This window comes from Pinus tabuliformis, chromosome 8 (genome assembly GCF_031772625.1).
Source record: "Pinus tabuliformis cultivar Carrire ecotype Pingquan chromosome 8, CPIR1, whole genome shotgun sequence".
In the NCBI taxonomy this organism is placed as follows: domain Eukaryota; kingdom Viridiplantae; phylum Streptophyta; class Pinopsida; order Pinales; family Pinaceae; genus Pinus; species Pinus tabuliformis.
In genome coordinates this window covers 171,786,952-172,075,309 of record NC_142294.1, presented here as the reverse complement: position 1 = coordinate 172,075,309, position 288,358 = coordinate 171,786,952, and the positions used below count along the sequence as shown (strand labels likewise).

At 37.3% G+C, this 288,358-nt stretch overlaps 1 protein-coding gene across 2 annotated transcripts; it reads left to right on the top strand.

Annotated features, from left to right (window-relative positions):
* Nucleotides 1-66,494: 66,494 nt before the first annotated feature.
* On the top strand, nucleotides 66,495-81,152 carry LOC149234683 (ran-binding protein 1 homolog c-like). Of its 2 annotated transcripts, none has more exons than XM_089461225.1 (4): nucleotides 66,495-66,918; nucleotides 67,712-67,812; nucleotides 80,469-80,555; nucleotides 80,649-80,741. In XM_089461225.1, the coding sequence occupies exons 1-3, from the start codon at nucleotides 66,743-66,745 to the stop codon at nucleotides 80,516-80,518; spliced, it is 327 nt and encodes a 108-aa protein (XP_089317351.1). In that variant the 5' UTR covers nucleotides 66,495-66,742; the 3' UTR covers nucleotides 80,519-80,555; nucleotides 80,649-80,741. The 2 variants fall into 2 exon arrangements, with proteins under 2 accessions (XP_089317351.1, XP_089317350.1); XM_089461224.1 differs by lacking the exon at nucleotides 80,469-80,555 and adding an exon at nucleotides 80,914-81,152 and having other exon boundaries at nucleotides 66,497-66,918.
* The last annotated feature ends 207,206 nt before the right edge of the window (nucleotides 81,153-288,358 follow it).

The window sequence follows — 288,358 nt, the reverse complement described above, 5'->3', positions numbered from 1 at the left end:
TATATATATATATATATATATATATATATATATATATATATATAATTTAGTATAATCAAATCCTATTAAAAAATTATCTATATATTTATCCAACACTTAAAAAAATTGTCCATATATTCACCAATCCATTTCAAACAAAAAGACAATTGAATTCTTTACAGATTTATGACACACTGAACAGTTGACCCGGACTCTACTTTATACCTTTATAAACATATTTACACAACAACTACTTATAAAGAAAATGGCATATCTTGAACCGGCCTATCCTCAAAGAAATTAGGAATAAATTTTATTTAAAATGCCGTCAGCCAAACCAAACGTATAAAATAACTATTCCTTGAAATAAATTAATTAAAAAACAACCAACCAAAGCATACATCATCGCATTTTAAATTATTTCTAACACCGTCATTGTTTATTAGAAAACATATTTTTTCTATCTTAAACAAAAGGCAAAGTTCTTAGAGTGCCTCGCTAGCCCTTTGCCAGAAGACATGCGAAGCAACACTAATATGAAAAGAAAGTTGTAAAGGATGAAAAAGGCTATTAAAATTAAAATTATAATATCTTGCAATAAAATATTGTGATATGAAAGCGAATCATGGTAGAGTGCTGCAAGGAATTGGCCAATATTCTCATAAACAATGTCATCTCGATCCAACGAATTCATTAATTATATATAAAAGGTGGAGAATATTTTTAATGTTAAATGGACATGCAAAACATAATAAAAGCTAAACATTTTTTTAAATAATTTATTTATCATATATATAAATAAATAATTGTATCACCCATTGAAAATTTAATAAGATATACTTACTCCCAATTAAAAATTTAATATCAATATCTCTTAAATCTAATGCGATAATAACTTATGACGAAGTCAATATCAAATAAGGCCATATAACTAGTGTTCTTTGCTGGTTAGCTTAATCAAATATTTTAGTGTCATGATGAGTTGTATGTACTCTAAACAATAATAAAATTCTAAAATGAGTTATATGAATATTTGTTTAACCTTATTTATTTATTTTTTAAATATAATTAAACATTTTTTGGTAGATAAAAGTTATATATATATATATATATATATATATATATAATTGACATTGAAAAGAATGATATAATTACTTATTTAATATTGAATGATGGCAATTTTTTTATAATGCTCATATTATAGTATACATGTCATGTTATTAGAGTATAGATTGATATAATGAGAGTTGTACAAATTGTACACATGCTATTTTTTACATATTTTTTCAAATTTATATTTTTAAAATTATTTTTTGTAAATTAAAAATTAAAACCCATAAAAATGGTCTATTCAATACTTTACACCAATGAGAGAATGAAATTTTTGAATTTAATTACAAACCATTTGTGTTTATGGTACATCGTAATTAATATATAATGTTATTTTTCAAATTATTTATATTTATTGTACATAGTAATTAGTGATATAATATAGTAATTAATAATAGAGTACACAAAAGTTAATTCTTGCCATCATTGCATAACAAGAAAGGAAACATTTCAACATAAATGGAAATAAATTTTATTTAAAAATATAAATTTAATTTCATAATGTTAAACTTTGGATATATTTTAAAGTTTTTTTAATAAAGAAAGTAATAACAAATCAATGAAATTCTAAATACTTTATATCCTACCAACCACAAATATAATAAGTGAAATTGGCAATAAAATTACATATACCTAGTTTTTATAATAGTAAATATTTATAAAATTCTTAAATAATAATAAATTTTTAATTAAATAAAAAAAAATATTTTATTTTATTTTTAATTTATTTTATCAAATTTATATATTTTAATAACATTTATAATCAATAAATTAAATTTTATATTTTTATAATAAAAATCATTCAAAAACACTCCGATTTATAATATTAATTATGAAAAATTAAAAAAATGTATACAATTACATCAAACAAAGAAAAGTAAGGAATTTTTTGATTAACTAATATTGCACTCTTTAATATAGTAAAAATCATTCAAAAACACTCCTAATAAATCAAGATTTATAATATTAATCATGAAAAATTTAAAAATGGTATACAATTAAATTAAACAAAGTAAGGAATTTTTTTGCTTAACTAATAGTGTACTCTTTAATAAGGACGAGTTTATTGACTTCATAATCTTTTTTAAGTTGGGTTAATTTTAAATTTTTGACTATTTATCATTTAAAATAAAATAATATTATAAAATTAGAAATTAGTTTAGATTTAATTTTAATTCCAAATTCAATTCTTATAAGTGTTTGGTAGATCCAAAGTTAAAATGGATCTAAAATAAAATAGTATTATAAAAATTAGAAACTAGTCTAGATCTAGTCTTAATGCCTAATTAATTCCTATAAGTGCTTGGTAAATCCAAAGTTAAAATGGATCTAGGCTAGTATAATATATATATATACCATGGGAAAATTTATGCGTTGTCAAAACCTAGAGCCAAAAGACCACAAAAATAAACTAATTATTTTCTCTCAATTTTATTTTAATTATTAATTCTATTTTTATTTTTGTTTTATTTTTTTTAATGCAATATGACATAGTTAAAATGTTTAAATAATAAAACTTTACAACATCTCTACCATAGTGGGTTGGAAAACACCTCCTAACTAAAATAAAATCAATATTCTCAAATACAAAAACTAAAATTATGAAAAATTAATTTTAGTAAATACTATCACATTTAAATGTGACTTATACCATAAGTAAAATCATACATGTTTAAACAATATAAATACAATAAATATATCTTATATCATAAGTAAAACTAAACATATTTAGAAATATAAATACATCAAAAATTAAATATAATTATGATATAAATTTTAAATATACTATAAAAATTATCATAAATTAATTTTTTTATATAATACACCCAGCAAATAACCCCTCTAATTATCAGACAATTATGATCAGCCTTCTTCTAGCCAAGTTATATGGTATTATTTTGTAAAGGAAGTTGAGCATATGGCTTGAAAGTGAAGGTAAGCGGGTTTTAGAAAGCAGCACTGAACAACAGACCACCTCGTTATGCTTAGGATCACTGTGGAGGAATGCCGCAATGATAAATCCAATCTCTTTTGTTGCTTTGTGGACTTTAGAAAGGCTTTCGATACGGTTCCTAGAAACAACCTTTGGAACAAATTAGAAGAGCTAAAGATTCCTTTTGAGTTGAGAGCCGCCGCTATAAGGTTATACAAGAATGTAATTGCCAAGTTAAAGAGCAATGAGGGGTAGTCGAAAGATATTAAGTGTAATATCGGAGTTAAACAAGGTTGCCCCCTATACTTACCCTATTTGGCATTTACTTTGACAAGCTAGAAGGTTGTTTAGAGGAAGCAGGATGTGTTGGCACGATCTTAGCTAGGATAGTCATCATCCTTCTTCTCTACACTGACGATATTATTCTTCTCGCAAGGTGCCCATCTGATCTTGATAAGAAACTTATACTTCTTAAGGATTTCTGCACTACCATGGGTATGATTGTTAACACTGACAAAACAAAACTTATGATTATCAAATCCAAGAAGGACACTTATGCTAATTTTATGTATGATAATAGTAACTTGGAGGAAGTGTCTTCCTAAAAGTACGTAGGAATTGATATTCATCACAAGCTCAACTAGAACTATAGCATTGAGAAAAGGATTAATGGGGGATGGAATTTTGGTCTTGAAAATAATTGTAAAACGACAAACCTCGTAATGTGGGATAGAAAGAAGTTCCTGTTTGAAACTTTAGTCACTCTGGTTATCTTATATGGATGTGAGGTTTGGGGTTGTAGCATCTCTAGAGAATCCTCGAGAAAGATTGTGCAAATCCAGAAGCATTTTATAACGTATAACCTCAAAATTAAAAGCAACACACCCTATCCTATTCTCCTTATAGAAGTGGTTCTTTCCCCTATCGAGAGCGTATCTATGACTAGGCTTCTATTGTACAAGCACAAACTCAATAACATAAGAGATCATAGACTTCCTAAGCTAGCTTTAAATTCCAGCAAAAACCACCTAACGCTCAAACGAGGTTGGTATAAAGACACCAGAGCCTGGTTAAACCATTGGGAGATCAACGAGAATGTTGCATTGCAAAACATTAATAACATTAAAATATTGTTACTTCTAAGTTCAAAGAAAAAATGTGGTGTGAGAAAGATTTAGCAGCTAAAAGGAAATTAAGATATTATAAGGAGGTCATCAACCCCACCCTAGTAGATCAAAAGTATCTCTCTGTTTTAACTAGCCCAAAGAAGAAAATTAATATAGCCAAGATTAGAACGAACTCTCATGAGCTCCATAGTGAAACGGGTTGTGGGGCAGTTCCTAAAACACTATGGATGGAAAGGTTCTGCCATCTCTATGAGAATATGAACATCGAGGATGAAAATCACTTCTTCTTAGAGTGCCCCGCGTACAACCACATTAGATCTCAGTTTCAAAATCTTTGTTGCAATACTGACCTTAGTCTTTTACGTTTGTCAAAACTACAGTGAGCTCGGGAGGCTTCCCTCCAAGCTTTTTGAGCATAAGAATAAAATCTTAAATCAAACTAAATAATTCGTTTCTTTAGATCCGATAGACCAAAGTTTGGTCTTCATCATCATCACATATATATAATTTTTTACTTAAATAAAAATTTTCAAAACCGTTTTATATCACCAAATAATATTAATATAAACCATAATACCAAATAATATTAATATAAACCATAATACCAAATTAATATGGGTATAAATAATAACAATAATGTTATTAGATTTATATAGTTAAATAAATAATCTTATTAACATGTGAAAAACCAAATAACCTAACTCATGTAAACTTAAATTTTATATAAAAATGGATATATTAAATCATAGTGATATTATTTATTGCACATTAAAACCAATCCTGGTCATTAAATATAGGCTCGTAATTTGGTCCAGGTGGAAATTTCAATAATTAAAAGATCACGCGGATGTATTATTTTTGAATGGTAATCCACACTTTATATAGATGTAATTTATTTTTTCGTTGGATGGCAGGATTTTTTTGTTCCAAAGCCGAGAAGCAGATCACATATCAAAATGGAAGTTAAAAGTTGTCGAAGAGTAGGATTTTTTATTTTTAAAATTTTGGGCAATGATGTATTTTTATTATTTGTATTTTAAGATTGGGATTTTTCATCTTTGTCCTGAGGATAGACCATATTAGTTAGTTCCAAACGTAGATCAATTCATGATTATGTGATTAATCCGAAAGACATCTATATACATTATAGATCACAAAAGTCTTAAATCTAACAATAATTTTACTTTTTGAAAAATAAATTTAAAATAGATTAAATTAATATTTTCACTTTTTATTTTTAAAATTTAATATTATTTTACTTTTTGATAAATGAATTTTAAAATAGATTAAATCAATATTTTCACCTTGTTTATAAAATGAAATAAAATATAATATTTTCAAATTTTTAAATATTTCAATTAATATACATATATTTTAAATGATTAATTTTTTTTAATATATTTTTTTATATCAAAAACAATTAATGAAAAGTTAACTATGTTTAATTAAACATATATTACAATAAGCAAATATATAAGGAAGTGATCAACCTCATTCTTCTCTGTTTTGACTAATACTAAGAAAAAAATGAACATTGCAAGGATAGAAACTAATTCTCATGAGCTTTGTAGTGAAATTGGAAGTTGTTCTATTCCCAAAATTCCCTAGGACGAAAGAATTTGTTATCTTTGCAGTACTAAGAGGGTGGAAGATAAAAAACACTTCCTCTTAGATTGTCGAGCTCTTACTCACATCCACTCTCATTTCCATAACATTTTCCACACTTCCAATCTTCTTGACTTGTTAAGTGAACCTAACTATAGTGATCTTGGAGCGCTTCTTTCCCTTTTTTTGATCATAGAAATAAGATCTTGAAGAATTACAATTAATTTCTTATTTTATTTAGGTTTGATAGATTACATTGGTCTTAGTGGATGTTAATCATCATCATCGTCGTCATATTTCTTTTCTTTTTGTTAATTAAGAGGGAAATTGGTAACAAGAACCATACAACCATCACTGTCACCAACGATCACATGGCATTGCTGCCTAAAAAACGCCTTGACCTAGTATAATACCATGCAAACCATACTGAACAAGGTAATCCAAAGTTACCCCTAACGAGTTCACCCACGAAGTTTGAACTGGTGACCTTTACGAACAAGTGCCTTAAAAGAACACGCAATCACCAACAAACAAGTTTTTTTAACAAAACACTAAATCGCCAACAAACACAGCCGTAGGGAAGCAAAAATAAAAATTATTCCACATCAAATCTTAATAAAAGGTGTTGTCTACCTAGGTCTTAAATTCGTCCTGAAAGTTATTTTTCGCTGGAATCTGGAAATTTTTTTATTCAAAAAATTTGATCATAGGAGTGTTTGAGTCGTTGTTTTGATGATGGAAATAGATTTGGCACCATCAAAAACCCATGGATACCCAAAATCTTGAAGTTTGACAGTTGTAACCCAAATTTTCAAAAATTTATGTTGGATTTTAGCAAAATTCATGTCGAAATTTTGACCATTTTCTAGGCAAATTTTTGGCCTCATTAGACTACTTGCAACGAGAGGCATTATGGAAGAGATGTTATAATGTCTTGTCATGTCATGTATTGTCCTATCCTATCCTGTAAACTTTTTGACTCAGTCAAATTACATAAAATAAAAATAAAAATAAAAAATAGCTTTAGATTTTTATTGTAGATTCAATAGCTTATGTGATTTCCTAAAACATAAGACAAGAATCTACTCTATTGTTCAGCGGAAACCAAAATTTATCAATGAAAACAATAAGTATAAAAGGAATAATATCAATCACACATAACACAATATTTCTCTAGGGAAAGAAACTGCTAAAAACCCTTACTATCTATATTGCATTAATGAGAAGATCTCATAAGAAAATAGAATGCTTGTTCAACCTGAACAATTCCTACACTAGTGCAATCTAACTCTCTCCCTCACAAGCCAGGTCAAGCTAACACTTAGCCAATTCTACTACCTGCCAAGGCCCTACTTTCTTGTGCAATTCCTGAGAGAATTAGCTTGTATTTAATTGGAAAATCCACTCTCCATAATTGCGCAATCCATCCATAGGCCCTCAAGTGATTGTATGCACCATCTATGCAACTTGGAAAATTATGCAACTAATAGTAAATTGTCCCTGAACTCTATTCTCAACTGGGTCTTCCTCCGAACTGATATGCATGAGTTATTTATGAGTGAATCTTCAGTTAACTAGTGTGGTACTGAGGATGCATCGGTGCCTATCCCCACTACTAGGACTCCTACTAGTTCTTCCAGCAGTTAGAACTAGTTTAACTGACTATAACTTGGTTAAACTGAGTTATCTAATTACAACTCAAACTCAACCTAGACCCCTAAAATTTAAGAATCACTCTACATGACTCTATATAGACTTCCAACTCGAATTTCCTAAGTCAATTAAGTCAATTTAAATTAATTAACTATTACAAGTTGTGAGAATAGAATTTCCATTTAATTCACAATTTAATTCAAGAACAAATTAAATTGGAATTTCTTGTTTCTATTTTTAACACTCCCTTTCAACAAGAAAGGGATTATATGCTACCCCAACTCTGCTGCTGTGAAACTTGAATTTGCATCTTGACAAAGCCTTTGTCAAAATATCTGCATCTTGCTCCTCTGTCGGAATGTACTCCAATAGCATAATTCTCCTCTGCACACAATCTTGAAGATGATGATACCGGATATCAATATGCTTGGAACGATCATGAAAAATTGGATTGTAGGAGATTTTGATACAACTTTGATTATCAAAGTAAATCACAGTTGGGTCCATCTACTGACCAAACAAACCAACAAGAATATTCCTCATCCAGATAGCCTCACAACCTTCTTGACTAACAACCATGTAATCTGCTTCTGCTGAACTGAGTGCAATTGATCTCTGTTTCCTATTGTACCAAGACCCAATACTGAAGATCCCACCTTTTGTTATCTTCTTATTGAATGGGCTCCTTTCCCAATCTGCATTGATGAAGCCTTGAAGCTTCACCCCCTCTATCTGTTTGTACCATAAACCATACTGAATAGTGCCTCTAAGGTATCTCAACACATGATTAGTCGCCTTCTAATACAACTTGGTTGGCTTAACCGTTGCTTGACTAAGCTAGTTAACTGCATAACACATGTCCGATCTTGTGTTCACCAAATACATGAGTGAACCCACAAGATTCCTGTAAATGGTAGCCTCCACTACTTCACCCGGAGTAGCATCCTCCTTTCTCCAGTTACCTGCTAGAGGAGTCTCCATGGGTCTACTGCTCTCCATGTGAAACCTTTTGAGTATCTCGTTGGCATACTTTCCTTGAGAGACAAAACATTCATCATCACCTTGCCATACTTCCATACCCATAAAGTAGTGCATGAGCCCCAAGTCCTTCATTTCAAACTCTCTTGCAAGATCCTCTTTGCAAGACTTGATCAACTTATCTTCACTTGTCATAATCAAATCGTCGACATATAAAACAATAATCAACAACTTACCTTCAACCATAATATGGTAAAGGTTCACATCTTCTTCACTTTTGGTGAAGCCCAACCCGGTGAAGTAGCTATCGATCCTAGTGTACCAAGCACGGGGTGCTTGTTTCAGCCCATACAATGCTTGCTTGAGTCGGTACACATGCAATTCTTTGTCGAAGGTCTCAAATGCTTCAGGCTGCTCAATATACACCTCTTTCGCAATCATGTCATTGAGGAATGTTGTCTAGAAGACTCTGCATGAGTGGATGTCTCCACTCCCTGATCCTCTGCATGCGGTTTCTCCACATCATCTTGAGGTTCCTCCTTAGGAGATAGAATCTCCTCAACCGCATGTAGATGAAGCTCCCTCTCAAGAGAATATCTCATGGACTTCTCTTCATCAAATTTTATATCTCTGCAAACCATTGTCATCCTTTTGGTTGGTAGGTACACTCGATAGTTGTGAGGTGTATCAGTGTACCCTACAAAAATCCCCAACTCTATTGTTGGCTCAAGCTTCTCCCATGCATCTTTGGTTACATGGCAGTAGACTGATGAACCAAAAATATTGAAATGTCCCACATATGGTTTCTTCCCTGAAAAATCCTCTTGTGGTGTACTCATCCTAGGAATTTTATGAGGGCTTATGTTCTACAAATAAATAATTGTGTTGCATGCCTCAGTCCACAAGCGTAGTGGTAGGTTCTGATCATGAAACATCTCATTTGTCGTTCCTATAATGCTTCTATTTTTACTTTCAACCACCCCATTCTATTGTGGGTTATGAGGTGCTATCAACTTCGTCGAAAACCTTCTGACGCACATAAGTTTTTGAACTCATTTGACACATATTGTCCACCATTATCACTCTTGAGAGCTTTAACTTTTCTTCCAGTATCTTTCTCGACCAATGATTTAAATTCATAAAACTTTGCAAAAGTATTATCTTTCTTCTGCATGAAGAATATCCAACATTTACAAGAAAAATCTTCAACAAATATAACATAATACCTGTGCTTGTTCATGGACATTGTCAAGAATGATCCACACACATCTGAGTGAACTCGATCAAGGATCGCCTATGTTCAACTATCTTTTTCATGAAAAGAATATTTGGTGTAATTTGCCAATGTACACCCTTTCCATGTGTCTACCTTATCAAGTGTGCCCTCGGGAAGACTGGTAGAATTTGCTACATGATTTTCAAGGCACCATGGTGGAAGTGACCCAACGCCCTGTGCCACAACTCACTGATATCTCGGCTCTGCACCTTCTCTACTTTCGTGCTCAAGGCAACACAATCTACTACCTCCAACTTGTAGAGATTCTTCACTCGAATCCCTATCATCTTCACCTATCCTGTGGTTATGTGACGAAGGAACACCTTTCCCTTACTAAATATCACATCATAGCCTATATCCTCCAACATGGCAATAGATACCAAGTTCTTCTTCAAACCAAGAACATACATAACATCTCACAAAGTGAGGGGAGAACCTGACTCCCTCTGAAAGGTAACTGTACCGAGACCGGTAACGTTATACCTCCTAACATCACCCATCCTGATATGCATCTGGAGATCCTTCTCCTCCAAGTTACTTAAGAGCTCTTTGTTACTAGTCACGTGGAAAGAAGCTCCACTATCTAGGTACCATACACTACCCATCATTGATGACACCATACAACTGATGAGGGTAAAGTCCAGTTCAAATTGTGAGGCAAGAGCCTCACCTGCTGCTCCTCCTGAGGGCTTCTTACTAACCTTCTTAAGTGTACACTTTATGGAAAAATGTCCCAGCTCATGACAATGAAAGCACTTGACTTTCGACATGTCCTTCTTCTTGCCACCTCAAAAATAATTTGATTTGGAATGGGATGAATTCCCCTTCCCTTTTTTTCCTTACTGGCTAAGTCACAATTTTCCTCATCATCAGCCTTTGATGAGGATCCTTCTTTGGTGTTTCGCCGAATCTCTTCCTGTACCAAGTCAGACCACAACTTCTCCCAATATGGTAGCTTCTCCCTCCCATTAAATGAGTCTTGGTAACTGTGCCATCTCTTGGGAAGTCCTAGAAGAGTTAGGCTCACCATACCATCTTTGGCAACAATAATCCCAACACTTCCAAGCTCATCCTGACAATGGGTGAACTTGTTCAAGTACTTCAGAATTGAGTCACCCTTCTCCATCTTGATATTTCTGAGTTTGTCCTTCAGTTCCAAGTTCCTATGGTCAATGTTATTTTGAAACAGGTTCATCAACGCCTTCCACATTGCATATGGAGTTTCCTTACCGTGAAGAATCGAGACAATGTGATTTCAAACTCCTTCTAGGATAATACTTCTCGCTTTTGCCACACACTTTCTCCATTAAGCCAAATCTTTAGCATCAGATGTTGGAGGCTTAGGAATGTCATGATCTATGAATTCCTTGAGGTCATTGTCTTCCAGCACTGCCTCCATCATGTCCTTCCAAGCTATGTAATTTGAGTTTCCCTCCAAGGCATACTCAAGTCACAAATCGTAGAATCACATATTGCTGACTCTGAAGTATGAACATAAAAACTCGATTTCACCTACACAACAAACTTGAATTCTCCTATTCTATATTGTCTTTAGCTCTGATACCATGTTGATTTTTACTATAGATTCAATAGCTTATGTGATTTTTTAAAACACAAGAAAATAATCTACTCTACTCTTTAGTGGAAACCAAAATTGATCGATGAAAACAATAAGAAGAAAAGGAAGAATATCAATCGCACATAACACAATATTTCTCTAGGGAAAGCAATTGCTAAAAAACCCAATTATCTATATTGCATTAACCAGAATATCTGCGAAGAAAATAAAATTCTTGTTCAACCCGAACAATTCCTGCACTAGTACAATCTACCTCTCCTCCTCACAAGCCAGCTCAAGCCAACACTTAGCCAATTCTGATGTCTGTCAAGCCCCTACTTCCTTGCACAATTCCTAAGAGAATTAGCCTGTATTTAATTAGTAAATCCAATCTCCATAACTGTGCAATCCATCCATAGGCCCTCAACTGATTGCATGCATCATCTGTACAACTTGGAAAATTATACAGCTGATAGTACACTATCCTTGAACTCTAATATCAACTAGGTCTTCCTCTGAACTGAAATGCATGATTTATTTATGAGTGAATTTTTAATTAACTGGTGTGGTACCGGGGATGCACTAGTGCCCATCACCACTACTAGACCTTCTACGAGTTCCTCCAACAGTTAGAACTAGTTTAACTAACTATAACCTAGCTAGACTGAGTTATCTAATTACAACTCAAAAGAACTCAACCTGGACCCCTAAAATTTAGGAATCACTCTACATGACTCTAGCTAGACTTCCAACTTGAATTTCCTAAGTCAATTTAACTTAATTAACTATTACAAGTTGCTATGAGAACATAATTTTGATTTAATTCACAATTTAATTCAAGGAAAAATTAAATTGGAATTTCTTCTTACTATTTTTAACACTATCCTGTAAACATTTTGACTCAGTCAAATTACATAAAAATAAAAATAAATAAATAAAATAATGCAATGTAAACATTTTAACACAATTCATTCACCATTGGTATCCTACAATGTGCACTGCCCTCCTTTGGCTACCATTGATCGAACCTCCTCCTCTGTTCCTCCCTTCCTCTCTTGTGGCCTATTATCCCCTCAGCAGCTGAGCTCCACGAGCATGGCTCCCGTTGGGGGAGGAGCCCAACACTCCTTCATTCCCCAAAATCACGTGTTTACCTCTGCGGCTTCTAACCCGCTCTCTCCTGGCCCCTCTGCACATAATTCCAAATCAGGATTGCTAAACGAAAAACCTGCAGACTTTGTTATGCAAGAACCCAAAGAAAACCTAGAACCCGACCAACGGAGCACAAGCACCTACAAAGATAAATAAAAAAATATCCCTAGGTTGCATAAACCCTCGACAAGACTAAAAAACAACATCCAATACATGAAGGATCATGCACTAATCTGTAAGTTCGTTGGGGTTTGGCCAAATGAAAAAACCATCCTACAGTGGATTTCCCTCCAGTGGAAACCCAAGGCACATTATGATGTCAATGATCCAGATCTTGGGGGCTAAGATCTGGAACCAAGAAGAAGATGCAGAGGACCCTGCATGAGAACACCGCTAAATAAAACATGAACTAAATACATCCAATAAAATGAAAAGAGAGAACAAAATGCACCATAAAACCCCATTTCTTTATTAAGAGAGAAATATTGTTACAACTACATTGTGCGGAGCCATCTATCATCTTACAAAAAGAAGTTCATTATTTATAACATTTTTTAGTTACATTACCATGGGTAAATACCATGGGAAGATTTTCATTCAGATCGTTACCATGGGTAAATATCGTGGGGGGGAAAGTACCATCTGCGGATTTCCATTTAGATCATTCCTCCCTCCTTAGGAAGCAATGGTCCCCATTGCGTGAAGTTCCCTCCGGAGAAGCTCCTGTCGATGATGAGTTATGGATGACCAAGTGTTGTTGAAGACAATGGTTTTGCATGGTTGATCCATAACCGGGGGGTTGTGGATGACCCATAACCCTGATGCACAAAGATCTAAGGATAGAGATACCCTGTAATGCTTGTGAGCCAACTATGATATTGACAATGTGTGGCCAAGAAAATGGATTTCACTGGCAAGGGTTTTCCATGTCTAACCCATAACCATGATGCATGAAGAGTCGAGGATAAAGATACCCTGTAATGCTAGTGGGCCAACTGTGAGGTAGATAGTGTGTGGTCGAGCAAATGGACTTCGTTGGCAAAGGGCTCTATGTGGTTGAACCATAACCATGATGAATGAAGATTCGAGGATAGAGATACCCTATAAGGTTGGTGGGCCAACTGCGAGGTGGACAGTGTGTGGCCGAGAAAATAGACTTCATTAGCAAAGGTTTTGTGTGGTTTGTTAGGGTCCTATAATAATAGGATTCATAATTTTGAATTGGCTATGGTTAGTCTTGTAATATTGTACATACTTTTCCTTTCTACAAAATGTTTTCCATGTTAAAAATTAAACAATGTAAAGAGGGTATGTCCTAAAAGAATAATCAAATGACAAAAGAAAGAAAATGATCAAAAAAGTGAAAAATATGAACCACAAAAAGAAATAAAATAGATCGAGAAAGTGTGCAAATTCAAATGCCACTACTTTTTACTTTACTATGCAAAATAAGGTTGTGTGCAGCTTGTAAGAAATGCCACAATCCATGATGGTCAAATAGCTTAATCTTGACTCATTCATGTTAATAGATAGAGAATGAAGATCTAGCCAAACTGTTTAACCTTGGCAGATCAGTGGTTAGGTAGAGAATAAAAATGAGCTCATCAGTTTAATCTGAGCCATTGGAAGTTATTAGGTTAGAATTAGATAGTTTGCTTCCCAAAAGAAAAGGAAATAAAGGGTTAGCAAGCGCAAATACACCCAACAAATGAAGAGAAAATTTTAGGATAAATAAGGGGTAGGTAGACGAAAAGTTGCAAATGCACAAGGTTGCTGAGTCAAAAGCACATTTATCATGCTTAATCCTATGTTTCATGTGCAGGAGGATTTATGAGAAAGAAAGGATAACCACCAAGCTTGTCTAACTAATTTCCCCTCATTTCACTATACCCCCGCATACTTATTTTCTAATTTCCCCATTCTCCCTTCATTACTTATTAATTTCCCTTTTCCCCTCATTTTGACCTTTACCCCTTCGTTTCACACATTTCCCTAGAAATTACCCTTCAAAAATCACCCCCCCTTCCCAAAACCCCTTTCCCTAGTGTGAAACCCATTCACCATTACAAATATCACTTTTCCCCCTTATTAATTTCCCTTTTCCCCTCATTTTGACCTTAACCCTTCGTTTCACACATTCCTCTAGAATTATCCTTCAAAAATCATCCCCCCTTCCCAAAACCCCCTACCCTAGTGTGAAACCCATTCCCCATTACAAGTATCACTTCCCCCCCTTACTAGTCTCCCTTTCCCCCTCAAAAATTCACAAAAACCTCCTTATCCTAAGTTTTTATGCCCCTGCTTTATCTAATTGTCTTCCCCGCTTAATATTTCCCTGATACCCTTTTTTAACCCACCAACCCTTGGTGTAGTTAAAAAACTCCACCACATAACCCGTGGTCCCACCTTATTTACCCGCTGCTTATATTAAACCCTAACATTATGCGCTAATTAATTACAATTATCTGTAATTAAATTCTGGACCCCACCAAATCACTTTCTCGATTCTATCCGTGCAACTCAATTGTGCGATAGCCCTCCGATCTCCTACCCCCAGATCCAACAATGTACATCCATATCGCGCGGATTCTTTATCCGACTGATAACAGCCCGAAAGCACGCGAGGTTTGCAGTTTTTCCTGGGAACTATTCTGCTATGTGGTGACACCAGGCTAGATCGTGTGCTCCCGAAAAATACCGTCTGCCCTCCAAAAATAGTGTGATGACCCGGAAAACCACCTCCCCGCCTAAACCAAAAACTATCGACTGTTCATTTATAATTTCCATGCCAAAATGTGACTGTTTCCTGTTAAAAGGCTAAAAAATCCCCAATTTTCTCTTTTCTCTCGTTTTTCACTGCAAACTGCTGCTTAGCCATTTGTGACACCCTAAAACCTCTGCAACCAATTTGACCACCTTCTGCCACCTGAAGATGCTCTAGATACCCAATTGAAGCAACTAGTTGATAGTGGAAAGCTACAGTGCCTTCTGCGTTCACCACTGAACCTAGTCTGCACTTCAAACCATCAATTTCCAGGCATTCTTGGAGAAAACTAGAACGGCCTTTGAAATTTGAAAACACACAGTTTAAATTGAAAGGTTAATTAATTGAATTAATTAAGAAACCTTCCAGAGATTGAAGAGTAGGTTATTTGTATATCCCAAACCCTTTTCACAGACTGTAATTACCAACCCATTGTTCTAGAACCTCTAAAACCTCACTCCTGAAACCACTGAAAGACTAATTCAAATCAATAAACCTAGTTATGGCTTCCCAAACCTCTCTCGATGTGAGACCTCTGCAAACTCCTCACCTGGACATCGACCACCTTGCATTAGCAGATAGAGACTTCCAAATAAAGGACACAGCTTCCCCTGCCTATCTTCTAAAGCTCCACTACTGGAGTAAGGGCAAGTTCTTAAACCAGAAGGATGAAATTCACCTTTGGGAGTCTAATTTTCCCAAGTATTTGTTTCCAGAAGTGCACCCATTCCCATATATCATCCACTTCTGTCATGCTTGCTACATTCCCAGCCAAAGAGCCATTGTCACTCCTGACCAGCAAGTGTTATTTACCATCACTGCAGAATCCATTAACCAAATGTTGAAAGTCCAACCAAGCCAAAATGAGACCCCACTTTCTATTGAAGGGTTGCTTGACTTCTATACCAAGTTAGACCCTCCTAGGATAACCCAAATTTTCCAAACCTTCATCATAGAGGAGTTTGATACTCCTACAGAAATTCCTCCATATGCTGCCACCATTTTTTCTGAGAGAGGCAAACAAATCATCTCCATGCTTTCTTGCATTTTAGGATACACCACAAATGAAAATGTGGATGAGGTTGTTCTTGCCTTCCTTTCCATCTTTTCCCCAAGCAAGCATCCTGCTATAATGTATAACTATGCTCAGTTCATAGTGGACAGAATGCATGAACAGTTCACCACGCTACCAACTAAGAGAGTTTTCAGGTATTCTTCAGTCTTATTCCATATGTTTTAATACTACTAGTCTGACAAGTTTCCTGTCAGCATTCAGAAGTTGGATACCAAAGGAAACCCAAGATCAGTCATCTACTAGACATCATTGATCCAAAAATTCTCCACTATTTTTTCCTACAAAGACTTCATTGATTTATTTTTCCATCTAGTTATGAATATGCTAACCAGTAGCCCTCAGCCCAGAATCAATGAACAGATCAAAAGGGTGTTACAGTTGATAAAGAACAACAAAGTGGGAGACTGGTATTTGTACAAGAACCACACAGAAATAAGAATTTATGGATGCCAACTTTCCCATACAAACTGCCTAAATACCTCCCCATGAGGATATTTGCACTAGAATACTTTATGCATATTATAAATTCTGATGAAGTCAACTTCCTATCAACTAGGAAGAAGACCCAATTCAAAATGAAAAATCAATTGGCCCCCTTCATTTGTAATACTAGAGAAGCTGGACCAGAGGCAGATAAGATTTTGCAACAAATGAGATTCAAGAACAGCTTTATGTGGCAGTATGACCCTCATGGAGTCATAAACAAGCTAAGGATAAAGGTCAAATTGGGACCTTTCATCCATCATCCCAGACTAGACATTGAGAGGTTTGCCAACCAATAAAAATGGTTGGAAAACACTCTAATAGACATGGACAGTACTGTAGTTGATGTAGAGAATACATTGATTGATCTAGAAAAGCATATTGATACAAGTTCCTTCCTGCAGGTTCCAGAACTAGGAGAAATAATGAATATTCCTCCTATTTTATGAACTCCAGCAAATGAGGATAGAAACACAAAGAGAACCAGGGTGGAGGGTTCCAGTTCAGCTATGGAAACCATAGGGGAATATTTTGAGATCAGTTACAGGAGGAGGCCCAAGCTTAATCCTGTAACTGAACAGGAAGACACCATTGACTTAGTGGAAATCACTAACACTGATACAATGGTGGAAAGGAGCAAAGGCACACCAGTTTTAGGAGAAACACACCAGCCCTCAACATCAAACACTCAACTTATTGAGAGACAGATCAGCATTGAGGTCTCTTCATTCACCAGGCCTGTCGATAAAGAGAAGGATATCAAATATAGATATAAGGAAATTAGGTTGAGGAATGAGAAATTGAAGGCTAAGACTTATGCCCAATACTTCAAGTAGACACCTGCAAATCAAAATAGATTGATGTCAGCCTTTGACATCAAAACAGGAAAATTGCAAATTTCATTCATGCAATCTATAGTCCAACAGCCAAAAACATCAGCAGACTATAGGAAAACATGTTTTGAGGTTTTGGCCATGGATGTCCATCCCATTGACCAAATTGAGTTTCACGAGCAGGCAGGTGAGATGATGTATTCCACCTTAATAGGTAAAGCTATGGCTGCACATAAGCTACAAAGTTCAATGGACAACATTACAACACAGTAAAAACTGGAGAAGGCCTCCTCACAGGCCAAAGATAACAGAATCGAGTCACTAGAAGACTTGGTCATTGAGCGAGGACATGATCCCAATGATATCAAGGTTGTTGAGAAGTTGATAAAGAAAAAGAATGAGGACATTGTTGCTCTCAAAAAACAACTTAGATTGCCTCATTCAGAACACCCATAGACAAAAGAGGTCTTAGAAAGCCAAACACATCAGGAGGAAATGATGGACCTTGTTTTACAACTCAATGTTCAATTGAAGGAAATGGAGAAGGAGTTAGACAACTTCATACAGTCAAAACAAGCTAGTCTTGAGACTGCCACTGCCACTATTATCCCAACAGTCACTATTGCAGTACCATCCACCTTGGCAGCTGCATTGGCTCCTATAGCTCCACTGGCTATAGCATTACCAACTACCACAACATCTACATCAGCAACAGGATCGACAACAACAGCAACTCAGCCAGGTGATGAGGCAACTAAGTTGGTCAAGGCAATGGAAGACATGTCCATTAAGACCACACAAATAAAAAATCTTAAGGAAAAGATAATCAGTCTAGAGAATGACAATAAGCTTGCCCAGATTATGCACAAAGAAGAACTACACAAGGTAACCAGAATGAATGAAAGGATAAAGAGCTTAGAGAAAGAGTTGACATTAAAGGAGCCACTTGGCTAAGCTAAGGAACAATTATGGGCCAATATCATTGACTCTATCAATGATATTTGGCCATCCATTCAAGTAATATTTGAGCAAAATGACTTAGTGAAAGAGGCTACAGAAGCCATACAGAGAGTTAAAGCAGAACTGGGAGACATGCTAGAGGAAGCCACTAGAATAATTCATTTCCTCAACTCCAAGAACAAATATGAATTGCAGGAGATGGAGATACATGATAGGACCGACACAGTACTAGAAGTAAAAAAGGTCCTCACCAAGAGGAATTTGATGATGAACCTTGAAGATAAATGCCAAACCATGCAGCTAGCTATAGACAGGTTCATGGTTAAGTTTGATGTTTTGAGGCAGAAAGTTTTGCCAAATCCCTTGGTGATAAATGATAAATTGATGCCACAGGACAACTACAACATGAGAATCAGAGAGGTGGCCAGAGATCAGGTAAATACTTTGTCCATGAAAGGGATTCCTACTGGAAAGGTTCTATATCAAAAATTTGAGAACCTGTTTTACCTCTAGGATGAGGTAAAACACCTTTTTGTAAATAAACCCACTTTTTCCAAGTACACAGAAGTAGATGAAATTTATAGGAGGATAATAAATATTCAATTACCAGGTGCAGACACATGGGAAAATTCGAATGACTTACTATAAAAATACAGAGTCAAAATGTGAAAATTAACAGTTGTTACGCAGTAATTTGTCACTGTCTCCCTATCAATCACCCTACTGTGTCAGGAGTTCACAATAATCAAGTTCATGCCTTCTGAATTGGCCAAAAAACCCACTTTCCCAAAGTTTTCCTCATCAGTGCGTCTGTTTCTAAAATACCCGCGCTGACTGGCGCTTTATAACAGACCGCGTGCGCTGCCAGCGTGGAAGCACACGACTTTTCCGCGCTGGTCGAATTTCATGACCAGCGCAGCTTCTGTTTGTATTAACCCGCGCTGACAACAACTTGACCGTTATTTCCTTGCGACCTCAGTGCGCCAGACCAGTTATGCGCCCGCGCTGATCCAGTTTGGGCGAATTCGTTCCAACAGCCAGCCTTCCAGATAACTCCAGACTTGGTTGTTGGCTTTGTGAGTATCGCCTCCCTTCTATGGCATGTCTGTTCGACCCTTTGCAACTACTTCCCTTGAAGATAAGCTTGTCCTCCCACCATTCATGGAGGCTCCTTCTCTATATAAACCTCCACCATTACCATGAGCAGCTAGTTTTGGATAGTGTGGAATTCATAGTGCTTGGATTGCTGTTGTTAGTAGGTATTGGTGTGAAAAGTGTGGTTTTTCTAGAGGAAGCTTAAGGAAGGTTGTGAGTGTTGCTTGTGTGAGAGACAGCTTTTGTGTTGGGAGAATCCATTTCCAAAGGTGAATGCTTATGAGACTTGCTGTCTGGACCCTCAAGAGAAGGACTCAGCGTCAGAACATTGGTTGTACCTTTCTCTGTTATTGATTTAATAATAGATGACTACTGTTATGGTTCCATTCTCGTTTGTCTTGCAATGGTTAATGTGAATTACATCTTTTCTGACTGATGTATAATTGCTTTTATTAGATTTCATGCTTGTGTTTGTCTGTCTCTTCGTGTGTGCAGGTATCTATTCACGGAGATCGTGGTAGATCGTGACCGGCTGGAGCGAAGGAGCGAGAGCGACATCTCTTCGTCAAACGATAGCGTTGGAATCCAAGTAGGTGTTCTTTGCCTCTTGTTTAATTGCAATTAGGAACTTGCACAGTAGCATTGATTAATTGTTGCTAGTCCCATTCTGGGCTAGTAGGGATCGCCTCTATCCATAGAGGGGATTTGCCTCTCCGACAATTTGGCGACTCCGCTGGGGAGTTCAGCCTTTTGTCTCTTGTGTCCATCTTTGTGTTTGAATTTGATTGTTCTCTCTTTTCGAAATTGGGGATTAGTTCTCTGCTTTTAGCCCTCCTGGTTCAATCTGGGAAGTGTCTTAATTGTTCAAAGAGTTCTGGCCTTGGTTTGGGAGTTATTTGGCTTGTTTTTGCCTCTTTTTTCACCTCAGCGCGGTTTTTATTAAAACAGTTGCGCTGACAGCGCATAGCTGTTTCTTTAAACCTGTTGTCATCGCGCTTGTACGTAAAACAGTCGCGACGGTTCTGAAATCAAACCGGCGCGCTTTATCCGTGTCCTTCCGCTCTGACAGCGCCAAGTTGCTACGCGTGACCTAGTGTCAGCGCACAGTTGCTGAAGGCTACCCGCGCTGATCCTGTAAAATTGAATTTGTCTCAGTTTTACCTCCTGAGCCTGTTGGTTTGACTATCTCCAGCTCTTTCTACTTGGTTTGTGACTTGATATTCATTGTTTGAACTGTTACACACTTGCTTGCGAAGTCTTGTTGGACGGATTTCATTTTTGTGTCCCGTGACCTAGTGCCATCACCCAGTTTCCACTGGATCGATCTTGTTTCGCTCACTTGTTCACTTGTTCACAAAAGTTCGTTGCTGCTTGCCTTTGCTATTGCGGAAGCCTTCCTCTTTTTGCTTTCCTTGCTTGTTTGCTTGAGGTGATTGTTGTTGGACCAATCCTTCGATTGTTTCACTACCCAGGCACAGATCACAGTTGCTAGGGTTCAATCAGCTCTTTTTCACGCTTGTTGTGCTTTTCATTGAGTGATTTTGATTCTTTTGCTCAGTGTTCTTGTCTCTCAAAATTCATTTTAAAGTGCATAAGTGCCATTGAAAGAGAAATCAAACTAGCATCTTTTGCATTCAATAGTTAATGAAAAGAAGAGCATCTCATTGATTTGTGTTCTTAAAAGAAAAAATTTCATTTCTTTGTCATTAGCTGCATTAGGTTGTTTGATTGTTTGAGTTCATTTTGTTTGATTGAAAGCTCTTAACCTTCTCATAGTTAGAATTCATCGAACAAAATGGTATTCTTTGGCATGTAGTTTGCACCTAGGAAATTGTGAGAGATCATACGATAAGGCCTGAAACCGAAACTAAATTCAAGATCAACCATAAAATAAACCGAATTAACCTAAAAATGCATTGGAACTAAACGCAAACATCTAGAGGTCTAGGTTAGAGACGTGTTCCGGCGTCTTTAAACATAGTCACTATTGTTTCACATTACGGTTGGGTGATTCCTCCTTCTGTGACTCGATAGTGGTCTAACACGGACTGTGCTCCCACATACCGTCGCGTATATAGGGAGACCCCACTAGGCTTTTATCCTTGATCCATAGGAAGCCGAGTCTGCCGCCTTGTGAACCGTAACGCACCGAATACAGCATTCAGGAAGATTGACTGCAATACGGAAAGTCCTTGGCTCTCATACGATTGCTAAGGTGTATAAGCAGTTTTACGGATCGCTTGGTAAACCCTTTACCTAGAGTCTCCAGAGCAATCACTTTTGATCCTTTTCGGACTCCCTAAATGAAAAGGTGCCTGTGAGCGTCTTGTCACTTCGTGCTCATTAAACATTCGAAGGAGACTGGAGTCATCTTTTCGTCCTTTTCTCGACTCTTGAAACATGAAAAGGTCAAGTTTGGTTCCTGTGTCTTAAAAAAATTTCGGCCACGATAACATCACCTGGTTAGGTCTTGTGTGCATTAGCTTGAGTAGGGTCTTTATCGTTAGTTTTCTTTAGGTCTTCTAAGGGGTCTTGTCATCCTGGCTGACCCGTCAACTCCCGGACCGAGTGATCAAGGTTCTCCATCTTCTGTTGCTCCTGAGGTACCAGTTGTAAGCGATACTCTTCCCATTGTCCCGAGTATCCAGCCTATCAACGTACGTGCCCCGAGTGATCCGGATTACGAAGAAGATTGGAATCCTATCTAGGAGCCTAACAGCGATTATACCCCTCGTACTCCTCCCGGTATGTCGTCTCTGATGTTTACTTCCCCCATGGATGAGACATCTTCCAGCACAGGTGAGACACCCGTGGAATCAGATATTGAAACTCCGATCCCAGCTACCTCTCCACTCCCTCCACGATATCAGTCAGTGAGGGATAGAATAGCTGCTAGAACTACTTCTACGACTATATGGGATCCTAGTCTTATTGCCACCATGGGGCCCTTTATTTCGCGACCTCTTAATACGCCTGTTACCTCAGGTCTTAATACGCCTGTTACCTCAGTTCCTACCAATCCAACCGTTTGTGTAGCGCACTCGACTCCAGTCGTTAGTGCTGTGACAGCGTCCTCATCTACCAACCCTGGGGTTGGTCCCTCTCACAGTCAAGTGGGCACTAGCCAACCAGGGGTCTCGTCTGGAGTCATCGATCCTGCACAAAGTGCTCAGCCCTCTTCTGGTGGTGTTCCAGGAGCAGGGCTGTATGATGCCCATGGGCAGCCCATCGTGGACCCGGATTACCAAGGTCCTCTCTTTTATTATGATGCTAACGGTCAGTACCTGGAGCACATTTCATCCCTGCCTCGTCAACCTTTCGTTGAAAACTCGGCACCGTTAGACGTTACTTATGATCCTGTTACTCATACTTTTCGCGGGCGCCGGAATCCTCCTGGACAGCCCCAAGGACCACCCAATCTAGGCCAGCCACCTTATGTGCAAACCCCCCAAGGGCAACCACTGTATAGCCAGTCTTACCCAGGACAATTTGGGGGCCCACAAGGACAACCCTACCCGGGACAACCTTCGGCCATGGGCGGTCCAGCCTTTTCCTATCAGAGTCAACCTTCTGGTTACCCAGGGCAACCTGGTATCCAGCAAGGTTATCCGTCTGGTTAGCCAGGGCAGCCTTATATCCAACGAGGCCAACCTGGTTTTCAGCAAGGGTATCCCACTAGACAAGCTGGGAAAAATTACACCCTTCAAGGTCAACCAGCAGTTCAACAAGGGTATCCTTCTGGGCAGGGGGGGCAACCCTACGTGCAGCAGGGCCAACCCACTGTCCAGTCTAGTCATCCCTCTGGGCAGGGGGGGCAACCCTACTTACAACAGGGCCAACCCGCTGCTCAGTCCATGCAACCTTCTGGGCAAGGGGGGCAACCCTACATACAGCAGGGCCAACCCACTGCTCAGCTAGTACAACCCTCCGGACAAACGGGCCAGCCCTCTATGCAACAAGGCCAACCCACTGTCCGTCCTACCCATCCAGCTGGATAGGCTAGTCAACCGCAAGGTCAACCAGCCATCCAGCCGGCTCAGCCATCTGTTCCGCAAGGACAACCCGTGGTTGCTCAAGGACAACCTGGCACCCAGCAAGTACATCCTTCTGGGCAAGTAGGTCCATCCCAAGTTCAACCAAGCCAACCTTCCGGCCAGATGATCCAAGCCCAGCCAGTTCAAGGACATTATTCTGGGCCTCAAACTCAAATGGGTTATCAAATGCAAGGCGGGCCATAGCCCCAGCCTTCCTACCAAGCGCAGCCTGCTTATCAGGCTCAGTATGGAGCCCAGCAAACGTATGGCTACCAGCAACCCCAGGGGCAAACACAGTTTACTCCTTACCAGAATTATCAACAACCGCAGGTCACTCCTTACCAAAATTATCAGTATGCTGCACCTGCGGGTCAAGTTGCTAACACATGGGGTGCTGGGGGGCAGACCCAGGGTCAACTGTCTGCATATGGACAGAATACATATGGGCAGAACCCCTACGGACAAGGTCCCTATGCGCCAGGCCCTTTTGGGCCAGGTCCATCAGGACAGAATTCTTATGCGCCAGGCCCTTTTGGGCCAGGTCCATCGGGACAAAGTACTTACGCGCCCGGCCCTTTTGGGCCAGGTCCGTCTGGACAGAGTTCGTGGGGGCAACCACCACCTGGTTGGAACCCTAATACTGCCTCAAACCCACAGCCACAAATGTCCTTTAACCCTCAGTTGCCATTCTTAGCGACGTTGGAACTTCCAGACGTGTCCAAATTAACGAATGATCCCATTCTGCATAATGCGTATTGGCCACCAGTTCTGACTAAAATACCCGGTGATTGTCCAAAATTTGATGGCAAAGCAGGAGAGGACCCTCAAGCGCATGTTATGACCTATCACCTTTGGTGTTCATCGAACTCATGGCTTGATGACTCTATCCGACTTCGTCTCTTTCAGAGAACCCTCACCGGTTCAGCCGCTAAATGGTACATTGAACTGAATCGCGACATGTTTCAAGATTTCAATTCTCTGGCTATGGCATTTTTAACTCATTTTCAGTTACCCATTCGGTACGAGACTGGGACCAATCTTCTCACGTCTCTTAAACAGGATACGGCTACGCACATCTCCGATCACATACATGAATGGAGAAGGCGTCGTCGATTGATCAAATTCTGGATTCCTGATCAACTCCTGACCGATTGGTTCACAACTTCCTTTGTCCCGAAGATTGCAAAGGACATCACTATGGGAGCTTGCGTAACTGAAGAGCAAGTGATCGCGCGAGCTCAGTACCTAGACTTAGTATACTCTCAGTCGGGTACTATATATGATTATTTGCCAGACGCCCCGAGGCCTGGACAGACCAAGGCTCCGCCCAAACCATCTGTCGATGGGGTCATTGGTTCTGTTAACTCGTCATCAAAGAAATCGGCCGCAAACCCTGGGAAGCAAAAACAGAATGCTTCTAATGAAAATGCTTCTCAAGGCCAATCCAATTCTGGAAGTACCTCTGAGGTAAACGCCGTCCAGTCCACCGCGGCGGATAAATCCTCAAAAGGGAAAAAGAAGGGGAAGGCTAAAGATAAATCTGGTCAGCCCAAGCAGGATGCTCCTAAACCTCCACCCGAGGAAGGAGCTAAGCGAAAACCTAAGTATCCTTGCCTCGTCTGTGATGAGGATCACTACACTAAGGACTGCCCAAGGCGGTCCGAAGTTAGTCGGTTATTAAAAGGTGCTTCTGGGACCCCTGCCGTGCTTAAAGAGCCTTTCCCTTCCCAGCAGACTCAAATGGTGGCGGACCCATCTCAATCCTCTTCCTCGTTGGGTTCTCAAGTGTTCATGGCTGGTACGATCCCCATCCATGTTTCAACTCGAGCGAAAGATTACCCATCTCGTGCCGGGAAAGAGCCGGAGGTTCCCTCCAGCGCTCCTCCGTCTAGTTCTGGTCCTCTCCACATCGAAAGGCCCAGCACTGAGACGATCCCCCGACCCCCTCAAAAAGGTGTGCTCAGGAAGTCACCTTACAACCCTAATGCTCGTGCTGCCCAGCACTATAGCATTGTTGAGGACCTAGCCCAGGCTCCGTCTGCTATGTCCGCTTTAGAAGTCCTCCAGAGCTGCCCCTCCCAGAGGAAGTCCCTGCTATCAGCTATTGGTGGCATTGACCCGGTAGATTCAGATTTGATTTCTTTCGATCTTGAGGGGTTCACACAGAGACTGCCTCACCAAGTCGCTTTTCTTATACAGGTCATCATCAATAGCAGAACGATTCACCGTACGGTTATTGATGAAGGTGCCTCAACCTGCATCATGTCCGTTGCTTGCTAGAAAGCGATTGGTTCCCCTACTTTGAGTCAGTCCCCTACGACACTCGAAGCTTTCGATGGAAGAGAATCTCGCCCTTACGGTATACTCCAACGCTTACCTATCTCTTTGGAAGGAAAGACCGTAGAAGTAGAGGTTGAAGTTGTTGACGCCAATTTGACTTACAACCTCCTCCTCGGACGGAGTTGGACATACGCCATGCAAGCCGTGGCTTCCTCCCTGTTCCGTGTCATTCGTTTCCCTCATCGGGGGAAGATTGTCACGGTGGACCAGCTCTCTTTCTTCGCCTCTTCTTCTGAAGGTAATGTGCCATTCGTGGAGCATACCTCGAAATCACCGGTGAATGTGGGTGCTGGACTTTTCAAAGATCCCACTCTAATGGGAGTCTTTCCCCACCCACTCCCAAATCTCGCCCCTATCAACATGATCTCTGTACGCTCAGATCCGTGGGTTCTTCCCCCTGCTAATCAGGAAGACTCTTGGGGTGATATGATGCCGTTGAGCCCTGCCGAACTCAACTACATCGAGATTGTCGCTGCATCGGCTCCCCCTGATGAACCTGCTCTTCCGGGTAGTGTTCCCGATTCATATGATCATTTCCCTTGGCTAGGAGATGAGGCTACGTCGGATCCACTGAAGGAAATATTTCCCTCCGACAAAGCTATCATAGAGACTATGTCTCTCGAAGAGCTACCTTGGTCAGATCACCACCATCGCTCTTCGTTCCTCCCTCCCCATCCGGAAATGACCGCATGTCTCGAAAGGTTTGCTTCATGCGTCCCTTCACCGCCCCTCCAAACACCCATTCAGCTTTATCAAGTGTCAGAGGGCAATATGGGCAATATCACGCAAACCCAACCGATCGACATCTCTATCAAACCAGGGATCATCGAGCACATTCATATAGGAGTCACTTGCACTCCTGAGGAAGTTCAACTCTATACTGCTCTGTTTCACGAATTTCGTGATGTTTTTGCATGGTCCTATGAGGAAATGCCTGGCATCGATCCTAGTATAGTGGTGCACGAAATACCCACATATCCAGATGCTAAGCCTGTTCGTCAGCGCTTACGCCCTGTGCACCCCCGAAAGGCTGCTGCCATCAAGGCCGAAGTCGAAAAGCTTCTTAAATCTAGTTTCATCTACCCCATTCCTCTTACGGATTGGGTGTCTAACATAGTTCTTGTGAATAAAAAGCAGGGTACTATCCGGGTCTGTGTTGACTACCGAGATATTAATCGTGTCTGTCCGAAGGATAACTTTCCTACGCCCTTCATCGATCAGCTTATTGATGATTGCGCAGGAAGTGAAATTTACTCGTTTATGGACGGCTTCTCTGGCTATAACCAGATCAACATTGCACCCACAAACCAGCATAAAACAACTTTTATTTGTCCTTGGGGCACCTTCGCCTATAAGAAGCTTCCTTTCGGTCTAAAGAACGTCGACGCTACATTTCAGCGTGCAATGTCTTATGCCTTTCACGATATCTGTCACATTGTACAACCTTAACTGGATGACCTTCCGGCTCATTCAGCTAAGTGTCAGGACCATCCCTCACATCTTCGCGAGATCTTTCTCCGCTGTCGACACTATCGTATCAGGCTCAATCCTCATAAGTGTGTCTTCTGTGTAGAATCTGGCCGACTGCTCGGGTTTATCGTCTCCCGAGAAGGCATCCGTCTGGATCCCCTCAAAGTTGAGGCCACCTTGAACCTTCCTCCCCCTGCCTCTTTGCAGCAATTGCAGAGCTTGCAAGGTAAAGCGAATTTCCTTAGACGATTCATTCCAAATTATGCCAAGGTAGCTAAGGGTTTCACACGATTATTAAAGCGAGACACACCCTTTCGTTGGGATTCCATCGCTCAGGAGTCTTTCGAGCGACTCAAGGATCTTCTTGTCTCGGCTCCACTCTTAAGACCTCCGAACTATCACCGTGATTATTCTCTTTATCTAGCTGCCGCAGACACCACTATCGGCATGGTTCTGGTCCAGGATGATGATGATGGCAACGAGCATGTTATCTATTACCTTAGTCGCAATCTCTTGGATACAGAAATTCGCTACGCGTATGTCGAGAAGTTGGCATTGGCAGCTGTCTGCGCCGTCCAACGATTCCGGCACTATATCCTGTTGCGCACAACGACTGTGATTTCTGACTGCAACCCCATGACCTACATCTTGTCGTGTCAGCTGCTGGGGGGCAAGTACTCGAAATGGATTGTCACCCTACAAGAGTTTGACTTGGAGTTTACTGCAGCCAAGTCTAAGAAATCTCTGGTCTTTGCAGAACTGCTCTGTTCTTTGCCATCCTCTTCTGCCCCATCTCGTTCGGAAGAGCATATCCCGGATGAAACATTGTTTCTCATCAGCACCCTCGACCCTTGGTATGGGGACATCATAGTGTATTTGCAGACGTCTTCCTTCCGTCCTAATGTATCAAAAGACGCTCGCCGAAGGATTCGTCACCAATCTCAACCCTATCGCATCATTGGCGATACCCTGTACCGCCTCGGCGTTGATTCGGTTCTCCGCCGATGCTTGACCCTCGAGGAGGCTGAGCGGGTGTTGAATGACTGCCACTCCGGTGCTTGTGGCAGACATATGTCCGGATATGCCACTGCCCAGAAGATCCTCCGTGCTGGTTATTTCTGGCCTTCTATCTTCAAGGATTGCATCCTTGCCGTCCGTGCATGTCATGAATGTCAGGTTTACCACCGGAAACTGCGTGCACCTCCTGCACCACTGCACCCCGTTGTTACCGTAGGTCCATTTTCCAAATGGGGCATCAATTATACGTCCTGTAACCCTCGTTTGGCCGGGGGGCACGGGTATATCATCGTTTCCGTTGATTATTTCACCAAATGGGCCGAAGTGATGCCTACATTGAACGAAGACGGTTACACGGCAGCGCAGTTTCTTTTTAATCATGTCATTACTCGGTTCAGAGTCCCCCGGGCTATTGTCACAGATCACAGAAAACATTTCCGTAATCACATGATGACGGAACTAACGACCCAGCTAGGCTTGCGTCAAGATAGCTCGACACCGTATTACCCCCAATCCAACGGCCAAGTTGAAGCCGTGAACAAAGTTTTGATCACAATGCTCCAACGTACCGTGGATACGCACAAGTCTAACTGGCATCTGATGATGTTCCCTGCCTTGTGGGCTTACCGGACCTCTGTGAAGGACGCCACCAGTTTCACTCCTTTTCAGCTTGTTTACGGACTGGAGGTCACCCTTCCTGTTGAGTGTGAGATTCCTTCGTTAAAATTAGCTGTCGAGTTGCTTCCCAACACCACTCTGGTGGAGGAACGACTTCTCTATTTAGAAAGGCTAGATGAGACCCATCGCTTAGCTTCTCTGGCTATTGAAGTGTAGAAGAAGAGGGTTAAGGCCCACTTCGACGATACCGTTCGACCTCGTTCCTTTGTTGAGGGAGATTTAGTACTGCTCTATGATCAAGCTAAGGATAAGCTGGGGGCAGGTAAACTCGAATCCATGTGGCTAGGCCCCTATATCGTGAAAAGAGTTTTGCAAAAGGGGGCATATGAGCTGATCGATTACGAAGGGAATCCTCTTGACAAGCCCCGCAACGGGCTTTATTTGAAGAAATATTATGCATGATTTCGTGCACCTAGTTTGTACATATGTGTGTTCTTAAGCAAGTGTGTCATGTGTGCATAATTTCTAGTTTCGCTTTGGTGTGAAGGCGTGTTTGCCTCTTATTTTGTTTCCTGCTTCTTGTGCAGATGTCTAGTACACCTTACGTTGGCTTCGCCGATGGCGCCTGCCGTAGTACTTGCAATTTGTCTTCTGCGGCGTGGGCGATCTACGATCCTCACGGCGAGTTGCTAGATCTTCAAGGCGTGTGCCTGGGCCGTACCACCAACAATGTTGCCGAATACAGTGCTGTAATTGAATTGCTAGCCGAAGTAGTTGATCTCGGCATCCGTGCTTTAGTGGTAAACCTAGAATCTCAACTTGTTGTCCATCAACTCAACGGGCGATACTCCGTCAGAGACCAATGCATTCTGAGGTTGTATTTACGTGTGAGATTGTTAGAAAGGAATTTTGATTATATCACATATCAACATATTCCGAGATGATTAAATACGCTAACCGATGCATTGGCAAACCATGTGTTGGATAGACATTTGCGTAATAGATAAACATCATAAAAGAGATAGAAAACATAATAAGACCATAGCATAAGCATGTGTAAATAATTTCCTTTCCAAGCATAGTTTGCATGTGTGTCTGCATGTGTGTTTTTAAGCTTGCATAAAATTAAAATACACGGGTCGTGTGTTGTGCAATAGATGCATAGATCACAATTGTATCGAACATTTGCATAAACATATTAAAAAACATCATCACATGTGAAACGATCCATCCAAAAATAATATATATATATATATATCGTGTGGCGCACTAAGGCGCTCAAAAATAAGTGTATATGTCCAAAAAATAAAGTCGGTGTCCTCAGTACATCCAAGACATATGTCTCTCAAAACAGTGGAAGTAAACCTAGGTGACTACTGTGCTGGGTTATGCTCTCTCTAGCATATAGCTGCTCATGCCACTCGCCTCAAAAGGCGGTGCATCCTGGGTGCCACCCCCACTGTGTGGATCTGGTGCTCTATAGGGACCTCCTCGACCCCCTGGTAATCTGGCACCCCCTCCAGCAAACCCTCGAGGTTGCGAGCTACAGTCTCCGACGTATCAACTCCTGGAGGAACTAGGGCCAGGGCTCCAGCTCCTTGTCCCTCTCTCCGTGCCGTTGGGGCTAGCCCGATGGGTCTCACAGGTCCCACATCTGCACACCGTGACATTTATCAAGACATGTACATGAAAAATAAAAAAAAACATCAAAAAATATTGAAAGAGATCAAGTGTCATACCTCCGTCGTCCCAATGCTCTCCTGCGGGCAGTGGCATGTCAGGATCATTGCGGAAGTCCATGCCAGCATATGGCCAGTCCTCCACGATGACAACCTGTCGGTCCAGCCACTCTCTGAAATACACTCCCCAAGACACTGGGTGGCCTCCACCTCCACGTGGCATGACGCGGGCCCATCGACTGGCCCTCGTCTCCCGAGGACCTCTAGGTGGATCCACGGCCATGGTCTGTAACTGTAGAGCCGGCACCCGCTCCAGCATGAGTGGAAGAAGAAGCGACCCGTATGCAAACTGCTTCGTCTCTCCGCGACGGTAGTTGTTTAGTTGCCTCTTCATGCTGGTAGTCACAGCTGTCGCCCAGTTGAAAATGGTGGGCTGTAGGCACTCCAAAGCTAGTAGTAGTTGGTTCTTCGAGGCCTCATGATTGGCCAAAGAACCCGCTGCCCGTGTCACTAGGAAGAGTATAGTGCGAAGAGGCATGTCTCGTACCATCGGGATACCCACCTTCCCGCTCCGTGTTTTGGCAGCTCCCGGGCATACTCGAGCCATCAGTTGGTCCAAAGTCTCACCGCTGGGTCGCTGCCCCTCTAGGATGGGCATCTGACCCCGGCGTGACAATCCAGTCAAAAAGTAGATGTCCATGGAGTCAAACTCGATATCCTGACCACAGATTGTGAATTTTCCATCTACTGGGTTCCAAGCTCTGATTAGGAACTCCAGTAAGTCGGGTTGCGCCCTCAGGCGCGGAGTCAGGAAGAATTTCAAGAAACCGCATGTTCACATGGCATTTCGGCATTTGGCAAGTGCATAGGCGGCTATATCCTCATCATCATGGGATCTCTCTTGCCAAACAAAAGACATTTTTCCCTGCAAGACCATGAAAAAATATTAGAGTGCTAATTGTGGAAGTTTGGACGTTCATTTCATTAAAAACCAAATTTTTACGCGCCAGCGCGACTGTTTTTAAAACAGTCGCGTTGAAAATGGCGCTCCTTTGTTTTTTCCTTGGGTCAGCGCGGAAGCACACGTGTTTTCCGCGCTGACCCAAAAGGTGGTACGTGTAAATATAAATCGATCAACGTGGTCCTAAGCGGGAAACCCGTGCTGACCGAGAGTGCACCAACGCTCAAAAAATTCGCCCATAGGGCCACATTCCACCGTGGAATTGCTCAAAAAAATGCTCAAAATGAAACGCAGGGAGAAGAGAACCTACCTAGAACAAGCTGCCGGATGAATGGTGTCTGTACGGGCTGGAAATCACTCCGTCAACCTTGCAGCTCCTCTACGTTCTTCACAACTCAAAATGGTCACAATGGTAAAAAATGACTTTTACCCTCCTATTTATGGTAAAAAACTCATAATTTGCTATAATTTCTTGCCAATGTGGGTTTTTGTCATATTTTCACCATGGATTTAGCTCTAGTGTCACTAAATTATGCCTTTATGCATGTTTTATTATGTTTTTATGCATATCGAACGGATTTATGCGGGTGGTGTTCTTGTGCAGGTCCTAGTAACCGGCGTGGTCATAACGATTCTTCGTACACTTGGTCCCAAAAAATGTCGTCGTTAAGCTCTTTTCCGACATGAATCAAGAAAATATGGCCGAGCTTCCTTTCGGCTCGTTAAAGGGAATGAGAGGCGGTCGTTTTAAGCTCTTTTTCCGACCGTATAACTTAAAAAGATTGCCGGGTGTTTGTCGTTTCGCACTCGTTATTGGCTCTAAAACGACGTGCTTCCGACCGCTTTTTTACTTTTTCGGGTCGAAGCTACTATTTACGAAAAGTACTCCTCGGTCGTAATGGGCGGGCAGTTCTTTCGAGCATTGTTTTATACTTTTTCGAGCTCGAGAGACACAACTTTACGAAAAAGGACCCCCCTGGAGTCTCCTTTTCTGCTGTCTTTTCAGACTCTCTAAACAAGAAAAGACGTCGAGCTTCTCCTTTGTCAGGCTCGTTAAAACTTAATGACATCGGACATCGTCGAAATGACACCTCTCCAAGCATATGCTATCCCCGTCAAGCTTGTCATCCAAAAATAATCGGGGTACCTGCCAGAAATGGTGGGGAAATGAAACTGTAATAATGGTCGTGTCGGCAGTATGTCGCTCTTGAACATGGCACTCCTCTGCATTCGTGTCTGGGTGGGGATTTCTCATCTTGTTTTACACTAGCCTCCATGGGTTTGGGTTATCCTATTTGATCTTTCATCTGCTCATTGCCTTGTCACCATGACCTCTGCTCATTTGATGTCAGATACTGCCAAATCCGCTTTTGTGCCGCCGATATGTTCAAGAGAAGTTGACCTCTGCAAGATTACCACCTCCCTCTGATGTCTCACACAAAATCTTGTATCCTTCTCTGTCTCGTGTCGATGATGTGGGAAACATTATGGCCCACCTTCGATCAAGGTTACTTCCTGTCGACTTCAGCTCATTATCCAGGAAAGTGGCCTAGAGACTCCCTTCAGGTGCCTTAGAGCCTGCATGCCTCAATGGCAGGTTCTTCGTGTTCGACATGAGGTTTTCATCATTGGCCTCCGATCGGATGATTCTGCGGGTGTTCGACACCAGCTCATTGATTCACACGCCGCGGATTGTACCTATAAGTACCTTGGGGACCATTGTCATTATTGGTGGTACCTCTCGCGTCTGTTAACGGTTTTCATCATTGACCAGTAATCGGGCGATGTTCACGCATGTTCGACTTCAACTCATGTATTCACATGCTTGAACTTGTACTTTGTTCGGGTTGGGATGGAGCGCAAGACCCTGGTTTTTGTCTGTTATGAACCAGGCTGCGATTTTTGTGGATTTTTATTACATGACTCATTGATGGATGGCTGCGCCCATACCTGAGTCTTCGGGATGGCTGCGACCATACCCTCTTATCTTTATGGTCTTTTCAGCTGGGTGGCTGCGTCCATACCACAGACCTTATTCGTATGTCTTTTGGATGGTTGTGCCCATGCCTAGACTACATGTGATCGAGGTATTAGTTGTACATTCATGCAGATCCCTCTTGGTGGTGTTCCAGTTCAGCAGTTTTGTAAAGCATTTCACCCCTCCCACTCTCTCGAGCCTCATGCTTTAGGGGGCATCTGTTACGTAGTAATTTGTCACTGTCTCCCTATCAATCACCCTACTGTGTCAGGAGTTCACAATAATCAAGTTCATGCCTTCTGAACTGGCCAAAAAACCCACTTTCCCAAATTTTTCCTCATCAGCGCGTCTGTTTCTAAAATACCCACGCTGACTGGCGCTTTATAACGGACCGCGTGCGCTGCCAGCGCGGAAGCACACGACTTTTCCGTGCTGGTCGAATTTCATGACCAGCGCAGCCTCTGTTTGTATTAACCCGCGCTGACAACAACTTGACCGTTATTGCCTTGCGATGTCAGCGCGCCAGACCAGTTATGCACCCGCGCTGATCCAGTTTGGGCGAATTCGTTCCAACAGCCAGCCTTCCAGATAACTCCAGACTTGGTTGTTGGCTTTGTGAGTATCGCCTCCCTTCTATGGCATGTCTATTCGACCCTTTGCAACTACTTCCCTTGAAGATAAGCTTGTCCTCCCACCATTCATGGAGGCTCCTTCTCTATATAAACCTCCACCATTACCATGAGCAGCTAGTTTTGGATAGTGTGGAATTCATAGTGCTTGGATTGCTGCTGTTAGTAGGTATTGGTGTGACAAGTGTGGTTTTGCTAGAGGAAGCTTAAGGAAGGTTGTGAGTGTTGCTTGTGTGAGAGAGAGCTTTTGTGTTGGGAGAATCCATTTCCAAAGGTGAATGCTTATGAGACTTGCTGTCTGGACCCTCAAGAGAAGGACTCAGCGTCAGAACATTGGTTGTACCTTTCTCTGTTATTGATTTAATAATAGATGACTACTGTTATGGTTCCATTCTCGTTTGTCTTGCAATGGTTAATGTGAATTACATCTTTTCTGACTGATGTATAATTGCTTTTATTAGATTTCACACTTGTGTTTGTCTGTCTCTTCGTGTGTGCAGGTATCTATTCACGGAGATCGTGGTAGATCGTGACCGGCTGGAGCGAAGGAGCGAGAGCGACATCTCTTCGTCAAACGATAGCGTTGGAATCCAAGTAGGTGTTCTTTGCCTCTTGTTTAATTGCAATTAGGAACTTGCACAGTAGCATTGATTGATTGTTGCTAGTCCCATTCTGGTCTAGTAGGGATCGCCTCTATCCGTAGAGGGGATTTGCCTCTCCAACAACAGTCAAAGTGAAAAAGGCACTGTTAAGAAAAGGTAACAGGCCAGCCAGATGAAAGAGTGTCAGGTGAAAATGTATCAGTTGAAAGGTCAAAGTAAAAAGAACAACCAGCGTGAAGACCAACAGTAGGGTAGAGAATAAACAACAAAATATCAGAGCATAAAGACAACACAACCAAATAAACAGGGACAACATACAGCAGTTGAACATATGTCTCTATGTTCTTGCATGAAGATATTTCTTTCTCCTAGATTAATTCCTAGGACAGTTTGGTATATTTTGTAAACTATTTCTGTATAAATACTTCATATTTCGAAGTATTGGGGGTGGATTGCTATACATTTGTAGAGTTTTATTGATCATAAACCTGAGGGTTATTGTACCAATTTTTCAAGTCAACAGATTGGACTGAGGAATACAAAGATTGCATTATAGGATTCATGTGTTGAGCTATTACATTGAAGTATTTTCTTTGTCAAATCTGTTATCTTCTTATGTATTTCACAAACTTACATGTTATCTAAAGTGAATGAATTAACTAGAAATTTATTTCAGAATTTGTTTAAGTACACTTTGTCTTGAGCAGTTAATCATTTCTATGTTTTCTTCTGATATTCAGATCTGAGAATCTAAAATTGCTCTCCCATCCCAGTTGACCTCTTTCACTTCTTTCATAATCCGGCCTAAGGAACCCTTAATTGTTCTTTGGATCCAATTGAAACCAACTTCACCATCCAGCCTTAAGATCTTAAATAACTCAGCTACTTGTAGGTTTTAACCCTATACAGAAATTACCTGCATACGAATTCTAAGAACAGAAAATAAACAATGCGGGAGCATAACACATAAAACACATATACACAGAGATTTTCCCCTGGATCCCAAAATCGGGACTACCAGCTTGATTTTTCATTATGTTCCTTTCAATGTTACAATACATATTTATACATGCCGAAGAATCCAATACCATGGACCGAAAACCATCACGTCCAAAACCATGGACCAAAAACCATTGTGTCCAAAACCATGGACCGAAAAACCATAGGTAGGTCCGCCCAACCTTATATAGGGTCCAAATTTTTTTTTCCCAGGGCGCTGTCTTGGACTCTATAGAGGGGAGCTACTCGCCCCCCTAAAATATAGGCTAGTCATGGAAAGAATATAACACAACCCAACATTCTTCCACTTGTTGTTTTCTTTCCACAGGGGCCCACAGGAGAGCTTAGTCATTTATCCAGCCCTGAAATGCCCATTATTTCTCTACCCCAAGAGAACTTCTCAGAGATCACAGATTCTGTTAGTGCATCTGCAGTATTCTTCAAAGTGTCAACCTTTACCAGCAACACCTTTTTGTCTTCTATCATATCCTCACAAGGTGATACTGAACATCAATGTGCTTTGTCTTTGAATGGTAAGTAGGGCTCTTTGCCAAGAAAATTGCACTTTGGCTGTCACAGTCTATCCTTATAGCACCCTGTACTAACCCCATAATTGAACATAATCTCTGCAACCAAACTACTTCCTTGCTTGCATGAGTGGCTGCCATGTATTCTACCTCTGTAGTTGATAGTGCCACTACAGATTGTTTCTTACTCATCTAACTCACTGCACCTCCAAATAGGTTAAACACATACCCACTTGTAGATCCTCTCTGATCTGGATCTCCAGCCCAGATCACATCAACAAAGCCACGGATATACAAAACTCTGTCCAATCCTGGTCTTCCTTGGTAGCACAAACCATAATCACTAGTGCCACGTAGATACCTGAAAACCCGCTTCACTGTTGTCCAATGCTCCTTCCCTGGTTTTGACATAAACCTGCTCAATACTCCCACTGCATGTGCAATGTCTGGTCTAGTACAGACCATCTCATACATCAGGCTACTGACTGCACTTGTGTATGGAACATGGGACATGTCGTCTTCCTCTTATTGTGTCTTGGGACATTGTTCAGCAAATAACTTTACACCTACAGGAATAGGAACCTTCACCGGTTTACTATCTTGCATATTAAACCTCTGCAATATTGTCTCAACATGCTTCCTTTGGTTTAACCAGAGCTTCCTCTTTGTTTGATCTCTTTTAATTTCCATGCCCAAAATATATTTTGCATCACCAAGATCTTTCATTTCGAATTTGGAGGACAAATGGGTCTTCAAATCCTGAATAATTTCTTTGTCATTTCCAACCAGCAACATATCATCCACATACAAGACCATATAAATAACACGGTCACCAATTAGTTTAAAATACACACAGTGATCTGCTTTGCTTCTGGTGAAGCCAAGTCCCCATATAAATGTATCAAATTTCTGATACCACATCTTTGGTGACGGTTTTAACCCATACAAAGACTTCTTTAACTTGCATTCCAGTTCTTTCTTACCCTTCACCGCAAAGCCTTCAAGTTGCTTCATGTGGATCTCCTCTTCCAGATCCCCATGAAGAAATGTTGTTTTCACATCCATCTGTTCTACCTCAAAATCAAAAGAAGCAACAAAAGATAAAAGTAATCTAATAGAAGTTACCTTGGCAATATGAGAAAAAATATCACCAAAATCAATTCGCAGCACCTGGGAATAACCTTTTGCTACCAACCGAGCTTTGTATTTCTCCATTTGCTGCCAATGGGTTTACTTCCAGCCGGCAACTCCACCAGATCCCAAGCCTCATTTTTGTTCAAAGATGCCATTTCATCAACCATGGCCTCTTTCTAGAGTTTTCCAACCTTTGAATCTGCTGATTCCTTCATCGTTTTGGGATCATCATCAGTAATAGATAAAGAAAAATTTGAACAGAAAGAAGATGGACTATACCTTTCTGGCTACCTTCTTTCTTGAACTGATCTTCTTACACCCAGAGTTTGTGGCTCTACATATTCTGATTCCTCCTCTGCTGTAGAGTCTGATTCTTCCTCCTTTAGCTCAAACTTTATCTTCTCAGGTTCCTTTGGTTGGACTTCATGTTTAGTAAAATCTTTCACCTCTCTGAACACCACATCTCGGCTATACACAACCTTCCTTGTTGTTGGGTTCCAAAGCTTATAACCCTTTAAACCATCCTTATACCCAATAAAGATGCACTTTTCAGATTTACTATCCAACTTGGTTCGTTTCTCCTTTGGAACATGTACATATGCATCACATCTAAATACCCTCAGATGTGAAAGAGAGGGTTTCTTAACAGTCCATACCTCTTTTGGAGTCTTATCCTCCAACACTGATGAAGGTGATCTGTTGACCAGGTAACATGCTATCTCCATTGCCTCTGCCTAGAATTTCTATCCTAACCTGGCACCACTAAGCATGCTTCTTGCCCTTTCCATCAACGTCTTGTTCATTCTTTTTGCAACTCCATTTTTCTTAGGTGTATATAGAGTAGTCTTCTGCTGTGCTATGCCACACTTCTTACAGAATTATTCAAATTCCTTATTGCAAAACTCTCCACCGTTATCTATCCTCGGCACCTTTATCTTCTTCTCTGTCTGGTTTTCCACCAGAGCCTTAAATTCTTTAAACCTGTCAAAGACTTCAGATTTCTTCTTAAGGAAATATATCCATGTATTCCTTGAGAAGTCATTTATAAATGATACATAGTACATAGACTTACCCAGTGATGGAACCTTCACAGGTCCAAACACAACACTGTGCACAAGCTCTAATATATGTTTCGCCCACTTACCACCAGAGGGGAAACTCACTCGATTTTGCTTCCCATATACACAATTTTCACAGAAATCAAAATCCAGAGAGATATTACTCATACCTTCTACCATACCTTTACCATGAAGTATTCGAAGGCCCTTCTCTCCAATATGTTCAATCCTTTGATGCCACAACATGGTCTTCTCTCCAGAGACCACTAGATTTTTTTCTCCACTTTTAGGAACCACAGAACTGTTGCACCCATCAAAAACGGTGCTACCTTGTAGCTTGTACAGAGTTCCAGTCTGAACTCCCCGCATCAATACCAATGCTCCCCAAACCATCTTGCAGGTATCCTTCTCGAGCACTGTTTTTACACTGCATCATCCAGCTTGCTTACAGAAATCAAATTTCTGGCCAATGTAGGAATATGTAGAACACCCGGAAGTGTTCTAACCCTTCCACCTTGCAACCTCAACTTTACTTTTCTGCGACCAATGATTCTAGCCTTCCTATCATCCCCTAGAAGACATCACCACCATCGTATTTCTCATACTCGCAGAACCACTCTCTATGAGGAGTGAAGTGAAAGGATGCACCTGAGTCAATAAACCATGCCTCATGATCTACACGTGTACTTGAAGAAGCCAAGTACACATCCCCACCTTCATCTGAGGTGGTTTTTTCCTCTGCAGGAGGAGCATCATCAGATCCCTTTCTTTTATCAGGAGCTTTAGATTTACAGTCCATTTTGTAGTGCCCTTCTTTTCTACATTTCTAGCACACCACCTTTAGAGGTTTGCCTGGAGATTTAGATCTCCCTCAAAATTTAGATCTCCCACTCGATGAATTATTTTTGTTTCTATTTTGGGATCGTCCTTGTATAGACAAGGTATCACCATTCTGTCTCTCCATATTTTTCTGTCTCATCTCATCCGTCAGCAAGGATGAGACTATTTCATCAAACTACAAGGTAATTGTATTGCTACCTATTGCAATAACTAGACTATCTCACGAATCTGGTAGAGAACACAACAAACTAATGCACTTATCTTCATCTAAATTTTTGATATCAACAAACGATAACTGACGTACCATAGTATTAAATGCATTCAGATGCTATGTCACCGAGTCTCCATCTTTCATCCTCAGGTTATATAGCTTTTTCCGTAGGAACATTTTATTCACCAGACTTAGATTGGTACAAAGTCCCTGACTTGTCCCACAAAGCTTTCGTCGTAGCTTCCCCTGATACATTCAACAATACTGAATCTGAGACACACAATCGCATTGTGCCCAACTTCTTCCATTCTTCATCAGAAACTCTCATTGGTTTAGTACCCAGATCTACCGCGATCGACTGATCTTTATCCACCAACATATCCTCCATCTTTATTTTCCACAAATCAAAACTCTGACCATTAAATTTCTTGATCTCTATCTTTCCACTGCTTGCCATGTTCTTTCACCACCAGAATCGATCTCGCAGATCTCCCACTGAACAGGGTCTACCACAGGCCCGAGCGAAACCCCTCAACAACAAAGGCATCCCCTTGAAGCCAAAACAACTCTGATACGAAATGTAGGTTTTAACCCTGTAAAGATATTACCTACATACAAATTCTAAGAACAAAAAATAAACAGTGTGAGAGCATAACACATAAAACACATATACACAGAGATTTCCCCTAGATCCCAAAACGGGACTACTAGCGTGATTTTTCATTATGTTCCTTTCAATGTTACAATACATATTTATACATGCTGAAGCATGGAATACCATGGACCAAAAACCATCGTGTCCAAAACCATGGACCGAAAACCATCGTGTCCAAAACCATGGATGGAAAAACCATAGGTAGGTCTGCCCAACCTAATATAGGGTCCAAGAAATTTTTTCCCGGGGAGCTGCCCTGGACCCCGTAGAGGGGGGCTACCTGCCCCCCTCAAACCCCCCGGACAGGGGGGCTTCTGCCCCCCCCTATGACCTCCACACTACGTGATCGACGCAACGAAGGGGGGGCCCCACCCCCCTCTAACCCCCCGGTTCACTACGTAGGCTAGTCATGGAAAGAATATAACACAACCCAACACTACCTTGCCTTGTAGACACTATTTCTAGAACATAATACAATCCTGTTTGCTTGACATTTGACCCCATGGACCAATGGTAAAAGACATCCCTCTATCCATCTAAGTAAGTGATCCCACCACCAAATCCAAATCAAAACCCAAGTACAAACATAACTAGCCTAAAATCAATTACCTAAACAAAGTTAACTCATAAAGAGAGAGCCCTCTATGAGCATTTGGAAGGCTAGATCCTAATCTCCATAGTAGGTTTGTGGTTACCTCTATCATTTCTTTCTCAACAACTCAAAATAAATTTTGGAGTGATAACATATTGGTGACCATACTGGGGATTTTGATCCTTAGTGTAATAAAACTTTAAGGAAACATTAAAATTCATCTTTTGCCCCTTAAGGTCATTTTTTGAGTTGTTTAAAAAGTTTCATAAAAACAATTAAAAAATTCAAATTTTGGCTCCCAAAAAGATTCACTATACAAGGGAAAATCCATATCCAAACCCTGTTACAATAGTTGATGACCCTGGCAGAATTTTAAGGAAATCAGAAAAGGTAGAAATTCAAGCAAGTAGTAGCCAGTTAGTTAAAGAAAATTCACTCCCCAAGGAATTATCAACTTTAGAGGATATTCCATTTGATTTGTCATTTGAACTTTCATTGTTTAGAACTAAATCAGAAAATGCAATTCATGAAATTGTATTAGACCCTAATTTTATTCAATTCATTGAGTCAAAAAAGGTTCCTATACATCTAGATTTAGATAAACTTGTGTTGCAAACTTTTGATAAACTAGAAGCTTTAACCTCTACATTGATAAGCCATATAGATGTTGCCTATCTTCAACAATCAGTTGAATTAACTGCCCTCACTGCTACTGCCTTTGAATTTCTGTAGAATCTTTAAATACTGTAAATACACCTTCATTTTCTACCACCTCACCTATAATATCCACCACAATTCATTCCCCTAAACCAATAATTCCTCACCTTCCTATTCAACCAAACATCTCAAGCTTATCTAGTTCATCTCCAACCATCTCAAGTCATTCTTCAAGCACCACTACTTTCCCCCCTAGCCAAAACAAAATCTCAACCATGGTAGACAGATATGCACCTTTGGTTTTACCAGCCCAACTACATGCCATGCCCCAATATTATCAAAGAAATATCTTTTTGTTTGATGCTACTGGTTAGTATACTGCCAAACAACATGTGAACAAAATGACTAATTACTTTGAATTTCATGAAATCGATGAGTCTGATGTCCAGATGAGGTTATTTGCTCAAACATTAACAGGGGATGTTAAGAAATGGTTCAAAGGTTTACTTTCTAATCATATTGTAGATTTAGCTGCTTTTCATAGATTATTCATTGATAAACGGGAAAGAAAGAAAAACCCTCTGCAAATACTATCTGAATATGATAACATTAGAAGAGCTCCTAATGAATCAGTTCAGGTTATTGTACTAGGTTAAATAACATCTACAATGCAATCCTTGTTAATATTAAACTTCCACCAAACCTAGCATTGATCAAATTTCCTGATGGTTTTGACACTGACATGTCATACCAATTAAGGGAAAGAAACCTTGAAACATTAGAAAAAATGCAGAGTAATGTTGTTAGTGTAGAAGCAAATTTATTAGCTAAGAAAGCTAGGATGAGAAATGAAAAAAGAGTTGTCATTAAAGAGGAAACTTCCACTTCTAATGGTAAAATAGATAGTTTAGCAAAGAGTGTAGAAAGAATAATGGATAGATTAGAAAACATGGAAAGAAAAACTCAGTGGGAAAATAAACACCCACCCCTAATAAAAAACCCCAACTTTAGGAAAAATCCTAACACTAGAAAAAATGCAATACCTGATCAGCAAATTAGACCACCCTTCCTGGAAAACTATGTTGAGGGTTTACAAAACCATGAAGAAGAGGATGACACCCAGATAAACCTATTAGGAATTAAAAATGAAGAAGTTATTTTTCTTACTCAAGAAGAACATGAATTGTACATGTTGCAACAATTGCAATTAGAATCTGGAGAATCCTTTGACTTCAAACAAGGCTATGAATTTTCTATATATGAGGTTCATAAACAATACAACCTTAGAAGCAAAAATATTATTGAAATTCCCACTAAGAAATCAATCCAAACCCACACTAAAACGATAACAGAAGCTCCTCTAACCAAAGTTCTACAAATTCTCCCTAGAGGAACTCAGGAGACTTCCAGCCCAAAAATTGTAGATATAACTTCATCTGAAACTCAAACTGAAACTGTTACTCAAATCATTCCAAATAAGAGAATTGAAAACAAAACTGCTGAAACATAGACTGAAGTGTTGAGTACTGAAAAACAAGATAAAAATACACATACCACATTTTCTAAGGAAGATCTCATCCAATCAGGCGAAACGCAATTGCCATTTAACATTAAGACTGAGATAGAAAAATTGAAAATATCAGTTCCTTTGACAAATCTAGTGAAAAATGAATCATATAGAGCACAAATCATTGAAACATTAACTATAGGTGAAGGAGAGGATGTTGTAAACTTGAATGATGATCAACCTAAGTTATTGTTTGGTCCAAAAGTAAGTGGCACACATCAGCAAGGGGGTATTCCTCCCTTCTACATTAGCTTGAACGTTCATGATAAAATCTTACATAATGTTATGCTAGACTCAGGGGCATCCCATAACTTAATGCCAAAAACAATCATGGAGAGATTAAACTTAGATATCACCAGACCATACAAGGACCTCTTTTCCTTTGATTCTAGCCAAGTTAAATGCCTAGGCCTGATTAAAGATTTGTGTGTAACTCTAGTCCAATTCCTAGCAAAGAGTATTGTCATGGACATAGTAGTTGTTGATATCCCACCCAAGTATGGAATTTTGTTTTCTCGCTCATGGGGAGCAAAATTGTAGCGATCTCTACAGTTAGACATGTCATATGCCACCATATCTGTGTTTGGTCAGCAAAGAAAACTTTACAGAGAAACATTGATGAAATACATGGTGAGTAGTGCAGAAAAACCTCAGAATTTCCCTATATAGTCCATGCATTATGATATGGACTCTTTTATCTTGTACAATTCAGATAATGGAAAAATGAAATCATAGATATAGAACAAAAATACAAAGTTCCTGATAGTGAAAAAAAATTTCATGAGTCCCTATGGTATTTATATTTTGATGGCTTTGTGAATAGATTAGGAGCAGCTGTAGGAGTTTGGATTCACAACATGGAAAACAATCATTCTCAAGGTCATGCCTTTAGATTAAACTTTAAATGCACAAACAATATGGTAGAATATGAAGCTCTAATCTTAGGACTGCAAATGTTTATAAAACTTGAAGCCAAGAGAGTTTCTATAATGGGAGACTCGGAATTGATTATAAAACAAATCAAAGGTGAATACTCTGTGAATAATCCTAGACTTAGCCAATATAGAGAGATTGTCCTAGATTTGATCAAGGACCTTCTGGAAACTGACTTTGCTGCCATTCCTAGGAAACAGAATAGGCAAGCTCATGGTCTGGCCACTTTTGCTAGTACCTGCAAATTGCCTTTTCAGCCCAACCACCAGTACACTGCAGAAGTGAGACATAGGCATGTTATACCTGACAAATTGAAATATTAGCAGATTTTCTCACAAGATTCTCAATTTTATGATTTCATGAATGCTGAACGAGAGTTTCAAAATTGTAATATATATATAGATTGTACAATAGATAATAACATAGATAGTGAAATAGATATAAATGCTTTAGATTTGAATAAACCCACTAATTTCACTAAAGTAGAAATAGATAACTTAAAAAATGTAGAAATAGAAGAAATAATAAATGATGATCTTGAAATTTTAAACCTTAAATATAAAATTTCTCCCAAGGGATTAGTCCCATTAGAATATTTGTTTGATTCAAATGATGTAGTTAGGAAACCAAAAGTGGAGCCTGTAAGAGCAGGCATAGAAGAATGTAACATAGGAACTGAAGAAAAACCCAAGCTTATCAAAATATCCAAAGCATTACCTCCAGATGAAAAACTGAAGTACATAAACCTGTTCAAAGAGTTTCAAGATGTCTTTGCCTGGAGTTATGAAGACCTTAAGTCTTATAATACCAGCATAATTCGACATAAGATACCTATCAAAGAAGATCATAAACCTTTTAAATAGAAGCTTAGGAGAATTAATCCAGTTCTTCTGCCACTCATTGAAAAGAAAGTAAAAAGGATGTATGATGCATAGATCATAACACCCATTAGATATTCAGATTGGGTCTCTAACTTAGTCACTACTAGGAAGAAAATAGGAGAAATCAGACTCTGTGTTGATTTCAGAAACTTGAACAAAGTCTCATTAAAAGAAAACTATCCTCTCCCAAAAATGGACCATATCCTTCAGAGGGTAGTAGGCTCATCCAGAATTTCATTTCTTGATGGATTTTCTAGATACAACCAAATCTTAGTTCAACCAGAGGATCAAGCAAAGACTGCATTTACCACTCCTTGGGGTACTTTCATGTACTTGAAAATGCCTTTTGGATTGATGAATGTGGGAGAAACATTCCAAAGAGCTATGGATATAGCCTTTGCAAAAGAAATCCATGACTTTCTAGTTGTTTACCAAGATGACATCATAGTCTTTTCCAAATCAGATAACAAACATTTAGATTACCTAAGAAAAGTTAGAAAATTAAATGTAGAAATTTTGGCATTTCCTTAAATCCCAGAAAGACACTCTTTGGTCTAGAAGAAGGTAAACTCTTGGGACACATTATATCCAAATATGGAATTAGAATAGATCCAGCTAGAATAGAGGTAATCCTAGCCATCACTCATCCTAGAAACATCAAAGAATTACAATCATTTTTAGGCAAAATGAATTTTCTTAGGAGATTCATTTCAAACTTAACAGAATTAATTAGAGAGTTAAACAACATGTTGAAGAAATATTCGGCACTTAAGTGGATAATAGAGGCTAAATAGTCTTTTGAGGCAATTAAAGAAGCCCTTACCAAAACACCAGTCCTCATAAGTCTTGATTTTCAAAAATATTTTATAATTTTTTCTTTTTCTTTAGAACATATTATTGCAACAGTCTTGTTGCAAAAGAATGATCAAGGATATGGGCAACCTATTGCATTTTTCAGAAAATCTTTGATAGATGCTACACTAAAGTACAACATAATAGAAAAACAAGAACTTGCTTTAGTGAAAGCTATTAAAGATTTCAGAGTATACATCTTGTATTCACACATAATTGCTTATGTTCCAAATTCAGTAGTAAAGGAAATTTTGACACAAAATGGGCCTGAAGGAAAGAGAGGCAAATGGATTACCACTATTTTGGAATATGACATAGAAATAAAGCCTACAAAACTTATCAAAGGCCAAGGTTTAGCTAAACTCATGGCTGAATCGAATTGTCAGGCCTTAGATATAAATTTCATTGGTGCCCTAGATGATCAAGAAGAGATAGCGACTCCAGAGATTAGTGAACCTTTTACAGATTCACCTTGGTATGCAGATATCATTTTTTTTCTTACTAAACTTACAAGCTCCTCCTGGTTTATCTAGAACTAAAGCTAGATTTTTGAAAATGAAATCATTGAAATATTGTAGCATAGATATTGCTTTATTTTGGAAAGATAATGGTGGTATTCTATTAAATTGTTTATTGAAAGATGAAGCTGACAAAGTTATGCAAGAATTTCATGCAGGAGATTGTGGAGGACACCTATATTGGAAAACAACTGCTGACAAGATCCTGAGGGCAGGTTTTTACTAGCCCACCCTTTTTGCAGATGTTAAGAAACATGTGACCTCCTGTCACAAGTGCCAGATATTTGAGGGCAAAAGGAAGCTCTTACCTTTACCTCTCAAACCCATATCCATAGAAGTACCTTTTCAACAATGGGGTTTAGACTTCATTGGAGAAATTCACCCATCCTCCTCAGCCCAGCATAAATGGATTTTGATAGCCACTGATTACTTTACTAAATGGATAGAAGCCATCCCTTCTAGACAAGCCACAGACTCTATCATTATCTCATTCCTTGAAAACAATATCCTTTCAAGATTTGGATGCCCCCAAAATCTCATTACTAATAATGCAACTGCTTTCAAATCCAAGAAAATGGTAGAATTTTGTAACAAATATCACATTACCCTTGTCCATTCCACTGCCTATTACCCTCAAGGTAATGGAATTGCGGAATCCTGAAACAAAAGCCTTGTCAATATCATAAAGAAACTGTTACAAGACAACAACAAGACATGGAACAAAAAGTTGGTCAATGCCTTATGGGCAGACAGACTAACTACCAAAAAGTCCATTGGTACATCTCCTTATCAGTTAGTATATGGAATGGATGTTGTTTTTCCATCCTCTTTAGGAGTGCCAGTGATGAAGATCATTCAAGAGTTGCAGGTAGAACGAAATGATATCCAAAGAAGGATAAATCAGACAATACACTTGTAGCAAACCAGAGAAGAAGTCTATGTCAAATCACAAGTGATTCAGGATAAAATCAAGAAGTTTTTTGACAAAAAGACCAAAGCTAGTGATTTTTACATAGGTGATAAAGTTCTCAAATGGGATTCTAGAAGAGAAGACAAAGTAAACATGGCAAATTTGATTTCATATGGCAAGGCCCTTATATCATTAATGGTTACAGAGGTAACAATGCATTTTTCTTGAGACAGTTAGATGGAAGAGATCTACCAGGAGGACCAGTCAATGTTAGGATGCTAAAGCATTACTTATCCATAGATTAATAGTAGTTCACTTTACTTTACTCATTATATATAACATTGCAGAGTTTAGATTGGATTGGATGGTAATCTTCTAAGGTTGAAGCCTGGAGAGAAGGCCCTGAGCTTTGAAAGGTTTACCATCATAAGTATGAATAAATCAGAATCACAAAAGCGCAGTTTACAAGCTAACTACAATCACAGTTTCAAAGACTACTGATCTTAAAGTTCTTGACATTTCACCAAGAAATGCCATCCCCATGTGGAGCCACTATTAGGGTCCTATAATAATAGGATTCATAATTTTGAATTGGCTATGGTTAGTCTTGTAATATTGTACATACTTTTTCTTTCTGCAAAATGCTTTCCATATTAAAAATTAAAAAATGTAAAGAGGGTATGTCCTAAAAGAATAATCAAAGGACAAAAGAAAGAAAAAGATAAAAAAAGTGAAAAATATGAACCCCAAAAAGAAATAAAACAGATCATGAAAGTGTGCAAATTCAAATGCCACTACTTTTTACTTAAGTATGAAAAATAAGGTTGTGTGCAACTTGTAAGAAATGCCACAATCCATGATGGTCAAATAGATTAATCTTGACTCATTCATGTTTTAAATTTCATGTTAATAGATAGAGAATGGAGATCTAGCCAAACTGTTTAACCTTGGCAGATAAATAGTTAGGTAGAGAATAAAAATGAGCTCACCAGTTTAATCTGAGCCATTGGAAGTTATAAGGTTAGAATTAGATAGTTTTCTTGTCAAAAGAAAAGGAAATAAAGGGTCAGCAAGCTCAAATACACCCAATAAATGAAGAGAAAATTTTAGGATAAATAAAGGGTAGGTAGAAGAAAGGTTGCAAATTTACAAGGTTGCTGAGTCAAAAGCACATTTATCATGCTTAATCCTATATTTCATGTGCAAGAGGATTTATGAGAAAGAAAGGATATCCACCAAACTTTTTTAACTAATTTCCCCTCATTTCACTATACCCCCACATACTTATTTTCTAATTTCCCCATTCTCCCTTCATCCTTATTAATTTCCCTTTTCCCCTCATTTTGACCTTTACCCCTTCATTTCACACATTCCCCTAGAAATTACCCTTCAAAAATCACCCCCCCTTCCCAAAACCCCTTTCCCTAGGGCGAAACCCATTCCCCATTACAAATATTACTTTCCCCCCTTATTAATTTCCCTTTTCCCCTCATTTTGACCTTTACCCCTTCGTTTCACACATTCCCCTGGAAATTACCCTTCAAAAATCATCCCCCCTTCCCAAAACCCCTTTCTCTAGTGTGAAACCCATTCCCCATTACAAATATCACTTTCCCCCCTTATTAATTTCCTTTTCCCCCTCAAAAACCCACAAAACCCCCTTATCCTAAGTTTTTATGCCCCCGCTTTATCTAATTAACTTCCCTACTTCATATTTCCCCGATAACCTTTTTTAACCCACCAAACCTTGGTGTAGTTAAAAAACCCCGCCACATAACCTGTGGTACCACCTTATTTACCTGCCGCTTATATTAAACCCTGACATTATGCACTAATTAATCACAACTATCTGTAATTAAATCCCGGGCCTTGCCAAATCACTTTCCTGATTCTATCAGTGCAACTCAATTGCATGATATCCCTTTGATCTCCTCCCCCCAGATTCGACAGTGTACAACCATATCGCACGGATTCATTATCTGACCTATAACAACCCCAGAGCACACAAGATTCGCGGTTTTGCCTAGGCACTATTCTGCTACGTGGCGGCACCAGGCTAGTTCGCATGCTCGCGAAAAGTACCGCCTTCCCTCCAAAAGCGGTGCGATGACCCAGAAAACCACCTCCCCGCCTAAACCGAAAACTGCCCACTGTTCATTTATAATTTTCGTGCCAAAATGGGAGTGTGACCCGTTAAAAGGCTGAAAAAGCCCTAATTCGCTCTTTTCGCTCATTTTTCACTATAAACCGTTGCTTAGCCATTTGCGACACCCTGAAACCTCTGCGACCAATTTGACAACCTTGTATTATCTGAAGACGCTCCAGATACCCAAATGAAGCAACTAGTTGAGAGTTGAAAGCTACAATACCTTCTGCATTCACCACTGAACCCAGTCTGCATGTCAAACCATCATTTCCAGGTATTCTTGGAAAAAACCAGAACGACCCTTGAAATTTGAAAACACTTAGTTTAAATTGAAAGGTTAATTAATTGAATTAATTAAGAAGCCTTCCAGAAATTGAAGAGTAACTTATTTGTATATCGCAAACCCTTTTCCAATACTGTAATTAGCAACCCACTATTCCAGAACCTCTAGAACCTCACTCTTGAAACCACTGAAAGCCTAATTCAAATCTATTAACCCAGTTATGGCTTCCCAAACCTCTCTGGACGTGAGCCCTCTACAAACCCCTCACCTGGACAACAACCACATTGCATTAGAAGACATAGACTTCCAAATAAAAGACACAACTTCCCCAGCCTATCTTCTAAAGCTCCACCACTGGAGTGAGGACAAGTTCTTAAACCAGAACGATGAAATTCGCCTTTGGGAGTCTAATTTGCTCAAGTATTTGTTTCCAGAAGTGCACCCATTCCCATAAATCATCCACTTCTGTCATGCTTGCTACATTCCCAACCAAAGAGCCATTGTCACCCCTGACCAACAAGTGTTATTTACCATCACTGCAGAATCCATTAACCAAATGCTGCAAGTCCAACCAAGCCCAAACGAGACCCCACTTTCTATTGAATTCTTGCTTGACCTCTATACCAATTTAGACTGTCGTAGGATAGCCAAAATTTTCCAAAACTTCATTATAGAGGAGTGTCATACTCCTACAGAAAGTCCTCCATATTCTACCACCATTTTTTCTGACAGAGGCAGACAAATCATCACCATGCTCTCTTGCATTTTACGGTACACCACAGATGAACATGTGGATGAGGTTGTTCTTGCCTTCCTTTCCATCTTTTCCCTAGGAAAACCTCTTGCTATAATGTATAACTATGCTAAGTGTTGGAAATAATACTGAGAGGGGGGGTGAATTAGTATTATCAAATCAAACACTTTTTCATTTCCATATTCAGGTTCATATACGCTATTTCAGTTAAGGGAACCTGTGCGTACACACAACTGTGTCTAATGCAACTAGCGTATATCCAATAAACTTATGATCAGTTATTAAATGTTGATCTTTAGTTAGTGTATCGAGACTTTATTAACCATATGAATAGTAAAGAGGTGCAGTAGAATAGAACAGATCATCACACACAAGAAGCACACATGAACACCATGATGTAAGGTGGAAACCCAATGTGGGTGAAAACCACCTGCTGCAATTCGTCTCTATATTTTTTTAATAAGAAACTTCTTTTTAAAATATTTCTGTACTGGTGCAGCCTTATACCAGTACGCAGGCTTCTACCTGCAGAAGGTTACAACCTCCTCTCGTTCTCTAGCTTCTCCTGGAAGGGAGCTACAACCCCCTTAGCTCTTGTACTAGCTGATCCTTTTACTAGTACGTAGGCGCCGCCCTACTGAAGGCTCCAACCTTCACTCGTTCTTCCTCCAGGTACCATGTTTCATAAATTTTCAAACTGGATACTCATGGAACACAACATCATAATTTGAAGGCCACGTTTCATCCAATTTTCATACTGGACCCATCAATATCATTGAAGCACACAATCAATGAACACTAGCATCATCAATCTCTGAATCACCCAATACTGAATCACTGAAACCTTGTCAAAAAACTGCAGTCACCAGAAGACAGAGCAAAACACAAAACTCTGCAACAATGTTTAGATCTAACTATATCATCAAAAATCATGCATCAGAGTGCATACACTACTTGGAAGAGCCGAACCAGTGTGTATACTCAACTTCACTAAAGCGAACCAACGTATATATCATTAATTACTTAGTTATAACTTCGCTGCACTTCCTGACTTTAGACATACCCAGATCATTACATATACAAGGATAATATGTGCGTTAGCAACCAGATCCATTCCACCAGATCACATAAAGATAATTCATTATGATCTTGACCCATTATTAGATCTCATCCATCAATACTGAAGCTAAATACAATCAGCCAAACTGAATATGCAGAACACTGACACCAGTAAACAGTCATCAGAACTTATCAACAACCAGAACCACTTGTAACTTCAAACATCATAGTTCATATGGTATACACTACTTAGTTGTATCTAACTTCCGTATGTACGCACTTTTATCATAGTCAACTAGTGTATACATCTATAAATATTCATTCATGATTTGTAGCTATTCCAAACTTGAGTTATACCCAGATCATAATATTTACAGAACATTACATGCATTAGTATATAGATCTAGAATAAGCGTGATCAAATTGTATAGAGATGATTCATTCCAAGCCATTAGATCCCAATCTATCCTTAGATCTTGTTCTCCATCAACAGCTGAGATTCCTCCTTAGCTCAGATCAAGCAAAGCATTATGAACCCATAACCTGCATACTAGATCTCATACTACATCACATATTCAAGACTTTCTGAGTACCGTTGCCTAATGATCTTCTCCTCCTTTTATAGTCTTAGGCCTTACTCAATACCATGGTCCAAAACCACTTAGAACCAATACCTTGGACCAAATACCTGGGGTCAATACATCGGACAAGATACCTTGGACCAATACCATGGATCACAATACCATGGTCCAAATACCACGGACCAAAACCCAATGTACATGCCTTCCCTTGCATGAAAGTGCGTGTATACGTATACACAACTTTTGGTTGGCTAACCCGCGTGTATACACGGCCTTATCAAGGGGAACCTGCGTATATCTCTTTTTCTTCATTCTGTGAGCTTGAACTATGATATGTCATCTTAGTAAGTTGCCATCAAGGACAACACCTGTATCATAATGCCAACAATCTCCCCCTTTGGACTTGATGGCAAAGTTAACTTGCCATACTGAGAACTATCATCTTAATGAGTTTTCATTGTTCATTACATCTGAACTGATTCCTTTGAGCTGCCTTGCATCCCATGTATTCTGTCACATCTGATCTCTCTTCTGTAGATTCATCTAGTTATATATAAGTGATATGTTCTGCTACAAGTGGGTTTCCATCAAGTACAACACATGCATCATAATGCCAACAATCTCCCCCTTTGGACTTGATGGCAACAACCATACCAAGTCACTCTCCCCTTTGACATCAAGGGAAAAGGGTAGACCAAGATATTCTCTTCCTTGATATACATTCTGTTGTGCATACCTAGTGAGATCTCTGATTGAGCTCCCCCTTTGTATATGCCAAGGTGTACCAATCTTTCTATGCTCCCTCAGAATACATGCTGAAATCTCTGCTCTGCTGAAGTGTGTTGTTCATGCTCCCCCAGACTGTAAGCAAGGTCTGCAAAAATATGTTCTACAAGAATAACATGACTCTATACATCATAAATGACCTTCCTATCACCAAAGACTCATACATACATCCATCTCCCAATCAAGTGGGGATATACCAATATTGACTCATCCACCCAACCAAGTGGGGATACACTAGATACCAATTGTTTATACATGACTGAAATATTACATCATCCTTCCCATGCATAGTGGGGGTACAAATTACATCATATGACCAAAAGGGATTTATCAAATGACTACAATAGATAGAGACAAACTATTTCAGAATGATATATATGACATTTATAATAGAGACCAAATATCTCAACAAGACCATGATAGTCATCAAAAACTATCATACACACTGTATGATCTGCTCCATTCTATCAACAACATCCAGACCAGCAACCTGAATATGTCCTATAACAAGGTATGTTTGCGTATAGATATCAACTCATCCTTTTGAACATTATCATAGCCTTCCATGAATGAATTCTGCATATGACATACAAAATCATTCACATTATATCATATGTGAAAAACACCATAGTCATCACATCATCATCAAGATCTGCATGATCTTATATACTATCCATGTATCATCACTCGGGAACATCCCTCATCTCCATCAATCAACATATGTAAGTATCAACCTATCATCATATAGGAAGAATTCATCATCATCATATCTCCCACAATGCGACTTTAAGTAATCATCCATGTATCCAGCATACTGTATATAGCACTATGTATCTTGAGCTCAAGATCTTTTGTAAAGACTTCTTGATATCATCAACAACAACAATCCTCATCCATGTGAGCACCAAGAACTATAGGAATCTTGCATCATAACTGTATTATATGTCGACAACAACATATGAGTGACTCATCATCAAGTGTATTCAAGCTTTGTACTTCTCCTTATCCTTATGAAGATCACCATGTAAGCACCATATATGCATCATCAGAGAATCAACCACAAATCTGATCTGAACACCAACTATGTAACCCCAAGAATCATATGAGATTTTGTCATGGACAACTCATAACCATATCATAGCAAGATGTATCATTTAGCCATATAAGCATCATCACCAAGGACTACTAACCATAATGCCAACAATGCATTATTAAAAGTATATGCTCCCCCTAAACCTGTGCCATCTTGTTTACTGTCAGATCTAATCATGCATATATCAGCAAGAAGTATCAAGGTATCATCATCATCAAGTTAGGATCAAAACACTTCTAAACATCTTACAAGTATCAAGACATTTCCACACATCATCAACAGATTGTAACCATTATCAAATAGAGCAAATAATGGACTGAATCATATCAGACCCTTTTCCTGAGCCTGTCCCATTGCTTTTCTCAAACTGACATATACGCGATTGTGCACTGTCTAACTCGTGTATATACGTGACTTCTCTTTATGAAACTTGCATATGAGATTGAGAACACTGAATTTTTACACTTTCAGCTTCCTCTGAGTCTGTTATGTCTGTACATTGTGCTATGCCACATCTTTCTGACTGTACTTCCTTCTTCTTCCATATCTTCAAGTGTGATGATGTTTTCTCCTTTTGGTATGGTGCCCGTACTTTGTTCCTGCATTCCTTTGCTATATGTCCATGCTTGTTACATGCATAAAATCTTACATGTTTCATATTCCTTCTGTAACAATCTACAGCTTTGTGACCAAACATATTGCAAGAAAAACAATATCCCTTAAAGTACCTGGAACGTGATGATCTTTCTGTGTGATGGTCCTGAACCATTCTACTTCTGCATCTGGCTGCAACATGTCCAAGATTATGACATACATAACATTCAACATTATTCATCGGAGTAAAATATTTTATTTGAAGAATTTCTTTCCTTGGTTGTTGATGGGATTGACCTCTCATCTCCTTGTTGAGTATTTTAGATTGTGCATTAGAGTTCCTTGTCTTATTTTTTGAACTAGATTCACCTTCAACAGATTCATGAAAACCAAGACTAGTTTTGATAGCAAGAGACCTTTGACTACTAAGAATATCATCCAAGATCTTAGTACTATGTTTAAATTGTAAGAGCTTATCCTTTTCTTCTAAGTTATCTTTTATAATATTTACCTCAACTTGAAGTTGCTCTTCCTTTTCATGATACTGCTTCTTCATGTTTTCTTCATGTTTTCTTCCTTCTTCCAACTGATGTCTTAATTCAAGAACTTTTTTTTCTTGTTTTTGAAGAGCTTGGAGTAGTTCTTTATTCTACTTATTTGATTCTTCAAGATCTTCTTTTAGCGAGAGGATCGTAGCTTCAAGACTTTCATAGTAACTAGATCTTTCTCTGAGTTTCTTGACTGTTGTGCTCCTTTCCTTTACTTCTTTTCTTAATGATGTCACTTCATCCTGCAACTTTTGACATTGATCTTCCTTCTCCTTCAATAGCTTCCTTACCTTGTTTCCTTCCTCTAGTTGAGCTTTTAGTTTGGTAACTTCTTCTTTGGACATACATTCCCTTTTGTGCAATAGATCTTGTTGATCTCTAATTTTGTCTGTAAGCCTTTTAAATTCTACCTCTATTTGATATCTTTCTTTCTCACCCATAAGAGTAAATTCAGTTGTTTCACTATCACTTTCATCATATTCAAATGGATGGAGAAATGTATCACTAGAGGATAACAAATTCATACCTGATAGTTCTTTTGCTTGTTCATCTTCATTTTGAAGTGATTCTGAATTTGAGGTGCTTCTTCCACATATTCCCCAATCATTTCTCCCACTGTCATAGTTCTTCTGAGACGTCTTCTTCTTCTTAGGCACTTTCTTCTTAAGCTTCTTTCCCATTGTTCTATGGATCTCCTTCAAGTGATCAAGCTTCTACCAAAGGACCTGCTCTGATACCAATTGTTGGAAATAATACTGAGAGGGGGAGTGAATCAATATTATCAAGTAAAACACTTTTTCACTTCCATACTCAGATTCATATATGCTATTTTAGTTAAGGGAACCTGCATGTACACGCAACTGTGTCTAATGCAACTAGCGTATATCCAGTAAACTTATGATTCAATTAATCCATTAAATGTTGATTTTTAGTTAATGCATCAGAACTTTATTAACCATATGAATAGTAAACAGGTGCAGTAAAATAGAACAGATATCACACACAAGAAGCACACATGAACACCATGATGTAAGGTGGAAACCCAATGTCGGTGAAAACCACCTGCTGCAATTCATCTCTATCTTCTTTTAATAAGAAACTTATTTTTACAATATTTCTATACTGGTGCAGCCTTATACCAGCATGCAGGCTTCTACTTGTAGAAGGTTACAACCTCCTCTCATTCTCCATCTTCTCCTGGAAGGGAGCTACAACCCCCTTAGTTCTTGTACTAGCTGATCCTTTTACTAGTACGTAGGCGCCGCCCTACTGAAGGCTCTAACCTTCACTCGTTCTTCCTCCAGGTACCACGTTTCATAAATTTTCAGACTGGATACTCATGGAACACAACATCATAATCTGAAGGCCATGTTTCATCCAATTTTCATACTGGACCCATCAATATCATTGAAGCACACAATCAATCAACACTAGCATCATCAATCTCTGAATCACCTAATACTGAATCACTGAAACACTGTCAACAAACTGCAGTCACCAGAACACAGAACTCTGCAACAATGTTTAGATCTAACTATATCATCAAAATCATGCATTAGAGTGCATACGCTACTTGGAAGAGCCAAACCAACATGTATACGCAACTTCACCAAAGCGAACCAGGGTATATGTCATTAATAAACTAACTTATAACTTCACTGCACTTCCCGACTTCAGACATACCCAAATCATTACATATACAAGGATAATATGTGTGTTAGCAACCAGATCTAGTCCATCAGATCACATAAAGATAAGTCATTATGATCTTGATCCATTATTAGATCTCATCCATCAACACTGAAGCTAAATACAATCAACCAAACTGAATATGCAGAACATTGACACTAGTAAATAGTCATTAGAACTTATCAACAACCAAAACCACCTGTAACTTCATACATCATAGTTCATATGGTATACGCTACTTAGTTGTATCTTACTTGCGTATGTACACGCTTTTATCATAGTCAACCAGCGTATACATCTGTAAATATTCATTCATGATTTGCAACTATTCCAAACTTGAGTTATACCCAGATCATAATATTTACAGAACATTGCATGCATTAGTATATAGATCTAGAGTAAGCGTGATCAAACCGTATAGAGATGATTCATTCCAAGCCATTAGATCCCAATCTATCCTTAGATCTTGTTCTCCATCAACCGCTGAGATTCCTCCTTAGCTCAGATCAAGCAAAGCATGATGAACCCATAACCTGCATACTAGATCTCGTACTACATCAGATATTCAAGACTTTCTGAGTACCTTTGCCTAATGATATTCTCCTCCTTTTATAGTCTTAGGCCTTACTCAATACCATGGTCCAAAACCACTTAGAACCAATACCTTGGACCAAATACCTGGGGTCAATACGTCGGACAAGATACCTTGGACCAACACCATGGATCGCAATATTATGGTCCAAATACCACGGACCAAAACCCAATGTACTTGCCTTCCCTTGCATGAAAGTGAATGTATACGTATATGCAACTTTTGGTCAGCTAACCTGCGTGTATACGTGGCCTTATCAAGGGGAACCTGCGTATATCTCTTTTTCTTCATTTTGTGAGCCTGAACTGTGATCTGTCATCTTAGTAAGTTACCATCAAGGACAACACCTGTATCATAATGCCAACACTAAGTTCATAGCAGACATAATGCATGAACAGTTCACCAAGGTACCAACCGAGAGAGTTTTCAAGTATTCTTTAGTCTTATTCCATATGTTTTTATACTACCAATTAGAAAAGTTCCCTGTCAACATTCAGAAGTTGGATACCAAAGGAAACCCAAGATTAGTCATCTACTAGACACCATTGATCCAAAAATTCTCCACTATTTTTTCCTACAAAGACTTCATTTTGAAAAGAGGAACTGATCAAGTATTTGAAACTAGATGTTCAGTCCATAAACTAGACCAGAGATAGACTGAAGTAGCATTCATTTACTTCTACAATTGCAAAGCAAAATCATTTCAAAGGCTACTTGGCTAACTTCAGGCTCTGTCTGTAGCTTATGAAGTAAACAATATTAACAAACAATTATTCAGGTCCACAGTGGAGTCGCCAATGATGTTATCACTCAGGTTTTCCCAAAAGTTGTAAGAAAGGGAAGGAAGAGGAGGTAACCACAAACCAATATTTTAGATACAGAATCTAGCCAATCTGTATCCAGAGAGGGCTCTCTCTTTATGATTTAGCTTTGTTTTTAAAGGTATTAGGCTAGTTATGAAGTTCAAGGGTTTTGTTTGAGTTTGGGTGGTGAGATTCGATAGAACAGAGAGGTAAAACTGAGTAGCTCAGTCCATTGGGCTAATGGAGTCAAAGAAGATGGCTTTCTGGATTTGGTTTTTTAACAGAGGATCACTACAACAAAACCAACGATTAGCATCCCTTTTTACTTCTTTTTTTGCATCTAGAGCCCATTTTTGGTGCTATTTGCATCCATTTATCAAATATGGTGCAAAACTTGACACAAAATTTGCATCAAGTTTTGCACCAAATCTTACACCAAGTTTAGCACCAGGTATTGCAATAGGTTTTGCACCACGTTTTGCACCAAATTTTATGCCAAGTTTTGTGTCATCCTTTACACCAGGTTTTGGCACCTAATTTTGTTTGAAATACTTTTGCATCCTCATTTGCATCCACTTTTTGCACCTACACTTGCATCAACTTTTGCATCGACTTTCGCATCCTTTTTTAAATCATTTTTTGCATCCATTTTTTCATCCATTTGTGCATCCCTTTTGCGCCAAGTTTTACATCGTGTTTTGTGTCTAGTTTTGCATAAAATTTTGCATCTACTTTTGTTGCATCCACTTTGCCCTCTTGTTTGGCATCCATATTTACATCCTCTTTTGCATCTATTATTGTACCCACTATTGCATCTAATATTTTTGTGCCACAATTAGCGCCTAGTTTGGCACCTCCTTTTGCACCCACTTTTGATTATAATTTTGCATCCACGTTTGCATCCTCATTTGCGTCTAGGTTTTCATCAACTACTACATCTATTTTTGCATCCCTTTTTGTATCCAATTTTGGATCGGGATTTGCATCGGGTTTTGTGTCTCGTTTCGCATCTACTTTTGCATCGACTTCTATTGCATCCACTTTTGCACACAATTTTGCATCCACTGTTGCACCCATTTTAAATTTCACTTTTTGCATCCCTTTTTACATCTTCATTTGCATCATACTTTGATTCTTTTTTTGCATCTATCATTACATCCACTTTTGTTATGCCACAATTTGCACCATGTTTTGCACTCATTGTTGTATCCACGTTTGCTTCCAATTTTGCATCCATGTTCACATCCTCTTTTGCATCAAATATTGCATCTATTTTTGCATCCACTTTTATGTTAGGTTTATGCATTGGGTTTTGCATCTCGTTTTGTATCTACTTTTGCATCTACTTACATTATATCCATTTTTTGCATCCAATTTTGTTTTGCCTGTTGCATCAATGTTTGCTTCCACTTTTACATCCATTTTTGCATCTTATTTTGCATATTTTTTGTCTATTGTTACATCCACTTTTGTTGCACCATATCTTGCACCTACCATTGCAACCACATTTGCTTCCACGTTTGCATCCCCTATTGCATCCACTTTTGTTTCATCCATTTTTGCATATACTTTTGTTTCCGTTGTTGCATCCACATTTGTTTCACCACAATTTTTGCCAAGTTTTACACCTACCATTGGACCCATGTTTGCTTCCACTTTTGCCTTCATGTTTGCATCCAAGTTTGCATTGACAACTGCATCTACTTTTGCATCCACTTTTGTGTCAGGTTTTTCATGTTGTTGTGCATCTACTTATGTTGTATCCACTTTTCATCCAATTTTATTTCTATTGTTGCCCCCATTTCTATGTTCGCTTTTGCATCCCTTTGCCAACACTCATCATATTTTCTGCATTGATGATATTCCTTATGGCATTGACAATTATGAACAATTGATGACAATGTCAATAATATTGACAATGATGAAAATGAAGATGATGGCGATGACATGAATTGTGATTATGATGATAAAGACGATAGTGGTTACAATGACAATGATGATGATGGCAATGATTATGATGATGACGATGCTAATGACGTTGGCGAATCTTCCCAATTTTAGATGTTGTCATTGTCATAATCATAAGCATTATCTTTGGTGTCATGATCATCATTTTCATCTAGGTCATCATCAAAAACAATAATGGCATGAATGATGATGATGCATGATTACAACAATGTCGATAGAAATTACATTAATGATGATGATGGGGATGATAAAAATGACAATGACGATGATAATGGTGGTGATGATGATCATCATCGATCATCTGTCAAAAATAGAGTTGTTATTTCTCTTACGTATATCAATGTGTCCTAAACAACCCTTTTCTAGCACTGATCACATTTTTTGGGTTGATGATATTTCTTACAACATCTACAATTATGAACAATTGCAAACAATGTCCATAATGATGATGATGATGGCATGAATGGTGATTATGATGATAATGTAATGATGGCAATAACAATGACAAGGATGATGGTGATGATGATGACAATGATTATGAGAATGAGAATGAACTTACAATCTTATGGATTCGTGAACAATTACTAGTTTCAATACCATCTTCTGGATACGTATTACTATCATACTTTTTAAATTTTCTGTCTCTCTTGAGGTATGTTACTATAATGGTGTTGTCAACACTAGAAAGATATCTTGTTGTAATGGTGGTTCTAATGTTAGCACTAGCAAAGTTTAGTAGGGAGGATGCTACTACAAGAGGAATTCCTTCTAAGTGACTATGGCATTCAAAATGAGGCTTTATGGGCTGCTTGTTAACACATGTTCTCATGCTCATATAAAATTAATGTGAAAAGTTGCTTTAATTGGTTCCCATGCATAATTGATATTGATAATGGGGTGGTATAAAATTGTAATGGGCATATCCGTTAGTTAGTTATGATGGGTCAACAACATTGAAACCATCCAAGTGACAATTCACCTTGGAACAATCGTCGCTCGTGCGAAAACACGAAGTTTATGTAAATGAAAGTTGTGATTGTAGTGGAATTAAAACCATCGAGAAATATCAAAGAAGACGCTGCCTACCAGTTTTGAAAGACAACCAAGGGATTGAACAACTATTTGCATTAGGATGTAGTGAGGGAATCGAAGGAAATTTGGCAGCCCTAAGTTGCCATTACTATTGCCAATCACACATTCAATAGTAACCATAAAAGGTAGCCACATATAAACAAAACCTCGAGGTGTTGACAGTCAGAATCTATTGTAATAGCTTTGACGTATATATAGTTTTGTGTTTAGATGAGAATGAAGTGGGCTTCATCCAGGGTTCGGCTCAATCCTCGTCCATTCCATGCAGTGGTGTTTAATTCGCCAAGCAAGAGAATATTACGTGAGTGTTCAGAGTTAAATCAACAGAAATCAAGGACGTGTGATTGTCAAATTATTGCTCCTCCCTTATGATTGAGCGCTTGATGCGATGGTCATTATCCTTGGGTGATACTTTTATTCCCCATTTTCTATTGAAAAAGTAGCGTTTTTCTGTTCGATTATGATAGGATTGGATGAACGCCGGTTTGGGTGGATGTAGACCCATGTTTTTTTGTGGTGATCTTCAAATGTCTTGAGGATAAGAAAAAAATCCTTGACCAAGGTCCATGGTTTTGGGGATGAGTTGGTCTTCTAGTGAAGCCATGGTTTCCCAACTTCAATGCTCTCACTATGTTGCCGATGACTACTCTAGTATGGGTAAGATTCCCAGTTTTCCCATTCACTTTACCCATCTAGATCTCTTAGAAAAAGTGGGCAATTTTATTGGAAGATTCGTCAAAGTAGACAGGGAAAGACTTTTGAAAGGCATTTTCACCTATGTTTGCATATGTGTTTAGGTAGATCCCAATGAAGTTTTGCGAGATAAAATTGAGCTCAAGTGGATGGGAATTGTGTATTCTAGTTCATTTATTCTGAGCTTTCAATGGAAAATTTTGACTCTATTTTGGCTTACAGGCAAGATTTCATAAACTAACGCTCTCTATAAATGGACTAGACAAGGTTGTGCTCAAAATTTTGTTTAAAAAATGGCAAAGTTTGGGAAGAAGTTCTTTAAGTTAATGGATCAACATTCAGATGCATTTCGAGTGGTTTGATTGAATGATTTCTGTCTCAGTTCCGCACATTTAAAAGTTTTGGAGAATGGGAATTGATAATTCTGGTATTTGATGGTGTTCTATTCAAATTACACAGAAGAAGATAGAAAGCTAGGGCTCACAACCCCTACCTAAGAAATTCTGGTATTTGATGGTTTTCCCCCGACCAACCAATTTTTAGGCTCACAACCTGGCTAGGCAAGGTCAAGTTTAGGAACAACCTAGCTAGGCGAAGTGAGAGAGTACCGTAGTTAAGCGCTGCAGGGTCAAAGAGAGAAGGTGAAGGGTTGGATTCCTCACCGATCAATGGGCTAAAGTAGGGGTTGGGTGCTTTGTCAAGCCCCCCCCGCTTCTTATTCACCAGTGTCATGTCGAGAGCAAGGAACATTCTGGAAAATTCAATATTAAGCATCAATCTGCGATGAAACAGGGGATTCCTCTATAATCGGCTATGGGCTTATCTAGAAGGGCACCTCCTGGCCTTATGACTGGCATCTACACCTCCTTCCTTCCATATGCTAAGGTCAATGGTGAAGTGGGTCTAATATCTTGCTATGGAACTTCATGCATGGACAAGGAATCAATATCTACCTACTATGCCAAGGGGACTATTAGAAGGGTACTAAATAGGACCAAAGACTATTGGCTATTGGAATGGCTAAGTTATACTAGATCTAGATCTTTATCTCGGTAGAGAAGAGAGTAAAGAAGTGAAACGTAGAGATGCGAGTATCATATGTCTAGACGAGTATAATATGTATAGAGATCGAAGAGAATGAAATTCTCTGAGAGCTAGCCATGGCTCAAAGAGCCTCTTTTTAGTTGTTGAATTTAATGTCGACTGCTTTCTCCTTTCCCTTATTTCCTCTCTCTTATTCTTTTTTCTTTTCTCCTTTCTCTTATTCCCCTGTCCTTTCCCCCCTCTCCCTACCCGTACCCCACCCTCGCCCGGACGGCCCTCAAGCGTGCCTTCCCCTATCCTCGCCCTATGATCGCTTACCGCTTATCTTTTTTCTTGAACTCGTACCTTTGATGGCTCCTCCGGAGAGTGTTCCGTTCTCCTGCAGTGCCGCCCCTTACCTCTTTCAGAGTAAGATAGACTTCTTTCTTCAAACAAGTAACAGTTGTTCGAAAAAAAAGAACAACCAACAACACCCAAAGTACTCATACTGACTTTCTCTCCTACCGAACCGAAGCAAAGCGTAGGTAACCGACTTTCTTTCTCTCGATACGGCAACCGAAGCGAAGCGTAGGTAACCGACTTTCTTTCTCTCCTACCGAAGGTAACTACCAAAGGTAGGCATTCATCTACCGAAGGGAGGACGACAGGTAACTGACTTTCTTTCTCTCGATACGACAACACAACTACCAAAGGTAGGCATTCTTTCTGGCATCTTTCCAACTCTTGCTCTTACCTCTCTTTCCAAAGGAAGGAAGGGGGGTGTGGCGGGAAGGAAGGATCAGCTTCCTTCCCACCGCCAATGAAGGAAGGGGGTTGTAAGGAAAATATTATTAGTGCCAAATGAAAATTTATGTTAGGGATGCTTTCACATAGTTAGTTTTGTAATTATTATAAACATCACATACATAACAACCACAAATAAAAAAAGTATGTAATATATAAGAACAAAACTAATGAAGTTGTTAGTACTAAAATGAGGCATATACCATCACATGTAATCTTAGATATACTTAGTGTGAAACACCATGACATCAATGTCTGAGCAATTTGTAAATGTGCTACAAGGGCTCAATAGGGGGCTAATATTTATTTGATAGTCACGTTCTTGGCTTTGTTGCTTCATTTGAAGGAAGGAGGACACTATTGAATTATTTCAATTACATGGTTCACACCTTCCAAGTATTAGTTAACTTGCCTAAAAAGGTTCCTAACACAAGTGATCAATGCAAATATCACCCATAGGCTACTTTTGTTCACAAAACTTAACTCTCCCACTTTATTTTTGTAAAGACCCACTAATTCAAGTGTAGCCATGGTAGTTGATGCACGACCTCATGTGCACCAAAAAACATCCCATAACGACCAAGCTTACCCTTCCACTCCTAACACCAAAATGTGCAACACTTATCATAGGGTCCAAGGGGTATTGTCCTTGGTGGCCTCTCATCACTATTGATAACTAGGGTTGAAATGTCACACCCCATGCTTGTGAAACATCTACATCATTTGGCACATTGAATTCCATCCATGCGCACCAAGTTCTAATATGCATGCATGCTTATCCTATATCTGCTTATATTTAGGAATGCCAACTATGACATAACCATTACAATATCTTTCTTCTTATTCTTCTTCTTCTTATTACTATAGAAAAAAAGGACCCTTTTGTTATTCACAAGGAAGAAAAAAAGCACAAACATTGACAAAAAGATTGTAACTTCTGTCATTACAATGGGTTGCCAGAACACAAGGCATCACGACCCAGAAGAAGAGAAAAAGAAGTTGTCGTAAAACCAGGGTTTTACAATTTTTTTTCTTCTACAAATTATAAGACTGACTAGAAATGACAATAGCATGCAACCAAAAATTGTAGAAAGTGTATTATACAACCACGAAGAGGGCCCTACTATGAGAAAAACAAAGACAGTGACTAGAAATGACATTAGCCTGTAACAAAAAATTCCCGAAAGTGTATTATACAACCATGAAGAGGCCCCTGTCAAGAGAAAAAGAAAGACATTGTATTTGAGGCTAATTGAAAGCTGAATGTAGACTCACTTGAAATTTATAGTAAGCTAGTTGATAACTAATTGAAAATTTGACTTAAAGCTGATCCATATTAGTATATGGGCATCGAATGAGAACTTTGAACTGGGTTGCCAACTAATTCATCATAATATATGTAACCTGTCTCCAGACAAATAATTCTTTTTTAGAGAGAATCTACAGTTGTATTTAGCTCCCTATGGATGTGATGGAAATTGATTTCCTAGAAGTGGTTCTTTAACTCCACAATTTTGCTTTTCCAGGAGGATAAACTTATAACTTCCTACTATGCTTTACTGTCATTATTTTTTGGCTCCATTACAATATTTGTATGTCAACAACATGGCACACTACAACCAAGAAGATGAACAATTACATCATTAAGAGTTACAAAACCATCTTGCCATCGAATAACCAACATTAATTAAACAACCATTTAACAACATAATAGCAATTACATATATATATATATATATATATATATATATATATATATATATCACATTACACGTATAAATACCGCATTTCAATAGAAGTTAGATGAATTGCGCTAGTCCCAAAGTTTTGCTTTGACTTGAAATTAAACTCTTCTTCACTTTGTGATTTTTGTGTTATCCACTAGCATAGACCCATCTTAAATATAGATATAATATGAGCGGAGAGGGATCCAATTTCTTCATTGGCAATTATTTTTTATGAGCAAACATTATTTAAATGTTTTGTATTTTTTTTTTTTTTTTTTTTTTTTTTTTTTTAATTTATTTTGGCCGACACTAGCAAAATTTCAACTTTGATGATGGACAAACATCGTTGTAACCATACTAGGCTGTAGAGTGAGCTTGGCATATTCATATTATTTTCATCCTCAACATTGAGGATTGTGTAAAGCTCAGTGGAAGATGCCCCTTGGAATGATGGACAAACATGGCTGTAACCATACTAGGCTGTAGAGTGAGCTTGGCATATTCATATTATTTTCATCCTCAACATCGAGGATTGTGTAAAGCTCAGTGGAAGATGCCCTTAGAATAGTTTTGATGCCCCCAAAATGACTTCCATTCTCAACCCCTCCCCATGAAATTTGAACTTAAGACCTCGTAACAACTAAACCCCATACAAACCAACTACCCTACAACTTATCATGGATCAACCACAACAATACTTATTATAATAATTTAAAACCAATATTTCTAATTACTTTTCCATATTTATCTCATTTACAAACCCCTCAACCCCATCCCATTATTATTACAATAAACACAATAATATATCACCGAGGAAAGAGTTCAAAATTGCGAAAACAAAAAACGCACAACAACCTCTGGTCCCAACATGAATGAACTAGGCCTCTCATGTTGGAGATGATTTAGGGGTTATTCCATGGCCTTCTCTCCCTTTGAAACCCCCCAACCATCCCTGTAATAATTTATTATATTATCTTTAACGATGCTACTTTTACTCTCAATCTTTAACAGCTACCGGCCTTCCCTCTTCAAAACCCTTATATAGAGTGTTTTCTCTCCATCGACCTCAAAAACCCTTATATAGAGTGTTTTCTCTCCGTCGACCTCTTTGCCCTTTGCCTTCAAAGCATTTTTGCACAGTTAAATCCTTTGTCCAAAATCCTCGGGGTTTCGCATTCGTGTCTGATATTGGGCGAGTTTCTGGCATATTTTGGATCCATCGATTTCATTCGAGCCCTCCCTCTGTGCACTATCTGGTATTGGGATGGCTGGAACTCAGGAGGATCCTGTTCTTACACGGGTAGTAGATGACGATTCGAGAGAGAACGAGGATGATGCCGGAAAGGAAGAGGACACTGGAGCTCAGGTTGCACCCATTGTTAAGCTTGAGGAGGTTACTGTCACCACGGGCGAAGAAGAGGAGGATGTCCTTCTTGACATGTAAATTTCTTAATCCATGGCTATTTCATGATTTTGTTTTCTCAATTGAAAGTTGTTTTCATGGCCTCTTCGGTGGCCCTTTTCCTGTGCACATAAATGGGACCTTGACTATAAGGAAGATGCATTTGGGCAGTTATTTACTTCTAATTTTTCTCCTTTTTAGTAAGATCTGTTTTTATCGGGTTCTCGATGTTTTGTTCGCCTGTTGATGATGATCAGATTTGTCATTTCAATGGGGTGCTGAAGAAACTCTATGGTAGATGCATTTAGCGGGCTATGGTTTGTTTTATCGGGTAATTAGGGTTTTGCTTTTCTGTGTATTTTTGGTGGGATTTGATGCGCTTTGATGGCGAATTCGTTATATTTTGGATTCTTCGCAAGATATTGCATGAAATTCTGAACACCAGAGAAAATTTACCCGAATATTGATAGTACCTTTATGGAACTTCCTGAGATATGAACACATACTGAATCATCAAGTTTGCTTTGTCTTTTCTGCTCTCAATACTGTTGAACTCCTTCGCAATGTTCTGTAATCGGAAAAACAGGGAATTCCGGAAACAACAAGTTCTGAATTCAAACCACGGGAGCTTTAGGTTTATCTTAGGGTTTAGAATTGAGGGTTTGTCATTCTTTCAGCGAGCGTTGATCATATACACAAGCAATATAAGCTCCCTTTCTATTTTAAATTAAATACACTTTCCTTCATCCAGTCATGCTTTTTGTCTTTCCATCGGAATAGTGGGGATGAAGCTTGATGAACTGATAAATGGGATTGAATTTCCACTTGCAGGAGTATGTTGCTGTACTTGTCTGTCATGGAAAGCAACAGGATCAGGCAAAGAGAGATCTGGATGCATTTCTTAGCAATCACAGTGGTGCATTTGTGGCATGGTATTTCAGTCTTTTCACAAATTTCTGTTTTCTCTGTTCTTTTGAGTCAGGATTATGAGGGCTTATTGCTCTTATATCAGCAAGCATAGAATAGAAATAACATGTTAGACTTTTCCAATATAACATTCAAAATGTATAATGTTTCGTATCTAACGGAGATAGGTTCATTTGACCAAATAAAACAATGCACATTATCATATTTGTCTTTACTTCACAAAATTCCAAAGTTTCCTCCAAAGGGCTATAAACAACAGCATTGCAATCAAAATAGCTATCTTGAGGTGCAGATGAATGGATCGGAGGCAGATATTTCTCTGGTCGACAACAATTAATGGTAATTCTAGACAAGATAATCTGTACCCGAAGACACATTTTTCAAGACAAAGTTGCGTTTGATGAATTGCAGTTATGTTTAATTTGTTCTTTAGACACTTCTTCAATGAGGTAATGCTTTTGTCGTTTGCAAAGGATTTTTTTGATTTTATTTTTAAATTAATGCACATATCCTGAAACTAGGATTGTAAGGTGCTTCTGAGTAGAATATGAGAAACAATGCTGGCTATATTGTGATATCATAAACGCTCACTTACATGTATTTACTTGGTGGAAGCAAAACAAAACAGAGAAAATTAACATTGCGCAAGAACATCGGGCCGATCAGTTTCCTCAAACAGTTTCCTTTCATGCTTTATCTGATAGTCTCACTTGGTTGAGTTTTCTTATTTTGTAACCTCTTGCTTTGCTATAATATGATTTTGCACCTGAGGGCAACCTTACTTCCAGACTTTTTTCTTTTGAACCAGCTTCCTCTTATCATGATGGATCAATGTGCCCAGATTTAGCATTATAGGGAACCATTAGCACCTTTTTGTAGAATTTCTTTGAAAATTCTGCAACTGCTGTAGAGAACAATTCTGAAACTAATTTGTGACACCAAGACACAGAGTTTCTCTACTCTTTTGCAGCGAAATAAAAAAGAGTTAAAAACACATTCATACAATACAATAACACAGGATTTTTCTATGGAACCCTACATGGAAAACCCTCTACTAGCTGTAGATTTTTATTGACAAAGTTGAGCAAATAAAATTAATTACAAGGAAAATTGTTTCACTACAGAACAAGGTTGTTCTTTCTGCTGACACTTAGCTGAAAACTGCTTGCAACAACCCTGTCCTTAGCTCCTAAATCCTTGTGCTGTCCTGCCCCTGTTTCCTTGTGCTGGAAGCCTCTATTTTCTAGTGCAATAGTGGCCCTATCTTCTAGGAATTACTCCTGATTTCTAGCGCACACTAGCATGGATTTTCTCTGCCAAAACTCTGTGCAGAGGCCTCTCCTTCACGCTCTTCCTAGCTCTGCCAGCTCACACACAAAACTCGCACTCTATTGTTTGGTCTCACAACCTGTAAAAAATTAATGTCTGCTCATGTTGTAGCCCACCCAGTTTCAAATTCTTGCAAGGTTTAATGCCCAAAACCCATCAATAGCATATGACTGATATACACATCATTTTATCATTTTCTGCATTTAACTTGAAACAACATAGAGGTACTCTACATTTCACTTTCAGCTGATAAGAGAAAAAATAAGGCAAGCACACACATGAATTTTACACTGTTTTTTGTCAACATGATCCTAGAAAAACCCCGCAGCGGGGAAAACCAGTTCTTCTAGGAGGATTTTATTTTGTTTCTTTGACGAAGCATCACTGAAATCCCATTCTCAAACTGAGTTCTGAACTGTCTTCAACAAATGTTCATGTTGAAATTACAGTCCTCTGAAATGCTCCTTCTTCTTAGGAATTCAAGCCACACTGACAGTCACAGGTTCCTTGAAACTTGGGTTCATCACAACAAATATGCACAGGTTTTTTTATCAGCGTTTAACCTCCCTGGAATTTGAGCAAATACACTCCAAAACAGCTCTCTAAATATCATTGATATACCACTAAAACCAGGCTTGAGATTTTTGCTGGTCTTGGCCCAAGAATCTCACTGTCCCACATAAATACGCTGGCAGAGAAATATGCTGCTAAAACACTTGCCTACGGTGAGGAGTAACCAAACTTGACTCCTAATAAGCCTTTGACCTGTGCGCAACCACTGGCTGTGACAGTCTTCCAAAATTTCGTGCTCCCTTTTTAGCTTTAACTCGGCCTTCTAGGGATTTGATTAACTGTGGTCTTGTTCCTAGTTCTTGCTGTAGAATTTCTTCACAAAAATTCTCTTCCTCCTATCTCCTTTCCTCTCCTCAATAGTTCTCAAGAGGATTGAATGAAGGAGCTCTTCCTTGCTGCCTCCAAATGCAAGCTCCACAACATGGTTGCGTTCTGCTCTGATTTGAGTTCACCTTGGAACACAACCTCCTCCTTTAGCTGTCTCGATCTCCTCTCAAGCTTCCCTACACCCTCCTCTTTCCTTTGAGAAGAATAATGAAGAATCATTCATTTCCTTTAACTTCTGTTTTTCTTTTGAGAGGGAAACCTAACCCTAAAGGCTAAAGATCAAGGGCTGAGATTAAATCTCAGCTAATGAGATCTATAGTTGAGATCAAGCTCCCATTAGACCCCTTTCTCATGATGACCCCTCACTTAACCTTTTAATGTTTTAGTACCATGGTCACTTTGTCGCTCATAAAGTGAGTTTTAAAATATAAAGGTTACCTTATTAACATAAAGTGGACTTAGTACTTTACACAAAGTCACTTTAATAACCCATGTGACTTTAATAAATTAGAATTACAAGGTACACAACTCATAAAAGCTTCTTTAGCTCCTTGACATTAATAAACACATAATTTCACTTAGAGAAAAGGATATTAATGTGTATTCCTAGGCCAAAAGGATAAATTCCTAGGAAACACTTCCTTGGTACTATATTCTCAACACAATGTTGTGCTCACAAAATAGTGATCCATTTTTGTGCCTTCGTCCTCCTTATAAGCAATTCACATCAACTAAATTTGGCAAGTTTATTTTTTGAACTCGGTCTTGTGATTGACTAGTTAACTGAGTCTAACTGACTCATGTAATTCGTCTTGCCTCAATTTAGAAACTGAAGCTCACTTGCTTGTCCTTTGCCAAAGATAACTCGCACTAGGAGACAAACAACTGAGCCTCCAACTATACACATGAGTTAAACTGCTTCATGAACTCGACCTAATTTTTAGGAACTCGTCCTAACTTTTAGGAACTCATGCATGCTAAAGACATGAGTGCTTGTGGTCTCTCTGACTAAGGAACAAGTCAAAGAAGACCTTACTCGCTTCTATTTTCAACATTCCCTCTTAGCGAGAAAGGTGCTTTTGGAAGAACCTCGTCCACTTGGATCTATCTCCAATACTACCACGTTCTCCGTTGTTGCAGCTTCTTCCGCTGAACTAGAAGACTTTGCCTTCTTTTGCGGAACCTGATAAGACCTTTTCTTTCCCACCATGCTCTGCGAGTCTATCACTTCAGTCATAAGGGCCATGCACCCTGTGTACCTTTGTGGCTGCTTCCTTTGGTTGAAGGTGATATTGGAAGATCCAACTCTCCCTTGATCTCCCTTAAACAAATCCTTTGCCCACTTGGCTCAAACTCTCCCTATTCTAGGATTCATTGCTTGAGTCGCTGCCTCGACTTGCCTTCGGCTATGCTCCTCATCATCTTGTTGGTTGGCCCAACTGCCAACTAGCTTATACTCAAATTGAGATACTGGCTGAGGCTTCATCTTGAGTAGCTTCTTCTCAGGTACTCTAATCTGCTCTTGCTCTAAGGACTCCTTAGACTTAAACTGAGATATTGGCTGAGGCTCCATCTTGAGTAGCTTCTTCTCAGGTACTCTAATCTGCTCTTGCTCTAAGGGCTCCTTAGACTTAAACAGACATATTGGCTGAGGCTCCATCTTGACTCTTGAGTAGCTTTTCTTAGGTACTCTAATCTGCTCTTGCTCTAAGGACTCCCTTTGGGTTTTGCTCTCCTCAACCATCAATTCTCTACTCTGAGCTCTCCTTGCCTTGCTGCTCAAGGTTGCACTTGTCTCTACCTAGAACTTGTAGTGATTTTTCATCCTCACACCTATCTGCTTCTTACATCCAAAAGCTAAGTGCTGGAGGTAAGCCTTACCTTTGCTAAAAATGACATCATAATCCTTGTCCTCAAGGGTAGTTATCCAAACAAGATTCTGCTTTAATCTTGGAACATAAAAGACATCTCTGAGATGGAGGGGATTACTTGACTCCCTCTGAAAACTGAGAGTACCAATTCCTCTCGATTTGAAACTACACGTCCTTCTCCTTCAGGTGTCTAAAATTTTTCTTTTTTTTTGGTCATGTGGAAGGATGTCATGTGGAAGGATGCTACCGAATCAATATACCATACACTAATGTCTGCTGAGCTTGGCATGCAAGCAATCAATGATAAATATTTCTCGAACTGGGCAAAAAATGCATCTAGCTTTGCTGATGTAGCTACATGATCCTCACTGGACTCGTTCTTTCGCTTAGGACACTTACTGGCATAGTGTCCAAACTCATGGCAATGGAAGCACTTGACCTTTCTTAGATCCTTTTACTTGCCCTTTTGACTAGACTCGACCACTCCTTGGCCCTCCGTGCCCTTGGTCTTGCTACTCTTGCTTGTTATGGAAAAGTTCTCCTTGTCCTCTGTCTTCATCGATCTACCATTTTTGGTCCTTCTTCGGATATCTTCCTGAACGTAGTCAGTCAATAGCATTTCCCAACTAGGAAAATTATCTCTGTCATTGACAACATCCTGGAACCCATACCAAGACTTGTGAAGTCGTAGAAGAGCAAAACTCACAAGGTCATGCTCTGGTATACTCATGAGTGAATTTTGACAAATACGTGACAATGGACTCATCCTTGTTCACCTAGATACTCCTTAGCTTCTCCTTAAGAGCAAGCTTCTTGGTATCGCTGGTACTCTGATATAGATCTAAAATAGTTTTGAACATCTCATAAGCTGTCTTCTTCTCATGGATATGAGGAAATATATGATCTCTGACCCCTTCTAGAATAATCGTCCTTGCCTTGATATCATTCTTAGTATGTTGGGTCAACTGTTGGGGATCTTGTAGTGGTGGTATAGCCTGCTTCACAAATTCTCCCACCCCATTATCCTTCAAAACTATCATGATCCTCCCTTTCCATGAAACGAAGTTTGATGCTCCCTCTAAACAGTTATCTGCTCTCAAACCTTGGTACGCCGTCCTGCTTTCCCAGAGAGCTCTCCAACACCTGCCCACTAATAGCTTAGTAGTCCTTCACAAGAGGCTGTACTTAGGGCACAATAGGGCAACTTCTAACAACCCTCCAACCTGTACACTTAAGCTGCCCACACAATTGTCCAATGGGACCTCATCCACTTAGTAGAACATCAACTTGAGAATAACATTCAACATACCTTAACCAATAGAGACTTCTTCTGCTTCTCTAGGTCACACCCCTGTGCAATTACCTGAAGTTTTCGACCCTCTGATTAGGGCATCTTGCACCTACGTCAACCCATAGTTTGTTGCCTCAAAACTTTACAAACATTTCTCCACAGGTTCCTCTTCTATGCGTTAGCTCTTGTCCTCTTATATATTGTTGTTCCAGCTCCTTAAGAACATAGACCAACCCTAAACTAGGGCTTAATCTCTCCTGTAACAACACATAAAAAACTTGGTCTGTTTTGCAAGTTGTTTGCACCACAAATAATGCACAAAAAGACTACCCAAAATGCTCCTCTTGCAAGCTACTTGCTCCTGCCTAACTTGGCCTAATTAGTTACAAGAAAAACGAACCAAAACCAATCCTCTTCTCCACTTTGCTAGGCTCCTTTGGGCTATGACTATTTCAGGGAGATTCTCCTTATGATGTTGCACTAGGATGTGCCAATCAACTTGTGTTGGTATTTATTCTGTTCCTTGCTTCGATACCATGTAGAATTTCCTTAAAAATCTTGCAACTGCTGTAGTAAACAATTTTGAAACTAATTTGTAACACCAAGACAGGATTTTTGTAGGGAACCGTACTAGGAAAACCCTCTGCTAGCTATAGAATTTTATTGAGAAAGTTGAGCAAATAGAATTAATACAAGGAAAATTGTTTCACTAGAGAACAACACTGTTCTTTCTATTGACACTTAACTGAAACCTGCTTGCAACAACCCTGTCCTTAGCTCCTAAATCTTTGCGTTGGCTTGCCCCTATTTCCTTTCGTTGGAAGCCTCTTATTTCCTAGCGCAATAGTGGTCCTATCTTCTAGGAATTACTCCTAATTCCTGCGTACACCAACAAGGATTTTTTGTGCCAAAACTCTGCGTATAGGCCTCTCCTTCACACTCTTCCTAGCTCTGCTAGCTCACACACAAAACTCGTGCTCTCTATTGTCTTGTCTCACAACCTTGTGCTCACAAAACAATGATTCAATTCTGTGCCTTCGTCCTTCTTACAAGCAATTCACATAAGGTATATCTAGCAAGTTTATTTTTGAATCTCGGTCTTGTGATTGACTAGTTAACCGAGTCTAACTGATTCATGTAACTCATCCTGCCTCAATTTAGATACTGAAGCTCACTTGCTTGTCCTTTTCCAAATATAATTCGCACTAGGAGACAAACAATTGAGCCTCCAACTATACGCACGAGTTAAACTGTTTTATGAACTCATCCTAATTTTTAGGAACTTGACCTAACTTTTAGGAACTCGTGCACGTCAAAGATAGGATTGCTTGTGGTCTCTTTGACTAAGTCACAATTCAAAGAAGACCTTACTCACTACTATTTTCCACACACTATATATATATATATATATATATATATATATATATATATATATATATGAAATGTGGAAAGAAATCATTATGAATAAATGAGCAAGAACATTTACATGACAAACATAAATGACAAGCAATATTCCACCATCACTTAACCCCAATGTGGGGAAACTCTTGATCAATTCTTCTTATATTCTTCAATAATTCAGCAGAGAGAGAGAGAGATATTACAATTTACAGATCTGATAATTAATGACAGCGGCAAAAGAGACCTAACCAGAAAAGTCATTGCTGGTCAACAGGGCAGATTTGACCCTCATAAATTGGTCAACTTCAGTCAACTTCGGCCTCCAAACAACAAGATGAATCAACCCTCAAAAGAACCCAAAATTAGCGCAGTCAAATTTGGTCAAACAACCAACCTGTGGTTAGCCCTAGCTGCAGTCAACGTTGGTCAAAGTCAATGTTTGGCCTCAATTTATGTGCCTAGAAATGCGGCTTGCCCAAATAGAGATAGCCCCCACAAAACATAGTCAAAGGAGGTCAACTCATGTTTGTCAACGCTTGGTCAAACTGTCCAGAAATTCTGTCTCTTGAAATTTCGGCCTCTTGAAATTTTGCTTTCCTGAAATTTCAGACGTGTGGAGAGAGAGATGCCTAGAAATCCGTACCCAATGAACAAGGAGAGAGAGAGAGAGAAGTGTGAAGATGAGTGTATCCAAATGAGGCTAAGGCATCATGTATTTATAGCAAACGTTGAGGATGAATAGACGTGACTGTTGGGCTTCTGAGCCTACATAAGTTTGTTGGCCGACCTTGACAATTTGTCCATAATCAAAGTAAATTCATAACTTCATTTGTACATGTCAGAATTGGATGATCTTTAGATCACTCCTACACCTCTCGGAGAGAGGAATCCAAGAAAAATATCAGCTGTCATAAATAAGATGACCCATGTGGAGTTTGGCCCTAGTTGCCGATTCTAACATGATGAAACTACGTAATCCAAACTTTAAAATATGGTATGAAAAGCTTAGTGTGCCCAATCATTGATTTTTTGTTTGAGGGAAGGGTACAATTTTGCTAAGGCAATGATAGAGGAGTCAAATAAGCAATATCACTAACATTGAGGTACATAAAGCACTTGGTGCTTTTGATTAATTGCCAATCCTGAAATCTCGAAAAATGTTAACTCTGTTGAATTTTGAATGGGATATGAAGTTCTACTTTCTCGATATGAAGTTAGAGGAGATGGGAACCGCTTTTAAACATCTCAAGACAATGAATGGTAATGTTAAAAATTTAAGTAAAGGTTTTACTTTAAGACTTTAACATTACCATTAATTGCCATCATTTTAACGCAAATTGAGAGTGAAACCCAGTCTTAAATAAATATTTCTAGTGTATGAAGTTTCTAAAAGTCTCATGAATTCATAATTATCCTCTAATTAGTTATTAAAACAAAAAAATGTTGTTCCCAACATTTAAATCAAGGCAAAATCAAACAAATTTCATTTAGAAACACGTTGTACAGATGTTGAAATGCATTTCCCATGTGAAATATGTTTCATATGAATTGAAATGCGTTTCTCATGTGAAATATGTTTGATATGAATTGAAATGTGTTTCCCATGTGAAAATACATTTCATATGAATTGAAATGTGTTTCAAGAGCATTTTAGTTGTGTTTCAGTGGCTCGATATGAAAACGCAGCTGGTATGCAGGGGCGGGCCATGTTTCCTGCATCATAGATACCTTCTCATATTTGGAAATTTGTTTTTGTGGCTGATCAAATGTGTCGTTGGTTCTTCTTCACTTTGTTGTTCCCTTTGATGGGTTGCCTAGTCTATGATTTGATAGATGAGATGTCTAGTGGTTGTGGTTGCATGGTATAAAGGTTGGACATAAAGAGCTCCTCCACAATCTATGATTTACATGTTTAACAATCCTTTTCTTAAGTCCAATTATATACAAAATTACAAATCCTAGTGCAAGTGAAAATACGTTCTTCTTCAATGTTGCTTTTGTCAAACTAAACAAACAGGAAACAATTTATTTGACAGGTGGAAGAAGTGATAGGCTTAGAGCAATTGAATTGCAGGCCATGCTTCTTGAAAAATTGATGAACAGATGTCTCCTTACTTGAGATTTAGGTTGGCACCATGGCACCATCCTGTCCATCATTATACACTAATCTTGTCATTATCTTCTTCACTGTGAATGATTGGCCTGTTCCCTGCAAATAGATCTGGGCATAGAGGAGCCAATCCAAGAACAGTAATCTCTAGCACAAGACAATATTAATGATCTAAATACTTAATCCTGAAGCTTGAGTTTGATTTTTCTCTACTGGTTCTGAATCTCTGATTGAGAATCTCCCACTCGTCATTATCAAACCTTCTCCTTCATCATTGGCATCAGCTGCACTGCTGAGGTACTTTGGTTGGTTGTCATTGGACTTGAGAGCTTGAAGTTTCAAATGATTATAGTAACAGACAGCCAGAAAAGCCAGTCCACACCCACTCAAGTTTATGACTGTAACCTTTTCATTTATTACAAACAAAGACTATGTTATGAGCAGCCAGTCCTTGACAAGACCAGCAACATTCATAGTCAAGGCTGAAGTCTTTCCTATCAGAAGAAATACTGCAAGATTAAGAGCCAAGGCACAAGCAGAAATGTCATGTAATCCAAATCAAAGGAAGAGACCCTGATTATCAGAAATGGGTATTCTACTAAGGCCCAGGGGGTGCTGAGAAAAACAAGGCAACAAGGAGCAACAAAGATGTGATGGGATTCAACTTAATCCCTTTTGATGTTCGTGGAATTTGTATGAGAACCAATTGGGTAGTCTCACATGCAACTGCACTTAACTTGAGAATCACCTCCCATGCATTCATCTTGGCCTCCCCATAAGCTGAAATAGTAACTCCAATGGATATGGCCAACATATTGGCCTCGGACTCACCTTTATAAGCTTCTTTCTTCAGGGAAACCACAATCAAATACACAGCAATGGGAATTAGAGCTTTCAGCATTTGAAATAATGATACTGAGAGGAAAACATAAGCAGAATTTGAAAACTAGAGACCCAAAGAATACACTTATCAATACTATGGGTTCAACGAGCTTGAAGACTCTTACAATAGCAACAGCCAGTGTTGAGTAGAAGCCCATGTGAATCATGGTGGGACTGATCACACTAAAGTTGTCAAGCAATGGCAACTCGAATGGATATGGCTAACATATTGGCCATGGCCTCACCTTTATAAGATTCTTTCTTCAGGGGAACTGCAATCGAATGCATATCAAATGGGCACAAGAGCTTTCAACATTTGAAATATCGATACTTTGAGAGACATGCACCAAGGGCTGCATCATTTAGGATTTGTACTCAGTTTAGGTGTCATATTCAAGGGGAAGTTGTTATGCTTTCCACCACTTCATAGATTGTTAGAGTGATGAAACAAAAGAGGCTCCCTCTTGAGGCTAGATTATGTCATTCATATCAGTTGTGTTGTTGATGTCCTAGCTCAGCCAGGTCTTGCCAAAACTCTGTTGAGGTTCAAAATTTATTATAAACTGAAATGTCTTCACAAGAATTGACCTCATAAAATGCCATAATCACAAGATATGCCATACATGGCTGTGATTATGGCTCGCAAGACCCTTAGACTTTGAGTAATGAGGCTCGCAACATCACTTATGATTATGCACTCTACAATTCTGTGACCAGCGAAATGTCAAGCAATTGAACCGCGATTTAAATCCTATTTTGTCAGCAATAATTACTATACTTTGTCTTTATTTAGTGTAGAGAACCAAGCACTTATTCTGCTCATCTATAGAAGGGACAATGGTTGTTTGCCTATGAGGTATAAGGAAATCCTATCAGATGTTTTGTATTTTCGTATGGAATTGAATCATACTCCTGCACACTGTAACATTCATATATATCAACCTGTAGAGGCTTTAATAACACCTGGTATTCTGGTTAGTGATTTTATTGGACCTCATGTGCATATCCTACATGCACAAGATGGACTATTCATATGTTACAGGGTATTATTCTTATTATTTAGGGTGCACATCTTCAGGTGCTCAGGAACGATTACTAGAACAGTCAGTTAATTCTGCAATTTAAAGGATGAAAAAGGAGGTTATAGGAGTCTAGTTTTGGTTCTCATCCACAATGTCACACTAGTCTGCCTGGGCATGGTTCTCATGGTTTAATAGTGACTTGAGGAGTCATAATACCACAGATCACTAAACACAAACAGCTAAGGTAGCCCAAGGACAATAGCCATCTTTACACATTAATTAACAGGTCTTACATTAATTATCCTAGGGGGTTTTAATACTTCCAAATGCTTAAAAAACAGTTAGCAGAGCATTCACATTACACATTCCAGCAATCTTTTCTATAAACCAACCAAATGCAGTCAGGAGAGCCCTCCTTTTAAACTATACAACCTTATTGTTAGTATGATCAACCTTATTTTAATATAGTGTGACAAACCGTATGTGACAGGCAGGTGGAAAATTTTTCTCGCAATTGACTAAGCGACGTCCTGCGAGCCAGACTTGAGACGGAAACCCTCGTCAGAAGTATATGCTTGGCTCTTTTCCAAACAAATGAAGAGTCAATGAGGTTTTGTGTAATCACTTCTGGTATCGTATTGGGTTATTGTTAGAAGCGATAATTGGATTCGGATTCTCATCGAGTGAGTTGTTCTGCTTTCTCAAATTGAAAGGGTTTGTTTGGAGGGAAAAATGAAAGAGGACATACGAGAATAGTGAGGGGAAAGATGCAGAGGAAGAGGATTGAGAACATCACCAGCAGGTAGGCTACATTTTCCAAACGTAGGTGGATTGCTGAAGAAAGCTTACGAGCTCTCGGTGCTCTGCACTGCAGAAGTTGAACTTGTGATTTTCTCCCCAGCAGGAAAGCTCTATAAACTGGTTTTTAGTGCAAATCCTACTATTTTGATTCTAATAATCATGGCTATGCAAACCTCATGAGATTCTTACTAATAACCCAGGTGGTGCAAGCCCTAGTAAGCTCGATGTTGAAAAACTTAGTGTAAAACCTCCAAATCGCTGGTTTTGTTGTAGTGCTTATTGGAGAGTATATAAAAAATTTCACACCTTTTTATGAGATATGGGAGGAAAACATGTTAAAGATTTTTAATAAATATAAAATTTCCAAAATGATGCTAGTTACGTGTGATTCTTTTTTCATTGTTTGTGATTATGAAAAATGAAACTCGATGTTTTTTCATTAGTGCACACATATTTCATTATATAATTGCATATAGAAAAATCATTCCAGAGTCGATAACAATAAAAGTGAAGAATTTATGGTCCAACGTTATATTTAAGGGAGATGTTTAAGGATGACGTTTGAATTTTGTTTTTCATTTTAAGACATTTGGAGCAAATATTAGGAAGGACTTTGAGAAAGGATTGTCCTTCATTTTCGAAAATGGAGTTGTTCCTTTCCAGCCATATGCCCCAAGTGACCATCAAAGGGAGAGCTCATATGTTTTTTGGATGTTTTCTTTATAGCCATTTTTTTACACATATCCATAGAGTCCCCATGCCATTGATGTGAATTACTTGTTCGGTTTTTTTAACCAACATTTTTAACCAAACAAGAAAAATTAAAAAAATGCCTCAAGATCAAAGACTGAAACAAAGACCTATTGACATACCTTTTAAAGTATGGAAAGAACTTGTAAAATCATATGAGAAGTTGGATGCACAAAGAAAAGCCGGCAATGAGAGCATTCAGGGATTGAATTTTTCATTAAACATTATTTAGAATGTATTAATACTTATAAGTATCTTAGACATGTATTTGTGTGAAAATAAATTGAATTGGTTTATGTTTAAGGACAAGGCATCCAAGGCGAGGTTAACCAAGACAAAAGTCACTTATCGTAGTGGCTAGAAAGGTTTAAAAGCACTGATAACAACCTTTGTAAGTATATTAAACATGTGATATTTTTTTAATAAATTTTGTACTAGAAGAAAGTCATTGTTATCTAATTTCTCCCTATTTACTGATTGATAGGAACTAAAATATGGAAGACCTCCAAATCATTTGGAAAAGGAGGTGCTGCAGCAAAAGAGATGGGTTGAATTTGTTGTTTGGATGGACTCTATGGTATGTAATCTTAGTTGGATTTCCAATATACTTTTAAAACATATTTTCATTTTATTTTTTAGTACTATTAGATATTATATCTTACCTCATTTTATGGTTAACATTGTATAACAAAAACATGCGTTGCGTTATGTAATTAATACTAACATGTAATATTGATTTTTTTTGTCAGAATGCTATAGGTAATGATTGCCAAGACGATGATCCAAATTATGTTCAACATATATCAGGAGATGATGAGGATGAGGATGAGGATGATGGTGGTGAAGGAGGAGATGATGATGATAGTTGCGGTGTTGATGATGTGGATCAGAGTAATGAGGATGGTCAATATGATCATGAGGATGATCTTGGTGGTGGTAGCTATGCATGCACATGCATTGTTTTTTATGAAGAAATTATTGTGTAGAATGACATTGCTATGTTTAGATGGGTGTTGTGAATTTACCCTATATCAATGAGACATTTTGATTTTGTAATCATACGATGAGTTTGATTTATGTATGTTGTTAATTTATCGTAGAATAACGATATTCATGAAATATTTTGATTTGTTAATCATATTTGAATTTTACTTGTTTTGATTAAAAATAATACTGATTTTATTAGTATTATGTTGCTATTTTATACATGTTTTGAAAATTGTTAATGACACATTGTTATTTTTTTGGATGGATGTTGTCAATTTCTCTTAAATTTCTTTACAAATGATTTTGAATTGTGATATCTGCTTTAATGATATTTAGAAACTATCATATATTTCACTATGAATCTATAAAGGGGGTCATATATGTAAAGAAAAATATACTCTATATAAGAAGTCAAATGCGGATGTAACCATGGATGCAAAATTGAAAGTAAAATTGGATGTTAAACTAGGAATTAATACAAAAATGCAAACAATTGACATACAAAGTGTTTTAAATTAGAAGTGAAAAATTGTGCAATAGTTGACACAAAGAAGGGAACAAAACATGGCATACAAAAGGATATCAAATTGGGCAAAAACAAGGACACATAAATGGGCACCAAATTAGATGCAAAAAAAGACAACAACTAGATGTAAAATAAGATGCAAAGTTGAGCGTTAAAAAGAAGCAAAAAACGTTACAAATTAATATGCCAAATGATGATGCAAATAATGGTGTAAATTTGGGATGCAAACTTGGGTGCAAAAAAGGAAAAAAAAAAAGATGTAAGAAAAGACATAAAACAAGATGCAAAATGGGGCTGAAAAAAGGTGAAACTAAGGATGCCATATTGGATGTAAAAAATGATGACACAAAATTATATGCAAATGTGGACACAAAATGAGGCAAAAAAAGATGCAAATTTGGATGGTGAAAACGATGTAAAACTAGACACCAAAAAAATGCAAAATTGGATGAAAAAGTCTGTGTAAATAATGGTGCAACATTCGACACAAGTAGACACAAAAAAATGGTGCAAAAAGGGGCATAAAATAGCTTAAAATTGGATGCAAAACTTGGTGCAAAAACAAATACAAAAGTAGACGTAAAAAATGGCTCTAAATTCAATGTACCATTAGACACAAAATAAGATGCAAAGGTGGACACAACACATGACTCAACATAAGATGCAAATATAAATGCAAATTTGGATGCTCAAAATGATGTAACATTAGATGCAAGAAATGGTGTTAAAAATGATGCAAAATTGGATGAAACAAATGACGCAAAATATGGTGCAAAATGAGATGGGAAAAAGGGAGACAAATCAAACGTAAATGTGGATGTAAAAAATGGTCCAAAAAAAGATGCAAAAATGGGCACAAAAATGGATGCAAAATTTGGTGCTAAATCAAATTCAACACATGGTGCAAAGATAGGCACCAAAGCTGGTGCAAAAATAGAAGCAAAAACTAGTGTAAGACTAGATACAAAACCTGGCGTAAGACTAGATGCAAAAACTGACACAAAATGGATGCATAAAAAGACATTAAATTGGATTCAAAATACAGTGTAAACTTGATGCAAATGATGGTGCAAAAATGGAAGCAAAGAATGACACAAAATAGGAAGCAAAAGAGAATGAAAAATAGATGCAAAAAATGACACAAAACTAGAAGCAAAACCTGTCATAAAATAAGATATAAATCTTGGTTCAAAATTTGACGCAAAAAATGATGCATAGTTTGGTGTAAAAAATGATGCAAAATCTAGCGTGAAAAAGGATGCAAAATCAGGTGCAAAAAAGGACGCTTTAAAAATTGTACAATAGAGCCAGATTTAGCGCCAGGTTGCTCATCACAATTACAAAAAAAATGCACTAAAATCTGGCGCTAAATCTGGCGCAAATCGCTGGTTTTGTTGTAGTGGATGGTTTCATAGAGCAAGATATTCAAACAGGGAAAAAATAGAGACTTGAAACAGATGGAATGGGCTCAAATTGGGTGGAGGGCAGTTAAGAATCCTTCAACCTATTTAAAGAGGGAAATTGGATGATTACTGATAAGGAGCAGTGAAGTATTCTATAACAAATAATCAGCGTGAAAGAATTAGGAAATAGGAGAAATTAAGATTTCACTGCTTATTCTAATTCTGAAGAAAACACAGAGAACAATAAGGACTGAAAACAGAGTGCAATCAAGCATATTCTGAAATTAAACTTTTTTTTATCATTGAGATTATGAAACACAGATGATATAATAAACAAGAAAAATGTAACACACAAGATATAGAGGACTTATTGGTCCAGAGGTTGATTCAAGAAATCTGTGACAAGTCCTCTGCTTCAATTCTTCATCTAGTAGGCCATACAACAGTTGATTCCAACAGCTCTTTATTCCAAAATTTCAATATTACAGCAGAGTCTAGGAATCCACCCTCAATACTCCAATGGAGGGGGTATTTATGCTCAAATTTGTAAAACAAATATCTCATAACAGTTGTGAGATAATATCTAGGATGAGTAATAATAGTTTACAAGAAAAATAGAAAAAAACTAGTCTTCTTCAGTAACTCTGCGCTGGCTGCCTGTCTTAACTGATACTCTTTAATTCTGACCTACCACTCTTTAATGCTGATCTGATACACTTTAATGCTGATCTGACCCCTGTTCATCTCCATCTGATATTTAGCCCAAAATTTCCCTTTTTCCAAGGGTAACAACGCAACTATGGATAAACACCTGTTGTTGGGACACTGGAGGTTGTTCTGCGCCTTCCAATTCCTTTCCTTTAGACCTTTCTATGGCTGGTATGCTAACTTCCTGCGGAGATTGCTGAGAAGTCCTGGCAATTGATGCATTGATAGCCATTTATTGAGAAAGTTTTTAAAGGTACCTATGTCAAAAGAGGAGGAAACTGTAAAATGGCAGGTCGGTTGAGTCTGCGAGCTCGTCGATGTAGTCTTTCTGGTCAGGAGGCAGTCAAGAGACTGGAATTTTGAACTCAGTCGATTTTATTTTGCAAGAGAGCGTGGGGCGTAATGTATTGTGAAATGACATTTTACCCTTTTATTCGACAAAATGAAGTTTTGGCGGGATTTTTTGATTTGATCGGGAGGATGACGCAAGCAGTACGGATGATGTCAGCAGAAGCACGAGGGCAGATGACATGGTAGAGGACATGGTGGATGACGTCAACAAAAGGACGGAGGACGTGGTGGGTGATGTCAGCAAAAGGACGGAGGACGTCAGCAGATGACGTCAGCGGGGGGATGGTAAGCAGTTTTGCTCGCACCACCTTTGCGGCTGGGCGGTTTTGGGCTGGGAGGGAGCGAGCACCACAGATGGGCGACGCGTGGCTTTGGTACGGCGGCAAAACCATTGGCCGATCGTGCGTTAACGTTTGGCGGTTAGGGGGTCGCGAAATGATCGCCGACCATCGGATGGTCAGGCCCAGATCGGACGGTGGACGAGCTTTGAACTTGGCGGAGGGTTAAGCAGCGGGGCCGACATGTTTTTAAATGATTTTAATGGTTTTCAGGTGCATTTTGATTGGTTCAGGGCTTGGTTATTAATCAACCCAAATGGTTGATTAATTCCTTTGCACGCGGGGAGGTTCTTAACAAGTTCCAGATAATCTTATTAATCCATGTTTATACAGTGACTATGCTCGTATTCGACCAGGGGAGGGGTATGTAATGATGCGGGGGTTTTTATGTATTTATAATACGGGAAGGGAAATGACTGTTATTTAGGATTTATATAATAAGTGTTTAATTGTTAATATGAAAAAAATGTAAATGAAAAGAGTTAAGTTATAAACTTAGGCTTAGGATGGAAAAAGGGTTTTTATGAGGAACATTTACCAATTTCCTAAGTAAAATAGGGTTTTACTTAGGCAATTTTTATGAAATGAGATGAATGATTTATGAAGGATATTAAGAACAAATCTTAATACTTTGCAGAAATTAGTGACATCTTTAGGGAAAAGTATGAAGGGGAGTTAGTTATTGAATCTTGTCTTGCTTGAGCTGCTTCATTTATAATGTCCACCATGCATTGGTGATAGAGATAAAGATTAACACATTTTTGGAAGCATAATCCATCACAAGTATCATTCTGCAACACCATCTACCTACCCTGTCTACTTGGCCTAGCATTTTTTCCTTCTTTCTTTGGGTGCACTTAGACTGAAAAACCATTTTCAATCTTCTTTTTCTTTTCATGGTAAGCCTACCTAAGTCCGCCCTTATAACATCCAAGGGCTCAGTTTAAATTGTTGAGCTCCTTTTTATTTACTCTACCTATCTACTTATCTGCCAAGATTAAACAGTTTGGTCATATTTTATTCTCTATCTCTAAAACAAGAAATTGAAATATGAACTAGCCAGGATTAAGCTGTTTGGCCATTCCTCAATTGTGGCATAAATTAACAAGTTGCACACATTGATTATTACAGAAAATGAACAAGTAGTGGCATTCAGACTTGCACACTTTCCTAATCTTTCTTTATTTGGGGTTCATTTCTTTCACTTTTTTGACCATTTTATTCTTTTTACCCTTTGATTTTTCTTTTAGGGCATACCCTCTTTACATTTTTTATATTTTTTGATTTTTTTGATAATATGGAAAACCTTTGCAATAAGGAAAAGGATGAACATATTACAGATCTCAACAAGTCAATCATGAAATATGACACCTATTGGTATAGGAGTATAACAGTGGCTCTACTTGGGGATGGCTTTCCCTGGTGGAAATTCAAGAACAATAGGTCAGATGGCCTTCTGAATAATCTTAGACTATGCTTTGAAATATCCCTTTGATGGTTGCTTTATTGTATATATGACAGAACATTTTTGAAGCTTAGGGCCTTCTCTTCGGGCTTCAATTGTAGCAAGTTACTATCCAATCCAAACTATGACATTATTAAGGATATAGTATGTACATGTTAGAGTCAGAATACATTAAAAAACTGGATCAAAGTAATGTTTCAGCATTCGACCATTCACTGGTCCTTCTTCTGTTTCTGTGCCATCCAGGCTCTTCAGAAAGTAAGTATTGTTCCCTTGAAATGTCTGGATGATAAATGGCCCTTTCCATAGCCATGCTTTCCTTTGTCTTCTCCCCTGGAATCCCACCTTAGAACTTTCTCTCCAAGGTAGAAGTCTTCAGCTTTGGTCCTTTTATCAAATATTTTCTTGATTTTTTCTTGTAACACTTGGGATCTTTGGTGCACTTCTTCTCTGGTCTGCTGCAAATGGATGGTCTAATTTATTCTCCTTTGAATGTCATTGGGTTCCACCTGAGCTTCTTGCAGCAATTTCATTACAGGAACTCCTAAAGATGAAGGAAACATAGCCTCCATGCCATAGACTAACTCATAAGGGCTAGTTCCAATAGATCTCTTTGTAGTAAGTCTGTCTGCCCATAGTGCATTTGTAAGTTTCTTGTGCCAGTTTTTCTTGTTCTCTTCCAACAATTTCTTAATAATATTAATCAGGCTTTTATTGGAAGACTCAGCTAGACCATTACTTTGAGGGTAATAGGCTTTGGAATGGCCTAAAGTGATATGGTATTTGTTACAGAAATTTATCATTCTCTTGGACTTTAAGGCAGCAGCATTATCGGTTATGATTTTTTTCAGGACAGCCAAATCTAGACAATATGTTGGTTTCTAAGAATCCTATAATCACTGTATCATTGGACAGTCTAGAAGGAATGACTTCTATCAATTTGGTGAAATAGTCTGTGGCAATAAGAATCCATTTATGTTGGCTAGAAGAGGGAGGGTGTATTTCTCCAATGAAGTCCAAACCCCATTGATGAAAGGGCTTTTCAGTGGAAATTGGTCTCAAGGGTAAAGGTAACAGTTTCCTTTTGCCTTCGAAAATTTGGCATTTGTGGTAAGCAGTGACAAACTTCTTTACATCAGCAAACAAGGTTGGCCAGTAAAATCTAGCCCTTAGGATTTTGTCTGTAATTGATTTCCAGTAAAGGTGTCCACTGCAGTCCCCTGCATGAAATTCTTTGAGAACTTGGTCAACTTCTTCTTTTATTAAACAATTCAATAGAATACCTTCATGATTTTTCCAAAAGAGATCATTATCTAAAATACAAAATTTTGAAGCTTTCATCTTTAAAAACCTTTTCTTTGTTCTGGATAACCCTAGAGGAGCCTGCAGGTTTAATAATACATGAGTTATATCAGCATACCAAGGTGATTCTAAGAAGGCCTGGCTGATTTGTGGAGTCACCATCTCTTGTTCATTATCCAGTTCATTAATATCCAAGGCTTGAAAGTTTGTTTCAGTCATGAGTTTAGCCAATCCCTGTCCTTTTATAAGCTTTGTAGGTTTTACTTCAATGTCATACTCCAATATATTAGCTATCCATTTACCTCGTTTGCCTTTACTTCCATCCTGAGTCAGGATGTCTTTGACAACAACATTTGGCACATAAGCTATTACATGGGAGTACAGTATATAGACTCTGAAGTTTTTAATAGCTTTCACAAGTGCAAAAGCCTGTTTTTCCATGATTTTGTAATTTAGAGGTGCATCTCTGAGTGCTTTACTGAAAAAGGCTATGGGTTTTTCACATCCTTGATCATCTTTTTGCAATAAAACAGCTGCTATAGTGTGTTCTTATGAAAATGAGAAAATTATGAAGTCTCTATCGAACGTTAGACTTGTAAGGACTGGTGTTATGGTCAAAGCCATTTTAATTTCTTCAAATGTTTGTTTGGCTTCTACTGTCCATTTAACCTTCGAATCCTTTTTTATCATATTGTTTAGCAATCTAATTAATTCGGCCAAATTAGAAATGAATCTTCTCAGAAAGTTAATCTTTCCTAGGAAATCTTGAAGTTCTTTGACATTTCTGGGGTGGGGTATTCGCAAAATAGCTTCTATTCTAGCAGGATCAATTCTGATGCCATCTTTGGAGATGATATGGCTTAACAGTTTGCCTTCTTCTAGACCAAACAAAGACTTTTTAGGATTTAATGAAATACCATACTCTCTGCATTTTAAAAACACTTGTCTCAAAAGGTCTAAATGTTGCTGATCTGATCTAGAAAACAAAGTGAGGTCATCTAGATATAAAACCAGAAAATCGTGAATCTCTTTTGCAAAAGCTATGTCCATTTCTCGTTGAAAGGTTGCCCCTGCATTCTTAAGTCTGAATGGCATTTTAACATATTTGAATGTACCCCATGGTGTTGTAAATGCAGTCTTTTCTTGGTCATCAGGATGAACCAGAATATGATTATAGCCTGAAAACCCATCCAAAAGTGAAATCCTAGAAGCACCTACTACTCTTTGTAAAATATGATCCATATTAGGTATAGGGTAATCGTATTTCAAAGAAACCTTGTTTACATTTCTTAAGTCAACACATAATCTGATTTCTCCTGTTTTCTTCCTGGTAGGCACTAAATTAGACACCCACTCTGAAAATCTGATTGGAGCAATTATCCCTGCATCATGCATTCATTTGATTTCTTTTTCAATTAAAGGAAGCAGTACAGGGTTGATTCTTCTGAGCTTTTGTTTGAATGGTTTTTGATTTTCCTTGAGGGGTATTGTATGTTGAATTACAGAGGTGTCATAAGATTTCAGGTCTTCATAGCTCCAGGCAAAAACATCCTGGAATTCTTTGATCAGTTCAACATACTTAAGTTTTTGATCAGGGGGCAAAGATTTGGACAATTTTACCATTTTTGGATTCTCTTCAGTTCCTATGTTGTAGTCTTCAATGTCTACTTTTAGAGGTTCCATCTTGGGTTTCTTTGGAATATCATTGGAATTAAAAAGATCTTCCAAAGGAGTTAATCCTTTGGGCAAATGATTGTCTTTCAAATTGATAATTTCAGATTCTCCTTCAATAATCTCATCAACATCTATTTCTTTAAGATCCTGTATTTCCTTTTTGGTAAATTTCGTTGGATGAAGCATTTGAGTTGCATTTTCTGCTGAAATGTCTGTTTCTATCTGATTTGTTGGATCAAACTCACTAACTATATCTCCATCTACGTTAGTGCTAGAAAATTCTTCTTCTAGGGTTAAAAAATTGTTGATTTGATTATCACTGTCAAACACTTGCCAATTCTTTACATTATCAGGTATGGCTGGCCTGTGTCTAATTTCAGCTGTGAATTGATGATTTGGTTCAAATGGTAATTTACAGGTGCTGGCAAACATTGCTAGGCTATGAGCTTGCAAGTTGTGTTTTCTCAGGATTTTGGCAAGCTGAGTTTCTAGAAATGTATTGAGGATCCCTATAGCTGTTCCTATGTACTCTCTTAATCTGGGATCATTTTTTTAAGAACTTCCCTTTTATCTGTTGAATGATTAAATCAGAATCTCCTAAGATTGACACTCTAGTTGCTCCCAATTTCTTGACCAGTTTAAGACCTAGCAATAGAGCTTCACATTCAGCCATATTATTAGTGCATCTAAAGTTTAATCTGTAGGCATGGCCTTCAACATGATTGTTTTCAAGATTATGCACCCAGACTCCTACTCCTGCTCCTAACTTGTTCACAGAACCATCAAATTCTAAGTACCAAAGGATTTCATGTTCACAATTAGTATCTGGTGTTTCAGGGATCTGTTCAATAGGGAGATCTGGTTTTTCAATTTTTTCTAGTTTATCTGATGTTTCATGATTTTCAGAAATTTCTTGGATTCGGACAATAGACTTTTCATTAGCTATTTCTTCCGTTTCATCTGCTAAAACTTTCATTGTATGTGGGGGATCAATTTCAGCATTGTAAAGGATAAAAGAATCCATATCTGAATGTACTGAGTAGATAGGGAAATTTTGAGGTTTCTCTTGACTACTAACTACATACTTCATTAAGGTTTCTCTGTATAGTCTCTTGGGTTGACCAAACACTAAAATAGTAGCGTAAGACATGTCTAACTGTAGAGATCCTTGAAGCTTTGCACCCCAAGATCTAGACAATAACATGCCATACTTTGGTGGAATATCAGCTACTACTATGTCCATTAAGATGGTTTTGGTAGGATATTGGACTAGTGACACACATAAGTCTTTGATTAAACCTAAACATTTGACCTGACTTGAATCAAAAGAGAAAAGGTTTTTATATGGCCTAGTGATGTCAAGGTCTAGTCTCTCCATTACAAATTTAGGCATTAAGTTATGACAAGCACCAAAATCAAACATGGCATTATGGAGTATTTTATCATGTATGTTTAAACCTACATAGAAAGGAGGAACTTCTCCCTCTACTGTTTTTCCATTTATTCCAGGGCGAAATATCAATTCAAGCTGGCCATAAAAAACATTTACTGAATCTTCGTTCACAGAAATTTTGAGTGATTTGCCGATTTGACTTCTGTAGACATCATGCTTAGCCAATTCTGATAATGGAACAACTATCTTTAGTTTGCCTACTTCTGTCTCAAGATTGAAAGGTTTTTCGGTCTGAGTTCTTGTATTTCGGACAACTGGATTTTCTACGTTTTTCTCCTCTTCAGGAGTGGGATTATGGGCTGAAGTTGTTTCCAAATCAAGTTCTAGAGGCTCTTCTACATTTCCTTTAGAAGGAATAGAAGTGGAAGGTTGTCTGTTAGGTGGTTGATTATCTGATACATCTTCAAGAATTGGGTTATTAGAGTTAGGATCTATTTTAGAAAGAATGTGTACAAGGGGGGCACTGATCTTACCTTTGTTAGGCTACTTGGTATCTTTTTGTTTACTGGTTTCAGGGACATATATTCTTCTACTCCTCAGATTGTATTGTTTGTGGACCTCATAAATTGTTGTGTCATATCCCTCCCTAAAGTCAAATGATTCACGTGACTGAGTTTGGAGTTTTTTTAAGGATGTGAGCTTCTTAATCCTCTTGGGTTAAGAAAACTTGTTGTTCATTGTTGGGTCCCATCAAATTAATTAGAGTGTCCTCTGTTGGTTCATCAGAAGTTGAGGCTTCAGCATAATTTTCTTGAAATGGGGGGCTAATATTTTGGTCAGGCCCTGTCTTTCCAGTGTTAGGATTTTGGTTCTTCCTGAAATTTGGATTTCTACCAGTATTGTTTGGTTGACCATCCCAAGGGGATTTTCTCTCGATTTTTTCTACTCTATCTCCAAGTTTATCCATTCCTTTAATAATAGCATCCAATTTTTTTTTAAAGGCAGAAGGTTCTTCTTTGAAAGGTGTCCTCCTTTTAGCTCTGGCTCTAGATCGTTTAGATATCAGGTTGGCCTCACAACTGACAGTTATACTCTGCATCTCTTCTAAGTTTCAAGGATATATTTCCCTAAGTTGGTATGCCATATCAGAATCGAATGCATCAGGGAATTTGATTAAGGCCAAATCTAGAGGAGGTCTGAGATTTTGAGGAATAACATTGTAGACATTATTGAATCTGGTACAGTAATCTTGGACAGTTTCTTGTGTGCCTCTTCTTATGTTTTCATATTCTGATAAAATGTGAAGAGGATCTTTCTTCTTTTCCCACCTGTTCAAGAAGTTCTGATAAAGAGCTTGTGGGTCATTGATATTGTTTGCAGGGAGGGCTCTAAACCAGGTTCTAACATCTCCAGTTAAACTTTGAACAAATACTTTCATTCTAACATCATCATCATCAACCTCATATCTTTCAAAATAGTCGGTCATTTTATTGGTATGTTGTTGAGCTGTGTAAGTGCTAGTACCTTCAAAAGAAGGGATTTTACTTTGATAGTCTTGGGGCATAGCCCCTGGATTGGCAGGTAAGAGCAGGGGAGTGTATCAGTTTGCCATGGTTGCAGAAATAGATGTGACAACTGAAGGAGTAGGGATAACAATGGGAATGTGTGTTGTAGATGGGGGAGTGGAAAGGGTAGTTTGAGGTGCCGATGGTGAGCTTGGAGAAGCTGTAGTAATCACAAAAAGGTTTGGTGTTCTTTCAGAGGTAAGCTCAGATTGAATGGAGTTCTGCAAATGTCTGTCAAGGTGTGAAGTAACAACTTCAATCTGCAAATTTTCAATGAATATTGGATTTTGAACTGTGTGGGTTAACCCAGATTCTGAAAAGGTCCCAAACAAAGATTTTTCAAAATACTTATCAAAAGGTTTGTCCTCAGGGTAGATCCACCTGACAGGATAGGATCTTGATCTATATAGAGGCCGAGAACTAGCAGAATTTTCTTGGATCCCTTGTCTTCTAAGAATCCTAGGAATCAGATTAGGATTTTCAAACACAGGTGGGGGATTAGGATGAGGATTTGATCTGGTGTAATGGATATTTTCTAAGGCCAGGTTTCTAGATGTGTTTTTGGTTTTTTCTTGAAATAGATTTGACAATACAACTTTAGCAGTCTCTTTTAGGAGGTTTTAGATGTGGGAGTTTTGAACTTTCCTAAAGACTTTTTTGAAAAGAGGAACTGATCAAGTATTTGAAACTAGATGTTCAGTCCATAAACTAGACAGGAGACAAACTGAAGTAGCATTCATTTACTTCTACAATTGCAAAGAAAAATCATTTAAAAGGCTACCTGGCTAACTTCAGGCTCCGTCTGTAGCTTATGAAGTAAACAATAGTAACAAACAATTATTCAGGTCCCCAGTGGAGTCGCCAATGATGTTATCACTCAGGTTTTCCCAAAAGTTGTAAGAAAGGGAAGGACACCGAGGTAACCACAGATCAATCTTTTAGATACAGAATCTAGCCAATCTGTATCCAAAGAGGGCTCTCTCTTTATGATTTAGATTTTTTTTAAAGGTATTAGGCTAATTATGAAGTTCAAGGGTTTTGTTTGAGTTTGGGTGGTGAGATTCGATAGAACAGAGAGGTAAAACTGAGTAGCTCAGTCCATTGGGCTAATGGAATCAAAGAAGATGGCTTTCTGGATTTGCTTTCTTAACAGAGGATGGTTTCACAGAGCAAGATATTCAAACAGGGAACAAATAGAGACTTGAAACAGATGGAATGGGCTCAAATTGGGTGGAGGGCAGTTAAGAATCCTTCAACCTATTTAAAGAGGGAAATTGGATGATTACTGATAAGGAGCAGTGAAGTATTATTTAACAAATAATCAGCATGAAAGAATTAGGAAACAGGAGCAATTAAGATTTCACTGCTTATTCTAATTCTGAAGAAAACACAGAGAACAATAAAGACTGAAAACAGAGTGCAATCAAGCATATTCTGAAATTAACCTTTTCTTTATCATTCAGATTATGAAACATAGATGATATAATAAACAAGAAAACTGTAAAACACAAGATATAGAGGACTTATTGGTCCAGAGGTTGATTCAAGAAATCTGTGACAAGTCCTCTGCTTCAATTCTTCATCTAGTAGGCCATACAACAGTTGATTCCAACAGCGCTTTATTCCAAAATTTCAATATTACAACAGAGTCTAGGAATCCACCCTCAATACTCTAATGGAGGGGATATTTATGCTCAAATTTGTAAAACAAATATCTTATAACAGCTGTGAGATAATATCTAGGATGAGTAATAATAATTTACAAGAAAAATAGAAAACAACTAGTCTTCTTCAGTAACTCTGTGTTGGCTGCTTGTCTTAACTGATACTCTTTAATTCTGACCTGCCACTCTTTAATGCTGATCTGATACACTTTAATGCTGATCTGACCCCTGTTCATCTCTGTCTGATATTTAGCCCAAAATTTCCCTTTTTCCAAGGGTAACAGCGCAGCTATGGATAAACATTTGTTGTTGGGACACTGGAGGTTGTTCTGCGCCTTCCAATTCCTTTCCTTTAGACCTTTCTGTGGCTGGTATGCTAACTTCCTGCGGAGATTGCTAAGAAGTCCTGGCAATTGATGCATTGATAGCCATTTATTGAGAAAGTTATAAAGGTACCTGTGTCAAAAGAGGAGGAAACTATAAAATGGCCAGTCAGTTGAGTCTGCAAGCTCATCGATGTAGCCTTTCTGCTCAGGAGGCAGTCGAGAGACTGGAACTATGAACTCAGTGTTGGAAATAATACTGAGAGGGGGGGGGGTGAATCAGTATTATCAAATTAGATACTTTTCAATTTCATACTCAGATTCATATACGTGGCTTCAGTTCAGTATATCAGCGTATATACGTGACTATGTTAAATGCAACTAGCGTACATGCAGTTATCTTATGATTCAGTTAGCTTATCTTCAGTAAATTCATCAGAACATTATTAACCATAATACCAGTAATCAGGTGCAGTAAAACAGAACAGATCATCACACATAAGAAGCACACATGAACACCAAGATATAAGGTGGAAACCCAATGTGGGTGAAAACCACCTGCTGCAATTCGTCTCTTTCTTCCTTTAATAAGAAACTTCTTTTACAATGTACTAGTGCAGTCCTTTACCAGCGCGTAGGCTCCAACCTGCAGAGGGCTACAACCCTCTCTCGTTTTCCAGCTACTTCTAGAAGGGAGCTACAAGCCCCTCAGCTCTTGTACTAGCTAATATACTAGTACGTAGGTGCTGACCTACAGAAGGCTACAACCTTCTTTTCTTCAGGGACCACGTTTCATAAATTTTCAGACTGGATCCATGAGTACAAAACAATCACTGCTGCAATACAATCATCAACTTATACTTGCATCATAAATCTCTAAATCACCTAATACTGAATCACTGAAACCCTGTCATCAAAAACACAGAACACAAACCAGAGCCCAGAACTCTGCAACAAACACTAGAATCAACAGCAACCTGAAACACCAAATCTCATAATGCATACGCTACTTCACTATATCAAAACCGCCTGTATACGCGCTTTCACCAGAGACAACCCGCGTACAGATCTAAAGATAATTACTTATACCTTCGCTATCATATCCAACCCTAGCCAAGCATCACAAACAGATAACCAGCAATACTAGATCTTCCCACTTCGTCAGACGTCCATTCCTTGCTGTTGTCCTTTGCCTAATGATCTTCTCCTTATATAGGTTAGGCTTCTTTCAATACCATGGTCCAAAACCATAATAAACAATACCAAGGGCCCAAGCCCTGGGGTCAACACTTCTGACGAGATACCATGGTCCAAAACCATAGGTTCAAATACCGAGGACTAACTACCATGGACCAAGACATAAATTTTCCCACTTGTACGCACTTTTCCTTGCGTGAAAGTGCGTGTATACACATACGCATCTTCGGCACGTCCAACCCGCGTGTATACGCTGATTTGTCACAATGAACCTGCATATATCTCTTTCTTGACCTGCTGTACTAAGATCTGTCCTCTGATTAAGTTGCCATCACCTGTATCAACCTCTGAGTGAGTTGCCATCAAGGACAACACTTGTATCATAATGCCAACACTCAGCCAATTTTATTTTGCAGGAGAGTGCGGGGTGTAATGTATTGTGAAATGACATTTTACCCTTTTATTCGACAAAATGAAGTTTTGGCGGGATTTTTTTATTTGATCAGGAGGATGACGCAAGCAGTACGGATGACATTAGCGGAAGCACGGGGGCAGATGACGTGGCGGGTGATATTAGCAAAAGGATGGAGGACGTCAGCAGATGATGTCAGTGGGGGGGTGGTAAGCGGTTTTGCCCGCACCGCCTTTGGGGCTGGGCGGTTTCGGGCTGGGAGGGAGTGAGCACCCCAGATGGGTGACACGTGGCTTTGGTATGGTGGCAAAACCACTGGCCGATCGCGTGTTAACGTTCGACGATTAGGGGGTCGCGAAATGATCGTCGACCGTCGGATGGTCAGGCCCAAATCGGATAGTGGACGGGCTTTGAACTTGGCGGAGGGTTAAGCAGCGGGACCAACATGTTTTTAAATGATTTTAATGGTTTTCAGGCACGTTTTGATTGGTTCAGGGCTTGGTTATTAATCAACCCAAATGGTTGATTAATTCCTTTGTGTGCAGGGAGGTTCTTAACAAGTTCCAGATAAACTTATTAATCCACATTTATACAGTGACTATGGTCGTATTCGACCAGGGAAGGGGTATGTAGTGATGCGGGGGTTTTTATGTATTTATATAATACGGGAAGGGAAATGAATTTTATTTAGGATTTATATAATAAGTGTTTAATCGTTAATATGAAAAAAATGTAAATGAAAAGTGCTAAGTTATAAACTTAAGCTTAGGATGGAAAAAGGGTTTTTATGAGGAACATTTGCCAATTTCCTAAGTAAAATAGGGTTTTACTTAGGCAATGTTTATGAAATGAGATGAATGATTTATGAAGGATATTAAGAACAGATCTTAATACTTTGGGGAAATTAGTGAAATCTTAGGGAAAAGTATGAAGGGGAGTTAGTTATTGAATCTTGTCTTGCTTGAGCTGCTTCATTTATAATGTCCACCATGCATTGGTGGTAGAGATAAAGATTAACACATTTTTGGAAACATAATCCATCACAAGTATCATTCTACAACACCATCTACCTACCTTGCCTACTTGGCCTAGCATATTTTCCTTCTTTCTTTGGGTGCACTTAAACTGGAAAACCCTTTTCAATCTTCGTTTTCTTTTCATGGTAAGCCTACCTAAGTCTGCCCTTATAACATCCAAGGGCTCAGTTTAAACTGTTGAGCTCCTTTTTATTTACTCTACCTATCTACTTATTTTCCAAGATTAAACAGTTTGGTCAGATTTTATTCTCTATCTCTAAAACAGGAAATTCAAATATGAACTAGCCAGGATTAAGCTGTTTGGCCATTCCTCAATTGTGGCATAAATTAACAAGTTGCACACAATGCTTATTAAAGAAAATGAAAAAGTAGTGGCATTTGGACTTGCACACTTTCCTGGTCTTTCTTTATTTGGGGTTCATTTCTTTCACTTTTTTGACCATTTTATTCTTTTTACCCTTTGATTTTTCTTTTACGGCATACCCTCTTTACATTTTTTATATTTTTTTATTTTTTTGATAATATGGAAAACCTTTGCAACAAGGAAAGGGATGAACATATTACAGATCTCAACAAGTCAATCATGAAATATGAAACCTATTGGTATAGGAGTATAACACATGCAACCTACAGTCCAGCAGCTAAAAACAATAGCAGACTATAGGAAAGCAGATTTTGAGGTTTTGTCCAGGGACGTCCATCCCATTGACCAAATGGAGTTTCACAAGCAGGCAGGTGTGATGATCTATTCCACCTTAACAAGTAAAGCTATGGCTGCACATAAGCTACAAAGTTCATAGGACAACATTACAACACAATACAAACTAGAGAAGGCCTCCTCACAGGCCAAAGATAACATAATCAATTCACTAGAAGACTTGGTCATTAAGATGGGACATGATCCCAATGATATCAAGGCTGTTGAGAAGTTGATAAAGAAAAACAATGAGGACATTTCTGCTCTCAAAAAACAACTCAAATTGCCTCATTCAGAACACCCACAGACAAAAGAGGTCTTAGAAAGCCAAACACACCAAGAGGAAATGATGGACCTTGTTTTACAACTCAATGTTCAATTGAAGGAAATGGAGAAGGATTTAGATAGCTTGATACAGTTAAAGCAAGCTAGTCTTGAGACTGCCACTGCCACTGTTATCCCAACAGTCACTATTGCAGTACCATCGACCTTGGCAGCTGCATTGGCTCCTACAGCTCCATTGAATACGACACTACCAACTTCCACAACATCTACATCAGCAACATGGCTGACAACAACAGTAGCTCAGCCAGGTGATGAGGCAAGTAAGTTGGTCAAGGCAATGGAAGAAATGTCCATTCAGACCACACAAATAAACAAGCTTAAGGAAAAGATAATCAGTCTGGAGAATGACAATAAGCTTGCCCAGATTATGCACAAAGAAGAAGTACAGAAGGCAACCAGAATGAATGAAAGGATAAAGAGCTGACATTCAAGGAGCCACTTGGTCAAGCTAAGGAACAATTATGGGTGAATATCATTGACTTTGTCAATGATATTTGGCCATCCATTCAAGTAATCTTTGAATAAAATGACTTAGTGAAAGAGGCTACATAATCCATACAGAGAGTTAAAGCAAAACTGGGAGACATGCCATAGGAAGCCACTAGAAGAATTGATTTCCTCAACTCCAAGAACAAATATGAATTGTAGGAGCTGGAGATACCAGATAGGACCGACACAATACTAGAAGTAAAAAAGGTCCTCATCAAGAGGAATTTGATGATGAACCTTGAAGATAAATGCTAAACCATGCAACTGACTATAGACAGGTTCATGGTTAAGTTTGATGTTTTGAGGCAGAAACGTTTGCTAAATCCCTTAGTGATAAATGATAAATTGATGCCACAGGACGACTACAACAGGAGAATCAGAGAGGTGGCTAGAGATCAAGTAAATACTTCATCCATGAAAGGGATTCCTACTGGAAAGTTTCTATATCAAACATTTGAGAACTTGTTTTACCTCCACGATGAGGTAAAACACCTTTTTGTAAATAAACCCACTTTTTCCAAGTACACAGAAGCAGATAAAATTTATAGGAGTGATGGTAAATATTCATTTACCAGATGCAGACACATGGGAAAAGTTGAATGACTTACTATAAAAATACATAGTCAAAAAGTGAAAATTGACAGTCAAAGTGAAAAAGGAATAGTAAATAAAAGGTAACAGGCTAGCCAGATGAAAGAGTATCAGGTGAAAGTGTATCAGTTGAAAGGTTAAAGTAAAAGGAATAGCCAGTGTGAAGACCAATAGTAGGGCAGAGAATAAACAACAAAATATCATAGCATAAAAATAGCACAACCAAATTAACAGGGACAACATACAGTAGTTGAACATCTGTCTCTATCTTCTTGCATGACAATATTTCTTTCTCCTAGATTAATTCCCAAGACAGTTTGGGATATTTTGTAAACTGTTTTTGTATAAATACTTCATATTTCAAAGTACTGCGGGTGGATTGCCATACATTTGTAGAGTTGTATTGATCATAAACCTGAGGGTTATTGTACCAATTTTCCAAGTCAACAAATTGGATTGAGGAATAAAAAGATTGCATTACAGGATTCATGTGTTGAGCTATTACAGTGAAGTATTTTCTTTGTCAAAATTTTTATCTTCTTATGTATTTCACAAACTTACATGTTATATAAAGTGAATGAATTAACTGGAAATTTATTTCAGAATTTGTTTAAGTACACTCTGCCTTGAACAGTTAATCATTTATACGTTTTCTTCTGATATCTAGATCTGAGAATCCTTAATTTCTCTCCCATCTTAGTTGACCTCTTTCACTTCTTTCATAATCCAACCTAAGGAACCCTTAATTTCTCCTTAGATCCGATTGAAACCAACTTCACCACCCAGCCTTAAGATCTTAAATAACTTAGCTACCATTAGGAAGGCTAGATCCTAATCCCCAAAGTAGGTTTGTGGTTACCTCTATCATTTCTTTCTCAACAACCCAAAAGAAATTTTGGAGTGATAACATGGTTGACCCATAACCATAATGAATGAGGGTTTGAGGGCAGAGATACCCTGTAATGAACCTCGTGATCACTTGTCGATCTACCCGGTAGAGATTTGGTCGGTTATCTTTGTAAAGTCTCACCATCCAATGAGATACTGTAAAAGTTTCCTCTAAGTACTCAAATTTTACATTTTGTATTCCCGTTGTTGTGACTTGATATTCCCCCCAAAACATTACATGGGGAGAGGTATTTTTTTCTATCAAGAAGCATGATTCAAAATAGCTAGCAAAGATAGCCCTAAGTGCCCAATCAAAATTTCCCTTGACAATAAAGGCAAGGGAATAAATAATGCATGTGTTATCATTTCCCTTCTTGGATCCATTCTTGGGGATGATGAGAGACTTGACCTGAGACAGTTGTACAAGCTGCTTGCTTTGTTTTGATTGATAATAAGAATACTGGCCTCTGCCAACTACAGGAATATTTCGCCAACTAAATATATCATGAAGTAAAATGTAGCCAAATTCCAGAACCAATTCATTCATTAATTGTTCTATATGTTGATATGCAACTTGAGATGTCTCACCAGCCATAAGGAATGTATTGAAGTGGAATGTCGTTGAGATCAAGCCTGATAAAATAATGAAGATTAGAACATGAGGGATATATTTAAATGCAAACACATTTTCATTTGTCAAATACCCATCAACAAATGGGCCAGTAATGAACAAATGCATTTCTTGATATAGGCATGAATTGTACAAAAGTTGTGTTGAAGAAACTTTGAATCTTTTAGCTTATAAAAAGGACGAATTTATTTTCTTTTATTCAATGGATTTCATATTTCAGAGCGTCTAAGGATAGGAGATGAATAGGCTCAACTACGACATGGACAAGTTGCGATGTGAAATCTTCTCAAAGATAGAAAACAATTGGCTCTTTGGCTACAATGACAACAAGCTCTAGATTTCACAGCCGTTACAGGAGCTTGTCAAAAGTGTGATTGAGTCAATGATGCCAAGAAATAACAAGTTCATCGTATAAAGCTCTCTGAGAGGCATAGTGTGCATTATGAGCATTTATGGTGGTGTTATGAGAGGAATAATAGCCACGAGGGCTCTAGCCTACCTGGAAGACACGGTCAGGTGAAAGTCTAGGAACCCCAAGGTTGGGCATTGATGTCAGAAGGAGAAGAGGTAACGGTAGCCACCACCAACAACAGCAATCACAATAGGTGAGAGGTGAGCACTCCCCAGTAGAAGTCAATGGCATGACGCCTCCTCTTCCCCATGCTACTTCTGCTAAGTTTGGTAGTAATAATTCTACCATAATACACGGCGAAACAACTTCACATTTTGCCTATGATGAGACTAAAGCAGAGCCCAATTCTAGCAAATCTTGAATGACCGTAAAAAAAAAAATATCCCAATAAGTACAATCAGTAGATGCTCATATCGATGCTGGACCAGGAGTATATCAGGTGCAACAAGCACATCACATACACAAGCGAGCCATTTTCAACTTATGATTTTGTGTATTTTCCAATTGATTTAAAAAACAAATGCAATTTAGGTTATGCATTTGTCAATATGACCACGTCTAATGCCATATGCAAACTATACAAGGCCTTCCACAAATAGGCATGGGAAGCATTGAATTCAGAACATCTACGAAGTAACTTATGCCAGAGTTCGGGGTCGAGTCACATTGGAAGATCATTTTTAGAACTCCAAGTTTGCTTGTGTTATAGATGAGTATTTTCCTTTGGTATTATCTCCTCCTCATAATGGGGAGAAACTCTGAACTCCTGTAGTCATGGGTGGTCACATTGCTTCTCACACAACCAATAACAAAAATACCAACAATTCTGAAGAAGAAAGAGATTCAAAGGCTCTCGTTGTTGCCTTTGCCAAGGTTTCTGCCAACAACAAGTCTTACGTACCAAAAAAAACAAATGTTTATTGTAACAGTTCATGTTTTCTCACCTCCATTAACAATAGCAAGCATCATTGGCAGCAGCTCATCCCTTGGTCTTAGAATGTAGAAAGTGAAGTGGCTAAAGGGGGCAATGATGCCACACCACTTTCGAATGTATTGAAGGTTTGTAACAGGGACGCTATGGAAAAATTCATTCATGTAGATGGGTAGTTTCCATAATCCCCACAATGCGAGAGGGGAAGCATAGAGCCGTAATGCGAGAGGGAAGCACAAAGCTGGCAAGGGGATCTGATACCACTGATCCAGATCTTGGGGGCTAAGATCTGGAACCAAGAAGAAGAAGAAGAAGCAGAGGACCCTGTGTGAGAACATCGCTAAATAAAATGTGAATGGAATACATCCCATAAAATGAAAAGAGAGAACAAAATGCACCATAAAACCCCATTTCTTTATTAAGAGAGAAATGTTGTTACAACTACATTGTGCAGACCCATTTGTCCTCTTACAAAACGAGGCTCATTATTTATAACATTTTTTAGTTACATTACCATGGGTAAATACCATGGGAGGATTTCCGTTCAGATCATTACCATGGGTAAATACCATGGGTGGGAAAGTACCATGGGTGGATTTCCATTCAGATCAATCAAGCTAGTCTCCAAGGGTTTATTTACAGTGATCTTCACCCATCAAGACAAACTCAAGTCCATTTTGGAAGGTGGCCCCTATTTCATCAATTATGCAGGCCTCTACATGCGAGAATGAGCACTCTCCTTTATCTCAGAGAAGGAGAATTTCTCCTGGGCACTAGTCTAGGTCTGACTTTACTCCCTCCCCTACGAGTATTGGGATCGTGACACCCTTTGTGACATACAAAACAACCTAGGGAATTTTGTTTATCTCTTAGAGAAAACTTGCTAGGGATTTTATGTTGCATATGCGAGAATGTGTGTTTACATGGACATATTAGGTTCTCTACCAAAGGTCGTTTCCCTAGAATCTGAAGATAGAGATTGGTTCCAAATGCTTGACTACAAGCATGTTCCATTCAGATGTAGGAAGTGTCACTAACATGACCACTTATTCAGGCACGACCCCCTCAACGATCCCAAGCCAAGTACCACCATATCTGTTCTGATGAATGGGGATGGCTTCACTAAAATCCACACTAGGTGAAGGCACACGAAGAAAAAGAGATAGCCCATGAAAACTGACTGACTGGAATCCAACAACAGCTTTGGAGTGTTGGAGGATGTCTTGGAAGACAACCCAGACAACCTAGAGTGAAAAGTAGTAGAAGAGCCCAACATAGCTGATGGACATCCTATGAACAATGCAAAGGCCCTATTCCCATGGACACTCCTGAATCGAAAAACCCACAACAACAAGAAGAAGATGCACCCATGAGAAAATATGAGGACTTCGTTGACTTGGGAGGTATAGACCTGATCACCATAGAAGACGCTTGCCACATGAATGCAACAAAATTGATTCCATACAATCAAATCCACCTCCTAGTGACAACTCTTCAAAAAGAAAAAGCCATGATGCAGCTTGGAGTACAAACAATCACAAACAAAGAAGGTAAGAAAAGTGGCAAAGAATTTGAGAAATAAGGAAGGAATTCCATGCTACAGAGGTTGGATACCCTAGGACGCAAGCATTAGGGGAGTTTTGAGGTCTAAAATGGGCCTCCTAAGGAAATTATAAAATAATAGTGGAAATAATAAAATACGATTAGATTACATCATCAAATTTTAGAGGGAAAAAGGAAAAAACTATTTTTTCAACTTATCTCCCTATGGGATTACTCAAATTTTGAGCAGCAATACTCGTTGGATGAAACAATTGATTCTTCATCCAAGGAGTACCCATTTTGCATTCTGTCGATGGACCCTAGTACATGAAAAATGAGAAATACATGAAAAATGTGATTGTAATCAAGTTTTTTTCATGTAGCATGGTCCATCGAAAGTATGCAACATGGGTACTCCTTGGATGGGGAATTAAATATTGCATCCAATGAATACTCCGACTTGAAATTTGAGTAAAACCTTAGGGAGATAAGTTGAAAATACGAGTTGAAAAAGTAGTAATATTATTTTATTATTTTTTAATCTTCTTACCTTTTTACTCCAAAAATGGTGAATCATTCCTCGTGATTGACATCATCATCTTGAATCCTATTGGTTATTAAAAAGTTTATTTTGGTTGTACATTTTTCTTAGGAGGCCCATTTTAGACCTCAAAATTCCCCTAATGTTGGTGGAATCGAGATAATATAAGAAAATATCGAAGATCTACTCCTCCTAACCTAGCCTTTAATTATGAAGATAATATCATGGAACATTAGGGGCCTGAAGAACTCCTCAAAGTATCATCTTCTTCATAGAAAGATCCAACAGGATCTTCCTACTATCTTTTTCATCCAAGAAACCAAAGGCTCCAACACTGATTTTTTTGCCATAATCTCCAAAATATGGAGATCGGCGTAAAGTTTGGTAGTGGGCACAGAGGGAGAAGCTGGAGGCCTCAGTATTTCCTAGAACCCTTCCATAATAGATATGGGACCACTCTCTTTCCACTGTGTTCTTCTTACTTCCTCTTATCACATTTTAGGAACCAACTTTCATGGCACTATCTCTAATGTCTATGGGCCTCAAGCCCCCTCCAAAAAACAAACAATTATAGAACACTTGTCTTCTCTAAAGAGCCAAATTGACCCTTCCAAATGGGTTATAGGAGGATACCTCAATCATCTTTCTTCAAGAGAAAAAAGGAGGCCACAGACATCCTGACCAAGAATTTGAATTATTATGCACCTTCATAAAAGACACCAACCTAGTGGACTTAAAACCACCAATGACCTCTTCACTTTGAATAATAAAAGAGGTGTTCAAGCTAAAATATCCTCTTGTATTGACATATTCCTGGTCTCCGAAGACCTCCTAGTCAATGGACATGAAATCTTTGCAGTGATTCTTCCTTCCTCAGACTTTGATCACTGGCCCATTTCCATTTCTTGGTGAACCTTTGGCAAACTCATGAGGAAACCTTTTAGATTCGAGAAATTCTGGCTCACAGACCCCAACCTCATCTCTAATATTGAAGGTTGGTGGAGAGGGATTAGTCATTTCAAGGGCTCCAAAATGTTTATATTCCAGGAGAAACTCAAACAAGTTAAACTTTTCATCAAAAAATGAAACAAGGATGAGTTTGGGAACATATTTCAGGAAAAAGAGAGCCTAGAAAAATATATGGCCTCCCTTTAGCAAGAAATCATCCCCCATGGTCGCTCTGAAGAAAACAACTAGAGGAACGTTACAAACATGAAGGAATTTATTGGAAGTAGAAATCGAGAATTCACTAGCTCAAAGAGGGAGAGAACAACACCTTTTTATTTCACAAAACCACTATCCATAATAGGGCCAGTAACCAGATATCTCTACTCAGAACCAAATCAAGCACCAATGTGGAAACACTACAAGAGATTGAGTAAGAACTAGTAAACTAATTTTCCAGCATACTCCAAGAACCATCCACTTAGTGCAAAGAGGTCATCTCTAAAATCACACCCAATATCCCTCATCTCATCACCATAGACCAAAATGTTCCCCTTATGAGACCTGTTACAAAATCCGAGTTCAGGAAGCTCTTTCTCAAATGGAAGACAACAGAGCCACTGGCCCCAATGGCTTCATTGTCTCCTTTTTCAAGAGATGCTATCATTTCCTTGGAAATGAAGCTCATTACATAATGGAAGAGTCCAAAACCTCCAAATCCACACTCTAGCCTTTCAATGGTACCTTCCTCACCCTCGTCCCAAAGGAGGACAACACAACATCACTAGCTAAATATAGACCTATAGATCTATGCAATGTTATTTAAAAAATTATCACCAAAATCATAGCTAACAATCTCAACCCATCCTTCCCCTCCTTATCTCCCCAAAGCAATCGAGTTATGTGGAAGGGAGGAAAATTATTGATGGCATCATCCTCGCCCATGAGCTCATCCACTCACTCAAAAATCTCAAGAAACATGGCTTGTTTCTCAAACTCAACATGTCAAAAGCCTTTGAAAAACTGAGCTGAGAATACATCAACAACACCCTAAAAGCATACAACTTTTGTGCTCAACGGACTCAATGGTTCATGTGCCTCATCACCACTCCCTTCTTCCCCATTCTAGTCAATGGCTCCCCATATGCCACCTTCCTCCCCTCTAGAGGCATCTGTAAAGGAGATCCCCTTTCCCTGTTTCTCTTAATCTTCATGGCGGAACACCTTTGACGATCCCTCAAATCATTTAAAACTAAAGGAACACTTAGAGGCCTCCCTGTCTATAATGTCTCTGCTCGCACCCACCAAGAATTTGTCGATGACACCCTACTCATGAATCACCCTTCTATTAAGGAAGCCATGGAAATCAAATTTATGCTCAACCTATTCTCCTTAGCCTCCAGTACTGATATCAACCTTGATAAATCCCAAATATTCTTCTTCAACACCCCTACAGCTAAGCAACAGAACATTTAGTGCATCCTTGGATTCTCTATCACATCTCTTCCCTCCAAATATCTAGGAGCCCCTCTCACTGACTCTACCATTAAAAATTCTCCCTGGAAGGACCTCTTATACAAGCTTGCATCTAAGCTTAATTGATAGACCTGCAAAGACCTTGACATCGCCAATAAGATGATTCTTCTTAAATAGTTCCATCAGCCATGCATATCTACCTTTTCTTAGTCCTAGCTTCCCCCAATGGGTCCTCAAAAGCATTAGAAACACTCAACACTCCTTTTTTGTGGGAGGCGTCGACCTCAAGCACAAATGGCCACTCGTCAAGGGGGATACCTTATGCCTTCCCAAGGCCAAAGGTGGACTGGGTCTCCGCGATCCAAAAACATGTAGGCTTTAATCTTGTACATAAATTACCTACAAATGAATTCTTAAAACATAAAAAAAATAATGGCGAGAACATAACATAAACATAAACAAATATTTTCCCCTAGATCACAAAACTAGGACTACCAGATTGATTTTTCATTTTTTTTCCTTTCAAAGTTACAATACATATATATACATGTTGAAGCATTCATAAACTCTAATCCAGTAACCCTAGATTAGAACATAATTGTAGTTCCCTTGACCGGATCTACGAAATACCATGGGCATAAAACCATCATGCCTAAAGCCATGGGAAAAAACCATGCACAAAACAGCCTAGAAACGTTTTCCAGGGGTGTTGCCCCAAACCCCAAAAAATCTATTTCAGGGCCAGTTCTGGAAATAATATAACACATATCCAACATTCTCCCTGTTGAGCCTCATACCTGCACTTCTTTTCACATCCTCTCAGCCTCCTTTTTCATTCATTTCCCTCATTTGTCACTCATTTCCTCCATCAAATTGCTTAAATCATTGTATTTTAGGACTTTCACATGGTTTATTAATTATGCTAATGACTGTGTTGTTGGATTAGAATTTTGGTTCAAGACCTGCACTTTCCGCAGCTCACACAGGGTTTCCGCAGCTGATCCCAGTTTCCGCAGCTGATCCCAGTTTCTGCAGCTGTTTTCTTAAACAACATGATCCAGGTGTCCTCCGGTCAGAAGAGCCACATGGGCAAGTGCGTGGAACCAAGTACATGGTGTGTGTCCTTCCAGCTCAGCCAAATCAGTTGTAAACACCCATGGTCAACGAGGGGGAAACTACGATCAACAAATGTCATTGGCGGTGGCACAGCTCTGCGTGTTCGGTTTTAGAGCACGTGAAGCACAGCTGGCCTCTTCCTCAGCCACGCAGATGATGGGGAACACGAATCCAACAGGAGATTTAATGCCCACCTCAACCGTTGCCTAAATCCGTGGACTGTGCTAGATTACGTGTTTTTCACACAGCTGTTAGAATAGCGTAGTTTGTGATTAAGTTAGTTTTGTTTTTCTGCTATAAATAAAGCGTATCTGAACGCTGATTAGTTAGCTGCTGATATGTAATTTTGAACCCCACTGTACTTTCTATTTTGCTACGTAATATATGAGAAGACTGTTCTCCATTTGAGCGTGTAATTGATCTTTGAGCTGGCTGGAGTAGGCAGAGGGCCCCTGTTTACTAAGGTCTGTACAGTGGTTTTCATTTCCTGCATTTCTTTTTATCATTTCATGTATAATAGTTGTACAAAATGCTTTTGATTGCTGTGTTTCGATCATGTACAATAGCTGTATATAAATGTTGAATTATGCTCATTTATATTTCTGCACTTTTCCATGACTAATCAGTGTGTTTTGCAGATTTCTTAGGCGTGCCCGGGACAGTTTCTTTTCTTTCTCTTTCACAGCTAGTGACACTTGTGATCATCTTGTCTATGGTGCTGACCTTCTTTGTTTTGCAGCCTTTATTTCTTTGTTATCATTTCTTTAAGTTGCATAGTTGCTTATTACTTTAGGCATCAAGTTGTTTACTTATTGATGGTTTCTTCTCTATAATCCAATATCTTTATTGAAGACCAAAATATCACTAACACAGCTTGGTTTAGTTGCTCAAGAACTCACAATTGCTTGGCTTATTTTTGACTATTTCTCACATGATATATTCAGTTAAAGGACAAGAAGTTAAGAAGAAGTTAAAGTATTTGTGATTAGTCTTTCTTTTATGTAGATTTACTTCAGTTTCATATTGCTTAGTTTTAGCTAGACTTGACATAGATTTCATCTTCATTTTTCTTGCAGCAGCATAGATATTGGGCCAAGGTCATTAGTATTTTATTTGATGCCTTCATTTTCCTTTAAAAGTTGATTTCATTTCAGTTGTTGTTCAAAGATTTCTTTAGAATACTCTTTCAGTTTCAATAAATCATTTAGAAGTCGCCACACACACATACACACATTCACTCATTTCATTAGGAAAATACAATTGAAAACAAACTTAAAAAAGTTAAAAACGACAAAAACTTAAGAAATAGTTGCCTAAGTACATACAGTACACATCACTTCATCAGCTTACGAGCCCCGGGTTGATATTTAAAAGTTGCAATTTAGACATCACTAAATTGACCAAACACTCCCACTTTTTGTTTTCTTCAAGATAGGGGGCTACAGGAGTGCATAGTCATTGATCCACGGTTGTAATGGCCATTGTTTCTCTACACCAAGAAAACTTCTCAGTGCTCACAGACTTCACCAATGCAACTGCAACATTATTCAATGATTAGGTGCTAAAAAAATAGCTCAAAATTTAAAGTTGTCATATTGGTGTGGAAATTGGATGACCGCGTATTTCTCGTCATCCTGAATCTGACGCAACTCATTTCACATGAAACAGACTTCGTATGACTCCAAAAACGAGTTATTTTCACTTTCCCAAAAGTTGAATTTAAAAAAAAAAGGACAATCACGTCAGCAGTCCGTACTACTAACGTGGCGGTGACTGGGCAGTTTATGTGGATGTTGACTTGGTCAATGGGATCCTCAGCGAATGATATTATTTCAAGTGGCACATTCTGAATGGTCAAAATTTTTCATTTTCTATTGGTTAGAATGATGGCCAATCACAAGCTAACACAAGCCCAGCCAGAGGCCACCACGTGGTAGCCCGGGAGGCCACCAATTTTTTTTATAGTCCCAGCGAAGGCAATGGTGGTTGAACCCATGACCTCCCAACACAAAACACAACCAATTACCATTGCACCATGTCCATTGTTGCTTAACCTTTATGATCACGTGGTGTATTTAAATTTGGTTGGCGCGGATTCAAAGAACGGGCTAGCCATGTTGGGCAAGCCCGTGGCCTAACTGCCCATGTCAACATTGCTCCCAAAGCCACCAAGAGTTATGTGACCATCGAAGAAAAGGGGCCAGCACCAGGGGCTAACCCCTAGGCACATGACCCTCCATATGACTTTAATTTCCGCATTTTTAGCCCTCAATGACCAAATTATCCGTTCGACAAATCCGCTCGGATTCCGTCGGATTTGGTGGCCAGTTAGCAAGAATTTGGGCGAAAATGTGGGTTTGATGCTGGATTTTGGGCAATTTGTGGAGTGAATAGTGGAGAAAGTAGGAGAGGTCCTAACTTCTCTAGTTTTCAACCCAATTGGGAGAAAAAAGAGGCTAGGTAGCCATTTTTGGACATTTTGGACACAATGGATCAAGTTGCAGAAGCATTTGAACATCGTAAACACATATTTTTACACATTTTAGCATAATAGAGAGGCCCAAGCCATTTTAAGTTGGATCAAGGAGACGTAGCCCAGGAGGTGTGAACTCCTTCATCATTTTCCTATTGTGATGTGTTATTGGTGATGTTCTGTACATTTATATGTTGTTGTTCAATTTCTTATTTATGTTAAAATTTCTCATAAAATTAACATAAAAACTCATTTTCACTTGCAGCAAACTCATGAATCCTTAAGAACATGAATAACAATTTTTTTATAATCTTAGGAGGATCTTAGCACAAAAAAACTAATATTCCTAATCTCATCATTCAAAGTGTCCACCTTTACCAGCAACACCTTTTTGTATTCAACCATATCCCTCACAAAGTGATACTGAACATCAATGTGATTTTTCTTTGAATGATAAGCAGGGTTCTTTGCCAATAGAATTGTACTTTGGTTGTCACAATATATCCTTATAGCTCATTGTACCAACCCCATACTTCAACACAATATCTACAACCAAAATACTTCCTTGCTTGCATGAGTGGCTGTCATGTATTAAATCTATGTAGTTCAAAGTGCCACTGCAGACAGTTTATTTCTCATCCAACTAACTGCTCCTCCAAATAGGTTAAACACACACTCACTTGTATATCTTCTTTGATTCAGATATCCAACCCATTTTGAATTAACAAAGCCGTGAATATCCAAAAATCTGTCCAATCCTGGTCTTCCTTGGTAGCACAAACCATAATCACTAGTGTCACGCAAATACATAAAAACTTGCTTCACTACTATCCAATGCTCCTTCGCTGGTTTTGACACAAACCTGCTCAATACTCCCACTTCATGTGCAATGTTTGGTTTGGTGCAAACCATTGCATATATCATGCTACCAACTACACTCACATATGGAGCATGAGACATGTCCTCTTCCTCCTCTTGTGTCTTGGGACACTATTCGGCATATAAATTTACACCTACATCAATAGGAACATTCACCGGTTGACTATCCTGCATATTAAACCTCTGCAATATTGTATCAACATACTTCCTCTAGTTTAACCAAAGCTTCCTCTTTGCCAGATTTTGTTTGCTTTCCATGCCCAAAATATAGTTTGCAACACCAAGATATTTCATGTCTTCAAATCCTGGATAATTTCTTTTTCATTTCCAATTAACAACATACCATCCATATACAAGACTAAATAAATAACACAACCACCAATTAATTTAAAATATGCACAATGATCTGTTTTTCTCCTAGTGAAGCCAAGTCCCTATATATATGTATCAAATTTCTGATACCACATCATTGGTGATTGTTTTAACCCATACATATACTTTTTAACATGCATACCAGTTCTTTCTTACCCTTCACTACAAAGCCTTTAGGTTGCTTAACGTAGATCGCTTCTTCCAGGTCTCAATGAAGAAATGTTGTCTTCACATCCATCTTTTCTACTTCAAAATCAAAATCAACAATAATAGATAAAAGTAATCTAATAGAAGATAACTTGGAAACATGAGAAAATATACCACAAAAATCAATTCTAGACACTTGGGAATAACCTTTTACTACCAATCGAGCTTTGTATGTCTCCACATTACTTATGTATTCATATTCTTCTTAAACACCCATTATTTTCCAATGGGTTTCCTTCCAACCAACAACTCCACCAGATCCCAATCCTTAGTTTTATCCAAAGATGCCATTTCTTCAACCACGGCCTCTTTCCAGAGTTTGTCATCCTCTGAATCTACTGCCTCCTTAACAATTATGGTATCATCATTAGTAATATAAAAAGAAAATTTTTAATAGAAAGTAGATGGAATATACCTCTTTGGTTGCCTTCTCACTCGAACTGATATTCTGAGAACTAGAGTTTGTGGTTCTTTCCCTTCTAATTCTTGCTCCTGTTGTAGAGTTTGATTCTTCCTCCTTCAGTTCAAACTCTATCTTTTCAAGTTTCTTTGGTAGGATTTCATGTTTAATAACATCCTTCACTCTCTAAAAACCACATCTCAGCTATACACAACCTTCCTTGTTTCTGGGTTCCAAAGCTTATAACATTTTAAACCATCCTTATACCTAATAAAGATGCACCTTTCAGATTTAGTATCTAACTTGGTTCTTTTCTCCTTTGAAACGTGTACATATGCATCACATCTGAATACCTTGAGATGTGAGAGAGAGGGTTTCTTACCAATCCATACCTCATGTGGATTCTTATCCTCCAACGCTAATGAAGGTGATCTATTAAACAGGTAACATGCAGTATTCACTACCTCTACCCAGAATTCTCTTCCTAACCCGACACCACTGAGCATACTTCTTTCCTTTTCCATCAATGTCTTGTTCATTCTTTATGCAATTCCATTTTTATGAGGTGTGTATGGAGTACTCTTCTGCCATGCTATACCACACTTCTTACATAACTCTTCAAATTCATTATTGAAGAACTCTCCACCATTATCTATCCTCAACACCTTGATCTTCTTCTCTATCTAATTTTCCACCAGAACCTTTAATTTATTTAAACCTATCAAAGACTTTAGATTTCTTCGGGGGGAAATATATCCTTGTATTCCTCGAGAAGTCATTTATAAATGAGACATAGTACATAGAATTAGCCAGTGATGGAACTGACACAGGTCCAAACACATCACTGTGCACAAGCTCTAATATCCCTTTCGCCCTCTTAGTACTTGAGGGGAAGCTCACCCAATTTTTATTCCCATATACACAATGTTCAAAGAAATTGAAATCCAAAGAGAAACTAGACATACCTTCTACCATAACATTACCATGCAGTATTCGAAGGCCCTTCTCTCCAATATTTCCAAGCCTTTGATGCCATAGCCTGGTATTTTCTCCAAAGACCACTAGATTTTCTACTCCACTTTCAGAAACCACAGACCTATTGCACCCATCAATAATAGTGCTACCCAAAATATTGTACAAAGTTTCAATATGAACTCCCCGCATCAATATCAGTGCTCCCTAAGCCATCTTGCAGGTTTCTTTCTTAAACATTGTTTTTACACTTGCATCATCCATCTTGCTTGAAGAAATCAATTTTCTTGGCCAATACAGGAATATGAAAAACACCAGGAACTGTTGTAATCATTCCACTTTGCAACTTCAACTTGAATTTTCCCTGTCCAATGATTTCGACATTCCTTTCATCCCCTAAGAAGAAATCGCCACCATCATATTTCTCGTACTCAAAAAACTAATCCCTATGGGGAGTGAAGTGAAAGGATACACTTGAGTTAATCAACCATGCCTCATGATCTACATGTGTACATGAAGAGGAAGGAAAGTACACATCTCCATCTTCATTTGAGGTGGTTCTTGCTTATGTGGAAGGAGCATCATCAAATCCCTTTCATTTCTCAGGAGTTCTATATTTAAAATCCTTTTTGTAGTGCCCTTCTTTTCCACATTTCCAACATACCTTCACAGGTTTTCCTCGAGATTTAGATCTCCCACTTGAGGCGTCTCCATTCTGGCTCTCCATATTTTTCCATCTCATCTCCTCTGACAACAAGGATGAGACTATTTTGTCAAACTTCAAGGTAGTTGTATTAATACCTATAGCAACAACCAGAATATCCCAGAAATATGGTAGAGAAAAAACAAACTAATGCACTCATCTTCATCTAAAATTTTTATATCAACAAATAAAAATTGGCTTACCATAGTATGAAATGCATTCATATGAATTTTCACCAAATCTCCATCCTTCATCCTTAGGTTATACATATTTTTCCACAAGAAAAGTTTGTTCACCAGAGACTTAGATTGGTACAAAGTACCTAACTTGTCCCACAAAGCTTCCGTTGTAGCTTCCCTTAATACATTCAACAATACTGAATCTGAGAGACACAATTGTATTGTGCTCTTTGCCTTCTGATCTAACTTCACCCAGTCTTCTACTGACATTCTTGTTGGTGTCATGTATGGATCTACAATAATCCACTAATCTCAGTCCACCAAAAAATCCTCCATCTTGAGCTTCCACAGCTCAAAACTCTGACCATTAAATTTCTCGATCTCTATGTTTCCAATGTTCTCCATATTTTTTCACCACAAGAATCGATCCCACAAATATCCCACTAAACAGGGTCTACCACAGTCCCGAGCAAAACCCCTCAGCAATAAAGGCGTCCCCTTGAAGCTGAAATTTATCTGATACCAAATGTAGGTTTTAACCCCGAACATAAATTACAATTCTTAAAACAGAAAAAAATAATGGCGAGAACATAAAACGAACATATATAGAGATTTTCGCCTGGATCCCAAAACCGGGACTACCAGATTCATTTTTCATTATTTTCCTTTCAATGTTACATATATATATATATATATATATATATATATATATATATATATATATATATATGTTGAAGAATTCATAAAACCCAAGCCACTAACCCCGGATTGGAACATGATTTTAGTTCCCTTGATGAGATCTACAAAATACCATGGGAAGAAAACCATCATGCCGAAAACCATGGGCCAAAACCATGCACAAAACCACCCAAAAAGAAATTCTGGGGCCCAAAAAATTTACTCTGAGACCAGTCATGGAAATAATATAACACATTACCAATAAAACAGTCAAAAAGTTCATTGATCTAGGTGGATATTGGTTGCCACCCGCCTATTCCACTTGGACCCTCACCATTGTTTCTTTCAGTTTCCTTAATTGTAGCACAATTTACTACTTTTTGCAGTTTTCAGGTCCTGAACTTTTGGATCCATTTTGAGGTCCTGAAATTTCAGATTATTCCTCGAAGATATCTTTCCAATGAGGTATCATACGCATCAAACGAAGATAATATGACCAAGTTACAACCCTGGGAAGTTGGCTGCCTAACTAACCCCAACGGAGCCCATAAAATCTTGGTGTTACATCTCCTTGTGTTAGGTTTTTTCTTGTTTATGGTTTTCCCTTATTGTTCAATAATAAAAAGGCCCTTGAGCCTCTTTGTAACTCAATTCAGAGGCATGTAGCCACCACATCTCTTCTCAGAGATAAGCTACCATCACCCGAGTTAGTCTTATTTCCATTCTGTTTGTAAGAATATTTCAGTATTTGATATTAATGAAATGAAGTGTTATTTCTTCTGCATCTCTGTATTTATGGTTAAATCTGTAATTTGTTGCATTCCTGTTTAAATCTGGATCAGTCATGGGTGCCAAGTTCTAGTGGAAGTGGATCAAGCACAAACAGGAACCTTGGATCAAACTTTGGCATGCCAAATACACCAATGATCTGACCCAATAAGAGCTAGTCTGTTTATCTCACACCCCTTCTCGCTCTGCGATCTAGAACCTCACAAACCAAAAAATGTATCTGGTTCACTTGAATTTCTTGTAGGAGTTTAGATATTGACACTCAATGGAATTTTGGAATGAATCAGTGCAACAACAACCAAGCCTTGCCTCAATCCTCCTCACCCCCCTCATCCAGGCCCAAGCCCTCAGTACAGGGCGCCTCTCTATCTATCAATTTTCAATGAATCTTGAAGATTCATCTCACTACAATTGGGCCTCAAACATTCTATTCCTTGAGGAAAACAATGATTACAACTGCTCTCTCCTCCAACAAGAGTTGTTAAAAAGAACAATTGGTCAAAAAGAAGAAAAATATGTTCTTCGATGGGGATTTCAGAATTCAAGCAGATTCTTGGTCAAAGAAGCATACAACCTCTTCATTCAACCCAAAATTCTTGAACAAGATCCCTTTTCAACCAAACTTTGGAGCTTCAACTCCTAACCAAAAATAAAAACCTTCCTATGGCTTCTAACTAAATGCAAGGTTCTCATATGGAACAATTTGGTCAAAAACTATTTCCATGGGCCATCCTAGCTTGTTCTTTGTGGTGATTAACAAGAAACACTGGATCACCTATTCCTCTCTTGTCCCTTCACCAAAATTTTTTGGAGCAAGCTTGAGCACAGTTTCCTCAAAACCATTGAAGAGGATAGTTGCGTAGCCAAAACCTTCAAACAATGGCTTGTTTTAACCTTCATCAATCCCAACCTAAACTACATCTGGACCATTGTTCCTCTGTTTTTAGACTTGGAAATTTGGAAAGAATGTAACCAGAGAATTTTCAATAATACCCACAAACCTCCTAATGGAATCTGGCTTCTTCTACACAAGCACTTGGAGGAATCTACAGGTCTCAACAATTGGTCATCCCAGGATTACTAGGCCCCCCACCTGAAAAGGAGATCTTCAACTGGTGGAAACTCAAACCTCCTGACCTAATCTTAGCTGCCCCCCCCCATATGCCACTCCCCTCCCATTCCTCTTGGCATCCTCCTCCTCTCCTTCATTTCAAGATCAACTTTTATGGGGCCTCTTAGGGGAATCCAGGTGAAGATAGCATTGGTGGGGTTTCCAGAGATCACACTAGACAGATCGCTTGCATCTATAAGGGACACATAGGATTTGAAAGCAAATATGTGTCTAAGATAAAGGCACTAATCAAGGGAATTCAAACAAATAAAAGAAACAAACTCTTTCCTTTTATAACTGAAGGAGACTCTAAGGTTACAATTATAATTGTAAGCAACATCATCAATTGTTGTCCTCCCACCAAGCATGCCATCAATTGGCTCCTAGAACACCATGTTCAAAATTTAGCTCGAATCCTCTCCCACCAAGAGGTAATAATTTTCTACCATGTTAACTGAAAAGCCAAAAAAGGCATCGAATATCATCGACCTTTGGAGAGTTGGAATCCCTCCTCCATGGCCCATTCAACCTGTTTTCCCCAATGTTTGTATCTAGAAGAGCGCGAACTTCACCCCTCAGATCTAGGTGCTCAGGAGAGGCCCAACACATTCTCTCAGCTTTTACGACACTCAACACCTGGTGAGGTTCATTCTCCAGATCACGCCCATGAGAATTAACTACCCCTGCATTCATTCCCTAGCCTCGGAGTGCACTTTCTAGAATGCCTTTCCCACCATTATAATCCTTGGAGGCATAGCCCTGATTATTAATATCCTTGTCATTTCTCCTTGCAGCCTTATTTTCCCTCTCCAATCATTGGTCCATGTTTCCCAACCCCTACATTACAGTAATGAGAAATGATAGAGGAATGGGCCACTACATAGGTAGGGGAAGAGGTCATAGACATCCCCACACCACCCTAGATGATGCCTCCATTGCTAGTATGTTTGAATACATCATTCTTGAGCACATTCGAAATAGTGTGGTTGCCATGGAAGAGGAGGAGACTCGCAAGGGGCACTCATCCCTTTGGACTCTCTACAGTATCCTCACTTGTCATCTTAAAGAGTGGGAGCAGGATAAATCCAAATTTACCAACTAGATCGTTGAGCTAGCTACACACCTCAATCAATCCCCCTCCTCTCTAAAACAATTGGATAGAGACATCAAAATTAACTATCCCCCAACCTTTCATCCCCTGTTATGTGCCCCGCATGCTCCCCTCTGATTAGCTCATCCCATTCGTCTCCCCACAGATCTTAGGTGTCCCCTCCCCCCTCCACGCATTTTCCCTCCACTTCAGCGACTAACGCTAACCATCCCTTCCCCCGTCGTCTCAGTCCTTATGGTTGTTACATCCTAGAAGGGCTCCCAGGGGACTCCAATATTGTGCAATCTCAAGGAAGCACTCAGGTACATAGAGGCATCAACACAACTTCGATGAGGTTCTAGTGTGGCATGCGCTAACCTCTTAAGACCATGGTGAGCAACAATTTGGTAATCGTCATTTTGATTTGGTTCTTATGAAATCATAAGGGCCCTACTTTTTCTGATTGACCTGAGTGTGCCTGGTCTGGAGCCAAGGAGCTCCTAGTTATAATTTTTTTTGCTACTATCCTCGATTTATAGTCAATGGACATGGCGTCGCAAGGCTAAGTTTCCCATTTTTGGATGATTGGCAATATGTTTCCAATGTTAAAATGTCTGACAAACTTAGAGTTTGGTTTCCACTTCCAGGGGGCAAATAATTTTTTACCTCAAACTCTGGTTTCCTCGCTCTGAGGTAGAGATGACTATCAAGACTGTACATTATGTAAATTTTTCTCTATTAATAGAATGCAGAAATGCTTGCTTACAAAAAAAATGTAAACATTTTAACTTTGTTAAAATAAAATAACAAAATAAAAATAACCCTTTAAAAATAAAATAAAAATGACCCATGGTATTCATGTGTTATATTGGCTGTTTAAAGGGGGAAATTAAACCAACCTAGATCCATCTTAACTCCGGATCTACCAAGGGCCGATAGGGATCAAATCTCCTGAGGTGCAAACCTTTCCTCAAAATTTTCACTAAAAAAGAGCTTTAAATATTGAACTTGAGGAAAGGTTTGCACCTCGAGAGATTTGATCACTCTCAACGCTTGATAAATCTGGATTTAAGGCATATCTACGCTGCAATAGATAATTATACAAAAATAAAGCATACATTTTTAGACATAAACCAACCTAGATCAAGTGCTTGAGTTTAAGTTGTTTAATCTATAGAATTCTAGGCCCAAAGGGTTTACGAGGGTGTTGAATCGATTTATGCATTAAACTTTCCATTGCCAAATATTGTTAAATTGTAGCAAGAATAAGCTTCATTTGACTTGTCCCTTAGTCAAATGGAGAAATTTGAATTTCCACATCAACATGATTACTTTAGTTGCAGTTAGTAGGAGTGACATGGATTTGTCACTTAGTTAAGTCATTCAATTCACGTTTTTGGGCAAGAAGTAGAGTTGTGCATGGGTTGATTGCTAAGATATAGAAATTTGATGGAGTTATAGGTCAATTATCTGAGCTATGGTCATGAACAGAGTTAATAGGAGTTCAGTTGAGTAGCTGTAACTATTGTTAACTCACTGATCTCTTAGTTGACTAGTCAATTTACAAAAAATAACCCTAGTCATGCATGCAATTCGAATTGTCTAGTTGAGTGGAAAGAAAAGGAATAATTGTATTTATTATTACATACTAGTGAGTGTACAACGTTTGCATGTAGTAGGTGAGACTATTCTCTTGGGAATTGTGCAAGAAAATAGGGGCTTGTCATATTCTTTGGGAGCTAATTTACTCACGAGTTGCACAAGGAAATAGGAGGATCAAGAAGCAAAAAATTTGCTAAGTATCTTGCAGAGTAGTCTTAGGAGGAGGAGATAATATTGCAATGCAATTTGTTCTTCAGGATTGAAGTTGTCATTGTAATAGATCAATTTTTCTCATCTGATATAATACAAACAGAGGAGGAGTTTTTTCCAATTGGATTCATGTTGTAGGGAAAACCAAACACCCCCCTTTTTTACTCAATTACTTCAAATAATCAGGACCCTTTCCATTGATTTTTGACAAAACCCTTTGTATGATTTTCATTTAAGTTAATTGCCTTACAATTTTTTGTTTTTTTCTTCTCATCAAATTTATATTTTGATTGTTTTATTGAATTCAACTTTTCACTAGCTTTCCATTGATACTTATTTTGCCTCATTTGGTTATCCGGTTTGCAAATGGCACGACTTTAAAGTTTGATCATTTTGTTGCCTTGGTTGAATTTACGTACAAAATGTATAATATTTTAAATTTTTGCAATTAAAATAGTCATTCATTGTAAATATTAACTCTTAGTTAATTTTTACTAATTTTTTTTTATTTTTCACTAACAGTTTTACAAAATGACCCAACCAAATTGTAGGACAGTTAAAAAATGTATTTTTCAAGATCTCGATAATTTATTCCAATTTCTTATTTTAAAACAAATTAGAAAACCCAAAATCTCAAAATTTCAAAGTACATATAATTTATTTTGTAGAATCTTTAATTCCATGTGGACCCCACTTCACATAACCTCATTCCTTCCAAAATCGCATTGAAAAAAAGCCCAAATAAAAATTGCAACATAAAAATGCGATGTGATAATGCAATGCGATATCACATAATTCTTAATTCTTAACCACGCGATTTAAAATTTTGTAATGTGAAATTTGATTTTCATGTGATTGCCTATTTTTATTTAACATAGAGTTTTCGTTCTTACCTCATAGATCCCGACCTCCATCTCCCTACCTCACCCTCCTTATCTCTACCTCACTATCACACTCACCTCCATTACCACTCCTCACGTGATTTTGGTTTGTTATAAAATTGGAATAACATGGTTTTATAATATTATATGTATTATATTTTTATTATAATTATAATATTATATTATAATTTTAATATAATTTAAATTATAATATTAATATAATATAATAATATTTTAATTAATTATTAAATTTTGTTTTTTAATTAATTTAATTTTGTTTTTAATTTAATTTTTAAATTAATTAATTTTAGTGAATAATTATAATTAGTTGCTATTAATTAATAAATAATTGTAATTTAATTTAGGAATAGAATTTAATTTAAATTTTCATTTTTAGCCTAGGCAACAAAATTTCTAGAATTCTCACAGTTTTAATTCTCCAACTTTAGAAGTTCATAAGTTGAGATTTACTTGGCCAAATGAGGCCCGTGATAGTTGGTTGGATAGATAAAATCATGGAGATTATTTTTAAAGTCACTGCAAAACCAAATTTAATCATTTAATTATTTTAAAATTCTGTAGAAGATCAAGCTCCAAATTGAAAAAAAAAAAATCAATCTTCTGAGTTTTATTTTTGCATTCTCATTTGCCCACAACTTCTACTGAGTGCAAATCCATTCATCTATGTTTTCCTTAACCAATTAGATATTCACAAGCATCAATATAAAACTTAAATTTCCTTTTCATTTAATTATTTTAATTAAGTTTGATTGAAGATATAGGATTCCAGATTTGGTATTTTGATTTGATATTGTATTTTAATTTAATTTTGATTTATTTTTGTCAAGAAACGGTTGAAGAAATGAGAAGAAGAAAATCTTAATCAATGAGAATGCGCGAGCAAGAGAAGAATGAGATTTTGGCCCAATGAAATTGATAGAGCATATCTACTCTTCAACAACTTTCTTATTAAGAATTTCTTTTGTAAAAATTATAAATAGCAGATTGTAGAATGTATTAAGAGCTTCTCTGTTTTGCAATTCTAGAATTTCTAAAAGCACTATTGTAATGAGGATTTATAGCTATAGGTGAGAGGAATCCTGGGGGAAGAAGGCTCTATATTGCAATGATTTCATATGTTTGTGGTGAAACTTTTTTTTATTATGTACTACTGTTGTAAGGAGGAGGCCATTTCTGCAAGCAGAGATAGATTGCAGGCCCATAGGATTGTGCACTACTGCTGTACTATGAGTATCTGTAACTTGATTTCATTTATTAATAAAGATGTATTTCGGTTAATGATGTTTAGCGCTATTGTTTACAGAATTTAATTGAAATGAATTCTTAGTTCAATCTTTCAATTTATATTTCAAATGTATGAGTTAATAATCAGATTCACGCACTACTGTTGAATTGTGAGCATTAATTCATTTAAAAGTCTGCTTAGACTATTCTACAAGCTTAATTTTAGATATAATATGAGAAATGAAGTTTGTATAAGAAAAAATAGTTATAATCTTATATTGGCAAGCTATCTTATGATTTAGGATAATAATTGTTTGCTTGCATACATGATGTCTTATTTGAACTAATTAAGTAATTCATCATGAACTTTTGTAGTTCTTATCCATATGATAAATAAGGAATTGGATATATTTTCAATAAGCTCTTATGTAACTATTTATTACGTGTTTAATTATTAGTATTTATATTAATAAGGAATCAAACCTTATGAGCTATCTCCTCGATCTAATTCCTCCATCTTAATTTTGATTCTTTAAAGCTTTTTTCCCTGTTAAGTTAATTGGCTCTCAACTGAGAGAATGATTTCCATTTTCTTCAATTGAGATAGGTTATATTTATTTTATCTTAGATTAAATCTTGCATGTGTTATCATACCTTTTTCATTCTAGAAGTCCTCTTTTTAAGAGGCAAAACTTTAGAGTGGTTTGGTTGTGTCACTAAAACAACTTAAGGGTCATTCTCTTGCCTGATCAACAAGAAGAATTGGTCTGATGTCCCCACCTATTGGTAACTAAAGAAACATCTTAAATCGATAGCAATAGGGAAAAGGTAAGTGGAACCAGTTAAACTAGTTGAAACCACTATTTCATACAGAAAAGGAGCTACTTTAAGGTCCGGTCTAGGTGGTCTCCATTATATTGTTGCAAACAGAGAATTTCAAGCCTTCAACATTTTTGGCGCTTGAAGGAGGGAATAAAACTTGTTGTCTAGTGGAGTCTTTGTATTCTAACATTTTATTTTTATTACAATGGCTCCTCTTAAACTTCCAATTTGGAGTTGTATTTCTGGATGTGCATCTACCAATACTCCACCAGAAGTGGTAAGACTCTTGTCTCAGGTAAAGTTTAATGGTAAGAGGAATTCTTCTGCTTTTGATCATGCCTTTCAATTTGTTATGAAACCAACTCACAAAAGATAGAAAAGATAGATCAACGACTTAGAAATCAGCCTCTTCGAGGGGGCAACCTCCCTTACATTACACAAATGAACAATTCTGGATGATACAAATCACAAGACCTCCTTTCTATATATAGGAGTCTAAGGGGTCATAATATAATCAGAGCCGACATAACAATAATAATGTAAGGGCACAATAATAACAATAGTGGGCTTCTATGGGGCACAATAATAACAAGATGAGGATTACATGGGAACAAAAATATAAGAAGGGGTTTGTACTAATAACAATAAGGGGTTACACTATTAGTTTAGGGACCTAACATGCCCCTCTCTTTCAAAAAGTGTTGTCCTCAACGCTTGAGTAGTTTTTTATTCTTATGTATAACATTCTTGTCCTCCCATGTGGAATCTTCAGCGGGTAAGTTCTTCCATTTGATGAGATACTCTGAAATTGATCGATTTCGTAGTTGTCGAGTTCTTGTTTTTGTGACTTCTCTAGGCTCCAGATTTTTCCTTCCTCGCTAAATTCTGCCAATATTATTTGAATTGTGATCTTCTGCAACTTTTGAATGACTGGCCACACTTCTTCGTCCTTCTTCCATTCATCCCTTGCTTTGTTTATCCAATCTGATTGGATAACAGAAATAGCACAAAATAAGCTTCCACATCTTCATCCTTTCTTGAGAGTGCATCTGCAACAACATTTTGTTTCCCTTTTTTGTAGATTATTTCAAAGTCATAACCCAACATATTTGTGACCCATTTTTTCTATTCTTCTAAAGATAATATTTGTTCTAAAAAGTATTTAAGACTATCATGATCCATTTTTACCTTAAAGTGTCTTCCCATAGGTAAGGTCACGATTTCAAAAATGCATGTAGTATTGCCAACATTTCCTTCTCATAAATAGCTTGCTTGAGCTGTAGCCGTAAAAATATCCAATCACCTACATCAAAACTTATTTCACTACGATGTTGATCTTCCCGTTGTTTCATTTGATTCTGCACCAAAGTGGTGTTATCCTTTAAAAGTTGGGTAACTTGTTGTTGATGCTCGATGTGATCTTTCACTGCTTGAATCTTTTTCTCCTTGATATGTCCTTCTATCTTGAGAGTTTGAGGAGTCGTAATTTCTTCCAATGCATTACAAGATATGGTTGGATTCATTTCTTGATGCTTGATGTGATCTTTCACTTCTTGAACATTTTTCTTCTTGATATGTCCTTCTATCTTGATAGTTTGAGGAGTCGTAATTCCGTCCAATGCATTACAATATATGGTTGGATTCATTTCTTCTTTCCCGATGTGATCTTTCACTTCTTGAACATTTTTCTTCTTGGTATGTCCTTCTATTTTGCGAGTTTGAGGAGTGGTAATTATTGCCAATGCTTTACAAGATATGGTTGGATTCATTTCTTCTTTCCATGGGGTTGGTTCCTGGTGTATATCCTCTTCTTTTGATGTTTCTTGATCATTTTCTTCCTCCTCTTCATAATCTATGTAAAATAATTTCTTCTCATCACACATATGAACTTTAGTGTATTTTCTATGGCAATCGTAACAAAGCCCTTTTTCTCTTTTTTCTTCCAATTATTGTCGTGTAAACCTTGTAGGTTGTAGAAGGCTAGGAGAAAAAACAATTTCATAATTATAGTTGTGAGTGGTGAGATTCCTTGGTTCCATAATTTTGTTTTCGATTTTTCTTTCCAACCGGAATGCCTTCTCTAATGAATCAGGTTCCCAAAGAAGAACCTCATGTTGAATGTTATCCTTTAAAGTCCTGATGAAGACATCAATCCTTTTCTTCTCTGGAATATCATTTACCCTTATATTCAATTTTTGAATGTCTTCAATGTGCTCTACCATTGAACCCTTTTGTTCGAGATTTATCAATTGGCTAAAGAATGTGTTACTATTTGTATCCTCATAATGTGCTATCATTTCTTCCGTGAAAATTGACCAAGTGACAAGTGATTTATGAGAAAAAAGCCCTTTATGCCATAAAAATTGATTTGGTCATAAATATAAAGATGAAATCTGTACCTTTTGTAACATTTGAACCTCATGTAGATCAAAATATTGCTCCATCTGTAGTATCCAATTTACCAGATCCTTGCCATCAAAGTTCCTCATATCACATTTTCTTGATTTGAGGCTTGATCTTGAAACAACTGTAACTCTATACTTTCATATCTCCAAGTTTTGAAATTGTCTCCTGCAGTAGCCCTTTGTGTCCTCTTCCTAACCCCACAAGTCTTATCAAAATTTTATTCTCCAAGAAAGAGTTATGACCAATCTCATAAGAGGACCTAATTATATAATGTTTTCGTAGAGTGAACTTGAACGACGTGCCACGTGTCACTGTTTCTACCTTCGGATCTGAAAAATATGCACAGAAAACTACAATCCATCATCTTTCTGTAACTTCTTATGAAATTTCAATTTGTTTCTTAGAGAGAAAGTTATGATGATTTTCCCAAGGTCACCGGTTTAGAATGTAATTCAAAAGTCTGCAAAAACCCTAACTTACTCAGATTATATCTCCAAACATATGACGAGACAAGGTCTGAGCTTCGAACCTAAGCTTCACCAAGATTTCGGCTCAATTGGGTTTTAATTTCAGAGTCTGAAACTTCAAAGAAAAAATATTATGGCAAACATTTCACGATGACCTATTTGATATGAAATTATGGAGCTTCCAAAAACCTTAACTTCATCAGATCATATCTCCGAAAATATAGTGATACAAGATCTAAAATTCGGACCCAAGGTTTAGACTGATTCCTTCTCAAATGGTTTTTTTTTAATCTTCTGAAACTTTGTAGTGAAAACAGTTATATAAAAAATTCCACGATGACCTGTTTGGAGTAGCGAAACCCTAGAATCCAAACCTCTGATACCAAATGTTATGAAACCAGCTCACTAAAAGATAGAAAAGATAGATCAACAACTTAGAAATCAGCCTCTTCGGGGGGCAACCTCCCTTAAATTACACAAATGAATAATTCTGGATGATACAAATGACAAGACCTCTTTTCTATATATAGGATTTTAAGGGGTCATAATATAATCAGAGCCGACATAACAATAATAATGTAAGGGCACAATAATAACAGTAGTGGGCTTCTATGGGGCACAATAATAACAATATGGGGACTGAATGGGCACAACAATATAATAAGGGGGTTATACTAATAACAATAAGGGGTTACACTAGTAGTATAGGGACGTAACATGCCCCTCTCCTTCAAAAAGTGTTGTCCTTAATGCTTGAGTAGTTCTTGATGCTTATGTATAAAATTATTGTCCTCTCATGTGGAATCTTCAGTGGGTAAGTTCTTCCACTTGATGAGATACTCTGAAATTGATTGATTTTGTAGTTTTCGGGTTCTTTTTCTATGACTGCTCTAGGCTCCAATATGATTTTTCCTTCCTCGTCAAGTTTTAGCAATATTGTTTGAATTGTGATCTTCTGCAACTTTTGAATGAGTGGCCACACTTCTTCGTCCTTCTTCCATTTATTCCTTGCTTTGTTTATCCAATATTGTTGAATAATAGAAATAGCACAAAACAAGCTTCCACATCCTCATCCTTTCTTGAGAGTGCATTTGCAACAACATTTTGTTTCCCTTTTTTGTAGATGATTTCAAAGTCATAACCCAACATATTTGTGACCCATTTTTCTATTCTTCTAAAGATAATATTTGTTCTAAAAAGTATTTAAGACTATCATGATCCATTGTTACCTTGAAGTGTCTTCCCATTAGGTAAGGTTTCCATTTCTTAAGTGCATGTAGTATTGCCAACATTTCATTCTCCTAAATAGCTTGCTTGAGATGTAGCCGTAAAAATACCCAATCGCCTACATAAAAACTTCTTTCACTGCGATGTTGATCTGCCTATTGTTTCATTCGATTCTGCACCAAAGTGGCGTTATCCTTTAAAAGTTGGACAATTGTTGTTGATGCTCGGCGTGATCTTTCACTGCTTGAACCTTTTTCTTCTTGATATGTCCTTCTATCTTGAGAGTTTGAGGAGTCGTAATTTCTTCCAATGCATTACAAGATATGGTTGGGTTCATTTCTTGATGCTCAATGTGATCTTTTGCTTCTTGAACATTTTTCTTCTTGATATGTCCTTCTATCTTGATAGTTTGAGGAGTCATAATTCCATCCAATGTATTACAAGATATGGTCAGATTCATTTCTTCTTTCTCGATGTGATCTTTCACTTCTTCAACCATTTTCTTCTTGATATGTCCTTCTATCTTGCGAGTTTGAGGAGTGGTAATTCTTGCCAATGCTTTACAAGATATGGTCGGATTCATTTCTTCTTTCTCTGGGGTTGGTTCTTGGTGTATATCCTCCTCTTTTGATGTTTCTTGATCATTTTATTCCTCCTCTTCATAATCTATGTAAAATAATTTCTTCTTAGAGAACTTATGACCTTTAGTGTATTTGCTATCACAATTGTAACAAAGCCCTTTTTCTCTTTTTTCTTCCAATTATTCTCATGTAAACCTTGTAGGTTGTGGAAAGCTAGGAGAAAAAACAATTCCATAATTATAGTCGTGAGTGGTGGGATTCGTTGGTTCCATAATTTCGCTTTCAATTTTTTTTGCCAACCGGAATGCCTTCTCCAATGAATCAGGTTCCCAAAGATGAACCTCATGTTGAATGTTATCCTTTAAAGTCCCTATGAAGACATCAATCCTTTGCTTCTTTGGAATATCATTTACCCTTATATTCAATTTTTGAAAGTCCTCAATGTGCTCTGCCATTGAACCCTTTTGTTCGAGATTTATCAATTGGCTAAAGAAGGTGTTACTCTTTGTATCCTCATAATGTGCTATCATTTCTTTCGTGAAAATTCACCAAGTGACAAGTGCTTTACGAGAAAAAATCACTTTATACCATAAAAATTGATTCGGTCCTAAATATAAATATGCAATATGTACCTTTTGTAACAATTGAACCTCATGTAGATCAAAATATTTCTCCATCTGTAGTATCCAATTTACTAAATCCTTGCCATCAAACTTCCTCATATCGCATTTTCTTGATTTTAGGAGCTTGATCTTGAAACAACTGTAACTATGTACTTTCAGATCTCCAAGTTCTGAAATTGTCTCCTGCAGTAGCCCTCTGAGTCCTCTTTCTAACCACACAAGTCTTATCAGAATTTTATTCTCCAAGAAAGTGTTATGCCCAATCGCATAAGATGACCTGATTATATAATGTTTCGGTAGAGGGAACTTGAAAGACGTGCCACGTGTCACTGTTTCTACCTTCAGATCTAAAAAATATATATAGAAAACTACAGTTCGTCCTCTTTCTGTAACTTCTTATGAAATTTCAATATGTTGCTTGGAGAGAAAGTTATGACAATTTTCCCAAGGTCACTTGTTTATAATGTAATTCGGGAGTCTGCAAAAACCCTAACTTCCTCAGATTATATCTCCGAACATATAGCGAGACAAGATCTGAGATTCAAACCCAAGCTTCATCAAGATTTCGGCTCAAATGGGTTTTAATTTCAGTCTGAAACTTCAAAGAAAAAATATTATGGCAAAAATTACATGATGACCTATTTGAGATGAAATTATGGAGCTTCCAAAAACCCTAACTCATCAGATCATATCTTCGAAAATATAGTGAGACAAGATCTAAAATTCAAACCCGAGGCTCAGATTGATTCCTTATCAAATGGGTTTGTTTTTTAGCTTCTGAAACTTCATAGCAAAAAAAGTAAAATTGAAAATTTTACGATGACCTATTTGGAGCAGCGAAACCCTAGAATCCAAACCTCTGATACCAAATGTTATGAAACCAGCTCAGAAAAAGATAGAAAAGATAGATCAAAGACTTAGAAATCAGCATTTTCGAGGGGGAAACCTCCCTTACATTACACAAATGAACAATTTTGGATGATACAAATGACAAGACCTCCTTTCTATATATAGGAGTCTATGGGGTCATAATATAATCAGAGCCGACATAACAATAATAATTTAAGGGCACAATAATAACAATAGTGGGCTTCTATGGGGCACAATAATAACAATATGGGGACTACATGGGCACAACAATATAATAAGGGGGTTGTACTAATAACAATAAGGGGTTACACTAGTAGCATAGGGACTTAACATGCCCCTCTCCTTCAAAAAGTGTTGTCCTCAACGCTTAAGTAGTTCTTGATGCTTATGTATAAAATTATTGTCCTCCCAGGTGGAATCTTCAGCGGGTAAGTTCTTCCACTTGATGAGATACTCTGAAATTGATCGATTTCGTAGTTGTCGGGTTCTTGTTTCTGTGACTACCCCAGGCTCCAATATGATTTTTCCTTCCTCGTCAAGTTCGAGCAATATTGTTTGAACTTTGATCTTCTACAACTTTTGAATGAGTGGCCACACTTCTTCATCCTTCTTCCATTCATCCCTTGCTTCGTTTATCCAATCTAGTTGGATAATAGAAATAGCACAAAACAAGCTTCCACATCCTCATCCTTTCTTGAGTGCATATGCAACAACATTTTGCTTCCCTTTTTTGTATATGATTTCAAAGTCATAACCCAACATATTTGTGACCCATTTTTTCTGTTCTTCTAAAGATAATCTTTGTTCTAAAAGGTATTTAAGACTATCATGATCCATTTTTACCTTGAAGTGTCTTCCCATTAGGCAAGGTTGCCATTTCTTAAGTGCATGTAGTATTGCCAACATTTCCTTCTCATAAATAGCTTGCTTGAGATGTAGCTGTAAAAATACCCAATCGCCTACATCAAAACTTCTTTCATTGCGATGTTGATCTTCTTGTTGTTTCATTCGATTCTGCACCAAAGTGACGTTATCCTTTAAAATTTGGATAACTTGTTGTTGATGCTCAATGTGATATTTCACTAATTGAATCTTTTTCTTCTTGATATGTCCTTCTATCTTGAGAGTTTGAGGAGTTGTAATTTCTTCCAATGCATTACAAGATATGGTTGGATTCATTTCTTGATGCTCGATATGATCTTTCACTTCTTGAACATTTTTCTTCTTGATATGTCCTTCTATCTTGATAGTTTGAGGAGTGGTAATTCCGTCCAATGCATTTCAAGATATGGTCGGATTCATTTCTTCTTTCTCGATGTGATCTTTCACTTCTTGAACCTTTTTCTTCTTGATATGTCTTTCTATCTTGCAAGTTTAAGGAGTGGTAATTCTTGCCAATGCTTTACAAGATATGATCGAATTCATTTCTTCTTTCTCTAGGGTTGGTTCCTGGTGTATATCCTCTTCTTTTGATGTTTCTTGATCATTTTCTTCCTCCTCTTCATAATCTATGTAAAATAATTTCTTCTCAGCACACTTATGACCTTCAGTGTATTTGATATCACAATTGTAACAAAGCCCTTTTTCTCTTTTTTCTTCTAATTGTTTTCATGTAAACCTTGTAGGTTGTGGAAGGCTAGGAGAAAAAACACTTCCATAATTATAGTCATGAGTGGTGGGATTCCTTGTTTCCATAATTTCGCTTTCAATTTTTCTTGCCAACCGGAATGCCTTCTCCAATGAATCAGGTTCCTAAAGACGAACCTCATGTTGAATGTTATCCTTTAAAATCCCTATGAAGACATCAATCATTTGCTTCTTTGGAATATCATTTACCCTTATATTCAATTTTTGAAAGTCCTCAATGTGCTCTGCCATTGAACCCTTTTGTTCAAGATTTATCAATTGGCTAAAGAAGGTGTTACTATTTGTATCCCCATAATGTGCTATCATTTCTTCAGTGAAAATTGACCAAGTGACAAGTGCTTTATGAGAACAAAGCCCTTTATACCATAAAAATTGATTCCGCTCTAAATATAAATATGCAATATGTACCTTTTGTAATAGTTGAACCTCATGTAGATCAAAATATTTCTCCATCTGTTGTATCCAATTTACTGGATCCTTGCCATCAAACTTCCTCATATTGCATTTTCTTGATTTTAGGAGCTTCATATTGAAACAACTGTAATTCTGTACTTTCAGATCTCCAAGTTCTGAAATTGTCTCCTGTAGTAGCGCTCTAAGTCCTCTTCCTAACCCCACAAGTCTTATCTGAATTTTATTCTCCAAGAAAAAGTTATGCCCAATTGCCTAAGATGACCTGATTATATAATGTTTCAGTAGAGCAAACTTAAACAATGTGCCACATGTCATTGTTTCTACTTTCAGATCTGAAAACTATACACAGAAAACTACAGTCTATCCTCTTTTTGTAACTTCTTATGAAATTTCGATTTGTTGCTTAGAGAGAAAGTTATGACGATTTTCCCAAGATCACCTGTTTAGAATGTAATTTGGGAGTCTGCAAAACCCTAACTTGCTCATATTATATCTCTGAACATATAGTGAGACAAGGTCTGAGATTTGGACCCAAGATTCACCAAGATTTTGTCTCAAATGGGTTTTAATTTTAGAGTCTGAAACTTCGTAGAAAAAATATTATGGAAAAAATTCCACAATGACCTATTTGAGATGAAATTTTGGAGCTTCCAAAAACCTTAACTTCATCAGATCATATCTTCGAAAATGTAGTGAGACAAGATATCAAATTCGGACCCAAGGTTCAGACCGATTCCTTCTCAAAGGGGTTTTTTTTAGCTTCTAAAACTTCGTAGCGAAAAAAGATATATTGAAAATGCCACGATGACCTATTTGGAGCAGCGAAACCCTAGAATCCAAACCTTTGATACCAAATGTTATGAAACCAGCTCAGAAAAAGATAGAAAAGATAGATCAACAACTTAGAAATTAGCCTCTTCGAGGGGGCAACCTCCCTTAAATTACAAAAATGAACAATTCTAGATGATACAAATGACAAGACCTCCTTTCTATATAGGAGTCTAAGGGGTCATAATATAATCAGAGACGACATAACAATAATAATGTAAGGGCACAATAATAATAATAGTGGGCTTCTATGGGGCACAATAATAATAATATGGGGACTACATGGGCACAACAATATAATAAGGGGGTTGTAGTAATAACAATAAGAGGTTATACTAGTAGTGTAGAGACCTAACACAATTTATTCAAAAATTTTCAAATTTTGATTTTCAACGAATTGATGAAGCTATTTTATGTAGGATTTTTCTCTTACATTCATGGAAAAATCCAAAATCTTATGTCAATCGTTTCTAGTTGCCTCAATTCATGGCTGGGATCAGTTTATTACAACGTTCCTTTGTAAATTTGACGACTATGACTACAAACAAGTATGTGAAGAAATTGAAGATCTACGAAGGTTTGAAAATGAGCCTTTGATTGATTTTACCATCAAATTTCATTTAAATTGTTTGAAATTTACAATTGAAGATAAACTTTCGAAAGAGTAATTATTAGATTGGTTTGAACATATTTTTTCTCTTCCTCCCATTCATAATCCATGTGAAATTATTTCAAGCTTTGCTCAATCTATTTCCAATTTTCTTAACATAATTTTGAATTTCAATATGGAGGTGCAAACAAACGATGATGAAGTGGCCTCTATTATGTATGATCAATTCATTCATTTAGTGCACACTTCCTACAATATTGATAATGATTAGGATGCACCTTCACATGTCAGTGAATCTCAATCACAAAGCTTGGAAAATTTTACTATTCAAATGCAAGAAGATATTAGCAGCAATCTTGGAGAAAAGGCTGCCTTGAAATCTGAAAATTATTGTGCATTAAATTCAGAAAATCAGATCATAGATCAGCAAGTACAAGCAGGAATTCAAACTTCCATTAATATGCAATCTGTTGTACAAATTTCTAAATACTTTCATGATGATCAAATGTCAAATTCAGGGCAGCCAAAAAATATTCTTCGAGAAAACACAGTGAATCAATTGAATGATAAAAATTATGAAATTAGTAATGATGAAAATACAATCAAAGAATATTATAGATTCATTTCTTCAAATTCACATTTTTCCCTTTTTCTTGATATTTTTGCTAATAATATTTTATCTTCTCATTGCATGAATACTGTTCTATAAAGCAGTGAGACTAATTCAAATAAACTCCTTATTAGTTTTTATCAGGATAAAGAATTATTAATTGATCATTCTTCCAAAATTAATAAAGTTGGGCTTAATCTTTCTTCTTGTTTTGTCATGTGGGAATGAAGAAAAATTCAATGAAATTCATGAAGTCATTTATGATAATAATTCTGATATTGAGAAAATTGAAACATCTTCTACGCAATTAAATTCCCATAATCAGAGAGCAATCATATGTGAGAAAGAAGAACATTCTAACTCAGAAGTTGTTCCAACCAATTCTCATTCTCAAGTTAAAAATGATCTTCATGATTTCGACATTCAACAGTCTTTTCCAATTTATAATTTATATGATCATCAAGATCTTACACTTGTTCTTGGTTCAGAATCGTTTCCTCTTCCACAAGTCAATGTCAATCATCCTTCTTATTTTTTGGCTAATGATTGTGAAGGACAAATTGTTTTAAATCAATTATCATTGTGTTGTAACATTAGTTGTACCAATAATATAAAATATGATTTAACTTCATTGTTGTTCCTTCAATTATTTTGTTTATTTTCAGATTTGTGTTATGTTTTTATTTTTCGATTTTTAGATACTTTATGTTGGCATATTGAGTAGTTCAACACTGAACACTCAATTGATGCATTGCCTAAATGGGAAAATGAAACTTCAAATAATAATCGTGAACATCAAGTGCTATTTCTCTTCCAATTCCAATTGATGTTCATTTCTTATCGATTGTTTTCTTCTTGAAAGCAGTGCAAACAAGAGAGTGCATTTTCACAATATGCCCAACAATCTAATTCGCCTAATAATCTTCTGTCAAATCCATAAAACTTCCATCCATGTTTCATTGACACATTTGGAAAGTTTTCCTTCACAGAAGATTGTTAATAATTTAACATATGTATATAGCACTGATAAATTTTTCCAAGCCACAGAATCTAAAATTTCTTATGCACAATCTAGCCTATCATCCCCTCTTTTGAACCTCTTCCAATCATTAATGAAAATCCATCCAAATTTCTATGATCCAATTGAAATTCAGTTGGAAATGACATTTCAAGAGAAGGTGAATGTAAATAAATTCCTCCATGTAAATATATTAGCAATAACTATACATTCTGCATTCAAAATTAGTTCTCTTAGTTTACATATATTTGTATTTTTGTCACTAATGGTTGACCTGTACATACATACAAGAATTAGAATGAGAGAATGGTTACATTGGAAGTATGACTATACCTAGTCATGTTTCCTTCCATTAAGTTAAAATTAGAAATAGATTAATTTAGATCTAGATTCCTTTTATGTTTGCATTTATTTCATTATGCAGATTTTAATAAACAAGTAATGAATCCAAGTTTCTGGCATTCCCTTTTCATTTGTTGGCAAAGTGACTTAGAACATATCAGAAGCTTATGAACCGTTTGATTGTCTTGTTTTTGCAAAACTTTGTCACATTAACAAAAATGTTTTAAATCATGTATGAAGAAATTCCAAAGAATTGCTATGGCTTGACAATCTTTGATTCACAAGTACTTCTGAAAATCTCATAAGTCACCACTCTTGTCCCCCGATGTAAATTTGAAGTGGATGCAATCTGAAAGTTCATTACTTAGCATTTTAAACTGAATAAAAAGATGGCCTTGAACATATGAAAATTTTGAGAAATGCATGGGGGAAATTGAAGATTCATAATGTAAACTTACAGTCAATATTCTTCCAGGTATGCATTTTACAAGTTTATCTTTATATATTGTTTGATTTTATTTTTCATAGTTTATCCCTTATTTCTGTTATATTTCTTTTTATAGGTTTTGATTCATTTGATTTTCGAGACTTGAGATAAGTAAACATCCAATTTTATTTTATTTTCAAATCTGCAACATGTTTAGGGAAGTATTATTTGTTGTTCATCAAAATTTTAGTATTCTTTAATTTTTCTTTGATTCATTAAAACCCCGATATACGTTTGGTGGGCGGGGAGGTCCTGATCGGATTCCTTGGGTCGTCATAAGTCATCCATGTGGTTTGTGGTTTAAGGTTCATGATTTAATTAAATCAGCCTAGATCTATCTCAACTACAAATTTATTAAGCACCCAGAGGGATCAAATCTCTTGAGGTGAAAATTTCTTTTTTGAGTGCAAAACTTGAGGAAAGGTTTGCATCTTGAGAGATTTGATCCTTTTCGACACTTGATAGATCTGGAGTTAAGATGGATCTAGGTAGATCTAGAGCTAAGATGGATCTAGATTGGTTTCAGTCGTATGCGGCCAAAGAAAATCTAAGGAAGAGATGATTGATTTTATCAATAATATGTAAAATCATCTAATATTAAATACAAACATTTTAAATATGCTAAATATATCTCAGATTAATCTGGTCATTTTAATTTTAAATTTTTTTAGTTACCTCAGTTTGTTGAGATGATAAATATTTTGAATGTAAAGTGACAATGTAATAGTGTTGAATGATAGAAAATGTGAATAATAAGAATACAGTAAATTACAAGTAGTCTTTCATTGTGATTAATCTCAAACTATTTTCTTCTACTATTCTTATTGTCACCCTTGTTAATTTTGTCGTCTTTTCATATCAATTATATGAAAATGACAGATTAAATCGTAAACCATTTAAATATTTAGCTTGAGATATTGTAGTAAACATCATACCTTGTCTCTCTTTTTCTCCAATATTAATAGGTTGAATTACTATAACACAAAAATCAACGTACATTGTCAATAATTATTTATGCTTACACTGAAATCAATGCACAATATTAATCCAATCACTTTAAAATTAATGTACCATCATACATCCAACTACATCAAATCAGAAATCAACATCTACACTGAAATCAATGCATCTAGTACAAGTAAGCAAATAGGATTATAAACTGACATCTACACTGAAATCAATGCATCTAGTGCAAACAATCAAATAGGATTAGAAATCACAACTATATTGAAATCAATGCATTTAGTGCACGAAATAAAATAGGATTAGAAATCATCTACATTGAAATCAATGCATTTAGTGCAAGCAATCAAATATTATTAAAAATCAACATCTATATTGAAATCAATGCATCTAGTGCAAGCAATCAAATAGGATTAGAAATCACCATCTACACTGAAATCAATGCATTTAGTGAAAGCAATCAAATAGGATTAGAAATCATCTACATTGAAATCAATTCATATAGTGTAAGCAATCAAATATCATTAGAAATCAACATCTACAATAAAATTAATGCATCTTGTGCAAGTAATGAAATAGGATTATAAATCACCATCTAAATTGAAATCAATGCATCTAGTGCAATAAATATTCTTCTCTCTCTCCGCCCTCCATATATATATATCCCTCCATCTCTCCATCTTTGTCTCTCTATCTCAAACCCCAAACACACATGCTCTTTCACTCCATGTCTATCAATCTCTTTGTCCCTCCCTCTCTCTCCATCTCTCTCTTCTTCCCTCTCTTCACTTTCCATATATATTGTTATCTGCCTTTGTTTCTCTATATCACCCCCAAAACATACACTGTCTTTCTCCAATCTATCTATCTATCCCTCTCTCCTCCTCTCCCTCCCTCTCTCTCTCTTCCCCTTCTCTCCCTCTCCCGTGCTTCTATATCTCTTCCCTCTTGTTATCCTCTCTCCCTCTCTCTCCATATTTCTTATCACTCCCTCTCTCTATCCACCTTTCTCTCTCTATTTCTTTATTCTTACCTCCCTTTCTGCCCCTCCAACTCTATCTCGCTTTCCCTCCTTCTCTCTACTCTATCATCCCCTCTCTCTCTTTATTCCCCCTCTCCCCTATCCTTAAGTTTATTTCCATCTCTCCCTTGTCACTCCCCCTATCTCTCCACCTCTATCACTCCATCTCTTTGTTCTTTCCTCCCATATATATCTAGAGTTAATATATATCATGATATATTAATATATATTATAATATAACAATTTTAATATTGTATTAATCCATAGTTATTCAATTTAATAATATTAATATGAATTTAATAATAATAATATTCTAATATTAATACTAGGGTTAATAATGTTTTTTTTGTATGGTATTAATAATAATTTGGCCCATAGATATCACCTAAATAAAACTTATTTTTTGAGTGTTAGTAAGTATAAAGAGGTTTATGGAGTAAATATAAAAACATGTTTTATTTATTTACCATACCTATCGTTGTTTTATATTTTTATTCTTTTATCATGTCTCTTTTATTTACCATGGTATTAGCGTGGTCAATTTCACAAGAGTATATAGAGGAGGTTGACCCCGACTCTGGTGGGCCACTAGTAAGGCGTCGCCTTTGGAATCAAGTCATGGAATAAGTGTGGTGAAGGTTCCCGACTCCCGACTTTAAGTTGAGTCTGACCATTCTTGACCTGTGGGTTATCCAATATAGCAGACGATATTAGATTTTGGCCTTGAAACCAATCCAAATTGTCTTTTAATAGGTCATAGCTTCAAAAATTGTAGATTTCAAAAATAGAAGAAGATGAGGCCCATTCAGTTGGAAATTGCGTCTTAGATTTAAAGTGAAGAAATCGAAGAGGTTAGGAGAGCGCAACAATCAAGGTATGAACTGATGACACAAGTTTAATTATCGAACCATGACATAGCAGATTTCATAGTAGATGTGACTCAAGTTCCAATCATACACCCAGTCCTCGATACCACGTGGTTCTAATCGTACACTGTATTAATTCAACACCCTCGCAAACAGACAATCTGGTGGTGGTCTACCATGTTCATTGTACATTGTATTAACTCAACCCTCTGCAAATGGATGATCTAGTTGTGGAAATATGATTGCAAAATAAGACTTAAGCACTCTGAATCAATCATAAAATAAATATATATAATTTAAAAGAATTAAATGTTTTACAATATCTACTTTACAGAGTGTTTGTTTAATTTTTAGTCAACCATAAATTAATTCAAAGTGTCAACGCATATTGAATGCTTAATATCTTACTAGTGACATGCTTAATATCCTACTTGCGACAGGGATAATAAATATTAGGTTAACCAAGACTGCCACCAATTGATAAAAACACTCTTGAGAATGATAAAAATGGACTTTGCTATTGTGCAATATATATCACATGCAAATGTGCTCATGCATGAAAACTAATTATTCGGCTATAACTAATCATTCGAACTACAAATCGATGTAGTTGACTTTTATTTTTTTGAACTGATCGAGATATATGTAATTGCTCGGGCATGTCTGGAACTGTTATCACTATTGGACCTTTTAGTGCGATAATTAACAATTATAAATGAATGCTTACAACAGAAAATATAAATGTCAGTGTTTGTCTTCCTTGTTTTCTAAAAACAATCACTTAGTTGGATCAACTATATGAAGGGCATGAGAAAAAGAAAAAAGAGAGGAAAAAAATATTGAACAGATGCTAAAAGTTTCTCTGGCAAGCCGTGAGAAAATATATATATATATATTTTGAACAGATACTAAAAGTTTAACGATAAAATAAAATAAAATTTTCATAGATATGACCACCTTCATACTCATATAGATTACGAGAATCAATAAGAGTGTAATTGGTGGCTCTACACTCCATTTCACTTTCCATTACATTTTTAACTGCATTCAAAGTAAGGTAAAGGAAATGGATATTAAATTTGATATGAAATCGAATGTGCGTCTAAAAAACATATGAGAGGAGAATTTTATATGGGCAGTAAATACTAAAAGCTCAAAAAAAACTGAATCTTTCCTAAAGATCACTATCTTTATATTCATATGGATAGCGAAAATAAATAAAATAGTGAATGGTGGCTCTGGCCTCCATTTCGCCTTTCATTGCAATTTTTTATTTGCATTGAGATTAAGTTAAAGGAAATGGACATTAAATTTGAAAGAAAATTGAATGTGCATAGGAGAATTAGGGCATGCAATTTTTTTGAGCACATATTCAATTTCAAAATGAAAATAAAATGAATCATGCTTGCAGATGGCCCCTTCATACTCATATCGATATTGGTAATCAATACGAATGTAGTCGATGACTCTGCACTCCATCTGCCTTTCATTACATTCTTTAATTGCTTTCAAATTAAGATAAAGGAAATAGACATTAATTTGATAGGAAATTGAATGTGTTTCAGAAGAATCAAAACCTTTCATTACATTCTTTAATTACTTTCAAATTAAGATAAAGGAAATGGACATTAATTTGATAGGAAATTGAATGTGTTTCAGAAGAATCAAAACCTACAATTATTGATGAAATGGATGAGCTCAAATCTTAGTGAAATGTTGTCTCGGAGCATGTTCAATAAAGTTAAATTTATTGGCCATAGTCTCATTTGCATAACCAATGGATTGATTGTTTCTCTAAAATCATAAATCAAAATAATAAAATTGTTGAAAATAGCAACAAGAAATGCTAAAAATAGAAGTGCTAAAAATAGCGCTGCTATAAATAGCAGTTCGGATAACAGTGTTGGACATAGCAACAAGGAATGAAAAATGGAAGTGCTCTAAATAGCATTTTGGGTTAGATTCCTATTTTAGTTAGTCCCTGAACTAAAATAGAGAAGTAAAAATTCGAATTTAATCTTAGCAACTGTTTGTAAAATAATTTATTAATTCACCTTGAGTTAATTAGTTGTAGAAAATCAAACATGAAGTCTATGTGGGGACATGCAACAATTTCTCCATTAATTGAGGAATTTACAAACATGAAGTCTATGTGGGGACATGCAACAATTTCTCCATTAATTGAGGAATTTACAAACATGAAGTCTATGTGGGGACATGCAACAGTTTCTCCATTAATTGAGGAATTTATCCATCAATTAAAGAGATAAGGATGAGTTGTAATATTGAGTTGTAATTAGTTGGCCAAGTTAATTGAGTCAAGTCCAGTTAGATTAATTCAAACAGTTTGTTGAATTAATTGTGAATTCAATTAGTTAATGCTTGCATGCATGTAACTGTCGCACTTCAGATAACTAAATATTCTCTCATAAATAACTCATGCATGTCAGTTTAGTCAAAGACCCAGTTGAGATCAGAGGAAGGGACAACGTATTATTAGTTGGAGGATTTTTCCTATATAGGAAACTCATCCATGCAGAAGGAATTATCTCCTTCAGGATTGCGCAGTTACGACTGAGCCAAGTGAACAGTGTGAAGTGGGAATTCACACAAGTGGAAACACTGGACCCCAGGAAAAACTACGCAAGGAAATAGGAGGCTTGGAGGGAAAAGGAGAAGGTTTGTGAGAAGCCTTTGACTATCTATGAGTAGTAGAGGGATTGTACCGAGAGCATGATAGCTTGTGAGCTAATGCTTTGTGTAATCTAGACATATTTCCACTTGTATGATAATACAGAGATTGGGGTTTTAGGCTGAGGCTTTTCACAGGTTATTCTTCTGTGTTATGTGTGATTGATTTCTCATTCTCAGTTATATGTGTTCTATTTGATCTTGCTCATATTCGATTAAGCTTCCAGAAAGTTTGTTGTAGAAGTAGATCTTATATTTTTCTTTAGTATATTTCATAATCTGTTGATCTACAGTGGGAATTTCTACAAAAATGGTGTGACACAATCCAGACATTTATAGCTTTCACAACAAACTACAAAAAAAAAATCAGTGTTACAAAGCGCAAAACCCCAACCATTTGATTTTTTCTACTATATTAAATTTATTCAAAGACTAAATCATAGAGCATAAACAAAGAGTAATTCTAGACATGCCCACAAGAACTCAAAATAGACTTCAAATATTTTTATTCATTCAGAATGTGTTGTTATGCACAAGAATTCAAATCTAAGTGGAGTCCTCAATGTGTTTGAAATTCATATGTTGTTATGCAACAATACCATGCAACAACCCAGACACCCCCTCTAACTCATACGATAACCAATCACACTCTCTCCAAATTGTGTAACAGCGAAAACCAATACCAAAATTCCAAGAGCTACAAGAAAAGAGCCCAAGGTCTAGAAGAGAACTAGCCCCTTCTCTTCCTAATTCCCACATTTTATTCCCACGCTAATGACCTCATTGCATTCAATTTAGCAAGTCGTTTTCTATGCTACCGATTCCAAATATGAATCAATTTTTTTCCTCATAGTATGCATTAAAACCAAATTTGTAACCTACGTCCAATTCTCATAACATGTCTACTAGCAATTTTCCTATAGCAGCGCAACTAAACAATTGATAGTTTTGGGTGTCTCAGCAATTCCATGCAGCATGAGTATCAACGTACGATCCTAGGAGTGCGAGTAACTCGAAATTATTCATCACTTTGATAAAACATAGCTATAGGAATAATAACAACTATTAGTTGGGCATATCAACAACTAACATAATAGGAGTATCAACAACTAAAAATACATGGGAGTAACAATACTTATTACGAACTCAAAAAGAAACTCGTTTTTGGTTGATGAGGATTTCCCTAGGCCAAGGATGCTCCTAGATCAAACTCTTGGACTTCCACATATTTACATTTACATAATTACAAAATTACATCATCATTTCCACATCTTCATGTGAAGATGTTATGACAATTCACTAACATTAATGACTTGGACCCATAGTGAATTGTGACATGGACTTTCTTAAGAGATGACAACGTTTCCACCTATGTCTTCAATACTTTATGTTGAGAAGTGTAGCAAGAAAGTATAAATTTTATTTTTCCCTGGTCAAATTGAGAAAATTCGAATTTCCACGTCAGCATACAACTTAGATGTAGTTAACTTGTGTGGCATGGCTTATGTCGCCCAATTTACTCAGTAAATTTGAGTTAGAGGAGTTAGAGTTGAGTTTTACATGTGTGATTGCTAATTTGTAGCAATAAAGGTTAGTTATTTTAATTTGTTTTCAGTTAAACTACTTCTAATTATTGGAGGAACTAGTGGAAGGTCAGTTGTACAATGAGACTTTTGTCTAACTCAGTGATCATCCAGTTAATAGATCAATTAGCCCAAAATAGCTAGTGCATGTAGAGAATTTGAGTTCCCCAGTTGTGGTAGAGATTCCAAGGCAGTGTAACATAAGTTGTAGACTAGTCCTGAGTGCATAGGTGTTGCATGTAATCAGATGATCAACCTTGGGAATTGCATAATCATTTTGGAGGAAATTCCTAAATAATAGAGGGCCTAATTTCCTAAGGAATTGTGGGAGGAAATAGGGGCTCAAGTTGAGACAGAAATTGACCAAGTCATGGTCAGAGCTTCTCAATGAGTAGAGAGATAGGTTATTCACTTGCAGGTTGAGCTTAGATTGAGCTAGAAATTGTAATACATATCTATTCATCATATTAATGAAAGTAGGCATAAGGTTTTTTAGCAGATTGCTTTCCCTTGGAAAAATATTGTGTACATTTTTGTTATTTCTCATTGCATGTTTGTGATTAATGTTCTAAATTGTGAATTGAATTCCACATAGCAGTATAGTAGGTTTATGTCTCTTGATTTAGATTAAAATTTCATGATAAATTTAAAATATACACCATAATTTCTACATGGTATCGAATCAGGATTCACATTAGAATAGGAATTTCAAAGTTGTTTCTCAGGAGGTTCGAAATTGCAGTTCAGTGTAGCAGGATCTTTTCAGAGTTGGAAAGACGACCTTCAATAGGCTGAGGCTAGAGTATGCCTTGGAAGGCAACTCTAATTTCACTACATAGAAGGATCGCATGGAGGTGGTGTTAGATGACAATGGATTCCTAGAATATGTCAAGACAAATATTGGAAAACCACATGCATCTGATGCACAAAACCTAGCCCAATGGAAGAAATATGTAGCTGACGCAAGGAAAATAATCTTGGAGGGAATGCGAGACCACATTGTCTCAAATATCCATGGGAAATAAACTCCTTACTTAATGTGACAAACACAAACAGATATATTCTATAATAGCAACGACCATAGGAAACTGGCCCTCAGAGGCAAACTTCAGAATGTCAAGATGCAGAAGAATGACACCATTTCGTAGTATTTGAGTAGGTTCACACAAGTTCATGTTGAACTTGGTGGGGTTGATGTTAATGTTACAGAATGTGACATGGTAAGCCTAGCACTTATAGGCCTTCCCAAGAGCTGGCATAACTACCAAGATTCAGTGAACGGGAGGGAGAAACTACTGAATTGGGAACACTTATGGTTTGATTTGGTATAGGAGGAAATAAGGTGAAATACCAGAGATGGGATGTCATCCAAGGGCAAGGATGAATAAAAATTTGCATTGGTTGTAAAGGGAAAGAAGGGAAAATGAAAGAAATCTCAAACCAAATTAGAATCTAGCCAAGGGGGCAAGAAGAAAAAATTGTCTAAAGTTAAATGCTTTAATTGTCATGAATTTAGGCACTATGCCACTAAATGTCCAAACACAAATTTGAGCAAGAATACCTTATGTGGAGTAGCAGATGAAGCCTTGGCTTCATAGTTCCATATTTACTTCACCCTTATTGCATGCATGGCCAACACAGTGATGGGGAGCGTGTGGTACTTGGACTCTGGTGCCTTGTTCCACATGACAGGGTGCAGAGAGTTTTTCAATGACATGGAGGAGAAATATCTCCAGATGCATATTGAGATGGGGAACGACAGAAGGTAAAACATGACCAGGATTGGTACAATCACCATTCAGAGGGAGTCGGGCTCCCCTCTCAGACTCAAGGATGTCATGTTCATTCTAGTCCTAAAGAAAAATATCATCTCTGTTGTCATTTTGGAAGACCATGGTTGTGATGTGATCTTCAACAAATGGAAAGAATTCATGAGACACATAGCCACGATAAAGGTGAAGTGGATCAGGGTTCGTGTGAAGAACCTGTATAAGCTAGATGTGGAAGATTGTGTTGCATTAAGAAATAAGACGGAGAAAGTGAAAAGCCACAAGTCAATGAAATTTGGCACATAAGACTTGGCCATTTGCATCATGGCACCTTAAAGATTATGCATCAAATTACCACTGGCCTCCCTAAAGGAGCACTTGAGCAACAAGATGTATGCAAAGGATGTACCTTGGGGAAGTATGAAAAATCCACATTCCTTGATCGGGACAACAAAGCACATGCAATATTCGAAAGGATCCACTCTAATGTCTACGGACCTTTCTCAATAGCCTCCACTGTCAGACACAAATATTTTGTAATTTTTATTGATGACTTATCAAGGAAGTGTTGGATCTTCGTCATGCGGAAGAAGGATGAGACATTCTCCAAGTTTGTATAATCTAAGGCACTGGTTGAGAAACAAACTGAGAAGAAGGTGAAGGCTCTCAGGAGCTATAATGGAGGTGAGTATGTTTTAAATGAATTAAAAAAAATTGTGTGAAAGAATGAATTCAAAGAGAGCAGACATCACCCCACAACCCACAACATAATGAAATGGCTGAGAGAAAGAACCTTAGCATTGTGGGAGTTGTGAGGGCTATGTTGAATGAACAAGGCCTACCACTACATTTGTGGGAAGATGCATGCAACACAAAAGTCTACTTATAGAACCAGAGTCCTCATCAGATTCTTGGTATGATACACCAAAAGCGGCCTTCTCGGAGAGAAATTTTGGTGTGTCGCACTTCAAGTTTTTTGGAGCCTCTATTTACTGCCATGTCTATAAAGAATCAAGGAAGAAGCTTGAGTCGACAACAAATTTGGGGGTATTTGTGGGTTACAAAGAAACTCCTCACAACTACCGTGTTCACTTAACTTCCCTCATAATGAAATTTCTGCGATGGGATTTAAAGTTTGATGAGGAGAAATTGATGTGGTGCTCTCTTGACAGGGAGCTTCAAATCCCACCAGAGGAGGAGCATCTAGCTCCAAAGGAGGAGCCTCAGGAAGTTTTGGAGCAAAAGAAAATTAAGGAGTAGAGAGTGGAGACATCCACTCAAGTATAACCTTTCAAATAAGGTAGAAAAAGGACCAGGGAATTTGATAGACTTGTGCAAGATGCGAGGGAGAATGTAGGGACTCCTTCAAATTTGCGCAGGCAAAGAAGTTCACCTGAGAGGTACACTAGATACATGGCTTTAATGACTAAGCCTGTAGAGACCGAGACATCTTATTTCGCGAAAGAAGTAGAGAAACTTGTATGGGTTGATGCAATGGTGGAAGAGTATGAATCCATTGTAAAGAATAATGTTTGGAAAGTGGTCCCAAGACCAACAGATAAATCAGTTGTGGGTTTGAGATGAATCTTCAAGCTTAAGCATGCAGTAGACGGAAGCATAGAGAAGTATAAGGGCATATTCATGGCTAAATGATTCTCTCAAGTTGAGGGAATTGACTATGAGGAGACCTTTGGTCTTGTAGCAAGGTACTCATTCATTAGATCAATTCTTGCACTAACTACACAAATGGGGTGGAAGATCCACCATATGGATGTGAAAACAAAATTTCTCAATGGGATTATTGAGGAGGAGTCATACATTGAGAATTTAAAAGGTATTGAGACATTTGATCTAGAGTCCCATGGGTGTAGACTCAGGTGAGTGTTGTACAGTCTCAAACAAGCACCCCGTGCTTGGTACACCAGGATCGACAACTATCTCACTGATTTGGGCTTCACCAAAAGTGAAGTAGATGCAAACCTCTATCATATCTTGGTAGAAGGTAAATTTATTATTATTGCCTTAGATGTTTATGATTTGATTTTAACTAGTGATGAGCATCTAATCATAGCTTGCAAGGAGGACCTTGCAAGGGAATTTGAAATGAAGGACATGGGTCTCATGCACTACTTCCTTGGGTTTGAAGTATGGTAAGGCAATGGGGAAATATTTGTGTCTCAAGGAAAGTATGCAAATGAGATACTATAGATATTATATATGGAGAGTTGTAAACCCATGGAGACACCTCTAGCGACCAAATGGAGGAAGGGGGATGCTACTTTAGGTGAGGAAGTGGATGCTACCATTTATCGGAAGCTAGTGGGTCAAATGATGTATCTTGTGAACACAAGACAAAATATGTGCTATGAAGTCAACCAACTAAGAAAAGCTATGGTTAGGCCAACCAAACTATTTTGGAAGGAATCTAAGCATGTTCTATGGTACCTCAAAGGCACTACCTAGTTTGGACTATGGTACAGATGGACTGAGGGAGTGAAGTTGTGTGGCTTCATAGATACAGATTGGGTGGGGATTCCATTAGACCGGAAGAGTACATTAGGTGGAATTTTCATTGTTGGGTCCATATTTGTTTCCTGGTACAGTAGGAAGCAAAGATTCGTGGTGCTCAACTCGACAGAAGTAGAATACATTGTTGCAATTCAAGTAGCTTGTGAGACGATTGGATGAGAAAGATAATTATGTGACTATTTGGTTAGATGATGGATCCAATTGTGATCTATTGTGATAATCAGAGTTACATCAAGCTATTTGAGAATCTTGTATTTCATGATCGATCGAAGCATGTAGATATCTGATATCACCATTTACGAGCTTGTGTGCAGAAGAGGACAATGTTGCTACAATACATTCCGACAAAGGAACAAGATGCTGACATCTTGAAAAAGGCTTTGTCAAGAGGGAAGTTTGAATTCCACAGATGAAAGATAGGGGTGGTTGAAAATCCATTTCTTGCTAAGAGGGGGTGTTAAGAAGTGTAGCAAGAAAGTCTCAATTTGATTTTTCCTTGGTCAAATTGAGAAAATTTGAATTTCCACATTAGTAGACAACTTAGATGTATTTAACTTGTGTGGCATGGCTTGTGTCACCTAGCTCACTTAGTAAATCAGGTTAGAGGAGTTAGAGTTCAGTTATGCATGTGTGATTGCTAATTTGTATCAATCAAGGTTAGTTATTTCAAGGTGTTTCCAGTTAAACTAGTTCTGACTGTTGGAGGAACTAGTGGAAGGTCAGTGATGCAGTTAGACTTCAGTCTAACTCAGTGATCATCTAGTTAACCAATCAATCAACCCAAAATAGCTAGTGCATGTAGAGAATTTGATTTCCCAAACTGTGGTGGAGATTCCAAGGAAGTGTAACATCAATTGTAGACTAGTCTTGAGTGTACATGTGTTTCATGCAATCAGATGATCAAGCTTGTGAATTGCACAATCATTTTGGAGGAAATTCATAAATAATAGGGGCCTAGTTTCCTCAAGAATTGCGCAACGAAATATGGGCTCAAGAATAGGCATAAATTGACTAATTTTAGGTCAAAGCTTCTCAGTGAGCGGAGAGATAGGTTATTCATTTTGCAGGTTGAGCTCAAATTGAGCTAGAAATTGTAATACATCTCTATTCATTAGATTAATGCAAGTAGGCATAGTGTTTTTAGCATATTGCTTTCCCATGGAAAAATACTGTCTGCATGTGTGTTATTTCTCATTGCATGTTTGTGATTGATGTTCTAAATTGTGAATTGAATTCCACAAAGCAGTAGAGTAGGTTTGTGTCTCTTGATTTATATTAAAATTTCATGAGCAACTGAAAATCTACATAATAATTTCTACACTTTATGCAAATTTCTTGTTGTTCTTGCCTTCTACCCTCCAAAAGGTCTTGAGATCATGTGGAGTCTTTATGGATCACTCTGATCATCTGAATCCAATTTTCTTTCACTTGTCACAACATGTGTTCTTTTGTCTTTGAATGTTTCCTTAGCCTGCTTCATTTGACAGATATCTTCATGCATCCTTGCCATGTTGTTATAAAAGCACTGGTAAGTAAGATCACTCATGGAAACCAAACATCAACCTGAAAATATCCTACTATATCATGCTTCATGCAAACTTTTTGACTGTCATTCAATAATGTGTTTGGAAGGGGAAGGTGGATTTTCTAGGTGCAGGGCACACTTACAAGAGATAAGGGGCTATTTTGATCACTAAGAGTGCATTGTGTGCTTTTCTAAGAGGATATGGCTTAATGGAGGGCACAGGGCACATTCACAAGAGGCAAGGAAACTCAATGTTGACTGTTGATGCACTATGCACTCAACTGGGAAGGATTGAGCCATAAGGAAGGTGCAGGCTGCACTTTCAAGGCTCAAGGAGGGCTTGAATGACCATTTCTGGTGCGTTGTGTGTTCAACTGGGAGAGAGGGAAAGTTTAGCGCAGTCCGAAAGAACAAAGAAGGTCTTGATGCTTGAGACTGTGTTGTGCATTGGAGAAGGAGGAAGAGCTTATCTCAGGCGCAGGGAGAAGTCTCAACAAACATAGGGGGGCTTGACTAAGCGTTAAGAGTGCACAGTGCGCTCTCCCTAGCCTAGTGGGTAGGCTTATGAAGTCGAAAAATTGCGTAAGTCTAGAGTATGAAACACGGGAAAACATAATGAGTTAGGAGTAAAATCAAGTGCACCACATAACAACTCATTAGTAAAAATTAGAAGTACCCAATATTGAGAAGTATATATCAAAATATTAGCTCACAAACACTCTCTAAGTATAACAGACAAAGTGTGTGCAATTACGACCAAGAGTGTCGTTTTGTGAGTAGGAAGTGTGCTACAAATGTGAAATGCACTATAGATGTTCTTGGTGACCTGATGACACTTAAGGAAGAAGAAGGAAATTTGAAACATGTGTAATAGCATGAAATGCCACTTGATGACTAAAAGTGACACTTTGTGTGATGGTATGGGTAGCCTCCAAAATTTGAATGTAGCAAAATTTTGGAGGGTGTTGTAGCAGTGACAACATGTCCATTCGGGGAGTGATTTATAATGAAAGTTTCTCCACTATGACCCGAGTTATCCTAATTTTTTAGCCTAAAAATTAGTCAAACCTTAGTCAGAATAATTCCAACTTCTAGTACACCTTCCTCAATACTTGTAGGACCTGTCCAAGGCTTGAAAAGTATCAATAAAACCTCAACAACCTTTGTACACATCTATAAATCTTCCTCAACCAGACACCTTTTTCACCTCATGTAATTTCCTTCTTCAACTCTATTTCCAACTTAGCTTCAGGTGTAGGATCTAGACAAGATGACAAAATACTCTTTGCAGTTTAGCTTCATACACCTGTTGACATCAATGGAAACACTACAATGCCAACATTAAGGCCCATGCTCTATTGAGAATAGGATTGTCAAAATGAGAGGGGCTCTAAGTAGATACAATGTTTTCAATGATATCACAATCTTTGTTTGTATTTTCAACACGAATCCCCACCTAATCCCATATCTCTCCTGAGTAGTTGCATGAATTCAACAAGTCATCATTGTTTTCGTGGTTGTTGTCACATAGATGGAAAAAATATAGTCATTTGAAATAATATTTGATTAACTTACCCAAGTGAGGGTGCATTAGAAGAAATGGGCCATTTTTAGCCATAATTTTCTACCCCATATACATCTCCATACTTATTGAGAGGGTAAATAATTGTGCCCTGGAACAAGAAATAGTCTTCCTTGGTGGTGAGCATATGATTAGTTTTGTATCCCCATCATAGTTTGTTTGATCCTACATGAATCAAAATTTTCATCCTTTGGAGATCTTGCCAAAATTGATTCATCATATCATATTCTCTCGGATGGGGCCAAATATCTTTATCCTTCCATGTCATTTAGAGTGGGGAATCCTCCTACCAACAATCTTCTATATTGATCAAGTAGTGATTTTGCATAGTATCTTTAATATTAAAGAGATAACCATCATTGATTAATTTGGGGAGTTGTTTCCATGAATCTTTCCAAAAGAGAGTTGACTTTCCATTGTAAATCTCCCAAAAACAATGTTGTTGGAAGAGATCCTTATTAGCACTAGCATGATTCCATACAGATGAGCCTTGAATAAGGGATGTGGATTTGTTTTATTATTGGAAGGATATGTTGGGGCGATATTTATGATTCTAGATCTATTTCCACAATTCCTTGACTCCCTATATCCATCTCAACCAGATTTTTGTGCCAAAGACCTTGCTTAAGACTTCGGGGTCCTTGATACCTAAGATTCCCTTCGATTTGGGTATACAAAGTTTCTCACAAGAGATTATTTTTTTCACGATGTCTCCCCCCCAAAGAAAGGTGCATTGAGTGCTCTTTATGGTCTTTAAAATTCCTTTTGGGGTAGCTAAGACTAAGAAAATATAAAAAGGGAGATCTTGAACCACTGATTTTAGGATGATTGCTCAACTAACAATGTTGAGGGATTGAAAAGTATAAAAATTTAGCTTTTCCTTAAGCTTTTGAAGAAGTTCTCTCCAATTTTTGGACTTCATTGATGAAACCACCAAAGGAACCACCAAATATTTATCAGGAAATAAGCTAATTTGATAGCCCAAGATAGGAGCAATGCATATTTGAATGGCTAGACAGGAATTAAAAAAGAAGATATTAAATTTGGAGAGATTAATGGTAGTACCTGAGGAAAATGAGAAATCTTCAAGGATTTGTTTGAGCATGATCATTTCGCTGATAATGTGAGAGCCCATAAGTAGAGTGTCATCCATAAATTGTTGGTGTGAGACAAGAAATTCATCAACTATAATTCTCAATCCCTTAAGTGATCCCTATGAAACATCCTTATATATGGAATACACTAATCCCTTGGATGTGAGAACGAATAATAAAATGGATAAGGGATCTTGTTGGTGGATTGCCCTAGAGGAGGAAAAGGTGCAAGATCAAGAGTCATTGAGGAGGATGGAAAAAATTGGGAGGAGACTAGGGAACCCACCCAACTGATCCAATAGTCCTAAAAACCAAATTCTTTACACACCTAATAGATATAATTCCAGCTAAGTTTGTCAAATTCTTTAGATAAATCAAGTTTTATCAACATACCTAGCTTTAAAAACTTCTTCAAGGAGTGTATGACTTTGTGAGCTACCATGATACCATCCAAATTTGCCTACCTTCAACATAGCTGGTTTGCTCCAGGGAGATTAAATATGAAATAATGGGATTTAGAGGGTTGGTGATGACCTTCAATATTATCTTGTAGATGAAATTTCATAGTGTGATAGGATTGAAACCTAAGGGATCATTGACTTTCTCAAACTTAGGAATTAAATTAAGAAATGTGACATTAAGAGCTAGAAAATATGAATTTGTAGCTCTTGATTCCTCCACTAGGGCATGGATATCATGCTTGAGGAAGGGTCAACGAGCCTAAAACATGTCAGTTTTGAAACCGTGGGGCCTGGAGCCTTATTTTTTGGTATTCTTGTGACAACTTCCTCCACTTCTTCTAGTGAGATTTCTCTTGTAAGGGTTTCATTGTTCTTATGATTCACCTAATGGAATCCAATCTATTATTTTGAGTGTATAATAAAAGATGGTGATAATACCTTATTAATTATCCTTCCATATCCTCATGATCAATGATATTTTGGCCAACTACATTTTGAAGAATATTTTGTTGTTGTTGTGATGATGGTGCTTGATCATGAATGTTATGAAACCATCTCACAAAAAGATAGAAAAGAGAGATCAATGCCTTCAAAATAAGCCTCTTCGAGGGGGAAACCTCCTTTACATTACACAAATGAATAATTCCTGGATGATATAAATGACAAGACCTCCTTTCTATATATAGGAGTCTAAGGGGTCATAATATAATCAGAGTCGACATAACAAGAATAATGTAAGGGCACAATAGTAACAATAGTGGGCTTCTATGGGGCACAATTATAACAATATGGGGACTACATGGGCACAAAAATATAATAAGGGGGTTGTAATAATAACAATAAGGGTTTACACTAGTAGTATAGGGACCTAACATGCCCCTCTCCTTCAAAAAGTGTTGTCCTCAACACTTGAGTAGTTCTTGATGCTTTTGTATAAAATTCTTATCCTCCCATGTGGAATCTTCAGCGGGTAAGCTCTTCAACTTGATGAGATACTCTAAAATTGATCGATTTCGTAGCTGTTGGGTTCTTGTTTCTGTGACTACTCTAGATTCCAATATGATTTTTCCTTCCTCGCCAAGTTCTAGAAATATTGTTTGAACTGGGATCTTTTGCAACTTTTGAATGAGTGGCCACACTTATTCATCCTTCTTCCATTCATCCCTTGCTTCGTTTATCAAATCTGGTTGGATAATAGAAATAACATAAACAATGCTTCCATATCCTCATCCTTTCTTGAGAGTGCATCTGCAACAACATTTTGCTTCCCTTTTTTGTAGATGATTTCAAAGTCATAACCCAACATATTTGTGACCTATTTTTTCTATTCTTCTAAAGATAATATTTTTTCTAAAAGGTATTTAAGACTATCATTATCCATTTTTACCTTGAAGTGTCCTCCCATTAGGTAAGGTCGCCATTTATTAAGTGCATGTAGTATTGCCAACATTTCCTTCTCATAAATAGCTTCCTTGAGATGTAGCCGTAAAAATATCCAATCGCCTACATCAAAAATTCTTTGACTTTGATGTTGATCTGTCTGTTGTTTCATTCGATTATGCACCAAAGTGGCGTTATCCTTTAAAAGTTGGAGAACTTGTTGTTGATGCTCGATGTGATCTTTCACAGCTTGAATCTTTTCTTCTTGATATGTTCTTCAATCTTGAGAGTTTGAGGATTGGTAATTTCTTCCAATGCATTACAAGATATGGTCAAATTCATTTCTTGATGCTTGATGTGATCTTTCACTTCTTGAACATTTTTCTTCTTGATATGTCCTTCTATCTTGATATTTTGAGGAGTGGTAATTCTGGCCAATACATTACAAGATATGGTCGGATTCATTTCTTCTTTCTCGATGTGATATTTCACTTCTTGAACCCTTTTCTTCTTGATATGTCCTTCTATCGTGAGAGTTTGAGGAGTGGTAATTCTTGCCAATGCTTTACAAGATATGGTCAGATTCATTTCTTCTTTCTCTGGGGTTGGTTCCTGGTTTATATCCTCTTCTTTCGATGTTTCTTGATCCTTTTCTTCCTCCTCTTCATAATCTATGTAAAATAATTTATTCTCAGCACACTTATGGCCTTTAGTGTATTTGCTATCACAATTGTAACAAAGCCCTTTTTCTCTTTTTTCTTCCAATTGCTGTCGTGTAAACCTTATAAGTTGTGGAAGGCTAGGAGAAAAAACACTTCCATAATTATAGTCATGAGTTGTTGGATTCCTTGTTTCCATAATTTCGCTTTCAATTTTTCTTGCCAACCTAAATGCCTTCTCCAATGAATCGAGTTCCCAAAGACGAACCTCATGTTGAATGTTATCCTTTAAAGTCCCTATGAAGACATCAATCCTTTGCTTCTTTGGAATATCATTTACCCTTATATTCAATTTTTGAAAGTCCTCAATGTGCTCCTCCATTGAACCCTTTTGTTTGATATTTATCAATTGGCTAAAGAAGGTGTTTCTCTTTGTATCCTCATAATGTGCTATCATTTCCTCCGTGAAAATTGACCATGTGATAAGTGGTTTATGAGAACAAAGCCCTTCATACCATAAAAATTGATTCGGTTCTAAATATAAAGATGAAATATGTACCTTTTGTAAAAATTGTACACCACGTAGATCAAAATGTTGCTCCATTTTTAGTATCCAATTTACTAGATCCTTGCCATCAAACTTCCTCATATCACTTTTTCTTGATCTTAGGAACTCGATCTTGAATCTTCTGTATCTCTGTAATTTGATATCTCCAAGGTCTGAAATTGTGTCTCATAGTAGCCCTCTAAGTCCTCTTTCTAACCCCATAAGTCTGATCAAGATTGGATTCTGCAAGGAAGATTTATGTTAAATCTCCACGATGACCTGATTATAGACTAGTTCAATAGAGATAACTTGTATGAAGTGCCATGTGTCACTGTTTCAACCTTAGGAGCTGAGCCCTATACACAGAAAAATACAATCTGTCCTTTTTCTTTAACTTCTTATGAAATTTAAATTTGATACTCAGAGAGAACTTTATGACAATTTACCCAAGGACACATGTTTGGGATGTAATTCGGGACCCTGCAAAAACCCTAAATGTGTTGGACTGTATATCCAAAAATATAGTGAAACAAGATTTGAAATTTGGGTCCGAGGTTTACCAAGTTTTTGACTCAAATGGGTTTTAATCTAAGAGTATGAAACTTTGTAGAAAAATAAATATAGCGAAAATACCACGATGACCTATTTGATATGGAATTTTGGAGCTTGCAAAAATCCTAAACTCATCAGATCATATCTCCGAAAATATAGAGAGACAAGATTGGAAATTCACACCTAAGGTTCAGAGAGAGTTCATCTCAAATGGGTTTTGCTTTTAGCTTCCAAAACATCACAAAACAAAAGTTATAGCGAAAATTCCACGATGACCTGGTTGGAGCAGCGAAACCCTAAAATCCAAAGCTCTGATACCAAATGTTATGAAACCAGCTCACAAAAAGATAGAAAAGAGAGGTCAACGCCTTCAAAATAAATCTATTCAAGGGGGAAACCTCCTTTACATTACACAAATAAATAATTCGTGGATGATACAAATGATAAGACCTCCTTTCTATATATAGGAGTCTAAGGGGTCATAATATAATCAAAGTCGACATAACAATAATAATGTAAGGGCACAATAATAACAATAGTGGGTTTCTATGGGGCACAATAATAACAATATGGGGACTACATGGTCACAAAAATATAATAAGGGGGTTTTACTAATAATAATAAAAGGTTACACTAGTAGTATAGGGACCTAACAATGCACTTGTGAAAAAAAATGATGTTTTTTCACCTTCTTTTAGCTATCTTATGTGTGATTTTTGATGCAAAATAATTTATTCTTGAGCTCTACATTCTTCTAATTAGGTAAGCATCTCCCCTTCTTCCTCATCTAATTCATTAGATCACCCTTAAAAAATTATGCACTATTGGATTTGTCCCATGTGTTCCTCAAGCTCCTATTTTATATGGTTAATGTTTCCAAAGTCCTCTCCATTCCACTTTTTAATTCTACTTACAAGAATTTGAGTTTTTTCTAAAATTGGTACTTGATCGAGCTTGGTGATGGAGCATCATCTTGCCACCATTTTTAAGCCTTTTCTAAGAAAGAGGAGTCCTTGATCCAAAATCTTTTAAAGCAAAAAGGCCTATTTTTAGGATTGTTTTTGATGTATGTCCCTAGGGATATTGGCCAATGATCTGATTTATAGTAGGGGAGGATTGAGGCTACCACAAAGATCTCCTTGTCCCATACTGATTTTGAGACTAAGGATCAATCTATTCTACAGGAAATTTTTTGCTAACCTCCTCTTATATTATTCTAGGTGAATAATACATTTATGGTATCCACATCCTTGACATGCAGTTCTTTCATAGGTCAAGGAAAATTTGAGCATCATAGTCAATTCTTTGTAGATCGCCCTTCTTTCCCCTAAAACATTTGATGATATTGAAGTATCTACCAATGATATATAGTTCTTTTGGGGATATAGAGTGGATATGTTTGAGATCTTGAAGAAAATCGACTTTCCATTCAAAAGAGTTGGGCCATATATAGTAGCAATTCTTCCTATTGAATTAGAGCCTGTGAGTTGGAACTAACCTTAGAGGATGTGGGGAGCTACTATTATATTAGAGATGGAGATTTCTGTAGGGCTCCAAATCAGGGCTAGACCACTTTCATGATATACTGCATTCAATGCAACCAAAGCACAACCTTTCGAACGGTTTTTAGATAATTCACTTAACTGCTCACTTGAGCATTTTGTCTCTTGTAACATGATTACCATAGGTTTTTCCCTACAAATTCTCTTGTAAGAGCCTCTATATTCCTTTGCAATTCAAGCCCCATATATTCCAAGTAATCAATTTCATTAGGAAGGATGGGGAATGGATGGGAATACCTATATCATGAGAGTCACCTTACTTGAACTGGCCAACATTTCTCTTGCTTCCTCAATGAGATTTTTGGTACTTTTCCTACCCTTGTTTTTGTCTTCCCTATGGTGTTGTGAGGACTCCTTGAAGTTGTGAGTTTTTATTCCATAGCTTGATGATCTTAAGCTTTGGGAGGTTATCCCTTTGGAATTATGGACCTTTTGGTAGGATTGATGCAACATTTCTACCTTTCGTCAGGGACTGTTTCCATATATTTTTCTTTTAATTCCTCCACTTTGCTTATCAAGGTTTCTTCCTCGATATAAATTTCTTCCGTGTTTTCCTATATGTCGTTTAGGATTTATTTCTTTATACTCTTGGTTTCTTGTTGCAGATCTTCTTGATTGGTCTCCAACACCTTTATTTGTATGAAATTTCATTCTAGGTTGGGATTCACTCAGTTGGTTTGTTGTGTTGAGCTATTTGATATCTTTGTATCCTCTCCCATAATGACATCTATATATATATACATATATATATATATATATATATATATATATATATATACATATATATATATATATATATATATATATATATTATTGTAGATTCCCCTTAGGACGAGGGGCATCTTGTTGACATTGCTGTCTTTCGTGAGATATAACTCTCTTGAAACCTCTTCATCCTTCTACCTCTGTTGATACTGAGGGATCTCTTTTTGTTTTAGAGGACAATCTCTGAATGCGTGGCCATATTTGTGGCATCTGTGAAATCTGAATGGCACATGTTCATAGTCCAAATATTGCTTGTTTAGGTAATTATCATAATATATGTTTATGGATCCTGGTAAGGATTTCAAGATGTTCATTTACATGCAGAGTCAAATGCATGATGTGTACCGACATATTTTCGTAGCTTTCGAAGTATTGACAAAGGTCATATGTGTGTTGTTGATTCCTTCTAGGATTTCCTCGTTCCAAAACTCCCTCGGTAATGAGAAAAGTAGTACTCACACAAGAGATACTAGAAAATCCTCCTTTTTTGGGTTGTGTCTTTCTTTCATAAAATACATGTATAGACTTGTGTTATTGAAAAATTAAGGGTTGTTTTTAAAACCCCTAGTTTTGTTTTCCAGGTTTTTGAAAATGAATGTAAAAAATCCTTTAGCCCCTAGTTCAAGGTTTATTTGTCCCTTTGGCTACCATTTGTTATGGATTCAGCAGATTATAGCCCTTTTGGTTGGCCATATGTTGATGGAATTACATACCATGGCACAAACTTTCATTTACTGGATGAAGTTTTCCAGGATTTCTTATCGCACTTCAAATTTGGGGTCTTACACTACTTCGGGTAAGCATGTACCCTCACTATGATTATGCCGAAATTCTCCCATTGGTGGTTTAGTCGTTCACTTCTACATCCAGCTTGGTGGCTTATCGTGGAGCTTGATTATCTTCTTTATTCATAGGTATCGCCACATTGGACCCCATTTCGTAATGTGGCAACAACGCCGCCCATTTATGCATGCCGCTGGGGGGTCCAAGGGGGGCAACAAAGATTCTTTAGAGCCCCCCCCCGGTGAGGGATTGGGGGCAGCGCCCCCGAAGCTAAATCTAGATGTAAAATTGCCTTATAAAATGTTGTAATTTCGTAGTCAATCTAGGCCGTCCATTAGGCAGAAATGTGATGGTAGAAGTTATGTTTAATTTAGGGTTTTTTTCCCTAGAAGGCAACTGCTCGCTATAGCGAGGGAATTCTATTGTGGCTATGTAGATGTGCATTCCGAGCGAGAAAGAGAGAGGAGATTGTGTGAGAGCGAAGAGGGAATTACAACGGACCTGTTGTAGGTTGTATCTCTTCATTTTTCTGGATAATACAAAAGGAATGAATTACTGTTTCTCCATGGACGTAGCGCAAATTGGGTGAATCACATATATATGTGTCTCTCTTGTTTTATGTGTTTTCTGTGTTTATATTTCTGCAATATTTTTATGTGTTCCATTGCTTTGTAATATATAATTTTCTAAAAATCCATTAGCATTTTATCGCAGAAAACAACAAAACTTAACACTTTAATGCCTCTTGAAACCACGTTCTTGTAGGAGTGGATTGCACCCCTCCCCCCCATGAAAAATGTGCCATAGTGGTACACAGAGAAAGCTTCTTCTGGGAACCTAACTAAATCTCAGTTCTCAGTTTTAGAATGCATCCTTAAACCTTGTCATGTAGCTATATTTTCTCTCATTGTTTTAACAAAATTAAAATCATTATGAATTTTGTTTTTATGTGAATTTTTTCTCCCAAACTAACCCACATGCAAAAAAGTAAATATTCAAATTCATTTTATATGAGACTAATAAATAATAATAATGATAATAATAATATTGGAATAGTTCATCTTACATTCAATTATGTATTGATTTACATTTTTTTTTAAGTCAACACCTATTGGGGATTTGAACTGATGACCTATTGCATGGAATGCCTTAACAGTGCACCCTTCACCATCAATCCAAAGCCCCAATGGGTTATTGATTTACATTTTATTACAAACACCATCTACTTTCTTAAAATTAAAAAGTAAAGTATATATATTGATCTTACTCTTTGATTATAAATCTAAGGATTACATGCATAAATATTCTCTCAAAATTTGTGCACCATAATTTTTTTTAACCAATAGAGGCATATGGTTCCTCTTAGCACTTATAAATAAGAGATTAAGATGGGCCTTTATTGGCTATACATTAATATAACATCTAAGATAAGTGAATGCAAGACTAAAATGGTTCTATGTTTATTTGAGAAAAAAAAACATTTCTACACGACAATATAAGGGAAAAGTTGAAAATGTAAAAAACACTAGTATCCTAGATGTTGGCCATGTTGGCCTCTACATGTTAATAAAATTTAATTAACATTATTCAAGCCATATATGAGGTCAACTAAAAATAATAAATAACAATAATATCAAATAAATAAAGTCTTCATATACTATTCATTAAATAATTAACATTATAATTAGCTATAAATTGATTCACATTTTCTTATAGAATACCATATGCTTTCTTAAAATTAGAAAAATAACATGATCACTATCATAATCTTTAATCTTTGATTTATGTTAAATTTATAGAAGTGCAAATCTTTATTCAAAATTTTGGAACATAATAAATGTTTGCATTTATAGGGACTATGTTTCTTACTATGTAGATCCAAGAAAAACTTTACAGGATCCAATATTAAGATTGATATACATAGGTTGTACTACCATATAGATTTAATGAAAACTTTGCAAGATCCGCCTCTTTCTTGTAATATTTGGATGGAGGACACTCAACTGCCAACAAAAATTACAATTGAAAACCTAGAAGGAATCAACTAGAATTGAACTTTAATCAATTAATCAAATAAGAATAAAGACAACATTCCAAAGTATACTTGAAACCATGTTTTTAAACCAATTAAACTAGATTTTAACTATTACACACACTAGCTTAGAATCTTAACTCCAGATCGACCACATAATGAGAGGGATAAAATTGACCACACACCGAGAGGGATAAAATCTTTTGAGGTGCAAACCTCTTTTACAATGAAAATAGATTTTATTCATCTTGGCACTTGGCAGATCAAGAGCTCAGATAGATCTAGGTCGGTTTAATTATTAATTACAAGTATAATTATAGTTATTTATTGTAATTAATAATAATAATTATTACTACTATTATTTTAGTTTATTTTTTATTTTTTATGTTATTTTATTTTTGTGTAATTTGGCCAAATCAAAATGTTTACTTAACATAACAGGACAGAGAAGACAACATATCTTCCATACTAGGCTAGAGAAAGTCTCCATACAATAACAATACAAATAAACTAATATAAACTTATTTTAACGTAAGAGTTTTAAATATAATAATAATAATAGAGATATTTATACATTTTTTTTAATTCATTATATTAATAAAATTAAAATTAAAATTAAATTTTATTAATTTAAAATAAATATGATTAATGTTTTAAAATAAAATAAAGTTTAAATTAATAAAAATAAATATAACTAATATTTTTATATCAATTAAAATTTAAGTGAAATTAAGACAATGTCTATGAATTTATGATTTAACAAGAGCTTACACTTTATGAGTGTAGAAGAGCCTACTCCTTCAGAGTTATCACAAGGAAGATCTCTCCACTAAAATTTGAAACCAGTGAAAAAGATAACATACTATTTTACCAACCACTCAATCATCCAAAAAACACAACCCTAACATTACCAAACTACCTACCAATCTATCCTCAAACACAACCCTAACCCTTAACCTTACTCAGATTAGAGTAATAGCGTTGCAAAGTTGGCTTCTATGTTATCAGATTCGAAGTGCAAGTCCAATGCAAATGAAAAGAGGAGTGCCAAGCCTCGATCATATTCGCACTAAATGTAAAAGATTCTTAATATGCAAGAGGACATAACAGAAGCAAAAGGGAGGGCCCCCATATGCTTCTCAACATTTTAAAACTATTCACACGAACCTTCTTGCCATCTTTTCACCAAATAATCGGAACCCAATGGTTACAATGGCAGAGCAAAAAGTCGAAAATTTTATTATAAACAAAAGGGCTCTGGTCACAGTATAAAATGTGAGGAAACCGAGCACAGCACCTGCTGATTAAACAGTCTGCTTTGACTCGGATTAACTCCCCGGAGTCCCCGCCATGCTCTGCGATACGGAATTCAATATTTGTTGAAATCCGTAACTAAATCTTCACGTGCAATTCCTGAACTTAATAATAATTATTACAATCCACATAGGTGCGGCTGGAATCCAAAAATAATTGAAATGAATTTAATACTTCATACACTATAAGTTTTAATACTTCATACACTATAAGTTTTTCATAATCTTTTTTTCAGATTTTTTTGGAAATTTTTTGGTGTGGTTTTTCTGTCTAATTTTTTTATTGGAAATTTGTTTGGTGGGTTTTTCTGGTTTAATTTCTGTAATTTCTCTAAAATCCGGCAAGAAGTTGTTGAAATCACAAGCTTGATAGTTAGCCCCTGCACAATCGAAGTGCCTTAAAGATTTTTCAGAGTGCTGAATACATATGTAGTAAGAAACCAATTTAAATAACACAATTTTCAAGGCGCTGAAAACATATATGTAGTAAAAAAACAGTTTAAATAGTTTCACCTCAAATTAAAAAATCCAAAAAATCCCACTAAAGACAACGCCATCTTTTTTACTCCCAAATGTCTTCACAGCTGAGCTCGATAACTATCCATAAACAGGGTCCAGTGCAATTGTATTTCTGTGGGTGGTTCTCGTTAAATGCATGGCTTCCGTCTTGGCTGCCTCTTATACTCACAGTGAGCTTCCCTTCTCTCAATGATACCGACAGCAGCGGAAGAATTCGTCGGAAGGCACTGTTGTGGCCCCTTCCCTCAACAATACCAATTGAAGTGGAGACATTCCTTGAAAGGAACTGTTATGGCTTCCTGATTTAACAATCCAGAGAGAACAAACATGTGACAGAATGAGATTTGAATTGAGAGGATAACAACTTCCATTTTAATAATTATTTAAGCTACAATTCACAGGATTTCATACATATAGAAAAGAAAGGGGATCATCACTGTAAAATGTAATTATATAAATATAAAGTTATTTTTTTTTTGGGTTTAAAAATGTAATATCATATTCGATTAAAATGACTTCAGGTTATTAGTATATATTATAATAATGGCTATAATAATACTAATTTAAATTTTTTAATGGAAATTAAAGTTGTGTTATTATATATTTACATTCATGGGAAGTTGAAAGATGTTATTAGCTTTTTTTGTGAGTGAGATTGAGAGTGCATGCATTGGGGTCACCTTTGAATAAAAGATTTGTCATTCAATTCATATGGCCGTGAGAATCAAAGCTCTAGCTACCCTTTATTTTCCTGCTCATGTCTCTTATGCTCTTTTCCCTATGGGAACACTTACTTGTGCTATGAATCCTTACTAAAAGCGCTTACTCCTTGTCTAACGATAGGTGAGCAACATATAACCCCCAAAAGGGCCCATTCCCCTTTAGGATAAGGGGGAAATAATATGCCTCTTATTTTGATCAATTGTTGCGGGTAATATATTATGTTAGTTTATTGTGCATTGATTGGAGGCCGACTTTGTCTATTTCTTGTTTTCTTATCAAATCTTTTTATTTGGTGGATCTCTTTCATCTTGAGGGTTCAATCATGGGTAAATCTTACAATGAATTTGAGGCATTTAAAGCGTTAGTTTGGACCCTTACTCCAACTAATCCTTCTTACCCACAACAATTCTTCATTGTTCAAACTGTTGGCATTATGACTTAGATTTGACACAGGTGTTGTCCTTGATGGAAACTCACTCAAATGATAGATCACAGTTCAACAGGTTAACAACTCTGAGTTACAGATCAAACTTCACAAAATGAGGAAAGTGAAGTATACGCAGGTTCACCTTGTCAAAGTAGTGTATACATGCAGGTTAACAAACCAAAAAGTGCATATAACGTACACACGCAGTTTCACAGAAGGAAAGGTGCATACATGTTGGAAATCTAAGTTTTAGTCCGTGGTATTTAGACCATGGTATTTTAATCCATGGTATTGGGCCGAAGTATTGATCCCAAGTATTTGGTCCAAGGTATTGGTCCTAAGTGGTTTTGGACCATGGTATTGAGAAAGGCCTAACACTATATAAGGAAAAGAAGATCATTAGGCCAATGTACTCAAATATTGAATATCTGATGATAAGCAAGATCTAGTGTACATGTTATTGGGTTATGGTGTACAACTGGATCTGAACCAATGATGAACCTTAGCACTTGATGAAGGATAATATCTAATGATGGGTCAAGACCTTAAGGCTTGAAGTGAAGTATCTTTATGTGGTTTGATCATTTATCTGAATAACTGGCGCATGTTGTAGTCTATAAATATGATGATCTGGGTATAACTGAAGTCTGGAATTGTTGTAATATTTAAATCATCATTTACAGATCTGTACATACGTTCACCTTAGAAAAGGCAAGTATACATGCTGGTTCTGCATATCAAAACAACTTATACATCTCAAGTTTGATTTGTAGATCTGTACGCAGGTTCGCCTTGAGAAAGGTGTGTATGCAGGCAGGTTAGACACAGGAAAGTAGCGTATACCTTGTAAAATATATTTTAGCTGCTTCTGTTTGTTGTTGAAGTGTTCTGAGTTCTAGCTTGGGTTCTGGTTACTGTATTCTGGTTATAGCATTTTGAAAGATCAGATTGAAGGGTTGTCAAAGTGGTTGATTGGTTCAGTTGTGGAAAGGAGATTGGCTGATGCAGATATGTTTGATGATTGAATGATGTTATTGATGGATCCAGTCTGAAAATTTATAAAACGTGGTCCCTAGAAGAAAAGAGAAGATTTTAGCCTTCTATAGGTCGGCACTTACGTATTAGTAAACATATCAGCCAGTACAAGATCTAGGGGGTTGTAGCTCCCTTCTAGGAGAAGCTGGAGAATGAGAGAAGGTTGTAGCCTTCTGCAGGTAGAAGCCTGCATACTGGTATAAGTCTACACCAGTACAAAAGTTGTAAAAAGAAAGTTTCTTATTATTAAAAAGAAGATAGAGACAATTGCAGCAGATGGTTTTCACCCACATTGGGTTTCCACCTTATATCTTGTGTTCATGTGTGTGATTGTCTATTCTGTTTTACTGCACCTAGTTACTGTTTATATGGTTCTGATGCATTGATTAAAGATCAACATATGATGAATTAACTAAATCTTAAGTTTGCAGTATATATGCTAGTCGCCTTAACCACAATTGTGTATACATGCGAGTTCCTCTAACTGAAGTAACGTATATAAATATAATTATGAAAATGAAAAAGTATTGACTTGATAATACTGATTCACCCCCCCTCTTAGTATTATTTCCAACAATTGGTATCAGAGCAGGTCCTTCAGAAGAAGCTTGATCGCTTAAAGGAAGATCCATCATCATGAGTAATCAAGAAAGAGAGGGATCCATCAAACCTCCAATCTTTGATGGAAGAAACTTTGTCTATTAGAAGGTAAGAACCACAACCTATCTTCAATCTCTTGGAATAGATGTCTGGGAAATTGTGGAAGGATGATATACATTTCCATCAACAATTCCTATAGATGCGGCAGGTAAAAAGCAATATGAAACCAATGCCAAGGTTGTCAATACATTATTGGGAAGTCTATCACAATCAAAATTTGTGAAAGTTATGCAGCTCAAATCCACCAAACAAATATGGGACAAAATCATTCTAAGCTATAAGGAGACACTCAGGTAAAACGTGCAAAACTACAAACTCTCAGAATTCAATATGAAACTCTCAAAATGCACAATGATGAAAGTATAGCTAGTTACTTCTTACGTATAGATGAGATTGTTAATTGCATGAAGAATTTGGGTGAAGAGATAAAATAAGTTACTTTAGTTGAAAAAGTTTTAAGATCCTTGGCTGCTAAGTTTGAATCAAAAGTATCTACCATAAAAGAAAAGCAGGATCTTCGGACTATTACTATGACACAGCTGCATGTGATCTTAACTGCTTTCAAGATGAGAAAAGGAGGTCCATCAGATATGAGAGAAGCCGCATTTAAAGCTTTAGGAAAAGAAGAACTTAATCAATTAGGACATATTTCAGAAGGAGAAGAAGAAGAAAACTTTGTCAAGAACCTTCAACGGGGTTCCGGAAGATTCAGAGGTAAACTACCTTTCAAATGTTTTTCTTGTTGAAGAGTCAGTCATTATGCTGCCAATTGTCCTCATAAAGATAAGGTTGATAAAGGTAAGGAATCTGCAAAATGGAACAAAAAACAAAATGTAAGTTAAAAGAGGTACTAGACTCATGAAGATAGTGATGGTTTATCAAATAGTGATGAAGATGAAAATAGCAATGACTATAGGCTTCTGATGGCTTATGAAGATGATGATTTTTTAGATTCTTTAGATGAAGATGACTTTTATGAAGAAATCTCTAAACTCAAAATCTATTTAGAATAAAAGAGTATGATTATAGATACCTTGACATTCCAACTTGTTGAAAGAGAAAAACACAATGAAAAGCTAGAATGTGAAATTGTGGGTCTAAGAAAGGATATTGAGAAAACAAAAGCTCTAAATTTTAGATTTGCTAAAGGATCAGATACCTTAAATGAAATTATCAAAGTGCAATGCTCTCCTCTTATAAAGACAGGTCGTGGATGCTCTGAAGAAACATCTCAATCACAGAAGTCGTCAACCTCCACTAAAAGCTATTGTGATGTAGCAAAGAGCAATGAACAGTTCGACAATCGTCATCAAAGGCATAAAGCAGATCACCAGGTGAATCAAGCTCAATTTACTTCAAGAATGAACAGAGGCCACAATCAACCTCAGGTAAACCACACTCAATTTGTTTCAAGGAATATCAATCATCAGGTCAGTAAATTCAATAATAGCAAGAACTTTTTTAATGGTCAATGTTTCTTATGTCATAATTTTGGACACAAAGCTGCTCAATGTATTGCTTACAATACTATCATGACTAGAGAAGCACAAAATCAAAAAAATGTGACAGAGATCAAGAAAAGTTGTTATAATAGCTTTTCTCTTCTTGGAAATGAAATGGAATGCTCAATCTATAACAACTTTGGCCATGAAGAATCTGAATGCAGGAGTAAATTTTAGCAAATAGCTCAAAAGGAGCAAACTCCATTAAATCCCAAAATATGGAGAAAGAAAGAATCACAAGCACAAAGATGTGGTATATCCTTGTATGCAGAAGGATAAGAAAACTAGTGGTACATCGAGAGTGGATGCTCAAAACACGTGACAACTGACAGAGAAAAACTACACTCATATAATGCCTTAGAGAAGGAAAAGAGTGTCTCATTTGGAAACGAAACTCCCGCTGTCATAAAACGTAAAGGCTCTGTTTTCTTGAAAGAAAAAGTTAAAGCTGGGAATGTTATGTATGTTGATGGCTTAAAGCACAATCTGTTGAGTGTGAGTCAAATGTGTGATCAAGGAAATGAAGTAGTGTTTCGATCAAATGGATGTGTTGTTCGTGAGCTTGATACAGGAGAAACTGTGATTAAAGGGACAAGAACTCCAAACAACCTATACATACTCAAGGGAGGACAATAACAGTGCTATCTAAACAAAAATGATGAACACTAGCTATGGCACATAAGATTGGGGCATCTAAGTTTTTCTCAAATAAGAAAAGCATGCAGATTCTAGGCAGTTCATGATCTTCCTGATATCAGGATTCCGGAAAATACAATATGAAAATCATGTCAATTTGGTAAACAAACAAGATCGCACTTCCCTGAAAAGGAAGGATTAGGTAGTAAGCCTCTTAAACTTTTTCATATTGATTTATGTGGACCATCAAGGAAAAAGTCACCTCATGGAGAATAATACTTTATATTGTTCATTGATGTTTTTTCCAGAATGTGTTGGATAGGACTTCTAAAGCATAAAGATGAAGAATTCGAAAAGTTCAAAGCCTTCAAAGCTTTGGTTGAAAATGAATCAGATCGAAAAATCAAATGCCTCAGATCTGATCGAGGAGGGGAATTTAGTTCAGATGAATTCTTTGACTTCTGTGAAGAACATGGAATAAAAAGGAAATTCTCCACCGCAAGGACTCCTCAGAAAAATGGAGTGGTAGAAAGGATGAACATAATTGTTCAACAAATGACTCATGCTATGCTAGATGAGTCTGGAACTCCTGCCACCTTCTGGGGTGAAGTTGCATTCGCTGCCGTCACTATTCTCAACCAAGAAAATGTTCAGGTAAACAACACTCAAACTCCTCATGAACTCTGGCATGGTAAGACTCCTATTGTAAAATATTTCAATTTTTTTGGGAGAAAATGTTACATCAAAAGGACTAATGCAAAACTTGGTAAGTTTGAACCGAAAGCAGATGAAGGTATTCTCCTTAGTTACTCTTCCTGAAGTAAAGGATATAAATGTTATAACAAAAAACTTGGGAAAATTATTGAAAGTATTGATGTTGTGGTTGATGAAGCATGCAAGAATCCAAAACAAATAAAAACCTAAGATTATGAAGAAGATGAGGATTATCCTTCCACATCAAATCCCACTAATTCTGAAGAAGAAACCAATGAGGCACTAGAAGAAGAGATAACGGTAGAAGAAAAAACTCCGTCCAGGTATGTTCAGAAAAATCATCTAGAGACGCAAATTTTGGAACAGAAAGAGGCAGGTGTGTAGACAAGAAGAACTATTACAGAAGCTTCAAACTATCTAGCATTGCTATCCTCCACCGAACCTCAAAATGTAAATGAAGCATGCAAAGATGAATGTTGGGTAAAGGCCATGAATGAAGAACTTGAGCAAATTGAAAAGAATAATACTTGGGAATTAGTTCCTAGACCTCATGATAAGAATATCATAGGAACTAAATGCATATTCAAAAACAAGCTGAATGAAATTGGAGAAGTTATTAGAAACAAGGCCAGACTTGTTTGTAAAGGATATTCTCAACAAGAAGGTATAGATTTTGAAGAAACTTTTGCACCTGTTGCTAGACTTGAAGCCATAAGAATGTTCCTTGCTCTTTCTAGTTTTCATAAATTCAAAGTTTATCAAATGGATGTAAAATCTGCCTTTCTTAATGGAGACTTAGAAGAAGAAGTCTATATTGAGCAACCAAACGGATTCATTCTTGGAAATGATGCAAAACTTGTATGCAGACTCAGAAAGGCTCTCTATGCTAAAACAAGCTCTAAGGGCCTGGTATTACCATCTTGACAAATATCTCCATCAACAAGGTTTTTCAAAGGGATCAGCTGATAGCAATCTATATACAAATATTGACAATAATAAATTGCTAATACTTGTTGTGTATGTTGATGATATAATTTTTGGAAGCAATGAAGAAGCTATGAGTCAGAATTTTGCTTCGGTAATGCAGCGAATTTGAAATGTCCCTGCTTGGTGAGCTTCCATATTTTCTTGGTTTACAAGTTCAACAAAATAAAGATGGTATTTTTCTGTCACAAACCAAATATCTCAAACAGATCTTGAAAAAATACGGCATGGAAGATTCTAAACCAGTATGTACCCCAATGGTAACAGGATGTAGTCTCATCTCAAATGATGAATCAGCAACAGTACATCAACCAACTTACAGATCTATGATTGGTAGTCTGCTTTATCTAATAGGTCCCCGACCAAACATCATGCATGCAGTGGGAATAGTTGGAAGATTCTAAGCAAATACAAAGGAATCACACCTTTAGGCAGTCAAAAGGATTTTCAAATATCTTCAAGGGACACAGAATTTTGGTTTATGGTATCCTAGAGATACAGATCTTACACTTCATGCATATACAGATGTTGATTGGGTAGGAAGCGTTGATGACAGAAAAGGCACTAGTGGTGGTGCATTCTATATGGGTTCCAGATTAGTGTCTTGGTTTAGCAAGAAACGAAGTTCAGTTGCATTATCTACAGTTGAAGCAGAATATGTGACTGCTGAATCTTGCTGCACACAACTCCTTTGGATGATGCAAACATTGCAAGACATTCAGATCACATGTACTCCACCCATCTCCATTCTATGTGATGATACAAGTGCCATCAATATTTCAAAGAATTCAGTCATGCATTCCAAGACTAAGCACATACAAATCAAATATCACTTTCTACATGAACAAGTGCTTGAACAAAAGGTCAAATTGGATATGTTCCCTCCAAAGAACAGGTTGCTGATATATTCACCAAACCACTGCCCAGAGAGACTTTTGAATATCTCAGATAGAAGCTGGGAGTAGTTGATGCATCATCCTGTTGTTAAAACCTACCTGTTTCAGAGAAAGGTTGTTATACGCGAGTTTCATGAAGCGTAATCGCGTACATATGCAAGTTTCTGTGGATACAGTCGCGTATATGTTGGTTTGAGGAAAAGCAGTGGCCAGACTCAGAAAGAAAGGAGTCTGATATGGTTTAGGGGGAGCACATGCTTTTAATAATGCATTGTTGGCATTATCCTAGAAGATCTTGGTACAAAATCACACAGTTGTTTTTGTTTCAGGTGGAACAGGTTTAGAGGGAGAACATGGTTGCTGGACTGGACGCTGATTGACAAATGCTGCTGATGACTATCATGGTCTTGGTCTCTATTATATATGTCATGTATATCTTTTTATGCAAAGGTCATGAAATGACCTATTTTGTTACCACCACTATGCATGGGATGGATGTTGTAATGTTTTTGTTTTGACATGTATAAACAATTGGTATATCTCCACTTGGTTGGGAGATGGATGTATGTATGAGTCATTGCTGATAGGAAGGTCATTTATGATGTATGTATAGAGTCATGTTCTTCTTTTAGAACATCGTTTTATAGACCTTGCTTATATTCAGGGGGAGCATGGACTCGTTCATGAAGCTCAATCATCACACTTCAGCATATCAGAGAATTCAGCATGTACTCAGGCGGAGCATGACCCTTTGCCCTTGATGACAAAGGGGGAGAGTGACTTGGGGTTGCCATTAAGTCTAGAGGGGGAAATTGTTGGCATTGTGACTCAGATTTGATAGAGGTGTTGTCCTTGATGGCAACTCACTGAGATGATAGATCACAGTTCAACATGTTAACAACTCAGAGTTACAGATCAGACTTCACATAATGAGGAAAGAGAAGTATACGTAGGTTCACCTTGTCAAAGTAGTGTATACACACGGGTTAACAAACCAAAAAGTGTGTATAACGTACACACGTAATTTCACAGAAGGAAAGGCGCGTACATGTTGGAAATCTAAATTTTAGTCCGTGGTATTTGGCCCATGGTATTTTGATCCATGGTATTGGTCCAAAGTGTCTGGTCCAAAGTATTTATCCCAAGTATTTGGTCCAAGGTATTGGTCCTAAGTGGTTTTGGACCATGGTATTGAGAAAGGCCTAACACTATATAAGGAGAAGAAGATCATTAAGTCAATGTACTCAAGTATTGAATATCTGATGATAAGCAAGATCTAGTGTACAGGTTATTGGGTTATGGTGCACAGCTAGATCTGAACCAAGGATGAAACTTAGCACTTGATGAAGGATAATATCTAATGATGGGTCAAGACCTTAAGGCTTGAAGTGAAGTATCTTTATGTGGTTTGATCATTTATTTGAATAATTGGCGCATGTTGTAGTCTGTAAATATGATGATCTGGGTATAACTAAAGTCTGGAATTGTTGTAATATTTAAATCATCATTTACAGATCTGTATGCAGGTTCACTTTAGAAAAGGTGCGTATGCACATTGGTTCTGCATATCAAAACAACGTATACATCTCAAGTTTGATTTGCAGATCTGTATGCAGGTTCGCCTTGAGAAAGGTGTGTATGCATGCAGGTTAGACACAGGGAAGTAGTGTATACCTTGTAGAATATGTTTTAGCTACTTTTGTTTACTGTTTAAGTGTTCTGGGTTCTGGCTTGGGTTCTGGTTACTGTATTCTGGTTACAACATTCTAAAATATCAGATTGAAGGGTTGTCAAAGTGGTTGATTGGTTTAGTTGTGAAAATGATATTGGTTGATGCAGATATATTTGATGATTGAATGATGTTATTGATGGATCCAGTCTAAAAATTTATGAAACGTGGTCCCTAGAAGAAAAGAGAAGATTGTAGACTTCTGTAGGCCGACACCTACGTATTAGTAAACATATCAGCTAGTACAAGAGCTAGGGGGTTGTAGCTCCCTTCTAGGAGAAGCTGGAGAATGAGAGAAGGTTGTAGCCTTCTGCAGGTAGAAGCCTGCGTACTGGTATAAGTATGCACCAGTACAAAAATTGTAAAAAGAAAGTTTCTTATTATTAAAAAGAAGATAGAGACGATTGCAGCAGGTGTTTTTCACCAACACTAGGTTTCCACCTTATATCTTGTGTTCATGTGTGTGATTGTTTGTTCTGTTTTACTGCACCTGGTTACTGTTTATATGGTTCTAATGCACTAATTAAAGATCAACATATGATGAATTAACTGAATCTTAAGCTTGCAGTATATACGCTAGTCGCCTTAACCACAATTGCATATACACGCAAGTTCCTCTAACTGAAGTAGCGTATATAAATCTGATTATGAAAATGAAAAGGTATTGACTTGATAATACTAATTCACCCACCCCTCTCAGTATTATTTCCAACAAAAAATATTGAATGACATTTCTCATCTAGATCTCGAGTCCTCAAAGCTAAGAAGGAAAGCTAAGAGGGCTTTGGTTGGGATGTTTATATGCCCTTGGCCTAGCCCAAAGGCTGTGAACACATGGATAACAAAGCATTGGGCTCTAGAAAGTAAATAGTCAAGTTCTTGCATTTGCTTATGGAAGAAGATATTTTATCTTTTTTTCCTAAGTAGAAGCTTGAGATCTAAATTTTATATATGGGTCATACTTTAAGGGTTCTAGGGAAATGCACCTATATCCATGGATCCTATATTTCAATTTGGAACAAGAAATTATTGGAACTCCTATCTCGGTTAGAGTGCCTCTCTTTCCTTTAATTTTATGGGATGCTAGTTCACTTAGAGTAATTAGGAATAAATTGGGTCATTTCATTCATCATGCAATACCAAAAGAAAATTTGTATTCATGTGCAAGAATATGTGTGGATGTTAATTTGGAGAAGGGGTTCCTCCATGACCCATGAAGTACAACCCAGATCTAAAAACCATAACTCATTTGGGGGGAGGGCTCGGTGGCAGGAACCCTTTCTGCTAAAGACCTCTATATTTCTTTGTTTTAGTTCAATCATCATCGTCATAGGTGCTCTTATCATCGTCATCAGCCATCGAAGATGTTTTCGTCATCTCCCCTGTGTAGTTGTGCTCCTCGCTGCTGGCTTAGTTTTTGCAAAGGGAGTTGAGGGGGCTAGGGTGTTTAGACTTCATGCCTCTCTTTTTCTTCATTTGATGTAAGGAGTCGAGGGGGCTAGAGTATGGTGGCTACATAGTCTTTTTATTCTCTAGTTTCGTGCCTCTCTTGGTCAATTTTAGCAGCGGTGGGCAACTGCGATTTGGGTTTGTGGCAACTGTTTCGCCATCTAGGAAAATTTCTTCTTTTTCTCGATGATGTTGTTGTTGCAGTTGTGGTCATTTTCTAGGCATTTTTAGGTCACCGATCTCTTGTGGTGTTTTCCTCGGCCTCCTAGGAAGCTTGTGCGCTGGTTTGGCGACCGATATTTGGGCTTTGTTAAAATGAAACTCATTTGGGGTTTCTTCTGTGTCGGGCCTGTGTGTCCCCATTTTTTGGGCTTATCTCGGGTTGTTTTTGGTGTGCCTTTGGGGTTTTCTGCAGGCCTGTGCACTCTGCTCTATTGTTGGCTTCTTGGCCTTTTCCTTGAATCTCCATGAGAAATTTTTCTGGTCGACCTTTGGATGATGTATTTGTAATACCTTCAGGAATTTGGAAAATATAATTTTGTCATTGAATAAAATTAGGGTTTGTTTTCCATGGAAAAGAAATTGGGAATAAAGTGGGTCATTTCATTAATATGTGTAGAGGTTGATTTGTTGAAGGGGCTCCCTAAAGCCCCGAAAATTGATATCGATGGGTGGAGTCACCAAAATGCATTGATTACCATTTAAATTCATGTCTATCATACCTACGAGCACGACACTAAAATGCCCCTAAACACATGTATAGAAACCTTCTTCAGAGCAACAATCAAGGGGGGATATAGATTTCAAGATGGTCTCAAGTAGAAGAAAGAATTCCTAGCAACAAAGGCCAAATTCAAACCTATCTCAAGGAGGTCCACCTTCTTCGAGCATTAACAAATATGAAGTACTCTAGAACTTAGATGAAAAGGAAGAATTCATGAAATGTAGAAGAAACAATTCATGAAAACACATAAAAGGAAGCTAAAGCAAGAAAGCAACAAAGTTTAACAATTCAACTCACCCAAATAATGTATAAGATTCATCCCCTTATGACTCAACTCTTAATGCACAAGAAGAAGAGGAGACTAGCAAAGAAGATTAGGAATAAGGAGAGGAGGAAAGTGAGGATGTAGAGAAATTAGAAGAATAAGAAAGGGACACAACTTTGGACATGGAACAAGAGGTGGAACCGAAAGTGCAAGTTCAACTTGAGCCTTCTAAATCCTTTGTCATGGTTTTGAAGAAGACATCAAATCACTCTTTCCCCCTTACAAGTGAGAGGAAATCTAACCGAGAATAGAGAACTATCCTTGAATGTCTTATTCTAAGTTAATTATGTATTCTTTCCATGTTTTTATTTGTACCTAATTTGTGATAATTTATTCATGTATTCAAGAAATTGATTAAAAGTCCCAGTGCCTTATGTAAGTAACAACACATTGACAATGAGATGTTATGCTTAGTGATTTTCAAAGCTTTTAAGAGAGAATTATGATTGTTGTTTAGCTTTGTTACAACTTCCTTTTGATTAATAAAATTAATTTCGGTTAATAATAATAAAGTTTAATTTAAGGTCATGGTGACATATGAGACCTACTTGTTCATGGGAAAAGGAATCCCCTTTACACAATGCTTTAACTACTTAGTTTATGGAGGTGTACATACCCTAACTCTATTTATATTCGAATCATTGAACCTCCGAAAAAGAAAGACATGTTCTCAGCCCCTAGTCCAACATAATTTAAATTTTGGATATTTTTAAATTTTGTTTCTTAATTATAAATTTTAGTTTTTTTGTTATTTATTTATTTATAAAAATTATACATTGACATTATGCATATCATTTATTAAATAGGTCATAGAATGCACCTCACTTATCTGAGTGGAAAAGAATTTACAAATAATATAAAAAGCATCCCAGAAACTACTCACAAAAGAAAAGTTAAGTTCACATGATGTGACTATTATTGTGAAATAAAATCATGTCACATTGATATGCTAGTGCAGTAAAAACTTATGGTATACTTTATTTATAAAAATACTTTTAAGAGAAAATACATATCAAATTTATCGTCAGTGCATTTCGAACCACTTACTACGGTTCATCATCGGGATATAGATGGATAGCTTGAAGCACAAAAGTAATAAATAGTAGAGATGCAATGACTAAATCCTAACAATCTAATTTTATATACATATTTATTTATTTTTCTCTATTTTTATTTTTATCAATAATTTTTATTTTTAAAATGTAATGAAATATTTGCATTATCAACAAATGATGGTATTTTTACCTATATATAACCTTAATGGACTACATTATCTAACAAGAGTGATAATTTTAAGCTAAGATCCATCGACATTTAAAACGATAAAATTTAGTATTAACAAAAAAAGGCTTGCTTAAACAGATGTAGGTATAAATCCTAATAATTTGTCTTTAAAAACATAGGAAATTACCATACATATAAAACTAAATTAGAGATAAAAAAGGGTAGGATGTTGAAAGAGACACCCCTTTGACTCGGTTGGTTACTGTGGCTCCTCTTGGTTATAGTCCTCATTATGATGGCTAGAGGAATTGTCTATTTTAGGTTCTTACAAGGGAACATTCATGTGATGGGTGACATTAGTCTGGTGGTCATGAATGGAGGTCTATCTAATGTCCACACTATTTAAATTGTGATGAATATTGTTAAACTACATTTAGGATTCCTTTTATTAATGATGCAAGGTCATAATGTGATCGGTTGCTTCAATGCTGCGACTTTGGTTGCTTCAATAATAATATCTTCTATTTTCATATTCTAAGATTCCAAATTGTCATTGGAAACAACTAAATTAGCTTACAGACATGTCACTTTTATTAACAATTATGTCACCCATGGCTAGACAGTTCTAACATCCCTCAAATAAGTGTGGAGAATACACAAACCTATCCATGGATAACCTCTTTTGGGGAGATAACTATAGATTGACCAAAATAGAAAATTGAGGGGAAGTAAGGGAGATGAATGGGACTCTAATGGTGGACAAGAAGTGGGGAATTCCTTGAAGATTATCTCTTGATGGGTGATTATGGCGGAGTGAATACATAACATGCATGAGAAGGGAAAAACCTGAGTCAAATGAAAGCATGAATTAATGATAGATATAAACTTGTAGGGCTAAACCTACCACAATAACTTGTCAAGCCTTAAAACACCCATTGAAAATCCTTCCCATAACATTGGAGTGGTTTTCTACTTGGAACATTATAATGTATAAGGTTTGAGACAAGGAACATGGCACTCTATGTTTTAGGTAGGAATTCTAGGTGGTGCTTAGTATGCATGGTTTTGGGTAGGGAACTTATCATTCAACATTTTAGGGAAGATTTCTAAGGGATGATTAATATTTCGTAATAGCTTAGGTGGATGTTCACTGAGGAGGGAACTATTATCTAATGACAAAGAAGAGAGCTCCTAAGGAATAGGGTGAGACTCCCTAGGTAAACATCCCATCAACCACCTTTTATATGTGGCATATGTGTTGTTCTTTTTATAAGGAGGTCTAATCATTATAATGTGATTCAAGTAATGAATGTGATTTTGGAGCCTTGAATGTGCTAGATGTTGGAATTGTGCCAAAAAATCTACATGACATCATGGGAGAGGAGATATTAATGAGATCTCATAATTTGCAATTGAAAAATTTAATGAACCTATTCATTTCCATTCAAATGCATTTACTTTCTTGTGTGCAATTCAAATGAAGTTTTGTTTGACATAGATGAATGCTACCAGTTTAAATTACTTTCTAAAAAGATATCCTTTAAGGAATAACTGAGCCAAAGAGGAAGATGAGGGAATAAATTCTGATTAAAGAGCTTGATTTGTGATTGTAAAGTCCTTAAGTACTATAACTCGTTCATAGCCATGGCCTTAATAATATCACATAATGAAAGATTATAAGGATTTCACTCCATTATTTTAAGTTTTAGATTTTCATTAGAAATTAGATTTCTTGTCTTTACAAACAAACAATCACACCTCTTATTTTGGCCACTTCAACAAATTTATATACCTTTATAAATTATAAATTAGAAGAAATAATATATATATATATATATATATATATATATATATATAAAACGTGTATAATTTAATTTCTCATATCAATAAAACTTTTAAAACAAATCATATTCTATAAATTATATATTATTTTATGATTATAATTTTGCTCAATTTGGAGTTGATATGTGTTTTTTGACAAAAACATTTTAAATGAAAAAACATTATCTAAATATGATAAAAACATAAACAATTTTGATAATTTACTTTCACTTTAGAATAGTAAAAAAAAATACGATGTCTATGTTAAATAAAATAATTTTATATAACTTTAAAGATAAAATAATATGTAACTCATACAATTTTTAATATAAAATATAAATAATAATAAATGGTTTAAAAATATAATTTAAACAAATTAGATTATATTGAAACGTAAAACCATTATTTATTGCTAAATAAAATTAATCTTTTGATATATAAATCGTACTTCAAATTTTGCATTCTAAATATATTTTTAGATATGATAATATGCCGTTAAAATATATCTATACAGTTATTTAGAAGAAACATCCAAGCCTACACAAAATAAAAGAATTACCTTGAAAACGGACGACGACATCAGATAACTGCCAAAATTGGACCAGAACCAGAGAAAAAATATTCTTTCATGATAGTAAAGAAATATATACATTTATAATGTAACGAGGTAAACGTTAATGCTTGAGCTTTACGTAAGTTGATTATGATTCAAGAATATTCCTTTTAATTTTATTTAAAGATTTTGATCTTTTGAAAAATAAAACATTTTAGCTAAAATTAATGAGAAAAAACAATTTTTATCTTTTAACCGTTTAATATTTTTTATTTTCTAAAATCTTAATATATATTATTTATTTTAATATTTCTTAATTTTAATATATAATTTGGTTTAAAAAACGAGATAATGACAAAAATTTGTTAACAGAAATTTTATTAGTCTTTATGGGACCAAAATTTGGGAAGCACTCATAACCAGGATTGGAATTTGGATTTCTCTTTACCTATAATATAATTTATTATTTTGACATTTTAGGTTTTTATGTTGCCCTTCAAGAAACTTTATGTTTAAAATTTTCTCCTTCAAGAATGATGTTTTGATAATAAATTAACCCTTTATTAGTAAAAATTTCATTAAAAACACATATCTATCATAAGAAAAAAAACAAAATGACCATAACACATAAACGACTTATTGAATTCTCAATTTTGGTTTGAAATTATATGAAACACTCACAATAAAATCTCCATAATTCTGAAATCAAATGTCTTTGACTCATACATGCCATAGAATTTGTATATATGAGATATTACTAAGTAGATCTTTAAATGGGATCTACAAGATGACCAACAAAGTAAAACTAGAAGATGAACTATCATCTACATCCTCTCCATGATCATAATCACATGGAATCGATGTGAGGGTCCACTGTAGAGAGTTTGTAGTCAAGAAAGTACAATGTATTAAAAGTGTTTTAATATTTCATAAGTGGCGATAGATGTCATTCTTCATGAGCTAGATCTTTCAAATCGTTTAAGTGATATGTTGAGAAACTTGATATATGGTGCAGATTGTAGTCGAAGTGACACTTCAACTATTCCACAGATGACAACAATGTAAACTTTGAAACGGGAACTATAAACTCAAAACGAGAACTCTGCCCAAAAAAACATGGAAAACAGTGCTAAAAACGAAAAGTGTGTATACTAGAACGATGGTTTTTTTTTTTTGGTCAATTTTGAACATGTTTTAAAAATGGCAGTGAGAACGAATTTTTCGTGTAAAAATTGTGCAAAAACTAGCCTGAAAATGAAAAGTGCTAATAATAGAACGATGGATTTTTTAGTTAGGGTTAATTTTCAACATTTTAAAAAAATGCCAGTAAAACCGAATTTTTATGTGCAAAAAACACCCTCAAAACGAAAAATGTTGATGCTTGAATAACATTTTTTTTGGGTAAATTTTCAACATTTTGAAATAATGGTGTAAAAGATTTTGTTATGACTCTGAAAAACATTAAAATTTCAAAAAAAATAATGAAAACATAAAGTTAAAAATAAAAACAATACAAAAATACAAAAAAAAAGTTAAAAAAAATACCAAAACGTAAATAAAAATATATATTAAAAACAAAACCTACAATTAAAAAAAAATCAACCATAAAAATGTAAAAAAAACAAAATTAACATATAAAATATAAGAATTAAAAAATTAAAAAAATTTAAAGAAATAAATAATAAGAAAAACATATTTTCAAAAAAATAACTTTTTTTCTAATATGGTAAACCATAAAAAAAAAAAAATTGGAAAAATAAAATAAAATAAAACTATAAAATTAAGTAAAAATATGAAATTTTAAAAAAGCATTAAGAAAAACTAAAAAAATTAAATTAAATTAAAAACAAACTAGATTTTAAAAAAATGAAAAATAACAAAAAAAAATGAAAAAAAATATTAAAAACTACAAAAATTAAGAGTAAAAACATTTTCAAAAAACCCTAAGAACCAAAAATACGTTGAAATTAAAAATAAAATAAAAATCCAATAAACAATTAAAATTTTAAAAAAATATATATTTTCAAATTAGACATCATTTTCAAAAAAACATTAAAATTAAAAAAAGCTAAATATATTTTTGATATTTTTTAAAATAACATTTAAAATATTTAAAATATATATATTTTACAAATATATATAAAATTAAAGAAAACATTTAAAATTTATATTTTTAAATACAATAAACATGTTTAACAAAATTTATTTTTTATTAAAAAAAAAACAATTTTATCAGCAACCGCCCCCACGAGCGGCCAGACGGTGACTATTCGATTCCGAGAATCGAATAGCCACTTCTTGGCTACCCCCACAGGTGGCCGAGTGGTGGCTATTCAATTCCGAGAATTGGATAGCCACCACCCAACCGCCCATGGGGGTGGTTGGGTGGTGGTTATCTGATTCTCAGAATCGGATACGCTCGGCCGCCCATGGGGGCGGCCAGACGGTGGCTATCTGATTCTCAGAATTGGATATCCACCTCAAGGGCGGTCAGGGAGTGGTTATCCGATTTCGAGAATCGGATAGCCATCCCCTGATCGCTGGTGGGGGTGGTTATCTGATTCTCGAAATCGAATAGCCATCGCTTGACTGCCCGTGGGGGTGGCTATTCGATTCTCAGAATTGAATAGCCATCGCCTAGATGCCCGTGGGGGTGGCTATCCAATTCTCGGAATCGAATAGCCATCGCCCGATTGCCCGTGGGGTGGCCGAGCAGTGGCCATCTGATTCTCAGAATCAGATGGCCACTGCTCGGCCGCCCGTGGGGGTGGCCGGGCGGTGGCTATCCGATTCCGAGAATCAGATAGCCACCCCATGGGCAGTCGGGCGGTTGTTATTCGATTCCAATTACGAGAACTGATACTGTTATGCATTCAATATTTGTAATATGTGATTTTCGCATTAGTTTTTAAGTTAATCATTATTTTTTGAAAAAAAAAGTGATTATTATTATCTTTTTGACATGAAATTCATAAAAAAGACTATTATTTAACCATTTTCAGTTAAAATTTTCGTATAAAAATTGTGATTTTAACATGTCAATTCTAGCAAAAAATTATCAAAACGTGTAGTTTTTGATCCGGATTTAAACAGGAACGCAACAAATTACAGAGATAACCATATACACAAAGATGCAGCGGAAATAATACTTCATTTCATTAATGGAAAATACTGAAATATGCTTACAAACAGAAATGGCAATAAACTAGCTAGGGCGATGGTAGCTTATCTCTGAGAAGAGATGTGATGGCTACATGCCTCTGAACTGTGTTACAATGAGGCTCGAAGGCCTATTTATTGTTGAGAAACAATGGACAACCCTTAACATTCCAAAACCTAACCCTAGGAGATGAAACGCCAAACTGTGGGCCCCGTTTGGGTAAATTGGTACATCAACTTCCCGGGGTCGTAACTTTGGCATACGATCTCTGTTTGACGCGTACAATAGCTCGTTAGAAAGATCTATCCGAGCACTACCACTTTGGGAAGGGCAACATCGGTCCATGGACCCATGTTGCCCCAGATTTCCCAAAAAACGTCGTTTAGGGCCTCAAAACGGCTCCGGAAGTTCAGGACCCGAAAAACTGCTAAAAATAGTAAGTTGTGCTACAATTAAGGAAACTGAAAATGCTGAGAAAGACAATGGTGGGGGTCCAGGTGGACTTGGCAGGTGGCCACCAATATCCACCTGGATCAGTTTTTTAGTTATATTTATGTTAAAAACGGTTATTTTTATGTCCATTGTTAAAAAATCTTGTTTTTTAGAGACAATTATTTCATGTGGATTGAAAAATTAATTAAAGATGCATAAATATGTAGAATATCGAAAATTTAAAATATCGACCTTCTAATTTAAAAATGCAAAACAATAAAAACCTCACTACAAAAAAATTAAAATTAAAATAAAAACAAGAAAATATGAAAAATTGACCACTTCAAAAATTATTAAATTTACAAATAATTATTTACATTTCATACATTAGAAAATTTAAAATCAAAAAATAGGTCTTTTAAAAAAAGGGTCTGATGCAGAATTACCACTTTTTTAAATCAGCGTGAAAATCACTACTATTCTAAAATGCAATGTACATAAAAAAAATTAAAGTGCCAAAAACTATGCTCTAAAAAAACATGTGTGTTCTGCATCACCCATTTTCAAAATCGGGTCACTTTTTTGCTATCTCTACGAAAAAGGTAATAGTATTAGTTCCCGTTTCAAAGTTTACATTGTTTGACATTGTGACATAGGATAACTTTCATAAGTGAGTGCTGAGTTAGGGACACTATGATAGGCCTCTGGCCCAAACAATCCAATAAAGGTGGGTGGCCAATACACTCAGGGAGAGCAAGTGGCAACAAGCAAGATTGTGGTCCAAATTTATTATGACAAGGAAGAAGTTTTGTTCTTTCAGCTACGTAGGTTCGATGATGCACTAGCACACTCATGGATTGATTGTTTGTTTCATTCAAGTGGGAATTTTAATGATGTTTGCATAAGAGATAGATGCATATTCATTGGATTTCAAGGAAACTATTTGGACTTGGATTCTAATCCAACTTACCCTGATCAAATGAACGAATTGTGAGTTATTGAATGACATTCCTTCTAAGGAGTATGAAATATATATGTTTTCTTCCCCTTGTCCCTTCTAGGTGACACCTATGAGAATTCAATCATACTAGATTGAGCATCTGATGAGATCTCATCATGAATAAAACATTTCAAACCAAGCAAGATTTGTTGTGTTGTGGGCATATATATATATATATATATATATATATATATATGAATGAAATTATTTGATATGAAGTCTCTGTAGACTATATGCTTATTGATCACTTAGTTTTGTAGACTTATATTTAAGGAAACTAGGTAATAAACTTTGTTGAATCGTCTCATATCCATTTTCTGTGGTTGTTTTTCCTTACGCTATAGGTGTTTTTGTGAAAGTTGTAAGTATCTTAGTTCCTACTTTAATAAAAATATGTTTTTGTTTCTATGTGTGTGCATATTCGAATTCACTCGGGATCTCTCTTCAAATGGCATGGTCCACTCACATGCACCTCAAGTTGCATCAACAAGAAAGCAAATAAATCAAAGGTGAAAAGGAGCCTAAATAGATTTACCCATGGAAAATTGAGAGCTTGCAATATTAATGTCACGAAAGAAAATAGAGAAAGACTAAGAATGTGAAGCTTAGGAATAAAAATACGCAAAATTGTTATATATAAGTCTATAGTTTCTATTTGTAATAATTCCTAAAGCATAAAAGAGCCAAAGAAAGGCCATTTCTAGATGGTTTTGCCAAAAAAGGTTTCCAATATAAGATATCTACATTATTTTCATGTTTACAATTGACTTCTTCAACACCATTTCTACATTTATTAATTTTAATAAATTAATTGGTCAAATTGTACAATTAATAAATTAGATTTTGGTTTACTTGAATGCTTAACCCACTTAATGTATTACAAGTATGTGTTTAAGTAACACACCTTGTTGGTGATGGATAGAGTAAAACATAAATGACACTAATAGTTAAATATATACACACTTCTTACAAATTTTATAAAAGAATTGTGTTTATAAATTGGAATTGTTGACAATTTTCGTTTTAGTTCTAGAGTATGTCTTAAAATTTCTTTTGTTTGGCTAAGAGTTTAATTTCATGAATGTAAGGAAATAAGTTAATAGCCCAAGACTCAGAGACATTTGGTAAGAGTGAAAGCCAGACTTAGGTGTGGTTTTTCTTGAATAACCATGATAAGTCAACCTGTATTATGGATAGCTTCAAGTAATGATTGTCCCCAATGTGAGTTTCACAACTGATTTCCCCCAACTACCAAAGGGCTGAAAGCAGCAAGAGCGACAATTTTGTTTTTTCAATTCTTTTAAAATAAATATATAATATATATATTTTTATTAATTTGTATTTTATTATTTTATTTTGTATTTTTTTTTCTAATTTTTTTCAATATTTTTTTCATTTAAATTGGTTTTTTTTTTTAAATAACATTTTAACTTTTTAAATATTTTTTTTTTCAATTTCTTAAACCATTTATATTTATTTATTTATTTCTAGTTTTTTAATTTCTTATTCTTGTTGATTTATAATGTTTTAATTTTTTCCCTTTGTTATTTTTTTCAACAATTTGCTTTAAATGCTTTTGTTATTTTGTTTTTTCAATTTTAAACAATTTAGTTCTTTTTAATGCTTTTGTCATTTTTTTTTTCCAATTATAAACAATTTAGTTTTTTTAAATGTTTTTGTCATTTTCTTTCTTCAATTTTAAATAATTTAGCTTTTTTTTTTAAATCTCAGAGAACCTAGTAACTCGCCTAACACATGACTTCTAGTAAACTTCTGGGGTCTACGACCTGTCCTCCTCTCCATAAATTGAGTCACAACTGGGGGATTTGAACCTTGGATCTCTCAGTTTTCACAAGTTTCATATTACTTTCATCACCAATTGCCTGCCCCTGAAACTAAAAGATTTTATTTTAATTTATCACTTTAATTTATTTTTTAGAGTTGTTTATATATATATATATATATATATATATATATATATATATATATTACTTAAATTCTAATATATAAAAAAATCTTAACTTCAAAATATGAATTTAATTATTTTTTAAACTTAACAAAAAATAAAAGAAATTCGTTACAAAAAAACGTTGTACGCAAACTTAAAAAACACAAACTTGAAAAACCCTTAAAAAAAACATATCAAGAAGAAAAAGAAGATGGAGAAAACATAAAAAATGTTTAAATAGCCAACATTTAAAAAGAATGTGCATACTTCAAACAAAAAAAATTGTAGTGTCAAAATTATGCTCCTGAAAAATAAAGGTTGATATTGCATTAGCGCTTTTCAAAATCCACATGGAAATCACCAATATTTGAAAAAACAATTATTCATACTTAATATAAACAAAGTAAACTATCAAACGAGAACTTTACCGAGTACCCTTTTTTTTGAGATAGCAAAAAATCATCCAATTTTGAAAAGAGCTCATCCGTAATACACAATTTTTTCCTTGGAGCATATTTTTGATACTTTAAATTTTCTGATGTATCAAGTATGAATATATATTTTTTAAATGTTAGTGATTTTCATGCTGATTTTGAAAAGTGTTGATGCAACATCAACCCTATTTTTTAGAGGGTTTGTTTTTGACACTTTAAATTTACTAATATATTAAGTGTGAATTTTTAAAAGGATCAGCATTTTTTAAGGCATATTTTTAGACACTCTAAATTTTCTTATGCCCTAAGCATGCATAATTTTTTTTAAAATGTTGATTATTTAATCATTTTTCAGGCTGTTTTATTCCTTTTCTTGTTTGTCATCCTAAGATATTTGTTTTTACAGGGTTTTCCAAACATGTTATTTTTTGTTCTTCTTTACAATGATTTCTTATCATTAACTTTTTAACTTTTTCCGCAATATTTAAAAAAAAAATAACATTAATATTTTGAGGTTATGATTTTTTTATATATTTATATATTGTTAATTAATACTTCAATACACAAAATAATTGTCTCTAAAAAATAATAATTTTAAACACTTGATAAAAAATACACATTTTGCATCTAGATCTAATTAAAAAATACATATTTCAGAACTTTTTCGTTAAAAATGACATGCTAAATAAACGATTTTTATGAAAAATTTGAATAAAAAAGTTTGGGAAAATAGAAAAGGTTGTGAAATTTTTATCAATTTTATATCTAAAGTTGACGACATTTGATTTTTTTTTGCCCAAAAAATTTTTTTATAATTTTAAATAAAAAAAAGGGTTAAAAAAGACAAAACATAAAATAATAATAATAAAATCCTTAAAAATAGAAATTAAAAACATAAAAAAATTATAATAATTTAATTTAATTTAAAAAAAAAGAAACATAGAAAATAAAAACCATTAAAAAAAATAAAATACTAAAAATTTAAACAAACATTAAAATTTAAAATTATTCAAACAATGTAAAAAGAAAAACATAAAAATGAAAATAAAAATAACATTATCCATGGGGTCTTGGATAGACGGTGATCATGTGCTCTGTTAAGGCACTCCTTGATGTGAAGTCATTTGTTCAATTCCCTGCCTGATCAGGATGATATATTGGACATGATGAAGATGTAGTCCTGCCAAGCTTACAAAAAGAAAAGAAAAAAATATTGGACATGATGAAGATGTAGTTCTGCCAAGCTTACAAAAACAAACATTAAAACAAAATGAATTGAAAAAAAAACATATTAAAAACAATTTATTTTTTAAATTTATATCCTTATAAGTTTTTTTTGTTTTTTGTTTTTTAAATATACTTTTTTATATTTGTTTTGTTGGGTCATGTGTTTTTTATTTTTATATGTTTTAATTAAAAAAAATTATTTACTTGTTACTATTATTTTTTTCTTACTTTTTGTGTCTTTTTTTTGAACTTTTAATTTTTATCTATTTGTCACATTTTTTATTTTTTTATGTTTTAATATATATATTTTATTCAGTTGTTAGTATTTTTCAACCTTTTGTGTTTTTTTTGTTTTTATTTTTTCAATGTTTTAATTTTTTTTTTTGCTTTTGTATTTTTCAATTTTTTTTTGCAGGGATCATGCCGATCCTCTACTAATAATCTGATTTCATTATGTGTCAATTTGATAGTTGATTTAAAAGTTTTCATTATAATGGATCGAGTCAGCCCCCATAATGTGTCAATTTCATGATTGATTTTTAAATTTTCATTACGATGGGTCAAGTTCGCCTACACTGCATGTCAATTTGATGGTTGGTTATTAAATTTTTGTTGCAATGTGTCAAGTTGTCTTCGGCTAAGAATTTAAAATTGCTATAATTTAAGCACTAAAAAAGAAATTACTCTTCGTATAATGACTCTTTCATTTAGGTATTCATTTAAAAAAATAGTCATAAAGTTTTTCCATAATGTCATAGTTGAAATATGTTGAAAACTTATTGTTTTTTGTAGTTATGATTTTTGGTTTTAATTTCATGGTTGAAAATTTGTCAAAATTTTAAAGTTTTTGCAAGGCATAATATTTTTTCTTTAATGTTATGGTTGAAAAAAGTGGTAAGTATTTTTTCTTTAACAACATGGCTGAAAATTGTTGGAATTTTAAATCTTTTTAGAGACATGATATTGCATCTATAATCTCATGCTTGAAAATCATTAGAATTTAAGGATTTTTGAATACGTGATATTTTATCTTTAATGGCATGTCTAAAAATCATTAGAATTTTAAGGTTTTTCGGAGTGATGATATTTTATCCTCAACATCATTCTTAAAAACTGTTGAAAATTTACCCATATATATATATATATCAACTCTTTTGTTTTTAGGGTGTTTTTTGCACAAAAAAAAATGTTATTCGAGCATTAGCACTTTTTGTTTTCAAGTTCCTTTTTTAGTTTTTTTTGGGTTTTTTAGCTAGAGTTATTGTTTTGAGTTTATAGTTCCCATTTGATAGTTTACTTTGTTTATATCAAAAAATTTAAAGTGTCAAAAATAAGCCCAAAAAAAGGGATTGATACTATATCAACATTTTTCAAAATTGACATGAAAATCACTAACATTTTAAAAAACTATGCATACTTAATAATACAAAAATTTAAAGTGTCAAAAATATGCTAAAAAAAGGATGTATTCTGAATCAACACTTTTCAAAATCGGATCATTTATTGCAACCTATCAAAAAATGAGAACTTGGTACAATTCTCATTAAGTTGGTAACTTTGTAATTTTGTGCCTTATTACTCTTATGACCTCATTTTTTGGCTTCTCTATGTTTCCTAGAAACCACCTTGAAATCTATCATCTGAACCAGACTGGACTGCGAGGAACTCGACCTAATTACTTCCTTTGAAGATATGCCTTATACAAAATCCTAGTCTCGTGAGATGGCATGTCTGTCATAGCTTTCCCATTCCGTGCTTCCGCAAGGAGAATTAGTCATGGGTCATCCATATCCATATCTTCTGGTAGGGCTTCTGCTTTAACTTTTTTTAAAGGGAAACTAATCATCTCCTATGGTATTAGTTTTTTTAATTGTCTTAAAGATAATTTTACATGACCTATGTAAGGTTTTTGGGATTTAAATTCTATTGATTGCATACTTGATTGAATGTTAAATTGATTTAGAGACTCCTTGAGAGAGGAAAGAGAATCTAACCTTTCAGATCTAGGGATTTGTTCAAGATTTGAGGTACCTTGGGGACTCAAATTTTTTATTCTTTGGGGAAATTTTCCCAAACTAATTGACTCTTTTCTAGGAGGGTTTTATTCAAATGTTTCCTTGGTATTCATTGGATAGTACTTAATAAGATGCTCATATTAATGACGGCTTCATCTAAAGGGGACTTGTTCATAATCTAGAGGCTGCTTTCAAACACTATCCTGATAGTAGATATCTATGGAGGCTGGAAGACATTCATATAAACACATATTTGTGCATATGAAGTATACCTCCCTATCTTGGTATCCTTTGATACTTTGACAAAGTTGTGGCATTACCAATGCCTTTAAGTGTTTCCTCCTCCCAATATTCTTCGGGGAGAGAAAAGAGACATACTCACACTAGCGTTGCAAGGAAATCCTCCTTCTCCAAATTATATTGCTCCTTATAGAATTGCATGAAGGGACCTGTATTGTTGAAAATATACGACCCTCCTCTAAAAACTCTCAATATGTCTTCTAAGCTAGAGAAAATCACTGTAAAAAAACCCTTGGCCCATAAGTACAATTCTATTTGACCTTAGGGGTTCCATTTATTTCAGATCCACCCAATCAAATCCTTTTTAGAGGGCCATAATCCAATAAATTTGCAAATCAATAGTGTGATCCTACATATATTGGATATATTCTCTGATATTACTAGATTTAACCTCGTATTTTGGATCTTGCACTACTTTTGGTCAGCAACACCCTGGATTTCTAGCTTGCCACACACCAAGTGGGTGGTTTGCTGCAAACCCATAAACCCCACTTCACCCAACTACTCTATGAAAATGATGTCTTATATGAGGATATTAACAAGGAATACCAGTGGATCTAAACTCATTATGAACTCCTGAAATAATCTCGCTAAAGGAGGGGGAAGATCCCCTTCTCATGGAGCCAAGCATAGATAGTTATGTAGAAGAAACCTTAGAATTTTCATAGCAACGCTAAAATCCCCCTATATATATGTTATTATTTAAATATTAGTTATTTATATTTATAATTTCATTATTTAACTTATAAAAGTATCGTAAACAGACTTTAAATTTTTAAAATTAATAATAAATCAGAAGAAATACATTTTGATTTGTTTTCTTTTTCCACATTGTATTTTAAACATTCCAATGAAGGAATAAAATATATAGTTGAAATTTAAGCAATCCCTTCTGCACATATTAAATGGAACCTCAATATTTGAAGTTTCAAGTTATTTTTCTTCTTATTCACAAAGTATTTTCGTATATATATTTTGATGATGATTATGGTGGTAACTTGTACTTAGACTTGGGCTCTTGGACTTTAAGAAAGGTAAATAAATTAATTGGCTTTCTTTATAATTTTATTTTATGCTTGAAAAGATTTAAGAGAAGCATTCCTAAATCACCATGGTTTTGATGAATTAAAAGGTTAGGAAGGTCAGTATTGTAACAAATATTTTGAAATTGTGATATAATGTAGGTGCTTAGATGAGATTGTAAGAGAAGGAAATTTTCATCTTCTAACCCTCTTAGTTTCATAAAGATGACAAGTTCTTTCGCCCATGATTTTTTAGGAATTGTCCTATGCATGGTTTCACTATGGAGATTGTGAGAACTTGTTCTTATCTTAGCAGTGTTGATTTTATTATTTATTCCAACCAAAACAAAGAGATATTTTTAATCTTCTAGATTAGGGTCAATCACCTCCTTATGATATCTTAATTTTTTTAATGTTATAATTTTTTATCGCATCACAATTTCTCCTTAAAATTAGATGTAATGATATTTTTAATATTATCATTATCTTATAAAATGATCTCTTACTTTATATCCTAATGGTTTAGCCAGGACATGGCATCTTTATGCAAACCGCCCATGAGTCATATGTGCTTTTTATTGAAGTTTGAAGCAAGATTAGGAAGTCTCTTATCTTCCATGTTATTTTTCTTACTCATGTACATTATTAGGTTGATCCAGGTGGATATTGGTGGCCACTTGCCAAGTCCACCTGGACCCCCACCATTGTTTCTCTCAGAATTTTCAGTTTCCTTAATTGTAGCACAACTTATTATTTTTAGCAGTTTTTCGGGTCCTGAACTTCTGGAGCCGTTTTGAGGCCCTAAACGACGTTTTTTGGGAAATCTGGGGGCAACATGGGTCCATGGATAGATGTTACCCTTCCCAAAGTGGTAGTGCTCAGATATATCTTTCTAACGAGCTATTTTACGCGTCAAACGAAGATCGTATGCCAAAGTTACGACCTCGGGAAGTTGATGTACCAATTTACCCAAACGGGGCCCACAGTTTGGTGTTTCATCTTCTAGGGTTAGGTTTTGGAATGTTAAGGGTTATCCATTGTTTCTCAACAATAAATAGGCCTTCGAGCCTCATTGTAACACAATTCGGAGATAGGTAGCCACCACATCTCTTCTCAGAGATAAGCTACCATCGCCCTAGCTGGTTTATTCTCATTACTATTTGTAACCATATTTCAGTATTTTACATTAATGAAATGAAGTATTATTTCCGCTGCATAACTGTGTTTATGGTTATCTCTGTGATTTGTTGTGTTCCTATTTAAGTCTGGATCAGTGGTATCAGAGCGGTCTGCTTTTTCTCTGTTTTTCTTTGCATGTCCCCAACGAGGTCAGGAAATAAGGAGTTAGGGATTGAACTGGTCGAATCTTTGCAAGAGAAGCCTCGCAAATCTCGACGGCCTCCCATGGTGGATGAGAAGAAAGACGAGGGGGCAAGAGATCCTATCAAAATCTTGCTCGAAGAAGCCCTCGAGCGACAACGAAACGCGATGATGGACAGCTTTGCCCAGATCCTTCAGTGGCTACCCAGAAGCGACGCATTGGCTTCCAGCAGCTACTCTGGAACCGCCACGCCATTTAACGTACAAGTTAATTTTGAAATCCCCATATTCGAGGGTCAGATAAACGCAAATGCCATAGATAAATGGTTAAATCTGCTAGAGGGTTATTTTTCTGTTCATGAATTTTCGAGTCGGGAAAAGATTGTTTTTTCTCTTCTCAAAGTAGCCCCCCATGTCAAGGACTGGTGGGAAACCTACTGCGAGCAGAACGATGAAAGTACTGGCTCACTATTTTCAGCCGCATCCACCTGGAATTCATTTCGGGGTGCCATTAAGGAGCAGTACTACCCTGTCGGAAGTTATGAGGATGAATACATAAAGTGGGCCACGCTGTGGCAGGGAAGGGACCAAGACGTGATGGAGTTCACCAATCTTTTCCATACCCTTCGCACAAAATTGGGTATCAAGGATTTGGAGCAGCATTTGATACTCAAATATTGCAGCTGTCTGCACAAGTACATCGAGGAAGAAATACAATTCCTGAACATCTCCTCGCTCGGCACAACATACAGATATGCCGTCAAGGTCAAGCAGAAGTTTAAACAAAAGAAGCGAGACTTTGGATCTACAAATCCAAAGCAAGGGAAAGGTGCCCCTAAACCACAGAACAAAGGACAAATCCAAGGCGAGGCAGCCCAAGACAACCCGCCAAAGCTGCAAGCAAAGAATAGCACCGTGAAGCTGAAAAAGGACACGGGAAAATGGTGTGAGTTCCATAAGAGCTCCACTCACAACACAAGTGAGTGTCGGGCCAAGCAGTCACTGGTGGCTGAGCTAAAGGTTTCAGAATCAGATGCATGTTCTGACTCTGAGTTAGAACCTGACAAGGGGAATGAAAAAGGGAAGAAGATCAATGATGCGGATCCCAACACCACTGTTGCTACCGCCAAGATCCAGAAAAATGAACCCGAAGATCCAGAGGAGGAGGAGCGTCTCCTCCACTCCTAGATGTGGGTAAAGGGCTCCCCACTACAGTTCATTGTCGACAGCAGGAGCCAAAAGAACCTCATTTCAGCAGAGGTCGTGAAGCGGTTGGGCTTACCGACCATAGCACATCCACAACCGTACACCATTGGGTGGCTTCACCATGGATGGGATCTTCGCGTGAGCCAACAGTGTCTCCTTCCATACAACATCAAGCCCTTCATGGATGAGGTATTGTGTGACATTGCTCCCCTTGAAGTTTGTGATGTATTATTGGGACAACCATACTTGTGGAAGCGACATGCTGTGCATGAATCAAGGCCCCGTGCTGTTATTATTACATTGGGAAATAAGTTGTACAGGATACCGGAGGTAGCACCGCCTATTGCCATCTCTTTGATTACTACAAAACAATGCAGTAAGCTCATTTCCAAAATCGGGAAATTTGTTTTCCTGATGATATGCCCTCAAGGAAAGAAGAAGACGGTGGTCGCGGCCTCCAGACAGGGCCCCTTCGCACAAAAACTATAGATGGACAAGGTCGTGGAGGAGTACGAGGACATCTTCACCTCCCCCGTAGGGGTTCCTCTGCACTGTTAGGTCAAGCAGTCCATCGATCTGACCCAGGTGTGCTGCTACCCAATGGACCAATTTATCGGCGCTCCATTATGGAGAATGATGAAATCAAGAGGAAGATTCAGGAGCTCCTGCAGAAAGGTCACTTCCGTCTGAGTTCATCGCCTTGTGGGAGCCCAATTATGTTGGTACAGAAGAAGGATGGACTTGGAGACTCTGTATTGACTATCGGGCGCTGAACAAGATCACTGCCGTAATAGGTACCCGATCCCGCGGATTGATGACCTCCTGGAACAACTAAAGGGGGTGAAATATTTCAGCAAGATCGATCTGAAGTCAGGATATCACCAGGTACCAATCGAACCCTCTGATGTGTGGAAAACTGCCTTCAAAGCCAAGGAGGGCCTTTTCGAATGGTTGGTTATGCCTTTCAGATTGACGAATGCTCCTGCAACCTTCATGAAGCTAATGGATAACATCTTGTGGCCATTCACCAACTCATTTGTAGTGGTATACTTGGATGACATTCTGATCTTCAGCCAGAGTTGGGAAGAGCACCTCCACCATATCCGACAGGTTCTCCAAACACTGTGGCAACACAAGCTATGTGCCAATTTGGAGAAATGCACTTTTGGCATGACCCAGGTTCAGTATCTGGGATACATTATTGATGAACAGGGGGTGCATGTGGATCCAACCAAGATCCAAGTCATTTGAGATTGGCCATCTACAACCACTTTGACAGAGCTCCACAGCTTTCTAGGTCTTGCCAACTTCTACCGCAGGTTCGTGTTGTGGTTTTCTCATATCACTTGGCCCTTGAGTCAAGTCACCAAGGGAGTAGAGAAAGCAAAATTCTTTTGGTCTGAATCTCAGCAAAAGTCATTCATAGAGTTGAAAGATCGCCTCTGCATGGCACCAGTGCTCGCGTTACCAGATTTACAACAACCATTTGAGGTCGAGACAGATGCCTCTGATTATGCTATTGGGGCAGTCCTTACTCAACATGGGCATCCAGTGGCATATCACAGTGAAACACTTTAAGACACAGTTCGAAAGTATCCCACTTATGATAAAGAGATGTATTCCATTGTGCAGGCCTGCCGACAATGGAAGCATTACATTTTGGGTAAGGAAATGGTCATCCACACAGTCCACCGACCCCTGCAGTTCATACAGACCCAAGGGAAATTGCAGAATGATCGCCATCAGAAGAGGTCTACATACCTACAACAGTTCCATTTGAATATCAAGTATAAGAAGGGCAGCACCAATAATGTTGAAGATTGCCTCAGTCGACCACCGATCATGGCATTAACCACTGTGCTCAACTCTTGTGGGCACGAGACGTCTGATTGGCCACTTCTCTACAAAAGCGACCCAGAATTTGGCCACACATACCAGACACTCTTGGAGGGACGACATGTTCCAAATTTTCACCTCCAGGATGCCCTGTTATGCCACCTGGGTCACCTTTGTGTTCCTTCAAGCGAGCGTGCTAAGATGATTTGGGAAGCACACTACAGTCAGGCTGCTGGGCATTTCGGGGTCAAGAAAACGGTGGCAGTACTGCAAAAGTATTTCTATTGGCTGAATCTTCGACAGGATGTTGGGAAGTACATCAGATCATGTACTGCCTGTGCCATTGCCAAACCGACCATCAAGAAGCAAGGCCTCTATGCCCCACTACCTACCCCTAGTCGACCTTGGCAATCCATCTCCATGGATTACATGTCAGGCCTTCCTTCCATTAAGCATGGAAATGACTGTGTTTTTGTGGTCGTTGACAGGTTCTCGAAGATGGCTATTATGGTGGCCTACAAGAAGAATATCACAGTAGAAGCCACTGCTAAAATCTTCTTTGAACAAGTGTGGGTGCACTTTGGGATCCCACAGTCTATCATCTCAGTACAGGACAGTCGGTTCCTCAGTACATTTTGGTCCAGTCTCTGGTCAATGCTGGACACCAAACTCACTAAGTCCACAGCCTTCCATCCTCATACTGATGGCCAGACACATGTACAACTCAAAGCATCCACGCACATGGGACGAGAGCCTCCCCTATGTTTAGCACAGCTACAACCAAGCTCTTCACAACTCGACTGGCCATAACCCTTTTCAGGTGGGCTTGGGATTCCAGCCACTATGCCCCATTGACGTGGCCATGCCACTTGCAGCTACTCACATAGATTCGGCTCATGTCCAGTCTGAAATAGATAAGGCAACCAGCTTCATTGAGCACATCCAACATATTCGCCAGTAGGTCCATGACATTCTAGAGAAATCAAATGCCAAGTACAAGCAGCGACATGATCAACATCGGGTGCCACACAAGTTTCAGGTGGGCATCAAAGTCTGGTTGCATTTGCAAAAGAAACGCCTTACTAGAGCTATCGGAAACTAAGACCACTCCGATATGGTCCTTACACCATTACTAAGGCTATGGGAGACAATGCATTTGAGCTCAGCATTCCCCCATTCCTTGGCCTGCACCCAGTGTTCAATGTGGACCACCTTCGGCCATACTTTCCACCATTGCTAGACACATCCGACATTGCAGAACATCTCACACCCACAGAATTAAATCCAGATTGCATGGAACAAGCTGCAACTGATCGGATCATGGACACACAGATCAAGAACACTCGCCAACAGAATATCCAACTGTATCAAGTTGCCAAAGCAGGACAACTCCTTCACCAAGGCAAGTGGCTCATGAGGGACCAAGTTCAGCAAAAGTTTCCTCATCTCATGGAAGAACTCAACGCAATGGGTACCATTGCTTCCTAAGGGGGGAGGAATGATCCAGGTGGATATTGGTGGCCACTTGCCAAGTCCACCTAGACCCCCACCATTGTTTCTCTAAGCATTTTCAGTTTCCTTAATTGTAGCACAACTTACTATTTTTAGCAGTTTTTCGGGTCCTGAACTTCCGGAGCCGTTTTGAGGCCCTAAACAACGTTTTCTTGGGAAATCTGGGGGCAACATGGGTCCCTGGAACGTTGTTGCCCTTCCCAAAGTGGTAGTGCTCGGATAGATCTTTCTAACGAGCTATTGTACGTGTCAAACGGAGATCGTATGCCAAAGTTACGACCCCGGGAAGTTGATGTACCAATTTACCGAAACGGGGCCCACCGTTTGGTGTTTCATCTTCTAGGATTAGGTTTTGGAATGTTAAGGGTTTTCCATTGTTTCTCAACAATAAATAGGCCTTCGAGCCTCATTGTAGCACAGTTCGGAGGTAGGTAGCCACCACATCTCTTCTCAGAGATAAGCTACCATCGCCCTAGCTGGTTTATTCCCATTACTGTTTGTAAGCATATTTCAGTATTTTACATTAATGAAATGAAGTATTATTTCCGCTGCATATCTGTGTTTATGGTTATCTCTGTAATTTGTTGCGTTCTTGTTTAAGTCCGGATCATAGGTACCTAGTCATAGTTATGTTCTTAATGGGGGGAAAATTCAGCTTGAATTTGAAATTATAAGTTATAAAACACTTTTGGACTCACTCTATCTTTCTCTAAGATTCTTTAGAGATGTTGTATCCCCAAAATTCACAACTTGATAAGATTACAAGGATGATGAAAGATGAGTGCCTTCTTATCCCATAACCAAACGTTCTCTGGTTTATTATTGCTTTCAATCCCATAAACAACTTTACACCCTCCATTTATATTTTTCTCAATATTATAGTTCCAATTGAGATTATGATGAATATTGATTCTAAGATATTTGTATAAAGTTATTTCCTCCAAGATGTTCTTGTCATAAATGAAATTAATGTATGTGGTCTTTTTGGATTTGAATATCAAACCTTGTTTTATATTCTTAATAGTGAGATCTATACTATAGCAAAAATATTTGAGAATTTCAAGCGGTTTGTCAAGATAATATGGATTTTCCATCATAAGAACAATATCATTAGTCTGAGGAAGAAGGATGATGACTATACTCCCTAGAGATAAGCTAACACAACCCACTTCTTCTAAGAAACTCTCTAACTTGTCAAAATATATGACAAAAAGGGGTATGTAAAAAAGAGTAGGGGATAAGGGACAAATCTTGCTTAATTCCTATATTGCGATAAGAACTATTTGTCTTTATGTTTGTTTCTCTTTCATCTTTTGCTTTATCTTCACCATTAGCCATTATTTAGTATATATTAAATAAAAGTCAAATTCATAAAAGGAGGAATTATTCAACATTTAAAATTATTATATATGTGTCTTTAAGTGGACCTAATAGTTAAGAACATTTGCTTCCTCTTAAAAGGTCATAGGTTCTTACATCCTTCAATTTATAGTGAAAACTATTCAAATTGATAGATGGTGGAAGATCAATTAATAATTCTTTTTCAAATTTATTAATAAATCGTTATCATAATAATTAAATTATTTGGGATGGGGAAGAATGGAGTTTGCGACGATTTCTATGGTCTTCTACAGGTTCTCTCCATTTGTTGCTGAGAGCCATGGATTGAAGATCCGTTTTGTGGGGATGCCATGTTCTAGAGATGAAGACCTTAACAATCTCGTGCATGAAAATAGTCAGCTGAGAATGTTTTTTCCCATGGAAGAAAGTTTGTTCTCCTGGGACTTTTTATTCAAGGCCTGCGAGGTTTTGAGCCTTCAAGATGTAGTCATCACCCATTTTACCTAAGATTGATAAGAACTAATGGGTATCAACTATGTTGGTTGGTGTTTAGATCCTCTTAGCAGGGTGCAATGACCAAGTCCTATGGTTCCATCATTTGGCCCATACATCAATCATCCTCTGATTTTGTGAGCATATGGCGCTCTATGGGTATGGCGGTCCATGAGGGCTACACATTCTATTTTGAAAATGATGATTAGATATGTGGATCCTCCACCCAACAGGCTATTACTAGTCTATGGTATTGCCATATGTATGACATGCATGGAGTAGATGAGGCCATATGTGTCCTCTCCTTCAGATCAAGATAGGGATCATTTTGATCTTCCCTATATTGAAAACCCTCAGAATGCAAAATTGAGACTAGAGGTGGTTTTCCAATTTTTTTTTTAAAACCCTAAGAGGGAAATCAATCCTCTTAGGAGTTTGAGGCATGAATTCTGTGAAAAAATTGAAGCAGGTCATTCAAAATAACTTGGGTATACCAGTGGTTTTACAAAGCTTGATTTTTTAGGGGAAATTGTTGCAATATTCCATTCAGATGAAGGTTTATGACATTGAAAGAGACTCCACCATAATATTAAATCTTAGGCTAAGGGATGGAGCTTCAGGCATAAAAAAACCCCAATGGACCTATTTCTTTCAAGGATGTAGTGAAAGGGAAAGTTGTATCTCTTGACAACCAGATCCAAAATATGTCAGATCCTTACATAGTTGAACAAGTGAAAAAGCACTAGCCATGGACGTTAAACCCCCATAAGTAAAAGCGATTTTTGTTGATCTACAATCTATGGCATTAATATGTAGATTTAATATCTTCTGGACAAGAACTGAATATTTACTTAAATGGGTATATTATTCTCGGACACCCAATTGTGAGCTTTACTTGTGTTCAAAGGGTTTTTTCATAGTCCATTTTGACATAGATAAAGCTAGGGAGAAAGTCGTAAATTATGGGCCATGGTTTTGTGATAGATTTGGACTTTTTATTACCCCATGGTTCCTATAATTTGATGCTACAAGCATGGTGGTCACTGCAATGTTGGTCTAGGTGTGATTTCCAAATCTCTCTCTCCCTTTCTGACACCATAAAGTCTTGGAAGATATTGGGAATACTCTTGGAAATTTAAAAAAATGGACACTGATAAAAAATAAAAATGTTTCTTTATATATGTTTGAATTTGTGTGGAAATAAACTTTAGTAAAGGTCTACCTGATCGTATTCATCTAAAACATGAAAAATTTTAGTGGACCCAGGTTCTAGATTACGAGAATACGACATTTAGATGCTAAATTTTCTTCCATACATGATACCTGCAGAGCACATGCCCACAAGAAAAAAAGATCCCACAAAAGAAGAGGTAGGTCCGTAAGCAAAAGGATGGCATGTAACTAATAATTCTGAGGATGAAGAAGAAGATTCCATGGAAAATATTCCAAATATGGATGCTCAGGCACAACATGGAAGCCAAGTAGATGAAGGAGATGGGGACTAGTCATAAAATGTGACCCATATACAAAAGGGTACAAAATTAACTGAAATCAAAGCACCAAGGCAATAGAAAGAGGATAAAGTCATTGAAGAGGGATTGGGGGTGCAAAAATAATCCATGTATCTAAGATTTCATATTCAGAAAAAGAAGTCCTTATGCAAGAAAATGGAAATCAATTGGAAATAGTAACAACTGATCCCAACCATGGGGTTTGAGAAAGTTTAGAAAAAGAAAGGATAAAAGGGGAAGTTAAGTGATTATTATCACACTTAGCCCCAAGCAAAATTATGTATTTTTTTCAATTTTTTTCTTTTATTGAGCATCAGCCGAAAGGTTGCCATGATCAAATGTCTAATGGCATTTTGTTATTTATTTACATATTGAATAAAATTATATTTTTTTCTTCAAAAGAAAAAATATTTATTTAGAAATTGAATATATCAATTTAAAATATTTTATAAATATGTTTTGGCTCATTCTAAATCCGGATGTGAAGGCCATGTGTAAGTATGTTAATCTCTTTTAAAATAAAAATAAAAACACTATCGGCTATACTAAAAAGCAAAAACGAACATGTTGTGCACATGATATCAATTCTATATGTATCTATATATAGAAAAAAAATGTTAAAAGAAAATATTTTAATGTTGTATATAATAAAATATCCAAAGTGGGTTATGAATAAAATATTTTAATATAAATTAATAGTGAAATATAATTAAAAAATATATTAATAACAAAAAAAATCAATTTAATGTACAAATGATTCAATGCACATATTATGTAATCTCTATAACATTCAAAAATACAATTTAAACAATAAAAAATTACACATTATTTTTGACATTCTAAAATATATTTGCACTACAAAAATATTAACTTTTTGACTTATATTAAATTCCATTAAAATAAATCCTTCATTAATTTTAATAAAAATAAATCTAATATATATTTTTATATAAATTTAAATATTTTTCAAAAAAAATTAACAAATAAAAAATCAACTGGCAAAGTATAACCCCTAACAAAAAGGAAAAATTAATAAATATAAGTCTTTCTATGACAACCACAATACCTCAATATACGTTCAACTTTCTTAATTATTTTGTTTGATTATCTTCGCAACCATCCTCCTTAACCATACCGGCACTTTCCTACCTACATAAATCATTCATTAATGATAATGAAAAGCAAATAATAGAGTCCATTTCGATATAAATCAACCCCCTTAATTATGTAGTTTAATTACGTAACAACCACCCTTGTTAAGTATGTCATTATCCTCTTTAAGTCTTTAGTGATATTAATCAAAAGTTCATCCTCGTTTCTCTAATTAAAACAAAAAATTATTAAATTTAATAGAAATGGAAATGATAAAGTTGACTTCTAAACTCTGGATAAGATCCAAAGGGCTAAAGACGTCAGCCATTTACTTATGTGAAAATGAAGTGCTTTTATGATATTTCACTATGCTATTAACGTTCATTTTAATCCATCACTATACAAAGTTGTTAGACTTATTAATTTGTATTTATTTATATTGTTCACCCTCTTTCGCTTGTATTTTTAAATTATTTTACATACAAATCTGTTTACACTTAAAAGGGATCTATTTTTTCAAATGGATGATTAAAAATTTAGATGCCTTTTGTTCATTACAGGTTAATAAAATATGTAAGGAAGTTTGATAGATGAATAGTTAAGATGGTTTTATTGTTAATTACGTGAAAGATGATTTCACAATTTGTTGAGGTGAAAGGTACTTTTAGAGTTTATTAGAGATATTCCAGTGTAAATAAAATTAATATTATATTATATTAATTTATATAATTTATGAAAACTAATTAATATTATTAAATTTAAATATATATTTATATATAAAATTAATTAAATATAATGAATAAATTATTATTAATTAAATAAAAATTGCACATACTTTATATTAAATAAATAGTGAGTTATATTTGGTTAGAGAGTGAATTACATTTTCCACTAAAATAATTTTTTTGAAATTAGAAAAATAACACTAACATCAATATAATTTTGAATTTATTAAATTTCTAAGATAAATGTAAGTGTAAACTTTTATTCAAAATTTTGATCTTTTCTCATATATATATATAAATTTTCAAATTGAACATAATTCAATTTCTAACTAAAAGTAATTGATAACTTAGAAAAACTCAACCAAATTTGAATTTTAGTTAAATTAAACTGAAAATTTTATGTCAAGTACCACCTTTCATATTAAATACCACCTTAAAACCTACTAAATTAAATTTAAATTTTATATATAGCTTACGAAAAACTACAATTAATTAATTATATATATATGTGTGTATGTGTGTGAGTGTTATACTACAATGTATTGAAATGTTTAAATTGAGCACAACTCAATTTCTAATTAAAAGTAATTGATAATTTAGAGAGACTCAATCAAATTTGAGCTTTAGTTAAATTAAACCATTTATATATACAATTTAGGAAAAACTTATTTTACATAAGAATTTTAAATATTAAGAAATTTAAAAATTTTCATTATATTAATAAAATTGAAATTAAAATAACCCTATAGAATAAACATAATTAATGTTTTAAAATGAATTAAAATTTAAATAGAGAACAGATAACAAATCAAAATAAATTTTGACAACCTTTCACCAATTCACTTTTAATTAAGTCTAAAGAGTCATTCTACCACCCAGTGTGAAGGACATGAGCAAGTATATCGTCCTCAACTTGGAGTTGACATGTGCCCTATTAAAATAAAAATGAAATATTCTCTAAATAGATCCACTTATGTGAATGAAATTAAATGCTAAAAGAAAATATTTTGATGTTGTATATAATAAAATATCCAATCTAGATTATGAATAAATTATTTTAAATAGTATGAATTAATATTGAAGTATACTTAAAAATATATAGCATTCAAGAATACCATGAAAAATTACACATTGTTTTTTTGCTCTCTAAAATAAGCTATGTTGTATATAATAAAATATCCAATGTAGGTTATGAATAGATTATTTTAAATAGTATGAATTAATATTGAAGTATACTTAAAAATATATAGCATTCAAGAATACAATGAAAAATTACACATTGTTTTCTTGCTCTCTAAAATAAGTTTCCATCCCTTTCGGTTCATGTAACATGGATCTATGCTGGTTTATAATAAATTTGACTATTCTTTTAAAATATATTAAAATCTAGATAGTCAAATAAAGTTATCCAGATTCTTAAGAGAAAAAATTAAGATCCTCCGGCCCAAAATTCAATTCCCTTTAAGTCTGCCCAAAATTCAGTTCCCTTAAATCTAACTTTAATATATTTAATATATTAAATTGAATATATATATATTCCTCATTTGGAAAATATAGGATATATCTTTAAAAAAAATTTAAAACCTAGATAAACTGAAAATATTTTGTGGAGATGGGTTAAACTAGCCTACTCACATGTCTTCCAGGTCATCACAATGAAAGTGAAAATCCAATGCAAATGAAAAGAGGAGCATTAGCTAGCCCCTATCATCTTCCTACTTGGGTTGAAAGGTTCTAAATAGCTAAAAGGGACAGGACAAAAGTAGAAGGGGGTTCCCTCCTTCACATGTTTGTGACGGAAGACATTCCAAAACCATTGAACTGATGGCTCATACCAAGCACACCCTGAACTTAAAATTGCCAATAAGATGGGGAATTAATGCCACTCTGTAATGAACCTTCTGGCCATTCTCCCTCCAAATTATCGGGACCCAGTTTTTACGATGGCAGAGGAAACAAACGGAAAATTTAATATAAATAAAAAGCTCGTCATAATGTAAGCTGCGAGGAAGCCCATGACACCACCTCTTGATTTAACAGTCTGCTTTGACTCGTATCTCTAACTCCCCGCCATGCTTTACGATATCAGTTCCGTATGGAACTCCAAAAATCCATAATAATGATTATTGCAATCCAGCCCATGGCTGCGAGAAATTTGAGATGAATTTAATGCTTCATAAACTCTAAAAGCGTTTCATATTTCTAAGTTTTTCCATACTTGTAAGTTTCCTACTCGCAAGGGTCTGTGCAGATGAGCTCGATAACTGTCCATAGATGGGCTTCACTGCAACTGTATTTCTGTTGGTTATATTTAAAACTATGGCTTCAGTCTTGGCTGCCTCTGATCTCCACAGCTACAGATTCTCTCCCTTCAACGATACCGAGAGACAGGAGTTGGAGTTGGAGTTGGAGTTCTTCAATGCCAACAAAGTTTTTGGGGGCATTGCAAGTAACTATAGGTTCGTCTTTCTCTTCCTCGTGATATTGCATAGCTTCAAATATATGGTTGGAGAAGTTAATATTTTAATTATTAGTATTAATTCACATCATTGTTAAAATTTAAAATATATTAATAATTTATTAATAAATTATTTGGTTTTCTTTTTAATTGTATTTTTATGTTTGAAAAGCTTTAAGAAAAACATTCTTAAATTATTATAATTTTGTTGAGTTAAAAAGTTAGTAAAGTTGATATCGTAATAAATATTTTGAAATTGTGATATAATGTGAGTGCTTAGAGGAGATTGTAAGAGAAGATGATTTTCATCTTCAACCCTCCTAATGTCACAAGGATGACAAGTTCTTTTGACTCGTGATGTTTTAGGAATTCTCTAATGCACAGTTTCACTGTGGAGATTGTCAAAGTTTGTTCTTATTTTAGCAATGTTGATTTTCTTCTTTATGCCTCTGGAAACAAAGAGATATTTTTAATCTTCTAGATTAAGGTCAATCACCTCCTTGTAGCATCTTAGTTTTTTGTAATATTATAATTCTTTATCACATCACAATTTCTCCTTAAAATTAAATGTAATAATATATTTAAGATTATCATTTTCCTACAAAGTGACATCGTCTTTTAAAACCTAATGATTTAGCAAAGGCTTGGCATCTTTATACCAACCTCCCTTGAGCCATATGTAGTTTTTATTGAAGCTTGAAGCAATCTTAGGAAACCTCTTGTTTTCCATGTTATTTACCTTATTCTTGTACATGATTAAGTACCTAGTCATAGTCATGCTCTTGATGGGGGAAAATCACTTTGAATTTGAAGTCTAAGTTATAAAACTCTTTTCGATTTGCTCTATCTGTATCAAGGATTCTTTAGAAATGTTGTAGCCCCAAACTTCATAACCATATATTATGACAAGAGTAACGAAAAGGGATTTTCTTCTTATCCCACAGTCAAACATTCACTTATTTATCATTGCTTCAAGCCTACAAACAACTCTCCACCCTCCATTTATCTTTATCTCAATGTTGTAGTTTCAATTGAGATTATGATGAAGATTGATTCTAAGATATTTGAATGAAGTTATTTCTTCTGATATGTTGTTGTTGTACATGAAATTAGTGTATGTGGTATTTTGGGATTTAATTATCCAACCTTGTTTTGTTATTGTTCGTAGCGAAACCTATACTATACCATAAATCCTTGAGAGAATTTTCAGTGGTTTGTCGAGATAAGAGACTTCTCATCATAATAACAATATCATTAGTCTAAAGAAGAAGGGTGATGACTATACTCCCTAGAAATGCATTAACAAAACCCACTTCTTGCAAAGAACCCTTCAACTTGTTAACATATATATAAAAAATGGGAATGTCAAAAAAAATAGCGAATAAAGAACAACCCTTAATTCCTATATTAAGATAATAACTATTTGTCTCTATGTGTGTTTCTGTTTTATTTATGACTTTATTCTCACAAGATAATTAATATTTAATATATATTAAATAAGAGTCAAACCCATAAAAAAATTAAAGTATTTAGAATTTAAAATTATATATGTGTTTTTCATTGAATCTAATAGTTAAGAAAATTTGTTTCTTCTTAAAAGATTATAGGTTCATATATACTTTAATTTACAGTGAAAACTATTCAAATTTGATAACTAGTAACCGATCAATTAATATTTTTTTCCCAAATAAATAAATAATTTTTTATCATAATAATTAAATTATTTAAAAATATATTAATTTAAAATATTTTATAAATATTATTTTTATTTGAATAAAAAATTTAATTTATAGTTTTATATAAATTTAAATATTTTTTCGAAAAGAATTAACAAATAAAAAGCCAACGCACATGGAAAAGTATAATCCCTAATAAAAGGAAATATTAATAAATGTAATTCTCACATGGATATATACAAGACTTTTTCAGCAACGTTGATATGATAAAGGTTGAAGTTTTCAAGAACATAATAAAGCACGAACCATAAAATGACCAAAGAATTTTTAATAGAATCGACCTCATTGCAACCACACTCGCTCAATATACATTCACCTTTCTAAACTATTTAGTTAGATTAATTTGATAATCCTTTTTATTCATACCAACATTTTCCTTATTATCTTCTTGTTGGCCGGATATATCACAAATCGCCTTATTATCTTGTTGTTGAGAGGATATATCACAATCGATTTGCGTGGACTTTTCAATTAATCATTAGTTGAACAAAAATTAAAACTAAAGAGATAATTTCTAAGTAAATATTAGAAAACAAAAATAAATTATTTTAAAATTTTTTGAATTATAATTATTTGTATTTTGATCAGTTAATGGGTTTTGGGTGTTATTTTTTATGATTTCGTCGTCTTTTACAGTACTACAATGTACTATTGTATGATTGGTCATCATTTCAACGAACAAACCAAGTGCAGTTGCAAGAGTTGAATTAAATAAAATGTATGATGAGATCATAGATATGATAAGTTGCAATCTTATGCATTAAAATGCACAAAAGTTATTCGTAAAAAATGTCCAAGAAATTTAATATATTAGGGTCTCTACACAATTCCCTAAGGGAAGTCGGGGTTGGGGCTTTTCTTTATTTGCCAAGTTTTTTCACTATCCACAATGGAACAATGTGGGAATGTAATAACACAATGGAGCTACACAGTTCCCAAAGTACTAGGTTGGTGTTGGTTTACTACTTCCTATTTACAACAATATTGCAGCTGATTGTTGCAACTTCTGACTAACCGACGACCCAAGTGAATTTGCAAGGATTTTGAACCAATACACCCCATGCATTAAAGCACAATTAATATTAAATGAAAAAAAATCATGAATGTCCTTTCTGCCATCTTGCGAAGGCAAGTGGGACCAAATGGGGTTATTGGGAGGTCGGGTCCGACTTTGACGTTGAAGGTGAGGTCCCTCCTCCTTTTTTATTTAAAAATAATTTAATTATTTTATTGGAATAATAACTAATATACTTTTCTCATATCACAGTGGTTCAGTTGCTCAGGTCTCAGTGGCAGTGTTGAGGTCAAGTACCAGTCTGAGTTGGCACTATCCTTCAGGGTGACCACTTTCGTTGTTTCTAGGCTCGACCCATGACCTCCAACCTAGTTGGGGTTGGTGTTCTTTGTTGGGACCTTATTGATTGGGACGCATTCCTAATCACGACTAAATATAAAATATAGGCGTATATGTAATTTATATTTCTATTCATTTATATACTTTTCCACATATTTACAATATATTCTAATTTTTTATTTTGTAATATATATATATATATATATATATATATATATATATCACAATTTATATTATTATTAATTACTTTTTATATTTGTATTCGTTTTTATAAATAAAATAATTATCTTATTTACACAAGAAATAATAAAAAAATTCCCAGGTGTCAGTGGTTCAGTGGCTCATGTGGCAGTGGCAATACTAAGATCGAGGAGCATTTGAGGTCGACGCTTTTGGGGACCATTTGCATTGTTATATAACTTGACCCAAACCTCAGATCTAGTTGAGGTTGGTGCTCTTCCGTGGTGCATCGACCTACTTGATCGATGCGCATTCCCGCTTGTGAATATATATATATATATATATACACGGTGCACTGACCTACTTGATTGATGCGCATTCCCACTGTGATATATATATATATATATATATATATATATATATATATATATATATGCAATTCATATTTGTATTCTTGATGTGGCAGTGGCCATCTGAAATCCGTGGCGGAGTGGGGTCTATCCATGTGCAAGAATATATATATATATATATATATATATATATATATATATATATATATATATATATGAGGCCATTTGAAATCCCTGGCGGAGTGTGGTCTATCCATGTGCAGGAATATATATATATATATGCAATTTATATTTGTATTCTTGATGTGGCAGTGGCCATCTGAAATCCTTGGCGGAGTGGGGTCTATCCATGTGCAGGCCCAATATTAGTTGATAATTGTGTGTGGCATTATAGCATTGTGACAAGAACGTCCATCATCCAGGTGGCAATGCCTTGATGGACTTGGTGGTAGTAGTCAGTTGAAAGCCCAATCGGGGTCCGTTCTATCCATTGGCACGACCAAATTTGTTATTTCTAGTCCCGACCCCTGACCTTCGACTTAGTCAGGGTCTGTTGTTGTCATTAGTACATCGTATTCAGCGCCAATCCCATTCCTTGGTACATTAACGTGCTTGACGACAAGCCATTCCTGACTCCGACCACATCTTTGTAGAAATTCTCTACAAATCTCTCTCTGAGACCATGTAGAAAATCTGACTGTAGGTTAACCGGATAATGCAATATAACCAAAGCAAAATACTAAAACTTACTTCTGCTATCAATTTGCGGAAGCTTAAATATCGAGCTGAACACATATAACCAAAAGAAGATGAATCAATCACACAATACACATGAAAATACTTTGGGGAAAGCCCTAGCTAAAAACCCCACTATCTGTATTATCATATAAGGTGGAAATACATAGGAATTATACAAAGCCTTAGCTCTCACAGCTAGCCAGCTCTCAGTACAATCCTCACAAATTCTCACAGGCAATCCTGGCTTCTCTCAATTCTTCATATCTCCCCTCCAAGCTCCTATTTCCTTGCGGAGTTCCTCTGGGATGATTCTTCTTCAACCAAGTGGAAAACCTCTTCTACCCAATGGATTATCACTCTCACACGTTGTCAGAACTGTGCAATCCTCAAGGAATTATTCCTTTTGCATGCATGAGTTTTCTTTATAAGAAAACACATGCAACTGATAGTACACTGTCCTTGACTTTAATCTCAACTGAGTCATTCTCAAAATAGACATGCATGAGTTTCTGATGAGAGAATATTCAGTTAATTGGAGCACACTAGTTGAGTGCATGCATGCATCAACTTACTGCTAACTCTCTATTAGTTCCTCAAACAGTTTCGAACTAATTTAACTAGACTTAACTCAGTGAACTGAGTTAACTAATTACAACTCAAATATAACTCAATATTATCTTCTTAATTTAAGGCTTATCTCCTTAATTAAGGGATAACTCTTGCATGACTTCAGAAAGACTTCTAACTTGAATTTCTCCAACTAATTAAGTCAAAATAACTTAATTAACTATTTCCAAGTAGTTGTTAAGGCTAAATTCGATTTTAATTCACAAATTATGACAAATTAAATTGGAATATTCTTATTGCCACATTTCAACACTCCCTCTCAACAAGAAAGGAATTATACTGCAACAACATGAGCCTCCCATCATCAGTAGCTTTCTTTACCTTGTAAAGCCAATGGGAACTCACAATTGACTTGTTCTCTGGTCTCGGAACCACATCCCAAACACTGTTATGAACTATGGAGTCATACTCCTCCACCATAGAATCAACCCCAATCGGCTGCTGCACATCTTCCTCAAAGGAAGATGGCTCGGTCTCAACACATTCCCCAACAAGGGCCATGTATCCAGTGTACCTCTCAGGTGACCTCCTCTGTCTATGCTGAGAATATAGTGCTCCCACATTCTCTCTCGCATCCTCCAACAATATGTCAGCTTCTCTTGTGCGCTTCAGTCCATCTCTGGAAGACTGTGCTTGAGTGGATGTCTCCACTCTTGGAACCTCTGCATGCGGTTGCTCTGCATCAGTCTGAGGCTTCTCCTCCTTAGGAACCAACAATTCCTCCACTGCCTGTAGTTGGAGCTCCCTCTCAAGGGAAACTTGCATGGCCTTCTACTCATCAAACTTGAGATCTCTGCGAACCACTGTCCTCTGACTGGTAGGCAAGTACACCCGATAGTTGTGAGGTGTATCAGTGTACCCCACAAGTATCCCCAACTCTGCTATCAGCTCAAGCTTCTTCCATGCATCCTTTGTCACATGGAAATATACTGATGAGCCAAAGATCCTGAAGTGACCCACATCTAGTCTCTTACCGGAGAAAGCTTCCTCTGGTGTCTTCATCCCAAGTATGCAATGCGGGCTTCTATTCTGCAAATAGACTACTGTGTTGCGTGCCTCAACCCACAAATGAAGTGGTAGGCCTTGGTCATGCAACATTACTCAAGCTGCCCCTACAATAGTTCTGTTCTTCCTCTCGGCCACCCCATTCTGCTATGGGTTATGAGGTGTCGTCCACTCTTGTTTAATTCCTTCCACTGCACATAAGTCCTTAAACTATTGAGAGACATATTCTCCACCGTTGTCACCTCTCAAGGCCTTGATATTCTTCCATGACTATTTCTCGACCAAAGATTTGAACTCACAAAACTTTGTGAAGGTTTGGTCCTTCTTCTGCATGAAATAAATCCATCATTTACAAGAATAATCATCAATGAAATCACATAATACCTTTGCTTCACTATGGATGCCGTCAAGAATGGTCCACACACATCAGTATGAACTCGCACTACGATAGCCTTTGCTCGACTGTCTCGATCATGAAAGGATGTCTTGGTGTACTTTCCCAAGGTACAACCTTTCCATGTGTCAACTTGCTCAAGTTTACCTTTAGGAAGTCTTGTAGATATTTGCTGCATTATCTTCCATGCCCCATGATGCAAATGGCCCAACTGCCTGTGCCACAACTCGCCAATTTCTTGGCTTTGCAGTAATTATGCTTTCGTACTCAATGTTGCACAATCATCTACCTCTAGTTTATAGAGATTCTTCACTCGAATCCCTATCCTCTTGGTCTGACCCATGGCTATGTGTCTTAGGAACACCTTCCCTTTACTGAAGACAACATCGTAGCCTTTGTCCTCCAACATCACGACCAATACCAAGTTCTTCTTCAGTCCAGACACATACTTCACATATGTTAAGGTGATAGGAGCTCCATGCTCCCTCTGAAAAGCAACCGTGCCCATTCCTGAAACACTATACTTTCTGTCGTCACCCATCTCTATGCACATCTTGAGGTCTTTCTCCTCCAAGGCACTGAATAAACTTTTATCACCAGTCATGTTGAATGAGGCTCTATTGTCAAGATACTAGACATAACCCATCATCGATGACACCATGCATGCGATGAGGGTAAAATCCATTACAAACTAAGAGGTTAATGCCTCACCTTCCGATCCTTCCGAGGATCCCTTCTTGGACTTCTTTGATGGGAAATTAGTCGCATAATTTCCAATCTCATGACAAGTAAAGCATCTCACTTTAACTTGTCACCCTTCTTCCCTCCATGAGAAGAATTCGATTTGGAATGGGAAGCCTTCCCCTTCCCTTTCCTTGCCTTACTTGCTAACACTAGATTTTCTTCATCATCATCCTTGGATGAAGAACCATCTCATGTGCTCCTCCTGATCTCCTCCTGCATCAGATCTGACCACAGTTGTTCCCAATCTGGCAGTTTCTCCCTTCCATTCACAGAGTCCTGGTAGATATTCCAACTCTTTGGAAGGCCAAGGAGAGCGAGGCTCACCATATCATCATCGACAATAGTTATCCCCACACTGCCAAGCTCATCTCTGTAGGTGGTGAGCTTGTTCAGATATGTGGAAATAGTATCTCCCTTCTCCATCTTGATTCTTCAAAGCTTATCCTTGAGTGCCAATTTCCTATGGTCTCTACTGTTCTAGTAGAGGTCCTTCAATGTCTTCCACATTGAAAATGGAGTATCCTTCCCATGGAGACTCGAGACAATATGGTCTCAAACTCCCTCAAGGATGATCCGTCTCGCCTTTGCCACACACTTCTTCCACTCAGCCAACTCTTGTGCATTAGTTGAAGCTGAATTTTGGATTTCTTGATCAATGAATTCCTTCAAGCCATTGTCTTCTAATGCAACCTCCATTCTATCTTTCCATGCTATGTAATTCGAGCTACCTTCCAAGGCATACTCGATTCTCAAGCCATAGAATGCCATTGGCCAACCTTGAAGTATGATAAGAGTTCGATTTGCACCTGCAACCCCAAACTTCAAACTTTGAATCATCTTCTCAGTATACTGTTCACAGCTCCGATAAACTTGGCTCCGATACCATGTAGAAATTCTCTACAAATCAGCTCTGATACCATGTAGAAATTATCTACAAATCTCTCTCTGAGACCATGTAGAAAATTTGACTATAGGGTAACCCAATAATGCAATATAACCAAAGAAAAATATGATAAGCTACCTCTACTATCAATTTGTGGAAGCTTAAAGATCGAGTTGAACACATATAACCAGAAGAAGATGAATCAATCACACAAAACACATGAAAATACTTTGGGGAAAGCCTCAGCTAAAAACCCCACTATCTGTATTATCATACAAGGTGGAAATACATAGGAATTATACAAAGCCTTAGCTCTCATAGCTAGCCAGCTCTCAGTACAATCCTCACAGATGCTCACAGTCAATCTTGGCTTCTCTCAAGCCTTCCTCTCTGCCCTCCAAGCTCCTATTTCCTTGCAGAGTTCCTCTGGGATGATTCTCCTTCAACCAAGTGGAAAACCTCTTGTACCCAGTGGATGATCACTCTCACACACTGTCAAAACTGCACAATCCTCAAGGAATTATTCCTTCTACATGCATGAGTTTTCTTTATAAGAAAACACATGCAACTGATAGTACACTGTCCTTGACTTTAATCTCAATTGGGTCTTTCTCAGAATAGACATGCATGAGTTTTTAATGAGAGAATCTTTAGTTAACTCGAGTACACTAGTTGAGTGCATGCATGCATCAACTGACTGTTAACTCTCTATTAGTTCCTCAAATAGTTTGGAACTAATTTAACTGGACTTAACTCAGTAAACTAAGTTAACTAATTACAACTCAAATATAACTCAATCTTATCTCCTTAATTTAAGGATTATCTCATTAATTTAAGGGATAACTCTTGCATGACTTCAGAAAGACTTCTAACTTGAATTTATTCAACTAATTAAGTCAAAATAACTTAATTAATTATTTGCAAGTAGTTGTTAAGACTAAATTCGATTTTAATTCACAATTTAATTCAAGGACAAATTAAATTGGAATATTCTTGTTGCCACATTTCAACAGTCTTGACGCCCTATGATTTTCTCGTTTTTTCATCTTGAGAAATCTACTTTCTTCCAAATTATTGCTTCTTCCGTTGCGTAGTGATAAGGTTATCTATGGTTGTGCAATCCAGAGTTACCACATCTAGGTTGAGATGTAACTCTATGCAGGGTCTGAATGGGAACTTCGCTAGATTTTGGATCCGGTGGCTTACTATGGTTTCTGTAACATAGATTTTCCTATGGATCAGTTGGAGTGGTTGTGAAATCAACTCAACCTTCACAAACATGCTTCCAAAGCCACAAATTTTCACTACAAATTCCACTAGTGCTATCCCTCCAGAGCTTACAAAAAGGGGGTTTTTCCTAGCCTATCGGGTTATCAGAGAACATAAAAGGCCACATGAAGATTGACATTCAACAAGGGCATGGGGAATATGTTTTCAAGGTTCAATTATGACCCTAAATACTATGGATAGGAGCGCATTGGATGTGTTGTCCACGTATAAATGTTTCTACATTTGGGACATGGAATTCCACGCATGTATGTGTAGGAAATATTTTAGCTTATTTTTGCTAAGAAAGCAGTGGCTGCCGTAGAGCGTTCAGTTCAGGTGATATGGTAGTGAGTCAAGTCAATGTTGAGGCAGACTATAGGTTGGCGCTGTCGGCCATAGGAATTTCAATAATGATGTAATGCAAATCAATTTCTCAACTATATATAAAAGCCTTCATTTAAAGTTAGAGTTTTTCTAATGTGTCATTGCATTCTATAACATAGCATTGTGACCCTCATGAACTGGAAGTCTACGTTGAAATCCTGTCGTAAATTAACTTGTTGATTGTAATAAATAAAATATGTTAATCTGTTGTATTTAGGCCCCTTTCCCCCAACTTAACGGTCTAAATACAAGAAAGAATAATTTTAGGCATATTAATTGAGTATGATTTGGATAACAATTGAAATTAAGATGGCATTGAGCGAGCTAGAAAGTAAATCAAAGCAATATAAATTCGATTCTAGGATTCACAACTATGATTTGGATTTCTATTGATTTCGCTTGCTTTGTATTAATTGCATATTCCACCTTCTCCTTTAATGCATTATTTATTGATTGTACAAATTTGAAATGAAATTTAATATAACAACACCTCTCTTATACTCGTGCTTTAATATTTCCATTTATTTTGTTTAGGGTTTCCATGTAATGAAAACATAAATATTTGAGCCAAATCAATCGTAGTGCATGCATCAATGCACAAGCTCAAGGGAAAAATATTTGACGATACTCCCACACTTGTAGTGATAGAAAACATTAATGGCCTAGGTATAATTTCCTAAAGGAAGTCAGTGATCAAGACTTTTCTCTATTGGCCAAGTTATTTCATTGTCCATTCCTCACTCATTGGGCATAGAAAACATTGCGGCTTTAGCGTAATAAAGAAAAGATTATAGTTTTACATTTTCATGTTTGAATTTATTTTATATGACTAGAAATTTATTATTGTAAATATTATTTAGTACTATGCACAAAATTTCATAATAATATAGTTACAGTAATGATGATGGCAAAATATCAAATATTTTGAGGTTTGGATTATACTGTAATGTTCACTAAATTTTATGTAATCCTATGCATTGAATGAAATTACTTAGAGCTTTAACACTTGAAAAAAATATTTCATGCCATTGCCAAAGAAATCGAATAGTAAGTCTCTAAACATTTATGACTGTTACAATTCATTCTGTGGTGAATACTTTGGATAGAATTTCATATTTTCCAGTAGTTTTCATGGATTGACAACACCTGGAGGAGTTGGCAGTAAGGTCTTTGAAAGAACAAGAAGTTTGGGAACCTTGGTGTAATTGAATCTGTACCGATATTGTCAATAAGGTATGTGACTATCTCAGTTTGTTTTTCCAAAATGCAACAGATTCATTGGTTGTCTGCTTTGCTTAACACCTTGTGTGTCCTTATGGTTCTCTCTATGTTGTGAGGAATATTTTTATGTAAAAGCTCATGGGTTTTCTTTTCGCTATTGACAAAATACATTTAAAAAAACATATGTGAATTTAGCATTTTAAATAGGCTTTTCCGCTTTCACTGTTTGTTGTCTACAGTCAGGCTCTTGAATAGGAATATTTTCCACATTTGTTTCCATTTGAGTGTTGTAGTTGCATTTAAAAACATTGTAAACATTAAGTAATGTGAATATTTACACTAACTAGCTTTTAAAAAAACTTTAGAGTTAGTCTCATGTATGACAGAGAATATTGCTACACAACCAGGAAAAAATTAGAAAGTTATGCCATAAACAAACTTGAATTTCCTAGGAAGTGCATCTTCCTTTAGATGCTATAAGAAATTGCACATAATAACTAATATCTTTAACCTACTAGGGAATAAAAACTAGAGAAAGGTTGACAGGATTAGTCCATTCAATGGTCATTATTCTGCTTGCTTGAAGACTTGTACTATTTTTGTTATATGTCATAACTCAATAGTTTCGCAGATAGAAATTCATATGCCAATAACATTGTTATCTTTTGCAGATGTGTTTTGAAAATACATGAAAGTGGAAATGTAGAATTAGTTGCATGTTGCATTGTATCATTCCTTTTTTTCCCCTCTATTTCATTGCAAGTACAATTGTCACAAACACAGGGAAATTGCATTTAGCTAACCAATTTCAATGAAAACTCTCAGGGACAACTACGCAAAAATGCCTAAAATAATTAATGTTGACAGTTGGAAATTGAAAAATATATTCAGTGATTCATACAACTATTAACGATATATTGAATACAAATAATCTTTTCAGACTTCAAGCATTGATGCAGGAGCATTTAGACCTAGTCAACAATGTGATGGTATGATCACATGTTGTGGCTAAAAAAGCATTGGAAGACAAGAGATTAATTAATTTTATTAAGTGTATGAGAGTGTTTTATTTGTTGTCAATATATGAGTAGAAAAGGGTATAAGTAGCTGATTGATCCTCCCTGTGTGGAGATTAGGCCAAGCAGTTGGATTATTTAGTTTGAATAGGATATGAGGGATTTGAAAGCTTAAATTAGAATTTGTTTGAGAAAAGAGTAGAGTGAAGAGATTCTTTAGGAAAGAATGAGAGATTTCTGGATCTGAACTAAATGGGTTCATGAATCTGCATTTTGTATAAATTGTAATATTTTGGAATGAGTGAGGGGTTAGATTCAGATGGAAAGATAGGATGGATGAGTGAGGGCAGAACTGGAACAGTTGAGTGTGACTGTTTCTTCTGTAAATATTTATCAATATGAATACAGTATGGATTGTGTATTTCTTTGTGTAATTTAGTATTGAGTGTGTTAGAGTAGGAAGAGTGTGTTACACAAAGGTTAGATAGTGTAGCGAGAGCTAAGTAGAAGAGAGAACAGATCAGAGCACGATGTGTTCTGTACATTATGTAAAGACTGTTATGAATAAAAGGAGTTTGTGTAAAAATCTTGTTTCGCGTGATATTTTATTATGTGATTGGTTTCATAGATTGTAGGCTGAATCCTCTGTAGTTACAGTGAAGAGTTAAGAGCTTGGATATGTTTTAAGAAACCGGAGTATATAGTTTAGAGACCGACTAACTTGGCGGAAGCGCTAAGTCTTGGTGGAACTTGTTAAATTCGTGAAGAAACCCCGAAATAAGTCAGGATCGTCCGTTGGCTGGCAGATCCGATGGTGATCAGAAACTGCGGGGGTAGGAGAGTACGTATTCCTTGATCGTGGTTGAAGCCTCACACTCACTCCTAGCCATCGATCTCATATTCAACCTTTTAGTTCACAGTCATTTGCGGGAGTTAAGCCATTTTTAACCCATGTGCTAGTTGAAGTCCCAAAAACCATTGATTTGATGGCCTCTTATATCCAATGGATATCGGGTCATAAAGTGATCAAACTTTAATTTCAAAAACGGACCTAAACTTTTATACATCAAGGATTTATATTCCTTATTGGCTTTGTAAGGGCGGGTAAACATCGCTCAAGATTCTCATTCGATATCATTGCTGACCATTGGATCAACTGTGCTTTGATCAAGTGGTGGAGGATCGCCGATTAGGTTTGTTGATCGGGTGAACCATCAACCGTTGGATTGAAAGGGTAAGATCAACGGCGGAGAATTAATCCGATAATATTTGTGGGAAAGGCGGACTCGATAATAATTGAATTGGGATTTATTTTATTTTTGTTATGGCTGTATGTGTTCGAAGTGGGACTTGGCTCGTTGATAGGCAATATCTTTTTTTTCATTGATCGGTGTATAGTCAGGTTTTTCTATTGTTTTGGTTTCCGATAATTTGATGGAGTTCTATTAAGTTAAGTGAACCAAGATTATTTAGTTTTTAATTCCGAATTTATGAAAGTGATCTGTAAATGGGGAACTTAGGCTTCCTGTCTAACTTACAAGAACCTCTCCCACTTCCAAAGCTTAAATATTCCCAAGTCTTATTGATTAACCAATGCGGAATTAAAAATATGCTTGAAATTGTAGGTGTATGCTTATGTTTTTTTTGTTGGCTGTTCATGTGCTTTAAAATCTGTTGTGTATGTTGATATGTAAATACATACAATAATAACTAATGCAGCAATAAACCAAACACACAGAACAACAATTTAATTAGGAGTTCACCCCAAACTCTTGGGCTACATCTCTGTGAGCTCTAGTCAACTCAACTAGGCTCTCTAGGATTATGGCAAAGTCCTTTTTACAAGCTCTTGGCTCAACTCCACTATTTTACACAGAAACAATGGGTTTAGACACCGTTTTATCCCCAGCTCTTGAATCTCTCAGCTTTCTAACTCTCGGCGCTCGCTCTGGCTCTTGGCTGTAGCTCTTGGATTTGGCTCTTGGCTCTGGCTCTTAGCTCTAACTTCTTCAGCTCTCTATCAGTTTACAGCCCTCTGGCTTTCCACTTGAACTCTAAGTGACTCCCTTGGTTGTGTGTGCTTCTACTTTTGCTTTCTGCACTGCTTGTTTTTCTGCTTTCTTTTCACGCTGCTCTCTTACACCTTAGCTTCCTCCTTTGGTTTCGCTTTCTGCTTATGCTTGGTTTCAGCAACAACTCCAACAACAACCTTTCTGTCTCTGACATTCATGGTTTTCAAGCTAACTGGCGATGTCCGCTCATTTCCTCTTCTCGAGCTCTTTGGATCCCGACCTCTGTCCACTCGAATACCCTCTGAGCATTAGCAATCATTTCCAAATGCCTTCAGGGATGGCGGCCACTTGTTCCATAACGGAATGGATCATCGGTGCCCTTGAAATCCCAAAGATGGTCGTTCTCAGCTTACACAGGAAAATACACAGAAAGCCTATAAAAAATCTACCCAAACACGTCTATCGGACTTCAAAAACTATGAACTCTGCCTTATATTCCATCGAGTCCGCCTTTTAAATCATTATCGCATATCACAAATGCCTGTTCCATGGTTTCCCTTTTTATTTTTAAAATACATTAAAACATTGCAAAATCTCGTAAAACGGCCGATATCGGACTTGAAACAATATATATTTTCATTCACAAACCCTTTTGGGTCTGTTTTTCATTGTATCTATTCTTCACTTCGTGTTTTGTTTAATAAACGAAATACGTGAAATACATAGAAAACTGTCGTTGACAGAACTCAAAATATTTTAAATCTGGTTCATATTGCCATTGGGTTCGACCATTGCCAATACCAATTTGCCGATCCGATCATTGGCGATTGGCATATTGCATATCTCATGAGCCCCGGGGTCTGTCCATATGGCATGGTCTATGCCAATGCGATCTGCAGATGCCAAAATCGACGATCACGACATCGCTCGGCTCAGGGTCCCACCGTTGCCTCGTGGAATCGCTGATTGCGATCCGCCGATATCCTTGATCACAATGTTGGCGGCCTGGTCTTGCCTTTATGTTATATGTGCATGTGCCTTCCTCCGACCCGATTTGTCAAGGATCAGCAATCAGTGGTGCTTCCCCTTTTCACTTAAAAAATCCGCCTTTGACTTCCTTCGATACAATTTTCCTCATAAAGCCTTTTAGGCCATTTTTAAAAGGATTTTGCCTCTTTTTCTAAGGAACAAAAGCATCTTCTTTCTGCAATAACTTTTGCATCCTAAGTCCATTTTTTCCCATTCGAGTTGCAGTAGATTCAGAACAAGACGATCTCTGCAATGGGGCTAGTTCCAAGAACTTCCTTGGAATTTTATTTTCCTCAGTGAGGAATACTAGACTTAGGAGTCTATCCAAAATCAATTTTGGATCATGCCTTCCCACTAAAAGAAATTTTGGTCTCCAAAAGATTGATATACCGATCTAAAAAATAAATGAGAGTGATTCACCCTCTTCTTTTAGTCTCCCTACACTTTCCTTACATAGTGCCTCTGAACCAAAGTTTTTGACCACTTCCCTTCTTGGATGGGTTGGTCTTTCTGGGAAGAGCTACCTTCTTCTTTGCCTTGCTATAGAACTCATGCTTAGATGGTCATAGAAGGTAGTTTGAACTTCCCTACCTTGATCATTGATCCAAGATGGCTCAAACAAATGTGAAGTACATTTGCTCCACAAAACTTTCATTTGTACCTATTTGACAAGATGTTCAAAGACAAGGAAAACATCGACATCCCTGTGTCCATGCACATCATGCTTATGCATACATTTCATCCTTTAACTTTCACTTAAGCACACTGTACTTTCGAAGCTGAAATGAAATGTAATGTTGCAGCAACAAAGTGAGTCTCCTACTCAAACTTTTTCCATTCACCATATTGGTAGAAATCAATCCAGTTCAAAGGTCTTTCCTTTGTCTGCACATCAGCATCAACATGTGAATCATCCTGAGACACTTCATTCATGGAAACTTCTTTTCCATTTCTGCCATCTTCTCTTTCCACTTTCTTCAGCTTTTGTAGAAGCATTGTTAGATTCAGAGTACAACACCTTTCAGTAATATGCCCTTGCTTATGGTAGTAAGTGCAACACATATGCATCCTCTTGACAGCATGATTTGCCTTGTCCAATGGGCCTTTGGCTTTTTGCTTCTTTTCCTTCAAAAGTTTCCTGTATGTGGCCATTCTCTTCCAACATCTAGAAACATGATGGTTATCCAAACCACAAAAGAAACATGCAATTTTTTTCCCATGCTTATGTGGAACTTTACCATGCTTTACAAAATCAAAAGGAATATGATTAGAACCAGATTTATACCTGCCTCTTTCACCTTTATTGCCTTCATGAGGAAGTGAAGCAAATGAAGAAGTGGCTCCTTTTAGAACACCATCAATCTCTTCAAGGCTGTTAGAGTTTCCACAACTCTCTGGTTCAAGTGTGTGCTCCTAAACACCTGCATCCTGCAATTGATGTTTCAAGCTATTACATTCCTCCTGAATACAACCTTCACACTCTTGAAGACCTGCAATGCAACTCCTTCTTGGAGTTGTTTTAATGGTCTTCATGGTAGCTTTGGAACTTTCTCCATAAGCTTGTCCATAGCCAAGCCCCAAATACTTAGGCCTTTCCTCAACCATTATTGGTTCAAAAATACCTTGTGCATGCTTTCCCAAGCCCTTTCCTTGATAGCCCATCTTGGACATTAGCTTGGAACCTATGCCTCTAGTATGTTTTTCAAAAGAACCAATATAAGAATTCTTAGAAGAATTTGAAGACAAACTGGAATGGTTTACCTCTTCTTCAAGTTGATGCTTGACCAAGGCTTCTTTGGCAACAAAGAGCTATGACTCCAACTCATGCATCCTTTTTAGGTTCATATTTGCAATATGAAGTTGCCTCTCCCTTTCTTGCAGTCTCTCAAAAAGTAACTGCTTCTCTTCCTTCATGGAATTCAACTTCTCTCTAAGTATGTTGCTCTTTCTTCCATCCTCATACATTTATCTCACCTTGTCCATCATGGTGAAAAAGTCTTGCTTCAAGTCTCCATCATAGAGTCTTGTGATGAAGGAAGAATTTCAGGATTCACTTGTAGAAGTTGTCATTACACCAATGAACAAAGGAACTTCAAAAAAGATTAATAAAATGTTTTATTAAGCAACCTTTTGCAACAAACCTCTTGTGCTTCAAGGATTTCTTTGAGGTCCTTTGGAATATAAGAATGCCTTTAGCCCTTCTTCCTTCTTGTCCTTCCTGGACTGAGCTATCAACAACTTTCCCTTTCCTCCGCAAACTTAGAAAATAGTCATTCTACAACAAGCATACAATCAATTAGATAATCAATCCTTGAATGCCCAAACACCCTTCAGACAAGCAATCTTTGCTCTGTCAATCAAGCATTTTGATATAACCTCCTTTGAAGGTGGGTTTAATCAAACTTAGGCTCCGATACCACCTAATCTGAAAATGGGTCACTTAGACTTCTTGTCTAACTTACAAGAACCTCTCCCACTTCCAAAGCTTAAATATTCCCAAGTCTTATTGATTAACCAATGCGGAATTAAAAATATACTTGAAATTGTAGGTGTATGCTTATGTTTTTTTTGTTGACTGTTTATGTGCTTTAAAATCTGCTGTGTATGCTGATATGTAAATACATACAATAATAACTAATGCAACAATAAACCAAACACACAAAACAACAATTTAATTAGGAGTTCACCCCAAACTCTTGGGCTACATCTCCGTGAGCTCTAGTCAACTCAACTAGGCTCTCTGGGATTATGGAAAAGTCCTTTTTACAAGCTCTTGGCTCTCGCTCTGGCTGTTGGCTCTGCCTCTTGGATCTGGCTCTGACTCTGCCTCTTGGCTTTGCCTCTTGGCTCTGGCTCTGACTCTGGCTCTTGGCTCTGGCTTCTTCAGCTCTCTGTTAGTTTACATCCCTTTGGCTTTCCACTTGAACTCCAAGTGACTCCCTTGGCTGCTTGCACTTTCACTTTTTCTTTCTGCGTTGCTTGTTTTTTTTGCCTTTTCACGTTGCTCTCTTACGCCTTAGCTTCCTGCTTTGGCTTCAATTTCTGCTTATGCTCGGTTTCAGCAACAAATCCAACAACAACCTTTCTATCTCTGACATTCATGGTTTTTAAGCCAACTGGCGATGTTCGTTCATTTCCTCTTCTCGGGATCTCTAGCTCCTGGCCTCTATCCGCTCGAATCCCCCTCTGAGCATTAGCAATCATTGCCAAATGCCTTCAGGGATGGTGGCCACCTGTTCCATAACGGAACGGAGCATCGGTGCCCTTGAAATCCCAAAGATGGTTGTTCTCGGTTTACACAGGAAAATACACAGAAAGCCTATAAAAAATCTGCCCAAACGCGTTTATTGGACTTCAAAGACTATGAACTTCGCCTTATATTCCATCAGGTCCGCCTTTTAAATCGCTATCGCATGTCATAAATGCCCATTCCATGGTTTCCCTTTGTATTTTTAAAATACATTAAAACATTGCAAAATCCCGCAAAACAACCCATATCGGACTTGAAACAATATATATTTTCATTTACAAACCCTTTTGGGTCCAGTTTTCATTGTATCGGCGCTTTCCTTCGTGTTTCATTTAATAAACGAAATATGCGAAATACATAGAAAACTGCAGTAGATGGAACTCCAAATATTTTAAATCTGGTTCATATTGCCGTTGGGTCCTGCCATCGTCGATTCGATCATCGGCGATCGGCATATCGCATATCGCATGAGCCCCAGGGTCTGTCCATATGGCATGGCCTATGCCAACGTGATCCACCGATACCGATATCGGTGATCACGATATCGCTCAGCCCGGGGTCCTACCTTTTCCTCGTGGTATCACTGATTGTGATCCGTCGATATCAGCGATCGTAGTATCGGCGACCCAGTCCCGCCTTCGTGTTATATCTATAGGTGCCTTCCTCTGACCCGATTTGTTAGGGATCAGCAATTGGGGGTGCTTCCCCTTTTCACTTAAATCTGCCTTTGACCTCCTCTGATGCGATTTTCCTCATAAAGCCTTTTAGGCCATTTTTAAAAGGATTTTGCCTCGTTTTCTAAGGAACAAAAGCATCTTCTTTCTGCAATAACTTTTGCATCCTAAGTCCATTTTTTCCCATTCGAGTTGTAGTAGATTCAGAACGAGACTATCTCTGCAATGGGGCTAGTTCCAAGAACTTCCAAGAACTTCCTTGGACTTTTATTTTCCGCATTTAGGAATACTAGACTTAGGAGTCTATCCAAAATCAATTTTGGATCAGAAAGGGTGTAACCTTGCTTCACTTTGGAGGTTATGTGGGCATAACTCATAGGTCCACATGGGAGATTGTAAATGATGTCAGTACGATGGCGTCATTTTTGGTATCAGAGTAGAAGAGGATTCTGCATAGAAGTACAGTAATTGTAAATATTGGAGATATCTGCATGTTAGAACAATCAAAGTAAATTAGAGCTAAAAAGAATTTAATGCAAAGGACACTGAGATTAGAACAGGGAAAAGGTGAATCCTCTGTCAACGGAAAGATTTGTTTGGATGTTTGAAGAACAACAAGGGAGTGAAAATTTCCTTTCAGACAAATGAAATTTCCATGTAAGTTGATTGAATGATTGGTTTGATTTGAAAGCAAAATTGAAGTAGAACGTTTTCAATTTAAAGTCAAATAGAAGAGTGGATTGCTATGACTGAAATCATTAAATGATTTGAAGAATTTTAATGATTAAGGATTGCTTAAAGTATTGTTGAAGACAATGATATTGAAGGTTGAAAGAACAGAGATTGGATTTGATAGATCTGCAAGAAGAACCACTACAAGGAATGAATTTTGGAATTTACAGAAGCAAGACAGGATTTGCTTACAATGGATTATCATAAGGAATTTGTAGTGTGTCATGAATTTGTAAATATAGGTGAATTTCAAATTGAATCTTAATTGTAAGATGAAGAATAGATGTTGATTGTATGGAGTCTTTTGAATGGATAAGGTTAAATGAAATAGAGAACATATGAATCATTTGGCAAAGATTTAACTGATGGAATGGGAATTAGTTTTAAGACATCTTTGAAGGAAAATTGGCAGGTTTGAAAGGTACTTTGATGTATCTTGAGATAAGATTGTACAGGTCAATGGAAGCAGTGAAATTGCTGGAAGGTAGAATGAATTGTATCAGCATCATAGCACATGAGCTATGTTAAAGAAGATGAAGCAAGAAGAACTCTCATATGAGTAAAGGTGACAGTACCCAACAGTAAATGAAATTACTGAATGAAAGAAGGAAGTGAGCAATTGAAGATGTAGTAGCCTAGAGCAAGGAGTGTTCAAGAGAAGCTGAGAACAACTTCCAATTGCAGTTGGGTAGAAGTTGTTGAGGCAGCTCCACAATTATGATTGTCGGTAGATTTATCTTAAAGATAACAATTCCAGCAAGAGGAGTGCTGGGTAGAATTGCTAATTAGTGAAAGGTTCGAGGAAAGAACCAATAGATGCCAAAAGGCTACTCAAAAAAGTTTGGTGAGGCATGAAGGGGACTTGTTACAGATGAAATAAAGGGCTAGTTGTATCTCATCAGTGAACAAGGAAATTTCACTAGAGGAAGAAATGGAATTGACTTTTGATAGTCATCATATGGGTACAAAGGAAAGTCACAGACAGAGAAAAAAGAGTGCCAAAGCAGTTGGACTCAAAAGAATGAGTAAAGAAGAAATGGACATGGATGAGATGAAGGTAGAACTCAGTCATTGGAAGAAGCTGGTATAGAAAGGAACCAGAGAAGATTTGAAACAAGGAATTTATGTGGTGAAAAGAGTTAAGTGGCCTATCAGAGAATTGTTTGCTGAGAAATTAATGCTTCGAAAAGTTGAGGATGAAGGAGTAGAATACATTTGTGAACCAAAGAAAGGATCTCTCCTTGGGGAAGGAGACGATGATGATAGTGATGATAGTGATGAAGATATGATCTATACAGATCAGCATGAGAGAAAGGTGCTCGTAGCATATTCACAGGCAAGATAATCTCATAATTTCGAGATTAATTATTTGTGTGAATGTAAAGTTGTAGGTATGCAACCAAATGAAATTGACTCTGTGAAAGAGGCAGAGACAAGAAAAACAGAAAAGGAGATGCAAGAAGACTTTCAAGACTTCGATTGGTGGAGAAAATTAAAAGGTATGAGTAAATGGTTGTGTCTTCTCTTAGTGAAAAATTATTGGATCATGTTAGAAGGAATATTAACATGGATAGAAAACCAATGGAAAATGGACAGAGGGAGAGAAGCTAGTGCATTGCAGGGTTGTAAAGTGAAGAGAAGCGAAGCTAACACAGAGAACTTAGTTGAAGAATTTAAGTCAAGGAAATATTTGAAAGATCAAAGTCTTATCATAGAAGAGAAGGAGACATTATTGTCTTATTTGGATAAACTGAGTGCTGGAAAAAATTGTGAAGGAAAAGGGGATGTTATGAAGACTTATGATGAAATTGTCAAGCGAAGTCAAGGAGTTACAGTCCCAGAAGTTTTCTTTGATGAAAAGGAAATCAGAGATGTTGAGGAAAAATTTCTCAATAACTTAGTGAACTATCTAAATAGCTCAAAGGAGCATGAAGGTATGGTCAATGAGAGTTCAGATGAGGAGCCTTGTATTTTTGAAACTAATATGATGTGTATATTTCCAGGTTTGACAGGTGATGAACAACAATTGGACAATGTGCTTATGCATGTTGATGAAGAAGTGAATTGTTTGAGGAAATAGTTGAAATAGAAGGATATTTTGAGCATGTATTTAATACTTTTGAGAATGATGGTATTGACAGGGAAATTGTCATGGTTAAGGAAGTTGAAGACAAACAAATGGAAATTTTTGATGATAACCATAATGAAGTATCTTCAATAGAAGATCTAGACAGTGTGGAAAATGTGAAGGAATGTATGATGATGTTGACACATACAAAAGTTCAGGAATTCTGTGATTTTAAAGTGGATTATTTTTATGAATCTGTAAACCATGAAGAAGCTTTAGAAAACCAGAATTTTGTTTCTGTTGTAGGTGAAGATGAAACAACATTAATTAGTTGTACAAAAGGTGAAAGGATACTTCACAATGATATATTTCAGGAGAATTTAATTCTTGAATTGTTGAATGACATTTTTGTGTCAAAAGAGGGAATATTTTGTAATGAACAGGAATGTGCTCAAATGAAGTTTATTGACAATTTTATAAATTTTGTAGAGAATCACTATAAGGACTTGATGGAAGAGTTACCTGAGGAGACAAAAATCCATAGTAACTTTAAATCTGATAATTGTGGCAGAAATTTGGTTTTATATAGGGAAGAGGAGTCACATGCAAATGACATGCTTATTGGAGATAAGGGAAGATTCAAATTACTGGAAGAGTTATTAGATGAACCTGGTAAGATAAAGGGGAAGATTATATTTAATGATAATGAAAGGGAAGTTGTAGAGTACAAGCAACAGTTTGTAAATGAAAGAGGTGAAGAAGAATTGGATAGAAATTTCATAATTTCTATGGTAAGGGAGAATGTACAACAGAAAAATCTCAGTGGAGTTTAGTTAAGAAAAAATTGTAAAGAGGAAGTTGAGAAAGTGTGGAAGATGAAGTCAGTTAAGAAGAGAGATAGCAAGGAAGAGAAATTAACAAAAGAAATTTGTATCAGCATGGAAAGTGGACAACAAAAACATAAGATTTGGAATCCTGGAAGAACAAAAGTGACAATGGCAGAAGAAATGAATCAACAACATGATGGAAGTGATGACCAGTTACAAAGTAAAGTTTGGGATACTGGATGATTAGCAGAAGAAACACATGACCAGGAGGTCATGAAAACTTTCAACTTTGGGAGTCTGATGCAGGAGAATTTAGACCTAGTCAACAATTTGATGGTATGATCACATGTTGTGGCTAAAAAAGGGTTGGAAGACAAGAGATTAATTAATTTTATTAATTTAAGTGTATGAGAGTGTTTTATTTGTTGTCAAAATCTGAGTATACAAGGGTATAAGTAGATGATTGATCCTCCCTGCGTGGAGATTAGGCCAAGCAGTTAGATTATTTGGTTTGAATAGGATATGAGGGATTTGAAAGCTTAAATTAGCATTTGTTTGAGAAAAGAGTGGAGCGAAGAGATTCTTTAGGGAAGAATGAGAGATTTCTAGATCTGAACTAAATGGGTTCATGAATCTGCATTTTGTATAAATTGTAATCTTCTGGAATGAGTGACAGGTTAGATTCATCTGGAAAGATAGGATGGATGGGAGAGGGTAGAATTGAAACAATCGAGTGTCACTGTTTCTTCTATAAATATTTATCAATATGAATACAATATGGATTGTGTATTTCTTTGTGTAATTTAGTATTGAGTGCGTTAGAGTAGGCAGAGTGTGTTACACAGAGGTTAGATAGTGTAGCGAGAGCTAAGTAGAAGAGAGAACATATCATAGCACTAGATATTTTGTACATTATGTAGAGATTATTATGAATAAAATGAGTTTGTGTACAAAGATTGTTTTGCATGATCTCTTGTTATGTGATTGGTTTCATAGATCGTAGGCTGAATCCTCTGTAATTACAGTGAAGAGTTAAGAGCCTGGATATGTTTTAAGAAACCAGAGTATATAGTTTAGAGATCGACTAATTTGGTGGAAGTGTTAAGTCTTGGTGGAACCTGTTAAATTCGTGAAGAAACCCCAAAATAAGTCAGGACCGTCCATTGGCTGGTAGATCCGATGGTGATAAAAAAATGTGGGGGTAGGAGAGTATGGATTTCTTGATCGTGGCTGAAGCCCCGCACTCACTCCTAGCCGTCGATCTTATATTCAACCTCTTCGTTCATAGTCGTTTTCAGGAGTTAAGCCGTTTTTAACCCATGTGTTAGTTGAAGTCTTGCAAACCATAAATTTGATGGCCTCTTATATCCAATGAATATCGGGTCATAAAGTGATCAAACTTTAGTTTCAAAAATGGACCTGAATATTTATACATCAAGGATTTATATTCCTTATCGACTTCGTAAGGGCGGGTAAAATTCGCACAAGGTTCATGTCCGATATCGCTGTTGACCGTTGGGTCAAGTGTGCTTTGATCAAATGGTGGAGGATTGTCGATTAGGTTTGTTGATTGGGTGAACCATCAACAGTCAGATTGAAAGGGTAAGATCAACAATGAAGAATTAATCTGATAATATTTGTGGGAAAGGCGAACCCGATAAGAATTGAACTAGGATTTATTTTTATTTGGGTTCTGGCTGTATGCATTCAAAGTGGGATCAAGCTCGTTGACAAGTGATATCTTTGTTTTTCATTGACCAGTGTATAGTCGGTTTTTTCTATTGTTTTGGTTTCCGATAATTTGATGGGGTTTTATTAAGTTAAGTGAACAAGGATCAATTAGTCTTTAATTCTAAATTTATGAAAGGGTGTAACCTTGCTTCACTTTGGAGGTTATGTGGGCATAACTCATAGGTCCACATGGGAGATTGTAATGGATGTTAGTGTCCTGGCATCAAGCATTTTCATACACCCCAGGCGATTGTCTTTTCAATACAATTGAAGTACTTTTTCATTTCCACTGTACATCGACTAAATTACGAAATGACACAATTGACAACTTCTTGATATGTCTTGAACAAGGCCAAATAGACGTAATAGAACCATTTAATTATGAGCTATCACCTTATTTCCTACATTAGCTTCATGGAATTCTTGATGTTGAAACATATTTGAAGAGGATGTGTCTCTCGGCTTCAAATGGTCCTGTTAACAATGAACAAGGAATATGGGGAAATACATTTTTCATATGTTGTTTGGCCAAATGATGAACTTATCAATAGGGATTTGGTCAAGCACCAAAAAAAAAGGTATATACTCTTCAATACAAGAAAAACAACAAACCCATTGCATATATTGTTCCATGATAAGAATCCTCTTAACAATCACTATAAACTATTGTTGTACAAGAAAGTAGGCCAAAGCATCATAACATGTAGTGAATATTTTTCTCCTTGTGAAGATAGACAAATCTATTGCAAAGCGATTAATGAAAAATTCAATCCCATGAATCGTATAAGGTGATAAATCCTATATCCATTTGTGGATATAACAATTTCTATGCACTTTTCCATTTGATAGTTCCTGAATTTGATACAAGGTCCTTGAGACTTTATGTTGTCCAGTCATTTTTCAATTCAATAATGCATAACACTGTAACGCCCTCCTCCCAATTCTACCCAAGTAATTGGCCAACTGGGGTAAACATGTGATGAGAGGCTACTATGATATGATTCGACCTCCTAAGTAACATTAAGGAAGTGGAGCCGACGAAAACACACCATACATACCTTCAGCCTCAGTAATAGGACTCCTAAGAACCTGTTGGCATTATGGTAGATGTGTTTTCCTTGATGGAAACTCACATATATGATAACCAGATATATTCACAGGTTAGTTTAGAAATGATAAAGTGATGTATTCTAACAGGTCAATTCAGAGGTAACACATTAATGGCACATAAGAATAGGATGATGGGACAAAGGATTACAGATCAAAATCAAGAAATTGAGGAAAGAGAATGTTTTTAAGTTGTATACATTGTTTAACCTAGTCCAAGTCACGTATACATGCAGGTACACATAATAAAAGGCGCGTATACGTATGCACGCAGTTTCACAGAGGAAAAAGCGTGTATGGGATGGAAAATTAAGGTTAATGAATACCAAGGCTCCATACCATGGTATTAGCCTAAAATATTGAGTAGAATAGCGTTGCTTGATCCCGTCTATGAATATCAAAGGGCTAAATGTGCAAGTAAAAAGGGTTTTTCATGAATACTTCTATCTGAAGTATATTTTGTGTTGTAAGGGCTATGGTTATGATATAGATCTGAAACATCTTGTTCACCCTTGGATACAATGTTGGATTAGGATCTTGGGACCTAAAATTACTTATCATTGTATGATGTGATAATGGATAGGATAGATTTGAGTGCTAATGCATGTTTTATCCTTTAAATGCTATGATCTGGGTATATCTAAAGTCTTGAAAAGCTGCGAAGTTATAAGTCATTATTTTCATATCTATACACAGGTTCGCCTCGGTGAAGGCATGTATACACGTGGATTCGACACTTCCAAGTAGCGTATGTAGAGGAAGGGATTTTTGTTCACAAATGATTGATCTACCTCATCAATTTTGTTGTTTTACTATTGTTTTTCAATGATGTATTCATTAGATATGATGTTAAACTAATTTTATAAGGAGATTGAGTCTTGCTGACTGATTGATTGAGTAAGAAAGGTGATCTTTGTTGCTATCTATTTAGAACTCTGTAATATGACAATATATCTTTAGAATTGTATTCAGTTAGTACAGTTTTTGGTTCAAAGATTTTATGATTTAGTATCTTTAGAGGTATACGTAGGTTGGGTTACTGAAAGTAGCGTATACACATAGGTTGTCCTCACTGAAGTAGTGTATACATTCTAACATATGAATTTTGAGGTTGCAGTTGGTTCTAGTTGTTGATGTAGTGTTATGGGTTTAGTTTTGTGAACTAGTTACAGTGATCTGACTATTCCAATTGATTAGTTGAATTTTTTATGAAGTGTCGGATGATTGGGTTTTCAGTGATTGATTCAGATTTGTGAAATATTAATGTCAGAAGTTTTAGTGATCAGTTGATTTAGAGATTATGATTTAGGTTTCAGTTATTTCAAAGATTGATGATTGAGTTTCATTGATTGACGATTGGGTTTTAGTGATTGATTGATTCAGTTGTGTAAGAGATAAATGACAATGTTGCATTGATGAGTTACAATTTGATTTTTGATATCGAGATTAAGTGTTGTTGATGGGTCTAGTCTGAAAATTTGATGAAACGTGGCCTACATATTGTGTTGATGTGTACGAGGAGTATCCAGTCTGAAAATTTATGAAACGTGGTCCCTGAAGAATGAGTGAAGGTGGTAGACTTCTGTAGGCCGACACATATGTACTAGTAATCATATTAGCTAGTAAAAGAGCTAGGCGATTGTAACTCCCTTCTAGTAGAATCTAGAAAACGAGTGGAGGTTATAGCCTTCAGCAGGGGGATGCTTGCATACTGGAAAGAGTCCACACCAGTACAAAACTTGTAAACAATTTTAATAATAAGAAGATTGAAGACTGAGATGACAGTAATGGTGTTTTTTTTCCACATTGGGTTTCCACCTAAATAATCCTGGTGTTCATTTGTACTACTTATCTATGTTGATTTATTATGTTCTTATTGCATTTGTTTATTGATTAGTAAATGCATCACACTCTGATTTAAGTTCAACAGACAATGAATTAGTTGTTTTACAAATTTATTATCCATATGTTGGTTCCATTCATTATAGTCGTGTACATAAGCTGTTTGGTTTCTGTAAAATCGTTTATACAGTTTGACAAAGAAAAATATTATTGTGAAAGTTTTAATACTGATTCAACCCCCCCGCCCCTCAATATTTTTCCCAACAATTGGTATCAAAGCAGGTCCTTCAGAAGAAGCTTGATCACTTGAAGGAAGATCTCTCAAGATGAGAAATCAAGATGGAATGGCATCTATCAGACCACCAATATTCAACATAAATAACTTAGAATATTGGAAGATAAGAATTAGAGCCTATCTTTAGTCACTTGGAGTTGATGTTTGGACAATTGTGGAAGGAGGATACCAATATCTAGCAGAAGTCCCCACAGAACCAGTATAAAAAAAAATCATATGAAACCAATGCCAAACTCGTCAATGCATTATTGGGAAGTCTACTAGAATCAGAATTCATCAAAGTCATGCAGCCCAACAGTGCCAAAGAAATATGAGACAAAATCATTCAGAGCTATGAAGGAGACTCCCAGGTAAAACATGCTAAACTCCAAACTCTTAGAATTCAATATGAATCTCTCAAGATGGATAATGATGAAAGTATTGCTAGTTACTTTTTACGAGTAGATGAGATTGTAAATCGTATGAAGAATTTGGGTGAAGAAATAAAGGAGACTACTATAGTAGAGAAATTTTTGAGATCTCTATATTCTAAATTTGAGTCAAAAGTATCTGCCATTGAAGAGAAGCAGGATGTACAATCTGCTAATATTGTTCAACTTCAAGGAATTTTAACTGCCTTTTAAATGAGGAAAGGAGATCCATTAGAAATCTGAGAAGTCGTTTTCAAATCCTCTGCAAAGGGAAAAGAAAAGAAAGATCTCAAGGAATCTCGATATATATCAGAAGAAGATGAGGTAAACTTTGTAAGAAAATTCAACTGGGTTCCAAAAGATTTAGAGGTAAGCTTCCCTTCAAATGTTTTGCTTGTGGTAGATTTGGTCATTATGCTACTAAATGTCCTCACAAAGATAACCATGACAAAGGAAAGAACTCTACAAAATATAATAGGAAACAATTTGTTAATAGAAGTTATTATAATCATGAAGATAGTGAGGACCTGTCTAATAGTGATGATGTTAGGCCCCTATACTACTAGTGTAACCCCTTATTGTTATTATTAAAACCCCCTTATTATATTGTTGTACCCATGTAGTCCCCATATTGTTACTATTGTGCTCCATAGAAGCCCACTATTGTTATTATTGTGCCCTTACATTATTATTGTTATGTCAGCTCTAATTATATTATGACTCCTTAGACTCCTATATATAGAAAGGAGGTCTTGTCATTTGTATCATCCAAGAATTGTTCTTTTGTGTAATGTAAAGGAGGTTTCCCCATCAAAGAGGCTAAATTCTAGAGCGTTCAACTATCTTTCTATCTTTTTGTGAGCTAGTTTCATAACATTTGGTATTAGAGCTTTGGATTCTAGGGTTTCACTGCTCCAAATAGGTCATCGTGGCATTTTCGCTATAACGTTTTTTTTTGCGACGTTTCAGAAGTGAAAAAGAAACTATTTGAGACGAAATTGTATTGAACCTCGGATCTGAATTTCAGAGATTTTCGTACTATATTTGCGGAGATATGATCTGAGGAATTTGGTCTTTTTGTAGACTCCTGAATTACATTCCAAACAGGTGACCTGGGGAAAATTGTCATAAATTTCTCTCTGAGCATCAGATTGAAATTTTGTAAGAAGTTGTAGAAAGAGAACAGATTGTAGTTTCTTGTATATGTTTTTCAGAGCCAAAGGTCAAAACAATGACACGTGGCACTTCATACAATTTCGCTCTTCTGGAAAGGTCTATAACCAGGTCATCTTAGGAGATTTGGCATAACTCTTCCTTGGAGAATCCAATTTGGATCAAACTAGTGGCATTGGAAATAGGACATAGAGGGCTACAGCAGGTCACAATTTTAGAATTGGAAGAATCGAAATTATAGAGTTATAGTCGTTTCAAGATCGAGCTCCTAAAATCAAGAAAAGGTGATATGAGGAAGTTTGATGGCAAGGATCCGATAAATTGGATACTTCATATGGAGCAATATTTTGATCTACATGGTGTACCATTGTTACAAAAGGTATGTATTGCATCTTCATATTTAGAACCGGATCAATTTTTATGGTATAAAAGGCTTTGTTCTCGTAAACAACTTGTTACGTGGTCAATTCTCATGGAGAAAATGATAGCACATTATGAGGATACAAAGAGTAACACCTTCTTTAGAGCAACACCACAACAATTGGAAAGAGTAAAAGAGCTTTGTTACATAGTGGAAAGTAAAATTATGGCAATAAGGAAGTCTACCCCTCATAACTATAATAATGGAAGTGTTGTTTCTCCTAGCCTTACATAACCTACAATCGTTACACCACAACAATTGGAAGAGAAAAGAGAAAAAGGGCTTTGCTACAATTGTGATAGCAAATGCACTAAAGGTCATAAGTGTGATGAGGAGAAATTATTTTACATAGATTATGAAGAGGAGGAAGAAAAGGATCAAGAAACATCAAAAGAACAGTATATACACTAGGAACCAACCCCAAAGAAAGAAGAAATGAATTCGACGATATCTTGTAAAGCATTGGTAAGAATTACCACTCCTCAAAATCTCAAGATAGAAGGACATATCAAGAAGAAAAAGGTTTAAGAAGTGAAAGATCACATCGAGAAAGAAGAAATGAATCCAACTATATCTTGTAATGCATTGGCCGGAATTACCACTCCTCAAATTATCAAGATAGAAGGAAATATCAAGAACAAGAATGTTCAAGAAGTGAAAGATCACATCGAGCATCAAGAAATGAATCCGACCATATCTTCTAAAGCATTGGAAGAAATTACCACTCCTCAAACTCTCAAGATAGAAGGACATATCAAGAAGAAAAAGGTTCAAGCAGTGAAAGATCACATCGAGCATCAACAACAAGTTCTCCAACTTTTAAAGGATAACGCCACTTTGGTGCAAAATCGAATGAAACAATAGGTAGATCAAAATTGTAGTGAAAAATGTTTTGATTTAGGTGATTAGGTATTTTTACTACTACATCTCAAGCAAGCTATTTATGAGAAGGAAATGTTGGAAATACTACATGCACTTAAGAAATGGCGACCTTACCGAATGGGAAGACACTTCAAGGTAAAAATGGATCATGATAGTCTTAAATACTTTTTAGAACAAATATTATCTATAGAAGAACAAAAAAAATGGGTCACACATATATTGGGTTATGAGTTTGACATCATCTATAGAAAAGGGAAGCAAAATTTTGTTGCAGATGCACTCTCAAGAAAGGATGAGGATGTGGAAGCATTGTTTTGTGCTATTTCTATTATCCAACCAGATTGGATAATGAAGCAAGGGATGAATGGAAGAAGGATGAAGAAGTGTGGCCACTCATTCAAAAGTTGCAGAAGATCCCAATTCAAACAATATTTCCAGAACTTGAAGAGGAGGGAAAAATCATATTGGAACCTGGAGAAGTCACAGAAACAAGAACCTGAGAGCTACGAAATCGATCAATTTCATAGTATCTCATCAAGTGGAAGAACTTACCCGCTGAAGATTCCACATGGGAGGACAAGAATATTCTACAGAAGAATCAAGAAATACTCAAGCGTTGAGGACAACACTTTTTGAAGGAGAGGGGCATGTTAGGCCCCTATACTACTAGTGTAACCCCTTATTGTTATTAGTACATCCCCCTTATTATATTGTTGTACCCATGTAGTCCCCATATTGTTACTATTGTGCTCCATAGAAGCCCACTATCGTTATTATTGTGCCCTTACATTATTATTGTTATGTCGGCTCTGATTATATTATGACTCCTTAGACTCCTATATATAGAAAGGAGGTCTTGTCATTTGTATCATCCAAGAATTGTTCTTTTGTGTAATGTAAAGGAGGTTGCCCCCTCGAAGAGGCTGAATTCTAAGGCGTTCAACTATCTTTTCTATCTTTTTGTGAGTTGGTTTCATAACAGATGAAGGTGAATCTGATCAAGATATTAAACTGCTCATGGCTTATGAAAATGATAAGTTTATGGATGCCTTAGAAGAAGAAGATTTTCTTGAATAAATCACTCAACTCAAAATCTGCTTGGAAGAAAAGAATATAGTCATAGACACTTTGACACATCAACTCATGGAAAGGGAAAAGCACAATGAAAAATTAGAGTGTGAAGTAGTAAGTCTAAGAAAGGAACTTGAGAAGACAAAAACTCTAAATCTTAGATTTGCTAAAGGATCAGAAACCTTAGATGAAATCATCAAGGTTTAGTGTTCTCCTCTTATAAATACTGGTCTTGGATACACTAGAGAAACATCCCAACTAGAAAAGTCTTCAGCCATCACCAGAAGCTATCTTAATGCAGCAAAAACCAGTCAACAATGCGTCAATCCTCAACAAAAGCCTAAAAGTACTCCCTAGGTAAATCATGATCACTTTAGTCCAAGGGTGAAAATCAATAGAAGAACTAACCAAAAGGTGAACAATACCAAAATATTTTATGGTCACAAAAAATTCTTCTTTAATGGACAATGCTTTTCATGCCATAATTTTGGTCATAAGGCTGCTCAATGTGTTGCTTACAAAACTATCATGACTAGAGAAGCAAGAAAGCAAAGGAGCATGATAGGAATCAAGAAGAGCTCTTATAATAACTTTTCACCTCTTGAATATGAAATTGAATGTTCTTTTTGCAATAACTTTGGTCATGGAGAATCTGAATATAGGAGCAAATTTCAGCCAACTTATCAAAAGGAGCAAACATCATCAAACTCCAAGGTATAGAAAAAAGAAGGAATTACAGTAAAAAATATGTGGCATAGCTCTATTTGTAGAAGGACAAGAAAAATGAGTGGTACATTGATAGTGGATGCGCGAAACACATGACGGGTGATAACTATAAACTCATTTCATACAATGCTTTAGAAAAGGAAAATAATATCTCTTTTGGAAATCACACACCAGCTATCATTAAGGGTAAATGTTTTGATTATCTAAAAGAAAAGGTTAAAGTTGGAAATTTTATGTATGTTAATAGATTACAACATAACTTATTGAGTGTTAGTCAAATGTGTGATCAAGGAAATGAAGTTGTGTTTCGATTAAAATAATGTGTAGTTCGTGAGCTTGACACAGGAAAGACCATAATCAAAGGTACAAGAACTCAAAGTAATTAATATATGCTAGAAGGAGGTCAAGAACCATGTTATCTAACAAAAATAGAAGAGAATTGGTTATGACACAGAATATTGGGTCATCTAAGCTTTTCTCAAATAAGAAAATCATGTAGGCTCAAGGCTATTCATGATCTTCTAGATATGATCATCCCAAAAAATACCATCTTCAAACCATGTCAATTCAGTAAGAAAACCAGAGTTCAATTCAATGCCAAATAAGGATCAACAAGTAAGCCTCTTGAACTCATTCATATTGATTTGTGTGGACCAAGAACGAAAAATTCACCTCGTGGAGAAGAATACTACATTTTATTCATTGATGTTTTTTCTAGAATGTGCTGGATTGGTTTACTAAAACATAAATATGAAACATTTGAAAAGTTTAAGGTCTTCAAATATTTAGCTGAAAATGAATTAGATCTAAAAAATCAAATGTCTCAGATTTGATCGAGGAGGAGAATTCATATCAGATTAATTTTTTTTAATTTTGGCAACAACATGGAATAAAGAGATGATTCTCTATTGCCAGAACTCCTCAACAAAATGGTGTGGTGGAAAGAATGAATAGAATAATTCAACAAATGGCTCGAGCTATACTTGATGAGTCTGGAACTTCTGACAACTTCTGGGGTGAAGCTTCACATACTGCAATAAATATTCTTTAACAATCTCATCTACTTGTAAATAGTGATAAAACTCCATATGAACTTTGGGATGGTAAGCTTCCCACTGTAAAACACTTTAGAGTTTTTGGAAGAAAATGTTTCATCAAAAATACTGATGAAAAGCTTGGTAAGTTTCAATCCAGAGCAGACAAAGGAATATGTCTTGGTTATTCATCTAGAAGTAAAGGATACAAATGTTATAATAAGAGACTTCGAAAATTTGTTGAATGCATTGATGTTGTAATTGATGAAGAATGCAGAAATCCGAAACAGGTGGCATTAGCAAAAGAAGATGATAATAATGAAGACGGTGAATTATTTCCCGTATCAAATCAAAATGATATAGAGGAAGAAATCAATGAAGCATCAAAAGAACATAAATCTGACAAGGAAAAGGCTCCATCTAGGTATGTTCAAAATAATAATCAAGAATCTCAAATTCTAGGAGAAAAAGGGCCTAGAGTACAAACAAGAAGAAATCTTTTAGGATCTTCTAGTTATCTAGCCTTATTATCCTCCATAGAACCACAAAATGTAAATCAAGCTAGCAAATATGAATGTTGGGTTAAGGCCATGAATGAAGAACTTGACCAAATTGAAAAGAATGATACATGGGAATTAGTTCCTAGACCTCATGATAAAAATGTTCTAAGGACAAAATATTCAAGAATAAGTTGAATGAAAATGGAGAGGTAATTAGGAATAAAGAAAGGCTTCTTTGTAAAAGGTATGCACAACAAGAAGGTATAGGCTTTGAAGAAAAATTTTCACCTATAGCTAGACTTGAAGCCATAAGAATGTTTCTTTCTCTTTCAAGTTTTCGAAAATTGAAAGTTTATCAAATGGATGTAAAATATGCATTTCTTAATGGAGATCTAGAAGAAGAAGTATACTCTGAACAACCAGAAGGATTCATTCTGGGAAATTATGCAAAGCTTGAATGCAAACTCAAAAAGGCTTTATATGGACTGAAACAAGCTTTGAGGGCATGGTATTATCATCTTGACAAATATCTTCAACAACAAGGCTTCACAAAAGGATCCATAGACAACAACTTATATACCAAAATTGAGAATGATAAACTACTAATTATTGTAGTTTATGTTGATCATATCATCTTTGGCAGTAATGAAGAATGTATGAGTCAAAAGTTTGCTTCTGTTATGTAGAAGAAATGTCTTTACCTGGAGAATTAACCTATTTTATTGGTCTACAAATGCAACAAACAAAAGATGGCATCTTTCTCTCGCAAACTAAACATCTCAAGAAAATTTTGAAGAAGTACAGAATGGAATGTTCCAAACCAGTATGTACTCCAAGGGTAACAGGATGTAGTCTCAGTTCTAATGATGATTATCATACAATGAATCAACCAAAGTACAGATCTATGATTGGAAGTATACTTTATCTAACAGGTACCAGACCAGATATCATGCATGCAATAGGAATTGTTGGAAGATTCCAAGCCAAAGGAATCACATCTTCAGGAAGTAAATATAATATTCAAATATCTCCAAGGAACTCAAGACTTTGGTCTATGGTATCCTAAAGATAGATTTCTCACCCTTCATGCATATATAGATGCAGATTAGTTTGGGAAAGTTGATGACTGAAAAAGCACTAGTGGAGGTGCATATTATATGGGAACACGACTAGTATATTGGTTAAGAAGGAAACAAAGTTTGATTGCCTTATCTATGATGGATGAAGAATATGTGGTTGTTGCATCTTGCTGCACACAACTTCAGTTGTTTCGTTATCACTTCCATCTTTTCCAAATGGATAGATAGCTGGAACATCAGAGGATAGAAAATTCATACCTGATAGTTCATCTTCATTCTGAAATGATTCTGAATCTGAATCTGAATCTGAAGAGCTTCTTATACCTAATCCCCAATCGATTCTCCCACTGTCATAGTTCTTCTGAAATGTCTTCTTCTTCTTATGAGCTTTCTTCTTAAGCTTCTTTCCCATTGTTCCACAGATCTCCTTCAAGCGATCAAGCTTCTACCAAAGGACCTGCTCTGATACCAATTATTGGAAATAATACTGAGAGGGGGGGTGAATCAGTATTATCAAGTTCTTTTAATAAATCTTCCTTATTTATTCTTTGAATTATTTTTGCATGTCAGTACCATAAAATAATGAGCATGAACAAAGAAAACAGATAGTCACACCAAAGAACACAAGATGTAAGGTGGGAACCCAATGTGGGTGAAAACCACCTGCTGCAATATGTCTCTATCTTCTTTCAAATTAGAAACTCATTTTACAATGGTTTTGTACTGGTGCAGTCCTTTACCAGTACGCAGGCTGCAACCTGCAGAGAGCTACAACTCTCTCTCGTTTTCCAGTCTCTCCTGGAAGGGAGCTACAACCCCCTACTTCTTTTCTTTCAAGGACCACTTTTCATAAATTTTCAAACTGGATCCAAGAACATCAAAAACCCATCAACTACACTTGCATCATCAATCTCTGATTTCACCAAAGCCAACCCGCATACAGATCTGCAAATATTTCCTTATAACTTTGTAGTTGTTACATCAGACATACCCAGATCATAACATGTGTAAAATAAAACATGCATCAATAATTCAGACCCAGATTATTAGATTTATAGATCAAGCGAATGCCACATATCACAGATCAAAATCATATAGAGATACCACTATTCCAGCCTTAAGATTTTGACCCATCAATAGAACTTATCCTTCTCCTTACGCTCAGGTTCCTTCTTCATTCAGATCCAGATCTGCACCAAAACCCAATCACAATATTCCAGATCTAGCACTTTATCAGATATTCGATAATTCAAAAGATGCTTTGCCAAATGATCTCCTTCCTCTTTTATAGTCTTAGGCCTTTCACAATACCACGAGCCAAAACCATAGGATCAAAAAAAAACTGTTGGACTAATACCAGGAACCAACCATGAAAGTGCGTGAGATCAACACTTTTGGATGCAATACCACGAGCCAAAACCATAAGATCAAAAACTATTGGACTAATACCATGAACCAACCATGAAAGTGCATGAGATCAACACTTCTGACGATGTACCATAGTCCAAAATCATAGGTTCAAATACCAAGGACTAACTACCATGGACCAAAGGTAAGTTCTCCAACATATACACGCTTTTCCTTGCATGAAAGTGCGTGAGATCAACACTTCTGACGAGGTACCATGGTCCAAAACCATAGGTTCAAATACCAAGGACTAACTACCATGGACCAAAGGTAAGTTCTCCAACATATATGCGCTTTTCCTTGCATGAAATACCAAGGACTAACTACCATGGACCAAAGGTAAGTTATCCAACATATACACGCTTTTCCTTGCATGAAAGTGCGTGAGATCAACACTTCTGACGAGGTACCATGGTCCAAAACCATAGGTTCAAATACCAAGGACTAACTACCATGGACAAAAGGTAAGTTCTCCAACATATACGCGCTTTTCCTTGCATGAAAGTGCGTGAACTTTTTCTCTACATGAAATAAACTTTTCTCTGCATAAAAGTGCGTGAACTTTTCTCTACATGAAATAAAGTTTTCTCTGCATAAAAGTGCGTGAACGTTTCTCTACATGAAATAAACTTTTCTCTGCATAAAAGTGCGTGAACTTTTCTCTACATGAAATAAACTTTTCTCTGCATATAAGTGCGTGAACTTTTCTGCACTATAATTTATCATCTGAGATGAGTGGGTTGCCATCAAGTACAACACTTGTCTCATAATGCCAACAATCTCCCCCTTTGGACTTGTCATACTGAGAATTGTCATCTGATATCTCTTCTGTAGATTCATCTAGATATATATAAGTGAGTTGATCTTCTATGAGTTGTTTTCCATCAAGTACAACACATGTATCATAATGCCAACAATCTCCCCCTTTGGATTTGATGGCAACAATACCAAATCACTCTCCCCCTTTGACATCAAGGGCAAAGGGCGAACCAAGATATTCTCTTTCCTAGAAAGGCATTCCACTGTTCATACTCCCCCTGAGTACCTGTTGAAATCTCTGAATGAGCTCCCCCTTTGTATATGCCATGGTGCACCAATCTGTCCATGCTTATGCTGAAATCTTTGCTCTGCTGAAATATGCTTGTTCATGCTCCCCCTGACTGTTAAGCAAGGTCTGCAAAAAGATGTTCTACAAGAAGTACATGACTTTATACATCATAAATGACCTTCCTATCACCAAATACTCATACATACATCCATCTCCCAACCAAGTGGGGATATACCAGAAAATGACAACCAAGTACATTACATCATTCATCCCAGGCATAGTGGGGAAACCAACATAGATCGTTACATGACCTTGATATGACTACAATAGATAGAGACACACTATTACATCATGAGTCTTGATATGACCTTTACATCGAATGATATACATGACATTTATAACAAAGACCAAACACCTAAATAAGATCATGATAAACATCAGCAACGACACTGAATGATCTGCTCCATAGCATCTGTCATCAGCAACTTGTATTAGTGCATGAATCATCAAGGTATGTCCGTATCAACTCATCCTTTTGAACAGAATTCTATATATACAGAATCATTCTATCATATGTGAGAAACACCATAGCCATCCAGATCTACATGGACCAAGTATCATCAATTGGGAATATCAATCAACATATGTACGAAACAACTTATCATCATATAGGTAAGAACTCATCATCATCATGTCTCCAACAATGCAACATTGAATAATCATCCATGTATCCAGCCAACAATCCTCATCCATATATGTGCCAAGAACAATAGGAATCCTGCATCATAACTGTAATATATGATCTTTATGCATATGACGACAACAGCGTATGAGTGACTCATCATCAAGTAAAGAAGATGTGAATTCAAGCTATGTACTTCTCCTTATCCTTATGAAGATCACCATGTAAGCACCATTAGAGAATCAACCACAAATCTGATCTAAATATCAACTATGTAACCCCAAGAATCATCTGAACAACTCATAACCATATCATAGCAAGATGAATCATTTATCCATATAAGCATCATCACCAAGGACTATTAACCATAATGCCAACAATGCATTAAGAGCATATGCTCCCCCTAAACCTGTGCCATCTGTCAGATCTGATCATGCATATTAATAAGAAGTATCAAGACATTAGCAATATCAAGTTAGAACCAAAATACTTCTAACCATCATATCCACACATCATTAGCAAAATGCAACCATTATCAATTAGAGCAAAACTAATCCTTTTCTTGAATCTGTCCCTACTGCCTTTCTTCAAACAATCATATACGCGACAGTGCAGTAACAAATTCGCGTATATATGCAACTTCCCTTTATCAAGCTTGCGTAGGAGATTGAAGTTTTACACTTCTGGCTCCCTCTGTTATGTCTGTATAATGTGTTGTGCCGCCACTTTCTGACTGAACTTCCTTTTTCTTCCATATCTTCAAGTGTGATGATTTTTTCTCCTTTTGGTGTGATGTTCGTGCTTTGTTCCTACATTCCTTTGCTATATGTCCAAGCTTGTTACATGCATAACATCTTACATGTTTCATATTCCTTTTGTAGCAATCAGCAGCTTTGTGACCAAACATATTGCAAGCAAAGCAATATCCATTAAAGTACCTTGACTGAGATGATCTATTTGTTTGATGATCTTGAACCCTTCTTCTTCTACATCTGGCTGCAACATGTCCAAGGTTATGACATACATAACATTCAACATTATTCATAGGAGGAGTAAAAGATTTTCTTTGAAGAATTTCTTTCCTTGGTTGATGATGAGATTGACCTTTCATCTCTCTTATCTCCTTGTTGATCATTTTAGATTTCTCTTTAGAGTTCCTTGCCTCACCTTGTGAACTAGATTCACCTTCAACAAATTCATGAAAGCCAAGACCAGTTTTGATAGCAGGAGATCTTTGACTATTAAGAATATCATCCAAGACTTTAGTACTATCTTGAAAACGTAAGAGCTTATCCTTTTCTTCTAATTTACTTTTCAAGATATTTACCTCAACCTGAAGTTGTTCTTCTTTTTCTAGATATTGCTTCTTCATGTCTTCTTCAGCTTTCCTTTCTTCTTCCAACTGATGCTTTAGCTTGAGAATCTCCTTTTCTTGTTCTTCATTCAGATCCTGTTGCATTTGACGAATTCTGAAGGCACATTCTAGTTGAGATTTTAAGATGATAACTTATTTTCCCTGTTTTTCAATATCTTGGACTAGATCTTTATTCTGCTTCTTTGATTCTTCAAGATCTTCCTTTAGAGAGCGGATCGTGGCTTCAAGACTTTCATAGTAACTGGATCTATCTCTGAGTTTCTTGATGGTTGTGTTCTTTTCATTGACTTCATTTCTTAGAGATGTTGCTTCAACCTGCAACTTTTGATATTTCTCCTTGAATAACTCTCGTTGAGCCTTTTGTCTAGTAACAACTTCTTTGAGGGCACCACTATTTATGTTCAGAAGTCTTTCTTGTTCACTAATTTTGTTTGTCAGCCTATTAAATTCTGCTTCTATTTGATATCCTTCTTCCTCACCCATAAGAGCACATTCAGTTGTTTTGTTTTCACTTCCATCTTTTCCAAATGGATAGATAGCTGGAACATCAGAGGATAGCAAATTCATACCTGATAGTTCATCTTCATTCTGAAATGATTCTGAATCTGAATCTGAATATGAAGAGCTTCTTATACCTAATCCCCAATCGATTCTCCCACTGTCATAATTCTTCTGAAATGTCTTCTTCTTCTTATGAGATTTCTTCTTAAGCTTCTTTCCCATTGTTCCACGGATCTCCTTCAAGCGATCAAGCTTCTACCAAAGGACCTGCTCTGATACCAATTGTTGGAAATAATACTGAGAGGGGGGGTGAATCAGTATTATCAAGTTCTTTTAATAAATCTTCCTTATTTATTCTTTGAATTATTTTTGCATGTCAGTACCATAAAATAATGAACATGAACAAAGAAAACAGATAGTCACACCAAAGAACACAAGATGTAAGGTGGGAACCCAATGTGGGTGAAAACCACCTGCTGCAATATGTCTCTATCTTCTTTCAAATTAGAAACTCATTTTACAATGGTTTTGTACTGGTGCAGTCCTTTACTAGTACGCAGGCTGCAACCTGCAGAGAGCTACAACTCTCTCGTTTTCCAGTCTCTCCTGGAAGGGAGCTACAACCCCCTACTTCTTTTCTTTCAAGGACCACTTTTCATAAATTTTCAAACTGGATCCAAGAACATCAAAAACCCATCAACTACACTTGCATCATCAATCTCTGATTTCACCAAAGCCAACCCGCATACAGATCTGCAAATATTTCCTTATAACTTTGCAGTTGTTACATCAGACATACCCAGATCATAACATGTGTAAAATAAAACATGCATCAATAATTCAGACCCAGATTATTAGATTTATAGATCAAGCGTATGCCACATATCACAGATCAAAATCATATAGAGATACCACTATTCCAGCCTTAAGATTTTGACCCATCAATAGAACTTATCCTTCTCCTTACGCTCAGGTTCCTTCTTCATTCAGATCCAGATCTGCACCAAAACCCAATCACAATATTCCAGATCTAGCACTTTATCAGATATTCGATAATTCAGAAGATGCTTTTCCAAATGATCTCCTTCCTCTTTTATAGTCTTAGGCCTTTCACAATACCACGGGCCAAAACCATAGGATCAAAAAAAAACTGTTGGACTAATACCATGAACCAACCATGAAAGTGCGTGAGATCAACACTTTTGGATGCAATACCACGAGCCAAAACCATAGGATCAAAAACTATCAGACTAATACCATGAACCAACCATGAAAGTGCATGAGATCAACACTTCTGACGAGGTACCATGGTCCAAAATCATAGGTTCAAATACCAAGGACTAACTACCATGGACCAAAGGTAAGTTCTCCAACATATACACGCTTTTCCTTGCATGAAAGTGTGTGAGATCAACACTTCTGACGAGGTACCATGGTCCAAAACCATAGGTTCAAATACCAAGGACTAACTACCATGGACCAAAGGTAAGTTCTCCAACATATACGCGCTTTTCCTTGCATGAAATACCAAGGACTAACTACCATGGACCAAAGGTAAGTTATCCAACATATACATGCTTTTCCTTGCATGAAAGTGCGTGAGATCAACACTTCTGACGAGGTACCATGGTCCAAAACCATAGGTTCAAATACCAAGGACTAACTACCATGGACAAAAGGTAAGTTCTCCAACATATACGCGCTTTTCCTTGCACGAAAGTGCGTGAACTTTTTCTCTACATGAAATAAACTTTTCTCTGCATAAAAGTGCGTGAACTTTTCTCTACATGAAATAAAGTTTTCTCTGCATAAAAGTGCGTGAACGTTTCTCTACATGAAATAAACTTTTCTTTGCATAAAAGTGCGTGAACTTTTCTCTACATGAAATAAACTTTTCTCTGCATATAAGTGCGTGAACTTTTCTGCACTATAATTTATCATATGAGATTAGTGGGTTGCCATCAAGTACAACACTTGTCTCATAATTCCAACAATCTCCCCCTTTGGACTTGTCATACTGAGAATTGTCATCTGATATCTCTTCCGTAGATTCATCTAGATATATATAAGTGAGTTGATCTTCTATGAGTTGTTTGCCATCAAGTACAACACATGCATCATAATGCCAACAATATGACTCTCATTGATGTTTATTTTATTGTTGAAGATACTTTTATGAATGAATTGTTGACAATGCAAAGTTAGCACAGGTTCAGGGGGAGCATTAGCCTTCAAAATATTATCCATTTTTGGCATCATGGTTGCAGAATTCATCTATGGTCTCAGTTATAAATGGCATCTGATGAAAAGGTCAGGTAAATATCTATAGTGTAATAACATGTCTCTTTCTGTCATAGTCAATTATGGATGAGTCCTTTTGAACACATGATGTAATTTGTACCCCCACTATGCATGGGAAGGATGACGTATTAATTGCAATTTTCAATCATGTATGAACATTTGATGTATCCCCACCAGGTTGGGTGATTGATATATGTATGATTCATTGGTGATAGGAAGTTCATACTCACATAGTTGAGTTATAGTGTCATTTTATTCTTTTGAAAAATATTTTTGCGACTCTGCATGTGCTTATGGGGAGCATGGACAGTATAGTGCATCTCAGAATGTACTAAGGAAGATAATATCTTGGTCCACCCTTTTCCTTTGATGTCAAAGGTGGAGAGTTCCTTGGTGTTTTTTGATATATCTAATAGGTTCTACATTGTGTTGGGAAAAATACTAAGAGGTGGGGGTGAATCAATATTTACAAATCAATAAATTTTTACATTTCATATTCAGATTTCTATACTCGACTTTACTGAATGGAACCTTCATGTGTACATGCATGTTCTTAAGACTATAAGCATATATCCAATGAACTTATCATTCAGTGAATCCATCATATGTTTATCTTTAATCAGTGCATTAGTACTTTATTAGACATTAGATAAACATTAACCATGTGTTGTAATAACAAAATAAACCATCACACATAGGAAAAACACATGAACACCAAGATTTTATTGTGGAAACCCAATGCGGGAGAAAAACCACATGTTGTTGTTGTCTCTATATTCTTTTTAATATAACGAAAATATTGTTTACAATCTTGTACTGGCACAGATTCATACCAGTATGCAAGCACCCACCTGCAGAAGGCTACAACCTTCTCTCATTGTCTAGCTTCTACTGGAAGGGAGCTGCAACCCCTAACTCTTGAACTGGCTGATATGTTTACTAGTACGTAGGCGCCAACCTACAATAGGCTAAAACCTTCACTTGTTCTCTAGCTACTACTGGAATGGAGCTACAACCCCCAGATCTGATCACCAACCACTACTGGTAGGAAGCTTCGACTTCCTCACTCAAGGCTCCAACCCACAACATCCTCCATGGACCACGTTTCATAAATTTTCACATTGGACCCATTATCAACACTTAAGCTCAATATCAAAAATCAAACTATAACTCATCGCTATAACACATTCATCGATCATCAATCAATTACTGAAACCCAATCATCAATATCTAATGTAATTGGAACCCAATCATTGCATTCTAATACAACTGAATCAACCATTCACTAAAATACCCAATTAATTGACACTTAGTCAAAATTCAACCAATCAACTGAAATAGTCAGATCATTGTAACTAGAACATAGATCTAAACCTAGAACACTGCATCAATAACCAGAACTAACTGCAACCTCAAAAATCATATGTCAGAATGTATATGCTACTTCAATGAAGCCAACCTACGTGTATACGCTAATTTCTGTAACCCAACCTGCATATACCTCTAAAGATACTTAATAATAAACCTTTTGAACCAAAAACTGTACTAACCAAAGATATTATGAAGATATACTGTCATATTATAAAGTTCTAAACAGATAGCAGCAATAATCACCCTCCTTACTCAATAAATTGGTCACCTAGACTCAATCTCCTTATACAATTAGTTTTACTTCAGATCTAATGAAGAGAGCATTGAAAAACAACAGTAAAAGAACAACACTGATTAGATAGATCAGTCATCTCTGAACAACAAGCTTTTCTTCTCCATATGCTACTTGGAAGTGTCGAACCATGATGTATATGTGCCTTTATCAAGGCGAGCTAGCATATAGATCTCAATTAATGACTTATAACTTTGCAGCTTTTCAAGACTTCAGATATACCCAGATCATAGCATATAAAGGATAAAACACTCATTAGCACTCAAATCTAGCCTATCCATTATCCAATCATACAATGATATGTCATTTAGGTCTCATGATCCTGATCCATCATTAGATCTCATCTATCATCAAACACTCAGGTGCATACTTAATTTAGATCAAACAATGCATCAAAAACCCATAACATGCATATTTTATTTTGATCAAACTCTTCATAAAATTTTCACCACTTGCACACCTAGCCCTTTGATCTTCTCCTCCTTATATACTTTCAGCCTTTTTCAATACCTCGGGTCAAAACCATAGTTATTCTGATGGTATTCTTTGATGGGATCAATATTCTTTATCACTCTCATTACTATGGGCCAATACCAAGGTAGGAAACCCTGGTATTCTTTAACCTTAATTTTCTATTCCATATGCGCTTTTCCTTCTGTGAAACTGTGTGCATATGTATATGTGCCTTTTATTCCACGTTCCCACTTGTATACACTACTTAGACTAGGTGAAACGACATACACAACTTAATACAACTTAAAACATTCTTTTTCTTTAATTTCTTGATTCTGATCTAAAATCCTTTGTCCCATCATCCTGTTCTTCTATGCCACCACTCCATTACCTCTGAATAGACCTATTACAATGTGAGTTGTCATCATTTTATCATTTCTAAAATGATTCCTCTGAAATGCCCCACATTTTGTCACATTTGTAAACACAACTACCATGCATTCTGTCACATCTGCTCTGACCTGTACATTCATCTAGTTACCATATACTTGTTTTGCTACAAGTGAGTTTACATCAAGGACAACACATGCATCATAATGCCAAAAATCTCCCCCTTTGGACTTGATGGCAACCAATTTGGTGATTGGTCACCACAACCTGTAAAAACATCAAGACAAGCACCAAGATTTTCAAAACATCAAGCTACTCTCCAAACACCAAGCTACTCTCCCCCTTTGAAATCAAGGGAAAAGGGTTGAACAATGTTAAATTAAGACTTTCATATCTAAACTACTGAATATATTGTTGGAGAGGTAAATCCCCTCTACGGATAGAGGCGATCCCTACTAGCCCAGAATGGGTCTAGCAACAATCAGTCAATGCTACTATGCAAGTTCCTAATTGCAATTAAAAGGGTAGGCAATGGACACTTACTTGGATTCCAACGCTATTGTTTGATGAAGAGATGCCGCTCTCACTCCTTCGCTCTGGCCGGTCACGATCCTCCACGATCTCCGCGGATAGACACCTACACACACGAAGAGAAAGACAAACACAAGCGTGAAATCTAATAAAAGCAATTATACATCAGTCAGAAAGGATGTAATTCACATTAACCATTACAGAGACAAACGAGAATGGAACCATAATAGTAGTCATCTATTATTAATCAATAACAGAGAAGAGTACAACCAAATGTTCTGACGTCGATATCCTTCTCAAGAGGTCCCAGCCAGCAAGTCTCTTAAGCATTCACCCTTAGAGATAGATCTCCCAAGACAAGAACTCTCTCTTTCACACAAGCAACACTCCACAACTTTCCTTAAGCTATCTAGCAATTCCACACTTAACACACCAACTACCTATAGTAGCAGCAATCTGAGCACTATAAACTCCACACAATCCAAACTAACTGCTCATGGCAATGGTAGAGGTATAAATAGGAGAAGGAGTCTCCTTGAATGGTGGAAGGATAAGCTTATCTTCAAGGGAGATGGTTTCAAATGATGAACAAACATGCCATAGAAGGGAGGCGATACTCACAAGGCCAACAACCAAGTCTGGAGTTATCTGGAAGGTTGGCTGTTGGAACAAATTCGCCCAAAATGGATCAACGCGGGTGCATAACTGGACTGGAGCGCTGACATCGCAAAGTAATAATAGACAGGTCCATGTCAGCGCGACTAAATACAAACAGAGACTGCGCTGGTCATGAAATTCGACCAGCGTGGAAAACTCGTGTGCTTCAGGGCTGGCAGCGCATGTGGTCTATTATGAAGCGCCAGTCAGCGCGGTTATTTTAATAACAATCGCGCTGATGATGAAAGCTTTGGAAAAGTGGGTTATTTGGCCAGTTCAGAGGGCATGAACTTGATTATTGTGAACTCCTGACACAGTAGGGAGACTGACAGGGAGACAGTGAGAAATTACCGTGTAACAGATGCCCCCTAAAGCATGAAGACCGAGAGAGTGGGAGGGGTGAAATGCTTTATGAAACTCGCCGAACTGGAACACCTCCAGGAAGGACCGAAAATCTCTGATAATCAAGTACATGTAGTCTAGGCATGGGCGCAGCCATCCAAAAGACATGAAGAAGGTCTGTGGAATGGACGCAGCTACCCAGCTAAAGAGACCATAGTAATGACAAGGTATGGTCGCAGCCATCCATGAAGACTCAGGTATGGGCGCAGCCATCCATCAATGAGTCATGTAATGATCATCCACAAAATCGCAGCCTGGACCATAACAGACGGGGATCTAGGGTCTTGTGCTCCGTCCTGACCCGAACAAAGTACAAGTCCAAGCATGTGAATACATGAGCTGAAGTCGAACATGCATGAACATCGCCTGATTACCAGTTAATGATGAAAACTGTTAACAGATGCGAGAGGTACCACCAATAATGACAATGGTCCTCAAAGTACTATAGGTACAATCCGCGGCGTGTGAATCAATGAGCTGGTGTCGAACACCCGCAGAATCATTCGATCGGAGGCCAATGATGAAAACCTCGCGTCGAACACGAAGAGCCTGCCATTGAGGCATGTGGGCTCCAAGGCACCTGAAGGGAGTCTCTAAGTCACCTTCCTGGATAATGAGCTGAAGTCGACAGGAAGTGACCTTGACCGAAGGTGGGCCATAATGTTTCCCACATCATCGACACGAGACAGAGGTAAAATGTTTTGTGTGAGACATTAGAGGAGGTTGCACTGTTGCAGAGGTCAACTTCTCTTGAACATATCGGCGGCACGACAGTGGATTTGGCAGTATTTGACATCAAATGAGCAGAGGGTATGATGACGAGGCAATGAGAAAATGAGAGGTCAAATAGGATAACCCGCACCCACGGAGGCCAGTGTGAAACAAGATGAGAAATCCCCACCCGACACGAATGCAGACCAGTGCCATGTTCAAGAGCGACATACTGCCGACACGACAATTATTACAGTTCCATTTTCCCCACCATTTCTGGCAGGTACCCCGATTATTTTTGGATGACAAGCTTGACGGGGATAGCATATGCTTGGAGAGTGTCATTTCGACAATGCCCGATGTCATTTAAGTTTTAACGAGTTTGACAAAGGAGAAACTCGGCGTCTTTTCTTGTTTAGAGAGTCTGAAAAGACAGCGGAAAAGAAAACTCCAGGGTGGTCCTTTTTCGTAAAGTTGTGTCTCTCGAGCCCGAAAAAGTATAAAACAATACTCGAAAGAACCGCCCGACCAATATGATCAAGGAGTACTTTTCGTAAATAGTAACTTCGACCCAAAAAAGTAAAAAAGCGGTCGGAAGCACGTCGTTTTGGGGCCAGTAACGAGTGCGAAACGACAAACACCCGGTAATCTTTTTAAGTTAAACGGTCGAAAAAAGAGCTTTAAAAGCGACCGCCCCTCGTGCCTTTTAACGAGTCGAGAGGGAACTCGGCAATATTTTCTTGATTTATGTCGGAAAAGAGCATGAAGACGACATTGCGAGATCAAGTGTGAACAGGGCTATTATAACTCCACCGAGACGGAAATCTGCACAAGAACACTACCCACGTAAAACCTGTTCGACATGTTAAAAACATCGTAAAACATGTAGAAAATCATAGTACAGCGACATAAGCATGAAATATATGGCAAAATTTCATCAAAAACCCACATTTATGAGTTACCATAGTCAAATATAGATTTTTTACCATAAATAGGGGGGTAAATGAACTATTTTTACCATTGTTACCATTTGAGCTGTGGAGAACGTTGAGAAGCTGCAAAGTTGACGAAGCGAATTCCATCCCGTTCGGGCACCGTTCATCCTGCAACTTGTTCCAGGTAGGTTCTCCTCTCCCTACGCTCCATTTTGAGTCCTTTCTTCAGCATTTTAACGGTGGGATTTGGCCATTTGGGTGAATTTTTGGAGCGTTGGTGCGCTCTCGGTCAGCGCGGAAATCCCTATCGGGTCCGCGCTGATCGATAAAAATTTACACAGACCACCTCCGGGTCAGCGCGGAAAACACGTGTGCTTCCGCGCTGACTCAGTGGAAAAAACACAGGTCTGCCATGGTCAGCACGACTGTTTTAGAAACAGCCGCGCTGACGCCGCAAAGAATTATTTTTTCAAATTTGAACGTGTGAACTTTTGTAGGCAAGCTTCTAATGTTTTTTAATGGCCATGCAGGACAAAATGGCGTTTGTGTGGCAAGAGAGAGCCCACGATAACGAGGATATTGCTGCGTATGCCGATGCTGGGAGTCGCAATGCCATGCGGGCATGCGGATTTCTCAAATTCTTCCTAACTCTACGTCTATGGGCGCAACCTGATCTTCTGGAGTTCCTGATCAGAGCCTGGAACCCAGTTGATGGCAAGTTCACAATCCGAGGCCGTGATATCGAGTTCGATTCCACGGACATTTACTTCTTGACTGGATTATCCCGCCGGGGTGAGATGCCCATTCTGGAGGGGCAGCGACCTAGCGGTGAGACCTTGGATCTATTGATGGCTCGGGTGTGCCCACGGGCACGCAAGACACGGAGTGGAAAGGTGTCCATTCCGTCAGTGGACGACATCATCCTTCGGAGCATACTGTTCATGGTGACCCGGGCAGCGGGCTCTTTGGCCAATCATGAGGCCTCAAAGACCCATCTACTACTGGCTCTCGAGTGTCTGCAACCCACCATATTCAACTGGGCAGCAGTGGTAACTGCGAGCATGAAGAGACAATTGAGCAACTGCCGATGCGGGGAGTCGAAGCAGTTTGGTTATGGGTCCATTCTAGTCCCACTCATGCTGGAGCGGGTGCCAGCGTTACAGCTGCAGGACATGGCCCTTGATCCACCCAGGGGTCCCTGAGAGACGAGGGCCAGTCGGTGGGGACACATCATGCCGCGAGGAGGTGGCGGTCGCCCAGTGGCATGGGGGCATTATTTCCGAGAGTGGCTGGATCGCCAGATGATCTTTGTAGAGGATTGGCCATATGCCGGGATTGATTTCAGAGGTGACCCAGACATGCCACTGCCTGCGGGGGAACAGTGGGACGATGGTGGTAAGCCACTTGATCTCTTTTTAATTTTTTATGTTTTGTAATGTTTTTGATTTTTCATGTACATGCCTTGACAATAAATGCTATGATATGCAGATGTAGGACCAGTGAGACCCCTTGGTTTGGCTCCAGAGGCGAGGAGAGAGGCGCAGGGTGACAGAGTCTTGGCCCTGGCTCCTCCAGGAGTCAACATGCCCGAGATCGTAGTGCAGAACCTCGAGGGCTTACTGGAGGGAGTCCCAGATTACCAGGGGATCGAAGAGGTCCCCATAGCATCCCAAATTCACACAGTGGGAGTAGAGCCCAGGATGCACCGCCTTTTGAGGCGGGTGGCACGGGCGGTAGTATGCTATAGAGAGCATAACCTACCACAGTAGTCTCCTAGGTTTTATTTCCACTGCTGTTTTTGAGAGACACGTGTCTCAGATGTACTGAGGACATCGGCCTTATTTTTGACATATACACTTATTTTTGAGCGCCTTAGTGCGCCACACGATATATATATACATACTGATTTTGGATGGATCTTGTTACATGTGATGATGTTTTTATATGCTATGCAAATGTTCAGTACAAATGTAATCTTATGTATCAGTTGCATAACACACGACCCACATATTTTAATATTTTTAAATGCAAGCTTAAAAGCACACACACACGCATGCAAACTATGCTTGGAAAACGATTTTATTTACATATGCTTTACTCTATGGTCTTATTATGCTTTCTATGTCTTCTTATATGATGTTTATCTATTTCGCAAATGCCTGTCCAACACACGATTTGCCAATGCATCAGTCAACGTGTTTAATCGTCTCGGAATATGTTGATATGTGATATAATCAAAATTTCTTTCTAACAATCTGACACGTAGATACAACCTTAGAATGCGTTGGTCCCTGACGGAATATCACCCGTTGAGTTGATGGACGACGAGCTGAGAGTCCAGGTTTACCACCATTGCACGAATGCCGAGATCAACTGCTTCAGCTAGTAACTCAATTACAGCACTGTATTCGGCAACATTGTTAGTGGTACGACCCAAGCAGACTCCTTGAAGGTCTAGCAACTCTCCGTGAGGATCATAGATTTCCCATGCCGCAGAAGACAAATTGCAAGTACTACGGCAGGCGCCATCAGCGAAACCAACATAAGGTGCACTAGACATCTTCACAAGAAGCAGAAAACACAATAAGAGGCAAACACGCCTTCACACCAAAGCAAAACGTGAAATCATGCACACATCACACACTAAAACACGCGTATGTACAAGCTAGGTGCACGAAATCATGCATAATATTTCTTCAAATAAAGCCCGCTGCGGGGCTTGTCAAGAGGATTTCCTTCATAGTCAATCAGCTCATATGCCCCTTTCTGTAAAACTCTCTTCACAATATAGGGACCTAGCCACATGGATTCGAGTTTTCCTGCCCCCAGCTTATCCTTAGCTTGATCATAGAGCAGTACTAGATCTCCCTCAACGAAGGAACGAGGTTGAATATTATGGTCGAAGTGAGCCTTAACTCTCTTCTTTTGCGCTTCGATAGCCAGAGAAGCTAAACGACGGGTCTCGTCTAACCGTTCTAGGTAAAGAAGCCGTTCCTCCACCGGAGTGGTGTTGGGAAGCAACTCGACAGCTAATTTCAACGAAGGAATCTCACACTCAACAGGAAGGGTGGCCTCCAGTCCGTAAACAAGCTGAAAAGGAGTGAAACCGGTGGCGTCCTTCACAGAGGTCCGATAGGCCCACAAGGCAGGGAACATCATCAGATGCCAATTAGACTTGTGCGCATTGACGGTGCGTTGAAGCATGGTAATCAAAACTTTGTTCACAGCCTCGACTTGACCATTGGATTGGGGATAGTACGATGTCGAACTATCTTGACGCAAGCCTAGTTGGGTCATTAGTTCCGTCATCATGTGATTACGGAAATGTTTTCCGTGATCCGTGACGATAGCCTGAGGGACTCCGAAACGAGTAATGACATGATTAAACAAAAACTGCGGCGTTGTGTAACCGTCTTCGTTCAGTGTAGGCATCGCTTCGGCCCACTTGGTGAAATAATCCACGGCAACGATGATATACCCATGCCCCCCGGTCGAACGAGGGTTACAGGACGTATAATCGATGCCCCATTTGGCAAATGGACCTACGGTAACAACAGGGTGCAGTGGTGCAGGAGGTGCACGCATTTTCCGGTGGTAGACCTGGCATTCATGGCATGCACGGACGGCGAGAATGCAATCTTTGAAGATAGAAGGCCAGAAGTAACCAACATGGAGAATTTTCTGGGTGGTATCATATCCGGACATGTGGCCGCCACAAGCACCGGGGTGGCAGTCATTCAACACCCGCTCAGCCTCCTCGAGAGTCAAACATCAGCGGAGAACAGAATCAACGCCGAGGCGGTATAGGGTATCGCCAAGAATGCGATAGGGTTGAGATTGGTGACGAATTCGCCGTCGAGCATCTTTCGACACATTGGGATGGAAGGAAGACGTCTGCAAATATACTATAATGTCCCCATACCACGGGTCGAGGGTGCTGATGAGAAACAATGTCTCATCCGGGATATGCTCCTCCGAACGAGATGGTGCAGAATGAGAGGGCAAGGAACAAAGCAGTTCAGCAAAGACCAGAGACTTCTTAGACTTGGCCACAGTAAATTCCAAGTTGAACTCTTGAAGGATTACGATCCATTTCGAGTATTTGCCCCCCAGCAGTTGACGCGACAAAATGTAGGTCATTGGGTTGCAGTAAGAAATCACGGTCGTTGTGTGCAACAGGATATAGTGCCGGAAACGTTGAATGGCGTAGACAGCTGCCAATGCCAACTTCTCGACATATGCGTAGCGAGTTTCCGTATCCAGAAGGTTGTGACTAAGGTAATAGATAACGTGCTCGGTGCCGTCATCGTCATCTTGCACTAGAACCATGCCGATGGTGGTGTCAGCGACAGCTAGATAGAGAGTGTAATCACGGTGGTAGTTCGGTGGTCTTAAGAGCGGAGCCGAAACAAGGAGGTCCTTGAGTCGCTCAAAAGACTCCTGGGCGACGGCATCCCAACAAAAGGGTGTGTCTCGCTTTAATAACCGTGTGAAACCCTTAGCCACCTCGGCATAATTCAGAATGAATCGTCTAAGGAAATTAGCTTTGCCCTGCAGGCTCTGCAATTGCTGCAAAGAGGCAGGGGAGGAAGGTTCAAAATGGCCTCGACTTTGAGGGGATCCAGACGGATGCCTTCTCGGGAGACGATGAACCCGAGCAGTCGGCCAGATTCTACACAGAAGACACACTTGTGCGGATTGAGTCGAATACAGTAGTGTCGACAGCGGAGAAAAATTTCGCGTAAATGGGATGGGTGGTCCTGACGCTTAGCTGAATGAGCTGGGAGGTCATCCAGGTAAGGCTGTACGATGTGTCGAATTTCATGAAAAGCATATGACATCGCACGCTGGAAAGTGGCACTAGCATTTTTGAGACCGAAAGGGAGCTTCTTATAGGCAAACGTGCCCCAAGGACAAATGAAAGCTGTCTTATGTTGGTCTGCAGGGGCTATGTTGATCTGGTTATAGCCAGAGAAGCCGTCCATAAACGAATAAATCTCACTTCCTGCGCAGTCATCAATAAGCTGATTGATGAAGGGCGTAGGAAAGTTATCTTTCGGACAGGCACGATTGATATCGCGGTAGTCAACACAGACCCGGATAGTGCCCTGCTTTTTATTCACAGGGACTATATTAGACACCCAATCCGTAAGGGGAATGGCGTAGATGAAACCAGCTCTAAGAAGCTTTTTGACTTCGGCCTTGATGGCTGCAGCCTTTCGAGGGTGCACTGGGCGTAAGCGCTGACGAACAGGCTTAGCACCTGGATATGTAGGTATTTCGTGCACCACGATACTAGGGTCGATGCCGGGCATTTCCTCGTAGGACCATGCAAAGACATCACGTAATTCGCGAAATAAGGCAGTATAGAGTTGAACCTCCTCAGGAGTGCACGTGACTCCAATGTAAATGTTCTCGACAACCCCTGGTTTGATAGAGATGTCGATGGGTTGGGTTTGTGTGATGTTGCCCATATTGCCCTCAGAAGACACTTGATACAACTGAACAGGTGTTTGAAGGGGCGGCGATGGGACACATGAAGCAAACCGCTCGAGACATGCGACCATTTCCGAATGTGGAGGGAGAAATGAAGAGCGATGGTGGTGATCTGACCAAGGGAGCTCTTCGAGAGACATGGTCTCTATGATGGCTTCATCGGAGGGAAAAGTTTCCTTCAGTGGATACGAAGTAGCCTCATCACCCAGCCAAGGGAAATGATCATATGAATCGGGAACACTGCTTGGAAAAGCAGGTTTAGGCGGGGGAGCCGATGCAGCGACAATCTCGACGTAGTTGAGCTCGGCAGGACTCAACGGCATCATATCACCCCAAGAGTCTTCCTAATTAGGGGGAGGAAGAACCCATGGATCAGAACGTACTGAGATCATGTTGATAGGGGCGAGATTCGGAGGTGGGAGGGGAAAGACTCCCATTAAAGCGGGATCTTTGAAAAGTCCGGCACCCACACTCACTAATGACTTGGAGGTATGCTCCACGAATGGCACATTACCTTCAGAAGAAGAAGTGAAAAAGGAGAGCTGGTCCACCATGACAATCTTCCCCTGGTGAGGGAAACGAATGACACGGAATAGGGAGGAAGCCATGGCTTGCATGGCGTATGTCCAGCTCCGTCCAAGGAGGAGGTTGTAAGTGAGATTGGTGTCAACAACTTCGACCTCCACCTCTACAGTCTTCCCTTCTAAAGAAATGGGCAAGCGTTGGAGGATACCATAGGGACGAGATTCTCTTCCATCGAAGGCTTCCAGGGTCGTAGGAGACTGGCTCAAAGTAGGAGAACCAATAGCCTTCCAGCAAGCAACAGACATGATGCAGGTTGAGGCACCTTCATCAATAACTGTACGGTGAATCATTTTGCCATTGATGATGACCTGTATAAGGAAAGCCACTTGGTGAGGCAGTCTTTGTGTAAAACCCTTGAGATCAAAAGAAATCAAATCTGAATCTGCCGGGTCGATGCCACCAATAGCTGATAGCAAGGACTTCCTCTAGGAGGGGCAGCTCTGGAGGACTTCTAACGCGGACATAGCAGACGGAGCCTGAGCTAAGTCCTCAACAATGCTATAATGCTGAGCAGCACGAGCATTAGGGTTATAAGATGACCTCCTGAGTACACCTTTTGGAGGGGGTCGGGGGATCGTCTCAGTGTTGGGCCGTTTGATATGAAGGGGACCAGAACTGGATGGAGGAGTGCTGGAGGGAACCTCCGGCTCTTTCCCGGCATGAGGTGGATAATCTTTCGCTCGAGTTGAAACATGGATGGGAATCGTTCCAGCCATGAACACTTGAGAACCGAACGAGGAAGAGGATTGAGACGGATCTGCCACCATTTGAGTTTGCTGGGAAGGGAAAGGCTCTTTAAGCACGGCAGGAGGCCCAGGAGCACCTTTCAAAAGTCGATTAACTTCGGACCGCCTTGGGCAGTCCTTAGTGTAGTGATCCTCATCGCAGATGAGACAAGGATACTTAGGTTTTCGTTTAGCTCCTTCCTCGGAGGGAGGCTTAGGGGGATCCTGCTTGGGCTGTCCAGATTTATCTTTAGCTTTCGCTTTCTTTTTCCCTTTTGAGGATTTATCCGCCGCGGTGGACTGAACGGCGTTTACCTCGGAGGTACTCCCAGAATTTGATTGGCCCTGAGAAGCATTTTCGTTAGAAGTGTTCTGTTTTTGCTTCCCAAGGTTCGCGGCCGATTTCTTCGATGACGAGTTTACAGAGCCAATGACTCCATCAACAGATGGTTTCAGCGGAGCCTTGGACTGTCCAGTCCTCGGGGAATCTGGAAAATAATCATATAAAGTACCCGACTGAGAGTACACTAAGTCGAGGTACTGAGCACGCGCGATCGCTTGCTCTTCAGTTACACAAGCTCCCATTGCGATGTCTTTTGCAATTTTAGGGACAAAGGAAGTCGTGAACCAATCGATCAGGAGTTGATCAGGAATCCAAAATTTGATCAAGCGACGACACCTTCTCCATTCATGTATATGATCAGATATGTGCGTAGCCGTATCCTGTTTGAGAGACGTGAGGAGATGTGTCCCTATCTCGTACCGAATGGGTAACTGAAAATGAGTCAAGAACGCCATAGCCAACGAGTTGAAATCTTGAAACATGCCACGATTCAGCTCAATATACCACTTAGCGGCTGAACCAGTGAGAGTTCTCTGAAAGAGGCGGAGCCGGATAGAGTCATCAAGCCATGAGTTCGATGAACACCAAAGGTGATAAGTCATGACATGGGCCTGAGGATATTCACCAGCTTTGCCATCAAATTTTGGACAATCACCTGGTATTTTAGTTGGAACTGGTGGCCAATACGGATTATGCAAAATAGGATCATTTGTCAACTTGGACACATCAGGGAGTTCCAACGTCGCTAAGAACGGCAACTGAGGGTTAAAGGACATTTGTGGCTGCGGATTCGAGGCAGTATTAGGGTTCCAACCAGATGGTGGTTGCCCCCACGGGCTTTGTCCAGATGGACCCGGCCCAAAAGGACCTGGTGCATAGGGACCTTGCCCATAGGAGTTCTGTCCATACGGATTCTGGCCATATGCGGACAGTTGTCCCTGTGTCTGCCCCCCAGCACCCCATGTATTAGCAACTTGCCCTGCAGGTGCAGCATACTGATAATTTTGGTAAGGAGTGACCTGCATCTGTTGATAATTTTGATAAGGAGTAAACTGAGTTTGCCCCTGGGGTTGCTGGTAGCCATACATTTGCTGGGCTCCATACTGAGCCTGATAAGGAGGCTACGTTTGGTAGGAAGGTTGGGGCTGTGGCCCACCTTGCATTTGATAACCCATTTGAGTTTGGGGCCCAGAATAATGTCCTTGAACCGGTTGGGCTTGGATCATCTGGCCGGAAGGTTGACTTGGTTGGGTTTGGGATGGACCTGCCTGCCCAGAAGGACGAATTTGCTGGGTGCCAGGTTGTCCGTGAACCACCAAGGGTTGTCCTTGCGGAACAGATGGCTGAGCCGGCTGGACGGCTGGTTGACCCTGAGGTTGGCCAGCCTGTCCAGATGGATGATTAGGGCGGACAGCGGGTTGACCTTGCTGTATAGAAGGTTGGCCCGTCTGCCCTGAGGGGTGCACAGGCTAAGCAGTGGGTTGGCCTTGCTGTATAGAAGGCTGCCCCCTTGCCCAGGAGGATGCATGGATTGAGCAGTGGGTTGGCCCTGCTGTACGTAGGGTTGCCCCCCTTGCCCAGAAAGATGACCAGACTGGGCAGTAGGTTGACCCTGGTGTATGTAGGGTTGCCCCCCTTGCCCAAGAGGATACCCCTGCTGGACTGCTGGTTGACCTTGAGGAGTATAAGCTTTCCCAGCTTGTCCAGATGGGTAACCCTGCTGGAGACCAGGTTGGCCTTGTTGGATGTAAGGCTGCCCTGGTTGTCCAGTTGGGTAACCTTGCTGGGTACCAGGTTGCCCTGGTGTTGAGGCCTCGAAGATCGCTGCCACAACAAAGGGGAAACCACCCGGTCCGGACCTTAGTGCAGCTCCTTTTCCGTTTGGAATAGTGGTTCAGACTGGGGATAATGGGACCAGTTTCCCAAGAACTATAAGTGAATGGGATGGATGAATGACTTATGACATAAGATGGTAATAAGCGGACAGCTAAACTACAAACCAAAATGTAATCACTATAATTGGATCCCGGGACTTATCACTTGGTAAAGCGTAGCATTTGATGGTCTGTGCTTTAAGGCAGGCATATAGATGACTCTAACACTTTAAGCATAGACGTTTAAACCATTTAAACATTGCTCTGCATAATTAGTTATGCAGAGCGATAAGAGCAAATTACTACACTTAATCATTCATATCATTGATACATACATGAGTGAAAGAGATAACAAATCACCAAAACATTCAATAGTGAAACGAAATGAAGATTCGTTGTTATATCGCATACATGCATTCAACAATAGCAAAGATAATAACACAGCAATTCATATAATAAGAAAGAACACAGATACAGATAATAGTACCATGTAAGCTGATCGATCAATCCAGTATATTAATCACTATGTCGCAGTTCTTCCTTCAAATCGGAAAGCATTCCAAACAACAGACAGTCGTGCGCAGTTGTATAAAACAGCCTTCTAATCAAAATTAAGAACCATTGGTCGAGTTTCACAAAAAGAATATAGACTGAAGCACAATAGTGCAAACTTCAGCCTTTAAGTCTTATTACAAAATTTTACGACCCTTTCCAAAACAATGAAAGGGTCTATAAATACTATACTAATCTAAATATCTAAACAACTGAAAAGCTATTAAATTGGCATCAATAAATGTTTGTTCCATCTTTCTTGGCAATCTGGCAGTTGGCGGCAATGCTTCATTCGGTGGGTTCTTTGCCTTTACACCTTAGCTGACATATCGCCAGCATTGGCTCTACTTCTGGTGGAGTGTTGAGACGCGAAGTTAGCTGGGCATCATATGTAGCATCTTGAATGTCGGGGATCAGGCATCCGAGGGCATCTGTCAAACACTTGAGAGCAGACCTTTGAGTATGTGGTTTGACTAGAAAGAGCCAATATGTATCAGAGGTTAAAGTATTTACTCCTGTAATTAACTTCCTCTGTTCCTCCAAGTCATGGTAATTTGTTTGTTCAAGCATATCTGCTGTTGTTATGCTTCCAGGTGTGCACTTGGAAATCATGTTAGCCAAATAAAGTGTATCATTGACTAGGTCGGTCATATTGCTGGCAATTATTTTACACCTGGAAGCCGCCCTTTCTGCTTTCATTACCTGAGTGTTCCATTCCGTGAAGAGGATGTCTTTGTACGCTTCATGGATTCGGGACAAATTCGCCGCTTTCCCTTCGTTAGTGTCTTGCCACTCAATATAATCGGATATGGCTTCTTCGGCCTGATCTAGCTCATTCCTGGCCTTCTCTATTTGCTCACACACTGTTGTAGATATTTCGCATAATTGCTCAGCCTTAGTAAGTTTTTGACATAAAAGTCTGATCTGAGATATTAATGCGCCATTTATTTGAGTTGCCTCTGCTTTGAAGACTTTCACATTCTGTGTGCTCTTGATACCTTCAAGCTGTGTTGATAGTTGAGCTATTCGCTCATCTTTTGATTTCATCATCAACTCATTTGATGCTTTCAACTGTGACAATGCCTCCGACAATTCTTTTGCCTTCTGAGTTTCACTTTGGTCTATCCTTTGTCTTTCAATTTGCAGTTGCTGGGTTAACAAATTGTTTTCTTGCTGTTGAGCCAGCAACTGCTCTTCCACCTGCGCTGTTTTGTTTTTTGCTTCAATTACCTCTGCCTGTATTGCATATATTTCATGGTCCTTAGTCTTCAACAGAAGACTTACCTCCGATGCTTTGTCGATGGTTGCTGCAGAATAAGCTCCCGCGAATTGCGACAGCTTTGTCAGATCATCGGAGGGATCCAAATCCTCCTTCCAGACCATATTGCCCGTGACTGTTTGCTCAGGCAAGATAGAAGGTTGATCAAGCCTTCGTCTTTTCTTAGAGCGCTTAATAATGGCTCTATGCTTTGGGCTGTAGAAAATATCCAGGGGAGGAATTTCTTCCACCTGGAGAACAATTTGATCGGAAGGGTCCTTATTGATTACCTCGACATCCTGTGAAATGGGTGGGCCGCTGGTCCCTCCTAGAACCTGAGAAGAAGTGGTATCGGGCGCATCGCTTGTTTTAGAGGAACCTTTGTCTTTGGAGCCTTCCTTACCACTGATAATGGAATCGAATTGGTTCCATTGTTTAATCAATTCAGAATCGGTGGAGGTTTGCTTATGTTGCTCAGTAGGGGCTTTGCTCCGTTCCTTTTCTTGTTCTAACTTCTGCTGTTCTTCAAGTGCTTTCCGCTGTTGCTCCTCTAATTCCTTTTTCTGCCTATCTGCCAGTTCTTTCTTTAGTTTCTCTTCTTCCTTCTTCTTCCTCTGCTCTTCTTCCTTCTTCTTCCTTTGCTCTTCTTCCTTCTTTGCCTTTTGCTGCCTTTCTATCTGCTCCTTTTTCTGCCTCTCTGCTTGCTCTTTTCTCTGCTTCTCAGCCTGCAGCTTCTTCTGCCTTTCCTCCTATTGTTTATCCTGTTCTTTAGTTGTAACCGGAGGTGAATGTATTTGTTGCCGACCAGGCTCGCTTGAGGAAGACGCTGGGGTTGTGGATAATAACTCTAGGGGCAGAGTTTGCAACCTCTGTTCCCTAAGTTTATTAAACTCAGTCAACGCCTCATCATTGTATTTCATTATTGCAAGCTGTTTGGCTTGGCTTATTGTCTCTATACCTACGAACAGGTCATCAAACAGATCCTCTTGATGATCAACTTTTGTCAATTTTGCTTGTTCTAGGGCAGTGTAGGCAGTTTGCTTTGGATCATAGAGTCTGCTTGGGAGAGTGGCCAAGGATAAAGATTGGATTTTTGTTGCTTCTTTTTCTGCGTGCTTGTAATTAAGCAGAGTAAAAACCCCAATTCTTAAAGGAAAAGAGGGCCAACCTTTCTTCTTCTCTTCTTTGAGAGTTTGTGTGACACTCTCGGCCATAATCTGGTAACAGATTTCCCGGGTTAACAGCTTGTCTGGGATATATAAGGGGAGGACATGCGGCCTAGCCTTACTCCCAAAAACTCTGATATAGGTGAAATACTCCTCCCCGAACCAACTTGCTACGACTGGTAAGTCGAAAGAAGCTTCATAGGAAATTCTGGAAATGGGTCTGTCATAAATAGAATAGTAAATGGGCACCATGAAACCATTACAAATTTGGTACAAATGGTCCTTGTAAGAGGACTTCCACAATTTCTAGTGGTATAGATGAATGGGTGTTGGATCTTGGGTGGTCCATCTCCAACCGAGAACAGGAAACTCAGAATTAAGACACAGAGTATCCATAATGTAAGCAGAATAATAAAATGGCGGGATTTTCCTTTCGGAGACTATAGTTTTGTTTCTGAATTCACGAACAGCTACGACCAACTTATCAGAAAGAATAGTGGCCCAATCCATGATTATAGCATTGATAGCCGCTTCCATTAAGGGAACCATGTCAATATTGATATTAACAGAGTCATGTAATCCCCACAGTCTACACATCATAATCCCCGCATAGCAATAGGGAGAAGCCAAAGAAACGTTGGAGTACTTACCCGAACTTTCATGCTTGTGCTTGGCTGGGTTCTGCCTCCAATCTCGGAGGGGTTCGGATGGTGATTCATTTTCACTTGCGAATTTTTCCACGAAGGTTCTGTTGTAGACTAGCTCCGGTTCAGGCAGATGATACATTCGCCTCAGGTCATCAGGCTTGAATGACCCGAAAATCCTTCCGTCCCTTGTATAGAAAGTTCTATCAGTGATGGGGATTTCTTCAATTGCCCAGCGCACCACATCTGTGTAAGGGAGAACCTGCTCTCTGGCCGCTATTCTGTGTAAAAAGGAGTCGGCCAAGTCTTTGAGCGTTGCATCAGATTTCCTTAGTACATCAACACTAGCTGTTCTCACTGTCACTTTTGGTTGCTCGGCCTCCAACAGATTATATGTGCCCTGCCATGTGGTCCTAGCAAGACTAGCGCACGTAGTGTCCGAGATTAAGCCTTTCTTCGAAATTGAAGCAGCTTGACCTGCAACAGGTGTTGTAGTAGAACCAGAACTCTTCTTATTTTTCTTCCCCATCACGTTTAGGCTTTTCTCAACAAACGAACTCTACACAAGCGCAAGAGAAATCGTAACACGAGAAATAATGAAAACAAAGCGTAATGGGAAAGATATATATCACTTGAAGCGTGGCGCTATTAATTTTCAAAAAATGGTTGCGGATCCAATCACTGGTAAGGGATCGTATATGCATTAATGGTGATTTTAAGGCCTGCTATCCATTAAATGACCTTTACGATGTTATTCAGTTGAATGACCTCCCAACGCGTGCAACAGATATGATATGCCTTAGACGCAAGTATTCGTTAACCGAAGGGGCAAAGTTATTAAATACGCATGCCTTACCTTATCCCTGCATTTAACGGCATTTTGAAAACTGTGCTTTATCCACCGGATTTAAATATAACTTTAAAGCTTAAAGCAATCGCTTTTTTGGAAATGCCGATTACCGATGAATAATGTCGCATCGCATGGGGGAAAGAGTTACACTATCGTTTGAAAGTAACCCTGGCGAACGCCGATAGTGATATCGCATCGCATCGGGGAAAGACTTGAGCGCCTTATGAGAGTGCATAGGATACCGCCGACGGCCGATAGCGATATCGCATCGGGTCGGGGTTTAAAACTTAAAGCGTTTTCCCATAAGAGGCTGGGCCGATAGCCGATCACCGATATAGCGTCGCATCGGGGTGTAAGATATGTGCTCTTTATGTGTATGCATCGAATACCGCCGATCGCCGATAGCGATATCGCATCGGCAAAGACCAAAGTGTCATTTAAATGCATCTCTCTTGTCATTGCGATATGCGATCTTTCGATCGCTTTATCGCAATAACAAAGATTGTTTTATTTTGGAAACATTGTTATTCGAAAAAGGCTCCAATTCACTAACACTTTTGATTATCATACCTTTTTCGAACAAATTCATTAATACCAATTAATTTTTTTTAAAAGGGACCCATTTCATATGTTAATCATTTGTAAATACATTCAGAACGAAATGGGGGGTTGTTGTAGGGCACAACAATTGGCGATTCGTTGGTAGAACCAGTTATCTCTGAAATTAATACAAACACTCAAGTTTTTCAAAAATAGAAACTCAATCAGAAGGAGAAACTTCTAATATAACTAGATATTCATGTGTTCTGAATAAAGTGAACTCAATTTTGTTAACTGTGTCTCATTTAGTTTCAAGAAACCAAATACATAATAAGTTTCAAAAATAAGTCTTTATTGGTTCATAGTGATAGAATAGAAAACTTTCCCAAATCAGCTTTTATAATTAACCCCTCTGTCATAGGTAGAGCCTCTGTTGCCAGCAAACATTTATAGTCTCGACAGGGATACCTTTTAACCATAGTATTGTCCACTTTTCCATTCACATAAGAGTGTGATTAACAGAATGAATCCATAAAATGTTTTCATATTTTATTTTTCATCTGTTTTTCTTTGTAATAAATAAGATAAAAAGCCACTGTCCTGGTTTGGTAGCCAGTTTATGACAATGCCATTCACTAGTAATAATTTAACTGATCAAGCTGGCTCGTGATGAGACCCCTTGTCTTGAAATTTCAAGCCATTACCCTGTTTTGGTAGGCAGTATTGGTAATGTCAGTTAACCTATTTCCCTATGAACATGGTAAGCAGGCTTATGATAAGACCTCTTATCTTTAATCTTTTATATTTTAGAATTACACTCTGAGTAATCATAACCTTTAGTGAATGGGGTGAACAATTTTCTCCTTAAGAGTAGGTGGATGACAGGTGAAGAGTTGAAGATACTGAAAATGGGTTAGCCTCTATCTTTTAACAGATAACCTTTGGAGACTAGTTTTGGAAACAGAAAATGATTCGGAACTTTTACCTCCTGAAAGGAGTCTTCAAAATTTAGATTATAGTTTCAGAACACAATGATATCTAATTTCCTAGAAACTAGTTCTTTTGATTGAGGGTTCTATTATCTAAAAACAAATATTTATATTATTTTGTGAGACAGCTTCGTCAAACACAACAAAAGGTCAATAGAGATACTCTACAGCTTTATTTCCTACCAATCCTACAAACTACGCAAATCTACAAAAGGAGAAGGGGTTACCTTCTCAATTAAAGAATTTCTTCAGGATCAGGCCATTGACAGGGAGAGAATCTCTCATCCCTGATAAGTCTTGCAATATAAAAGTTGAATGGCCTATCTTTTCATAGATCTGAAATGGTCCAAGCCACATTTTCTGAAATTTGGTATGCTTACCTTTATCTTCATGGGCCTTGTCCCATTTGAGAACCAAGTCACCAACTTGAAGTTGTTTGGAACCGGATGATGCTGAGTCAAAAGATGCTTTGATGATTTGTTGATGTTTAGCATGAGTGATTCTGGCTTTGTCCCTCTCTTCCTCTAATTTGAGAATTTGGTCATGTCTAAGTTGGATAGAAGAAGACGGAGTCTCTTGAATGAACTGCACTAGGGCTAAAGATGGAAGAACAAGATTTGTAGGCAACACGGCTTCTTTTCCATATACCAGATTGAAAGGCGAGGTCCCTATAGAAGCCTTTTGTGTTATTCTATCAGCCCATAATGCAAAGACCAAAGATTTATGCCAGTTTCTATGATTCTGTTCAACAGTTCGCTTAATGATTTTGATGAGATTCTTATTAGTAGATTCGGCTAAACCGTTCCCCTGGGGATAATAATTGGAAGAATATTTCAGTTTAAACCCTCTTTTAATAGCAAAATCATATATAGCGTTTCCTGAAAAATAAGAAGCATTATCAAAAGCAAGAGCGTTTGGAACACCAAACCTGGTAATGATGAATTGGTCAATGAACTCGATGATTGCCTCTGCATTTGCCACCTTCAAAGGAATAGCCTCTACCCATTTAGTAAAATAATCAGTAGCGGTAAGGATATACCTATGTTGTTTGGAAGATGGTGGAGTAATTTCCCCGATGATATCTAACCCCCATTGTTCGAATGGCTGTTCAATGTTGACAGGTTGAAGAGGGAAAGCTGATTTTCGTTGTCTTCCACCAGATGTTTGGCAATTAAGGCATTTTCTTACGTGCTCATGGCAATCTCTAAATAGAGTAGGCCAATAATATCCAGCATGAATAATCTTGTGAGCTGTTGTGTCAGCTCCAAAATGTCCCTCAGCTGGTCCATCATGTAGCTCCTGCAAAACCTTTTGAGCTTCAGGTTTCTCAAGACATCTTAACAGAATAGAATCATAATTTTGTTTAAACAACACATCATCAATGAGAGTGAAATTCTTAGCTTTTAACCTAACGGACCTTTTATTCTTGTAAGATAAATTTGGAGGAGCATAACCGTTCTTCAGATAAAATATCAAATCAGCATATTGAGATTCAGAATCAGTGACACTTATCTGATTGATTGATTCAGTCTGATCCATATCGCTTGATTCAGGAATGTTTGATGCTCCTGCCAATATCCTGCAAAAACCTTGGCCCCTGACAATCTTTGCTGGCTTTATTTCTAAGTCATACTCTTGAAGCGCTGTAACCCAATTGGCTCTTTTTTCACCCAATTCTTTCTGAATTAATAGTTGCCTAACTGCCGGGAAAGGAACTATTACTTTTGTATGGGTTTTTAGAAGGAAGGGTCTATAATGCTTGACTGCTTTGAATACAGCAAAGGCTTGTTTTTCCACATCCGAATAATTCAATTCGGCACCTTGAAGATTTGAACTGAAAAATGATATGGGTGCTTCTAAGTTGTTATCATTCAGTTGTGTGAGTACTGCGGCATATGAAGTGTTGGACGCGATGGTATATAGTGTAAAATGATTAGAAAAATTTGGAGTATTCAAGGCTGGGGCATTAATTATTGACTGTTTGATAACATCAAAAGCTTGTTTTTCTTCTGATCCCCATTTGAAGACTGAATTCTTCTTGATCATGGTCTGAAGTGGTAATACAATCTGTGAAAAATCTGGAACAAATCGTTTGACAAAATTAATCTGACCTAAAAACGACTGCATTGATTTTTTGTTATGTGGGAAAGGGATTTCAGAAATTTCATTAATCCGATCAGGGTCAATATAAATACCATCTTTGGATACTATAAATCCTAAGAGTTTTCCTTGATCTAGAGCAAAGAAGGACTTTTTTGGGTTTAGAGAAATACCATATCTTTTGCATCTATGAAAGATCTGATTTAAGTCGTGCAAATGATTATCTCTCTTCTTAGAATACACAGTAATATCGTCTAGATAGACGACTACTGATCGATTAATTAACCCTCTGAAGGCTATGTCCATAGCTCTCTGAAATGTCGCTCCGGCATTTATAAGACCAAAAGGCATTTTCTGATATGCATAGGTTCCCCATTTTGTTCTGAATGTAGTTTTAAGCTGGTCATCGGGTTGTACCAGAACTTGATTGTACCCTGAAAAACCATCTAGAAAAGACATCAATTCAGAACCTGCCACCGATTGGAGAATTTGCTCCATAGTGGGTAATGGGAAGTTGTCTTTTAAGCTCGCTTTGTTTAAATTCCTGAAATCAATACAAATTCGAATGTCGCCATTTTTCTTCCTGACTGGCACCATGTTAGAGACCCAGTTTGAATGTCGGACTGGAAAAATAATTTTGGCTTTCAAAAGCTTATTAAGTTTCGACTTAATCTGGCTCTCCAAATTTGGGTGTATTTTTCTTAATTTTTGCTGAATTGGTTTTTTATCAGGAAGCATAGGAATGGTATGCTGGATAATAGATGTGTCATATGTCTTTAAGTCATCATATTTCCAAGCAAAAACCTGTTTGTTCTTTCTCAGCAATTTAATAAATGCTTCCTTTTCATTCTGAGAGAGTCCTGTTCCTAAATTGATGTTTTGAGGAGACTCTTTAGTTCCTAGATTTATCAATTCAAACCTAAGGGTAGAACTTTGAAGCTTTGTGTTAATTACAGGTTTAAACCTGTCTTTAATATCATAAAGATCTTCTAATTTTACCACTGGTTTGGGGATCGAATTTTCTTTGAGCACTTCTTTGATCTGGGAATCATGATCATCTTCGTCAATAACTTGCTTATCATAAGAATTCTCAGAAGTTAAAAATTGCAAAATATCATCATCATGATTAAATACTCTCCAATTAGTGACATTGTCAGGAATTGAGGGTCTGAAAAGTAATTCTACAGAAAATCTATCAAGGCTGTAGTCTTCAGAAGGTAGAAGCTTTGAAGCTACATTGGCTAGTAAATCTGCGGCTGAATTTTGAGATCGAGGTATAGAAGAAATGTTGAATGCCAAAAAGTGTGAGGTAAGCTCTTGGACGAGCGATTGGTAATGTTTAAGGTGAGTCGAAAGGCAATGAATTGCATTTCTAACTTGTTTGACAATGATTTCCGAATCGCCGAATACCTTTAGATATCGCACCTCCAAGCCGATTGCTTTGTATAATCCTTGGATTAAAGCTTCGTATTCGGCAGTATTGTTAGTGCACTCAAACTCTAACCTACAAGACAACATTGTCTTTTCTCCTTGCGGACTAACCAATATACATCCAGCTCCTGAACCTTCAGTGGACTTAGAGCCATCAAAATACAGAGACCAAAATAAAGGAATATTAACAAAAGTATCTACATTTTTCTCAGCATCATTAAAACATCTGGACCTATCAGTTTGTGAAAAATTTTCTATTTGAGATGTAAAATGATTGACTGAAAAAGGAGATGGTTGGGCAACAAAGTTGCCAAAGAATGATTCTGCCGAATAATTCCCCAAAATGTTGTTGTTGAATGCTACAGGTTGGTTTTCTTGCTCGAATTCAGTAACTGTGTGGGTCATATGCTTCTCACGGTCAATCCTTATTTGATTTGGCTTTCCCTTGTAGGGAAGCCACATATGTGACCAATCTGTAGAAATATACCCGTGCAGTTTTTCGGACCAATCTCTGCTCAATATTAAGCCATAGAATTCAGGTATGTCGGCAATTAAAATGTCAATTCTCTGTACAACCCTGGGGTCGGCAGACAACCTGATGGTTACAGAATTAATTTCACCCACTACCTGCACTTTAGTCCTATCCAACTGCACAATATGAGTGGCTGACTTCTGTGGCTCAATATTCAGCTTAGAACAAACTGAAGCTGGCATTATATTAGATGAAGCCCCTAAATCAATTAAATAGTTGTGCAGGTTTCTATTATAAATCTCGTACGTCAGCAGGAAGGGTGGGGTGTGAGAATTTGATTTATCTCCAATTAGAACTGAATCGGTAGCTTCGACCATACCTGCAGGAGGCTGGCCTTGATCATTGGCAGCTCTTGTACTGGGAAGGGGAGTAGAGGGAACAGCATTCAATTCTTTGAGAAGTAACTTTTGTTGATGTTTTAATTTGCTAAGCTCAAACATAGTTATATTTGCCTTAGTTTTCCTCATGTCATCAACAATGTTATATTCCATTGAATCAGATATTACTAATGTCTTGGATGTTGAAGGAGAACTAGAAGTTGAAGGCTGATTTTGGGGAGCTACTATAGGCGATTTCTTAGGAGGAACTTTTTCTTTTGCTGTAGAAGCACCTGCACTTCTTTTCTTCGATGTTTCCTGAGTAGGTTCGGAAGTACTTTTACTTCTAGTAGTAACTGGAAAGGCTTCTTCTTCATTCTCAGTATCAGAGTTTGGGAGTATAAAATCCCACATTCCATGGCATTCAGCTACTTCTTCTTCATCATCGGTTTGTAAAGTTGTTTCCTCTTCCTCTTCTTCTTGGTCTGAGTCTGCATTGGATATAACATTGGGCGGCTTTGATTCAATTTTCTTGTAAGTTCTAAATGGTCTTTTATTTGAGGTTTCGGCCACCTGCTTCTTGATGTCAACCATTTCGTTAGACAATGTTTTAAGGACCTTTTGTAAACCTTCCATGTCATAGGGGTCCTTTGGGGTTTTCTTCTTGGAATCTTCTTTAAACGAGACTTTTTTAGCTTTTCGGTCTTCTAGAGCAGCTTTCTTCTCAAGAGCATTAATGCGCTTTTCAACAGCAAGTGCTTCTTTCATATTTTCAGCTAGGGTAGGTTTCCCAGCCCTATCTACAAAAATAGCTATGTTGGCAGGTAGGGCGGTAATATACCATTCGCTTCGGATTTGTTCACTTGGTTTAGAATCAGTAGGGATTTTATTCAGGAGTTTATTAAATCTGGCATTAAACTCCTTTATTGGTTCCCTGTGTTCTATCCTTAGATTGGAGAGATCATTTATTAAAGTAGCTAAGGACCTATCATCTCCATACTTGGTAAGGAACTGCTCTTGGCATGTGTTCCAACTGGTAATTGAACTAGCAGGTAAGGAAAAATACCAAGATCCTGTTGATCCTTGTAAGGTATAGGGAAAGAGTCTTACAACAACATCTTGCTCTGTCACTCCTTTTAAGTTAACTGCCAACATAAAATTGTTAATATGTTCTTCAGCTTGGGTTCCGTTATCTGGATTAAATTTAGGCAGCCATTTTTCGGGAGCATCTGGTAGATCATGCAATGGTCCAGGCATGTTGACCGCACCCGGCCTAGTCCATGGGTCTGCCATTATGCTAGCGACAGTGGTTGACACTACTGTTGGAATTCCAGATATTTGGGGAGGTATCAAAGATGAAGAGTGAATAGGTTGAGATATTGAGGCTCCTGTTCCCTGATGAACAACAATTTGTAATGGAGGGGTGGATGGTTGACTTTGCAGATGAGGAGATGAAATGGAGGATGTGGAAGAAAAATCCCCACTATCAGATCCTTCAGTATTTTTCTTTGGCTTTTTCCTTTTGGGTAAAGGAAACTCAGTAGGTTCAATACCAAGTTTTTCACTCTGAAGTCTAGTAAGAGGATGATTGAGGTTGAACTGCGAAGTCGCACTGCTTTCTGATATCTCAGATTTCTGAGGTGAAATCGAGAAGCTCTGAAGTTTATGGATTAGAGACTGAACTTCAGGAGATTCAAGACTTAGTTGTTCTGGGATATGATGGGATTGAGCAGTGGTGGTAGATTCCTCTTCTTCTTGGTTATGGGCTGGTGAACCAGCGTGTAATTGAGAAGAACGAGGAGAATTACTCTTAGAATGACTTGCCGATTTAGGTCTGCTTGCCATTCACAGTCAATGCCCTCCTTCTAGCGCCAATTTTGTTGAGGCCTCGAAGATCGCTGCCACAACAAAGGGGAAACCACCCGGTCCGGACCTTAGTGCAGCTCCTTTTCCGTTTGGAATAGTGGTTCCGACTGGGGATAATGGGACCAGTTTCCCAAGAACTATAAATGAATGGGATGGATGAATGACTTATGACATAAGATGGTAATAAGCGGACAGCTAAACTACAAACCAAAATGTAATAACTATAATTGGATCCCGGGACTTATCACTTGGTAAAGCGTAGCGTTTGATGGTCTGTGCTTTAAGGCAGGCATATAGATGACTCTAACACTTTAAGCATAGACGTTTAAACCATTTAAACATTGCTCTGCATAATTAGTTATGCAGAGCGATAAGAGCAAATTACTGCACTTAATCATTCATATCATTGATACATACATGAGTGAAAGAGATAACAAATCACCAAAACATTCAATAGTGAAACGAAATGAAGATTCGTTGTTATATCGCATACATGCATTCAACAATAGCAAAGATAATAACACAGCAATTCATATAATAAGAAAGAACACAGATACAGATAATAGTACCATGTAAGCTGATCGATCAATCCAGTATATTAATCACTATGTCGCAGTTCTTCCTTCAAATCGGAAAGCATTCCAAACAACAGACAGTCGTGCGTAGTTGTATAAAACAACCTTCTAATCAAAATTAAGAACCGTTGGTCGAGTTTCACAAAAAGAATATAGACTGAAGCACAATAGTGCAAACTTCAGCCTTTAAGTCTTATTACAAAATTTTACGACCCTTTCCAAAACAATGAAAGGGTCTATAAATACTATACTAATCTAAATATCTAAACAACTGAAAAGCTATTAAATTGGCATCAATAAATGTTTGTTCCATATTTCTTGGCAATCTGGCAGTTGGCGGCAATGCTTCATTCGGTGGGTTCTTTGCCTTTACACCTTAGCTGACATATCGCCAGCATTGGCTCTACTTCTGGTGGAGTGTTGAGACGCGAAGTTAGCTGGGCATCATATGTAGCATCTTGAATGTCGGGGATCAGGCATCCGAGGGCATCTGTCAAACACTTGAGAGCAGACCTTTGAGTATGTGGTTTGACTAGAAAGAGCCAATATGTATCAGAGGTTAAAGTATTTACTCCTGTAATTAACTTCCTCTGTTCCTCCAAGTCATGGTAATTTGTTTGTTCAAGCATATCTGCTGTTGTTATGCTTCCAGGTGTGCACTTGGAAATCATGTTAGCCAAATAAAGTGTATCATTGACTAGGTCGGTCATATTGCTGGCAATTATTTTACACCTGGAAGCCGCCCTTTCTGCTTTCATTACCTGAGTGTTCCATTCCGTGAAGAGGATGTCTTTGTACGCTTCATGGATTCGGGACAAATTCGCCGCTTTCCCTTCGTTAGTGTCTTGCCACTCAATATAATCGGATATGGCTTCTTCGGCCTGATCTAGCTCATTCCTAGCCTTCTCTATTTGCTCACACACTGTTGTAGATATTTCGCATAATTGCTCAGCCTTAGTAAGTTTTTGACATAAAAGTCTGATCTGAGATATTAATGCGCCATTTATTTGAGTTGCCTCTGCTCTGAAGACTTTCACATTCTGTGTGCTCTTGATACCTTCAAGCTGTGTTGATAGTTGAGCTATTCGCTCATCTTTTGATTTCATCATCAACTCATTTGATGCTTTCAACTGTGACAATGCCTCCGACAATTCTTTTGCCTTCTGAGTTTCACTTTGGTCTATCCTTTGTCTTTCAATTTGCAGTTGCTGGGTTAACAAATTGTTTTCCTGCTGTTGAGCCAGCAACTGCTCTTCCACCTGCGCTGTTTTGTTTTTTGCTTCAATTACCTTTGCCTGTAATGCATATATTTCATGGTCCTTAGTCTTCAACAGAAGACTTACCTCCGATGCTTTGTCGATGGTTGCTGCAGAATAAGCTCCCGCGAATTGCGACAGCTTTGTCAGATCATCGGAGGGATCCAAATCCTCCTTCCAGACCATATTGCCCGTGACTGTTTGCTCAGGCAAGATAGAAGGTTGATCAAGCCTTCGTCTTTTCTTAGAGCGCTTGATAACGGCTCTATGCTTTGGGCTGTAGAAAATATCCAGGGGAGGAATTTCTTCCACCTGGAGAACAATTTGATCGGAAGGGTCCTTATTGATTACCTCGACATCCTGTGAAATGGGTGGGCCGCTGGTCCCTCCTAGAACCTGAGAAGAAGTGGTATCGGGCGCATCGCTTGTTTTAGAGGAACCTCTGTCTTTGGAGCCTTTCTTACCACTGATAATGGAATCAAATTGGTTCCATTGTTTAATCAATTCAGAATCGGTGGAGGTTTGCTTATGTTGCTCAGTAGGGGCTTTGCTCCGTTCCTTTTCTTGTTCTAACTTCTGTTGTTCTTCAAGTGCTTTCTGCTGTTGCTCCTCTAATTCCTTTTTCTGCCTATTTGCCAGTTCTTTCTTTAGTTTCTCTTCTTCCTTCTTCTTCCTCTGCTCTTCTTCCTTCTTCTTCCTTTGCTCTTCTTCCTTCTTCTTCCTTTTGCTGCCTTTCTATCTGCTCCTTTTTCTGCCTCTCTGCTTGCTCTTTTCTCTGCTTCTCAGCCTGCAGCTTCTTCTGCCTTTCCTCCTGTTGTTTATCCTGTTCTTTAGTTGTAACCGGAGGTGAATGTATTTGTTGCCGACCAGGCTCGCTTGAGGAAGACGCTGGGGTTGTGGATAATAACTCTAGGGGCAGAGTTTGCAACCTCTATTCCCTAAGTTTATTAAACTCAGTCAACGCCTCATCATTGTATTTCATTATTGCAAGCTGTTTGGCTTGGCTTATTGTCTCTATACCTATGAACAGGTCATCAAACAGATCCTCTTGATGATCAACTTTTGTCAATTTTGCTTGTTCTAGGGCAGTGTAGGCAGTTTGCTTTGGATCATAGAGTCTGCTTGGGAGAGTGGCCAAGGATAAAGATTGGATTTTTGTTGCTTCTTTTTCTGCGTGCTTGTAATTAAGCAGAGTAAAAACCCCAATTCTTAAAGGAAAAGAGGGCCAACCTTTCTTCTTCTCTTCTTTGAGAGTTTGTGTGACACTCTCGGCCATAATCTGGTAACAGATTTCCCGGGCTAACAGCTTGTCTGGGATATATAAGAGGAGGACATGCGGCCTAGCCTTACTCCCAAAAACTCTGATATAGGTGAAATACTCCTCCCCGAACCAACTTGCTACGGCTGGTAAGTCGAAAGAAGCTTCATAGGAAATTCTGGAAATGGGTCTGTCATAAATAGAATAGTAAATGGGCACCATGAAACCATTACAAATTTGGTACAAATGGTCCTTGTAAGAGGACTTCCACAATTTCTGATGGTATAGATGAATGGGTGTTGGATCTTGGGTGGTCCATCTCCAACCGAGAACAGGAAACTCAGAATTAAGACACAGAGTATCCATAATGTAAGCAGAATAATAAAATGGCGGGATTTTCCTTTCGGAGACTATAGTTTTGTTTCTGAATTCACGAACAGCTACGACCAACTTATCAGAAAGAATAGTGGCCCAATCCATGATTATAGCATTGATAGCCGCTTCCATTAAGGGAACCATGTCAATATTGATATTAACAGAGTCATGTAATCCCCACAATCTACATATCATAATCCCCGCATAGCAATAGGGAGAAGCCAAAGAAACGTTGGAGTACTTACCCGAACTTTCATGCTTGTGCTTGGCTGGGTTCTGCCTCCAATCTCGGAGGGGTTCGGATGGTGATTCATTTTCACTTGCGAATTTTTCCACGAAGGTTCTGTTGTAGACTAGCTCCGGTTCAGGCAGATGATACATTCGCCTCAGGTCATCAGGCTTGAATGACCCGAAAATCCTTCCGTCCCTTGTATAGAAAGTTCTATCAGTGATGGGGATTTCTTCAATTGCCCAGCGCACCACATCTGTGTAAGGGAGAACCTGCTCTCTGGCCGCTATTCTGTGTAAAAAGGAGTCAGCCAAGTCTTTGAGCGTTGCATCAGATTTCCTTAGTACATCAACACTAGTTGTTCTCACTGTCACTTTTGGTTGCTCGGCCTCCAACAGATTATATGTGCCCTGCCATGTGGTCCTAGCAAGACCAGCGCACGTAGTGTCCGAGATTAAGCCTTTCTTCGAAATTGAAGCAGCTTGACCTGCAACAGGTGTTGTAGTAGAACCAAAACTCTTCTTATTTTTCTTCCCCATCACGTTTAGGCTTTTCTCAACAAACGAACTCTACACAAGCGCAAGAGAAATCGTAACACGAGAAATAATGAAAACAAAGCGTAATGGGAAAGATATATATCACTTGAAGCGTGGCGCTATTAATTTTCAAAAAATGGCTGCGGATCCAATCACTGGTAAGGGATCGTATATGCATTAATGGTGATTTTAAGGCCTGCTATCCATTAAATGACCTTTACGTTGTTATTCAGTTGAATGACCTCCCAACGCGTGCAATAGATATGATATGCCTTAGACGCAAGTATTCGTTAACCGAAGGGCCAAAGTTATTAAATACGCATGCCTTACCTTATCCCTGCATTTAATGGCATTTTGAAAACTGCGCTTTATCCACCGGATTTAAATATAACTTTAAAGCTTAAAGCAATCGCTTTTTTGGAAATGCCGATTACCGATGAATAATGTCGCATCGCATGGGGGAAAGAGTTACACTATCGTTTGAAAGTAACCCTGGCGAACGCCGATAGCGATATCGCATCGCATCGGGGAAAGTCCTGAGCGCCTTATGAGAGTGCATAGGATACCGCCGACGGCCGATAGCGATATCGCATCGGGTCGGGATTTAAAACTTAAAGCGTTTTCCCATAAGAGGCCGGGCCGATAGCCGATCGCCGATATAGCGTCGCATCGGGGTGTAAGATATGTGCTCTTTATGTGTATGCATCGAATACCGCCGATCGCCGATAGCGATATCGCATCGGCAAAGACCAAAGTGTCATTTAAATGCATCTCTCTTGTCATTGCGATATGCGATCTTTCGATCGCTTTATCGCAATAACAAAGATTGTTTTATTTTGGAAACATTGTTATTCGAAAAAGGCTCCAATTCACTAACACTTTTGATTATCATACCTTTTTCGAACAAATTCATTAATACCAATTAATTTTTTTTAAAAGGGACCCATTTCATATGTTAATCATTTGTAAATACATTCAGAACGAAATGGGGGGTTGTTGTAGGGCACAACACCTGGGTAACCAGAAGGTTGACTCTGATATGAAAACGATGGACCACCAACGACCGAAGGTTGTCCCGGGTAGGGTTGTCCTTGCAGGCCCCCAGATTGTCCTGGGTAAGGCAGGCCATAAAGTGGTTGCCCCTGAGGGGTTTGCACATAAGGTGGCTGGCCTTGATTTGGCGGTCCTCGAGGCTACCCAGGGATTACCTGGCGCCCACGAAAAGTATGAGTACTGGCGTCGTAAGAGATGGATAATGGTACCGAGACTTCAACGAAATGTTGAAGAGGCACGGATTGAGCGAACTGGAGGTACTAACCAGTAGAGTCATAATAAAAGAGGGGACCTTGGTAATTCGGGTCCACAATGGGTTGCCCCTGGGCATCATACAGCCCCCCTCCTGGAGCAGGACCAGAAGAGGGTTGAGCATTCTGTGCAGGATCAACGACTCCAGATGAAAGTTCTGGCTGGCCATTACTCACCTGACTGTGAGAAGGACCAGCACCATTGTTCGTAGATGAGGACGCTGTCACGGCACTAACGACTGGAGTCGAGTGCGCTACACAAACGGTTGGATTGGTAGGAACCGAGGTAACAGGCGTATTAAGGGGTTGTGAAATAAAGGGTCCTGTGGTGGCAATAAGACTAGGATCCCATATAGTCGTAGAAGGAGTCCTAGCAGCTATCCTATCCCTCATCGACTGATATCATGGAGGGAGTGGAGAAGTAGCTGGAATGGGAGTTTCAATATTTGACACCACGGGTGTCTCACCTGTGCTGGGAGATGTCTCATCCATGTGGGAAGTGGACATCGGAGACGACATACCGGGAGGGGTAAGAGGAATATCGTCTTCGTCAGGCTCCCAGATAGGATTCCAATCTTCTTCATAATCCTCGTCGCCCGGGGCACGTACGTTGATAGGCTAGATACTCGAGATAACAGGGAGAGTATCGCTTACAACAGGTACCTCAGGAGCAACAGAAGATGGAGAACCTTGATCACTAGGACCGGGAGTTGACGGGTCAGCCAAGATGACAAGACCCCACACAAAACCTAAAGGAAACTAATGATAAAGACCCTACTCAAGCTAACGCACACAAGATCTAACCAGGTAATGTTATCGTGGCCGAATAAATTTTTAAGACATAGGAACCAAACTTGACCTTTTCATGTTTCAAGAGTCGAGAAAAGGACAAAAAGATGACTCCAGTCTCCTTCGAATGTTTAATGAGCACGAAGTGACAAGACGCTCACTGGCACCTTTTCCTTTAGGGAGTCCGAAAAGGATCAAAAGTGACTGCTCTGGAGACTCTAGGTAAAGGGTTTACCAAGCAATCCGTAAAACTGCTTATACACCTTGGCAATCGTATGAGAACCAAGGACTTTCCGTACTGCAGTCAATCTTCCCGAATGCTGTGTTCGGTGCATTACGGTTGACAAGGCGGCAGACTCGACTTCCTATGGATCAAGGATAAAAGCCTAGTGGGGTCTCCCTATATACGCGATGGTACGTGGGAGCACAGTCCGTGTTAGACCACTATCGAGTCACAGGAGGAGGAATCACCCAACCGTAATGTGAAACAATAGTGACTATGTTTAAAGATGCTGGAACACGTCTCTAACCTAGACCTCTAGATGTTTGCGTTAAGTTCCAATGCGTTTTTAGGTTTATTCAGTTTATTTTATGGTTGATCTTGAATTTAAGTTTCGGTTTCAGGCCTTATCGTGTGATCTCTCACAATTACCTAAATGCAAGCTATATGCCAAAGAACACCATTTCGTTCGATGAATTCTAACTATGAGAGGGTTAAGAGTTTTCAATCAAACAAAACGAACTCAAACAATCAAACAATCTAATGCAGCTAATGGCGAAGAAATGAGACTTTTCTTTTGAGAATGCAAATCAATCAAAATGCTCTTCCTTTCATCAACTATTGAATGCAAAAGATATTAGTTCGATTTCTTTTTCAATGGCACAATGCACTTACAATGAATTTTGAGAGACAGCAACACCGAGTAAAGGGAAACAAAATCACTCAATGAAAAACACAACAAGCGTGAAAAGAGCTGGTTGAACCCAAGCAATTGTGATCTATGTCTGAGTGGCGAGAAGTAATCGAAACAACCGAAGGACTAGTTCGAGGACAATCACCTAAACAACCGAGCTAAGAAAGCAAAAGAGGAAGGTTTTCGCAAAAGCAAAGGCAAGTAGCAACGGATCTTCGTGAACAAGCGATAAAACAAAATTAATCCAGCGAAAACGGGATGACAAGACTAGGTTACTGGACACGAAACAAAATCCACCCGACAAGACTTCGCAAGCAAGTGTCTCACAGTTCAAACAATGAAAAACAAGCCATAAACCAAGTGGAAAGAGTAAGGGACAGTCAAACCAACAGGCTCAGGAGGAAAATTTGAAACAAATTGAATTCTACAGAATCAGCGCGGGTAGAACTCAACAACAATGCGCTAACCAGAGGTCACGCGTAGCAACAATGCGCTGTCAGCGCGGAAGGACACGGGTTATCCACGCTGGTTCGCTTTCAGAACCGTCGCGACTGTTCAATGAGAAAGCGTGATGACCGCGAGACTCAAGAAACAGGCAAGCGATGTTAGTGCGACTGTTTCAATTAAAAACGCGCTGAGGCCAAAAAACAAGCAGAACCAAACAAAAAGCTCCCAAACCAAGGCAAGGGTTCTTCAAACAATTAAAGCACTTCCCAGACTGAACCAGGAAATCCAAAAGTAAAAGACTAACCCCTAATCTTCAAAGAGAGAGCAGTTAAGCAAACTCAAAACAAAAATGAATGAAAAGGGACAAAGGCCAACTCCCCAGCGGAGTCGCCAAATTGTTGGAGAGGTAAATCCCCTCTACGGATAGAGGCAATCCCTACTAGCCCAGAATGGGTCTAGCAACAATCAGTCAATGCTACTATGCAAGTTCCTAATTGCAATTAAAAGGGTAGGAAATGGACACCTACTTGGATTCCAACGCTATTGTTTGATGAAGAGATGCCGCTCTCGCTCCTTCACTCTGGCCGGTCACGATCCTCCACGATCTCCGCGGATAGACACCTGCACACACGAAGAGAAAGACAAACACAAGTGTGAAATCTAATAAAAGAAATTATACATCAGTCAGAAAGGATGTAATTCACATTAACCATTACAGAGACAAACGAGAATGGAACCATAATAGTAGTCATCTATTATTAATCAATAACAGAGAAGAGTACAACCAAATGTTCTGACGTCGATATCCTTCTCAAGAGGGCCCAGCCAGCAAGTCTCTTAAGCATTCACCCTTAGAGATAGATCTCCCAAGACAAGAACTCTCTCTTTCACACAAGCAACACTCCACAACTTTCCTTAAGCTATCTAGCAATTCCACACTTAACACACCAACTACCTATAGTAGCAGCAATCTGAGCACTATAAACTCCACACAATCCAAACTAACTGCTCATGGAAATCGTAGAGGTATAAATAGGAGAGGTATAAATAGGAGAAGGAGTCTCCTTGAATGGTGGAAGGATAAGCTTATCTTCAAGGGAGATGGTTTCAAATGACGAACAGACATGCCATAGAAGGGAGGCGATACTCACAAGGCCCACAACCAAGTCTGGAGTTATCTGGAAGGCTGGCTGTTGGAACAAATTCGCCCAAACTGGATCAGCGCGGGTGCATAACTAGACTGGAGCGCTGACATCGCAAAGTAATAATAGACAGGCCCATGTCAGCGCGACTAAATACAAATAGAGACTGCACTGGTCATGAAATTCGACCAGCGCAGAAAACTTGTGTGCTTCCACGCTGGCAGCGCATGTGGTCTGTTATGAAGCACCAGTCAGCGCAGTTATTTTAATAATAGTCGTGCTGATGATGAAAGCTTTGGAAAAGTGGGTTATTTGGCCAGTTCAGAGGGCATGAACTTGATTATTGTGAACTCCTGACATAGTAGGGAGACTGACAGGGAGACAGTGAGAAATTACTGTGTAACATATATGAACCCTGATCATGCTCCCCTAGGCACATGCTAATATGCACTATATTGTCCATGCTCCCCCTGAGCATATGCAGAGTCTACAAAAATATTTTTCAAAAGAATAACATGACTCTATAACTCAACTATGTGAGTAAGACCTTCCTATCACCGATGACTCAAACATACATCAATCTCCTAACCAAGTGAGGATACACCAAATGACTCAACCAAGTGGGATTACATATTTGACATGATCTCAAAAGTCCATACATGAATGAATATGACAATTATTACATCATAGGTCTTTACATTACCTTTACATAAAATGATATACATTACATTTATAACAAAGACCGAAGACCTAAATAAGATCATGATAATTATGAGCAACTATCATACACCATATATGATTTGCACCATAAACATCTGTTAGCAACATCAAGAGTAACAACCTATATATGTCCATCATCAATTCACAAGATAAGACAATGTAACTTTAATATCATCAACCTGTGACAAAGTATGTCACATATAGATATCAATTCATCCTCTTGACCTTTTCAAGACCAAAATCTTCTTTTTCTTTGTTAGAAAAAACCTTTATCTATAGCCTTTCATGAATCAACTAACCATATGCCATATCTCCAAGCAGTGATACAAAAACCATTCACATCATATCATATGTATGTGAAACCACCATAATCATCATCCATGACCACAATATCATCCTCAAATCATCATAGCAAGAACTACATGTTATTTTCACAACAATATATTAACCATGTATCCTCACTAGGAAATTTTCCAACATCCCACATATGATAAGAATCAACCATGATAATCAACATATGTGAGTATCAAACCTATCATCATAAAGTAAGAAGTCATCATCATTATGTGACTAATTAAGCCATGTCCCAAATATCCATGTCTTCAATTAGCTATGTCTTCATGAAACCTGCAATAACACCACTCTCTTCGCCAACCAACAATATTTACCAATATGCAACTTAAGTAATTATCCATGTATCCAGCATAGAGATAGAAATGAGCTCACAGTCATTTGTCAAACTTTCTTAATATCATCAAGTGCAACAATCTTCAAACAATATAGCATGTGAGAGCCAAGAAGTATAGGAATCATCATGCACAACTGCACCCTATGAAATTTATGCATCTTTGAAGGCATGATGGCAATAGCATAACATAAACGAGTGACACTTAACATCATCAAATAATGAAGATGTGTACTCAATCTTTGTTCTTCTCCTTGAACTTACGAAGAATATCATGTAAGCAACATAGCTATATGCATCATCAAAAGAGTCATTGTCAAGTTTGATCAAAAGCATCAAAACAACTAAGTGGCTCAAGCAAAGTACCATCTATGATTTCATCATAGGAAATTCACGACCTTAGCATCATCTGAACACTTCGACAACCTAAGCATCCTCACCATTGATAAGAATCATTATGTACCGAATACTTCTGAACATAATGCAAACAATGCATAGCATGTTCTCCCCCTAAACCTGTGCCAATTATTCATTGTCAGATCCAATCATTGCATATATCTGTAAGAATCATAAAGGCATTATCATCAACTATTTATATATCAAGTCATCAACAACCTATGAGGGTCAAAATCACTTCCAAATAACATCCACAGATTGTAGTCATCAACCATCAAGAGAGAAAAGACAATTGATAATTGTTTGAACCATATTAGACCCTTTTTCCGAGTCTGCCCCACTGCTTCTTCACCAAACCAACATATACATGATTGTGTAGTTTCGAACTCGCGTATATATGCTACTTGTCTTCATAATATCTGCATATGAAAATTAGAACACTGAAATTTCATACTTTCAGTTCCTCCTGAGTTTGTTCTGACTGTACATGGTCCTAGAACTTTTGTTGAAACATCAGTTCCAAGAATATCATTACCATGATGGTTCTTCATTAGAGACTCCATTTTTCTCTTGTCTCCATTCATGTGATGAGAACATTTAATATCATCTTTGTCTTCGAATGAGCAGAGAGAAAGATCACACCTTATATGATCTTCCTTTTCTTGATTCTTGGCAAATTCATCTTTTTCAAATTTTCTAATATAAATGTACTTATTTTATTTCTTACCATATTGTCTATGGTGATCCATAGACTTGTTCCTGCATTCTTTTGCTACATGCCCAAACTTGTTACAAGAATAACGTCTTATATGTTTCATATTCCTTTTATATCACTCAATGGCTTTGTGACCAAACATATTGCAAGAAAAACAATATCCTTTAAAGTACCTCGAAGCTGATGATCTTTTTGTGAGATTTTTATTAGCTTGAACTATTCTACTTTTGCATCTGGCTGCAACATGTCCAAAAATATGACATATAAAACATTCAACATTATTTATCAAAGGAAAGAATCAATTAACACTTCCATAGATTGGAGTAAATTATTTTCTTTGAAGAATTTATTTCCTTGGTTATTGATGGGGTTGACCTCTTATCTCCTTGTTGATCATTTCAGATTTTTCATTAGAATTTATTGCCTTAGTTTGTGAGCTAGATTCACCTTTACCAGTTTCATGAAAACCAAGACCAGATTTGATAGCAAGATACGTTTGACTACTAAGAATATTATCCAAAACCTTAGTACTATCTTGAAACCATAAAAGTTTATCCTTTTCTTCTAATTTACCTTTTAAGATATTTACCTCAACTTGATATTGCTCTTCCTTTTCCAGATACTGCCTCTTCATGGTTTATTCAAATTTTCTTCCTTATTCCACTTTTTTCCTTAATTTTAGAACCTCATTTCTAGTTTGTCAGATGCCTGAAGTAGTTCTTCATTCTGCTTCTTTGAATTTGCAAAATCTTCTTTTAGAGAGACAACCATAGCTTCAAGACCTTCATAGTAATTGGTTCTTTCTTTTAGTTCCCTGATTGTTGTATCATTTTCATTCACTTCATTTCTCAATGATGTTACTTCATCCTACAACCTTTGACATTGATCTTCCTTTTCCTTGAACTGCTTCCTTATTTTGTTTCCTTCCTCCAACTGAGTTTTTAACTTGGTAACCTCTTCTTTGTGGGTACACTCCCTTTTGTCAATTAGATCTTGTTGATCCCTAATTTTATCTATGAACCTTTTAACTTCCGTCTCTATTAGATTTCTTTCACTTTCACCCATAAGAGAAAATTCAATTATTTCATTGTCACATTCATTATCTTCAATATTGCATGAACAGAGAAGTGTATCATCAGAGGACCAAAAATTAGTAACTGATAATTCTTTTGCTTGGTCATCTTCAATCTGAGGTGATTATGAATATGAACAATTGCTTCCACCTAGTAGAAAATTGTGTTTCCTGATGTCACTATTCCTTTGATATGTCTTCTTCTTTTGAGGTTCTTTTTTCTTTTGCTTCTTTCCCATTATTACTACAGATCTCCTTCAAGTGATCAAGCTTCTGCCAAAGGACCTCCTTTGATACCAATTGTTGGGAAAAATACTGAGAGTGGGGGGGGTGGGTGAATCAGTATTTACAAATCAATAACTTTTTACATTTCATATTCAGATTTCTATATGCGAACACCAAGATTTTAAGGTGGAAACACAATGCAGGAGAAAAACCCCTTGCTGCTTTCATCTATGTCTTCTTTTTCATATAAAGAAAATACTATTTACAATATTGTACTAGCATGGACTCATACCAGTACATAGGCACCCAAATGCAGAATGCTACAACCTTCTCTCGTTCTCCAGCTTCTATTGGAAGGGAGCTACAACCCCCTAGCTCTTGTACTGACTGATATGTTTACCAGTATGTAGGCACCATCCTACAAAAGGCTACAACCTTCACTCGTTCTCCAGCTACTACTGGAAGGGAGCTACAACCCCCCGATTTGATCACCAGCCACTACTGGTAGGAAGCTTCAACTTCCTCACTCAAGGCTCCAACCGATAACATCCTCCATGGACCACGTTTCATAAATTTTTAGACTGGACCCATTATACACACTTAAGCTCAATATAAAAAATCAAACTATAACTCATCATTGTAACACATTCATCCATCATCAATCAATCACCAAAACCCAACCATCAATATCTGACATAACTGAAACCAAATCATCACTTTCTGATACAATTAAATCAACCATTCACTCAAAAAATGAATTAACCGACGCTTAATGAAAATTCAACTAATCAACTAGAATAGTCAAATCACTGTAACTAAAACACAAATTTGAACCCAGAACAAGCCATCAACAACCAAAACCAATTGCAACCTAAAAAATCATATGTCATAATGTATACACTACTTCAATGAAGCCAACTTGCATGTATATTCTACTTTTTGTAACCCAACCTGCGTATACCTATAAAGATACGGAATCGTTAACCTTCTAAACCCAAAAATGTACTAACCAAATACATTCTGAAGATCTATTGTCGTATTACATATTTCTAAACAGATAGCAACAATGATCACCCTTCTTACTCAATAAATTAGTCACCCAGACTCAATCTCCTTATACAATCAGTTTTACTTCAGATCTAATGAAGACATCATTGGCAAACAATAGTAAAACAACAACATTGATCAGATAGATCAGTCATCTCTGAAAAACAATATTTCCTTCACCATATGCTACTTGGAAGTGTTGAAACAGCGTGTATACGTGCCTTTACCAAGTGGAACTAGCATATAGATATGCAACTAATGACTTATAACTTTGCAACTTTTCAAGACTTCAGATATACCCCGATCATAACATATAAATGATAAAACATACGTTAGCACTCAGATCTAGCCTATCCATTATCATATCATACAATGATAAGTCCTTTCAAGTCTCATTATCATGATCCATCATTAGATCTCATCTATCATCAAACACTCAGGTGCATACTTAGATCATATCAAGTAAAGCATCAAAAACCCATAACATGCATATTTTATTTTGATATAACTCTTCATAAGATTTCATCACTTGAACACCTAGCCCTTTGATCTTATCCTCCTTATGTAATTTTATCCTTTTTCAATACCTTAGGTCAAAACCATAGTTATGCCGATGGTATTCTTTGACGGGATCAATATTCTTTTCCATTCTCATTACTATGGGCCAATACCATGATAGGAACCCCTAGTATTATTTAACCTTAATTTTCCATCCCATACACACTTTTCCTTCTGTGAAATTGCGTGCATATGTATACACACCTTTTATTATGTGTACCCGCTTGTATACACTACTTGGACTAGGTGAAACAACGTATACAACTTAATACAACTTAAAACATTCATTTTCTTCAGTTGCTTGATTCTAAGCTAAAACACTGTGTCCCATCATCCTATTCTTCTGTGCCATTACTATGGTACCTCTGAATAGACCTGTTATAATGTGAGTTGTCATCATTTTATCATTTATGAACTGATTCCTCTGAACTGCCCTGCATTTTGTCACATATGTAAACACAATTTCCATGAATTATGTCACATATTCTCCGACCTGTAGATTCATGTAGTTACCATATAGTTGTTCTGTTACAAGTGATTTTCCATCAAGGACAACACATGCATCATAATGCCAACACAGTGATCAACACCAATATGGTTGCCATCAAGTCCAAAGGGGGATATTGTTGGCATTATGGTACATGTGTTGTCCTTGATGGCAACTCACATATATGATAACCAAATATATTCACAAGTTAGTTCATAAATGATAAAGTGATGTATTGTAATAGGTCAATTCAGAGGTAACAAATTAATGGCATAGAAGAACAAGATGATGGGACAAAGGATTAAAAATTAGAATCAAGAAATTGAGGAAAGATAATGTTTTAAGTTGTATACACTGTTTAACCTAGTTCAAGTCGTATATACATGTGGCCACACAGAATAAAAGGCAAGTATACGTATGCACGCAGTTTCACAGAAGGAAAAGCGTGTATGGGATGAAAATTAAGGTTAAAGAATACCATGAGTCCATAGCATGGTATTAACCCACAATATTGAGCGAAATAACTGTTAGTTGATCCCATCTAAGAATACCATAGTTTCTAAGTATTTTTTTGGTGCATGGTATTGACAAGGGCTCTAATTATATAAGGAGGAGAAGATCAAAGGGCTAAATGTGCAAGTAAAAAGGGCTTTTCATGAATACTTCTATCTAAAGTATATTTTATGTTGTAAGGGCTATGGTTATGATATATATCTGAAACATCTTGTGCACCCTTGGAGACAATGTTGGATCATGGTCATGAGACCTGAAATGACTTATCATTATATGATCTGATAATTGATAGGTTAGATCTAAGTGCTAAGGCATGTTTTATCCTTTAAATGTTATGATCTGGGTATATCTGAATTCTTGAAAACTTGCGAAGTTATAAGTCATTATTTTCAGATCTATACGCAAGTTATCCTCAGTGAAGGCACATATACACGCAGATTCGGCACTTCCAAGTAGCGTATGCAAAGGAAGGGCTTGTTGTTCAGAAATGACTAATCTATATGATCAGTGCTGCTATTTTACTGTTGTTTGTCAATGATGTCTTCATTAGATCTGAAGTTAAACTGATTGTATAAGGAGATTGAGTTTGGTTGACTAATTGATTAAGTAAGAAGGGTGATCTTTCCTGCTATCTATTTATAAATCTGTAATATCATAGTAGATCTTTAGAATGTCTTCGGTTAGTACGATTTTTGGTTCAGAAGTTTTATGATTCAATATATTTATAGGTATATGCAGGTTGGGTTTTAGAAAGTAGCGTATACACACAAGTTGTCCTCATTGAAGTAGCGTATACATTCTGACATATGATTTTTGAGGTTATAGTTGGTTCTAGTTGTTGATGCAGTGTTCTGGGTTCATTTCTGTGCACTGGTTACAGTGATCTGACTATTCTAGTTGATTAGTTGAATTTTTGATTAAGTTTCAGATGATTGGGTTTTCAGTGATTGATTCAATTGTGTTAAAGATTAATGTCAAAAGTTTCAGTGATCGGTTGATTCAGAGATTAATGATTTGGGTTTTAGATATGTTAGAGATTGATGATTGGGTTTCAATGATTGATTGATTCAACTGTGTCAGAGATAAATGACAGTGTTGTAGTGATGAGTTACAATTTGATTTTTGATATTGAGCTTAAGTTTTGTTGCTGGGTCTAGTCTGAAAATTTGATGAAGCATGGCCTACATATTATGTTGATGTGTACCAGGAGTATCTAGTCTGAAAATTATGAAATGTGGTCCCTGGAGAATGAGTGAAGGTGGTCACCTTATGTAGTTTGTTGCTTATGTACTAGTAATCATATCGGCCAATACAAGAGCTAGGGGTTTGGATCTTCCTTCTAGTAGAAGCTGGAAAATGAGTGAAGGTTGTAACTTTCAATAGGATGCCTGCATAGTGGAAAGAGTCTGCACCTGTACAAAACTTGTAAACACTTTTAATAATCAGAAGATTGGGTTTCCACCTAAAAAATCCTGGTGTTCATGTGTATTGCTTATGTGTATTGATTTATTCTGTTCTTATTGCATATGTTTACTGCTTAGTAAATGCATCAAACTCTATTTTAAGTTCAACAGACAATGAATTAGCTATTTTACAAGTTTATTATCTATACTGGTTCCATTCACTATAGTCATGTACATACGTTGTTTGGTTTCTGTAAAATCGCGTATACAGTTTGAAAAGGAAAATTATTATTGGGAAAGTTTAAATACTAATTCACCCCTCCCCTCTTAGTATGTTTCCCAACAGAACCATCCCAACATTTTTGCTAACCATCCCTTGAGTCCTACTAAAGTTTTATACCTCTTAACCTCTGGACGCTCCCATCCTATGGGCATGATAGCATCCAAGAGGCTCTAGATTCTCTCATGACAAGGCAAGTCAGTGTCTAGGGACTATTTTTCTCAGTATTGTGCCAGTATCCTTGGGATTTGAGCCATGCTTTTAGGCCCAGAGCCTAGGTCACTGCCCATAATTGAATGACATCTTTAGAACAATAAAATAAGAAGGAAATGAAAATACAAATGCAATTACTTGAATAAGACATTATCTAGACCCCTACTAGCCATGACATGAATTTCGTCAAACATATCACAAATATGTAATCTACAGGTGCAAATAACATATATGGGCATAAGGATCTCATAGTTAGATGATAATCACTAAGAAGCATTGATGCCTCAACACATCAACTGTGATTTCGTCCCTTAGGTCATAGATACATTGTTCATTCATTTACAAGTAAAAACATGATGAGATCCATACATATATACTTTAATAAAACATATATATAACCATCATAATAGAAACATAAATACCAATGAAATCACAACCATATGATCCACATATAAACCAATATAATACTCACAGAAATACAAGGAGAAATAACATCATATTGATGATGCAAAATCCAAACCTGGGATGGGACTTCCATGTTCCAGCCAATCATAGAATGGTTGAGCAAAATCTCTCTTCGGTCATTCACCCCCGTGCCATGTTCCAAGCATGAATGTGGGATCTCATAGAACACATCAATCCAAAACCATCCAGGACTTTGAGAGGCTGTCCACCTCAACCCATCAATAACGATTCCACCTCATGAGCAGACATCAAAAAACCATCATCATATTAGTCCCTATCCAAGCCTTCAAGGGCTTCCAAAACATTTTTTCCAACCAAGGCTTCCAGGACTAGTAACCCAACCCATAGCTGCCACCGGGCTTCCAGAGTGTTTTTCCAACCAAGGCTTCCAGGAATTGTAACTCAACCCACCAAGGGCTTCTAGATAATTTATCTAACCAAGGCTTCTAGGACTGGTAACTCAACTCAAGTTGTTACAGAGCTTCCAAATCATTTTTCCAATTAGGGATTTCAGGAACTAATAACTCAACCCAAGCTAAGGAAACATGAGAACCAACCAAAACAAAACAAGGAAATAAACCCACAATCTCCATGACTATCTAGGAAATGGAAAGTCTAGGAAAATACACTATCGATCCAGGAAATCCTCAATGCCAATGATAGATCATAACCAAGAATCCACATGCATGTGCCATGCATGCCAAAACTAGTGAGGAAAACAGACATGCAACTTGGTACCTACAAGAAAAACCCAATGTAGTTGTTGATCTTGATGTCCTTCTGTGCTTTCCTGCTCTTCCTTTTCCTTCTTGCTCCAAAAATCCAAGTATGCCACACCCTCCAAGAGTGCTCAAAGAAAACTCTAAGTGTCCAAGAGTGAGAGAGAGACAGAGAGAATAATGAGAGAGCTCCAAAACTGAACTGAAAAAAGTCTATGTATTGATCCTCATAAGCCTTTTCATGAAGGACGCCTCTATTTTCTTCATTTCCATTATTTTCCTTCATTTTCCTCCTCACATGCAACCTGTGTCCTTTCACCTCCCTTTTCTCCTAATTACCATTATTTTCATAAATAAATGTGCCAAAAATTCCTCATGCCTTTCCAAAGCCTTTTCCATTGCCTTTTCCATAATAAACTAGAATGAACACCAACTAGGATGTTTTTTCCACCATTCAACTTG

Coding starts and splice junctions, on each gene's coding strand:
- LOC149234683 (XM_089461224.1), top strand. CDS start 66,743: ATGGCTGGAACTCAGGAGGATCCTGTTCTTACACGGGTAGTAGATGAC. Junction 66,919..67,711: donor GAGGATGTCCTTCTTGACAT/GTAAATTTCTTA, acceptor TTCCACTTGCAG/GAGTATGTTGCTGTACTTGT. Junction 67,813..80,648: donor AGTGGTGCATTTGTGGCATG/GTATTTCAGTCT, acceptor ACTGATTGATAG/GAACTAAAATATGGAAGACC.